At 44.8% G+C, this 275,518-nt stretch overlaps 1 protein-coding gene and 3 pseudogenes across 1 annotated transcript; all 4 read left to right on the forward strand.

The window, feature by feature from the left end:
- Positions 1 to 14,978: 14,978 nt before the first annotated feature.
- LOC142456457 (mediator of RNA polymerase II transcription subunit 30 pseudogene) lies at positions 14,979 to 15,564 on the forward strand (annotated as a pseudogene).
- Positions 15,565 to 25,475: 9,911 nt separating this feature from the next.
- On the forward strand, positions 25,476 to 25,982 carry LOC142456458 (ferritin light chain-like; annotated as a pseudogene).
- A 69,048-nt stretch (positions 25,983 to 95,030) lies between these two features.
- On the forward strand, positions 95,031 to 106,981 carry LOC142456061 (glyceraldehyde-3-phosphate dehydrogenase-like; annotated as a pseudogene).
- Positions 106,982 to 107,388: 407 nt separating this feature from the next.
- ICA1 (islet cell autoantigen 1) lies at positions 107,389 to 237,035 on the forward strand. The gene is made up of 12 exons (XM_075557345.1): positions 107,389 to 107,405; positions 109,474 to 109,639; positions 116,735 to 116,807; positions 125,970 to 126,093; positions 131,155 to 131,353; positions 190,855 to 190,980; positions 191,585 to 191,683; positions 203,800 to 203,897; positions 205,455 to 205,507; positions 210,325 to 210,366; positions 220,352 to 220,621; positions 236,325 to 237,035. The coding sequence occupies exons 1-12, from the start codon at positions 107,389 to 107,391 to the stop codon at positions 236,444 to 236,446; spliced, it is 1,389 nt and encodes a 462-aa protein (XP_075413460.1). The 3' UTR covers positions 236,447 to 237,035.
- Positions 237,036 to 275,518: the final 38,483 nt, after the last annotated feature.

The following is a 275,518-nucleotide window of genomic DNA, read 5'->3' on the forward strand; positions in this document are numbered from 1 at the left end:
AAACCTGACGAAATTTTCAGGCTCATTTAACTAGTTGTCAAATGACCTGAAAACTTGCCTGGAGCTACAGACCGAGATATTTGAGGAGAATAAGATGCTAAGTGGAAGAGATGGATGAGTTACAAGCATTTGCTACTCAACACATTTCACACCTTTTTCTCTCTACCCCCATTGCAATAGCTATTTCTGCTGGCTGTTGAATAACGAAGTTTAAATTCTCTTAGCCTATTATCATAGGTGCAGCAGCAATCTTTTAATATGGTACTTGCTCATTAGACTTCCATTATAATTCCAAGGGAAATACAATATCACAAACTCATTCCAATTCATAGACAACAGACATATTCATTGTGATGAAGTATCAGATGACATTCATTATCCTGATAGATTGACGAACACGGATAGTCACTCTGACTAATTTGAGCCAAAAGAGTTTTCTTTCAATGGCTGGATATTTTGGGCCTGATTTATCCCCATAATTACCCCAGCTCTCCATTTCATTTTGCCTGTGTCAACAAAACGAAGTCTCTGTACTTGATTTTGAAAGCTTCACTATTTCATGTCACGTTAGCAAGAGAGATGCGCATAGCAAATTCTGGATGAGGCTCTTGTGACAAATGACTTCTATGGTTTGCACGTGTCTCTTCAGTGACAGCTGCTGAGAAGAGACATCACCTCCCAGCTGCACAACTTGATCCTTCTCTCCCTTGTGAATTAGAAGGAATTGGATGTTTGGCTCTAAAGTGGCACTTCACACTCTTCTCGCGGAATATCACAATTGCGCCCCGGATGAAAGGAGACAAAAAAAATCCCCGTCATTGGCATCTGATCGAAGAAAAAATAGTCTTCTCACGACAAGGATAATGAGCAGGATGTTCCCCCTGCAGCCTTTCTTCTTAATTTCCCTGATTGTATTTTATTAAATGATGCAGTTGGAAATTAAGGCCCCACAACCTTCCTGTACACTCTGCATAAACAAGCAACACAGAGCACAGTTCAGAGAGCATTTACAAACCCCTCCCCAAAGCCATCTGCTTTCTTCCTGTTATGAAACTTCAATTCATCAGCAAAACTCTAAAGAAAATATTTATAGCCCAAGTATAAGCCTGCATTCAAAAACTGCTTCGAAGCAGCAGGGTGAAGGGAACACAGAAGAAAATTTGGTTATGTTAAGCCGCTACTAATTGATCTAGAACCAGTCATTTAATACTCCCGTGCCCACCCCCCAACTTATTGAATTTCCTTGTTCACTCGTTCGTCTCTTCAACAACATTTATTTAAGAAGGTGAGCATTCCAGGAACTCTGTGGGTGCCTGTGTCCGCATCATTAAGAGGAAGATAAGCATTACGTGGGCCCTGACTCTCTGTCACGGCTGCTGTGAAGAACAGATGAAGCACTTCATCTGAAAGCAACTACTACAAACAATGAAGTGAATACAAACATCTGTGTTTGTTTCCCACCCAAGAGCTGCCAAGCGAAAGTGCAATATTCATTTAGTCACCTAGGCGAAAACAGTAAACATGATTATTTATGCCTTAAGGGAATTTTTTTCTCAAAGATCCACTAGTACAAAGTTTTTGCTACTTTTCTTCCTGGCATGTTTGAAAAGGGGCATGGAGGCTCAGTGAATTAGGGGGTGGGCAGTTTGAATCTACCAGCTGTCCCTAGAGAGGAAGAGGAGGGAGTCAGCTTTTCTGAAGATCCTCTGAAGCAGCAGGTCTACTTCTGTCCTATACGGTTGATAAGAATCAGTATCACTTCAACAGCAGTGAGGTTATCTTTTTTATAGGTCCCTGGGAGGTTTTCGCTCCACCAGTAATCAAAACGTTGGCAATACAAACCAACATAGCTGCACCGCAGCAGAGAGGTCTGGCAATCTGTTTCCCTGTAGATTACAGCCAAGAACCCTCCCCTGGAGTTCAGTGCTACTCTGTGACACATGGGGTCACCATGACTCAGATGGCAACCTGTGATAGGCAATGGGAACCCACTTAGGGACATTCTTTCCAATGGTCATTTGGGGAACAGACTGTGTTTCTGAGGCTACTGGTTTAGAGGGGAAAATGTGGGAAGTAGATGTTAATTGTGCTGGCTGGCTTGCAAACAAATTAAAAAACAAAACACCTCACTGCCATTGAGTAGATTCTGACTCAAAGCATCCTTGTAGGAACGGAGTGTCGAACCACCTTTTTTGGGTTTCCCAGACTTTAGATCTTTGTGACAGTAGACAGCTTCACCTTCCTCCCACAGAGCGGCTGGTGAGTTTGAACTAGGGGTGTTGTGATTCGCAGCTCAGAGTGTAGCCAACAATATTAACAGGGCTCCTTAACAGAAATAAAAGGTATAGTAAATAGCGCAGGCACGTGGAGACTTGCAACACGGAAAGTGGTTACTTCTAGATTTCAGCAAAACCATACACACATGCACACACATACACACCCATGTGAAATATCCTCATGAGTAAAACAACATAGGACAAGGATCAGACTGAGTCTAAACGATTCGCTCCCCTGTTATCCAGATATCTTCAAGGTATGCATCATTAAATGAAAATGAAGCACAGGTGCGATAGAAAGCCAAAAGAAGCAGCAGCATTTTAGTACATAGTTGGTAATTTGCTTTTCCATCTCTTAAAAGAATGATGATGAAATCTGATTGAGATCACATTATATCTATAGATTTCTCTTGGTGAGATTGGCATTTCCACCACTTTTAGTCATCCTGTGTGCATGGTATAGTCTTCCATTTAGGTTTGTCCTATTTGGCTTTTTGTACCTTGCATTGCATAGGTCCCTTGTACCTCTGGCTGGATCTATCCCTAAGTAGTTCATCGGTGGGGTGGCTACTGTAAATGAGATCGTTATCCAGATTCCCCTTTCAGCTTTCTCTTCGTTAGTGTAAAGGGATCTGACTGATTTTTGCATGCTGATATTATATCCTGCCACTTCATTGAATTTTCTTGGAGTAATTTTCTTGGAGAGTATTTGGGCTTATCTGTGTATATGATCATTTCAGCTACAAAGTGGTTTTTCGCTAGCACCATTTGTTACAGAAACCCTGAGATAGTTTTACTTCTTTGCCAATATCCATGCCCTTTTTAAAAATCATTTTGGGGGGCTCATACAACTCATTTTTGGGGGCTCACAATCCATGCATTAATTGAATCAGGCATGTTTGTACATATATTGCCCTCATTTTTTTCTAGACATTTCATTTCTGTTGAGCTCTTTCCCTCCCCCCACCCTCATAACCCCTGAGAGATGGTACATTGTTATTATTTTCATCTCTCACACCGACCGCTGTCTCCCTGCCCCTATTTGGTTTTGTTCTTCCCCCTGTAGAGAGGTGTATGGTTATGTGTCAATCATTGCTATCCGTTCCCCCTTTCTCCCTTCCTCTCCCCCTCTTCCCCCTGCCTTTCTAGTATCACTATTCCCACTCCTGTTCCTGGATTCTGTGTGTGGTGAGCTGCCATCCCTTTCAATACAGATGCCTTTTATTTCTTGCCTTATTGCTCTGGCTAGGACTTTAAATAAAACGTTGAATAGAAATGGTGCTAAAGGGCAACCTTGACTGATTCTCATTCACAAGGAGAATGCTTTCAGTCTGTCTCCATTAAGGCTAATACTGGCCATGGGTTTATAGGCCCTTAATAATGTGGAGGAATGTCCCTTATATTCCAATTTTGTGGAGCAGTTTTGTCAGTCATGAGAACTTCATTTTGTCGCATGCCTTTTCTGCATTGATTAACATGACCATGTGGTTTCTTTCCTTTGCTTGATTTATATGGTAGACTATGTTGATTGTTTTTCTAAAGCTTCACTATGCTTATATGCTTGTTGTAAGTTCTACTTGGTATATGTTTGCTGTTGTTGCTATTTATTTTTTTAGACAATTCGTTGGATTCAGTTGGCTAGGATTGTATGTCAATAATCACGCAGGATATTGGCCTATAATTTTAGTTATGAGAGGTACTGCTGCCTGAGTTTGGTACCATGTATTTTTTTATATGGAAAGGAAAGAGCCCTAGATAAGAAAAGGACTAATAAGGAAAAAGAACAAAGTACAATATAGAAGCCTTCACACTTCCCAATCTCAAAACTCAGTATAAAGTCCCTATAGTCCAACTAGTCTGGTGCTGGTCCAGGAAAAACATACAGACCAGTGGAACAGAATTCAGAACCCAGAAGGGACTGCATTCACTTATGGACAGTTGATCATTGACAAAGAGACAAACCTCATTAAATGGGAAACAGAGCTTCTTTAACAAAGGGTGCTAACAAAAACAGATATCCATTTGTAGAAAATGAAAAAAAAATAATCTCTCATGATTGACAAAAGCAAGCCCAAAATGAACAAAAGACCTAAAGTAAAACCTAAAACTATAAAGACCACAAAAGACCTAACACATGGCACAAAGATACTCTCTGACATAACTGAAAACACGCAGCCAGCAGAAGACAAGCCCTCCTCAAATTCGACACTTATAGCATCAGAAGACGTCACCAGAAGAGTGAAAAGAGAACACACAGACTGGGGGGGGAAATGTATCAACAACGCATTAGATAAAGAACTTATCCCCACAACTTATGGGAAGCTTGAGCACACCTCAGCAAGACCAAGGCCAGGAATTCAATGTTTAAAAGAATAGATCATTCCCTAATGAAGACAGTCAAGTGGCCAACAGCCGCGTGAAGAACTGCTGTGATCACTAACCCTCAGAGAGATTCAAGTCAGAACAACAATGAGACGCCCTCTCTCCTAATATCATCAACACTAAGAGCAAAGTTTAAACAGCAAACAGAAACAACAAACCCTGGTGAGAGTGTATGGAGACTGATACCCGTCTAAGCTGCTGTTTTGATCATACAAAGGTACAACCACAGAGCAAAGCAATGGAACTTCCTTAAAATGTTAGAAATACCACATGGTCCAGCAATCTCATGACTGGTGCACATGCTAGAGAAATAAGAGCCATGACATAGGTATATATGTACCATGATGTTTATCACAGAACTATTCACCACAGCAAAAATATGGAAATGACAATCCATAAGCACATGAATGGATCAACAAACTATGATGCACAATGGAGTATTACATGATGTTAAAAATCAACAGTGAATCAGAAAAATATTTTGTAACATGGATTAACCTGGAGGACATCATGCTGAATAAAATTAATCAAGTCACAAAATAACAAATATTGTATGAGACTACTATGATTAAAAGTCATACATATATTCAAATGCTAAGTATTAAGATAGCAGACAGGTATTGGGTCTCTACTCAAGGACTCCCTCAATGCAAGAACACTTTGTTCTAATAATCCGACATGCTGTGATGCTCACCTTCCCCGCATGATCGCTGAAGACAAAATGGGTGCATAAGAAATGTGATGAAGAAAGCTGATGGTGCCCAGTTATTAGAAAATATAACGTCTGGGGTCTTAAAAGCTTGAAGGTAAACAAGCAGCTATCTAGCAGAGAAGCAACAAAGCCCACATGGTAGAAGCACATCGGCATGTGTGATCATGAGGTGTTGAAGGGATAAGGTATCAGGCATCAGAAGACCCCAAACAAAGAAATTCATCAATGCAAATGATGGGGTTCAGAGTGGAAATCCACAGCCCATCTGTAGATAATTGGACATTCCCTCATAGAAGGGTCACAAGGAAAGGACAAGACAGACAGGGTGCAGCACAGCCCTGACAGAACACACAACATTCCTCTAGTTCTTTAATGCTTCCTCCACCCACTATCATGACCCCATTTCTACCTTACAAATCCAGCTAGACTGGAACATGTACACTGGTACAGATAAGAGCTCTTGACACACCGAATCTAGGACATTTAACCCCTCAGGAACAGTAATGGGAGTAATGATACTATGAGGGTAGGGGAAAAGCGGGGGATGGGGGGGGGGGAACGGGCAACCGACTACATTGACTGATGAATAATCCCCCCTCCCCAGGGGAATAAACAACAGTAACACAGGTGAAGGGAGACAGTGGGTGGTATAAGATATGAAAATAATAATAATTTATCATCTCTCAGGGGTCCATTAGGGTGGGAGGGTGGGGAAGGGAGAGGAAAAAAGAGGAGCTGCTACCAAGGGCTCAAACAGAAAGAAAAGATTTTGAAAATGATGATGGCAACAGATGTACAAATGTGCTTGATACAATTGATGTATGGATTGTTATAAGAGCTGGAAAAGCCCCCAATAAAATGACTTATTAAAATTAAAACAAAACAAAATATAAGTCAGGAAAATGCTTTCATATGAAGATAATTACAATGGTTACAAGGGATAGGAAAGGAAAATTACTACTAGGGGCAGACATATTTACATATTCACATGGGTGAAGGAGAAAGCAGTTTACTTACTGTAAACTAGAGGTTTGCAAAACTGACCCAGTCAAAGGAAGACGCTTGAAGGAGTGCAGGAATGAAAGGCCACAGTGGCGGCACAGCGCGGCACTAGCGGTCACAGTAACATGTCCATAAGTGCATATGTCGACGAGGAAGCTGAGCAAGCAGCTGTGGGGAAGAGAAGAGGGACAATACCCCTGGACATACTGTACACAGGTTTGACAGAGGATACATCTACATAGGTATTTACAAATGCAAGGTTCCCTGGCATTGCTACTGGATAAGTGTCAGACTGCTAACTCCAAGGTTGGAAGTTCAAACTCACCAGCCTCTCCACAAGAGAAAAATGAGGCTATCTGCTTTAAATACTTACAGTCTTGGAAACCCTCTGTGCTATGAGTCTGAATCAACTCGCTGGCTTTGGAGTATTTACATATGCTATAAATATATCCTTGAGGGTAGTAGAAAACATTTTAGAACTATATATAGCACCCCCCAAAAATTAGGTGTGGTTGCTAGCACATGGAATGTACGAGAAGCAAATAGTTTTGAATCCTACTACATTTTTTGAGTGAATTCTATTGTCAAAGAAATCACAAACCTGGAATAAAAACAGCACAACATTTGAGGCTTATAACTCAACTCTTGAGCCCCCACTTCCATAGGAATAACATACAACTACCACTGGAGAAAGATAGCCCCCCATCTACTTAAAGGTGACCCAGGGGAAATGGGGACAAGAAAGGACATCTCAGAGGAAGTAGTTCAAAGAAGTGAAGTACAATGAAGAAAAGAACTCCTATCCAGAATTCAAATTATGGCCATATTCATGTTCTACACACTATTTTCTTAATCGGGAAATGTTCACCAGCCCCAGGAGAGAGGGCATTCACCATGTCTGCCCAGTGGTATTAATCAGTGCTGTGTCCCCAGTCTCCACCAACATCGTGCCATTGTGCTCTCTTCCCCGAAGCGCTTTCAGATGTCCTCCACATGTGAAGAAGAGGCATTAAAAGGCAGGCACTGTCGTGTACTTTACCATGCTGTACTTTTTTCCTACATAGGAAACCTTCAGTACAGAACAAAATTTGATTGTGCTCGCCACCTGTACCCTCACTGCGAAATGGTGACCTAGAAACCACACGTAGCCAAGATGATCGTCATCTCTCCCACCGTACCTTCAATGGGACCCTGCTTCACTCGGCTCTCTCTGCGCTCTGCTCTGAGGATGCTGCCCAAGCCCTGCCCCATGGCGGACTTCCATAATCTTAAACTCTCTGCCCTGGCACAAGGCTGCTTCTCCCCTAGCATTTGCCTTGTGAGAGAACTGCTCCTATAGTTGCTAATTTGATTTTATAATTGAGTATTTGATTTCCCCTTCCTACTTTTTAATCATTTTATTGGGGGCTCATACAGCTCATACATCTATCTATCCATTGTGTCAAGCACATTTGTACATTTGTTGCCATCATCATTCTCAAGACATTTGCTTTCTACTTGAGCCCTTAACATCAGCTCCTCATTTCCCCCCTCCCTTTCTGCTCCACCCTCCCTCATGAACCCTTGATAATTTATAAATGATTATAATTTTGTCATATCTTACACTGTCCAACATCTCCCTTTACCCACTTTTCTGTTCTCCATCCCCCAGGGATGGGGTGATATGCAGATCCTTGTGATCGGTTCCCCTTTTCTACCACACCTTCCCTCCACCCTCCAGGTATCGCCACTCTCACCACTGGTCCTGAAGGGTCATCTGTCCTGGGTTCCCTGTGTTTCCAGTTCCTATCTGCACCAATGTACATCCTCTGGTCTAGCCAGATTTGTAAGGTAGAATTGGGATCATGCTAGTGGGGGGGGGGGGAATGCATTTAAGGACTAGAGGAATGCTGCATGTTTCATCGTTGCTACCCTGCACCTGACTGCCTCATCTCCTCCTCGCAACCCTTCAGTAAGGGGGTGTCCAGTTAGCTATAGACAGGCTTTGGGTCACCACTCTGCACTCACCTTCATTTACAATGATAGGATTTTTTGTTCTTTGATACCTGATCCCTTTGACACCTCGTGATCACACAGACTGGTGTGCTTCTTCCATGTGCGCTTTGTTGCTTCTGAACTAGATGCCTGCTTGTTTACCTTCAACCCTTTAAGACTCCAAATGCTATATCTTTTGATAGCCAGGTACCATCAGATTTCTTCACCACATTTGCTTATGCACACATTTGTCTTCAGTGATCATATCAGGAAGGCGGGCACCCACTGATATGATTTTTTGTTCTTTGATGTCTGATACCTGGTCCCTTCTATACCTCGTGGTCACACAGGCTGGTGTGCTTCTTCCATGTGGGCTTTGATGCTTCTGAACTAGATGGCTGCTTGTTTACCTGCAAACCTTTAAGGCTCCAGATGCTGTATCTTTTGATAGCCAGGCTCCATCAGCTTTCTTCACCATATTTGCTTATGCACACATTTGTCTTCAGCAATCGTGTCAGGAAGGTGTGCATCATGGAATGCCAATTTAATAGAACAAAGTGTTCTTGCATTAAGTACTTGAGTGGAGGTCCAGTATCCATCTGCTGCCTTAATACTAAACCTATAAACATATGCACGTAGATCTATTTCCTCACCATCCTATATAATTATATTTACATATGTACATGCCTGTATTTAGAGCTCTATAAATACCCTTTGTCTCCCAGCTCTCTCCTCTATTTCCTTTTACTTTCTTCTTGTCCCACTATCATGCTCAGCCTTCATTCGGGTTTCAGTAATTCCTCTCAGTTACATTGTCCTTGCTGAATCCCTATCAGGCCTCTCACACTCCTTCCTATTTTTATAAATAGCTAAAATTCTGTCTTCTTTAACCCGGGACACCCCCTTCCAAGATCTGTACAGTGAAGCAGACAACAGAAAATGCAGCCCTTATTTCCTACTTCAAAAGCTAACGAGCCCACTTTAATAGACAAACAAAAACACAGCTATTCCTCATGTTTTTAACCTGAGTGAGAAGGATAAAGGATGAGATCAGGTGGCTTCCTGACCACATAATCTTGAGCATTAGATACTATCGCTGTCAGTGGCAAGCATATGTTGAAGTGACTTGTTACTCAAGAGATATGTTCTCTGCATATAGAGCATGACAATGAAAACAAAACCTTCAAATTTTCAGCCATTTTTATGATTCATCTAGATTTTTATGGGCTTTCCCACATCGTTCACCTCGTTAGTCATTATACAGATTTTAATTCTTGAGTTAATCCTGTGTGCATTTATCAGAATGAATATTAATGTCTCCCTTCTGCAAATTTTAATTAAATACAGCATCATCATTATTACACCCAGAAGATCTAAATAGAGTTTGAAATAGAAGACAGACACTATCACCAAAAAAATCAGAAAATCCTGCTCACATTCTTTTCGAAAGGCTGATCACCTATGAAGTAATGAGAATAAATTGTGAGATAATGTAGGACAGATCTAATTAAGATAATGAGCTAAGATTGTGGACATGATTTTCCAGGGTTAAAGATTTTAACAAAAGGCAATATAGGGATATAATTTAAATATCCTCTTTTGTCTACTTACTTATATTAGCTATGCCTATTAAAAGGAAAAACATTCATCAAAATCAGTGACCTAGAGTCTGCTGTGATGGAGTTTTTAACCATTTTGCTATTATTGCTTGTGTCTTTAATACTTTGACAGTATTTTTTTTTAATTGTATATCTTTGACTGAAACAGATTCTTTCAAAATCATGGCATTCGGGGGAACCCTGCATGAAAGTCAACCTCCTCTCTGCACCTTGACGGCTGTATGATGGAGACATTTTGGTTTGACTAGTACAGTTCCAGTGGATCTGTCAGGAGGGAACCAGCAGTTCATTAGGCTTTTTTCAACAGCAGCAGCAAGGCAATGAAGGAGAAGTAACAGAGCATTGTAAGTATGCCTGGCACCACTGCTGCTGCCTGTCCAAAGGGGCAACTCAGAAGGAGCGAAAAATCCAGAACAAGAACCAGTTAAGCTGTAGAAATCATTATTTCCTGAGAATGTAGAACTGCTGTGGGACGATTCGGCAGGTCTGATGGCTGTGTTCCTTGAGAAAGATTCCACATAGCACTTTGAAAGCTCAGGAACCTCAACCGGTACCCACTAACAACGACAGGTTGTACCACAGAGGATCTGTGATGCTTGCTAGTACCACAGTGGATCCCCGGCCTGGCATTAGCCTGACGCACATGTTGTTCCCGATTGCTGTTTTCGCATCAAGTAGCATTATACTTATGTCTTTCTTAGGAGCAAAGCAAGAAAACTAACTCGGCCTTAGGTGTGACCCAGCTGCAGTAGGCCCCTGGGCAGCACTAACACGCTGTCCTCGTGGACCCTTCAGTGGTAGGCTGGGTGGCTACCAAGAGAAGCACTTCATGAAAAATTTGAGAACCTAAATATCTTTGGAACTTATTGGACAAAACACAGTGAACACATGAAAGAAAAACACAATGCATTTTTCAATAGGCTCTTAGTTCTCTTCCGTGGACTTGAATTACCTTTGGATCCCTTTGTTGTTTTCTTTCCTCTCTCTTTCTCACACCCCCATCCTTCCTTCCATTGTCTGCTATGTGGAAAGAAAATTACTAAAAAGTCTGGTGTTTCTAGAACTAATACCAACCAACCATGCAGGTCTGAACAAGTCACTTAAACAATTTGACCTTCCCTTTTTTTTCATTTCGGAACTTAGGAAAACAACATCTTTTAATAGAGTTGATATATAAGCTAAATAAGACCACAAAACTGAAGCACATTGAACATTATAAACATCTAATTAATAAACTATATACCCAGATGTCACCATGGGTTAAGTGTTGGGCTACTAATTGTGAGGTCAGCAATTCAAACTCCCCAGCCACTCTGTGTGCAGAAAGTGAGGCTATTCCTTCTGGAAAGGTTTTCAGGCTTGTAAACCGAATAGATGACCTCCGTGAGTCAAAATGGACTTGATGGCAGTGGGATTGGTTTGGGTGTTGGCTTTAGATTAGGTTTACTCACAAAACAGGAATCCCTGAGCGGTGAAGTTGACCAAGGTCTTGACTAGTCATGGAAAGCGGGCAGTTAGAACCCACCAGGGACCTTGACAAACAAGTGTAGCGATGTGCTTCTGAAAGGTCCCAGACTAGAAACACACAGGATCACAGTGTGACAAGCAGGATCATGGTGTGCTGGAGTTGACCCAATAGCAACTGACTGTTGGTTAGTTTGTGTATCTTCAAAAACATAGCACTGTGATATCTTTCCACCATGGTAAATAAATTTGGGAGCATAGGTACTATATAGAAAGTTTAACATCTTGTGGAAGTCTGATTATTCTTTTCAGATTTGGTTTCTTGGGAATGCACCCCTCAGACTCCGCCAATGAGATTTTGGCATCTGGGAAGAGGCTTGCACACTGGCAAAAACAACAAGTCATGGAAGCATCTCTTCTAAGACCCCATCATTGCCTCCAGCTAGTCACATTTAAATAATTTTATCTCTTCGTTCCACTCTATCACTTGTTCTAATCTGCTCAATTTTCTTTTCTCTCTCTTTTCAGGATCCAATATGATAGAGTAAAAAGAATATTCTTAGCTTTGGAGGCAGAGGCATCTGACTCTGCCACTTAGAAGCGTAGTCTGCTCTCCAGGTCTCTGGTTGCTCCCCTACAAAGTGGACTCACAAATACCATCACACCTTAAATGAAAGGGCTTGGGACAAACATGTCGCATTCCTTCTTGTACTCCAGTTGGCAATAACCAGTTGTAGAGCAAGCCGAACCCCTGGGAGCAGAATCCCAAGGTGAATGGAGACTCTTCCACCTCCCTATCTGGATTTGTTCCTCTTGACAGATGGGATGCCTTCACTTAATCCCCTACTCTGAGTGCAAGCCTCAGCTGCTCCACTGTCACAAGTCAGTGATGGCCATTTTTCCATATCCAAAAACTAGTTGTTGCCACTTTCTGCAGATCTGATATCAGATCAGATTAAATACTTGACTTAACATAAGGCTGAAAAAGACTAAATGTTGCATGGAACTTCAAAGAGCCTTTTAATGGATTTAAAAGACACATCTAGTGTCGTGCTTGGAAGAGCAGGTAGAGAGGAAAAATCTTCCCAAGCAGGAGTCACCAAGGCTCCCAATGGCCTGGCTGATGGTCTCGTGTCCTTTGAGGTCTGCCCACTGTTTGCATTATCAAGCTTCGCATGGCGGATTACCCAAGAAGCAAGGTGAGCAAAGGCTCACTAACCTGTGGTGAACAAATTCACCTTTTTCACCACATTAAAGGATCTGCTTTTAGATTTGACTGGCATCTGCTGCTCTCCAAACCACATAGAACTTTCCTACAGAAACAAACCCTCTTTTCAAATTTGTGATCCCTGGCAGGGACAGAGCACCCAGTAAAGTAAGGTAAGCATAGGCCTACTTGGCGCTTACTCACTCATCTGTTGTGAACAGTTTCACGTTTTTCACCAGTGAAACTGCTCATTACAAATTAGTAAAACCCCAAACCAAACTCACTGCCATTAAGTCAATGACAACTAAGAGTGACCCTTTAGGACAGGCCTCTGTGAGTTCCTGAGGCAGTAACTCTGTATGGGACTAGAAAGCCCTGACTTGCTCCCACAGATTAGTAACTAAGCACATTTAAACATGTGCTTACCTTGCTTATTGAGTGATCTGCAACTACAACCTCGATGTCACCCAGAACCTTGAACTCACCACATCCCAAAGCAAACTATGCCTCTTCCTTCACAAAGCTGTCCCTCCTGGGCTTTCTGTCCCGGTGAATGAAACTTCTAGCAGACCTGGTGTGAAATCTCATCATTATCTTGATCCCTTCTCTTACCACGCACGCCTCTACCCTAGCTCAAGTCTCGGTTTCGAGCACTGACCTCCAACTACTGTTCCTTCACTAGGCTAGCGGCCTCCAATCAACTCTACGCAGGGCAAAGGATGATCTTTCTCAGGAACCAATGGAATCAGCTTATACGCCCACTCCGAGTCCTTACACGCTTCCTCTGGCCTATAGGACAACATCCTTTGCCTGGTTCTGTGATTTTGACTTTTTTTAATCTTCTACGTTTTCTCCAACTCCTCACAAATCTCTCCCAATAGTTTAGCATGGACGGGATGTGCGGCTCTGATCAATTAAACACCTTTGACCGTGCTGGCAGTGGAGGGTGCCTTTTCTCTGCCCTGCTCTACAGCTTAGACATTTCTCTCAAGGGAGACATCTTCTGTTAGCCCTGTCCTCCCAGATCTTCCTCTCCACCCCCCTTCCTAAAGTGAACAAAGTTTTTTTGGAGAGCCCAAGACCATATGTTTACGATTATTTGGAAACATATTTGACTTCCCCATGAACCAGTCTTGGAAGACAGGCACTTGGCTGTCTTTTTATCTCGTGAGACTTCCGTGTTGCCACAGGCCATAGTTGTTGCTCTCAATGTTCTCCTCTCTTCTAATCATCTATGTTAAAGCGCCCTTCAATAAAGTTTGTAGTGATTTAGTGGCGATAGAATAAAGATTATCTTAGTGTCCAAATTTTACTTCGCCCAGCACTAGCCAATATGAAGACGATGTGAAGTAATCCAACTAGTTGAATTAGGTAAAGGTTTATAATCCTAAAATTGATGATACTTTTGTGAGCCTTGGGATTGTTGTTTTACTCTATCCTTCCCTCACAGGTTGGCCCTCAATGCCTGTTTACAATACATCCCAATTGCCGCCCCTTTCCTTCTCCTTCCTCTAGGTCCAAGTGGAGCTGACGGAATCATGTGTTGAGGCAGTATGTTTCTGTATGTTGTAGGAGCTGAAAACTTGGAAAATCTGGTTTCGATTAAAATGAATACAGTCCCTATGCATTCCCTCAGGGTACCTCCAGATAGCATGACAGTAATACCTGTCATATGTTGACGTTGTACACAAGTTATCTCTAAGAAATTATAAATTGTGATTTCTTACTATCATTTGTGTTATTCACTTTACTTTGAAGCTTGAATACTAAGGCTCTATGCTAAGGTTTTTTTTAATATTTTCATTCTCATTGAAGACACCTTTAATCTAAAAGCCATATCTCTGTTCTTCCTGATGACATCAGTTCAGTCTTCCTCGGTGAACACCTGCATTTGGGAATATTCTGCAAGGAGTAACAGCAAGCATAATGTATATTCAGATTTATTCAATTTATATTAAAACATCAAATTAATAGCATAAAATATAGATACGGAATAGTTTCTCTTTCAAATACACAAAAACTTGTAAACCATTTTCAATCAACAGAAATATAAATGATATTTTGTTTCTCTCTGACACTTTCCCTGAGTTGTTATTGATTTGTATTTACCACCACATCAAACAGAAGGAATTTTCTTAGAAATAGAGCACCATGGGCCGCTGTTTTGAAATCGCGCCGCCGTCGGGTCGGAGGGTGGCTCCCCAGCGTCCCCGCGGAAGCCCGGCGGTCACACGCTCTGGGCAGGCGGAGGCCAGGACGGAAGACGGCCCGGGAGCCGATCTGAGGTGTGCTCTCCACCCTGAGGCCGCGCCACGTCCACGCCTCCGTTGGCGACGCCCGGATGGCGTCTGGGATGGCGCCCGGGCCCGTCGGCGGACCCCAGGCTCAGCAGGGCGCCCGGGAGGTGAACACGGCGTCGCTGTGCCGGATCGGCCAGGAGACGGTGCCGGACATCGTGTACCGCACCATGGAGATCTTCCAGCTGCTGAGGAACATGCAGCTGCCCAATGGCGTCACGTACCACACGGGGACATATCAAGACCGGTTAACCAAGCTCCAGGACCACCTCTGCCAACTCTCTGTCCTCTTCCGGAAGCTGAGGCTGGTCTACGACAAGTGCAGCGAGACCTGCGGCGGGATGGACCCCATCCCAGTAGAGCAACTTATCCCATATGTGGAGGAAGATGGCCCGAAGAACGATGGCTGGGCCGGCCCGCCGCGGTGTGCCAGTGAAGAGAGGGGAGAAATTGCCAAAGGAAATAAAAAACTCAAACAGAAGAACCAACAGCTGAAGCAAATTATGGATCAATTACGAAACCTCATCTGGGATATAAATGCGATGTTGGCAATGAGGAACTAACTGATAGTCAGATTTCCGCTTGACGCACGCTGTACCTTTTGCTGTCCCAGGCGTCCCTGCCTCTTACTCCTGGGAGAGACATGCTTATGTACTTTGTTTCTAGTCACTCGAGTAATCTAAGTCCCTGTTTTCGTGCTATGGTTTTGCGTTACTTAATGTTTTTTCTTAATGCTATTGATTTTTTTAAACTCACTGTAATAAAGTTTCATAGCAAAAAAAAAAAAAAGAAAAGAAATGGAGTACCATGTACAAGATCAATTTATTCCAAGATTTTCCCTATGAAACCAAATTAAACTTCCAGGTGAGGGGAGGGTCTCAGCAAGCATAAGGGATTAGTTTGTCTGAAGTTCATGTTACTATTACTACTATCCTTGTTATTTATTTCCTCTTATATCTGAGAGTTAAATTTCATGAAAAGGGTTCCTGTAACCTGAAAAAAATGTTCCTCATTCTGGTTATACTATTATATATTCTAACAATAACTATTGTATACCATACGCCATTGTATGTTGTTAACTATTATTAAAGATTAATTTACAAATTTGTCTGAAAGTGGTATGTTCGGCCAGGTTGACTAAGGGGACAAATCCAGTGACCTCATATGTATAAGAAAGAGTTTTATGTCAAGAAGTAATTACACATTAAGAAAGCATCTCAACCCAGTCCAATTCAAGTCCATAAGTCCAATATAAGTCAATAAGTCCCCTTTCAGACTCACACAGACACAGGCAATGATGTCGAATGCAGGAAGATCAGGCTGGTGGGTGCAGAATCGTGTGGATCCAGGGTCAGTGGAAAGTTGGCAGGGTTCCAGCAGTTCAGGGTCAGTGGCAGAGTCCCAGCAAGCAGGAAAATGAAGGAGCAGAGGGCGGGGGGCAGGCGGGGGGAGTTCCTAGGGTCCTCCTTACAAAAGGCCACACCCCCAAGGCGCATGATCAGGCTGGGACCTGATTGACCAGGTGGATTCCATCCCTATACTGTCATACATCTTCAAGCTGACATAAAATCATCAAACTACCACAGTAAGTTTTTGTCAGATTAGCTGGTTAGTCTTTATTTTAGATCTTAGTATTAGATTTAATATTAGCTATAGCAATAAAAATACTTTTCTTTCCCTATGAGACTAGAGAAAATCCAAGCCAGACTATTTTGACTTTAAAAGCCAGCATCATTGTAAATATCCATTTTCCAGGAAATATTGTACTTAATACCACTATAAGACACTGTCTCACAGGACTGCATGGTTAGAACTGTTTTTCCTTTATCACTACTAGAAAATGTATAGACTTAAGACCCTTCCCAAGCAAAGGCAGAGCTGCCTTCTTCATGACTAAATGACGCTGATTCAACGAAAATTGGAGGACTGTCAGAACCAGAGGCCTTGCAACATTTTGCATGGACAGAAGCTTGAGTTGTATCTGGCAGGGAAGAGTTCTGAACAGTTCATTCTTCTTTGGGAGCTCTGGTGGCGCAGTGGTTACATGCTAGGCTGCTAACCACAAGGCCAGCAGTTTGAAACCACCAGCTGCTCCACAGGAGAGAGACAAGACTTTCTACTTCCATAAAGCGTTACAGAGACAGTTGGAAACCCACAGGGGCAATTCTACCCTGCCCTATAGGGTCATTATGTATTTGAATCAACCTAATGGTAGTAAGTTTGGTTTGGATTTTAATGCTTTTTCATTGAATATGGTATTTTTCATTATTTCAAACAGGGAAGAAGCAACACTTCAAAGAGGCTCGGTAGCAGGATGTAAATGGTTTAAGTTCTCTGCTAAGACCGGCTTCTTAGCCCAAGGTTGTATATCATTTTCAGATGGGAACTGTGTCAGAATACATATTCTGCAAGGAAAATTCAGCACAGAAATAGTGTTGTTAGAGCTCCATAGAAATAAATGTGACATCAAGTAAGGCCTCAATAGAACAGAGCTATTTTTGTGTGCCATTTGTCGATCTGACTTAACAAATGTTCTCAGCAAAAAAGCCTACTCAACAAATACTGTATCCAACAAATACTATTTCCAGTCCCTAATCATGAAAAAAGATTTCTCTACCCTGATCATAGGTATTTGCCTGAAACATACAATTCAGAACACAGTCTTAATTCCTGGAATTGACTCTTATGTGTGGCTTTAATGAAAGTGACAAAAATAATAATACATAAATAATGCTGTGGGTGGGTGAACACCAATTAATTGTGTTTAGCATAGATAAGCATGGATTTTAAGTCCCCGGGAGTTTCATTTCAGCCCTCCCCAGAACACAGAGTCCTACAATTTTGGCTGTCCATGAGCAGTGCATTCCCAGAACACAGCAAATGCCAACAGGTTATTTTGACCTGGCTCTATCAACTTCCTTCACCCATGACTCATCTCTCCTCCCAAACAGACACATAAACTTAATTCTGAGCATCAGTGCCGTTTGTCTCACAAGACTGCTTTGGATAAATATACAATGAACTTCTGCTTTTGGTATCTGCAGGCTAGGCCATTACTGCCAATCTTCCCATTAAAGACAAAAAGGAAAAAGTCTAGATGGCAGATTGCGAGAACATCTTCTGAAAAGCACTGAGGAGTGGACAGGAGAGAGAGAGAAGACTGGCAAGATCCAAAAAGGGGAGAAGCTGGACCTGGTGACCTGCTTTAGCCAATGAGCGTTTGTCTCTATCAGAGGTTCCCACACTTATTTGGCCTACCACTTTTCAGTATATAAATATACATATTACTAAGTGCCCACTGAAAATGAAAAACTTTTTACTAAAGACCATGATCCAGGATAAAATGTGTGCATCTGCTTTCACAGCTCTCCTAAATCATTCCAGCACCCTCAGAAGGCAACATGACCTACTTTGGAAAACACTCGTCAGTAAATAAGAGACATCAAAGAGGGCAAGTTACACAGAGAACTTCCATGAGCAGATCGGGGACAAAGGGCGGCCAAGGGTGAGGGACTTGTTAAAACACTCTCTGCTCTGGACTTGTACCTCAAAATTCCCCACCTTTAGAATAAGGAGGCATCAGAAGAAATATATCCATCATTGTTCACAGATGTCATCAGTGAGAATTCAGAAACTTCAAAAATTCTATAAATAAGTAATCAGAATTAATAAGTGAATTCAGAATGATGGATAAAATGACAATAATGAGCTTTATTTCTGTATGGCAGGACAGAACAACTAGAAAACAAAGTTTTTAAACCATTGTTATCTCTAAGAGCATCAGCAAGTCAAATATGTAGAAACAAATCTAATAAATGTGTACCAAACTTCTGTATATAATTAAAAAATAAACTCATTACCATGTAGTCAATGCTGACTCACAGAAAACCCCTGTGGGTTTCGGGAGTTGAAAGCCCAGTTTTCCTCCCTCAAAATCAGTTAAAGACCTAGATAAATGGTAAGATAAACCATGTCAATTATCCCCAAATTAAAGATTCCATTCTAGCTGCATATAAGCATGTAAACTGATTGCTTGACACTCAAGTTTTTATAAAACACAATTGACTAAGATAGTCAAGATGAACATAAAGAAAACACCATTGAGGGATAAGCCCTATCAATTATCAAGAGTTACCGTATATGCTTGTGTATAATCCGAGTTTTCAGCACATTTTTATGCAGTTTTTGTGGTAAAATTAGGTGCCTGTGCTGATATTCAGGTCAGCTTATACTCTCGTATGTACAGTACTATAAAGTTAGATGGATCAAGTCACTCTGGTACTCATACAATAATAGAAAAATATTTAAACAGAGAAGAAGAGAACATACGTAGTTATTTGATTTATGACAAAAGTGCATTGCAGAGTAGTGGAGAAAAGACCATATTTTCCAAAATTGTGCCAAGTCAATTGCATGTCCATATGCAATGAAATTTGACCTGTGTTTCATACCATACATAAAAAAATCTATCCAAGGTTGATTGTAGATCTAAATGTGTGATAGGTTGGTTTATTGTACCAACCTGGCCAATAGGAATATGTAGGATTAATAAGGCCGCAGCTTGATTGGAGGGCAACGAGATAAATGACTAGGCAAGGCTCGCCCCTCTCTCTCTTATTCTCTGGTGATTGGACCAGGCTGTGGTTGCTTTAGCTAGTTTTCTGTCTCAACTTCTCAGCTATACTACCTGTGGGGCAGCCAACCCATGGGTCGTGTCACTAGAACTTGAGGTTCCTTCAACACCTGCTTTGTCTCGCTGTTGGTATATACATTGCTCGAACTTGAGGCTGGTGAATCCTGTCTTCTTGCATTGCTTGAGTTTGATATCCCATCTGGGCCTGCTTCACTAAACTTCTAAGCTGCTGACTGTTGGTGACCCGCTCTGTTGTGTGCTGCCTGTGGCCAGACAGCCTGCATTGCACTAGGGAAACTCAGCTTTCTGTTCCCTTGACCTTAAACCCAGCAGCCCTCATGAGTTGAAGGACTGCCAGTATATTAACTGTTTCATGGCAGTGAGTTGAACTGAGCCCTCTGTACTTCTGTGTGGATTAATTAGCTTTTATATTCCTTTCTTTATCTATCTACTTATCTATCTATCTAATCATAAGTGTCCTGGTTTTGTTTCTCTAGAGAACCCTGCCTACCTCAAAATGTGAAAGGTGAAACAATTGAGTACCCATCCCAAAGGTAAAATGAGAAGATAACTTCTGTGACCTTGGGAAGGAAAAGATTTATTTGACCACATAGAAAGCACTGCATAAGTGGAAGATTGGTACAGTGGATTTCAGTAAAATTAAGAATTTCTGTTTGTGTTAATCTGCATTGACTAGAGAAACAAATTCATAGACACTCATGAATATAAGAGAGTATTTATATATAAGAGCAATTGAATATTGAGAAAATATCCCAGTCCAGTCCAGATCAAGTCTGTAAAAGTCTGATATTAGCCCATATGTCTGATACCAGTTTAAAAATTTCTCTTCAGACTTGTGAAATACATGCAAGGACACCAAATGCCAGAAGATCACAGGCCAGTGGGTGGAAAGTCTTGTGGTCCAGTGGCAGTGTAAGCAGCTCAACACTGGCAAGGGTCTCCACATGGTTCCTGTAGCTCCAGGGATATAGAGCAGCTCCATGTATCTTGTCATCAGGAATACCAAGCAGATAGTCTGTGTGTCCTGCCTCCAGCAAGCTATTTATCTCCATAGTGCCTCCAAATGAGGTCATCAAACTGCAACCAGATTGACAGGCTAAACTCCACCCCTTCACTCTTAATAGTTTCAAATTGACTCCAGATTATGTAACTGCCACACTGTTCATCTACAGATACCATGAATGGAGCAAAAAGGTATGTCACACAGTGAAAGAACAAAGATAAAGAATCAGTGTCTAGAATATTTACCAATTGTTAGTAATATGCCAGACAAGTATGCAACTAACTCAACCAAAAACATCCCCCAAAATATATACTAGTAATTAATAAACATATATGTTAAACCTCTTTAATAATCAGGGAAATGCATGATAAAACCAGACTCTTCGCAGTTTGATCATTTGTTGCAATGACCACACAAAAATTAAAAACCATACCCATAGTTAAGTGGTGTAAGAAAGAAGAAAGGAGAGACAACATGGGGTCAGGATCTGGAAGAACATAGACAAAACCTGAAAGTTTCTCACAAAGTAGGGAACACCTCCCATGCTTCTTCAGTGCAGGAAAGCTCTCTCAGCACCTTTTGGCCATGCAAGCAAACAGACCCTTCTCTCTGCCTCCCCTGAGGACAGGATTCCTCATGGGCTCTTCGGGAGAGGTTTCTTCTTGGCCCTCTCAGTGCAGACATCTCCTCAGTTCCCAAATAATAAGCCTCCCCATCCTTTGACACTTGGTCGCCAGTCTCTCTACTGCTAACTGATCCAGCGCATCACCAGTGTAGCAGTTGGGTCAGTTCTCTCAGCAGCAATGCGAGAAAGAGGTTTCTGCCACCAACCCTAGACCTGCCTTTCAATGCATGTAGTCCATGGCTTCTGCCACAGGCCTGACTCCAGACCTCCTGACGTCTTCAGTGTTCCAGGTCTTGATCCACATTGTAGCTCTTTAGGGGGTTCTCTGCCCCCTTTCTCGTTACTTCTCTCTTCTTGCCTCTCTTGCCTTTGCTTCCTTTTTGCTTCTCTCCGCCTTCTCTGACTACCAATATCTGTGGGGTTTGCTGCATATATAAGTAAGCTCCTGGTCAGTTTTCAGAAATGACCCTCTCTCACCAGGGTCTTGAACTGACCACTTCCTTCTTAGTTGGCCATGCTCAATTCATTTGCATAGTAGTCATAGTCATTTCCTTTACATAAGCACATTGACCAATCTCTACAAGATACATAAATAGACCGTCACAGGGAAACCATAGCTCAGGTGAGACAAAACTGTCAAATCACCACGTTGCTTACAGTTTGCCCAGAAAATTTCAATCAACTAGCACAAAAGAGCGAACTCTCTAGGGTAAAAAAGGAGGGCAATGTGAACTCTCCAGGGTTTAGGGGAGAACCCTCTCAAGCCTTCCCCCCCGCCCAAAGAATCGAGGCAAAAGACACGTAAAGGAACTCATTTCTCCCAGCAAGGATACTGACCACTGAGACCTCTCGAACATGCTGGAAAGAGTAAAAATAAATAAAATTGGAAAACGAGCTACATTATCGGTAAAATTGAAAATATAAATATCTGACAGCCTCGTGTTAAACTGCTAGGTATAGGCGAGTAGGTCAAAATGTGTTGCTAGTGACTCCAGCTAAGACATGCATGGGTCTGTTCCGAACGAAATGCATTGAACTTGCATAATACGCTCGCCCTAGTCTTACTGGGATGCCTTTAAAATGGGGGGTATATTTCTTGTGCAATGGGAAAAAACAATTTTGAAGTTAGGGCTAGTATAAAACTTCTAACAAAACTCAAGCGGACATCTTCCCAAAGCTTTGAACGTTTCCTAAAGGTTCACAGGATTGTTGGCCCACGTCAAACAATAGTTTTGATATAGACCAAACATTTTAAGGAAAGTCAGGTAGATCTCAAATGATTTCATTCATGGCAGAGCAGTCAGCTCAGAAGGGCAGGGCCGCTGTATTTTGGGACTGGGATAATTTTGATGGATTGTCTCAAAGGACACAGGATGACTGCGGGAGTTTATTATGAAGAAATGCAAAGAAAGCTGAACACTGCATTGGTGATGTTTTAGGGGGGAAAAGAGTTACCAATAGCAAGTATAATTTAAGGACAAAGATGAAGGTATATTATCCAGATGAGAGAGACCATTAACAGGAGTTCATTATGGCACACAGGATTCATAACCACATAGCTGCTCACATAAGATATGGTGGAATAACATAACCTGTCACAATCCCATGATTGGTGACAAATTAATACTTCACAGCTGCAGATAGGATTATAGACGTGGGAACATGATTATGGAAGGGCTACAATTAGAACTCATACACATGTGCCCATGTGTACATGATAGAAAAGCATACAAAATTGGTCCAGATCCTTCTGACCAAGGCAGTCAGGGGACAACTCAAAGCTACTTTATCCCCAGTCCTGTGATCATCCAGCACACATCCAGACAAACTCCTAAGGGAGGCTGCCTCTTCCAGGGCAGGCTGCAGAAAGGGGGAGGTAATGCCTGAGGGCAAGTCTATTCTACTCTCCTCCCTAGTTATTGGTCAAAAAGGATTCAGAGGAAATGTAAGGGGGGGCAGGAGGGACTCTGCAAATGGATTTGGGGGTTTCACTATAACTGATAGTCTTTTTCAAATGAGGTGCTAATTAATCTTTAATATAATGACCAAAAGGCCAGGCAATGTGTGATCACGAGGTGTCAAAGGGATCAGATATCAGACATAACAGACCCAGAACAAAAAATCACATTGATGTGAATGATGGGGAAGATGGAGTAAAGACCCAAAGTGCCCATCTGTAGACAACTGGACATCCTCTTATAGAAGCCTTACAAGAAAGAAAAGAGCCAATCAGCATGCAGTATAGCACCAACAAAACCCACAACTTTCCTCTAGTTCTTTAAGCCCCCTTCCCCCCACCCCGACACTGTCATGACCCCAATACTACCTTACAGATCTGGCTAGATCAGAGCATGCACACTGGTACAGAAAAGAGCTCACTACACAGGGAATCCCAGACAGATAAACCCCTCAGGAACAATAATGAGAGTACGATATGGGGGGTAGCAATCACAGTGATTGACATGTAATCTCCCCCCTCCCACAGGGGTAAGGACAACAGAAAAGTGGGTGAAGGGAGACAGTGGTCAGTGTAAGACAAGAAAAAATAATTTATAAATTATCAAGGGATCATGGGGTGGAGAAGATGAGCTGATTCCAAGGGCTCAGTAAAAAGAAAATGTTTTGAAAATGATGATGGCAACATGTACAAATGTGCTTGACACAATAGATATATGTATGGATTTTGATAAGGGCCCTCAATAAAAATGTAAAAAGAAAATAAAAGTTAAAAGGCCAGGCAACTTGTGGTGATGCATTTTATTTTTCATCACAATAATGCACCTGCTCAAACTTCAAGGGTAGCTAAGGGTTTCCTATGAGAATTTCACTGGGAAATCTTACCCCATCGACCCTACAGCACTGAAATTGCCCTTTAAGATGTCTTTTGTTACCAAACTAATATATATACACATATATAAGATACATGTATCTATTATATGTGTATATGAGTATATATACTAATGTATATATACACATGTGTATATATTAATATATGTACACATAATATGTATGTGCAAATTATATATGTGTAATGTGGAATATATTACATATATAACATATTATAATATCTAATGACATAAAATAAATATATAATTTATCATTAATATATTTTGCATAATTATATACAATATAGTTAAACATAATAAATATATACCACATATGTATATGATATATGATATAAAATATGTGTAATATAATATAATTTACATATTTTGTAATTTTTATATTTGCATATGTGAATAATATCTCATATATTTCTATATCATATAATTATGTGTGGTATTTTATATACAACATTATATATTATATTTATATTGTTTATAATATGTATATGATATCTAAATATATATTATAGGTGTATATATTACCTTATTTATAATAATTTAATTTGGATACATGATTCATAGATATAATATACAACTAACATATATATTAGTTTGGTGCATGATTTGAGTTCCTGAAGCCTGTCCAACTATCATTTTGACTTGGTGTCAATTGAGCACAGAATTCTTCTGTAAAGTGTTAGATGGAAAGACAATCTTTAGAAGTTTATAAACCTAGATGAAGGATACGTCAAGAAACAATAGACTTACATTTCAATATTTTTGTTTAGAAAAAGTTTCCGTGATTTTCTAGCAATAGTTTTTTTATTTACTTCAGTATAACAGGATTATGTGCCTTTGTGCTCAAATATATGGCAAGAGCAACTTAGAGCATTATATTCTCAGTAACCCTAAAATGGGGTCCACCAACAGCAGAATAGGTATTTTTAAAGACATATGAAAATAATGCAGTATGTGGGAGCAATAACAGTGAACCGTACTATGCATATCAACATGAATGAATATCATAAACATATTAGTGAGAAAAAGAAGCCACATTCCCAAGAAATAATACTATATAATTTCATTTATAGAATTAAAGTAAACCTTACAGTATGTAGGATTGCATTCTTCAGAGATAAAACTAAAGAAAAAGGAACAGCCGAGTCATTACAAAATTCAGAACAAAGGTGACATTTGAGACAAGGAATAGGTCTCAATAAGAAAGAGGCGAAGCTCGCCCCGTGGTCCCGTGGATCTGTGTCATGCTTCAACAGTGTTTGAACGGAACAGATCCGGGGACTCCCTGCCGCCAACCCTCCGCCACGCAACAGGTTTCTTTCCGGAAGTAACTTGGGGACCATCTTCTCGGCCAGCCCCTCCTCTTGGGACCAGCGGACACTTATTTGGCGTGTGGTGACCTCCAAACCAACGCATCATGAGCTCTCAGATCCGTCAGAATTGTTCCACCGACGCGGAGGCCGGCGTCCACCGTCTGGTCAACCTGCACCTGCGGGCCTCTGACACCTGCCTCTCTCTGGGCTTCTTTTTCCACCACGGGGGGCACTTCTTCCGCAAGCTGGCGAAGGAGAAGCACGAGGGAGCCAAGCGTCTGTTGAAGCTGCAGAACCAGCGCGGCGGCCGCACCCTCTTCCAGGATGTGCAGAAGCCGTCTCAAGATGAGTGGGGTCGAACCCAGGACGCCATGGACGCTGCCCTAGCCCAGGAGAAAAAACTCAACCAGGCTCTTCTGGACCTGCATGCCGCGCGGTCCACTCACACCGACCCTCATCTCTGAGACTTTCTGGAGAACCACTTCCTGGACAAGGAGGTGAAACTCCTCAAGAAGATGGGAGACCACCTGACCCACCTCCGCAGGCTGGCCAGCCCCCAGGCCGGCCTGGGCGAGGATCTCTTCGAGAGGCTCACTCTCAAAGAAGACTAGGAGCCTGAGGCGCCAAGCCACCTGCCAGGGGCCCTCTGCCTCCCCACAGCCGGCCTGTGCCCCTCTGCCTGAACCCGTCCGCAGCGCCACCGCCCTGGAGCCCCTCCCCCCAGCTGGGGACCAAATGGAAACAATAAAGCTTCCTTTTGCAGCAAAAAAAAAAAGAAGAAGAAGAAAGAGGCATGCCAACGGTTTCTGGGGAACAAACAGCATTCTAATTTTTGACCTGGATGATTTTCACACGATTATTGATTTTTAATTATTCGTTAAGCTATATGCTTATGCTTTTGCTTTTTTTCTGTATGTGTTACTTTTCACACTAAAAAAATGGCTAAAACATGGAAAAAATTAAATCACCATTCCTTGTTACCCAGTTTACTTCTCTTTCCTGTTCAATGACGATAGTCAATGTCACATTTAAACATAATAAGAATACTATGTTTGCAGACACCTGAAAATTAAATGTTGTCATGTCCACAGTCCTAACTCCTACCTAGAGTGACACATCTTGAGAACGGCGGTCATGTGTCAGCTTTCCTGGGCTCTTCCGAAGTGTGTGTGGGTGATAGACACACAGAGGCACTTAGTGCTCACACCGAGAAGAACTTTGAGACGCTCGTTTTACAAGCAACTGGAATAAATGTCTCTCCAGTTTTGTTTTGTCATAAAAGTTAAAATCGTCCTTTGCCTGCCTCGCCATTCCCACGCCAAAAGTTAAATCACACTCACAAAAGGAGACCAACAAACACTGAAATCTTAACCAAAAAACAAATCCAGTCATGGAAGGACGAGAGAAAATGACGGTGGGAAGGTGACTTTCCCCTGATTATGTCCCCTAATTCCCTCGCGTTCTATGTCATTTCTGCGCTGCAGGTAAAAATACGTGGCTGTCTGTTTTCACGACACTTACAACCTGGAGATCCCTAGGAGGCAATTCTACACTGTTACCAGAAACTGGAATTGGCAGGATTGGTTGGTTTTTAGCGTTATTTGTTGTTCTGTTTTTAGGCTTCAGTTGAAATCCCTTTCGGGATGCAAAATCAATGTAGTTGTACACTGTCATTTGACTTTGGTGTTCTCCAAGAGCCCTCTGGCACAGTGCTCAAAGTGCTTGGCTGTTGAAAGAATGGCACTTTGAACCCACCCATCAGCAGTTCTGTAGGAACAAGATATGAAAGCCCACTTCCAAAAAAAATTTAACTGGCCTTGAACATGTAATGGAACAGTTCTGCTCTGCCCTATATGGTTGTTATGAGTTGTGAATTATGGTCAACGAATATGGCTCAAGTCATGGTGCCTTCTACAATATGTTATGATTCTGGTCCCATTTTTGTGGACATTCTCTACTAAGCTGATGGAAAAGAGTGGGGCAGGATTAAGACCTGAGCCTGGTGCAGGGTTTGGGCCAAACAACACACATTGTTTCCTTGGGGACATCTTTGATTTTACCTTCGTAAGGAGTGTGGCTGAGATGTCACCATGCGGATTCAATGCCGTCCTTTGAAATAAATTCTTCTTGGAGGAGGGGCAGGTGTTCACGTAGTTGGGATTGGAGCCGGCCCCCCAGACCTCTGCACTGGTTCCCTACTCCACACCAGCAAGTTGCATTCACATCTTGGAGCACTGGGTTGAAGTCTGGTCCCTCTTTCCCTCTGGAGATATAAACAATACCGTCCCCTTGGGTGGGTTAGTGCCCTGTGCCCCTGCTACCCATTTCTTTTTTTATTATTATTTTTTCCTTTCCCCACCTCCTTTTTAGTTGTCTACCATGTGTAGCTCTGGAAGAGGGACATATCTGATCACGCACGGGAGCAGATGAAGGGGGAGGAGGAGAGAGTGGAACACATCCTGGCCCACCAGCCTTGAAGACGATGTTCCCAATTAGAGCAGCCAGTCCACAGAGAGGACCACATGGCCGGCCTCACTATGAGACACGACGTCCCTCACTGACCCTTAGCCCTACAGGGGACAACACCGGAGACACAGTGTGGGAATTGCACCCAATCTGATCCTGCCACACTGAGGCAAAACACTAAGGGGGTGCAACAGAACAGGAAGGGAATGGATCAGAATGCTGAAGGTGGACTTTGGGGCCAGAGCTTGGTGCCCCAAAAGACTGAACTTGAAAACACCCCTAAGGGCCAACAAACAATCCTTGAACTAATTACAAGCTTTTCTTTCTTGTTGTGTTTTGTTTTGTGTTTTTGTCATTGGTTTGTTGTTGTTGTTATTGTTTTGTTGTATGTTTTGTATATTGTTGCTGGGCTTTGCTCCGTCTTGTTTATGTGCATGTTATTATCTCTGCAGGTCTGTCTAAATAAGATAGGCTGGATGAACAATCTGGAGGAGAAAACAACAGGACCGACAGTTCGGGGGGACATGGGAAAGGGGAGGTGGGGGGAAAGGTAGTGATGTTAACAAACACAGGGATAAGAGAAGAATAAGTGATCCAAATCAGTGGTAAGGAGGGTGTGGGAGGCCTGGTAGGGCATGATTAAGGGTAATGTAACCAAGAGGAATTGCTAAAACCCTGGTGGGGACTGAACATGACAGTGGGACAGGAGGAAAGTTAAGGGAAATAGAGGAAAGAGCTGGGAAGCAAAGGACATTTAGAGAGGTCTAGATAAAGACATATAGATATGCAAATATATTTATATAGAGGATGGGGAAACAGATCTATGTGCGTATATTTATAGGTTTAGTATTAAGGTAGCAGAAGGACATTGGGCCTCTACTCAAGTGCTCCCTCAATGCAAGAATACTTTCTTCTATTAAATGGGCATTCTATGATGCTCACCTTCCCGACACAACCGTTGAAGACAAAGTGGATGAATAAACAAATGTGGTGAAGAGAGTTTATGGTGCCTGACTCTCAAGAGATATAGCATCGGGGTTCTTAAAGGCTTGAACGTAAACACGCAGACATCTAGTTCAGAAAAAACAAAGCCCACATGGGATAAGCACACCAGCCTGTGTGATCACGAGGTGCCAAAGGGATGAGGTATCAGGCATCAAAGAACAAAAAATCTTACCATAGTGAATAAAGGGGGGAGTGTGTAGTGGAGACCCAAAGCCCATTTGTAGGCTACTGGACATCCCCTTACAGAAGGGTCTCGGGGAAGAGACGAATCATGCAGGGTGCAATGTAGCAACAATGAAAAATACAACTTTCCTCTAGTTCCTAAATGTTTCCTTCTCCCCCCAACCCCCACTATGATGATCCCAATTCTACCTTGCAAGTCTGGTATAGATAGGAACTGGAAACAGGGAATCCAGGGCCGATGATGCCTTCAGGACCAGTGGTATGAGCGGCAATACTGGGAGGTTGGAGGGAGGATGGGTTGGAAAGGGGGAACCAATTACAAGGATCTACATGTGACCTCCTCCCTGGGGGGACAGACAACAGAAAAGTGGGTGAAGGGGGAAGTCAGACCAGGCAAGATAGGACAAAAGAATAATTTATAAATTATCAAGGGTTCATGAGGGAGGGGGAAGCAGGGAGGGAGGGGAAAAATGAGGAGCTGATGCCAGGGGCTTAATTGGAGAGCAAATGTTTTGAGAATGATGAGGGCAATGAACGTTCAAATGTGCTTTACACGATTGATGTATGTATGGATTGTGATAAGAGTTGTACATGCCCCTAATAAAATGAATTTTTAATTATCATCATTTGAGGGCTATATATAAATGCTGGTTTTAGCCCCACCTGGAAAGCCAGACCTCTATGTCCCGACTGAGCTTTGGTAGAAGCAAGAAGACTTGTGGCTCTTGACAATTTTTACTTTTGATTCCTGACCCTGCCTTGGCCTGACCTTCAGATTGGGGACTGAACTGCACCCACCATCACCTGAGATATTTCTCCAAGTTTTCCTTAGTTTGTGTCGGACATTGCAGCGATTCGCAGAACCCAGGGATGTGCGGGATTATGCCCATGGGAGGACTGGAGAAAATGGAGCTGAATCACCTCTGGAAGAGTTGGACATTTCCAGTCCCTTGGAACTAGCATGGTGTTAATTCTTTCTAAAGAAATTATTACCACAAGTTGGAATCCATTAGGACGCTTATGGGTTTGATTTGTATATGCATTTTCTAAGGTAGCAGACATCATTGTCTATGAAACACTTGTGAATTTCTAATAAAATGTCCTCCAAGTTTCTCAAAAGTAATTCAACAAAGAGATTACTTTAAAATTAAGGTAGTGGAGATTGGGGCAATGAGCATGAGCTTTAGAAACAGAAGCGCCTCGTTCGAGCTGCGCTACATCTTCACACTGCTGTCTAATCTTAGCCAAGATATTGTACTGGGTCTCCCCTTCCTCAAATATGAAATGGGATCAGACTGGCATACCAAAAAGTACTAAGGATGGTAGTAAAATGCATTAAAAAGTGGTTGGTGAGTAGAAGATTTAAAATGACGACTCTTTTCTCGCTACCATCTTCATTGATTGAATGATGCTGAGGAGTGAATGATCAGCTTGAAGCCCTAATCCCTTCTTCCTAGCACAGACTGGCAGACAAACCTCCCTGGGCAATCTAGCTAGCAGTTCAAATGAAGGGGAGAGGAATATGGCGTTCAGCCAAAGGAAATGTAAGAAGACACCAAGTAATGGGCTTATTTTATAGAGACAAAAGGTAGCGTTGATGCTTGCAATTGCTTTTAATAACTCATTTAAAAGTCAGATCCTTGAAATGTATGATTGCTTTCATATCCCCAAGTGCAGTGACTGTGAATTTATTTTCATTTTAGTTGTCAGCTATTTAAATGTTCACTCTCAGGTAGATGTTTGAATCAGTTAAGCCCCTGCAGCCATATCAATAAGTATAAATGCATCAACCTCATTATTTCAAGATTGTCAGTCAGCCCTTTTAGAAAATGCAGCTGTTATAAAAACTGAGAAAACTTACTACATGCACCTGACCATATTCGAAGATTCTATGTTAATCAGAAAGGTCAATCTTAGAGCTTACTCCTCTCTTTCTAGAGGATGTTCCTCCCAAATTTTTCAGGGCAACCAATGAAGAAGTAAGCCTATCTTACTCTCCAGTGAAGTATTGCCGCATGAACTCATGTACAAGCTGAGCTTGCCGGCACATTTTTTATGCAGTTTTGTGATAAAATTAAATGCCTCAGCTGATATTCGGGTCGGCTTATACTCGAGTATATATGGTATATGTTTTCCTAAGTTGGAATTGAGATCGTCTAACTCTCAGTGTGATTTCAATTTACTTGCTAAGTAGAATTTGCTCCAGAAAATTCCTCAAATGGTCAAAAATTCACTCCTCTGCCCTTTCCTGTAGGGTTGCCATGACTTGGAATTGACTTGGTGCAATGATTTTGGTTTTTTTGGTTGCTCGTATCACCTAAAAGGTTCTTTTTACTCTACTCATCTTCAATGTGTGCTCTAAGGAGCAATCTGGCTCTACTTCCAAAAAAAGATTTGTTTGGTCTCTGGCCATCCATGGTTCTTTCAATATTTTTCAGCAAGAATATAATTCAAATGCATCGATTCTCCTGTGATCATACTTATTCATTGCCCAATTTTCACTTACATATGAAGCAACTGAAAAGACCACGACTTGGTGTCAAACCTTACGTTTCTGTGTTAGTCCAGGTTGACTAGAAAAACAAATCCAGAGACACTCATATGTGTATGAGAACTTTATATCAAAGAGTAATTGTATAGTTTTAAAAATCTCAGTCCAGATCAAGTCCACAAGTCTGATATTAGCCCATATTTCAGGTACCAGTCTATAAATTCCTCTTCAGACTCATGCAGCACATGAAATGAAGCCAAAAGCAGGAAGATCGCAGGCTTGTCAACAGGAGTCTCTCACAGAGAGAGTGTCCTGCCTCTAGGGAGGAAGACAGGAGTTCCCAGAATTCTCAGGAGAATGCCATGCCCACAAAGAGGCCTCATTGGCTATGGCCTGAATGACAAGCTGGACTCCACCCCTTCGTTTAAATTGATAGGAGATTATGTAACTGCCACGGTTTCCAACTAACATTGCTGCTCATTGCCCAATACTGCTGGCCAACACTTTGCCCAATACCAACACTGCTGCTATAAAATTGCCCATTGTAATACATGGTCTGATTTCTTGGCTGTTGTTCCCAGGAACATTGACTGTGGAGTCAAGCAATTGAAATCCTTGACAACTTCAACCTTTTCTCTGCTTATCATGACACTGTCCATTAGTTGAGTTGTAAAAATTTTTATTTTCTTTACATTAAATTATAATCCATACTGAAGGCTGCAGACCTTGATCTTCATTAGCATGGGCTTCAAGTCTTTACTTTTAGCAAGTAAGCGGATGTGATCTGTACATCATACAAACCTTTCTCCAATCCTGATGCCACATTTTTTCGAATAGTCCAGCTTCTTGAATTATTTGCTCAGCATATAGATTGCGTCTCATTCATTGCCATCCACTCAATGCTGACACTCAGAGTGACCGCTTGTGGATTTCTGAGACTGTGACTGTTAATGAGAGTAGAAAGCCGATACTTTCTCCCGTAGAGCTGTTGGTGGTTTCAAATTGTCCATAAAGATCACAGCCAAACACATAACCACTATATGACCAGGGTGAAATGATTCAACCCTGATGCACACCATTCCTGATTTTAAACCATGCAGTATTCCCTGTTCTGTTTGAATGATTGCCTCTTGGTCCATGTACAGGCTCCTCTTAAGTATAATGAACTGTTTTGGAATTCTGTTCTACTCCATGTTATCTATAATTTGTTATGGTCCACATAGTTGAATGCTTTTGCATAATCAATAAAATACAAATAAACATCATTATGGTATTTTCTGTTTTCAGCTAAAATGCATCTGACCCTTCAGGACCAGTGGTGTGAGTGGCAATACTGGGAAAGTAGAGGGAGGGTAGGATGGAAAGGGGGAACCGTTTACAAGGATCTACATGTGACTTCCTCCCAGGGGGATGGACAACAGAAAAGTGGGTGAAGGGAGATGTTGGACAGGGCAAGATACAAAATAATAATTTATGAATTATCAAGGGCTCATGAGGGAGGGGCCTGCGGGGAGGAAGGGGAAAATTGAGGACCTGATGCCAGGGGCTTAAGTGGAGAGCAAATGTTTTGAGAATGATGAGGGCAATGAATGTACAAATGTGCTTTACACAATTGATGTATGTATGGATTGTGATAAGAGTTGTAGAGCCCCTAATAAAACGATTAAAAAAATAAATAAAATGCATCTGACATTAGCAATGACAAACTTTGTTCCATATCCCCTTTGAATCCCACTTGAATTTCTCACAGCTCCCTATGTATTATGCAACCATTGTTGAATTCAGCAAAATTTTACTTGCATGTGGTATTGTTCTATGATTTGAGAATTATGTTGAATCATCTTTCTTTGGAATGGGTATACATATTGACCTCTTCCAGTCAGTGGCAAAGTAGCTTTCCATATTCCATTGCAGATTAGTGAGTGTTTTCAGTGCTTCAAACTTGTGGAAACATTTCAATTTATAGTTTATTAATTCCTGAAACCTTGTTTTTTTTATAATACCCTCAGTCCAGCTAGTACGTTTCTCTTAAATATTATCAGTTCTTGATCATATCATACTTCTTGAAATGGTAGCATTTTTACTGCAATAAATAAACACATGAAGCACAGACTGTTAGAAATAAAGAGGTGTTGGACTGCTGTAATAGATATTTAAGGACACGTCCATGTGGGATTCTGTGGATTTGATTCCAACTCATAGCAACCCTACAAGACAGTAGAATTGACCCATAAGGTTTCCAAGACAGGCATACCTTCCGTGATGGGTTTGAACTACTGATCTTTTTGGATAGCAGTGAAACACATTAATCAGCGGTCTACCAGGGTTCCTTATCGGAAAATGTATGAATAATCAAATTAGTACCAAACTACAGCTGGCACTGATATAGGTATGAGACTTTATCTGAAAATTCTGGAAAGCTAGGTTGGACCATATTCTCTTCCAAAGAAGAACCTTAATCTTTATATATAGCACCAAGACCAGCCACATGAAAGAAGTTCAAGAGAACAGAATTTGAGACTGCTGAAATATAAGACAAGATATAGACAAGAAAAGTCAGGATGCTTTCAGAAAGTCACACCTGTTTCATAAGCCCACCCATTAATAAACTAATCAAAATGCATTTTATCCTCTTTCAAAGTAATAAGGATATGGGAAGCTAGAAGATTTTCCTGGAAGAAGGCGCTGAGTGAGGAGCTTCCAATCTATCCTAAACACTCTGACTGTGGGGAAATTTTGTGTTGGAACTTATTTTCCTATTTATTACTCTTTTAGTGTGGAAGTTCTATTATCAAGCTAGTGATATTCAAATCCTAACACTGAGGCATGTGTAAGCTTGAGGACAGCCTTCAGCCAGAAGCATTCCCTCGGGTGAGCCAGAAGGAAGGCATGTTCCCAAGGCAGACTGAGAGCACATCGCAAGGATGGGCTTTTCCAGAAGAGCCAAAAGCATAACCAGAAGAAGAATAGCATGGCTCCAATCTATAAGGGGACAGTCAATTGGGAAAACTAGTAGGAAAGTAAAATGATGAGAGGGGATGAACAGAGCAAGATAGGACATACCTGGTGCTGCCACTTTTTAAATGGATCGCGTGGTGCTAATGATGTGACAAGCATAATTGGCCAAGGTGATAAATGGGAACAAAACAGGGCCAGCCAAACCCATGCTCATTTGCTCTGTGAAGGACTCATCCCCTCAGCCCTAATGAAGAGGCCAATGGCAATTTTAGAGTTGGTGACATGCAAGGGAAAACAGAGTAAAGGTGGTCATTTCTAAGTGGTGGGGTATCAAGGGCCCTGGCCCTGAGGCAGGCCCTGATGCCATTCAAAAACAGCAAGCAGGCCTGTGGAACTGTAGCAGGGGAAGAGCAGTGAGAGCTGAAATAAAATATCAAACTGAGGCCCGATGATGTTTGATCTGAAGGGCCTTCAAAAAGCCTTGAGCTGCGACACTGAGAGAAATAGTCAATCATAGCTGGGTTGTGGTATTGGTTTGGTTTGGTATGGGCTGGTTCGGTTTTGTCTGGTTTGTTCATTGACAACTCCTAAGGTCTAGCAGTTACTAGATACTCAAACACTTGGCATTAACTGTGTTGATTCACCTGAGATGTCTTTAATATTTTTTTTCTTTTTTAACCATTATTATGTTCTCTTCCATTTATAAACATTTATTATAGATTCAATCATTATTCTATCATGAGTCACTGACTGCTCTAAAGCTCCCTTAAATTGATCGACTGTTTAGAAAATGCTGCCTAAATTGCTTTTACAGCTTGGTCGCCCTGTTCTGATAACTGGTATAAACAAACAGCTGTTGATGTGCCAGGCATGGGATTGTGCAGGTCATGCCTGCGTTCTGATCGACTTGATTTAATTAGCGTGGATGTCAGTGATGCGCATCACAAGGGCAGCGAGTGCAGCAGCCACTCCTGTGTTTTCTATTTTGAGTGTGTTGTCTATTGATGAAGCTTGCTTTGATGCAGCCTGCTTGATGCCAAGGACAATCTGATGAGGCCAATTGGATGGGACCATTTTAAAGCCGGAACATGGTGACATTGCCTAAGAACAATCCATTTGATTTCTCCCTTAGGTTTTCTCCATGGGATGGGCCCCATGACATTCTGAGATGTGAGGGACTGCGGTTGAGCATGCGGTGAATGCCGGGAAAGACTTGGGCTAGGTTCCATCTGTGCTCCTCAGAAAGGGACAGCAATGATTCCAGGTGGATTTTTTGTCATCCTGTGAATGGTCACCTCTGTTTCCAATGATTTACCGACTGACCATTGTGTTTACTTAAATATCTTTCATTTAAATATGTAAGTTTAACTTTGAATTTGAGGATGAACTCCTTTTTCTTTTTTGCATATGCTCCCTATTAAAGACCTACAGAGAGGGCCTCTAACTATCAGATTGAGAGAGGATGATTCATAAACCTGAGTACTTCTTTAACCAAGCCTAGCTGCTTCGTGTGAGCCACCCTCAAAGGCATATTTGGACACCGTGAGTTGAATACATGGACAACCACGGAGCAATTATTTACTGCACAGGTAATAACAGCCAGACCTCATTGAGGAACCTGTGCATTAGAGAGAAACTGGCTGAAAGGTTGGGCTTCCAGTTGGATATTATTTGAATTGAAGAATACAGAATATTTTGATAAGGGTCAGAGAAAACCATGCTCCACCTCCAGATGTGTATAGACAAGCTGGAGGATTTGCCTACAAAATAGCTTCATGTTTTGATAATTCTATTTAATAACTGCTATGATTTTTGTAGCAATATTTATCTAGTTACTCTTGTAACTATTTTTCAATCTCAGAGTCCCTAGGAGGTTGAAAATATGAAAACATAATGGATATTTGGATAAGATATTTTTATATTCAATGTAATATGTACAAAAATCTCGAAATAATTCAGTTCATGTGTGTATTTTTAAGGGACTGTTATGCAATAAATCATTCATATAATTTTTTAGATTTTTATAATGGCACAATACATATGCTGTGGTATTTTCTCATTCATTAGATACAGAAAATTGAAATAACTTAATGACGAACTACTTGAACAATAATTTGAATCATGCTTCAACTTGCAGAAATGTATCAGTGTAAAACACTACAATAAAAGTCTTGCTATTTAAAAAAAAGAAAGAAAGAAAGGAATCAGGGATTTGAGGTTTGTGTGTCCACTGGTCTATATTTCTATGTCTTCATTTCACAAAAGGGGACATTCCTCTATTTTGAAGGGGGTGCAGAGGGAGTGAGTTGTGTTGAACGGGAAGACAGATTGGATTTCTCCCAGGCTTTACAGATATGCCACGTTCTTCTCTATTTATTTATCTATCCATCTATCCATCTATCTATCTATTTATTTAATTCACCTCCAGCAATTTGTCTCCACCTCCAGGTTTCTAGCTCTCTCTAGGCCAAGATAATTAGGTTCCCATCAATCACTTTTAGTACACCCAAGTTGTTGTGGATTAAATTGTATTTTTTTAAAAATATGTGTCAACTTGGCAGCTGTGTGATGATGTCATTTAGCAGTAATGTGACAGTGTCTATCAAGCATCCAGGGGCAGCTTTACTGAAGACTCAGTAGACATATCTTCTGTTTGCAAAGTTGGCTCCGCTCATCAGCTGGTCCCCAGCCATTGGAGCTATCAGCACCAACAAAAGTTACAGATGGCCCCCAAGACATAAATACCATGGAATTTCCTTGGTCTTCACTCTCTCTCTCTTGTCTCTCACACCTGATTGCTACCTGAACCGCCTGGGGCTCTTTCTCCTGGGCACTTCCTGGCTGACTCTGCTGTTCCTTTCCCTGGTGGTTCCCTTAGCATTCTACTATGGCCTGGCACTGTGGCACCAGAGCTGTCTAACTCTTTCCAGCCAGACTTTGTGGTAGTTTGTTAGTGGATCTGTATTAAACCTAATTTTCCTCTTCCTTTTGTAACAACGGATCTCATGGTCTTTATACCTTTTCAGTCAGCTAATCCTCTGACTTTAGACAAAGGGCCAGCTCCAACCTTCCTTTATGTAGCTACCCTAAACACCTTTCACCTCACTTCCTTTGATTTCCTGTTCCTACAAACCTCCCCTCCCTCAATAAATCTATTAACGGTCTCACCGTCTCTTATCTCTGAAAGTCCTTACAGTATAAACCCCATAAATTGATCGGATGTGAATAGCTAATCAATTATAAGCAGTTGGAATCTACTCAATGACAGTGGGTTTGGTTTAGGTTTACTACATGCCAAACATTATTTTATATAGTGGGACTCAAACTAAAGAAAATCCACCGCCATGGAGTCAATCACTGACTGCACCACGAAGGACCGAGTATGGGGGAAGAAAAGTCCAGACCAGAAAATATGGTGCCTGATAACTGGGAGTGGCAATGGAATATGGAAGAGTGGTTGGATTCAAAATATTGCTTAGAGAACTCAAGCTCACTACCATATTGACAGATAGCAACCCTACAGAGTAGGGTAGAACTGCATATGTGTATATGTGTATATATATATGTATATATGTATACATGTATCTATATATGTATATATGTAAGATGTTTCAGTGAGCAGGGCAAAGAAAAGAGGCGAATCAGGGATGCTTACGAATGTTGTCCTCAGCATCTGAGTGTGATGTTTTCATAAACGTGAGAAAGGACATGGTTGGGAATTAAATCATATTATAATTGAAGTATCTGTTAGACAGCCAGATAAGGAAGGTTAGCAGGCAGTTTGATGCTAAGCAACAGTCAATGGTTGAGAATTCAGACAAGGTATTCTAGCAGAGATATATTTGGGGGAATCATCAGCTTGTATGAAAATACAAAAGATGTGAAACACAAAGGACCTGGTCTTGGTGACTCTGGTGGGTGGGGGGCGGGGGCAGGGGCGGGAATAGATACTGACTTCCATTCAAGCCTCCCTCTTAAGACTGTTGAATATACTTACCCAATACATGGAGAAAGTTCCCACAAAAGGTTAGCTTCACTGCTCTGGTTGAATACCTGGAATCCTTCTAGTTGCTTCCTAAGATTAAAATTTAAATATATATCAATTATAAGAGGAATCCTGCTCACAATGAATAATCTATATTTTGAACATACAGTACAATTCTGTTTCAGGTATTGGCGTGCCTGGCACCCTGGAAATGTCCTCTACTAAATCATTGCATACCTCCTTTCACTCTGGTCTGACAAACCCCAGAAAGAACAGCCAGAAAAAAGAAGGTCTTCATAGTTTTCTCCCATTCGCTGGTTTATATTAGCTGAATACATGCGGGTTTGCCTTCACTTCAAATTAGACAGCACTGTCTCAGAAACCTTCCAGGACCACTACCACCCCACCCCGTTGACCTATCTTGAATACACAGCACACTGGGCTTCTACCCATATCCTAGCCAGTGGCCAGAGTCTGCTCACTTGATTGTTTTCCATAGGAGGGTGTAAGGTCTTTGAGAACAAAAACTCCATCTTAGCAATTACTGAACCCTCTATGGCTGTTATTTTAGTACCTGGAAACTAATAGGTGTTCAATATGTATATAATGATAGTAGATCCTAATACAGCACCAATGCTTTAGCTTCCAAAAGGAAAGTTGATAGTAGCAGAGAAATTGTCTATAAAATACAGTTGCTTTGTGCTGTTGAGTCCATTCTGACTCTAGCAATCCTTTAGGACAGCGTAGACCTGTCCCATTGGGTTTCCACGGCACAATTTTTATGGAAGCAGACCCCCACATCATTCTCCTGCTGAGCAGTCAGTGGGCTTGAATCCCTATCTAATGGTGAGCAACTGAGCACAGCTCAAGGTTTCAAACTTCTCCACTCCTCAATTCGTGTCCTGCTGACAAGCAGGATTTCAGGGAAGGGACAAATATCAGAATGAAAGAAAAGAGTTAAACAGAGTGAGTTATTGAAGGAACTGCTTTGGCAAGGAACTCCAAAGGACCATTTAATGTTATCAAGTACCATTCCGTCAGTTCTGACCGATAGCAACGTGAAGCACACAGAAGGAAACACTGCCCTGTCCTGTACCGTCCTAAAACTGTTCCTAGACTTGAATCCATTGTTGCAGCGATGTTGAGCCAGCTCCTTAAGAGCCTTGCTCTTGCTCACCACCCTCCGCATGGCCAAACACGGTGTCCTTCTCCAGGGACTGGTCTCTCCTGATGCGTCCAAAGCACGTAAGATAAAATCTCCCCAACCACGCTTCTCAGAAGTACTCTGGCCATAATTTCAAGACAGACTGGTTTGTCCTTCTAGCAATCGATGGTGTTTTCAATGTTCTTCTCCAGCAACACAACTCAAATGCACCCAGTCTCCTGCGGTCTTCTTTATTCAATGTCCAACTTTCACATGCACACAAGGCATTGAAAAACCTTGACAACTTCAAACTTTTCTCCATTTATTGTGTCACCAATCGGCCCAATTGTGAAGGTTTTGGTCTTCGTTACATTGATATGTAATCAATAATGAAGGCTGCCATCCTCATCTTCATCAGCAAGTATTTTAAGTCCTCCTCACTTTCATAAAGCAAGCTTGTATTATCTGCATATCACAGGCTGTTAACAAGCCTTCATCCAATCCTTATGCCATATTCTTCTTCATATAATCCAGTTTCTTCTATTTGCTCAACATGCACATTGAATAAATCTGGCGAGAGGATATAGCCCTGTCACACACCTTTCCTGGTTTTAAACCATGCGGCATCTCCTTGTTCTGTTTGTACAACTGCCTCTAGATACATGTGCAAGTCAGCATGAGTACAATGGACTATTCTGGAATTCCCCTTCTTCCCAAGTAGCTGTCTTCCAAATTTCCTGCCATAGAAAAGTGAGTGCTTTCAGCTTATAGAAACATTTCAATTGGTACTCCATCAATTCCTGGAGGCTTGTTTGGGGCTAATGATTTCAGGGCAGCTTGGTCTTCCTTCAGTTGCATTGTCTTGTGCATATGCTAACTTCTCAAATGGTGGACTATCGACTAGTTCTTTTGGGTACAGTGACTGTATTCTTTCCATCTTCTCTCAATGGTTCCTTCCTGCATCATCCAATATTTTGTCCATGGAACTTTTCAAGATTACACCTCAAGGCTTGACTTTTTTCTCGAGTTCTGTCAGTTTCAGATATGCTGAGTATGTTCTTCCCTTTTGGTTCTCTAATTCTGGGTTTTTGCACATTTTATTATAATATTTGGCTTTGTCTTCGTGAGCTGCCCTTTGAAGTTTTCCATTCAGCTCTTTGACTTCTTCCTTTCTTCTATTTGTTTTGGCCACTATATACTTAATAGCAAGTTTCAGAGTTTCTTCTGACATCCACTGTCATCTTTCCTGTCTCTTTAATGACATTTTGTTGTCTTCATGTATGATGTTCTTGATGTCATCCACAGCTCACCAGGTTTTCGGTCATTAGTGTTTAATGCATCAAATCTGTTCTTGAGATGTTATTGAAATGCAGATGGCATAGACTCAGGTGGTATTTTGGCTCTTGTGGACTTGTTTTAATTGTCTTTCGCTTCAACCTGAACCTACATATGAGCAACTGGTAGTTTGCTCCACAGTCTGTCCTGACCTAGTTGTAGCTACTAATACTGAGCTTCTCCATTGTCTCTTCCCCCAGATGTAGTCAATTTGATTTCTGTGTAACCCATCTGAAGAAATCCATGTGTGCAGTTGCCTTTTGTGTAGTTGAAAAAAAAGGATATTTTCAATGAAGTCGTTGCTCTTACAAAAAATTATACTATGAAATCTTCAGCTTCATTTCTATCACCAAGGTCAAATTTTCTAACTACTGTTTCTTCCTCTTTCCAACTTTGAATTCCCATCACCAATAATTATCAATATGTCTTGGATGCATGTTTGATCAATTTCAGACTAACAATTTTGGTAGAATTCTTCAAGTTCTTCATCACTAGCCTTTGTAGATGATGTACAAATTTGAAAAAGCCATATTGATTGGGTTTCCTTGAAGGTGGCTAAATATAATCATACCACAGATCACACTGTACTTCAAGATAGATCTTGGAAAGTCCCCTCTGATAATGAATGCAAAGCCATTCCTCTTGCTGTGTCATCCCCAACATAGTAAACCACATGCGTTCTCATTCAAAAATGGCTAATACCAGTCCATGTCAGCTCACTTGTGCCTAGGAAATCAATTGTTTCTGTTCCATTTCATTTTTGATGACTTCTAATTTTCCTAGATTCATAATGCCTTCATTCCAAATTCCAATTATTAGATTGTGGCGGATACAAGAACAAGAGCCAATGTGAAAACAGTATAGGGACTAAGGTAAGCAACTGGGGTCCTGTCATCTGATCCCTATAAAATCCAAAGTCCCCAGACTGGGTCTTCCTCAAGACACAGAGAGACCCTTTCATAATTGGAATATCCTTCGCTTATTAAATCTTTGCCCGGCATGCTGCTTTGTCATGCTGTCTTGTCTAGATGTCTTGTGTGAGAAGCTCTCTGTTGGGGTGATAAACCCCTCCAGAGGGACTTGACAGGAGCTCTGAGGGAGAAAGTCCAGCAACATTGGCTATCAACGCATAGCAGCATCTACTGAGAAGGCAGCTCTTTCTCAGTCATATTTCGAGTGCATTCTGCTCTGAGGGGCTCAGATCAGCACTACGTTTGACAATGTTCTGATTCTATTCATTAGGTCTTCAGTGTCTGACCATGTTTTGAGGCTACCCATATGATTTTCTGTGGCTAATTTCTCTGAAGTAAGCAGTCAATTCCTTCTTGAGAGTCTGTTCTTAGTCTGGAAGCTCGACTGAAACCTGTTCATTAGGGGTGACCCTGCTGGTATTTGAAATACCCGTGACATAATTGCTAGCATCACATCAACACACACGGGACAAACTGGCAAACAAGGGAGAGAGATGGAGGGTAAAAGGGAAGTCTCTGTGAGAACGACAGGTGGCTAGATGAGGGACAAAGTGGGTCTGTCCTCCCGAAGGCCCACCTGCGCTAAATGAAAACTAGCTGTCCACACCACAATAAAGAGCCCGGGGAAGAAATCAGGCACAGTAATTAGCAACCTATGGGAAAATCCAAACTGAGCGTGCGCAGACTAGGTCGCGTAGGCACAGGCGAAGCTTAACTTGGCCACAACCTAGGTATATATCACCCAGGTGCACTTAATCTCAGCCAAAAGTTCAGGTCAACACCCTCAACCCCTGCCAGTGGGGATAAGAGCTCACCGTGGGCAGGTCTCAGCTTCTCTTCTTTCTGGTGTGTTCTGCTAGTGGAGGGTGGGTGACACGACTGTCCGCTCTGGGCACTGGCCCTCTTGACCTCTGGGCATTGCCTGGTTCCAAACACGTGGTTTTGCGCTCCTGTTCTGGCATTCTTTCCAGGCGGTTTTTTGTGTATTCAGTCTCGAACACCCTCAGAGTTCCCTCTCAGCCTTGCACGCTTTCCAGAAAATAGCGCGTGCTGTGTGAGACTGTCATCCCAGAAACGGTTAGATTCCTCCGATGGGAAAGGCCCGGGTCCTGGGCTTTGTCCTAGAAAGAATTCACGAGGAAGCCTGGTTTGTGATCTAAGGGGGTTTTGATAAAGGACAGAAGCAGGTTCAGGCTTTACAGTCACTGAACACAGGCCGGCACCCTCAGGGCACTGCAACCCCGCATGTGGCAGCCTGAGGACAGTGGGGAGAGGGGACAGGGGACAGGAGAGAGAAAGAGACCGGCCTGGCTCAGCTGGAGGGAGAAGGAGCAGCAGTAAAAGAGGGCGGTGGTCTCCAGGTGCCAGCCGGACTCCGCTGGGAGGCGTGGTCAACGGTGCTGGTTGACCCCATTGGCTGAATGAAGCCCACCTGGCCCACCTAGGTGTACCACCGCCCACCTGGCTTGGGTCCTGAATTAGCGCATGCCCAGTAGACACCCCAGGTCCCTGTTCTGCTACCAAACAAAATTTCCCTTTCCCTATAAAAGTCACTTGAATTACGAAAGTGCTTCTCCCATGCGAATTCTTTCACCGTTGTGAAGCCAGAACCGAGGTAAAGTCACTCCAGAACCCTTACAAGAATAGGACGTTTGGATTGGAAACTGAAGGAGGATAGAGAAAAGTGTTCGGAGAGGAAACTACATGAAAAAGTTTTAAGGATCAAGTTCAAGGACAGACCAAGTGAAGTTGGAAAGGCGAACACCCTTGAAAATGTAGGGTGAAGCTTGACTTTTGTACGCACAGTACGAGGTCCTTGGTGGATTTTAAACAGAAGCTTGATCATTATATTCAGTCAGTCAGCCGGTTGCATATTGAGCATCTTCTAGGTAGCAGACACCATCAGCTGTTGGGCATTTCATACTTAGGAATTGGGAAAGAGACTAGGCTCTTCTTTGTGTTGCTCTTCTGAGTTGCAGAATTCATCTTCTCACCAGACTTTATGTGTTATCCCCAAATGAGGTGTTTTTGCCCCGGAGCAATTGAGACCACCCCCACCCCCACCCCCAGCCAAGCGGAGGGGCAGACAGCTGAATTTATTAGAGAGACTAGTCCCAGGAAGACACTCTCACAACAGCCAAAATGATACGGAAGTGCTTCATGGACACATGATTTACAAAGTTGTTGTTTTTTAATCATTTTATTGGGGTTTCATACAACTCATCACAATCCATACATACATCCATTGTGTCAATCACATTTGCATATTTGTTGCCATCATCATTTTCAAAGCATTTGCTTTCTACTTGAGCCCTTGGTATCAGCTCCTCATTCCCCCCTACCCATTTCTTGTTCCCTCCCTCACGAACCCTTGATAATTTATAAATTATTATTATTTTGTCATATCTTACATTGTCCGACGTCTTCCTTCACCCACTGTTCTGTTGTCCGTCCCCCAGGGAGGAGGTTATATGTAGATCCTTTTAATCAGTTCCCCCTTTCTACCCCACCTTCCTTCTATCCTCTGGTATCACCATTCTCACCACTGGTCCTGAAGGGATTATCTGTCCTGAATTCCCTGTGTTTCCAGTTCCTATCTGTACCAGTGTACATCCTCTGGTCTAGCCAGATTTGTAAGGTAGAATTGGGATCATGCTAGTGGGGGGAGGAAGCATTTAAGAACTATAGGAAAGTTGTATGTTTTATCGTTGCTACACTGCACCCTGACTGGCTTGTCTCCTCCCAGGGACCCTTCTGTAAGGGGGTGTCCAGTTGCCTACAGATGGGCTTTGAGTCTCCACTCTGCACTCACACACTTACAATGATATGATTTTTTGTTCCTTGATGCTTGATACCTGGTCCCTTAGACAACTCGTGGTCACACAGGCTAGCATGTTTCTTCCATGAGGGCTTTGTTGCTTCTGAACAAGACGGCCACTTGTTTATCTTGGAGAGGAGGAACTCTATTACAGGGTGGTGGCATGAGGAAGGTTGAGAACCACTGCGTTGAGGGAAGCGGGCAAGCCTGCTAGGCTGACTTATATTACAATGGCTGTGACCTCACAGTGTATGGCTCTCACAGGAGCGACTAAAAAGTACTGGCACTCGGATTGCGGCTAATATATGCATGAGTTTATTTTAAACCACATTTGTGTAAACATGCCTCTGAGGTCAGTGGATGACTGCAGACAAGTTTTCTCAATAATACACTTGGGGCGGCTTTCAAAAGGAAATCCAGTAAAAAACAGTGGCTTCCAGGGGATCCTGCTGGGCCAGTTCAACTCAAGGCAGAGAGGTCAGCTAGAACTGACCTCTGGTACGGCACTGTTTGCTTGCCGTCTAAAGAGATCCTCTTGATACATTTTCTTCAAAGACACAATACTACCATGGAGGGTGTGTTAGGCTAGATTGACTAGAGAAATAAATCCAGAGACACTCGAATATGTATAAGAGAGAGCATTGTATCAAGAAGTAATTATGTAACAAGAAGACATCCAGCCGAGTCCAACAGTCCCTTCAGACTCACAGTCACATGCAATGATGCATAATACAGGAATATCACATGCTGGTAGGGGCAAAGTCTTATGGATCCAATGACGAGGGTAATGAATGGTAGGAATGTTCGGGATGAAGGGGATTACCTCCACTGAATGCCTAAGCTAAACAAAAGTTAGATGGCCATGCCAAAATAGAGGGGGTTGAAAGAAATCAGGCACACGTTAAATACCTATGGGGACAATGCAAAGCTGTGTATGCTCAGACCAAGGTCATCGAGGAGCAGGTGGAGGTGAACCTGAGCATGCACACTAGACACCAGCAACATATGTCATATGTGCACCTAAACTGAGCCACTAAGTTTGGCCAATACCCTCAAACACGCCCCCCCCTCTCGTGGGGGTAGGAGAGGAAAGAAAGCAGCGGCTAAGGGCAGGCTCTCTCGTTCAGGTCGGAGGGCGGAGGGCTGCATGTCCCGTGTGTGCAGCTTGCCCTCCCAGGGCTCACTCCCTTCTTCCCTTTTCAGTTCCGGCCCTCCCTTTTCCACGTGGCTTTTCATGTTCCCCTGAAGCACCATTTTCAGTCGCACACTCTCCCACACACCAACATGCAGCCCTGCGCGCTTTCCAGAGACAGGGTGCACTATCGGAGACTGCGTTACCCAAAACTTCCTTGACTTGCATTACAAACGTGCTTCTGCAGCGTGAATTCTTGCAGCGTTGAGAAGCGAGAACCAGAACTGGGGTGTGGTAGTTACATAATCTCAAGTCAACTTGAGGTTATTAAGAGTGAAGGGGTGGAGGTAGCCTGTCAATCAGGTCCCAGCCTACTGCTGTCTCCTTGTGGGTGTAGCCTTCTCATAAGGATTCTGGGAACTTCCTCTTTTTCTCTCTGGAGGTGGGCCACACACTCTCTGTCTCTGCTTCACCTTCCTGAGGAGGAGACACTCAGATCTGGAGGAGCCGCGTGGAGGCCAGCACCAGTATTGAGAGCCTTCCATTACCCACGGGATCCACAAGACTTTCCACCCACCGGCCTGTGATCTTCCTGCACTCGGCATCATTGCATGTGCTACATGTGTCTAAAAAGGAATCTATGGACTAGTGTCAGATGTGGGCTATTACCAGAATCGTGGGCTTGATCTGGCCTGAGCTGGGATGTTTTCTCAATATACAATTGCTCTTTGATATAAAGCTCTTTCTTATGTGTGACAATGATTTTATTTCTCTAGCTAACCCAAATAAACACTTGGGGAAAGCCATTCCAGAAACGTAATAGTAACATGGCAGGCCTCAGAGTGGCAGGCAGGCAGGAAGGTAAAGGTAGAATGGAGGGAGCAGGGAGGCTGCCCAGGACCTCCGTATGGGAAGGCCACACCCACAGGATGCACCACCAGGCTGTGGCCTGCGGGACAGCTTGGATACCACCTTAAATTTTCATACATCTTCAAGTTGACACGAAGTTATGTAACTATGAAGAAGTTTTAAGGAACTAGAAGAAAAGGAAGCCTGCACAGCCGAGCTTGGTTTTGTCTTTTCCAACAAAACAATGCTCATTCTGTTCTCAGAGATGGGCATGGACAAAAAGACTTCCAAGTCAAAGTTGCGTTAAAGCATGTATCCCACGATATGGTTGGATGGACTCTCCAGTTTTGATGTGAGGCTGGGAGGCACATAACTAAAAAGAGAGGGCCAGCCAATGGCCAATGTCCCAACAAGAAGTCAGCCTATGGAGGGAGGTCAGCCATTACCTATGAGGCCTGACTTTTGCCAGGTCTTTTAGACTAAGTAAGGATGCATTGGATATCTTTTCCAAAGTAGCCCTCTTCAATCAACTTACTCTGACGGTTGTGAATTTTGTCCCTCATCTGAAATCTGTCTTCTAAGTGGTCCAGGAACTGAGGAGTGGAGAGGCCCGAAACTTTGCGCCTCCTCCCAGTAACAGGGGACAATGAATATAGGAGAAGAATTTTTAAAACACAATTATAAACCTATCAAATTTACTTTGACTAAGAAAATCTTTAGTCACTCATCTAGCCTGGTGTATTCCCATACTAGTTGTTGAATTAGGGTTTGCTGATCCGATATACAAATAAATAAATGATAATAAAGCCAAGTGCAGGTCCAAATAATGTTGAGGATATAAATGATTTAAGCATGATATGTTTTGCGTTCCCAGAGTAAGTAGTTTCCTACAGTCATTTATAAATAATTCAGATATCTGTTTAAGCCACCTGTCTGTTCCTTAGAAAACTAAACTGGATCTATCTACCTATGACTCGACTTCCTATTTCAAAAACCACAGTAAACACAGAGAGAAAGGAGCTCCTCTTATTCTGTCAGATCCACTTTCTCAGCCACAAACATCCAAGAATCATTGACAGGATTTCAGGAAGGAAAAGCTGCCGAAGAGCACAGCCTCCCCCCTTCCAAACTCACGGCCCTCACGTTGATGCCAACCACGGTGAGCCTGTAGGACAAGGTGGGACTGCTCCTGTGGGTTTCCGAGAATGTAACTCTTCACGGAAGTAGAAATCTCTGGCTGTGGAGTAGAGAACACTGCCTTTCTTCCTCAGAGCAGCTGTGGTTTCGAACTTCTAACCTCGGGGACAACAGCCCAACTTGTCCTCGCTACACCACCAGGCCTCAGAGTCTTCATATCTGCGTTTCATTCCTCACCTTTCTCCTACCTAGGGTCTCAGGGAAACTGTTTAAGTGTGCTGAAATTCAGGTTTCTCATCTCTGATTGCAGGGAGAAAGCGACTCCGGGCACCCATCAGCCAATCAGGGTCTGTGCTCCTTTCTGACCATGCCACCTGCAACGGCAAAAGCCAAAAGGAGCGCTGTGTGCAGACCGAGACTGTGACGTTCCTGGAGCAAACTGACTGGGTAAGGCCAGGCCGGTCAGCCCCGCACTCAAGGGACGGTTATGATTCTGCATTCATGGGGTGTGAGTATTAAATGGGTGGGGGGGCTGTGGGGGGTAGATGTCTATAAAAATGCACTTGCTCATTCATCATGTACTCGTGCGTAAAAGCGCAGAGTTGTCTGGGAGGAGAGCGGGGTTTCAGAAGGCAGGGGTGAGGCTTCCCCTTCACAGACCCCCCTGAGGATGAAAAGCAAGACAGAAAATACTAAACGGCAATGAGGATGCAATCTTACTCTGCCTCTGTGTTTACAAAAGGGAGCCCAACTCAGGCCAATCTGTGACCAGCTCCACAAAGTTCTCAACTAATCTAGAGCATGTGTTTTTTGTCTGAATCCTGCTGTCCAGATGGAGTTTGGTGCCAGAGTAGGAGTTGAAGACGTGGAAGAACTAACACACTAATTTGAGGCTTCAGTCTGCATTAATGATCCAAGCAATTGGTGCAGGGTTCAAGGAATTGTGAGCTTTGCTCACAGTATTATATTTCAGAGAAAAGGGGTTGATAAATTGCCCCTAACTGAACATTAAAAAGAATACATTGGAGAGATCAAATTTGAACAACTGACTCCTAAACATTATCAAGGGAAAAAGACAGCCATTTTTAAAAACAGGATTCATCAAGACCTGGGAAAGCTTGGGGTGTCTCAACCCGTCATTAGCATATGCAGCCACCAGATGTCACCATTGTTTTAAGCAAATGCTATCTGTCTGGCAGATCCAAGTTACCCAATGAGTGCTCTAAAAGAGACTTTAGAGGATGATTTCATGGGGGTAGTTGAGGAAACTGAGGCTCCAGTTACTTTCTAGTTTCCTCTCTGACTAGTTAGCTATATTCAGAGACATTGGGGCTTGGTTTAAGGTCTTCAAACTTCCTTTCTAATGCTTTTGCGATTACGTGTTTCATTCTTTCGTTTTCAAGCTAAACCAGGCAATGGTGCTTTAGGTAGGCCAGTAAGATACAAACAACCAGAAAAAAATCGTTTAATCAAAGTAGCGGCCTGTGTCATGGGAATCAGAGCAGGTCATGGTGTTTGCTCACCTTTTCCATTTCGAAGTGTTGCATCTTGGGTATTGCCAGAGCAAACAGAGCTTCACAAAGAAAAGGGAAAGAGGGAAGAACTTGCCGATCAACGTCCAATTAAAATGTATTATTTTTAGGCAGGTGACATTTAAACAAGGGTCCCTGGAAGGCACTTCATGTTCCTGCAGTTTACAAGTGATTTTTTCATTGTGCTGATAGAGCCGGATCAGCGGTATCACTACAGTTTGCGTCACTCAGTGGGGTGACTCCGTGTTACCACCCACCTCCCATGAACGATCGTCTGTGTGGTCAGGTGCTGCTGTTGAATCGAGTCTGGCACCCAGAAACCCTGCGTTCAGCAGAACACATACTTCCCCACACAGCGCCCTTCTCACAACCGCCAGTCATGACGATTATGAATTCTAATAAAAAAATAATACGTCATACATCTAGTTGTAAGTAGCTTAAGCTCTAACATTTCTTAGATTATATGAATACAAATGACAAAATTGTTTTGCAAATCTCTCTACACTAATTATAACGATATTAGTTGCAACTTTATTAGTGGAAGCCTTTGGTGATTCGTTTACTTTCATTACTACTTGACTCTCAAAGAAAGTTCTTGTTATAGGTTCACAAATGCTAATTACCACAAAAGTGTAGCTAAAATAGTATCAAATTTGACCAAAAAAGCAGTGCTTAATCTTAAACACCAGCAGCAAGAAAAGTACAGGATGTGTGTAGCACATGCAAATGAAACCATGTGATTAGAAGTATCACTGAGATGGTATCATAAAACAGATGTGACCAGCTGGTATAAAGTGCAAGGAGTAAATTAGCTTAGGGTTTCAGTCTTGTACCTGGGTTTGTAACTTGGGCTTACCAAAAGAAAAAAAAATGTTTTTGTTGTTATAGCTACCTACAGTATGGTTATTTTTTATCAAATAAATTATTTCTGCTGAAATACCACACAAAACTTTATAGACAGTCATTTTGATGTCACCTCCTCTAACAGTGCTGCCTGGGACAGCCGCATCCCTGTGACCCTCTACTGATCCCACTTAGCTTTTCTACTCTTTGATTCACATAAAAAAGAAGTTTCCATAATAATACCCCTTGTTTCTGGTCCTTTAGCTTGCCTTTATGGAAAAATTAGCATTCTCCCATTTCACAAATTTCTTTCCAATAAGATTGATTTTGTATCTTCAACTCTTCTAAAAAATTCTTACCAAACCAAACTCTGCCATCGAGTCAATTCCAACACGTGGCAACTCTACAGGGCAGGAGAGAACCACTCCTTTGGGTCCCGAGGCTCTATACCTTAGTGGGGTGGACTATCTCATTGGTCTCCCATTGAGCAGCTGGTGGGTTTGAACTACAGATCTTGTGGTCAGCAACCCAATGCATAACCTGTTACGCCACCAGAGCTCCTGCAGGTATCTCTTTAATTCCTTTCTCTACCTCCCATTCGCAGAATTTTAACTGTCTTCACAGGGAGGAAACATCTCTAAGATTGGTATGTCCTAATAGTCTAACAAGTTCTTCGTTATTTAGAAATGCCTAGTATTGCTTTCACACTCCAGGTGAAATCTCAAATGAAGGGAAAATATGTGCTGGATGGTGCCCAGCTGCTCGGACTAAATATTTTGATCAAAGACTCTGTAGAAGAATCCTTATCAAAGGGGGAAGAAAATGCGGAACAGAAGTTCACATTATGAGAATCTGGATTTTCTGGAGCCGCCCAGACTGGATGAATTCCTGACGCTATTGTCCTTAGATAATCTTTCCATCTTAAATAAATAATGGGATAGCTTAATTGGGGGTGGGGGGGAGGAAAAACATAGGGGTGTGCTATTTGAAAGCTCTGCCATAGGGGATCCATTTGACATTGGCAAAGAGGAAGGCTCACTAGGGAAGCTTCAGGTAGGGGAGTGAGTGCCACTGGGGAACCGCCCTGCAGGTGAGAGGGAGAAGAGCTGGACGCTTGCAAGAGCAAAACCCAGTCTCAGAGTCCTGCTTGTAGAAGTTAATCAATTGGTGGGTGTCTTGCTGTGTATAGGTTCAACAACAGAAAAGGAATGACGCATGAGGAGAGCAAGGGCCAGAGAGCGACAAAAGTCAAGGAAGAAAGCGAGGAAGTGTGTGCTATCGAGATGCAAAGGAAGACAAGTCCCAAAAGGAATTTCCTCCTGGCTCATTCTGATGAAATCATGTGATTCTAGCATTGTGAGTTTTTTCCTAGGCCTGTAACTGTCCCCACCCGCCCAATTTGGCAACTGAATTATGCTCATTCTTCAAACAAAATGACAAGTAATTGTGTGAGCTGAGATGAACAAAAATATACAGTCAATTTATTGAAGTCCTAGGAATCTCAATGTGAGTCACGGAGCTTGACTAAAATTTGCTAAAAACAGGACATTAAAGGCAATTTGTATTCAGTTAGTCGTTCATTCCAGTTTCCTGTGCACTGAGTAGCTTCTTACGTCCAGGGTGCTCCCAGCGGACCTCTCAGCCTCTCAGAAAGCCAGCACTATATCATCAGCGCATTTCTGGTCAATGAATGGATTAATGCAAAACTTATGAAAATATGTACTGCCATTCTCTTTCCAATGGGCTTCCTATTACAATCATTAACAGAACCATACTCATCTAATTTCATTATTTTCAGTAGAGTGGAGTTTGGAAGTATAAAATTGACAAATGAGAGCCATAAGAGGAGAGGGGGCTTGACACAAAATGTTGTAAGTTATAAAGCTCCAAAGAGAAATATCCTTGACTACTGCCCTGGTGTAAAAACGTTAAGTAGTACACAGTTCATAGTTTAAAAAAAGAGAAAAGAAGAAATTTTACATATTTTCACCATTGTGTCTTAGCAGACTAAATATGTTGTGAATTGATCATTTGAGCTCCATTTTAGAGCAGTACAGTAGGTTGAATTCACTTACTCTTGCTTATTTATCACTATGGGCTGTGAGACGCTCAAATGAGAGCTCAGGATCTGGTTACCTGGATCCCTACTCTAAGATTGTGATTTCTCTCGGCTGGGCTATGGCCTGGATCTAGATGGTTAAGCGATCCCCAGGTAATACAGTGACTAAAGCACCGGGCTGCCTGCCTGAACAGTCAGCGATTTGCATTTACAATCCTCTCTGTGGGAGAAAAATGTGGCAGTGCGATTCCGAAGAGGTTGACGTGCTTGGAACCCCTCTGGGAAGGTCCTACTCTCTTCTACAGGATGGCTATGGAGCGGACTGGACTCTACTGCCGTGGGCTTTGTTTTGACTTGCTGTACTTGCACACAGAACACATAGAGTTAAATTTTAACCTGGCTTCATTATTTCACATTATCTCAAGCACGTAGAGCACATGCAACTGGTTAAACAAATAACAGGAAAATCTGTCACTAACACCTGGTGGTACCAGGCACCTGTTCCAATACCAAAAGAAGAGTAGATAGTTTAAAACCTGTGGTTGGTTAATGTGGTGTTATCACTTCAGCGCCAGGGCTCCTGGATTAATACACATTTAATAGTTGATCTTTTGAATGTGACCACGAGACTCCCAGATTCTGTGGATCGTCCATGAGAGACGCGCTCCAGAGTACCATCGCCACAGGTAGACTTGCTTGGGTGGCCTCATTGTCTCCTTTGGTTCTTCGCTCTTCCTTAAATCAACCTCTCTCACTAACTGAGAACTGCTTACCTTCAAATCAAGAGACAAAAACTGCCCTCTGGGATTCCATGGGATAATTTGAGAATGGACCTGTAAACTTAGATTTCACTTTGTAGACTCAAGTGAGTCTAGCAAGGCAATGTGTGGTCAGCTGGGGAAATGGTGGGTATGAGATTAATATTTATTGAGTGAATAAATAAAGCAGAAATGAACCAATGAAATAAACTGGTCAAGGAATTCATACCCAAAAGCCAATTTCCATTCCTAACTCCTTATATTCCTTTGATGAATGAAACATTTATGCACTATTTCTTCCTGCTAATAAAGTTTCGCTGAAGACGATTCCACATTGGTTGCTGCAGTACATCCACAGGGAGCTGTCAGAAACTCGGGCTGGATTCAGAAGGGGATGTGGAACTAAAGAAGAATAAAGAAGAAACAGTACATTTGAATGCTATTGCTGGTAAAAAAAAAAATTGAAAGTACCATGGGCTGTCCAAAGAACAGGCAAGTCTGTCTTGGAAAAGGGACAATCAGAATCCTCCTGGGAAGGAAGGATGACAAGATTTTTATCACAATCACAAAGAGTTGGAAACTACCTGAATTCCCGTCAATGGATGAATGGACTAAAAAACTGTGGCACATACTTACAATGGAGCACTACACATCCCTAAAAAGCAGTGATGAACACATGAAGCACATTGTCCCATGGGAAAAGTTGGAGGAAATCATGCTAAGTGAAGTAAGTCAAGCACAAAAGGACAAGTACAACACGAGTCCACTGAAATAAGCTTAAAAAGCACAAGGGGTATAGGGGAAAGGCATCCATCTAAACGCATCCCTTCCAGGGGCGAGTCCCAGGCACTGTGGCAAGGGCCAGACCCAACCCAGGGATACATATGGCAGCCAACTGAAAAGCAGGGGGAAAGAAAAGAAAAAGAGGACATGGATAGTTGGGGGACAGGACACTAACCCACCCATGGGGTAGGTATTGTTTATGTCGCCACAAAAAACACCAGGACCAGACCTCAACCTGGTATGCCAAGCCTTAAGGGCAACAGACTGGCATGAAGCAGAAGACTAACTGGGAAGTGTGCAGGCAGGCCCCAATCTCAGCTACGCTGACCCCGTCCACTACAGAGGACAGCACTGAAGATGCAGCCTGGGCAGGGGCCGGGTCTGCCCAGACCACAGAGGAGCAAACTCAGAGGAAGAGAGAGAGAACCGAATCCTGGCTCACCATTTCCTGAGGATGACATTCCTACTCAGTGAAGACAGGCACAGAGAGGACCATAGGGCTGGCGCACGAGAAGATGTCCCCTCACTGACCCACAGCGCTGCAGGGGACAGCACTGGAGACACAGTGGGAGAATTGTGCCTGGTCTGACCAACCCTGACCCCCAGCCCCACCAGGGCACAACACGAAGGGAGTGCAGCAGAACACCAAAGGGAGCAAAGCAATGAAGTTCCCAAAGAATCCCTAAAATAGACTTCAGACTCAGAGGGCAGGCCATTGCACCTGACAGACTCCATTGAAAAACATACATAAGGGTCAGCAGACACACCTGAAACTAATTATAGCTCACCCCCTCCTTTTTTCATGTCTATATATATGTAAAATAGGCAAGATAAACAATCCCAAGGAGAAAACAATGGAACCCATGATTTCTGGGGGACAGGGGAGAGGGTAACGTGGGCAAAAGGGAGAGGAGAGCCAACAAACCCAGGGACAAGGGAACAACAAGAGATCTAAAATCAATGTCAAGGAGGGTGTAGAATGTCTGGTGGGGTTTGATCAAGTGCAACGTAGCTGAGAAGAATTACTAAGAGCCAAGTGAAGGGTAAACATGATAGTGGGGCAGGATGAAAGTCAAAGGAAACAGAGGAAAGAACTAGGAGGCAAAAGATTTATAAAGGTATAAATAGAGGTATGAATATATGTAAATATATTAATATATAACAATAAGGATATAGGTCTATGTACATATATTTATATGTTAAATATCAACATAGAAGATGAACATTGGGCCTCTACTCAAGTCCTCCCTCAACACAAGAACACTTTGTTCTAATAACCCAGCATTCTGTGATGCTCATCTTCCCAACATGATTCCCAAAGACAAAGTGTGCTGAAGGAAGCTGATGGTGCCTGGCTATTAGAAGATATAGCATCTGAGGTCCTAAGGGCTTGAAGTTAAACAAGCAGCCATATAGCAGGGAAGCAACAAAGCCCACACGGAAGAAGCACACCAGTCTGTGTGATCACGAGGTATCAAAGGGATCAGCTATCAGACATCAGATGACCCAAAACAAATAATTTCATAGATGCAAATGATGGGGGTCAGAATGGAGATCCAAAGCCCATCTGTAGACAATTGGACATTTCCTCACAGAAGGGTCACAAGGAAGAGACGATCCAGCCAGGGAGCAGTACAGCACTGATGAAACACAACAATGTCTCTCTAGTTATTTAATGCTTCCTCTCCCCCACCATCATAACCTTAGTTCTACCTTACAAATCCAGCTAGACCGGAGCATGTACACTGGTACAGATAAGAACCCTTGATCAATGGAATCCAGGACAGATAACCCCTCAGGAACAATAATGGGAGTAGCAATACCATGAGGGTAGGAGGAAGGTAGGGGGAGAAAGTGGGAACCTATTGCAATGGATGATGTATAAGCCCACCTCAACCTGTGAGGGGGATAAAGAACAGAAACGTGGGTGAAGGGAATCAGCGGATGGTGTAGATATGAAAATAATAATAATTTATAATTTATCATTGGTTCAGGAGGGTGGGAGGGTGGGGGAGGGTAGGGAAAAAAAGGAGCCAAAGCAAGGGCTCAAGTATAAAGAAAATGTTTTTGAAAATGATAATAATGACATATGAATAAATGTGCTTGACACAATTGATGGATGGATTGCTATAAAACTGTAAGAGCCCCCAATAAAAAGCTGGTTTTTTTTAAAGGATTTCATCACATGTACTTTGGTCTTGTTATCAGGAGAAACCAGGCCCTGGAAAGAACATCATGCTTGGTAAAGTCAGTGGAAGACAGAAAGACCATCCAGGAGATGGATTGACACAGTCAGTGGCTGAAACAATGGGCTCGAACGTAATAGCAATTCTAAGGACGCTGCAGGACAATGGAGCCTTTTCATTCTGTCATCAACAGGATTGCTGAGCGTTAGAGCAGACTGGATGGCACTTCACAACAGTACACAATCACTGTGCGGATTCCACTGTCGCAGCAGAATAACCAGACAGCCAGACAGGTCCATTTCACCAGACTTGAAGCTGGATATTAATCGTGGTTCCACTACGCACAGGTTTTATAATCCTGGACAGTTAGCTACTTTTGGAGCCTCACTAGTACCTTCTTGAAAAACAATACAAGTGATGCCTTCTATGTAAGGTTAATACGCGTTTCGAGGGGGGTGATGGCTACGTAAGTTTGAAGGATAGTATATGGTACCTTGAAACTCAATGTGGACATTGAATCGGGAAACTGGTGAGGCACTGATGCATTTGAATTATGATGCTCGTGAAGAATAGTTAAACTGAAAATTAAAACAAATTCTCTCTTGGAATGAATATGGTCAGGATGCTCCTTGGGAGCAAGGATGGGGAGACCAGTCCCTGGAAAAGGCCGTCATGCTTGGTAAAGAAGAAGACCCTCAACAAGATAGATGGACACAGTGGCTGCACCAATAAGTTCTAGCATAACATCAATGGGAGCATGGCATGGGAATGGACAGTGTTTCCTTCTATTTAAAGAGTTGCTATGAGTCAGAACCAACGTGATGGCCCCTAACAACAGCGTGTGGTACATGGCATTTCCTCAATTAATCACTGTCCATTTTCCATGACCGCACCCCGTCCTAGACTGTTCTCAATCTTTCTGATGCCACGACCCTTTAATGCAGTTCCTCAAGAGGTGGTGACTCTCAACCATAAACTTATTGTTGTTGCTACTTCAAAACTGTAATTTTGCTACTGTTATGAATCATAATGTAAATATCTGATATGCAGGGTGTATTTTCATTGTTACAAATTGAACATCATTAAATCATAGAGATTAATCACAAAACAATATGTAGTTATATAGTGTGAAATATTTATTTCTAATGACAAATAAGTGAGATTTTATCTTAAAGCATGGTGTAGCATGGGTAATAGTCTTCACCCTGAGTACTCATACGTGGGCGTGTCTGCATGTGGGCGGACCTGCCTGGAGAACAGTGTCTTGGTTCCTAAGACCATCGTGGGAAATGTGTTTTCCGATGGTCTTAGGCGACCTTTGTGAAAGGGTCGCTCAACCCCCAAAGGAGTCATGATCCACAGGTTGAGAACCGCTGGGTCTAGCTTAATTTAAACCTTATCCTTGTCTTTACTAGATTTGAGATGACTTTTAGCCTCTGAGAATAATTTCAGTGGCATATTTTCTAGAATTATTAAAGATAAGGCACAGCTCTCTTTTTCTTCTTTCTAATTTATTTCTTCACTTATGCACCGTTCAAAAAGTCGATTGACCACTTGATAAACATCTTACACAATCCCAAAGTATCTAACTAGAAATTGAGAGAGATCTTTATAATGGGTTCCACAAGTCATAATGCTTGCTGCTTGCTTCATGCTATATCAAATGACATTGCCTAGATCATTCATTATATACCAATAGAAATAGATCAATATTATATGTTTCAGGATTTGCTATTGAATAAAAATGCTCATGTACTACAAGACTCTTCCTAATAACAGATAAAACATATTTGAGTAAAAAATGTCACATTAGGTCATACTTATGTCCAATATTTTCCTATTTTGTTTCCTAATAAAAAAAGTCAAATGTTGAACTTTGATTCAAAATTAGTCACCTACCTTTTTAAAGCTCCATTGGTCATTTCCTATTTATAATCTGAGTTCTTCATGATATTAAACTATGGGCGTCCTGATTCCTGTTAGGAAATACCGTCACATATCCCACTGGTAACCATGCTCAGGAAGCTTTGCTCAATCCTAGTCCACAGTGAGTTGTTTGCTTTAGATACTAATACACCTATGAGCACTTTAGAGTCTAACCAAAGGCATCTGGTTTGAACTAAGAAAGTAAATACCAACCATCTAGACAGAGAGCTGGATCAGTATTTTTTCACCACCATCAGTTGTCCTAGCAACTCACAGCATCACTGGGCGTGTCAGAGTAGAAATATGTTCCAAGAGGTGCTCGATGCCTGATTTTTAAAAATATAGCCTGTCGTTCTTCAAGACACCTGTAGTGGATGCAAACCTTCAAGTTTATGATTAGCAGCCAAGCTGTTACCTTTGGGCACCATGTAGGAGAGTGTGCTATTTTAGGAACTGAATTATTAACAAAGGTGATTTAGCCTTGGTTGCAAGTGATTCTATTACCTCTATCTCCTAGGTTGGGGTAAAAAAACTAACTAAGAAAATAGAAAAAAGATCTACTCTATAAATCTTGTAGACACTTTTAACCATAAAAGTAGGAAATAAATCTAAGAAAGAAGATATACTTTCAAGGGTGAAATATTAAGTCTTGTGAACATTGTGGACCAGGAAAGTAAATAAACCCGGTCTGGCAGCAGCTGCAGATGATGACAATAGATAGAGCTTCCTGCTCCAAGAATGACTGGATGGGGCAGAAAGGTGAGGAGGTCTAGGTGGAACACAGCAGCAGAGTTTCTCAATTCCTTGAGGAAATAAATAAAAGAGGATACTGCAAAAGGATTCGATGAAAATAGTTTATGAATGTTTAAGTGATGTGGAGTTGTCCCCGGGTAGTGCAAACTGTTTAATACTCAGCAACTAGTGGAAAGGTCAGCAATTCAAGCATACCCACAGGTATCTGGGGAGACAGAGCTGGCCATCTGTTTCTGAAAGCCTTGAAAACCCTCTGGGGCAGTGCAATGCGTCGGAATTAACTGCCCGTTGTAACAACAACCCACATGGTGAAACAGCGCTGTGGAATGGCATTCTATCCGAACTTACACGTGCCCATAGGAAATGAAGCCCATCCTATTAATAGTATTTTTCAAGACATTTCCATGTTGAATACCAAACCCGTGTCTGTCAAAAAGTAAGGCAGTGCCGTTGGCTATGATTCAGGTGAGTGGCCATCCGTGCCCAGCATTCAGATGACTCAGAACAGATGTTCTGTAGATATTTGTTCAATGAAGGAGGCTGAGCTAGACCACAATTTTATTTAGGCTTTTTCAATCCCCAACTTTGGAGGAAGGGTGAGGATTTATTTGATCTCTTAGATTGTGCATGTGTGTTTTCATTCCTCTAATAGAAATAAACTAATGAAATCGACTCTATTTTATAAATAGGGTCCGATGAAATGGGTAAGTACGCTTTACATTATTTAAACCAAAGGGCCAGTGTAGAAACGAGACTAAAATAATTCTAAAATGTCATTTCAGTTTAAATTTGATTTGAAGCAATGAAATGAAGTGCGAAGTGGAGGGCCCAGGGGGCATTATTTCTCTTTGTCTAGTATTTCTTACTCAGAGGATAAATTTCCAGGTACAAATAGGACAGAGTTCAGCATGGTAAACCTGTACATGTAACCAGCACACTCCAATGCTGCTCTGAAGGAAGCCACGCTCGACTGGAGAACACACAGAAGACCCAAGTCGGTCCTCCTGTTTTCTCCGCACTTAGGTGCTGTGTCACTGTTCACAGCACAGGGCAGGACGTTACCACTGCAATGAGGGTTCCCTCCAAAAATGCCCTTCTTACACCAGCGGGAAGGGAGAAGACAGACAAGGAAGGGCACATCTGCTTGTCTGGCAAAGCTACCTCCCCACTCAATCCTGTGTGACCACAGTCAAAGTCAGGAGAATGTAGAGAGAAGACGTGGGGCTGCTTCTCACTGGAGAACAAGGCTTTGCCAGAGCTCAGGTTAAGAAAGTCAACAAGGGCAAAGAACATCCCCACCTAATAATAACCACGGACTTGAAGATTCTGAGCCTGGTCCGGAAGGAAAACTGGGACACAGTGGTCACTGCAGCACTGTTTCCAATAGTCAAAAAGTCAAAACAGCCTAAATGCCCACTAAAGGTAAATGGATAAACAAAATGTGGAACACACTGGAGAAGAATTGAGCATTTGAATTATGATTTGGGCAAGGACTATTGAAAGTGCCACATACTCCCAAAAGAACAAACCTAAATGTATCTTTGAAAAAAAAATGCTTTCTGGTGAAATAGTGAGACTTCATCTCATGTGTGTTGGATGTATCGTCAGGAGAGACCATTCCCTGTAAAAGATCATCCTCTTGGTAAAGCATCAACGAAGTAAGAGGGGGACTTTCAACAAGATGGACCGACAATGGGTGCAACAGACATCTAACTAAAAAGACGTCCAGCTTTGGGCGGGACAGTCCCAATTTTTAATAATTTGTCCCACGTCCCATGGCATTTTTAAAAAGTCCCGATTTTTGGAAAGAATGCACAACAAGCCTGGGAACAGCAGGAGAATGGGAAGGGACTCTACGGTTTTTGGCTGCCATGCAGCTATTTCGCCAGGATATGAATTTTATATTATTTTGTTAATTTTATAATGTTAAACTTTAATAACAAATAATTGTTGGGAACTGATTATTGAGAACTGCTTATCAACGTTCGCACTGTTGATCAGTTGTTAGAATTCGACCACCATTGTTTGGACTTAATGAACAATGGCATTTTTTGGTATTGGCAACGAGGAAAATGCTTTGTAACTGCCTCTCAGACGATACACATCACACTGCGTGCTAGTGCTAGTTAAACAAGTGATGTCCACAAAGCAGCTATTCAGATCATTTATGTAAGTCATTTATTTATTTCATAAATAATACATTTTCTTGAATTTAGCAGACAGTACTAGTATTATTTATATTTTATAGTGGCGGCAAAAAGTCTAGCGCCACCCTTGAAAGTGACACTTACGACTTACGTTATGGAAAATTCAGAAAAAAAATAATACAAGTTAGTAGTGTCATTATTTAGAAAGAAATATAGGATTAAAATTAAAATAATTTTTTTAAAAGTTACTTTATAACAATCAAATTAATTTAATTTATAAACTAACAATAAAATGTTAAATGTTCATGTAATTATGTACCTACTTGCTGTGTTTTTAAGCAATATGTATATAATAATTTATAATATAATTTTAAATTATTTTTTTAGATTTTTAACATAATGAGTAAGAAAAGAGGATGCAAATTCAACGATGATCTAAGAAGTGAATTTCCTTTTATTAAAAATACCAAAAGCGATACATGGTAAATGTGAGAAATGTAATGGTGAATTGTCTCTTTCGCACAGCGGGAAGAATGATATTTCAAAGCACTTGGAGACAAAGAAACATACAAGATATTTAAATACTGCTGCATCTTCCTCCAAAATACAGGAATTTTTTCGGAAAACAACTTATGGAGACGAAGAAAAGAAATTAGCATTAGCAGAAGGACTTATGTCTTTTCATGCTATTAATCACAATCTTTCCTTCAGATCTATGGATTGTACCTCACAAGTTGTCAAAAAGTTTTTCAACCAAAAATTTGCCTGTGCTAGAACAAAATCTGAGGCAATCGTGTGTAATGTGCTTTCTCCATATGCATTTTCAGAATTAAACAAATATTTAGAAAAAAAATAATTTTATATCCATACATTCTGATGCATCTAATCATAAGGGTATAAAGTTATTTCCAACCATTATTAGATTTTTTTGATTCAGAAACTGGAATAAAAATTAGAATTTTAGATTTCGTCTCTGTGCCCAGCGAAACTTCTGAAATAATTTTCAGTTCCATTATTAATATTTTGGACAAAACAACTTAAAACATAAAGTTATTGCATATTATGCAGACAACACGAACACAAATTTTGGAGGCAAAGCGAGAAGAGGTACAAATAATATTTTTATAAATTAAACAAAAACCTTAATCAAAACATTATTGGTGTTGGTTGTGCAGCGCACATAATACATAATGCCATTCAAACAGCTGATTTGTTGCCCGTAGATGGGGAAATATTGTTATTAAAATATATTCTTATTTCTATGTATATGTTGTGCGCGTTGAAATGCTTAAAGAATTTTGTGAAACTGCGGAAGTCGAATATCAGAAAATACTTGGATACAGTAAAACGCGCTGGTTAGCTCTTTTGCCAGCTGTCAAAAGAATTTTGAAAATATATGATCCTTTGAAATCCTACTTTCTATCACAGGATAAATGTCCTAGAATTTTAGAAAAGGTTTTTGGAAAAGAATCTTCAAAAATTTGGCTAGAGTTTATACACAATCAAGCGGTTCTTTTTCAGAATGCTATAAAACTTATTGAAGGTGACAAAATTTTGGAAATCAAAGTAGCAAATGAAGTTAATAATTTAAAATTTCAGTGTCAAGAGCAGTTAGAAAATAATTTTCTTCTGTTAACTATCCATAACAGTATAAGCCAGCTAGAAGAACAAGATGCAATAAATCGTGCAGATATCATGAATCACATTAGAAAGTTCTATAGTAACTGCATAGATTATTTAGAAGGGTGGACAGTACATTACAATGATATTGGACATTTTCATTGGGTTACATTAAAACAAGAACTTAATTGGAATGATGTCAAAAATTATTCAATCATATACTCAAAATTTCCCATATACTAATATTTCTGAAAATGATCTTTTTAATGAGATTTTATTAAAAATATATACTAATAATGAAAAGGTTAAATCTTGGGCATCATCAAAAATCACAATAGTGAACAAATGGTTAGAAATATTTCATCATTTTGAAACAAACCATGTTCCATACAATAATGCACTAAAAATTGTAGAATACTCACTGTCCTTACCAGGAACTAATGCTGTGATTGAACGTGTTTTTTCTATGGTAAATAAAGTGTGGCCATAAGAAAAATCATAATTAAGGGTTGAGACTTTGAAAGTCATTTTATGTGTGAAACATAATTTAACAAATCCTTGTGAAAAATTTCATGACCTTTGAAACAACGAAAGCAATCTACTAAAAAAATTCACTCAAATGAGATCTATGACAAAGAATAAAATAATACTATACATAATTTTAATGTATTATATTTGTAAATTGTACTTATGTTGAAATTTAAAAATATATATTACAATACTATTTTTGTGTTGTATGAAAATTTTTGTTGCTCCATATAGACCAAATTTTTAATCAAGAATTCCCTCCCCCCCAAAAAAAATTAACTCCCTCTCCCCCAGTCAATGGCTTCCCGCTTTACCAATGTTAAAATCTGGTCACCTTATCTAAAATGTAACCAGTGTGAGGATGGGACAGGACTGGTCTGTGGTTCTTTTCTGTTCTACATCAGGTCACTGAGTCAGAAGCAACTTGACGGCCCCTAGCAATAACCACACCAAGAGATGAAAGACCGGCCCATCTTACAACATAGGCAAATCTGTGAAACATCATGCCAATTGATAAGTCATATGCAAAAGGGCCAATGTCTGGTCGTTCATAGAGGATATCCAGAACAAGCAAGTGTGTAGACACCGAACTCTTGTAGTTATCAGGGGTGAGCAAGAGGAAGGGTGGACAGACTGGGTTTCTATTTATGGTGAAGGGAAAATTGGGAATGAGCAAGGGTAACGGTGGAATGACCTGATGACGGTCACTGAGGTTTGTGCTGTTGTCAAGTGGAGGGGCCACGATTCAGTGCTCAGCTGCTCATCAAAAGTTCTGCATTTCAAACCCATCAACTGCTCTGCAGGAGAAAGGTGTGCTTGCTTCCAAAGCAGCTCACCTCCCAAGATTGACAGCTCTGGAAAGCTTATGGGTCAGTTCTACTCTGTCCTACAGGGTTGCTCTGAGTCACAACTGACTTGGCAGAATGGATGAGTTTATATTTATCACACACACACACACACACACACACACACAATTAGAGTGAGATTTTACTCAATCAGATCAGTCATTGTTCCCAAGGAGAGAAAATTAAGGGTTTAGAGAGAAAAGGCCAGAATCTTTACCTTGGTTGGCAGAAGCTGTCATGTGAGGGGAGCTGAAATGAAATTTCTCTTTATGTGGTGTCATAATTATTGATCAGTTTCTATCTAGAAGTTCTCATCCGTCTCCTGGATTCTTAAAATGGAGCCACTCAAGTCAAAGCAGAGGGGAGAGATTACTGACATGACAACGAGCACGCATTGAGGAAGGGCCAAAGACAAGTGAGCGCTGAGAGATGAGCATGTTCTCCCCCTCTGCACTGTTTCCTGTGACTTTATCTTATTTTTTTTGCTAACCTACTCCCTTTTCTATAGTCCCTCTTTCCATCACAATGGGCTTCTTCTGCTTAATCACGGAATTGTATCTAACATGCAACATCAATCTACAGAGTCTAAATGGAGGACTCAGCCCCCAAGTCCATTTGATCTTTTAGGTCCAGTATTGGCCATCAGTGGGCAACTTTCTTCCATGACATTTAGTTTTCAACTTATCAGACCAGCCCATCTTCAGGTCTCTGGAGAGAAATAATCTTGCTCCTGCATATACTAATTTCTCAGGTGCCCTGTAGATAAGACTTTTAAATAGATGCGGCACAAACTGCAAGCCAGGCCTCATCCAATCAGTGGGCTCTGAGGGCAGCAGAGGTCACAGGCAAAGCTCCTGGCATAGCTGCCAGCATGCTGAGTTAATTTAGCTGCTGCTCTAAGCCGTACCTTCTGCTCTAACAATCCCAGCCAAGGCCTCTAAGTAGACTGTCTTAGGAACATTTTATTGTTAATGTATTTTGTATGCCTCCTGATTCTTTTATAATACAATTAGCTACAGGGATATAAACGCAAAACCTTATTGGCACAGTCAATGGTCAGTGAATCAGTTCGGTACAGCAGCTACTCTGAAGGAGAACAATGAGGCTTTCTACTCCAGTAAAGATTGACAGTCTCAGAAACCCACAGGGGCAATTCTTCCCTCGCCCATAGGGTTGTGATGAGTCAGAATTGACTCAGTGGTAGTGAGAGGAACAACTTAATGTGATGACCAGGAACCTTTCATTTGTGTAGCCTTACATCATTCATTTGACCAAGTCACCAAAGAACTATATATGTTAATAGGATACAACAAGCATATATTTTCCAATTGTGTTGGTTGGTTTTGTGATTTTAAATAAATAATCCTCAATAAAGGAGGCTTGGTGATATAGTTGACTACTAGCTAAAATGTTTACAGCTTGACCCCAGAGGCAGCTGAGCAGGAGCAAGAGGGGGTGGTCTGCTGTCATAAAGACGCCCAGCTTTGGAGCCTCTCTGGGGCAGTTCTACTCTGTTCCCTAGGGTCGTTACATATCAGATGCAACTTGATGAGACTGGGTCTGGTTGGTATTACCACAAGGGTTGTCATGTTTTTCTGTGTTTTTCCAGATTTCCGTGAAGTCTTACACATGCAAAAAGATGAGAGAGAGAGAGAGAGATACTTTTACGTGGTGATTTTAGAATTATCAGAACTGCTAGTGACTTTAATTCAAACATATATTCCTTATATCTATAAACACAGCCCCTCCCAACCCCATCCCCCAAACAGAAAAGAAATAATTCTTATCCGGTTGATTCCAACGTGGGCAATTTTATGTGCTTCAAAGTAGAGCTGTGCTCCATAGTGTTTTCAGTGCTTGCTTTCCGGGGAAGTAGATCAACCAGATCTTTCTCCAAGGCACCTGAGTGGATTTGAATCATCAACCTTTCTGCTGGCAGCCAAGTGCTTACGCACTTCCCCACAAACACTGTGGCTCAGGAACCCACAGCAAGGTTCCCATCAGCAGTAGAGAGTTCATTTTAGATTTGCCTTTGGTGAACAGCATGCCAAAAAGACTAATAAAATTAATACAATTTTAAAATGTAATCGGAGGAGCCCAAGATACATTTGTGGGATCTATACAGGAAATAAGCCTCTGGTGATTTCCCTCCATCCCTAATAGAATGATGGGAAGAAACTGGTTATTCAACAGAGCACTGGAGAGATGGCATTAGAAGAGCAAAACAATAAACCATGCCTTGAACGGTTAAAACCTTGTCTGTTGATTTCCCCACCGATGCATGCTGGGGCTAATCTGGTTTTCAACATTTTCTGTATTTTGTTTTGTTTTCTGTTTGTTCATCTTGGAGTTTATCTCAGATGTATTTGGTCACTGGGGGTAACCCTCTTGAATTTTTGTTATATGTTTTTTCTGTTTTTCAGTATGTGAAACCCAGGATTGACGAACCTATAGAGACAGCAAGCAGAATCAGGGTTTCTATGGGTACAATGGGGAGGGCGGCTAGTTAAAGGGAGGTGATGTCAAGGACTTCAAGAAGGAAGAGAATGTTTTGAAACCGATTGTGGTAGCAAATGTACAACACTGCTTGATGTGACTGAACTATGGAACGAAATATCTGTATCTGCTCCCAATAAAATGGTTTTGGAAAAAAAGTGTTGGAAAGAAGCAATAACCAATTAGGTATAACCTAACTCAATGCCGAACCCACATAGGTGCATTCTATGAAGGTAAGTTAAAAAGTACTGCTACTGGGCTTCCAGTTCATACAGGAACGGGTTTACTCCCAAGAGAACATGTTTCCACACGCCCCTACAAGCAACAGTGGGCCACAGAGAGGTTCTCTCGCTAATGGACTTGCCCTGGTCTCCGGAGGGTGCCCTAAACAAACAAAGCCCTATCGAAAGAGTAGTTCCCAAGGAGATCTGCTGGCCCACTTACATTCAAAGCAGAGAGGTTTCAGCTCAGCAAGTTATGGTGACTTTTTTTTTTAATTCTATAAGTGGCATTCTTAATAGGTTTTCTCAAAGGACACAAGGATGGTTGCAGGTATTTATAAGGAAGACAGTCCAAGAAAATTCAAAACTGCATTGGTGAGGAAAAGGGGAGGAAAATTACACCCAGAAAGTCTCTTAATGGTGACAGTGCACACCCGCATTCTCTCCGGGTAGCACGGGCTGGCCTATGAGGATTTGTTGGGCTACTTTACCTGACTCATGGGACAGGCCTGATCTTTATTTATTAGTTCAGCGTTTAATAGAATCTCGTTCATACTTTGGAATATTTAGCACAGGGAAATACTTGATTCAAGACAACATTTAAAAAATCAATTCCTTTGTAAACAGATCTATAATCATTGAGAAGATGTTTTCAATAAACTATCATGAAATTTATTATTATTTCACCTATAGGGCTAAATTGATTTGCAGATGGATAAGGATCAGCTCAACTCATCTCCTCTTGTGAAATTGCTCATTCCGCTCTGCCCACTGCATTATATTTGGAAGTGAATTGCAGCACATTAACTCAAGGAACTTAACATTACAGCCTTCTGCTCAAGAGGCAGGACAGGCCTGATGTTGACCTTGCCTGTTAGGCCTTTTTCTTTTACTCCCCCAAACTCAAACAACATTGAAAGGAACCTGGTTTGACATCCCGCAAGGATGTCAGAACCACTGTTTTATCTGGTATACATTAAAAAGGGCAGGGTTCTTTGGGGAAGAGTTAGAGAAAGATAACTGAGAGAGGGAAAACTGCTTTCAGACATGGGTAGGCTTAGATCAAAGATATTTCAAGGAATTGCAACCACACATTGATATTTCACCAGACTTATCCAATATGTCTGGTGAGAAAATAACCAGAGGAACTGGATTATATGAAGAAGAATCGAGCATCAGGATTGGAGGAAGGATTTACCTGTAATATTCATATAACACAATCTTGCTAAGTCAAAGTCAGGAGGACTTGAGGCACTTGCTGATAAAGATTAAGTTCTGTAGCCCCATTGTGGATGACAACTCAATGTAAAGAAGATCAAAACCCTCACAATTGGGCTAATAGGCAACATCATGATAACTGGAGAAAAAAATTGAAGTTGTCAGAGATTTTGTCTTGCCTGGATCCACAATCAATGCTCATGGAAACAGCAGTCAAGAGATCAAAAACATGCTGCATAAGACCTCTCTAGAGTATTGAAAAGCAAGGATGTTATTTTGAGGACTAAGATGCGCCTGACCTGAGTCATAATATTTTCAATGGCCTCCGATACAGTTGAAAGCTGGACATTGAATAAGGAAGGTCGAAGAAGAATTGGTGCATTTGAATTGTGGTGCTGGCCTGGCCCAGGGAGCACATAGGCTCACTGCAACAGGGAAGGGGACACACACAGGTGATCTGGAAATTGACAAATGGGATCTAATAAGAATAAAACACCTGTGCACCTCGAAAGACTTTGCCAAGAGGGTGACAAGGCAACCCACAGACTGGGAGAAGATTTTTAGTAATGACATGTCAGACAAAGGGCTCATTACTAAAATCTACAACATCATCATGACCCGCAAAAAGAGGAAAACAGTTAACCCCCTAAGGAAGTGGGCAAAAGAAATGAGAAGAACTTTCACTAGAGAGGAGATCAATATGGCCAATAAATATATGAGAAAGTGCTCGAAGTCCCTTGCCATAAGAGAAATGCAAATCAAAACAACCATGAGATACCACCTAACACCCCTGAGGCTAGCCCAGATCAGTAAATCAGAGAGCAACAAGTGTTGGAGGGGCTGTGGTGAAGTAGGAACCCTCCTCCACTGCTGGTGGTCGTGCAGATTTGTACAGACACTGTGGAAAGCAATCTGGCGATACCTAAAGAAAATGGAAATTGATCTACCTTACGACCCAGCCATCCCTCTACTGGGCATATACCTGGTTGAAGCAGCAAATAAAACACGACCAGTCATATGCGCTCCAATGTTTATTGCGGCACAATTCACAATAGCAAAGACTTGGAAACAGCCTAAGTTTCCATCGATAGACGAGTGGATTAGCAAACTTTGGCACATACACACAATGGAGTATTATGCAGCACTGAAAAGCACCGATGAGCACATGAAACACGTTATTTCATGGGAAGAGCTGGAAGGAATTATGTTAAGCGAGGTAAGCCAGACCCAAAGGGACAGGTACAACATGAGTCCCCTGAGGTAAGTACAATCAGCATGACAGAAATAGAAGAATAAACATCCATCCCACAATAAACGGGAGGAAGCATAGATAGTTGGAGGGAGGACAGGCCACACCTAGGGAGGTACATGAGAGCCCAGCATAAAGAAGGAGTAGTGGGGTAGAGAGAGGGAGAACCGGGAGGGGGAGAATCTGAATGGATGGTATGGGGGGGGGCAGGGTACTAACCCACCCGGGGGAGAGTATTGGTTGTGTCCCCACAGATCTGGAACATGCATACGGACCCCAACATGACACACCAAACAAGGAGGGCAACGCAAAGAACAGAGGTCTACACAAAGAGGCTGGACGACAAGCTGGCCCAAACCAGAATTAGGCCGACCCCCACACTCGAAGGGAATACCACAGAAAACAAAAATAGATCGTCTGGAGTGGGAAAGGAACTGACCCACCACACCACATCCAGAAGGAAGCTGAAACAAAAGAAGGAGAAAGGACGTAGTGGAGTACACCTGGGTCCACCAAGCCCAAAGTCGATAGACCAGCTAGAAGGGCCCGTCATACAGAGAGGACCATTCAGCTGACCACACTATGAGATACGACATCCTGCACCAACACATGGCCCTACATGGGATAGCACCTGAGACACAATGGGGGATGGGCGACTGAGCTGACCCCGCCACACTGAGGCAAACACTGGGGGCGTGCAATGGAGCAGCGGAGGAAGCAGAGCAGAGGGAGCCCGAGGGAGTATAAAGGATGGTCTACAGGCCAACGAAAGGACCTTGAACTACTAGCAATTTTTCTTTTAATATTTGCTATCTTTTTGCTTAGTCTTTTTTAATTTGTTTTGTTTTTTACCTTGTAAATTTTGTATGTTAGTGGCTTTTCTGCTTATCAGCGTGCCGATGTTGCTTCTGTCAAAGCCATGTTCTTATGGGCCACTTGGGTACAGTCAAAGTCATATCCATTTGTATGCACATATTACTATGTCAGCAGGTCCACCTAGACAAGATAGGCTGGACAAATAATGAGAGAAGAAAACAACAGGACCAACGGTCCTGGAGGGACATGAGAGCGTGGGAGGTAGGGGAAGGGAGGAGGTGTCGCCCAACACAGAAACAAGGGAACAGCGAATGATTCTAAACCAGAGGAGGGAGGGGAGGGGAGGACTGGAAGGAAGTGACCAAGAGCAAGGTAACTGAGAGGAACTACTGAATCCAGAATGAAGGCCAAACATGGTAATGGGTCGGGAGGAAAGCGAAAGGAAATAGAGGAAAGGAGTAGGAGGCAAAGTGCATACAGAGAAGCCTAAATACAGACATGTACATATGTAAATATATTTATGTTTATGGGGGCAATAGATTTATATGCATATATTTATAGGTTCAGTAGTAGGGTAGCAGATGGACATTGGGCCTCCTCATGCATAATCCCCCAATACAATAGCACCTCGCCCTGCTAAGCAGCCATTGCAGGATACCCATCTTCCCGACATGATCACTGAAGACAGCCGTATGTGTAAGCAAATGTGGTGAAGAAAGCTGATGGTGCCCGGCTATCAAAAAAAGATATAGCGTCTGGGGTCTTAAAGGCTTGAAGGCAAATAAGCGGCCATCTAGCTCAGAAGCAACAAAGCCCACAGAGAAGAAGCACACGGCCTAAGCAAACACAAGGTGTTGAATGGACCATGTAGCAGATACAAAGGAACAAAAACAATCATTGTGTGATCACCTTCCTCACATAATGGCTGAAGACGAAAGTGTGCATAAGCAAGTGTGGTGAAGAAGGCGGATGGTGCCCGGCTACTGAGAGATATAGCATCTGGGGACTTAAAGGCTTGAAAGCAAACAAGCGGCCATCTAGCCCAGAAGCAACCGAGCCCACACGGAAGCAGCACACCAACATAGGTGACCATGAAGGACAGAGGAGACCAGGTCTCCAGCATCAAAGGTGGGGTGGTGGTGAGAATCACATCACCATGAAAGAGGGGGAGTGCATGATGCGGACCCAATGCCCACCTGTAGAGAGCTGAACACCCCTTCCAGAGGGGTAGTGAGGAGGAGATGAGCCACACAGGGTTCAGTGTAACAACAATGAAACTCAAAACCTTCCTCTAGTTCCTGAACGCTTCCTCCCCTCCCAATCATCATGACCCCAATCCTACCTTGCCTTGCGGACCTGGTTGTACCAGAGGATGTACAGTGGTGCAGTGGGGATCTGGAGGCACAGGGAATCTAGGACAGACGAACCCTTCAACACCAGCGGTGGGAGAGGCGACACCAGGAGGGAAGGGCATGTAGAAAGGAAGAACCGATCTCAGAGATCTATGTGTAACCTCCTCTCTGGGAGATTGTCAAGGGGGAGGCGGGTGAGGGGAGACGCCGGGGAGTGTAAGATAAGATATAATAATTATTTATAAACTATCAAGGGACCAGGGGTGGGATCGGGGAGGGAGGGGGATGGGGAAAAAAAAAGGGAAACCGAGCTGATTCCAGGAACCCAAGTGGAAGGTGAATTATGAGAGTGACAAGTGCAACGAATGTATAAGGGTGCTTTGCTCATTTGATGTATGCACAGATTGTGATAAGAGCCTTATGAGCCCCAATAAAAAGATTAAAAAAAAAAGAATTGTGGTGCTGGAGAAGAATACTGAAAAACCATGGCCTGCTAAAAGGACAACACAGTCTGCTTTGGAAGAAGCATGACCCAAGTGCCCTTAGAGGCAAGGATGGAAAAACTTTGTGTTACATATTTTGGGCATATTGTCAGGAGAGACCAGTCCCTGGAGAAGGACATCGTGTTTGGTAAAGCGGAGGGCCGTGCACAGGTGGCAGGCCCTCACGGAGCTGGATTGACACCATGCAGCCACAGTGGGCTCCCGCACAGGAACGGGTGTGAGGAGGACGCAGGAGCAGGCAGTGTTTCACCTGCTGTGTATCAGGTCACGGTGGGTCAGAACCGATTCGATGGCATGTCACAGCAACAATATGACTTTGTAGCAATACTTTATGGATAACTATAAAATAACTTTTCAAATGAGATATTTTGTTAGACTGGGTTCTCTAGAGAAGGAAAACCAATGACATACATGGGATATAAAGAGAGAGGTTTATATTGAGAAAAAGCACTCACATAGTTGGAGAGATGGTTAAGTCCAGGTGGGTTCAAGGCTGTGTGTTAGATGCTACATGTGGAGCCTTTTCCTGACTCACATGGTGTCCAGGGCTGGGAAGATGGGAAGCCAGGAAGCCAGAAGATGAAGTAGGAGGCAAGAGGATGAGCAGGAAGACCACGGCTGGCGGATGCAAAGGCAGATGTGCAGATCAGATGTTATGACAGGCCACGGACATCTCCCTGGATCAGCCTGCAACGGTGGGCTGTAGGCTCATGTCCAAAGAACAAGAGGTCTATGCTACAAAGGCAGGATCCACACCAGCAAAAAGAGAGAAAGATCTTCACAGTGCCCTTTTGTACATATCAATTAGGCTACCCTCCTCCCCCCCAAAGAGACTCGGTCCTGAGTGAGAGGTTGCATTGCACCCGGATCTTCTTACAGGTGCCGCCAAGTGAACATCCAACCTAACGCTCACAGATATAGGGCACGTTTTCACATTCAAGGGATCCTGAAGGCATGAAAAATGTGAATTAGCTACTTAGAGGGGAGGAAAGTAAAGGAAAACCATTTAAATCAAGATATGTTTAAATTTTTTTTATTGATTTAAACAAAATAATCCCTAAAAGTTTTAAAAAGTACAGTTGTGATGGAGGAAATTTTAATATAATTTTGCAAACATGCTAAATATAATTTACATATAAATGCTTCAGCAGAAGAAAATAATCTCAAAATATCCATATAAATTGAAAAAAATCAACTTCATGGAAAATATCAAGACAAACAAGAACAAATTAATATACAAAGACACACTAAATACCAATAATGCTGAGAAACAAAATAGGAAGTCAGGAAGGAATTTGTGGGGACCAGCCCACCACCAAATGGGTCCTAAAGAGCGGTTGTATAACTAAAGGGGAGGAATAAAAAAGGCAGGCAAAAAGTTTAGGGTGCTCACCTCTTCTATTAAGTCAGGAACCAGAGAGAAAGAGAGAGCGCACACATGCACAGGAATGTATTCTCCAACAGGTATATATAGTCTCGAGGTAGCAAACCCATCAATCACAGTCAATCACACTTAGATGGTTCTTACTTTTAACCAGGTAGGCAGTGTCTTAACCCTAGATCTCCCTGATTGGGGGAGAAACCTAATACTAGTACTGGGGACAGGCAGAAGGGAGCTGACTTTCCCCTGATTAAGGAGAACAATAGAAACATGTCTGCTCCCAGAGATAAGGGCCTGCCAGCAGCCTAATAAGCAGCCATGTGCTTGTAAGAGGTACTATTAAGGTATCACTATTATGGGAGGATATCATGGGATGATTTCTAATTAGGAGAACAATTGTAAAGGCCTCCCTCGCACGCTCTTCCTGGTCCTCAGTTCCCCACGGGAATTAGCTTCACAGTAATAGATTTATAGAAAAATAAAATATCTAAAAAATAAACATAAGGCAATTTCCTGGCATAATGTGACTTAGCGGAAGCTAAAGGCGGCATTGATTTTACAGCAAACGCACACACCTGTGCATGACAAAGGCCACTTTCGAGTTGACATTTCCTTCTTGTTGAATCCCTTGAGAGGAGCTGAAGATAAATAGATATTTTCAACTCATTATAATTTTTAAATTATGTCTGTAGTAAGAAGTATATAAAAGACGAAAGGCCAATGATGAAAGATGATAACTTGTTTTCAAATTGTCTCCCTCTCTGAAAGTGCTTGAGGATTCCAGTTGGCACGGAGGTCAAAGTGCTTAGCAGCTGATCTAAAGACCGGTTCAAACCCACCAGAGAATCTGCAGGGTCAGGTGAGACCATCTGCTTCCATTGAAATGTACAGCTTTAGAAACCCCCCCCTTGCCCCAAGCCATTCCACTGTGTCTATAACACCTCTATGAGTTAGACTCAACTTGACAGCAACGGATTGGTTTCCGCAAAGTGCTGCATTTTGTGTCAAGCCTTTGAGAAGATCTTGACATGATACAGCATCAACAGGGATTTTTTAAATGATGACATAATCTCCCTAAATTAATCTCATTTCTTTATAAATGGGAATGAAACTGTCAACAATATAGAGCTTTCAAGTTCACTAGACACTTTAACTTAAAAACATACACGTGGAAGGGGAATAATTTTCTATGAGGCAAATACTTTAAAAGCCAAGTATTTCAAAATAAACTTTAACCCCCTCATATCACCATAATTGTAGCTTACTAATGTACTTCTGCAACCAATATCATTTCTCATTAGTGAACTGATAGAGTTAATGTCTTTTTCCTCCCTGGCAGATGCCTCCTTTTCTGGCACCTCTGATCTGTTGTTCACAAATTAACTTGAAATGAACCAAGTTAAACCTTCTCTTCGCCCACAAGAATGACTTTACATAGGATGACAACCATGCCACACAAAAGAGATATAATCTGATACTTACAGTCTATCGTTTTTAAACACTTTGAAGGAGTTAGTCCTTTAAAACTTCAAGGTTAAAGTGTTTTTGGTTGAATGGCTAAAGTAGCATTAAAGTAAAACACATGGCCTGGTTTTTGTTCTGCTTTATTTGGAAGGATGCTGCATTACGCATCTCTCTACAAAATTAACAAACCGCACAGGTCTGTACATTCCTTGCATGCAGAGAGGAACATGGGTCCGTGGTGATGGCGTCCCATCTTTTGACTTTCTCATGATTTTGCATTATGCAGTAAATATTTGATAAATGAATGGTTGGGGGGAAAGCTGGGGTAGAGAGGAAAAGAAAAAAGGAAGGAAAGGTGAAAGGAAAAGAGGGAGAGAGTTAAGAAATCTTTATACTTTAAAAATACTGACCCACCATCCACTGCCATAAAGTTGACTGACTCCCAGGGTTTCTAGGCTAGGCTCCCTGTACATCTCAACAAAGCGGGCAGCTATGATTTTCAACCTTGAAGCAGCTGGTGGCTTCCAATTGCCATCCTTCCTGTTAGCAACCCAGAACTTGCACCACAGCAAAACGAAGGCTTCTAAAAGTGCTGACAATATCTGGTGGGGAGGGGGTGGTGGCGGAAGAGGGCCGGGACTGGGGAGGAGATGGGGACTCCTATCAATTATTTTCTCTGGTCCTAAAATTCCCCTAATGGTTAACAAAACCTTTTATACCACAATTAGTGATAGAGTTTGAAATGTAAATAATTTGAGTTGCCATGACAAGTTTAATTTCATTGAGCAATAATTCTCAAGTGTGATTTGTGATGGTTGGTGACTTTAGGTCATCGTTTGAGTGTAACACTACTGATTTACACCTATTGTTCCAGAAAAATTATTAGCAGCAATTCACTTTACTTTTAAAAGTGTCTTGTTTTGGAAAATAATATGTATGGTCAGTCATACAATGATTTGATATACTCAAAACCCCTGATTCCCATTAAGGGTAGAGATCCCTGGGTCATACCTGGAGCTGAGTAAATTAGAACTCAAGAGAGCAATCCCAAGAAACTCTGGCAGCACGATGAGATAAGCATTAAACTGCTAACCTAAAAGTTATAGGTTCAAGCCCACAAGTCACTCTGCTGGAGAAAGATGAGGCTACATCCCTACAAAGTGTCTGCTAATAAGTTGAAATGGCCAAGGAATTGGATGGGAGAAGCAATCCTAAGCACATGCATTTAACAAGCATTCTACAGATACTTGTTACAAATCATAAAGACTGAGACCCACTACAGTAAGATATGCATACAAAGTATTAGATTTCAGTGGAGAGAAAACTTGGAAGGCCGGTGAATGAAGGAAGACAGGAAGAGAAAATATCATTAAATGATATGCGTAAAGCCATCAATTTTCTTTTGCTTTCTTGGCAGGTTTCTCTGTGGTCTATCTCAACAACCATCAGATTTCCCCAGTGGCAGCCAGAGGAGCAACATGGAACAGGTCCATGAGGGCTTCATCCAGTTTCTGTACTTAGATACACGTGGCATGGTCCAGGTCTGCACCTCCTACTTCCTGGCATGGCAGTCTAATCTAGCTGCCTCACCAGGCTAGCAACGCTAGGTTACTTAGCAAGAAGGGATCATTCCAGATAATTCCCTCTATATGTTATCCCTTCTATAGGCCCCAAATTTAAGTTTAGAAAAATATATAGTTATTCCTGTAATGTTGATTTTTCCCAATACATAGTGGAAGTCTGAGAGTAGTGTCTGCCCTGAAGGAAATGATGAACTTGGAAATTTGCTGCGGGTTTTCTTTACAAATACTGCGTGATTAACTCAAAAAACCAGACCCATTGCCATTGAGTCCATTCTCACAGCCACCCTTTAAAGAGCTCATCACTGCCCCTGTGGAACACTGAGACTCTCAATCTTTCTGGAAGGAAAAAGCTCATCTTTCTCCCACAGAGCAGCTGGTGGTTTCTAACTGCTGACCTTGCAAAGAGCAGGTCTACCAGCCACTGGTTCAGTTTACATTCTACATTCTACATCCTACAACCTCTCACCTCTCTCTCTCTCTCTCTCTCTCTCTCTCTCTCTCTCTCTCTCTCTCTCTCTCTCTCTCTCTCTCTCTCTCTCTCACACACACACACACACACACACACACACACATATATTTCTTATGACTTGGGTGAAAGTTTGTTGGGCAGATTATCTGTTTTACATTCACCATTTCATACTCATTTTCTTCCATTCATTGCAATCCCCTCCATATAACCCCACTCATCCCACCTCCTTCCTGTGTCTCTTGTCTGCATTCTTCCTTCTTTCTTTTCTTTTTTAAAAGTTTAATAAATCATTTTAACGGAAGGTTTTACAGCTCTTATAACAATCCATACATCAATTGTATCATGCATATTTGTACATATGTTGCCATCATCATTTTGAAAACATTTTCATTCTACTTGAGCCCTTGGTATCTGCTCCTCTTTTATTCCCCTCCCTCCCCCAACCTTCCACCCTCATAAACCCTTGATAATTTATAAAATATTTTTATTTTCCTATTTTACACCTTTCGCTGTCTCCCTTCACCCACATTTCTGTTGTTCATGCCCCTCAGTTTCTCCTTTCTCCACCTTCCCCCAATGTTCCCCCTAACCTCATGGTATCCCTACTCTCATGATTGGTACTGAGGGGCTTATCTGTTCTGGATTCTGTGAGTCAAGAGCTCTTATCTGTAGCAGTGTACATGATCTGGTCTAGTCAGATTTGTAAGACAGAACTGGGGTCATGATAGTGGGAGTGGGGGTGGGGGTGGGGGTGGGAGAAGCATTAAAGAACTAGAGGAATGTTGTGTGTTTTGTAGGTGTTAATACTGCACCCTGCTGACTCATCCCTTCCTTGTGACCTTTCTGTGAGGGATCATCTGTCTTCAGATGGGCTTTGGGTCTCCATTCCTAGCCCCCTCATTTACATCAAAGTGGTTGCTAATTTTGGGTCTTCTGATGCCTGACACCTGGTCCCATTGACACCTCATGATTACATGAGTTGCTGTGCTTCTCCCATGTGGACTTTGTTGCTTACCTGCTAGATGGCCAATTGTTTAACTTTAAACCTTTAAGACTCCAGATGCTCTATCTTGTAATAACCGGGCAACATCAGCCTTCTTCACATTAGCTTATGCACCGATTTTTTTCTTCAGGGATCGGATCGGAGAGGTGAGCATCACAGGCTGCCAGGTTATTACACACCTCTATATTGCAATGTGCCATTTCCCAGCTGGTGTGTGGCTGTCTTTCAAAGGTCATCTTTTTTTTTTTTAGTTAGTTCAAGGATCGTTTGTTGGCCTTTAGGAGTGTTTTCATGAAGCTTAGTATCATCAGGATGACTGGATATGCTAAGGCCAGTGAGCCAATAGCCAATTGCTTTGATGTGTAACCATGCAGTGAGTACATTTGTTAGCAGCCAGAAAGAAATTTTTGGTGATGCTTTAGAGGTATGTAAGCAGGGAGAGTAAATACAATTCAGAAATAGTGTTACAATGTCAATAAACTGCCGCCCTTCATCAACTGAAAATCATTTACCAGTCACAGTGTGGTGGATTGGGTTCTCTATAGGTGCAATTCTGGTAACAGCATGTGGATCAGCCTTCATGAAAGGAAATTCATGCTATGAAGTCAAGCCACTTAATAGCCACTCTGCTCAGGCCACTGAAGCTGTTATGTCCATGAACTAGTGGACTTACTGGGAAAGAAGTATGACTGTGGCCCCTTGATGGAATCAATTTGTTCTCCTGGTTACAAAGAATATCTTCTGCAATAATCCACTCTTGGTGAGCATTTTGATGCCCAAAGATATGCTCCAACTCTGGGCCCAATTTGAATAGTCCTTTCACCCTACCATAATCCTCCTTGTCATCAAATTTTTTTAATCTTGATTCTGCTAAATCTTTGACAACTTGATTGGGCCAGGACTGACTGAAAATCACCTAGTAAGTATTCAGTCAGTAGTAACCCATCACAGAGAGTGTCACTATTCCAAGTCCTCTGATCCAGTATACACCTCCCATTGCCCAACTCACCCTAGTCTTTTCCTCAGAGATATACTTGACATCCTGACAACCTAGCACCCCAAGGGTTAAAGCCTGGCTCCTTCAAAATGGCGGTGCTACTGCCAAACTCCATGGAGACTCAAACACTGTGCCTGGCAAATTTTTTTTAATGTTGTGAATGAATGATTCATTAGTTGACACAAATTATAAACTCAAAGGCTAAAATTTCAAAGTTCTGCTGTTAACATTAATCAAATTTGGTAACTATTTTTCTCCTACTTCATTTTATTTATTAATTCTTCTTTTAATTCTTCCTCCTTATGTCACATCAGGTTATTGCTTTTGGCTAACAAAATGTTAGATAGACATGATAGGGTAAGGGGTGCCATTGACTCGGTTCTGCCTCGCAGAGCCCTATGTACAACAGAACAAAGCGCTGCCTCCGACTGTATCAATCATCTTCACAATGTCGCCTATGCTTGAGTCCATATTTGCAGACCTTGTGTCAATCCATCTCACTGGTAGGTCGTCCACTTTACCACTGACCCTCTAACCTTACCAAGCAAGTCTGATGTCCTTCTCCAGGGACTGCTCCTTCCTGACAACATGATCAATGCCTGCGAGATGAAATCCCACCGACTTTGCTTGTAACGATCATTCTTGTTCAAGAAGGAACAGATTTGTTTACCTTCCTGCCAGTCCATCTTTGATGGTTAGGATAAATGTCACCTAGACACTCCTGGCTAGGGGGGCAGTCAAACCTGTCAATCAAGCCATAGCCTGATGACACCTCCTAGATATCTTGAGATCTTGTGTCTGACTCCTCAAGCTCCTTTTGCATTGCCTGCTGATACAGGAGCTGTCAGCGAACTATGGACAGGGGATTCATTCGGTTTACTTTGGGTCTCTGCATCCACCAGCCTGTGCTCCCTGCTGTCTCTGCTTCATCATCATGCTTCCTGGTCCTTAGCTTCCACCAGTCAGGAGAAGTCTGATTTGAACCAAAGTGGACTTACTTATTCCTACAACTGGGTAAGCCATTTCTTGATATAAATCTCTTTCTATATACAACACATACAAACAAATGTCACTAGACTCTGAGAGCCCAACCTAACACACCATCTAATTTTCTTCCCCACCACCACGATTCAAATGCACCTATTCATCTTGAATGTTCACTATTCATTGCCCAGTTTTCACTTACACTGAGGTGTTAGAACCATGCCTTGGGCCAGGTGCACCTTAGTCCTCAAAGCGACATCTTTGCTTTTTAATATAATATCTAATCAAGTTCAAGCAGCTTAATGACTTGTAGTCACTTGTTTCTGCTATAAAACTAAATGTTTATTTTGAAAACTGCCTTAGTTATCAATGCTTCTATTACAATGACCACAAATAGGTGATTTTAACCAAAATGAACGGACTCTCCCATGACGAGGAAGCTGGAGTTGCAAATCCAGGTCATGAGAAATGAAGGCCTAACCCAACATCCTGAGGCAAATCGTTCAATTAATTAAAGATTAAGTTGCAAAAACATCAAAAAATATAGTGGTGAAAACAAAATTGGACTTTACTTCCTTTTCTTAAAGAACCCAAGTAGGAGAGTCGGGTGGTGTGGTGTCTAGGATTTCCAAAGTCCGCCTCTCTGACAACGTGCCAGGCTCACCTGCATGGCCCCAGGAGACTGGTTCCCAGCAGGAGGGAAAAGGGGCGAAAAGGAAAAGGTAAATGTCTTGTACCACATGGCCCAAAGTTACCCACATAACTTCCAGTCACAACCTATTGGTTGGAACACAGTCACGTGGTCACACATGCAGCCAGAAAAGCTAGGAAACTGGAGTCTTTAGCCAGCTCACCATATTCTCCACAGAAACTGTGGGGGGAGGGGGGATAAATGTGGGGAATTGCCTTTGCTGAAGCGAGCGAGTGGCAGACAGACTCAAGACTAGAAGGGAAGTGCATTAGATTGGAAGATTGAAGATATGGACTGTGGTCATAATCCAACCTCTTATTCCATGAATAAATCAAATGTTTGACCCATGTCTCACCAAATAACTTTACTATCTGAGCATGAGTTCTTAGCCACCTTCTGAATGGTCACTATGAAGGAAGTGGAAGAGATTCCAATGATCTGGAGAGTTCCATCGAGATCTTTCAATTTGGGTCTGTTCTTTATGGATCATGCTGACCCTTTTGTTTTTTAAAAAAAAATCATTTTATTGGGGACTCATACAACTCTTATCACAATTCATACATCCATCGTGTCAAGCCCATTTGTACATCTGTTGCCCTCATCATTCTCAAAATATTTGTTTTCTACTTGAGCCTTTGGTATCCGTGCCTCATTTTCCCCCTCCCTCCCCACTCCACCTTCCCTCATGAACCCTTGATAATTTATAAATTATTATTATTTTGACATATCTTACACTGACCCTTTGAAGGCATCACCGTATGTCTTTGAAGACCAGAGCATGCAATGCACTGTGGGCCAAGGCTTTCCTAAACTGCGGCACAGTTCCTGGTCAGAGCAAGAGACTATGCAATGCTGAAAAAATCTCCTCCTGCAGTGAATAGGATGACCCATGTTGATGTCATTTTCGTGGTTTTTTTGTTGCAAAAGTACTGATAGTGCTGGCTAAGGGTGGAGAGCTTCATTATGTGTGGAAATCTATGCAGGAATGACAAGGAAAACAATCACCTGACTCTTCGGTGTGTAAACGAGCCTCCTCTTTTCATTATAGCCTTAATTGGAAGGGAAAGGAAGTTAATTTTAACTAACAAAAGTTAATGCTACTAATTAAATGTTTTCTCTATTTTTGCACATGCACCCACACAGAGATTGGCTTAAATATACAAGGGTGAGTAAAAAAGTATTGCTACAAAATCATAGAAATCGTTATTAAACACAAATATAAATGTGAAGCTATTGTTTCTTGGCATATCCTCCATCTAGGTCTATACACCCCTGGAAGTGGTGCTTCGATCATTTCTCTAAGCTTTTCCCGAAGAATGCTGTGCTCTTCAATGTACACTGCATGCAGAAGGGAGTTGGCCCACTCTGGGAGGACTCAACTCTCGATCCTTTTGAATGTTCTTTGAGCTTTGGGAACGAACACATGCCTGAAGAGGCAAGATCAGCGCTGTTAGGTAGATGGTTAGATAGCCCATGCTACCTTGAAGAAAAAGAAGATGAGTTGTAATAATGGAAAACTATTTCTCAACAAAATTTCCCTTTTTTCCTACCAATGCAGCTTTTGAATTTCTTAAAACTCCCCAAAGCATCTATTAAGCTTACCCCTTTCGGATCCCTAATACCTGTCACTGTTACCTACTGAGCTGACCTCTCTCCCTTGGACTTCATTGGCCCAGAGGATGCCTTTGGAAGTCACTGTGGAGGGGATCCCCCCTTTATGTTTTTAAGACACTCTAATGAAACTAAAACAGGTGTATGACTGAGAGAATTTACCCCCAACTCCATCCACCGATCACAGAGACATGCTTAAACACATTTCATGGGCGAACTAGAATCTAGTAGCATAACTCTTGATGTGGCCTTGCATAACTAGTGCTGCTAGGGACATAAGGAAAGCTTTACTGCGCTACCGACACTGTTGACCACAAGAATTAAAACAAAATTGACCAACATAGATAGCCCATGTAATTATGTGCATCCAATCTGTCCTTAAGGACTAGAAAGTAGAGGGAATAGATTGTTTTATTTAGCTCAACTTTTGTTTTAAGTTCTCATTTAGCCATGTGAGTACTATCTTTATTTAAGTTTCAAAAATAAGTTTCACTATTCACAACACAGTATGAAGTGCATGTTGTAAAATGCACTTGATTTCTTAAGCTTTGTTTTTCATTTTACAAAGCAATAGTAGCAGCTTTTATTTTCTTTAACTTCTAAATCAGTATCAGCCTTGACAGATTTTATTTTCACAAGAAGCTATCAAGCATCCGAAACTTGTACTGCACTTTATCCCCCTGAGGGCCTGGTGGCACCGTGGCTCCATTAGGGCTGCTAACTGCCGAGCCAGCAGCTCAAGACCAGCTGCTCTTCCAGAGAAAGACAGGGCTTTCTACTCCTGGAGAGTCACAGTTTTGGAAACCTGTTCTACCCTGCCCTACAGAGTCACTGTGAGTTGACATTGACTCAATGGCACTGAGCTTGGTGTTTGAGTTCTTAATCTACGAGTATATGTGCTACTTCTGAGTTATTAATATAAACAAACATGTATATGTGCACACTTATTAGGAAAATAAATGAATATGGATATATTTTCTGATAAACAACAAAAAAGGTTGATCTACTCAAAAAGTCTTTAATGATAATATTCTTATGAGGTGGATGGTGGTAATAATGCTCTTTTTTATTGTTTTGCAGTTTTATTGGCATATAATTCACATATCTTACAATTCAATAGTTTAACTATATTAAAAAGAGTTGTGCCCTTTCAATAAGATTAATACTTGCTCTGCCCTCCCACATCATAGAGCAGGACCACTTTCCCAACCTGGAACACCCATTCTAAACAGTCCTGAGTCTTACCTCCAAATCTCTACATCCCAACCACTTCTCCCGCCTTACCCCCACCCCCCCGCTTCAGCCTGCTGGTCCTCTCCCCCAAGTGCCTTCGCACTGCTCACTGCTAGCACTCCTGCTTCCTTCTGGGCTCTTCATAGCTTGAAGAACCGATGTCACAGGCAGCCAGTCACTCCTCTGCCTAGAAGCCTCCCATGAGCTTGGGTGTCAGAGCCAAGACTTTCCCCCACTGAAAACTGTCTCCCAAGTCTCCATTGACCTCAGGAGAAACAAATACACCAATAAACAACACCCACCCTCACCCTGTTCACAGGGCTTCCATGGCCTGGCCCATCTCTCAGCTAGCTCAGCTCTGTTTCTCCTGTAAGTTTTCAGCCCCAACAAAACTGGACAATGATACTTTTTAAAACATCAGTATGTTCAAAGTTCATTTTAAAAGATTACCTCATTTGCTTCTCTTAGCAACTCTGAACGATAATTCTGTTCTTATTAATGTATGGCATTTACTGAACATAATAATAGCATAAGCTCTGTCTTAGACTCTCGCTATGAAACAGGTACCATGAGCAACTGTGATACGTCCTCCAAGTAGTCAGCAAAGGAAAGGCTTCCAGAGCTGTAGCAAATGATAAAGACAGGCCTGGAGTGAGCGGCCGAGTACACATTGCATTGTGGTGGCCCTTCACCGAGTTACGTTGTTTAGTGTTGGCTGAGAGTGTAACTCCGCTAGCACGGATGATATTGCATGCAGCTATAGGTAGACTCCATGTAGGTGTGTCAGTATAAATAAATAAATGCCCCGTGTTGTGCAAGCACCTTGGCATCAGCTACTAGCGTAGGTTTAGGGGTCCAAACCCATCCAGTGCACGAGAAAAGAAAGGGCTGGCGGTCCGTCTCCACAAAGACGCCTGCTGTGACAGCCCTATGGAGCACTGTTACTCTGTCACACGGAGCCACTGTGAGTACCAACTTGACAGGTGGGTTTGCTAGGAATATGACACTGCTCCAGTCATCTCGGATGGACTACATGGCCCTCATCTAACATGCTTTAGATTCAGAGAGACGGGAGAGCGCAAGCAACCTGTTAACGCGAAGAGATCTTAGAACTACCCAGTCAAAAGCGCCCATTAAGATATAACACGTTTCCTTCCCTAAAAAAATGAACTCCCAATATGGACCATTGCTGTAAGTATGTGGATATTGCTAACTGGAAATCATTTTAGAAAGTTTCAGAAGTAGTGCTCTTTCAGAAAAGAATTATGTTAGACATTTGGTACCACAACACCTATTTTACTTATACGATTGGAAGTTTGGATTTGGGGGTGGGATGCTTGTTTTCCCCTTCAACGATGCTGTTGTTACGTGGTATTGAATTGATCTGGAACTGACAGCAAGGCTCGACACAACAGAATGAAGCCGTAGCCGGTCCTGAGCCATCCTCTGAATTGTGAGGCTTGAGCCCATTGCTGCAGTCACTGTATGAATCCATCTCATTTAGAGTTTCTCTTTTCCCTCCTTCTACTTTACTGAGCACGACGTCCTTTTCCAAGAATTGCTTCTTCCTGCTAACGTGTGAGTGCTTTGCTTCTACGGCAGACTCTGACTCATCTCTTCCGAGGGACATTTGTCTGTCCTTCCAGCAGCCCGGGGTATAGTCAGTATTTGTCATCAACGATTCGTTACCATAAATCAAATTCATTAGTTCTCCTGTCTTCCTTCAATGACACCCTCCCTTAATATTAGTTGCTCAGAATAAAGCTTCATTTCACTTCTCTGTGTTCATTAAGTGCTAATCCATTCCTCCAACTCATTATTATCTGTTTGTGATGGTACACTAAAATGGTTTTGATAGATGACCAGCTTGCTTCTTCATGAAAATATGGCACGCTAGTAAGGCAAAAATGTTCTCAGACTCATGGTGAGTCCATTCTTGCAATCACTGTGGCAAAGTATCTCATTTGAGATCTGTAAGAGTTAGAAGAAAACAAACTTCCAGGGAAAAAATGGAATTGTAATAGATGGAGTAATTTTTTTAATTGGAGGAGAAGTTGTGGCTATATAGAATAATTGTAAATTCATTATTTCTTCCCTTAGGGATTATTTTAAGTATTGGGACAAAATTTAAAATGGAGAAAGTCATTTTAAGTTTTATTTGAAGCTTTCTGTGAACCCATGGATTTCAGTGCCAAGTTTGATATGATAGAAGTTGTCTCACATATTTGTTTATTCTTAGATCGTGTCCTTGAAGCCACTTTTAGCCTCTATGAAAAGCTGTCACACTAACGGTCAAGGTTTCCTCTTTGGAGTTTGGAAAAGATAACAGGGCTGAAGTAACTGTTTGCATACTGTTGCCTTTTCTTGAACTACCCTAACACTTGGGTTTCAATTCTTTGCGTTTTGAGGGAAGCAACCTGCCATTCACTAGTTCTTTTGAAACAAATGTAAATATAAGCTGCAAAGTCAGCCTTTCATAATTGGAATTTCCAAGACCTTTTCATGTAACCAGTAATTCACTACTGTTGGAAAGGAGGACGTTACAGAATCGAAGAATCTCAATACTTTAATTGATACATTCAGCCTACAATTATTGACTACCTACCACTTATGGAATAGCATTTCATTTTTCTGTTTAAAAAAGCAATTGTTTTTTTCTCTATTTAACACCCAGGAATGGGATTTTGGAGCCCTAGTGGAGTATTGGTTATGTGTTGGGCTGCTAACCGCAATGTCAGCAGTCCAAAACCACCAGCCACTCCACAGGAAAAGATGAGGCTTTCTACTCCAGTCAATAGTTACGGTCTCAGAAACCCACAAGTCTCGCAAACTCCCAGAGGGCAGTTCTACCCTGTCCTGTAGGGTTGCCATGAGTCAAAATGAACTTGATGGCTGTGAGTGAGAAAGAGATTTTAGACATAAGCTATTAAATCCAACATTAAAAAATTTCAAGAATCAGAATCATTTTATTGCCCTGCAGGGCAGTCTTTCTCATTTTAAAAAAGGTTACTCTTTTTCCTTCTTTCCTGCAAACAGCAAAGCCACTTGACTTGCATGGTTAGAAAGTTCATTTGAATTGTTTTAATAAAAGGTATAAGAACATGACTGTTTTCTCTGGAAATTTCTCCTAAATCTTAGCTGTTGAACAGTTTGCTGTTTGTTGACCACGATAGCTCAGGTAGTTGGTTATTCATAAGCCCTTAATAAATACCTGATGCTTGCTCAGCTCTGAGTTTTGTGACACCCTGAGAGAGGCTCATATCCATCCAAGATGAACAACAGAATCCTGAAAGGATGTGTACTTTAAAGGTTATGTATCTTTCTGGAGTGGTGCCATCTTCTTACCAAAACAAACAAACAAACAAACAAAAAACCAACAAACCAAACTCACTACCATTGAGTTGCTGCAGACTCATAGCGACCCTGAAGGACAGGGTAGAACTTCCCCCGGGGAGTTTCTGAAAGTCTCGTCTTTCTCCCCAGTTTATTGCAGTTCCATGAAGATGTCAACATCTTCTCCTGGTGTTCTTTGCCCCTGGACATCCTGATCAGGCACATTTCTATTGTGAGATTAACTGAAGGCAGCAGGTTCAGATAACCCTAGATTCATCCTGTTGGACAATATTCTATTGAATATGCTTATAGTAATTAGTAAAGCTCTCTCAGCACAGTCTTCATCTATGAAATAGGGGTCATAATTCTTCCCATCATCTTGCATTGCTATTGTGATTAATGTTAAGATGGCATATGCCTGGCACATAGCAAGCACCATGGTTGTTAGGTAAGGGTTGCATGTCTGTCTGCATTGATACGGAATAACCTTTCCTCCTGCCTTAGTAAATTGGTTCAACCAATGAGTATCAAATCAACCTATTTATAAATATCTAATATAAATCAGGAAGGAAGTCAGCACGTTGCAGTTGGATCTCAGCATTGATGACTTTCGCAAAGTCAATTCTTTTTTTTTCCCCACGTGATGGATACACTGCAGGTTATTTCAGAAACAAGAGCTTACTTCTTTGCTGGTGATGAAGAAGAAGATACGGTGAAACTGCTCTTAAGTATCAACAACTTATAGATAAATACAAAAACATCGATTTCCAATACAGAATATGTGGAAACAATCGTGCATCTACCTATATGTATAGCGTCGTTTTGTAACAAAGCCAGTTGTTGGTTTCCAGGTGTAGGCCTCTTTAATTTTTCTCGACAATAAAGTCATGAAGTCTTTTGTCCTCTCCTTAAGCCACGGATATCTAACCTGGACCACGCAGCACGCTCAGCGCACAGCGAAGCCTAGGACGTTCGCCAGGCTCGCACCTGTCGGCCAGGTCATTGTGACGCAAAAGCTAGGGCCACGTGGAACACCTGCAGGGAAGCAGGGGCGGGGTCAGAATGGGCCGCAAATCCCCGCGGGGGATACCCCAGGAGATGGGGGTCAAGGAAAGAGACCAGGGAGTCGAGAGAGGGAAACTCACTCCCCGCACCCCTGTCCCGCCCCGCCCCAAAGAAGGTGAGGCCAGTGCTCCCCCCGCAAGCCCCGACGTCCCGGCCCGGGGTCTGGCGGGGAGGGCCGGCCCGTCCGGCGTCGCGCGCAGAGGCGGGGGGTGGCGGCAGCTCTGCGGCCACGGTCCCTCCGAGAGGCGCCCAGCGCCAGGCGCCCGCTCCCCTCCGGCCGCCGCCGCGCCCCCCGCGCCGCGCCGCGCCACGCCACTGGGCTCTGCGCTGCGGCGCGCGCGGCCCGGGCTGCGGTTCCGGCGGGCGGGCGGGCGGCCGCGGGCGCAGGAAGGCCGGCTCCCGCGCTCCCTCCGCCCCTTCCCTCGCCTTCAGCTGACGCTGACGTCGGACGAGGGACCTGGAGGGACGCGCTGCTCGCGGCCGGGAGCCTCCCGCGGGCCTGGGCTCCGAGGTACCTGCCCTCCGGGACCGGGGCCGGGGCCGGGGGCGGGCGCGGCGCGCCGGGCGGGCTGCAGGCGGCGGCGGGGGCTGGGGGGCCCCGGGCCGGGCGGGAGGTGGGGGGACCTGAGGGCCGCCGCCTCCTGCTCCGGAGGGGGGACCGCAGCTGCCCCTTTCCCCCCCTCGCCGCCTCCCGCGGGCCTGGGCGGTCCGGAGGGCGCGCGCGGCGCGAGGGCGTGCGTCCGCCTGCAGAAGGGACCCGGGGGCTCCGGGCGCCGACCCCGGTCCGCCCCCGCGCAGGGAGCACGCCCCCGGACGCCACCGCACCCCACCCTCCTCGCCCCCCTGGCAGCCCCGGGCCCAGGCCCCCAGGTCCCTTCTGGGCAGGGACTGGCATCCCAAGTTCACCTGCCGCGGCGCGGCGCCTGACGTTTGCTTTTCCTCCTTCGCCCTCCCGCCTGCCTTGGGCGCGGGCGGCCCGAGCAGATGGGCACCTCGGTGTCACTGCTCATGCCAGGGGGCCTGCGCTGGGCTCCCCGCGGGCGAGGTGCTCAGCGGCCTCGGATCCCACTAAGGCAAGAGTTCCCCAAACAGGCAGGCCCCTGTCAACCTTGACACCCGCGTTTCCTTTGGGTGCTGCTGACTCCGCCTTTCCTGCCTGGAGCTAGATCAGCTCCGGTTTCCTCCAGAAACAGAGCCGTTTTCCTGTCTGCCTTTGCCCAAAGCAGCGCCCCAGCCTCGCCCTTCACCTTTCCCACTCTTACTTAGCTTTGGGTGACCCTCCAGCCCCTCACCTTCTCTAAGGGTGGGGTGGGGGTTGTCTTCAAATTACAAGCGCCTTTCAGCCACCAAAAGGCATTAACTGCCAAGCTGAAGCGAGATAGCATAGGTAATCGGATTCTCTTCTGGCAGATAGCAATAAAAAATGAGGAGGAATAAGAATTGAGCCCATGAACTTGGGTTACAAACTTAATGCAGGAGCGCTGGGAACTTATGAAAATTATCAAGGCCTGAGAGCACCAGTTGGTTTGAGAATGACATTGATATAAAAAGGAAGGCAAATAAGGCCTTGCCATGTAAATTATGACTCATTGCAAACATGCCCCTGCCCAAACGCTTCGGTACCGTCTCAACAGGGAAATGATTGGTTTGGGGGAGTGAGCTAGGAAATGCTGCTTATTCGTTTGAAACCAGTGCTCCAAATAAGCCCTTTCTCGTTAAAACACACACATTCTAAACATGCTTGCAAATGGCTTTTAAAACTAAAGATTGTCTTCTGAAGGTTCAGTATTTTTGAAGTAATATCTTACGTAGAGACGACCATAGGTGTGCTATCAGTTTATAATTCCCATTGTCTATCCTTTCCCCCTCCTGGCAACCCCATGGTGGACAGACGTCAGCTGTGACCTTTCACAAACCAATCACCAGGCCCGTCAGGTGAGCCACGCTGAGTGGACTTAAACTGCCAAACTGGGGCAGTAGTCAACCGCTTAACTATTTGCACCACTTACAATTTCCTTATAATCCAAAATAGCACAGAGATATAGGCACATATTTTAATATCTAAATATGAATACATCTATGTAAAATAATATCAATTTAATATATTTATATCAATATAATGCATACTATCTTTGATTATATCTACACAGACACAAACATTCAAAACATGGGAAATGGAAATAAAAGATAATGGAAGCGTCCCACAAACTTGGGAAGCATATTTTGCAAGACATGCGGCTTTCAAACTGTAGCTTTCAGTATTACATAAACCTACTGCACTCAAGCCTCTTCTGACTCAGCGCGAACCTGTTAGGACAGAGTAAAACTGCCCCTGTGGGTTTCCAAGACTAACTTTTTACCGGAGTAGAAAACCTCATCTTTTTCTCATGGAGGAGCTGGTGGTTTTGAACTGCTGACCCTGAGGTTAACAGGCCAATGTGTAACCCCTTATACTAGTTTTCAAAAAGAAGGAAAACAGCAAAACCCTGTCCCTCAGGCACTTACTCAATGACAGGTGATCCCATGTATTACTAAGCATGGTGATCCATGCATTATAAAGTAGAGCTCCATTGGGCTTTCTCAGGTGGCATCTTTATGGAATTAGACGCCCAGACCTTTATTCTACAGTGCTGCTGCATGGGTTTGAATGGCCAATGTTTAGGTTGGTTGGAAAATGCAAACTAATAGCACCATCCAAGAGCCTTACAATTTTTCCGTGTCCTAATTGAGCCCAGCAACTAGGAACTTGTATGCAGCTGGCTACGTTTATGATCAATCCATTCACAAGGAGTGCCCTTTGGTAAATCTGCATGACCAGAGTTTTGGGAACTGTGTCAGCTCACTGGTGTCCAGGAGGCAACATAGAGCCCAAACAGATTAACATTTTCCCTCCTCTCACATCCTGAATCTGCCTCTGTCTTGCATCAAACTTGAAAACTAAGAGAGGAAAAGACAGGTTTTTTTGGACACACAAGTCGTTATATCCTATACCCACGCAACCCTGTGTAGCTCCGGGGAGGAAGTAAGAGGCCGCATGGGCTTTGGGTTTTGATGGAGCAGGATTGGAACTCCAGCTCTAACACCTTACTCGCCGTGTAACCATGAACACGTTACTTAAGCTCTTCAGTCATCTTCCCTTAGTGTCTGTGGTTTGGTGCTGTCAACTCAGTCCTGGCCCCATGACCCCATGGGACAAAGTACAACAGCCCTCTAGGTTTGTTTGTTTTTTAGCTGTTATCTGTAGAGGACCAGTTGTCAGGCCTTTCTCCCGTGGAGCTGCTGGGTGGGTTGGAACCACCAAACATTCAGGGAAGAGCCAAATGCTTAACCATTGCACCACTAGGGTAGGAACAGCTGCCTGGGAGGTTATAGTGGGGATTCGATACTATGTGTAACTGCAGTTACACATCCCACATTAAGTGTGTGCGCGCTATTTGTATCTGGCTAGGATACTACTACCTCACCTGTGCTAGGCTTTCTTTTCTGATTTGCTTTTGAGTATGTAAAGTGACTTTGTACCAACACTGAAAGCAGGCTTTTGAGAAAATATCCCCTGACCTGGGAAAATATAATCTATAGTCTGGCAACAAAGGATAGCTACTTTCTTGTGGTGGGCATTGATCTTCCAAGTCCTAGTGACTCTGCGTCAGAGGCCCAGTGGCATTGGCTTCCCCTCGAAGTTGTCTCCCAAATGTCCAGGCCCCTCTAGACACACTGATTTTGAATCTACATTTTAACAAGATCCCAAGGTTACTCACGTGTATATTAAAGTATGGAAAATGTTGCTCTAACCTGATATTAAGCTTAAAGATGCAAAATCTCATGGTTTAGTGTCCAAATGAATCAAGTTAATGCTTGCAAACGTGGATCTCTGGCTGAGACCCCCTTCTGCTGTTCATCAGTGCCTTGTGTGGTTCAGGGCACCCCCACCACTTTGAAATCGTGCCCCCAACTTTGTATCTCTCTGCCCCATGCTTTAAACTGGACCTCTGCTCTCTTCCACGACAAAGCATTTGGGTAAACATCTGATTTGATCTTCTACCCTATGGCAGTCTGGGTAGACAAGAGAAATTCATAAACATACATATGTATATAAGGGAGACGTTTATATACAAGAGGAATTGAACATTGAGAAAACATCCCAACCCAGTCCAGTCCAAGGCCATAAATCTGACATTAGCCCATATGTCTGATACCAATCTATAGTCCTCTTCAGACTCACGAAACACATGCAATGAAGCCAAATGCAGGATGATCACAAGCCAGTGGGTAGAAAGTCTTTAGGTACAGTGGCGTTGTTAGCATCTCAGTGCTGGCAGACTTCCGAGGTCTGGTTGCGTCCATATGGCCTATCTTCTGCAGTGTCTCCCAGGGAGTAGCAGAGAGAGAGAGCGAGAGAGGGGGCTGTCTTATGCCTCCAAGGAGGAAGTACCAGATTTCCCAGAATTCTCAGGAGAAGACCGTGCCCACACAGAAGCCTCATTGACTATGATCTGATTGACAAGCTAGACTCCACCCCTACACTCTTAATCCTCAAAGTGACAATTATATATCTACCACACACACCCTTTGAGTTAAGATGTTATTATAATCCTCTCAATTAAATATAAAAATAATTTACCCTGGATAATGCATATGGTAGAACCGGTTTAGAGCCTAGATAAACCCTCTATAAGTCAGAGTTGACCATGCTCTGATTTCAACATTCCTGCCATGGTTCTCATAAGTACTAAAGGATGGAGAAGAACAGAACGGTTTACCGTAATATCATGTACATGCTTCTGAAATGAAGCCTTCTTTCTGTGTGGCCCTGAGCGGATTACTTCAGGTAACTGCTTTGAGGCTTATGTTTCCTGAGGCATCAAATAGGGATGGCCTCAGGGATGTGTGCGGAGCATACATTTCCGTGTTCAGAGAAGTGGTCGGTTCTCATTCAAAGTGGTTGCTTGCGTCTGATGTAAATGAAACCTGTCTCCATTGCGGTGAAGTCTACGCATTGAGACTTTGTGCACGTTGGAGTAGGAGTGTTATGGCAAATGAATTCCCTGGTGGCCTTTTGTCTTAAAGGTTTGGGTTGTTTTTTGTTTGTTTTTTTCAAAACAGTGGTAGTGATTTCTCCCCAAACCCTGAGTATTTACCTTTGCCCTAGATTTTCTGTTACTTTTGTCTAGGTTGATTGGCATTTCCTGCTTAAGCTATAAACAATTTAATGGGTTTGATCATTTTTGCCCAGTCGATAGCCTGTCATGAGATTGGTATGAACTATGGAAATGAGTTGACTATAGCCTAATATGCAAATGGAGTATCTGTACCCTACCAAGATTGGTTATTGTGTGGCTCCTGCCGGGCAGAGCCATGGCTAGAAATTGATAAGAAGTTATATCTATATATTCACAGAGGTTTTTCATGTAGAAAGGAGCAGGTAGAAGAAAAATAGCAAGAATAAAAAAGGGAGAAGCAGTAAAGAAAGAGGAGGCAAGGAACCTTTAGAAGAAGAATAAGACCTCGTGGTCACACAGGCTGTGTGCTTCGTCCCTGTGGGCTTTGTTGCTTCTCAGCTAGATGGCTGCTTGTTTACCTTCAAGCCTTTAAGAGCCCAGATGCTATATCTTTTGATAGCTGGGCACCATCAGCTCCTCACCACGTTTGCTTATGCACACGTTTGTCTTCAGCGATCATTTCGGGAAGGTGGGTATCATGGAATGACCATTTAGCTGAGCAAAGTGTTCTTGTATTAAGGGAATGCACACGAGGAGGCCCAGTGTCCACCTGCTATTCTACTACTAAACCTATAAATATATGCACATAGGTCTATTTTCCCCATAATCATAAATATATTTACATATGTATATGTCTGTATTTAGGCCTCTGTGTATGCCCTTTGCCTCCTACTCCTTTCCTCTATTTCCTTATGCTTTCCTCCTGTCCCACTACCATGTTCAGCCTTCCTTCTAGTTTCAGTAATTCCTCTTAATTACATTTCCCTTGGTCACTCCCTACCAGTCCCCCCATCCCCTCCCTGCCACTGGTTTAGAACCACTCGTTGTTCCCTTGTCCCTGGGTTGGTCAACACCTCCTCACGTCCCCCACCTCCCACTCTGCCATGTCTCCCCCCACTCACCCCCAACATTGGTCCCAGTTGTTTTCTTCTCTACATTATTTATCCAGCCTATCTTATCTAGATAGACCTGCAGATAATAATATGTGCATAAAATTCTACCTTGCAAACCTGGTTAGACCAGAGGATACACAGCAGTGCAGATGGGAACTGGAAACACAGGGAATCCAGGACAGATGAACCCCTCAGGACCAGTGGTGAGAGTGGTGATACTGGGAGGGAGGAGGGAAGGGGGTGCGAAAGGGGGAACCTACTACAAGGATCTACATATAACCACCTCCCTGGGGGATGGGCCACAGAAAAGTGGAAGAAGGACGATGCCAGGCAGTGTAAGATATGATAAAACAATAATTTAGAAACTATCAAGGGATATAATAAAATAATAATTTATAAACTATAAGGGAGGGGGAGCAGGGAGGGAGGGGTGGGGAGGAAATGGGGAGCTGATTCTAGGAGCCCAAGCAGAAAGTGAAAATTTTGAGAACAATGAGGGCAACGAATGTATAAGGGTGCTTTTACACAATTGATGCATGTGTGAATTGTGATAAAAGTTGTATGAGCCCCAATAAAATGATTTTTTTTAAAAGCAGAATATAGTAAGTCTAGGGCTAAAGATAGCAAGTGGCCCAGGGGCCGATGGTACTGACAGGCTTAGAAGGAACCCTAGGTGACAGGCAGCAGGCCCAGAACAGCTGGTCCTGAGGGAGCTGAGAGGAGCCTGTTTGCGGTTGGGGGCGGGGAGAGGGTGCAAAAGGAACCTGCCCTGGAGACATGTCCCGAAGAAGGGAGACTTTGCTTACATGCTTCAGGACCCCGATCCTGAGTTGTGCGCTGTTACTTACTAACAAACTGCTAACTCTAAGTATGCTCTGTGAATTCTGTGTGGATATTTCAAACCCAGAAGAGAAGAGAAGTAGAGAGTGCCATGGGAGGGACAGTTGGTGCCAGAGCTGGTGACAGACTTAGAGAGCGGAAGCATGTCTGACCTTTACCTTGTAGGGATAGGGATCTGCCTTGGACTGACCTTGATTTACATGATCGCCTCCTAAGTTAGACAGGGTCTGACAGTACGACTGCTAGCCTTTCACATCTGTGTTTGGAAGGATTTTCAATGGCTACTTGGTTAGAAGTAGACCGCCAGGCTTTCCTAGGCACCTCTGGTTGGACTGGAACTTCTAACCTTTTAGTTTATAGCTGTATTGCACTAGTCATTTGTACTACCGTGAATTCCAAGCCCAGTGTGAGAGAATGAATTCATGAGAGGCTGGGGGTGATGGCTACATTGCTGATGCAAAGGTGCCTCGGGCTTCCATGCAAATGTGTTGACTCCTCAAACCCAGACCCTACCTTGCCTTCAAGTAATAAACAACCTAGTGAGAGACGTAAACATTTCACAAGAGCAGGGCTGGAGGCAGCACATGGCGGTAGTGAAGCCCACGACAGAGGTACCTGATCCAGACAGAAAAGATGGAGGACAGCCTGAATCTTTCATGAGAGAGGAGACCCGTGAGATGAGTCTTAAAGGACCAATAGATAAAAAAGGTTTGGGAATGAAGAAAGTATGCCCAACAAAAGTACCCATATGTGCATGACTTGAGAGGTAAGGCAGAAAATACCGGCCAGTAATCTGTAATTAGCTCATAGTGGTCTTAGAAGCGGAATGGTCAGAACGATATTTTTTAAGCCACAATACTTTTAGAAAGTAAAACACTAAACCAGAAAGAATGTCAGGACAAAAGTTGTCAACTGGAATAGTCTTGGATAAGCAGAGAAGTGGCTACCAGAGATGCGAGAGAAATCAAGTGTTGAAGTTGGACCGCTCAGGGGTCGCAGCATGGTAATCGGTATACACAACAGCACATCAACACAGATACCACAACAAGAATGACATGGGTTGCAAATGGAGAGAGAAGTTTGATATGCTGATGAGGTATCCTACAGAAATCACAATAAAGAGATAGAAATGTGGGCCTGGTGCTCTAGAGAGTTGTTGAATTTGGGAAGATGTGGGCACAGCATGAAGGGACCCAGGTGGTGGTACTACAGAGTAAGCATTGGACTGCCAGCTGCAAAGTCAGCGGTTCAAACCCTCCAGCAGCTCTGCAGAAGAAAGATGAGGCTATCTGCACTTGTGAAGATGTACAGACTTAGAAACCCTGGACAGCATCCCTATAAATTGAAATCAACCCACTGGCAGTGATTTTTGTGTGGGGAGTGGGGGATGTGTCCCACAGCTTTGTTGGTTGGGTTCAGTTGCAGAGAGAACAAGTAAAGTGTGATAGAGGTTGGAGTGTTATGGATTACTAATCTCTGAGATGTGGGCAGAGAAGAGGAGCCACTAAGCAAAATTGGAAAGGATCAGAAGTACAGAAAACATTTACCTAGAGACCTAGGAAGGAAAGCATTTCAAGAAGGGGAAGTGGGTAGTCAAAGGTCAAGGGGATGGGATGTGAGGTGGACCCTTAACGCAAAATTCCCCCTGGCTTGTGGAGAAAAGCTCAGAGCGCTTGACTGTGAAATAAAGGAGTTGAGAAGGCCTGAGCTAGGAGTCCAAATCGACTCGACGGCAATGAGTTTGGTTTGGAAGTCAGTTCCAGGTGCCCTGGTGGCATAGTGGGTTACTTATTGGACTGCTAACCATGAGGTCAATAGTTCAAAACTGACTTGCAGCCGCTTTGCAGGAGAAGGATGAGGCAGTTGGGTTCTGTCTTCGAAGGTCACCAGGCATCAGAATAGATTTGACGGCAGTGCACTCCTTGGAGAGGTCAGTGCCAGCTCCCAGCGACACCGCATGTCGCCGAGCAGTAGTTTCCTGCAGACAGAGGAGATTTCCAGGCCTTCCTTGCAAGGTGCCTGCCTCCTGGGGAGCTCAAACCATAAACTCTCAGAGACTCCAGGACAGAAGAAGAAAATGGTGGCTAGAGGGCAAGTTGATTGACCTTCAAGTGGAAGAATAATCTATGTTGCTAGAAATTAGAGGAAAGACCACCGTATTTGGTAGAGAGTCAGTGCATTTTATAGGGAGCCACGTGAGGCCAGATAGCCAAAGTTGACTCGGCAGAGGTCAAAGTCTGCAGCAGAATCATGGATTGGCAGGCTTTTATTTCCTATTGAAAAGACTACTGAGAGATGAGCTACACTGGCATTAAAACATTGACCTCAGGAATGCCATTTAGTTCTTTGATGCTTGATAACTGATCCCTTTGGCCACCTGTGAGCACACAGGTTGTGTGCTTCTTCTGTGTGGACTTGTTGCTTCTGAGCTAGATGGTCACTTGTTTACCTTCAAGCCTTTAAGACCCTACATAGACGCTATATCTTTTGATAGCCAGACTCCATCAGCTTTTTTTTACCGCAATTGCTTATTCACCTGCTTTGTCTTTAGTGATCGTATCAGGAAGGTGAGCATCATGGAATGCCAGTTTAATAGAACAAAGTATTCTTTCATTGAGGGAGTACTTGAGTAAAGGCCCAATGTCCATCTGCTACCTTAATACTAAACCTATAAATATATGCACATAGATCTATTTCCCCATCATCTCTAAATATATTTATATATGTACATGCCTTTATTTAGACCTCTATAAATGTCCTTTGCCTCCTAGCTCTTTCCTCTATTTCCTTTTACTTACCTCTTATCCCACTATCATGCTCAGCCTTCATTTGGGTTTCAATAATTCCTCTGGGTTACATTACCCTGACCACACCCTACCAGACCTCCAAAAATCATATCATTGTGTGCTCACCTCCCTGATACGATTGCTGAAGACAAATGGGTGCATAAGCAAATGTGGTAAAGAAAGCTGATGGTGCCTGGCTATCAAAAGATATAGCATCTAGGTCTTACAGGCCTGTAAGACCTGTACACTGGTACAGATAGGAATTGGAAGCACAGGGAATCCAGAACGGATGATCCCTTCAGGGCCAGTGCTGAGAGTGGCGATACCAGGAGGTGGAGGGAGGGTGGGGTGGAAAGGGGAAACCGATTACAGGAATCTACATAGAACCTTCTCCCTGGGAGGTGGACAACAGAGAAGTGGGTGAAGGGAAATGTCAGACAGTGTGTGATATGACAAAGTTATAATTTATAAATGATCAAAGGTTCATGAGGGAGCAGGGAGCTGAGAGGGAGGGGGAAATGAGGAGCTGACGCCACCAAGGGCTTAAGTGGAGAGCAAATGTTTTGAGAATGATGAGGACAATGAATGCACAAATGTGCTTTGTGCAATTGATGTATGTATGGATTGTGATAAGAGTTGTATGAGCCTCCAATAAAATGATTTAAAAAAAAGAAGAGGCAAAATAAAATTAAAATGGATTTGGGGAAAAAAAAGAAATGTCATTTTGATCATTTGAGGGAACCATTAAGCTGTAGATGGTAACGTGCTCCTGTGCACACTGTGCAGCTCAGCTGTGGAAGCATTCATTGGTCATAGCTTTGCTTGTACTGGGAATAACACCCCCCCACCCACCCACTGTCCCCTTCCCTGATGCTCACTCCCACCACCAGTCTGGGTGGATTCATGCCCATCAGCCTTTTGGTGGTGTGGAGAGCCTAGTGCTTAACTCTTGGCGCCACCCAGGGATGCTTACAACTCCTCCCCAAAATCTGAGCCAAATGTCCTTCCTCCCCATTCTCCCAGTTTCTGCCACAGTGAAAAATAGTCTCTCTCAGCCAGATGGGTTGTAGTTTTAATGTCTGCTCTTGAATCATGTGGTTACATACTGCAACCTCATCAAGGTTCAACCAGGGCAAATTAGAGGGGAATTGGTGAGTGCTCATATTTTTTGTTGCTTAAGAATTAGATGCCAACCTCAACAGCAGGCCTACATCTGAGCAGGGAGACAGTGTCTTCAGGTCTGTCCGACAGAGTAACCCTGCTCCTCCCTGACTCTCTTCCTTAGCATTGTGATGTAAAAATTAGGATCTGGCTCTGGGACCTGGTAACTTTGAGACCTGGTAACCAGCTTCTTTGAGCTGACCTTATTTCTAAAGGCTTATCTCCTTTGTCTTCCTTGGGAAGATACGATTTGGCGAAACACATTCTTGTCAAGTTTTGCTGACAATAACAAGATTTCATGTTTTGCCTTTGTTATTATCATCCTCAAAATTCATAAGCAACTTTAATATTTTCTCTTTGCTTATCTCTCAAGGCAAAATGGACACAGAACCATTAAAGCACTGAAGACAAAATTCTTTCTGGACTTGTTTCCTAAGTTTCTCACGTTGAAAATGGAACAGTAGTTTCTTTTGCAAAACCATGAACTTTATTAGCTCATCATAAACTCTACTGTGTTTTATAGAGAAATTCTACTTTCCAGCAGGTTAAAAATCTCGGAATCCTGGAAGGTCCTTTTATAGATCCCTTGAAAATATCTCTGACGGTTTGGTGTTGGGCTGTTTACTATCAGGTGCGTGCTTCAAGCACACCAGTCACTTCTCTGGAGAAAGAGGAGGCTGTCAGGTCCCATAGAGATACACGGTCTCAGAAATCCTACAGTCAGAATCTATTCAGTGGTCCTAGGTGTGGAGTTTGTCAAACATCAAGGGTCTGCTGGACCTGGAAATTATGTCTATATGTCTATCTAGTCCTGTCCTGCACTGTCCAGTTTTATGGCCACTAACCACAAAAGGAGCTCTGGGGGCATGGGAGGAAGATGAAGCTTTCTACACCCAGGTAGATGTACAGTCTCTGAAACGCAAAGGGCAGTGGTGTTCTGTTCTGTAGGGTCACCGTGAGTTGGAATTGACTTGAGGGCTGTGAGGTGGTTTCTTTGTTTAACCACATAAGATGATTGAGCATGTAAAATGTGGCTAGCATAAATTGAAATAATTTCTAAGTGTAATTTCGAAGACTTGTACATAGAGAATGTAGACTGTACTAATTTTATATTGATTGGATGTTAAGATAATACTTTAGCTATATTGGATTAACTAATATTAAAATTAATTTGTCATTTCTTCTTACTTTTTTAATCTGGCTATTAGGACCTTTAAGATTACATAATGACTCAGCATATTTATACGAGGCAGGGCTGATGTGGTCCTACAAGCTCCTTGAGGCCGAGGACAGTGCCAGGCTCACATGAAGTAGGTGCTCAGGATCTATTTGATAAACAACTGTTTGAACTGGAAAGAATAACTTGATGAGGATTATGAGGATTTCTTTTTGTATCATTGTATTGGGGGCTCTTACAGATATTATAACAATTCATAAATCAAGTGAACTTGTACATATGTTGCCATCATCATTTTCAAAATACTATCTTTCTACTTCAGCCCTTTGATAACAGATCCTCTTTTTTTTCCTCCCTTGCCCACCCTACCACCTTGTGAGCCTTTAATAAGTTATATATTATTATTCATATATTACACCAACCTCTGTATCCCTTCACCCACATTTCTGTTATTCATCCTCCTCAATGGGGCTTATACATCCATCATTGTTATCAGTTCCCCCTTATTTCCTACCCCCACTCCCCCTTCCTCCCCATACCCTTATGGAATTGCTACTCCTATTACTGTTTCTGAGGGGTTTATCTGGCCTGGATTCTGTGTGTCAAAAGTTCTAATCTGTACCAATGTACATACTCCAGTCTAGCAGGATTTGTGAGGTAGAACTGGGGTCATGATAGTGAGGAAGGAAGCATTAAAGAACTAGAGGAATATTGTGTGTTTCATCAGTGCTACGCTCCACCCTGAATGAATGGTCTCTTCCATGCGTCCCTTCTATGGGGGGATGTCCAATTATCAACAGACAGGTGGTGGGTCTCAACTCTGGCCCCTCTCCTTCACATCGAAATAATTGTTTGTTTCTGGTCTTCTGATACCTGGTCCCATTAAGACCTTGTGATCACAGGCTGGTGTGTTACTTTGACATGGGCTTTGTTGCTTCCCTGCTAGGTGGTTGCTTGTTTAACTTCAAGCCTATAAGACCCAGATTCTATATGTTTTAGTAGCTGGGCACCATCAGCTTTCTTTACCATATTTGCTTATGCACACATTATGTCATCAGTAATCTTGTCAGGAAGGTATTACACAGTGCCCAGTTATTAGAACAAAGTGTTTTTGCATTGAGGGAAGACTTGAGTAGAGGCCCAAACTCTACTCAAGTACTCCCTCAATGCAAGAACACTTTTTATTAATACCCTGGCATCCCGGGATGCTCACCTTCCCAACACAATTGCTGAACACAAAATGGGTGCATAAGCAAATTGGTAAAGAAAACTGATAGTGCCTGACTATCAAAAGATAGAGCATATGGGGTCTTAAAGGCTTGAAGAAAAACAAGCAGCCATCTAGCTGAGAAGCAACAAGATCCACATGGAAGAAGCACGCCAGCCTGTGTGATCATAGGTGTTGATAGGATCAGGTATCAAAGACTCAGAACAAAAAAATCATATCACTGTGAATGAGGAGGAGTGCAGAGTGGAGACCCAAAGCCCATCTATAGACAATTGGACACCTCCTTATGGAAGGGTCACAAGGAAGAGGCAGCCAGTCAGGGTGCAGCGTATCACCGTTAAAACACAGCTTTCCTCTAGTTCTTTAATGCTTTCTCCTCCCACTATCATGACCCCAATTCTACCTTACAAATCCAGCTAGACCAGAGCATGTACACTGGTACAGAGAAGAGCTCATAACATAGGGGATCTAGGACGGATACCCCCCTCAGGACCAATAATGAGAGTAGTGTTACCAGGAGGGGAAGGAGAAGGTGGGTGGAAAAAAGGGGAACTGATCACAATGATAGACATATTAACCTCCCCTCTCCCCAAGGGGATGAAAAACAGAAAAGTAGGTGAAGGGAGACAGCGGACAATGTAAGATATGAAAAGAATAATTTATCAAGGGTTCATGAAGGAGGGAAAAAAGTTGAGCTGATACCAAGGGTTCAAGTATAAAGAAATGTTTTGAAAAAGGATGATGTCAACAAACGTGTTTGACACAATGGATGTATGTATGGATTGTGATAAGAAGTGTACGAGCATTGAGGGAGTGTTTGAGTAGAGGCCCAAGGTCCTTCCGCCACCTTAATGCTTGACCTATAAATATGTATATGTATATATGTGTGTATATATATATATATATATATATATATATATATATACCATATTAAATGAAGGGGGAAGTGCAGAGTGGAGACCCAAGGCCCAAGTGTCGGCCAATGGAGATCCCCTCATAGAGGGGTTTAGGAGAGGAGATGGGTTAATTAGGGTGCGAGGTAGTACCGATGAAGAACACAGCTTTCCCCCAGATCCTGGATGCTTTCTCCCCCTAACTACCATGATCCGAATTCTACCTTGCAGGGCTGGATAGGGCAGAGGTTGTACACTGGTACATATGAGGGCTGGAGGTACAGGGAATCCAGGGTGGATGATACCTTCAGGACCAAGGGTGTGAGGGACGATGCTGGGAGAGTGGAGGGTGAGTGGGTTGGAAAGGGGGAACTGATTACAAGGATCCACATGTGACCTCTTCCCTGGGAGAGGGACAGCAGAGAAGGGGGGAAGGGAGACTCCGGATAGGGCAAGATATGACAAAATAACGATGTATAAATTTCCAAGGGCACATGAGGGAGGGGGGAAAGAGGAGGGAGGGGAAAAAAAAAGAGGACCTGATGCAAGGAGCTTAAGTGGAGAGCAAATGCCTTGAGAATGATTGGGGCAGGGAATGTATGGATGTGCTTTATACAATTGATGTATGTATATGTATGGATTGTGATAAGAGTTGTATGAGTCCCTAATAAAATATAAAAAAAGAAAAGAGGAGAAAAAAATGATTAGGGCAAAGACTGTACAGATGTGCTTTATACAATTGATGTATATGTATGAACTGTGATAAGAATTGTATGAGCCCCAATAAATTGTTAAAAAAAAAAAAGAAGTGCATGAGTCTCCAATAAAATGATTTTAAAAAAAGAAGCCCAGGAAGGAAAAAAAGTGGGGGGGGGCCTTTTTGAACTTGCACATTCTACTAAAATTTAGCCCTAAAATGGCAAGCATTTAATATTAATGCCCCAAGACTCACTCCGATTAAGAGTTACTAAAATAGCTTCTGAGCTGAGTTGCCTCGATGCACTGAGAACACCAGGCTCTAAAGTGCTGGAAAGCCCTTTGTCTTGAGAGACAGTAGCTTCTGCTGTCAAGAAAGGCAGCCATGTTCTGGTTGGGGACCAGTCACAAGCAGCACTGCCCCCAAGGAAACGCTGCCACGGAATGCAGCCATTCTGGCCAGCCCACACTCACGGCGTGGTCCCGTCTGTCCGTCCGCACTAGGGGAGTCAGTCTAACTGCCCACCCCTCGGCGTCAGTCTGTTTGATGTGGTGGTGGAAGAGCTTGCTAGCTTTCGCTGAGATGTTGAACAGACTCTTGTGCACAGGTTCCCTCCAAGGAAGTATTCTGCTGGTAGAGCATGGGGACACTTGAGGGGACCAAAGACAGCATTTTGACGAAATATGAAGTGGCTGAGGACAGGGGGAAGATGGGAGGAGAGAGCGGAAACCGATCACAATGATTGACGTATAACACCCCTCTCCCCAGGGTGATGAACAACAGAAACATGGGAGAAGGGAGATAGCAGATGGTGTAAGTTATGAGAATAAAAGTAATTTATAATTTATCGATGGTTCACGAGGGTGGGAGGGTGGGGGAAGGTGGAAAAATGAGCTGACACAAAGAGCTCAAGTAGAAAGAAAATGTTTTGAAAAAGGATGATGGCAACATTTGTACAGATGTGTTTGACATGATAGATGTATGGATTGTTAGAAGAGCTGCGAAAGCCCCCAATTTAATGATTTAATTTTTTAAAAAGTAGAGGCCCAAAGTCCATTTGCTACCGTAATACTTTAACATATACATATATGCACATAGCCCAATACCCCTATCTTTATATATTAATGTATTTACATATATACACGTGTATGTTTATAGCTCTCAATATAGCTTTTACCTCCTAGTCCTTTCCTCTATTTCCTTTTACTTCCCTTCTTCCCCACTATCTGGTTTCCTTCATTCCACTCCTAGTAGTTCTTCTCACCTACATTACAATTGATCAATCACCAGGCACTCAGCACCCTCCTCACTGTTGAATTTAGATCCCTTGTTGTTCCCCTGTCCCTGAGTTTGTTGGCTTCCCACCTCCTCTTCTCCTATGCTTCTCAGAACCATTGGCCTTGTTGCTTTCTCCTTGGGATTGTTTATCCCGCCTATCTTAGATAAACAGATATCAATTCAAAAAGGTGTGTGGGGGGCGGGGGAAAGCCTATAAACAGTTCCTGGTCTATCTGCTGACTTTTGTGAATGTCCCCCAGCCAGGTCAGGCGAGGTGCCAAGTACTGCCCCCTGAGTCAGAAATCTCTTTTCAGGATTATGAGGATTTCTTTCAGTGGTGACGTTAACACGGAATTTGAAAGATGATAGCATATGATGAGATGGATTATGTCAGGAGGTCGGGTGTTTATTAGTCGTCCCTCCTGTGTGTGCCTGGAGCAGACAGGGAAGAGACATGAGCTCAGCAATAGCTGCCTTCTAATCAGCCACTCAGCTGAGCCCTGATTTTGGTCTTTTCTCTCAGGCCGTATCATCCAGCAGTTTAACATCCATTTCCAGAAAGGATTTTCCTGGGGTCCATTTGCTTTTTCAGACTTTAGTGTGCTTTGCATTGCAAATCCTGATACACAGTTAGATGCCCAGATCCATTCCTGCAGATTCTTGCTCAGTGGGCAGGGAATGGACCCAGCAATATGCATATTTTACACCAGAAGATTCTAAGACAAATGGTCCATACACCGTATTTTGATCATAATCACAAGGAAAGACACCTCAACCTATAGCACCGTGATTTGGTAAGAGCCTGAAATCTAAGTAGAGGGAGCTGTAGGCGCAGTGAATATTAGCTATTACACTATTAGAAACTTGAGTTGTTATTCATCAAAGAGTAATCCGCTATCCAATGTAGTGAACAGGGGAATCAAACTGAGGATAAGCGTATAATGCTTGTTTTCTTTGCACAACTTCTTTCTATGCGAGGTTTTGGTTTTGAGCTAATTGGACTAAGACCGCATTTGCAGTGCGGCTGTGTGGGTGGAGAAAGGACTGGAAGCTTGTGGCCTCTCCACAGTTGTCCTGAGTGAAGGACAGTGCTGATTCATCATGAATGGCACTGCCAGAGCCACTTGCCCAAATGCCTGGATGCCCTCTGTGGTGCCAATAGCGGGCAAATTTCCCTGCCTTTCTTTCCGAATACCTCGAATGTCACGTTTTCATGTCATTTCCTTCAAGCCGGGCCCAGCTCTAATAAGTTCAGGGATGGCCCCTTTCTGAGGCCAGGGGAGGAAGGTGGATTCTCGTGCTGAGCTCTTCCTTCAACGGCCAGCAGTTCGTGCCCGGCCTGAGGTCCTTGAACTCGTCTGTGGGCACTGCACTCTCCTGGGTCTGGTGCGCACCTGCGGGCTGTGTGGCTGGGCTGGCTGAGCCTGCCAGGGCGTGCGCTTGCTTCTGAGTGGGGCAAGTGGACTGACGGACATTAGTGAGTGACTTTGGTGTTAGGAACGAAAGGAAAAATATGATGAGGCTAGGAGAGGCATGGCTATAACAATCATGTTTCTCTCCTGTGGTCTCCCATGGCAGCCTGTGGACGTGTTTGCTTTTCCTTGTGCCCTGATTTGGTGTCTTAAAAGGTGGATTGTGCAGTAATTCAAGCCCATAAGGAGACATACAGCTATAATACACTAAAATACTCAGTAACTAAGAGAACAACTGAAGTCTCTCAGAGCCCTCTCAGATCACATTCCCAGCTCTCCCCTACGGCAGTAATGCTACCCAGAATTTAGTGTTCATCACTCATAAGCAGCTCTTGACTCTATTTCTTTACATCCCCAATAACTTACGCTGCTTTTTGTCATGTTTGGAAACTTTATGCAAACAGTATGTTTACGTATTCTCCCACAACCTGGTTTTCTCATCCAAACTCTGCCTGATGACTTACTCAGTTGAGACGGTCCCTTCCAGTGTTACCTAACTAAGGCATCCTAGTGGGCCAGTGGTGAAGGCTGTTGCTCACTGAAAGACAGTGGCATCTCCGAACCCACCAGCAGCTCTCGGGAGAAAGGTGTGGCTGTCTGCTTCCATCAACACTGACAGTCTTGGAAGCCCGATGGAGCAGTTCTACAATGGCCTGTGGGTCACCAAAGAGTAGGAAACAACTCAACGGCAATTAGTTTAATTTGGATTCATTTTGCTTATCTAGTTCAACTATTTTTCACACCTCTGTGCCGTACAATAAAATATCATTTGGCAGCTCTCTGCTCCTCCTCGTGGGACAGACAGCTGCCTCTCCGGTTGCTGTGCAGTCCCAGCCGCATTCCGAGACACGATAGTGAAGGTCGGAGTGAACAGATTCAGCCGCACTGGGTACCTGGTCACCAGGACTTCTTTAATTTCTGGCAAAGTGGATCCTGTTGCCATCAATTACCCCTTCATTGATCTGCACTACATGGTCTACGTTTTGCAGTATGATTCCACCCACAGCAAGTTCAATGGCATTGTCAAGGCTGAGATGGGAAGGTTATCATCAATGGGAAGGCCATCACCATCTTCCAGGAGCGTGATCCCGCCAACATCAATCTATCAAGAGGCCGGTGCCAAGTATGTCGTGGAGTCCACTGGTGTCTTCACCACCATGGAGAAGGCTGGGGCTCACTTGAAGGGTGATCAGCTCTGCCCCTTCTGCCGATGCCCCATGTTTGTGATGGGCGTGGACCATGAGAAGTAGGACAACTCCCTCCAGAGTGTCAGCAATGCCTCCAGCAACCACCAACTGCTTAGCCCCCTGGCCAAGGTCATCCATGACAATTTTGGCGTTGTAGAAGGACTCATGACCAAGTCCATGCCATCACTGCCACCTAGAAGACCGTGGACGGCCCCTCTGGGAAACTCTGCCGTGATGGCCATGGGGCTGCCCAGAACATCATCGCCGCTTCTGGTGGCGCAGCCAAGGCTGTGGGCAAGGTTATCCCAGAGCTGAATGGGAAACTGACTGACATGGCCTTCCATGTCCCCACCCCCAATGTGTCCATCATGGATCTCATCTGTCATCTGGAGAAAGCTGCCAAATACAATGACATCAAGAAGGTGGTGAAGCAGGTGCCCGATGATCCCCTAAAGGGCATCCTGGGCTACACTGAGGACCAGGTTGTCTTCTGTGACTTCAAAAGTGACACCCCCCCCACTCTTCCACCTTTGATGCTGGGGCTGGCATTGCCCTCAATGACCACTCTGTCAAGCTCATTCCTGAGACATGACAGTGAATTTGGCTACAGCAACAGGGTGGTGGGCCTCATGGTCCACATGGCCTCCGGGGAGTAAGAGCCCCTCTGGACCACCAGCTCCAGCAACAGCACTAGAGAAAGAAAGGCCCTCCGCTGCTGGGGAGTCTTTGCCCCCAATTCAATCCCCCAACACACTGAGAATATAACATCCCGACCCCCTGAAGGAAGGGGAGGGGCTTAAAGAACCCAACCTCATCATGTACCATCAATAAAGTACACTATACCCAGCAAAAACAAAAAAAACATTTGGCTCCTAAAATGCAACTAGAAATAGCTTAGCTTAAATCATTTTATAAAAGTGGCAAATTAATGTATAATTTAGTATAGTGTGTAACTATTAAACATTTGTTTTATTTCAGGTTGTAATATAACTTATCCTCTCATGCTTTTTCCCTGCCCCTTCTCCCCAAATCATCAGCAGTAAAAAAAGAAGAAGGAAAAAGCATGTCAGGACGCAAATGGTAAGTGATTGATACTCTTTCAGAATTGAGAGCGTCTACTGAAAGGAGAGGGGACATGCCACATCCTGAGTTAAATGTCTATTGAAGGCAAAGCCAAGGGTCACATGAGCGACAAAATATTCTGCACTTTGCCTCAAAACTCACTGCCATCGAGTCATGGCCAACTCATCGTGACCCTAGTGGGACAGGGTGGAACTGTCTCTGTGAGTTTCTGAGACTGCAACTGTTTGTGTAAGTAGAAAGCCTGTCTTTCTTCTGAGGAGCGGCCATGGTGCAGACTCCTGGCCCTGGGGATTGCAGTTGAACTTGTAACCACTACGCACGCACCAGGGCTTCTATGTCATCAAGTTCAATATCCCTACTAAATGTCATGTGAAAGCCAAGAGCCAACCATGTCACAAACTGTGACCCACAATGCACTGGGATGCTAACCACATCAGTGGGAGAAAGATGAGGCTCTGTTCTCCTTTAAGATGTCAACGCTCAGAAACCCACAGCAGTCATTCCACTGCTGTGTCCCACAGGTTCACGATGTGGTGGAATCAACTTGAGGTCGTGAGTCTGGTTGCTTTTTTTAAAATGATTTCTAATGAGTGCTTTTACGGAAAAAATGCCATCTTGAGAAGTGGAGGGCTTTTTGATGCCACGAGCATTAAGACACTGTATTGCCATTGTATGTGCGTCTTCTAACATTGAGGTGAGGCGCGCTAGGTGGATTTCATATAGTATATAGCTCTACAATAACTTGCATTCTGCAGCCAAACACAACTCAGACTCATTTCATGGCCACCCCAGAGCTAATAGCACGTTGTTACCTCCAGTGTTTCTAAATTCTTTTAAACCCATGATCCATCAAGCAAATCATTTTTTTACTTTTTTTATCCTGGAAAACAGTGTTTTCATGTTCAAATAAACAATGAATTAAAAGAAGAAATTTAATTTTCGGTCCTTTTCCACTCAGCCAAGCCTAAGTCATCTCTATATCAAACGACAAACTTCAAAAGAAGTTTAGCATGTGTAAAAATGTAATGAGCTTATCAAGGTAATGCATAGAGGCTGAGGGGTTTCATTTCCCTTAGAAGCCCCATTGACTGTTCTCTGAGAGTTTTTTGTTTTCTTTTGTTTCCTTCCTGCCTCATTCTACCAATGGGAGAGCTCCGTTCAGGCAACAGGCCCCTGGGAGAAGGCAGTCACTCCCCTGGAAGAGTGGCGCGCGGAGTGTCCTGAAACGTGTGCTCTTCCCTTCCCTTTGCACTGCTTCTCCAAAGCTTGTTCCCATGCAGGAGCCGCCCGACCCATTCAGATGAGTGCTGGACCGGGTGGGGCTTAGTGGTTGTGTGCCCTTGAGTCGATTCCCACTGACCCTCGAGTGGAACTGCCCCATCAGGTGTGCTAGGCTGTAATCTTTACGGGGCCACATCATCAGCACTAGAATGTGGTGAAAGGAAGGGAGACGCTTCCATCTCAGTGTGGGACTTTGGTGTAGGAACTTAGGTGGAAAAACACTGTAGACAAAATAGGCAGAAGGGTCAACTGCCAATGATAAGCTTTCTGCCAATATTTGGGGCCTCAGGTCATTTTTACAAATTTCCATTTAATTCTCAATCTCTGTTCATATTTCCATCTACTTACTTATTTATGGTTTTGCATGCACTTCCTGAAGAATGACCTGATATTTTCACTCCAAGCATTTGTATTTAAGAATTTAACGTTTCTGATATTAAAACTCTGTAATAGATGCTTCTTTTCTCTGCTTCTGCCATCACTTAGCTGTTCACCGAGACAGTAGGGTGCTGGGCACCTTTGTGTATGACTGTGTCTGGCCTACTGGAGTGTGTGCCTTGGGTCAGAACCCTCTTCAAGGCTTAGTTTGTCATTTTCCTGCTAAAGTGTCTCATTTTCCTTAGTTTACTTTTTGAGTTTGGGGAGAAAGGGAGAGTTGTTTGACATTCCGTAGGATAGCCATACAGAAGGCACTTCTAAAGCATGATTTGAAAGGCTCTTTTCAGGCTAATCTTATCTCAGTTATTAGGGAAGTCACAAATCAAATTACTACTTTTTTTTTTAGCAGTTATCCCTGGGACTTACGTGATCGGCATGCTCAAGACAAGTCCGTTGTAAATAAAATGCAGCGCAAGTACTGGGAGACGAAGCAGGCGTTTATTAAAGCCACGGGGAAGAAAGAAGATGAGTATGTGGTTGCCTCGGACGCAGACCTGGATGCCAAACTGGAGGTGAGCCTCCCTCCCTCGGTCTCAGCACGCCGCCAAGCTGGGATCAAGGTCCCGAGGGTTACCTCCCAGCCAAGCAAAGGTGTGCTTTGCATTTGAAAATCTATTTATAAACAACCGGCTCATGGAAAAACTATAGCACCAGGTAAATTACACCCCGGCATATTGTTTTTAAAGCTACGAATTATCCTGTAAGCACTAGCTCCTGGCTCAAGTCAGTTTGTTTTCATGCACTTATTTGGCATGCACAGCATGTGGCAGTTTCTTAATAATTGTGTGCTGAGCTGTGCGACGCAGTCAAAGAGCTCCGCTAGTGACAGCTGATGCATCACCAGGGTGGGGGTGGGGCTGAAGATTGTTGTGCTAGACTTGCTGGTGAGTCCGCCTCAACTCCTGGTGGCACAGGGACTGAGGACATGGTTCCAAAGGGTCTTCAAGGCTGTGATCCTTTGGAAGCAGAACACCAGGCCTGCCTCCCAGTCACTGGGTTGGAGCCGGTGGCCCTTCTATTAGTAAAGCATGCAACCGTTTTTGCACTGCCAAGGTTTTAATCATAAAGATGGTAAAAGATCCTCGACTGTAAAATCTAATAAGTTTAATGTTGAACCCTGCATATTTCTAGAATGGATTAACTAAGCAGATATTCAGTTCAACTAGTTGATTATACAGAAAGCTGTATTCAAATCCGGATCCTTGGTGGCTTAGTGGTCACACTTTGGGCTGTGATATGTATGGACGGCAGTTCCAAACCACCACCAGAAGCTCCACGGGAGAAAGACTGGTCTGCTACCCCCATGAAGAGCTACAGTCTCAGCATGGACTCGATGGCAGAGAGTTTGTATTCATAGCTGGTTGATTATAGAGCATTAATAGAACGGGCAGAAGGCATGCAACTCCTTGTCTTGCTAGATATTTCTAGAGATGAAAAGCTCACTCATTGTCATTGAGTCAGTGGTGACTCTTAGTGACCCCCGTGGGTTGCTGAGACTGTTTACAGGAGTAGACTGTCCAGTCTCTCTCCAGCGGGGCGCTGGTGGTTTTTAACTGCCAGTTATGCAGCTCACAACCCCACGTGGAACAGCTGTACCATCTGGGCTCCTCTGTACTGACTACTTGGTTCAAATGCCAAAGGCCACGTATCGAATCTGCGAAGGCCGGGCACTACGAGGAAGAATATGTGAGATGGTCTGGTAAGGATTCAAAAGAGGCCTAGATCTAATATGTAAGCTATAGAAATGAGAATAGAATAAAAAGCTCAATTCGGCAAAATCTTTCAGAGACGGGTAGCCAGGTCACTGGAAACCATGGTTATCCTGGAACGAGGAGGGCTGCATGGAAAGATGTGAGTTGCCTGGGTTATATTGGTTTTTGTTTTTAATCATGTTATCTTCTATTTCTATTTTCCCAAGAACTTTTTTTGAATCCCCCTCATGTTTTTTGATTTTTGAAGAACCATATAGAGGACATTTTTCTTTTTTTTAAATCATTTTATTGGGGGCTTGTACAATTCTTAATGCAATCCATCCATCTATCCCTGTGTCTAGCACATTTGTACATTTGTTGCCTTCATCATTCTCAAAACATTTGCTTTCTCCTGGAGCCCTTGGTATCAGGCTACTCATATTTCCTTTCCCTCCCTGCCCCCTCCCTCATGAACCCTTGTAATTTATAAATTATTATTATTTTGTCATATCTTGCACTGTCCGATGTCTCCCTTCACCCACTTTTCTGTTGTCCATCCCCCAGGGAGGGGGTTATAGATAGATCATTGTGATAGTCCCTCCTTTCTCCCCCACCTTTGCTCTACCCTCCCATTATCGCCACTCTCACCATTGGTCCTGAAAGGATCATCTGTCCTGGATTCCCTGTGTTTCCAGTTTCTATCCATGCCAGTGTACATCCTCTGGTCTAACCGGATTTGTAAGGTAGCATTGGGATCATGATAGTGGCTGGGAGGAAGCATTAAAGAACTAGAGGTAAGTTGTTTGTTTCATCGTTGCTACCCTGCATGCACCCTGACTGGCTCGTCTCCTCCCCTCAATCCTGCTGTAAGGGGATGTCCAGTTGCCTACAGCACAGCTTTGAGTCCCCACTCCGCACTCCCCCTATTCACAATGATATGATTTTTTGTTCTTTAATACCTGATATCTGATCTCATAGACACCTCCTTGTGTGCTTCTTCCATGTGGGCTTTGTTGCTTCTGAGCTAGATGGCCACTTGTTTATCTTCAAGCCTTTAAGACCCCAGTTGCTATATCTTTTGATAGCCAGGCACCATCAGCTTTCTTTACCACATTTTCTTATGCACCCGGTTTGTCTTCAGCGATCATGTCAGGAAGGTGAACATTATGAAATTCCAGTTTAATAAAACAAAGTGTTCTTGCATTGAGGGAGTACTTGACTAGAGGCCCAATGTCCATCTGCTACCTTAAAACTAAGCCTAAAAATATATGCACTTAGATCTATTTCCCCATCATTATATATAAATATATTTACATATGTACATGCCTGGATTTAGACCTCTATAAATGCCCTTTGCCTCCTAGTTCTTTCCTCTATTTCTTTTTACTTTCCTCTTATCCTACTATCATGCTCAGCCTTCATTTGGGTTTCAGTAATTCCTCTTGGTTACATTGCCTTTGAGAAGCCCTACCAGGCCTCTTACACCCTTCTCGCCACCAATTTTGGATCACTTGTTCCCTTGTCTCTGGATTCGTTAACCCAACTTTCTTTCCCCCACCTCCCCCTCTCCCATGTCCCCCAGAACTGTCAGTCCTGTTGTTTTCTCCTCCAGATTGTTTATCCCACTTATCTTATCTAGATAGACCTACAGATAATAATATGCACAAAAATAAGACAGAGCAAAAGAAAACAAAAAAACAATGATATAAAAAAAGGAGCCTATCAATAGCTCAAGGTCTGTTTCTTGGCCTTTAGGAGTTTTTCCAGTCGAGTCTGATAGAGTGCCATGCCCTGGCCCCAAAGTCTGTTTTCCTCGGGACTTCCTTGTTCTGCCCCCCTTGATGTTCTGTTGCACGCCCTTAGTGTTTGCCTTGGTGTGGTGGGGTCAGATGGGGTGCAATTCCCACACTGTGTCTCCAGTGTTGTCTCCTGTAGGGCTGTGGGTCAGTGAGGGATGACCTGTTCTGTAGTGGGGCCGGCCATATGGTCCTCTCTGCATTGGCTGCTCTGTCTGTTTTATAGGGAGATCTGTCATAGGGAAGAGGGATTAGATTCACTCTGCTTCTCTAAGCTAAGCCAGCCACAGGGAGAACATTTTATGTTGTCCAGTGACAGAGTGGGTTGTCTGATGAGATCTGGGTTATTATTCCAAGACTACCCCTTACTGGCTGCACTAACCTTAGTAAAACAACCTGGTTTCTCATATGCTTGTTTTCTTAATGCATGAAATGAAGGCATAAGTGCTACTTATTATGGCTATTGTGAAGATTAAATTAGAGCCTAATTAGAACGATGTCTAGCATTTATTGGGTGCTTATTATATCCTCGAGGCCATTCAAATTGCTCTCTATACATTATCTCTGGTACCACGCACAGTTCCTAACATGTCTGGCCTCTGCTCCTGTCCTGGGCTTTCTCCTTCTAGTACAACTTACACTGCATGTGCTGCCCTGAACCCTAATGGCCTTTCTCCATTTTCAGTCTAGTAACAAGTCAAGTTCAAGTCCACAGAAGCATTTTCTCTGTTCTCTGCTTAAACACCCTGCCTTCGTCTTCCTTTCACTTAATGCTTCTTATAATTCGAGTTTTTACGTAAATCTCACCTTGGAGATGCCTTAACTAAGATGCTCTTTAAAGGCCATTGCCAGTTCATCTCCCTGCCCCCCTCCACCAGACCTGTTCACTGTTTAGCGTACAACTTCAAAATTGTATGCATGGTACGTTGACTCATGGGATTATTTCAAGTATCCATTTATTTGTCTGCCCCCTCTCCAGTATATAGTCAATTGCATGTCACCTTTATGCACTGCAGTATTCCCAGTCAGACACACAGAACACATTCAGAAAGTGTTGAGTGAAGAAGTAGAAATATTCGTGAAAGAAAAATCCCAACTCTTTTTTTCCCTCACCACTGGAAATACTTAAATAGATGCTGGATTTTGACAGGGATTGGTCTGAATGAGACTCTTGCAATGCAGAAAAATAGAACCAAAAGACATTTTTTCTGATTTTTGTTAAAATGAATATAAGTTCCATATGTTTTTCAATTGCTTCACATGAGAGGAGGACTTGAAGCACTTACTGATGAAAATCTTAGTGTGCAGCCTTTAGTGTGGATTGCAATTCAGTGCAAAGAAAACCAAAAACCTCACAACTGGACATCGCAACACCATGATAAATGGAGAAAAGAATAAAGTTGTCAAAATTCCATTTTACTTGGATCCACGGTCAATGTTATGAGAGCGGCTGTCAAGAAACTAAAGGTCCGATTGCGTAGGGCAACTCTACACAAGATCTTTTTAAAGGATTGCAAAGAAAGATGTCACTTTGAGGACTATGGTGCACTCGGCCCCAAAGCCAGAGTGTTTCAGGTTGCCTCCTATACGTGTGACATCTGCCCAGTGAATAAGGAAGAGTCGAGATGAACTGATGCATTTAAATTATGGTGTTGGTGCGACTAGAAAGTACCGTGGACTGCCAGAGAACAAACAAGTCTACCTTGGCGCTAATATACCTAGAGCGCTCCTTACAAAGGAGGATGGTGAGATCTCATCCCATGTACTTGGACCATGTGCCCTGGAGAGACGGGTCCTTAGAAGAAAGGGACATGGTGCTTGGTCAAGTAGAGGGTCAGGGACAGAGAAAGACCCTCAGTGAGGTGGCTTGACCATGGGCTGGGTTGGAATGATGGTGCAGGGCTACTGTGCATCACAGTTGACGCTATGCTGGCAGAAGTCCTTAAATGGTTCCTGTGGCAGAGGATGATGGAAATGTTTCTCTCTCCTCTCTCTCTCTCTCTCTCTCTCTCTCTCTCTCTCTCTCTCTCTCTCTCTCTCTCTCTCCTCTCTCTCTTCCTTTCAGATAGTTTTCAAAATTCACAGAACTGAAACCTCAGATCTGCGCGTTTTATTGCATAATTTAATGTTTGCAATTAATGTATAACTTAATTTTTTAAAAGCAATATTATTGAACTTCCTGGTACCTAAATTAGGATTTGTTACCTCTTGGTGGTTTGTGATCCAGAACACTGATATCTAGCATTTGCTAAGTAAAGATTTAGACTGCTGGTGTTCTGTTTTGTTTTATGGTGAAGGCACGTTTGTGTGTGTGTGTGTGTGTGTGTGTGTGTGTGTGTGTGTCCCCTAAGAAGAAGAGGATACAGCTTAATGCAATGAACATTCATACATTTATATTCTTTGTTACCAAGTTTGATCATATTAAGTATTCCTAGGAGAGGTTCCTAATTGTGCTAAAGATATATGTGTGCATCTATTTTTATTGGCTCATTTGGCTATATTTGTTATGAAGTACTTCATCTGTTTTTACAAATGTATTGAAGGAGCTTATGCTTAAAGGACACAACTGGTACACCGCTGTGGCCAGGAAGCTAGGCACTGGAGACGGGAAAAGGGGAAACCTGACCTTGTCTCACTGAGGGATTCTTTGGGGCCAGAATGGGTGTCAGAGAGGTTTTCTTTCTTTTTTGAACAGTTTTATTGGTACATAATTTACGTATCATACTATTCGATAGTTCAAGCACTCACTCATATCAAAGAGAATTGCGCAATCATGACCGTGTCAGTTTTGGAACACACACACAGACACACACACACACACACACACACACACACACACACACGGCCCATGGATCAATCGCCATTGAAATGCATTGTGCAATCAGAGTCAGTTCTGGGCTCCCTCTCCGCTCCCCTCAGACAGGCGTCTCAGGCTCGGAGTCGGTGGGCAGAGGGGCGAGAAGTGGTTTCTATTGTACTTTTTTTTTTTTAGCGTTCTGTTTCTGAAGCAGAAGACTGAGACAGTTGTGAGTTTCTTCTATTCTTACCAAGGTGTGACATTTTGGTGTGGGTCTGTAGCTTTGTATTTAACCGCTGGGAAAATCAGGAGGAATGGGGCTGCTCGCCAAACTCCATGTCACGAGCTGTCTTCTGAAGCGAGCAGGAGCTGAGCACGGGCTGAGGGGTTTTGTTTCCTTTGTATGGCCCTGTGGGTGAGGCAGGGGGCTTGCGGCTCTCAGAAAGACGTGCTGCGTCCGAGAGGCTTAGGGGCAGGTCTGCTCTGTCCGGTGGGGTGGCTATGGGTTGACATCGCCTCGATGGCAGGGGGTTCTGTTTGTTCTTGTAGTTATATTAGCATTCATAAAACCCGTGATCACCAAGTAAGTTAATACCATCATTTAAAGATGCTGCTTACTCGACAGGTCCTCCATTTTTCAGAAAAGGCAGCGAGTGGTAAAAGAAAGACACGAGATTAGGAATGAGTCTCCCGCTCTTAACTTGTCAATTAGGCTCCTCCTTGAGGATTTCTGTTTTTCCGTTATTATATCCATAACTCACAGGAAATCATTGTTTTGCAGATCTTATTTGGCGTTAATCACAGAGATGATGAATTCCAGTAAATAAAGAATACTAGGAATATATCAGATGACTGTGGTCACTGTCTCATTGCAATACCTCATATAACACCCAGAGCAATTTAGGTACCTATATACTCAAGTATAAGCCAACCCGAATATTACCTAATTTACCACAAAAATTGAATTAAAAATGTGCTGAAAAACTCAGTTTATACACGAGTATATACGGTATGTGGTTTTATTTAACTGGCAAGTCAATACCAAAACAAAAACAAAAAAAATCAAACTCACTGCCTTTGAATCAGTGCTGATGCATAGCGACCCGATAGGGCAGGAACTGTCCCAGTGAGTTTCTGAGACTGTACTTCTTGATCTCGGAGTAAAAGGCCCCATCTTTCTCCCATGGAATGGCTGGTGGTTTAGAACTGGTGACCTTGCAGATTGAGTCCAACAAGGGCTCAGTTATTTTCATTGTAATATTTGTTTACTTTCACTGCTATTTCACTGAATTATTTAGCATTTTGCTTCTCTTTTTATTACAGCTGTTTCACTCAATTCAGAGAACCTGTTTGGACTTATCTAAAGCAATTGTACTTTATCAAAAGAGGATATGCTGTAAGTATGCCATGGAGCCGTTGTGAATACGAATCAAATAATTAAACAGCAAGGAATAGATCGCATGGTAATTTGTTATAGTCTGTCATTCACTATAGAAAGTAAGATAAGGAGACTACTCCTTACAGGTGCGTGCTTTCACTGGAAAAGGGGTACGGAGGAGGGTCTTTAATAGTTCTATCAGTAAACTTTTACATAGAACATTTCCCGTTCAGTAGAAGTGCCATAATAGAAGAGTTTTGTATTGGATCGCCCTAGACATAAATGTGCCATTTTTTATTATGAAAACTTTCCTGAGATTTATTTCCTGAGTCTTTTAATTTAAATTTTTATTTTGTCTTAGTTACCAAAGGTCCAGTTCTATAGCTTGATGACAGTGTATGTGACTATTATGGTGAGTTTTGGGTTATTGGAGAGTGCAATTTTTAAACAGCATCTGGTCTTAAAATTATACTAACAGCTATCTCTGAAATGTTAAATAACATGTTGCATAGTACTAGCTTTTAAAACTTCCATTTTTAGGTCAACTTAATAATGTAATTTTTAAATTCCAGAGAATAGGATTTGGGATATTTCTTTGTCTCTCACTGCTGCACAATCCCTTTCTGTTAGCCACGAATTGGCAATAATTTATTTTCCCTCATTTGTAGTCTTTTATTACAAAATTTATTTGGGTGAAGTAAAAATATCATAGGACATAGAGGTAGGAGTTTTAAAATTATCTATAGTAACATTTATTAAATGTATGAGCAAAGACATTGACAGAGTTACAATGCTAGGATCTTGGGCTAGGAGGAAAACAGAGATGATACACTGTATTTTTTATAGGATGTTGAAGATCTGGGAAGTCATGTATGTATACATGTATTCTTTCCAGGTTTTCTGCATTTTCCATTTAACTCACCACTTTCACGTCAATCTGAACGTACAGTGACCCTTTAGGACAGAGTAGAACTGCTTCTTGAGATTTCTAAGACAAATCTTTACAGGAGCCGACAGCCTCATCTTTCTCTGACAGCATGACTTGTGGGTTTGAATCGCCTGCCTTGGGGTTAGCAGTCCAATGCTTAACCCACTACACCACCAAGATTCCTTCTCTTTTCTATTAGAAATAGTCAAAAGGCTATATGCATGGTTTCTGTTCAAAGATTCATGTCTTAACAGCTGTTTGTTTTTTTTAATGTGAATAACCCTGTTATCATACAGAGTGCATTGGAAGGTGGATTTTGGCAGATGTAGGTGGTTTAGAAGCTAATACCTTATCAATTGATCTCCCTTTTGACAAATTGTCCTAGTTTTTAATATTTTCAATGTTTTTTCAACGGGGTTTTTTCTCTGTTTGATTTTGTTATTGTTGTTACCTTTTCTGACTCTTTGTTTCTTGTTTCTGTATGTTTTTCGGAATGTGAAATCCTGTGAAATCCGGAGAGGTGAAGATGTAGAGACTAACTGGATTAATGGTTCATTGAGGGTACGGCAGGAGAGCCGGAGGAAGTGGGGATCTAATAATAGCAAGGAGTATGAGGGAAGGAAATGTTCTGTAATTGGCTGTGGTGATAGGACTGTACAACTTCTTGATATGACTTAACTATTGAATTGTATATTTGGGTTATGTCCCAATGAAACTGTTAATAAATAAACAAAAATAAATTTTAATAGTTCCCCCTGCCCTGTATTATAAAAATTAAAACTAATTAATACAGGGGTAAAAAGATGAAACTCTTCGTGAGCTAATGTGGAATTTTATTGAGTATGTATTAAGTGAGAGAAGCAAAGCACAAAAGCATGGTATCTCTCTTGCAAGAAAGAAGAGTCTGGAGTAAGAAAGTATACACGAAGAAAGATATATACATATATCTGTGTAAGCAAATATATTCTGCTTATTATGCCAAAGCAAAATTTAGGAGAGAGAAACCAGAAACCAAAGAGATTGAAAACCAATGGGAAGTGAGGAGGGAATGACTAGAGTGAAGAGGAGATTGTGACTTGCCCAGGAGGGATAAGGACGGGGCTGCGCTCTAGTAATATTTAGGACAGAACCATAGTCATAGTTCACATTCTTAAAATAGATTCTTAAAACCAAGTGGGATGTGGGAGAATCCAAAATGGATTTTTGGATTTTTACAGCCTGTAATAATTAACATAATTATCTTATCAATGGGGATCGAACATAAGTACACTAGTTTGAGAAGAGACGAAAATAATTAACCTAAATAATTATGAAAAGTAATACTTTGAATATTAATGCTAAAGACGAAAAGAATTATACAGAAATATTGTAGTCTAGTTGGTAAACGTTTTTTCTTCTAGGGGTATGGTTTAGCAATTCTGAATCCACTTTGTGTATATACCAGGATTGGAAAGTAAGAAAACATGTTGTAAATGAGGAGAGCCAACTTTCTCATGACCAATAGTAGAAGCAAACTACGAATAAGGCAAGGGAAAATGGTGGAACGAACTTCACCACAGTGGAATCAGAGGTATCAGTAGGAATTTGATGTCTTTGATGTATGCACAGGCAGACATATAAAGAAGTAAGTTTAGATAAGTGAGTATGCACAGCGTATGCACATACATTCATAGATTGCTTCGCTCTCTCAGCTTAGAAGACCTAGAAACACTAACTCTCTATACTAATAAGCACGTCTTGGGCCCAGATCTTTTTTTAAACACTCCTTTCCAGTAAACGGAATGTTCTTTGAAGATATGATCAATTTCCAAGCTGGGACTAGCAAAATTGAAGGTGACCCTACAATATCCGTGGTACCAGAATATCAGGAAGTGGTCGGGGAAAGGATGTATGTTGAAGGACCCAGGAAAACACTGCAAGGAGCTGATAATGGTCAAAGAGTTTGAGTGACACAATAATCAATGAGAGTGCTAACTTACAATTCACAGAATAAAATATATAACCATCGCTAGACAGACAGCTCGATGAGCGGAAAGGTCCAAAGTCAGAACTCACCAGCCCACTCCTTGGGAGGAAGCTGGGCCTTTCTCTCCTGTAAAGGTCACAGCCTTGGAAACCCACGGGGCACTTCCACTCTGCTGTGTAGGGTCGCTCTGTCTGCATCGACTCAATGGCAGATGAGATGGATGGATGGATGGATGGATAGATAGGAGATATAGTGAAGGACATCTCTTCCTGATGAAATAATCAATGTAGAAAGAATGAGAGAATCACAACATCACCTTAGGAAAATACCACAGTAAGAACTGTGCCAGGCAACAATCACTGCAGGATGCTACAATTAGTCAGCAGAAGTTTGGAGAGAAACTGAATATTTAGTCTTTAATCTGAAGTTCTTCAGACTCGCATTGAGAATTACTGGTTATTGGAACGTGAAAGTTGGAAACAGATGAAGGATCAATAGTTGGAAACATCACCTTGGTAAGAGAAATTTGCTGGAGATCTCATGATAGAATATTGCTAGACCAACAACTTATTCAATACTTTTTTCCAACAACATAAATAGAAACTATACACGTGGATACCACAGATGGAATGTACAGGAATCTAATTGGCCACATCTGGGGAAAGAAATTATGGAGAAGCTCATCCATAAACAACATCCCAAACAAGGCCAGTGGAACACACATCCATTGATCACATCAAAGTTTAGGTTGAACTGAAAAAATTAAAACAAGTCTATGAGAACCAAATTGCAAACTTAATTATATCCCATCTGAGTTAAAAGATCACCCAAAGAATCCAATGCATTGAACACTAATGACCAATGACCAGGGTGGTGGGGGGGACGACATCAAGGACATCACACATGCAGGAAGCAAGAGGTCATTAAAAAGAATGGAAAGATGGGGGAGGGCTGCTGGAAGTCTACAAGGAGGGAGGGAGGAAAAGGAAGGGGGGGGGGAAGAGTTAAAAAAAAGGATGGAAAGAAAGAAAAAACCAAAATGATGCCAGAAGAGTCTTGGAAAATGTCCCTGAAAGTAGAGTAGCTCAAGTGAATGGAAGAAATGACAAAGTAAAATACCTGACCAGCAATTTTCAAGTGGCAGCTAAGAGAAAGCAAAGCAAAGCATCATAATGCAATGAATGAAAAAACCTAGAGTTAGAAAAACAAAAAGGGATTTTTCTCAACTGGCATTTCTCAAACTGAAAGAACTAAAGCATTTCAATATTGAAGGATTATGGAGGCAACATGTTGAATAATGCAGGTTTATCTTCAAAAGAAGGTGAAGGTCATACACGTAGTCGACATACCAAAAAAGATTTAGTTGATATTTCCAGAGGTAGCCTGTGACCAAGGACTGATAGTCTTAAAGGAAGAAATCCAAGTTGCACTGAAAGCATTAGTAAAAAAACAAGATTCTAGAAATTGATGAACTACCAATTGAAATGTTTCAACAAACTCTTAGACCACGGGAAGAACTCACTCATCTGTGCTCAGAAATGTGGAAGACAGCCACATGGCCGACTGACTAGAAGAGATCCATTCGAAAGAAAAGTGGCCCAATGGAATGGGGAGATTATTCAACAATATCATTAACGTCAGAGGCAAGTAAAACGTTGCTCAAGATAATTTTTTTAATGCAACAATACATTGAAGAGGACCTGAAGTTCAAGCTGGATTCCCATGGATCAAAAGACACCGTCTCTTAGTTGAAAGCAGAGACTACCAGAATGGTGTCTACTTGTGCTTAATCGATTCTACAAAGACATTTGACTCTGGATCGTACGGACTATGGCTAACATTGTAAAGGCTAGGAATGCCCGAGCACTTCATTGGGCCCACGTGGAACCTGTGCACAGATCAAGAGGCAGTTAGCTGTCCAAACAGAACAAAGGGACGCCTCATGATTTAAAATCAGGAAAGGTTTGCATCGCGGCTTTTCCTCTCACCTACTCATTCAATCTGTGTGATGAGCAAGTAATCTGAGTCGCTGGACTGTGTGAAGAAAAACGTGACATCAGGTTGGAGAAGGACTCCTTAAGGCTTGAAGGTAAACAATCGGCCACCTTGCTGAGAAGCAACAAAGCCCACATGGAAGCAGCACAGCAGCCTGTGTGACCACGAGCTGTCGAAGGGATCAGGTATCAGGCAACAAAGAACAAAAAATAATATCATTGTGAATTAGGGGAGTGTGAAGTGGGGACCCAAAGCCCATCTGTAGGCAACTGGACATCCCTTACAGAAGGGTCGCAGGGAGGAGACAAGCCAATCAGGGTGCAGGGTAGCAACGATGAAACCTACAACTTTCCTCTAGTTCGTAAATGCTTCCTCAGCTCCACTATCATAATCCTAATTCTACCTTACAAATCTGGCTAGACTGGAAGATGTACACTGGTACAGATAGGAACTGGAAACACAGGGAATCCAGGGCCGATGATCCCTTCAGTAGCAGTGATGAGAGTGGTGATACTGGGAGGGTGAAGGGAAGGTGGGGTAGAAAGGGGGAACTGATTACAAGGATCTACATATAACCCCCTCCCTGGGGAATGGTCAACAGAAAAGTGGGTGAGGGGAGACATCGGTCAGTGTAAGACATGGAAAAATAATGATTTATAAATTATCAGGGGAGAGAGGGAGGGTGGGAGAGGGAGGGCCAAAAATGATGAGCTGGTACCAGGGTCTCGAGTCAAAAGCAAATGTTTTGAGAATGATGATGGCAACAAATGTACAAATGTGCTTGACACAATGGGTGGATGTTTGAGTTGTGATAAGAGTTGTATGAGTCCCCAATAAAATGATTTATAACAAAAAAACACCAAAAAAACTGAGGAGCTGATGCTAGGGGTTAAAGTGGAGAGCAAATGTTTTGAGAATGTTGAGGGCAATGAATGCACAAATGTACTTTACACAACTGATGTATGTATGGATTGTGATAAGAGTTGTGTGAGCCCCTAATAAAATGAAAAAAAAAAAAAGGAATTTGGAAGGACTTTTATAATTCCAGCAGGCTAAATTTTTAGAAATCACTTCATCTAATAACCTTCTTAACAAAATTATATTTAGCCATAAAAATGAGTTAAATCACATATTCCTTTCTATAAAAACAAACAAACAAAAACCTTCAGTGTTCAAATGCCACACCCTGCATGCTGAGAGTGAAGAGGACTGGACATCCTTGCTGATGAGCATCTAAGGCTGCATACTAGGTTAAGGATTACACCTCAGCATAAATAAAACAAAAACTCTCACAGCTGGACCAGTCGACAACATTATGATACACTAGGAAAAGACAGACGTTGTCAAGGATTTAATTTTACATGAATTCACAATCAATTTCATGGAAGCAGGAGTCAAGAAATCAAACTACATATTGCACTGAGCAAATCTGCAAGAGACCTTTTTAAAGTGTTAAAAAGCAAAACTGCTACATTGAGGTATTAGGTGTCTGTGGTCTTTTCAGTTGCTTCATCTGCATGTGAAAGCTAGACACTGAAGAAGGACGACTGAAGAAAGGTGATGTTGGCAAAAGCATTAAGTATGGCCTAACAAATGAACTCTAAACTGCTCCAATAATACAGTTAGAATGCTCCGTAGAAGCGGAGACGATGAGACTTCATCTCACATGTTTTGGACATGTTTTCCAGAGGGATCTGTCCCTGGAAAAGCACATCCTGCTTGCTGAAGTCCACTTCGATGAGACAGCTTGCCCCACAGGGTCTGCAACAATGGGCTTGGAGCGCAGCGGTTTAGTCTCTTTCATGGGGTCCTTTGTGTTGATTCCACCCCCAGCCCGACTCAGCTCAGTCGCTTTTTAAAATCTGTATCTTCCATTTTCCTTCTCAAGGACAAGATTCTTTTCTTACCACTTGTTGATGTCATCTATTAAGATATGACTAAAACATTTAGATTTAAAAGTCTATATGAACACCATTTGATCCAGTTAATGTTGCCAATTTTTTAGAAGCATATTGTTCCAGTTAAAGGCGCCCTGGTGGCATAGTGGTTATATGTTGGGTTGTGATCCGAAAAGTCAGCAGTTTGAAACCACCAGCCGCTCTGAGAGAGGCAGATCTGGCTCTGTACTCCCCTCTGGAGTTACCCAGTGTCTGAAACCCACAGGGCGGGTCTTCCCTGCCCTATAGGGCCACGGCAAGGCTGCGTTCACTCGATGGGAGTGACTTTATTGCTCCAACTCGATACTGTTTCTATGACGCAATATTGTGAGGAAGTATCTATATTTTATTTATTCACATGGTGTTATCTGGGAAAATAGTACCTTGTAACAAAAATTTACATAACTACGTCAGGATTCTTGACCACTCTATGGACTTCAATAATTAAGCATTTTATAACTCCTAGATAAGATAATATACTTCAATTACCTACTATCTTGTTATCCTCCATTTCCTATTTACAACAATGGTCCAAAGACTGCTGACTATTTTGTGCATTAAGGATGAACATCCGGCAGTAGCAACTGTGAGGTCTGAGGCAAGAGCAATGCTGGCTGCTGTGGGGTTAAGGTGTTGTGTCAACTTGACTGAGCCATGACTCTCGGTGGTTTAGTGTGTTTAATGATGGAACTTGGCCTTCACGTAATGATCCAGTTGTTGTCCATTTTGTGATCTGATGTGGCCACCCTCCATGTTCACATAAGCCAATTTCCCTCTAATCGCCTAGTTGGTATGTGAAGGGTGGGTATATAAAACAGCAACAGCGTAATTTTGTTACTGTTTACTGAGTTGCAGTTCATATTCAGCCTGTTTAGCACGACAATAATGTATTCTAGCCATGCTATTCACTCGTGATTTTTATGATGCCTTCATACAGTAGTGCCTAATTTTGACTAGTGTCTTTTTAGTCTCTTAAAATCTAAATGGGAAATCATATTCTGTAGATCTGAGTTAATAGGAGTAAAAAAATGCTGTTTTTCAAAATGAAGACAGATTTCACATTTAGGTTAGAATGTTTACAAATTACTAAAAAAATGAAAATTGCTCAAGAGGTAGTCACTGTTAACATTTTTTGCATCTTTTGATTAGTACAAGTATAGAAATATACATTGATGTGATTATTGAGCAAAAATAGAGCTCTCCCATAACTATTGTATATAACGTACTTTTTCATGTGATGGGAGCGGTTATTTTTCTGTCTTCCTGAATGTTCTTCTACAACAGGGCCATTGAGAAGGTAAACTGTCACACTGTCTCATTGTATACAAAAGCATACTCACTGCCATCGAGTCAGTTCTGACTCAGCATGTCTATGGGACAGTGTAGAACTGTCCCTTTGTGTTTCCGGGGCTGTCAGTCTTCACAGGCGTGAATTGCCTCACTTTCTCCAGAGTTGTCAGCAGCCTGACAAGTAACCCACTATGCACCTGGGGTCATTCCTTTTTCCATTGAAAAGGTGCTCTGTATTGTTTAAAAATTGGTCCTCAGTATAAGGAATGGAAGGTTTTGCGATTATACGTAATAATACTGTAGTTGTCTTTGTATATGTGTATAAGATTTACATATTACTTGTATGCCCCTTTTACTGCTTCCTGAAGATTTGCTTTCAGCACTCGAAGTGCAGTGTCCAAAGACAGGCACGTCGATGTGAGTTTTCATATGGATTGCCAAATCAGTTTGGAGAAAGCCACTCTCTCACAAATAGTGCCGCCTGAGGTTGTCTTTAAAAGCCACTGCAGATGAAGTTCCAGCTATTTATTTTAAAAATCCGCCAAGTCAGCAACTTGATTACCCATCCACCTTCAGTCCCTACCCCAAAACCAAAATCCCATGTCATGGATAGGTATTTGAATCGCTTTCCAACCATGCAGAATGTAGCACACAACCCAGAGACCACAAAGTCAGCCCGAGAGAAGGGTAGGAGGAAGCTGGCACCCCCTTCCAGGCAGCCACAAAGGCTCCCCCAGTCGTGCTCAGCAGGCCCAGCTCCCGTAGTTCAGCTGGAAGCAGCACCGGATCAGCCGGCTTTGTCAGAACAGAGGTCATTTTCTGGTTCTGATTACACAGCACCAAATGTACTGGGGGAGGGGGGGGGGAAGTGACCTCTCGTTTCGTAAATGGAACAACAGCATGGAAGTGCAGTGGCAGGGAGAGCTGACCTTGTAGCCTACTGTGTGCATTTAATTGTATGTCATCTTTGCCTGTGGAAGAGGAGGGACCTAGTGCATTGTCTCTTTCTCCTTGTGATAAACATACTCATTGTTCATGGCTCCACTTGGTCTTTTCTTCATCAGTCTTGTCTCAAGAAGAAAACGAACTGGGGAAATTTCTTCGATCCCAAGGCTTCCAAGATAAAACCAGAGCAGGAAAAATGATGCAAGCAACAGGAAAGGCCCTCTGCTTTTCTTCCCAGCAAAGGTGTGTGGTCTTCTTTGGCGATTTCTTTTGTGTGTGTCGGTGGTGGTGGTGGTGGTGGTGGTGGTGGTGGTGGTGGTGGTGGTGGTGAGGCTGGTTCTGGAGAGACTCAGAGAAGCCCTGAGGACATAGTGGTCATGAATTGGGCAGCTAACATCAAGCTTTGCAGTTCAAAATCACTAGCCGCTCCTCAGGAAAGAGAGGGTTTTATGTGCCCATAGAGAGTGACAGTCTGAGAAAGTTAAGCTACAGTTCCTACAGTTCTACCCTGTTCTATGGGGTTACTGTGCGTCAGCATTGACTCAATGGCAGTGAGCGGGAGTGTAGAGACTCTGCTACCCCTCCCCCCCCAACCGGGGGAATCACACAAGTTCCTTAGAAAGTGCCCACCAGAGACTGAGAAGGGGTCCCGTGCGCACATGTTAGTCTAGTCCCACATAGCACTTCTGATTCTGATAAACCAAACCAAACTCATTGCCATCCAGTCCATTCTGGTTCAGAGTGACCCTACAGGACAAAGTACAACTGCCCTCGGTGAGTTCTGCCTGTAATTCTCTATGGGGCTAGAGAGCCTCATCTTTCTGCCCTCATGGAAATAGTACATATCATTTGTTCCTGTTAACTTATTGAAATATCTTATTTAGTCTTGTTCACAGAGGAGATGGCATGTGTCAATCATTCTGCATGTTGTCCTGGGCTCATATTTGACCTTCAGCATAGCTCATAACAATCAATCTGGTCCCCTCCCAGAAGCTGATTAAGGCAGGCGCCTAATGAGACCCCGTTGAAGAGTTGCCTCTCAGCTCTCCAGGGGCCAATTAACTTCAGAAGGAAGGTGTTCAAGATGTCCTGCACCGTCTCTTCAGAACATGGTCTCTGGGGCAGCAGCAGCATAACTTGGGAGCTTGTTAGAAAATACAGAATCTAGACCCACTCCAGACTTAAACTATATTTGACTCGGTATTTTTACAAGATATACAGATGGTTCCCATGCACATACGTGTTTAGGAAGCTTTGTCACAATTTTTGTTTGTTTGAACTAGCTCATGTGTCACTCCAATTTAAGTCAGCTCCAATTTCAATTGTCCCCCTTTTATAACCACGCAGACCAGTGTGTAGATCTGATGGGTAAGGAATCTGGACAGTTTCTAAGGCTGACCTTCTCTATTTGATAAAAAATAATAATATTAAGTTAAAATTGTAAAAGGTATTTATTTATTTTCCCTTGTGTTGTGGAATGTAACACAAACAGCAAAACACACTGTGCACAGTTGCCCAGAGCAGCGACAGCACCCCGGGGGAAGTTGTTTCTTCTTCTTCTCTTTCCCATCCGCCCTCCTTGAGCGTGCCACCCCTAGCCTCATCATAGTTTTCAAAGAATTTTCCCGTGATGTGAACACCACTGTTTCCCTTTAAAAAATAATAATGGTGTCACAAAATATTGATCGCTGTGAAATTGACTCAATTTGTTGAGCATCATGTTCTCTCGTTTTGTCCATGCCACGAGGCGCTTGACAGACTTACCATTGCTTTTCCAGGATGCGTAATATTCCATTTGCGTGTATGGACCGGGGTTTATGTATCACTCCTCCACAGACAGGGGTTTTGATTGTTTCCATCTTTTTGCTAGTACAGAAATTGCTGCGATAAACATGGGTGTGCATATATCTGTATTTTATTCTCTATTTCCGTAGATTATATACCAAGTAAAGAGCTTACAGGATCCTGAGGTATTTCTATTCTCATTTGTTTAAGGAAACCCCGTATTATTTTCCACAATGGTTGTACAGTTCTGCAATCCCATCAGCATTCCAATCTCTCCACGTCCTCTCCAGCATTTATTGTTTTCTGTTTTTTGTTCTTTTGAATTCTGCTAAGGATTTCAGAGCGAGATGGTATCTCCTTGTTTTAACTTGTATTTCTTTTATGGCAAAAGACTCAAGCATTTCTTCATACGATTGTTGGCCGCCTGGATGTCAACGTTCATAAACTAGCTGTTTGTATTGGTGCCCATTTTTGATTGGGTTATTTTTGGTTTTCTTACAATCCGGTTTTAACTCAAACATGGCTCTTAAATTACCAGACAGTTGTTCTCTGTACATGAGAACAATTCTTCTAGCAATTAAGCCCACAAAAATAGTAGGCCGAATTATACCTAAATAATTTGTAACTGGTTTCCAAAAATATTCAAGTAAAGAAACTGCATTTACTCAATTTGTTAAACATTTAAAAAATCCTTTTGTTAATGTCTTCTTACTGCTGTTGCTCCTCTTGTTTCTAGACCAGGATGCACGCCTGCAACCCATCCCTAGGAGTTCCACAGACATCTCCATGAACATTGCAAGAAAAGGGGAATTGAAAAAAGATAAAAATGTGTCCATTTTTCTGGACATTTTGGCTTTTATTAATTACCTTTTGGCCTTGTCACTGGGGGTAAGGCCATCTCAATGCCATTTTCAGATTGAATAAAACCTTCTAAATAGTTTGCTGCCCTAGTCTTCCAAGAAGGATGCTTGTTTAGGATCTTGAGGTACACCTTCTTAGCTCCATGATTTATCTTAGTTTTCCCTCTGGAGAAAGTCAAAAGGGAACAAATGTGGAACAACTGAAATCTTACTAGTAGGGGTGGCCTACTGTTCAGTGCATACGCAGGTCTGCCCCGCCTTACAAGGACCGCTAACCCCTGTAAAGCCCTTCACAGGTCACTTCTCACACGCTGACTCTAGTAACAACTGATCTTGTGGTGACACATAATTATGCGTGCCAAAACTAATATTCACTTATGTTTGAGAAACAAAGCCAAGTCCCTAGATTCAATCCCTGTAAGAGTTATAATCCCTGAATATTAATAAGGCTATCCAGTTATATCCTTCATCACTGCAGATCAAGTTATCTCCCAAAGTACCCAAATGGTCCCGAAAGTTCATGTAATCCAACCTGTGATACAAAGTATTAAGAACCCAGACAATACACCAAGTCCACTGCCATTAGTCGATTTCAACTCATAGTAACTCTAGTTAGTGCTTCTGAGACGGAAGGCTCTTCCGGAGTGGACAGTCTCATCTTTCCTACGTCAGCGGTTCTCAACTGTTCTCAGACCGTGACCCTCAATACAGTTCCTCATGTGGGGATCCCCTCCAACCATAACATTATTTTCATTGCTACTTCTTAACTGTCATTTTGCTACTGTTATGAAATGGGAGACGCGTGTGAAAGGGTTGTTCAACCTCCAAAGGGGTCGTGACCCACAGGTTGAGAACCACTGTCCTACAGCGTAGTGGGTTTGAACTGCCAGCCTTGTGGTTATCAGTAGCATCATATTCAACAGATTGATATTTTTGATCAAGTATCCAAAATTCATTTTTCACTTTAGCATACCAAAAATACACCAAACTTACCACCATAATGACTTTATGGGCCAGGGTAGACCTGCCCCTGTGAGTTTCCAAGACTGTAACTGTCAGAGGGAGGAGAAAGCCTGGTCTTTCTCACACTCCTAACATGGGCATTAAAAAAAAAGTCTGTAACAGGTTTCCATTATCAGGACATGCCATGCTGTACTTCACCAGAGCCCTTCTGTTCACTACTCGGGTCACTTCCACTTTTCTTTCTAAAGGACATATGTTCATAGAGTCTAACTGTGTATGTTAATTATTGATTTGTTATTATTCCCAGGGGGTCAATTCTAATGGTCAATTCCACTGAGGCTTGATGCTTCCCTGTTTTGTTTGCTGGGCCAAGATTCAGTCTCTGGTAGCACAGATGAATGCAAGGGCTTTGACTTTTTGGTTTTATGTGAAGCAAATTATAGAAAAGATCATTTACTTCCTCTGTACAGATCCTATAGAAGTGATTTCATATAAACAATACAGATTTTATATAAGATAACATAGAAGTGATTTTAGATTCCCCATTTGTTCCCATCAAAATCTTAACATCTATCGCACTGTGCCATCTCCAGTTTTATAACAAAGATATCAAGAATACTTCAGTCACGCACCTCTTATTTCAGCCAGTTTAGGAAAATTGATAAAATCCAAGAGAAGTTCATAAGTCCAGAAATGAGTTGGATTCTTAGGAAGACAGTGGAGAACTCTTTCCCGCTTTAAATGGAAGTCTTCAGCTACGTAAACCTTCGCATTCAGCATTTGTTCCACAGGCACACACAGTAGTTGTTATAACTGTGTCCTCAATTCGATGAACTATATTAAAGCTAGACCAGCTGACAAGCTATTTTTATGGACGTGTTAAATATTAAAACGAGCACACCAAAGGGAACAAAGTTTCACAAACAAGAGGAAAATCGGGGGGGGGGGGCGATACAAGGTACTCTTTTCTGAAAATGCACAGTACTCTCTGTAATCTCAGAGCGCTGCATCTCAGATATTGTTGGAACAGCCAAGAGCTGATTCCAGCTCACTGACAGCCTTGCTCCCTTCAGCTAAGTAAGTTTGCATTTAAATCTAAAGACTTCTCTTAATGTTATACTTCGAATATATGCCAGGGAACTTCACAGAGAACAGTACATTTTAAAGAGTGCAAACCATCTGACATGGTCCAGTTGGGATAGGAAGAAGAAAGGAAAGACAGCCCTGCCCCCACCAAGAAATAAATATCTTCTCCAAAGTTTGATAGGTCTGAAATAATTTCTACTAAATTGATGAGACTCTGCAGCTTATTTCCAATATTAATACTATTCTACACCTCCTGTGTGGTGTCATGTATAGTCATTCCAAGGATAATATCCTTAAACTTTATTTTGTTTTATTTTTTAAAGAAAATCACATCAAATAACCTAATCTTAAAGTGCCACCCTATAGCAAAGGCTCTGCAAATGTGCCTTTTCCTTCCTAGATCAAATAAAGAGTATTCTGTTGATGCCTCATTCCACTTTGGTTACTGGAGGAAACAGTGGGGAGTAATGAGTTCTCATTCATTTCTATTACAATAGAACATCTTCTATTTTCCTGGTACTGTTCAAGGCACAAAATTTAAGATTAGTGAACTTTCAAGGATTTAAACTGCTGGCCAGTTTAAAGATTGTGACTTTACCCTCTTGTCTAGATTGGCTTTGAGAAACCCTTTGTGTCGCTTTCACCAAGAAGTGGAGACTTTTCGTCACCGGGCCATCTCGGACACTTGGCTGACCGTGAACCACATGGAGCAGTGCCGGACGGAGTACAGAGGGGCGCTATTGTGGATGAAGGACGTGTCGCCAGAGCTGGATCCGGATCTCTACAAGCAAATGGAGAAGTTCAGGAAGGTAGGAAGCCTTGTGAGCATGACCAAAAAGGGGGTGCCCGCTGGAAGGCACCGAGGTGTGAGTGAATCCCGCTGGTGAAGAAGACATGACTCCAGGGTGCCATTAATCATGTCTGATGTCTTCTCATATGACAGAGTACCAATTAGTGTGATCTATCATTCTCCAAGGAGGAGATAGACGCGACGGCTGGAAATTGCCAGGATTTAGTAACTGGTTCTAATTGAAGTCATGGTTCCCATGTAATGTGGACTTTTGGTAAGGTTGTTCCTTTTATGCCTTTTCATGCATAACTGAAAATCAAGAGCAGCTCATATAAAACTGGGGAATGAGAACAGCCTTTGGGGGCAATCTTTTAAAAATTATTAATGCATGCTAAGATGCATAGAAACCAAGCTACTCCTTAGTGAAGTGGTATTATTCAAAAGCTGTAAGGTTGAGTTGCAGGGTGGAAGACGGCTGTTGACTCCACCTGTGGTAAACCATTTCTGAAACTCCTCTGAGGAACTGGATTGACGAGGAGAGTGAATGTGCTCGGTCAATTCCCCTGAAGGAAATGGTGAACAGCAGAGGAACCATCTTCGGTTGCTGTTTTTTGTTTTTAGAGCTACTATGTTGTGTAAATTTAGGTATATGAATGTTCATACTGTCTTATGTACAAAGTGCATCTTACCACTAGGTGGCAGTCGAACATTGGGTATTTACGACAACGAAGCTATTTTGGTTGTGTACACAATCCTGGTAGTTCTTTGGCTGACTGGGTATATTTCAGGGGTTGAAAAAAAATTAAGTTAACCAATAGATTTAACATACTACATCAAATGGCTTTGCTTAGTTCAAATGATCAATTTGTTATTTGTGACACTGCTTAAAATCCCTAGATTGATTTTTCCGGGCATCCTGGTGGGGAAGCTCCAGGTGTCCTGAGGGTGAATGTGGGGACAGGGTTGAGGGGCTTCTGTTGCTTTGACAGCCCTGGTCGCCATTTTGTTGACTTCGTGGATTGATACAAATTATTTTCATAAGTCATGTTTTCTTTCAGGTTTTTATTTAGAGTCCTTCCCTTTGAAAGGAAATCAAGGTACAATTCATTTCTGGTCACAGAAAATCCTGTTAGCTAGCATGTAAGGCAACGTTCTGAACCGTGCAGAGTCTACATGGAAAAGGCTCTCAGAGCAGATCTAGTGACACTCACTGTTTTGTTTTCTTTTAAAAATCATTTTATTGGGGCTCTTACAACTCATCACAATCCATCCATCCATCCATTGTGTCAAGCACATTTGTACATTTGTTGCCATCAACATTCTCAAGATATTTGCTTTCTGCTTGAGTCCTTGGTGTCAGCTCATTTTCCCCTCCCTTCCCCACCCTCCCTCCCGCATGACCTCTTGATAATTTATGATGATTATTTTTTCATGTTTTACATTGTCTGATGTCTCCCTTCACCCACTTTTCTGTTGTCCATCCCCCAGGGAGGGGGTTATATGTAGATCGTTGTGATTGGTTCCCCCTTTATCTCACGACCCCACCTTCCCCTTCCCCTCCTGGTATCGCAACTCTCATGATTGGTTCTGAGGACTTTATCTGTCCTAGATTCTCTGTGTTTCCAGTTCCTATCTGTACCAGTGTCTATCCTCTGGTCTAGCTGGATTTGTAAGGTAGAATTGGTAGAATTGGGATCATGATAGTTGAGGGGAGGAAGAGTTAAAAAACTAAAGGAAAGTTGTATGTTTCATTGGTGCCATACTGCACCACGACTGACTTATCTCCTCCCTTTGACCCTTCTGTAAGGGGATGTCCAGTTGCCTACAGATGGGATTTGGGTCCCCACTCTACACTCCCCCTCATTCACAATGATATGATATTTTGTTCTTTGATGCCTGATACCTCATTCCTTTAACACCTCATGACCACACAGGCTGATGTCCTTCTTCCATGTGGGCTTTGTTGCTTCTCAGCTAGATGGCTGCTTGGTTATCTTCAAGCCTTTAAGACACTAGACGCTATATCTTTTGATAGCCAAGCACTGTCAGCTTTCTTAAACACATTTGCTTATGCACCCTCTTTGTCTTCAGCGATCGTGTTGGGAAGGTGAGCATCATGGAATGCCAGTTTAATAGAACAAAGTGTTCTTGTATTGAGGGGGCACTTGGACACTCACTCATTGTTAAGTGAAAAAAAAAAACCCCAAGGTCCCAAAAGAGTAAGCAAAAATTTCCAAGGATTGATTGATTACTAATATTGCTGAATTGAGGCTACATAGGAAGATCCCTAACATTCTATTCAAGATTTGATTTGTCTTTGGCATGATCTCTCTTTGGGGGGTAGGAATGTGTGGATGGTGAAGAGACTCAAAGGAAAAAAAATCATTGGCAGCGCAGAATCTAGTAACTTTCTGCCTACTGTATGGATCCTTTGAGCCTCGGAGCAACCGAGACATGGGTTTTATATTAGACATGAGGAAAATGATCCCAAAGTTAAGTAACTTTTCCACCCAAGCTCAGACAAGGAAATGATCACCAGAAGCCTAGACAACGCGCATGTTTTTGGCCTCAGACAGGAGTGGAAAAAAGAAGTTGAAGAATATATCTAAAATTGACAACATATTTTACAGTAATTCTTTTCCTGTGAATTTGTGTGTTTTTTGTTTGTTTGGTTTTTTTTTTTTTGCTTTTCTGATCAACAAATATTTATTGAGCACCTCTTAGGCGCCAGGTAATAAGATTAAACACAGTTGTTCTTGAAAGTAGAAGAATCTCACTCCAAATAGCAGTTCTTTGGTTTGGTTTTGGGGCCGGTTACTAGCTCCGTGAGGATATAATGGAAACCGAGCCCTTCGTCATTTGGTTTGAATGTTGAAACATTACCCATTCCTTAGTGTCATCAATCTGTCGATTCTGGAAAATATGGTTGAAAACATTCCTGTGACGTGCAGAAGTAGCTGAAACGATGCCTTACTCCCCAACCCCATGAGTGCTGGATTCAATTTAGTAGCTAAGCCTGGTGTCCTTGGGATTTAGCAAAAGGATATGTTTTGAAAGTTCATCCTCCAAGTGTCTATTTGATCAGACTGGATCCCCACCAGGGTACGGGGCAGATATACTCGGTTCCTGTCTGAGCTGGAACCCCAGGCCTGGCCTGTCGCTTTCCTCCACGTGGCACTCACCTCTCCAATGACAAGATGCCAGCCTCCCAGACCCATGCTTTCTCAGACCCCTAGGGCATTCCCAAGATAGGAAGTCGACCTCCTTCTGTTTTGTAAATTGGCCTGTGGTTTTTCAGGTATAAAGTAGCATAATTTGGGGCTGGCAGCCCTTTTAGGCATGAATCTAAATTGTGGAGTTCTCTGTTCACTTGGGGCTTATAAACATGAGATTTGTCTTGGAGCAAGCTTTCGGGTTTTGTCCCAGTTGAGTTCCCTTTTAAACAGAGACTCCATTTATCTGTCAAGAACATGCTACCGAAGTGTGTCTGAGTCATGTGGGAGATGGGCCCAGCTGTGGGTGGTTCCTCGGGAGGCACTGTGGGAGGGGAAATTTCTGTTTCCTCAGAGCCAGCAGCCGCCTTCAGGTTTCGCTGGGTTCGTCCTCAACTGAAACAGTATTTTGTTATAAATTCTGTTCTTTGAACTGACACGTTTTGGAAGGGACAGAATTATAAATCACGCCTCATCAGTAGGATCCCTTGGTTGAACTCTCCAGCATGCACAGCCAGGAGGCAGGAGGCTGCAGAGGGATGGAGTAGGTGAATCAGCAGATCCAACGACTGCTCTCCTAACTCATGCTGTCATTTGGGGAGTGCCACTTTCACAAGCCCTGGTGGCACAGTGGTTAAGCAGTTGGCTGCTAGCCAAAAGGTTGACAGTTTGAACCCTCCTGGGAGAGATGTGGCATTCTGATTCCATAGAGATTTCAGCAGTGGAACCACTGAGGTCCCATGGTACCCCGTCCTAAAGGCCCACGTTGAGTGGGAATCCACTCAGTGGCAGTGCTTGGTATGCTGTTGGTTGTCCAACTCAGGACAACCCCATGCATGTATACAGAGTGGAACTCTGCTCCACGGGACTTCCAAAGCTGCAGCTTTTTGGAAGCACATTGCCCAGGCCTGTTTATCTAGGAGTTAGTTTCAACTGCCATCCTCTCCACCAACCCATTTGTAGCACCCACGGACTTCAGTTTGGGGATAGAGCAAGCGAACACATGCAGTAGGATCAGTAATTCTCCAAGGAGCACGTAGAACGCTCTGGAGAGGCTTCCTGGAGAAATTGAGTCGGGTAGAGGCAGGAGAAACCGCCAAGCAGGCCAGTCACTGACAAAGTCACTTGGACAAGTCCTTTAGATGAAGGCAAACAGAGCTTGAAGGAGCTGAGAGGTCCCATATGCCCTGGGGAGGCCAGACGGCTGCAGGGACCGAGGTGCCATCTGGTTGGAAAGATGGACCATGAGAGGCATCTCTTGGGAGAGCAAGGGAGGGAGGGCAAGGATGGAGGGGTTGCCAAGGGATGCGATCAAATGTAGATTCTCCGCAGTGTCCCCAGGTTTTAACATGGAGAAAGGGTGCGGAGGGCCAGGCCTCAGAGCTGGGAGAGCCGCTGCGAGGCTTTTGTACAGAGCAAGAGGAGAGGGGCCGGAACTGGGAGGCAGCGGGAAGTAGACCGAAAGGAATTGTAGTATTCAGCCTTCTCCCAGGGGTACGAGTCATCTCTTCGTTCTTTTGAGAAGTCAGCAGTCTAACTATAAATAAATGGCAAGATCAAGTGTACGTTCACCTCCACCGACAGCTTTTTGCCCTAGTGTTTGCGAAATGCTAACACTATTAAATCGCATCCAGCGAGCATGGCCCAAATGATGAATGAGAAACTTAAAGTTAAACAAAGCAAACCGTCCACTTCCATCCCGGCCCCTTTGAAACGCACGGCCCGAGGACAGAGCTCTCAGCAGCGACATTCATGAGCTTTTATTAAATGCCTGTATCAGGGGGGTGGAAATACAAAGAAGTGGAAAGCTCGATCCCAAGCCTCATGAAGGAGCCTGCGAGGCATCTGCTCCTTGTCAGAGTCGCTGTGATGAACCAGACCCCGCGAGAGGGTGGCCATCTGCAGCTATTCTAAGCGCCAACCAGGAGGGGCGGCGGCGGTGGCGGACAGATTTCAACAGGCCGAGCTGGGTGGTGGTGTGCCCCTCCCGATAGGGTGCTTCTCCCCGGGAGGGAGATGGATGGGAGCCCACTCCACGAGGTCGTTTACGAGCAAGTGTGCAACGTGTGATCTATGTGCCCTTTGAAGGCAGAGGAAGAGGGTGCAGTCTAAAAATAGAAGTCAGCTTCTTGTCGCAGATTACATCAGCGTTCGCTGTGCGCTCAGAAGGGCCTTGGCAGCCGGCTGCCCTTGAAAGAGTCTTCCTGTGGTCCATTAAGTATCTTCGAAGGCAGAAATGGGATGGAGGTAATGCTTTGACGTGGAGTGGAAACTGAGCCCCGCGGGATAAGGAAATAGTTCTGAGTCCTCCACAGCGGAGCATTTGGATGCTGTGGGGTCTCCCAGAGAAGGGTGCGGAGCTGGCGTGTTCATGAGGGTCATTTATTAATGAACTCCTACAGCATTTGTCTAGGGTTTCATCCCTGCCATTCCAAAAGGGTGGCTATAAGGGATGTGACTGTCCAAGCCGGCATTCTGCAGCTTGCCCCTGTTGAAATACCTGGGGTGATCTGGAGCTAGGTTTTGGAGAGCTCATGCACTCACTTCATAGTATCATAAAATACGTTGCTGGGAACAGGCTTAGCCACATATGTTGGCAGCTCAGTAGGTAGGACCGAATCATTCTTTGGTGCTCCTGGGCCCCCGTGGTGTAGAGAGCGTGGTTGAGGCTGGTAAGCAGCAGTACTGATGTTAGATTGGTGTTGTAGTTTTGGTTTTCCTGGGGACAAAGACGTGGGTTAATTAATTTGACAGTATCATTCATTACTGCTGAACTCACTGGTCTTTGTCCGGGGTCGAGCTCTCTGAGCAATTGAGGACAGGCCCCCAGGGAGCCTGAGAGGCAAAGCTGTGCAGGCACAGGCACCATCTCTGCCCACTGCGGTGAAAGCGTCTCATTTCAACAGGGATCACCGGCTTTGACTGACATGCACATCCTGCTTCAGTCCAGTTTCCAGGGCAGGACTGGGGTCCCAGCTCACTGAGTCGAACGAGTGTGGACTACTGTGTACCTGGGTTCATCTAAACCCCCCAAGCCCAGCCCACTGCCCTGAGTCCATTCCGGCTCGCGGGACAGAGCTGAACTGCCCCAGAGGGTGTCCGAGGCTGCACATCTTCCTGAAGCCAGCTGCCACAGTTTCCCTTCTTGGAACAGCTGTAGCTCCGCACTCAACTCACTGTGCTGCCGAGGCTTCTTTGGGTTCATACATGGACTAGAATTAAGTGCCTATTTCATAGTGCCTGGCTTCCTGATAAGTCCTATGAATTTATACCTAAATTTCCAGGGAGTTGCTTAATTCACTAAGCAAGACACTAACATTAGCTCTCCTGCCTCTTCTGTTCTAAAACTCCATGCAGAGAATTGAGTCCTTTTATGAGACGAAAAGGCCCTTTGCACAGATAACACTCTTTGGGCTGTCTCTGACGTCAAACTCCTCATTTGCATTCGCTGGGTTTTGGTGTGTGCTGGTTGCTTGTTTGGGTTTGGTTGTTTAACTAGGGCGCCTACTTCTTGTGGTCCCCAAGAAGATTGACGCTCGCTGCCAAACCCACTCTTGGGTGGCTGGTTCTTTTAAGTGCCCAAATGCCATAGGAAAAGCATGCCATTCTCAGCTGGCACAACTCGGAAAGGAACAAAGAATTACATCCATGCTTTCAAGTCTGAATTTGATTAAATGAGGCCTTTGGGGCTTTTGTTTGTCTTGATTTCCCCCCACCCCCATCCTCCAATGAACATGGTAAATAGCAAAAATTAGTCTCAGGGTTAAGCCAAGACCATTTGGAATAACATGCCTGAGACAGCTAATTCCTGCAGAGCTGGTGGCTGGTTGGCTGCTGCTCCTTCTTGGAAAGAGGAAAGAGTCAGACCCCAGAGCTGAGAGAGCGGTTCTCTCTGTTTGCAGATCCACCTCACGCCTTGGACAGGCCAAGGGCATCTATCACAAGGTTCCCATTCATTCGAGGGTCCGCATTAGGTAGGCTGTGATCTCTAAGCTCTCCTCCAGCACAGCATCCTCGTGATGATTGCATGTAAAGCACCACGCTCATTTGTGAGTAAGGATGGACCTTGAAACAAGGTCACCGTGTACTTTTCCCCAACTACATGCGCGTTCACTGAGTCATGCTGCGCTACTCTTACATTCTAGAGAAGAACATTTTATGCAAATAAAGTTTGGATAAAGAAGCCTTCAGTGTATGCAAACAGTTCTCATTGGGAGATTAATACTTTTGTAGGTAGAGGTTATCAAATGATGGCCTTCAGGCTGGCCACTGTTTTTGCAAATAAAGTTTCATTGGAGCACAACTGCACTCATTGGTTTACGACTGTCTGGGGCGGAGTGGCGTGGTTACAACAGGGAGGGATGGGACGCCAGGGCAAAGGCGTGACTCCCAGCCTTGTTACAGGGAGTGTGCTGCCCCTGCTTCTTGGATACCACGATTGCAGAGTGAGGGGAAGAAGTTGTGTAGGAAGACATGACCATCCTTCCTGATCCCCCCCTATGATGATACCCAAATCCCCAAACCAAGTAAATTCCTACAAACACAGAGATGTATGTGATTCTCAAATATGAACGTTAGAAGAGAACTGAGCCGTTACCTTTTAACATCTAAAATTAATTGATGGCATTTGGCGCTTAAAAGAAAGGAGAAACGCGAGGACATGTGGAAAAGTAGGAATGAGTAATTAGCATTTTTCTCCCTCGTCCATACTCCGCTACACTCAGCCCACACCCAGCGGAGCCGCCTGCCTCCAAGACTTGATGGACATCAGACAGAGCTAGCAGCCAATTGGGATGAAAGATAATCCCACCTCCTGTTTCTCTTGCCCGACTCCCCCACAAAAAAACAAATGGTTTAGGCTTTCATTCCTTAGGTACATGAACACTTACTCTATAGTTTATAGGGTCGCTACAAGCCGGGTTTTTGTTTTTCCCCTTAACTCTACCACAGGTCAGTGGTTGGAAAACGTGCTTCAGATTTACTCAGATCCTGGGGAAACCTTTGCTTCAGTAAACATAGGGCTTGGCCATGGGTATCTTTTAAAGCAGCCCTGGCTAAGAAAGCTTGCACTGGACATTGGAGGTAGGAAGGAGATTGTAAGCCTCATTCTTTGGTTTTGCCGGACCTTCATGCTGCTGCCTGCCCTACTTCGTGGCTCATTGGAAGCAGAGAAATGGGCAGTGCCCTGGAAAGTGCCAAGGTCATCTTCTGTGGGACAGACCTGCATGGAGAGCTGTTTGGGGTGAATTGGAGACCGGGATGTGGCATTCATTCCTAAGCTCTCTCACGGAGAAGGCTTTGTTATAACATGGGACCAGCAATATTTATCTAACACGCGTTTATAAGGATCTAGCTCTGTGCTTTGTGTGGTTCCACACTCTTTTTGTTTCTTTTTAAAGTCATTTTATTGGAGGCTCATACAACTCATCACAATCCATCCATCCATCCATTGTGTCAAGCACGTATGAGCATTTGTTGCCATCATCGTTCTCAAATCATTTGCTTTCTGCTTGAGCCCTTGGTGTCAGCTCCTCATTTTCCCCCTCCCTCCCTTCTCCCCTCCCTCACGAGCCCTTGATAATTTATAGATTATTATTATTTTGTCATGTCTTACACTGTCCGACATCTCCCCTCACCCACTTTTCTGTTGTCCATCCCCCAGGGAGGGGTTTATATGTAGATCCTGTGATCAGTTCCCCAATTCTACCCCCACCTTCCCTTCCACCCTCCTGGTATCACCACTCTCATTATTGGTCCTGAGGGGTTTATCTGCCTTGGATTCCCTGTGTTTCCAGCTCTTATCTGTACCAATGTACATCGCAAGCTCTTTACTAATAAGAACTCATTTAATCCTAATTTTTCCCATTTTGCAAATGAGGAAACCTGCCTGGGGCGTAAGGAACGTGCCCAAGGCTGACTGCTTTTATCAGATCCCAGCAGCTGGGTTTCAGCATCCACGTCCTTAATCCGCACAAAGCACTGCCTCTTGTGCTGCCTCACTTCATTACCCTTCACCTCTTCACTGTGTAGGCCCAATAGAGTCCACCCCTTCTAGCCTCGGGGATGCCAAGATCCAGTAGCACAACAGAGACCACAAAGACTTTGTTCTACATCCTGCTTTGGGCGAGTCATGGCTGGGTCTTACATGCTTGTAAGTGACTACTTAAAGAGCAACCATGCCTGTACAGAAAAAAGAAGACTGGTGATAATCAAAATGTCCCAAATATGGAAACTATTTTAGCCAATGGTCTAAAAGACCACACAAACATCCGTTTTCATACCTCTGAGACCAAAAGAACTAGATGGTGCCCACCTGCGACTCCTACCAACTGCTCTTTGGGAGCCTCTGCTGGCTACTCCCCTTCTCGGTGTTCCCATAGTAGGTTCACTCACTTCTTTGCCTGGTGCATAGTAGGTAGTCGATAAAAATGTATGCATCGAATGAGAAAATAAGGAAGTAAAGGAACCTTAGTTCCTTTGAAAGCAAGAAACAACCTGTAAGCCCACACTCTGTTTGATAAAGTTTATACTGGGAATCCCATAATAAACATATGTAATATGATAATGTATATTTTATGTGTTTGTGTCATTGAGTTAACTTCAATCCTGCCATGAATAAAACTGAGACTCAGACTACACAAGCAAAGAGTCACGTCATCCTAATATCCTAGGAGATGTCACCTATACATAAAACTCCAAAGCCCACTGCAGTCGGTTCAATTCCTGCTCATAGTGATGCTGTAGGTCGGGGTAGAGCTACTCCTGTGGGTGGGTTTCAGAGGCTGTAAGTGTGCAGGAGGGTACAGTCTCTTCTTCCTCCCACAGAGGGACGGTGGGTTTGAACCATTGCTATTGCAGTGAGCTCACCAGTGTTTAACCCACTGCACTACCAGGGGTCCTTTCCATAAAAGTTACAGCCTCGGAAACCTGACGGGACAGTTTTACTCTCTCAGGGGCAGGTGGGGAGGGGGTCGCTAAAAGTGAAATCCACCCCACAGCACCGTGGAGCAACAATACTTTGCACAAGAGGAGGAAATACTGATGTGCTTTTAAAACATACCCGTTTTTGCAATACTGTAAGAGTGCATGTGCTCACTGCGAGTCGATGTTTTCACGGAGGGCAGGAGAAAGGTGCCTCTTTCTTTCGTGGCAGCAGGTCTGTGCAGGTTGCATTTCTTTACTGTTTGAGGGAAACGTGTGCTTAGCTCTCAGGTATCAGTGAGCTGTGTAGCAAAAGGGTGTTCTCTAATGGTAGCTTGATGTAACCTAGACCATTGTTCTTTTACCAGACTGACTGACTTTTCATCCTGAGACTGACACGCACTATGGCACGTAGTCTGGTCTGTCTAATTTCCTAGCACTGTGTGGATTTAATCCCTATACTGTGCAATGGTCTGAAGAACTGGACATACTGGGATTGGAGGAAGGCCCATAACAACCTGCAATTCGCAGATGAAGCAGCTTTGCTTGCTGAAAGTGAGGAGGAGGACTTGAAGCACTGACTGATGAAGGTCAAAGACTACAGCCATCCTTCATTATAGATTACACCCCAATGTAAAGAAAACCACAATCCTCGGGAAAGAACCACCACATAACACCATGATAAATGGAGAAAAGGTGTTAAGGATTTCATTTTACTTAAATCTACAACTCCTGTGGAAGCAGCAGTCAAGAAATAAAAAAGGTATTGTAGGGGGCAAATCTGCTGCACCTCTTAAAGACCTCTTTAAAGTGTTACAGAACACCGATGTCACGTTGACATTAGGGTGCGCCTGGCCTGAACCATGGTATTTTCAATTGCCTCCTATGCACGTGAAAACTGGACGATATTGGCAAAGAATATTGAATATGCCATGAATTGCCAGAAGAATAAACCAATCTGTCTTAGAAGAAGTACAACCAGAATGTTCCTTAGAAGTGAGGATGGGAAGACCTGTCCCCCATACTTTGGGCTTGTTATCAGAAGTTACCAGTCCTGGGAGGAAGACGCCATGCTTGGTAAAACAGTAGGTTAAGAAAAGAGGAAGTCCATTAGTGAGATGGGTGGACACAGTGGCTACAGTAATGACTCAAACGTAGGAAAGATGGAGAAGATGGTGCTGGAGGATGGTATAGGGCAGTATTTCATTTTCTTGTATGCAGTTTGCTATGGGTTGCAACTGACTCCATATGCACTCGCTGCCATTGACTTGATAGCACTGCATAATCTTTAAGGAAGTAGATGGCCATGTAGTGGCTCATGAAGTTTTCTCATGAATGGCTGATGGTTTCCAATCACTGACCTTAGAAAGAAAGCTTCGAATTGCAGATTGCTTTAGGAAAGCCTGTGTTCTGTGCTGATTTATCACAAGATACTGAAAAGCTTTGAATAGTACTCTTTTAGATGATTGAATATGTTTGTGTTGTTAGCCCTCCACAAAACTTTAATAAGATTTATCTAAGGAGTGTGACCCTGTGGTAGAGCCAGAGACTGTGTAATAGAACTCAATACTGCACACCCCGGTTTACCCCGCTGAATAAACCTCTACTGAATTCCTTCTGATCATTAATCAAGGATGTAGAGAGTCTTGCTTTAAGCCGAGTGTATTGGAAAGTGTCTTGCTTCCACCCCTCTCTCCAGCTAGCTGAGACTTAGATGTATCTATGATGGGGGTCACATTACCATGAGTCATGCCCTGTCTGCCCTGATCAGAAGGCCCTGCACCAATCTTGTAAAGCCCCTCTATCTAACAATGTACATTATGTCCCAATCATGACCCCACTCCTGCCTCTGTGGGCCCACCTATAATTGTGATGTATCGATCTGCTTTTGTGACCGTTTCTTTTCCCGCCCACGCCATTTTGAAAGCTTTGTAACTCAACAACCCCTTGGGCACCATTTTGGCCACATACGAATGGCCTCCCTCATCTGGACGATGTGTCTGTGTCTTTGGACTGTCTTTGCCCCTTTTAAGACTTTATAAGTATTCTCTTCGAATTATATTTGAGACTGGGGTCTTTGTACCTTAAAATAACGGTCACTGGTTTCATAGGTGTCTCTTCAAAGAAACACAGAATCTCCTTCCCTCCCAAAGCCGAAGAATGTCCATACGTTGATATGTGAACTAGCAGAAGAATGAGTGAAAAGGAAAATGACATTTTCCACTAGCAGCTCTGTTATATATAAATATCTATAAGTTCTAAATATGTGTGCACATATATTAATCTTCTGATATAGAAATATAAATGTTTGGGTGGTACCTTGGTCCTCAAAGAACTGATAAAACTCCAACATAACAGGGAAATTAGGAAGTGGGGGGTCTATACGCCGTCCACTGTTTGCCCAAGTCAGTGTTGACTGTCTTTCCCAAAGCATGTCCACCTCTTGGCCATTTCCACTCTCTTCTGCCAGAGGGCCTTTACTTGGCCACCTCAGTGAGTTCTCAGAAAAAAAGTAAAGCCCTAGATTAGAAGTGGCTTTAAAAGGCATGCACTACTTTCTAGTATAACATTCCCAGTATAATTTCAGGTATGATAAAATTATCCCCAAGGGGGAAAAAAAATCTGTTTCTTACTCAGCAATTATCCCACTTAATCATTAAGCCAGATAAATGAAACTCATATATCCAAGCCCTAAAATATTCAGCCAGCCAATTTAACATGTGCCCCTAAGAGTCCTAAAGAGCAGTAGGGCCATGAGCTCATTGAAATACAATTCTCACATGCATTAATCAGGCTTCTGTTGTTACCGTCAAATGAAATATGATTTTAGGGCTTGGTAACACTTCACAGTTGATTGGTTCTTTCTATCCAACCACCCATCTATCTGTCCATCCATCTATTTAAATTCACTCCCCAGCTGTGATTCTGAGACAGCCATTGTCATTTAGATGTCAGTTCTTACTGTGGCGCTTCTGGAGGCTGCAGACATTGAATAAGGAGTCCTTCTCCAGATAGCTGGGTTATATAAGCGAACTGAAAGCTGGAGGTTTTTGGGTGAGCGCTCTGTGGTAGTGTCTTTTCTGGGCCTCGAGGGGGCTATTCCTGCAGTTCTCACAAGCAGAGCGCTTGTGGATGTTGGTGTTCTGAGAGACAGAGACAGAGACTTGGAAAAGTTACCCCATATGAGGAGTTGATCGTCAATAGGTGAGAAGCTTAAATGGAAAGGGATGCTTATAGAGTCTGATACATTATGTTTGGGATCGCTTTCCCTTCCATTTTTTGTGTTAAAAATTACAGGGTAACTGCCTCCAGACAGGGGGCTGTTGGTGTTGACATGATACGAGATGAGCAAACAGGAGGATAAAGTGTAGGATTCGTGGATGCCTGTTTGAAACGGTGTGTCGTGTGCATGTATTAAGATGACTTATATTAAAAATAAAGCAACCCCATGAGCTTCAGAACCAATTAAGGTTGGCTGGAGAGGAGAAAATGACAGAGCACGCCTTAAACTGGCAAATGATCATTTGCAAAGGGAGAGCGAGGGCAGTCTGCAGGGGCAGCGGTGGGAAAACTGCCTTCCAGAGGCGATATCAGAGGGGCAGCCGGCGGAGGAGGAGGGAGGGTGAAGTCATGGTTGAAAGCCGTCACAGGGAGAACCATGTGAGGGGTTAAATCACTCAGGGATGAAAGGATCAAAAACAGTGCCCGAGGGAAACCACCAAAATTAAGAAAGCCGATGAGAATGTTTTCTTTTAAAACGCTTTCCCTGTTCTAGCAGAGTGAGAAAGGGAGAGTTGCGCCAATCCTGAAAGGGAAAAGGTGAGAAAGGGAAGCCATAGCGTTTCCCACGTGTCCTCCAGCACACCCTCAGAGCAGGGCGGCCTGTGGCTTTGCACCAGAGAGGAAGGACAGGAGACCTCCAGAATCCGAGAGGGAGGCCCGGGGTTCAGAGGGAAGGAAACAGCTTCCACGGTTTCCAGTCAGCTCTTAGGGGCTTTGAGACAAGTTCAACCTCCTCTAGGCTGACCATGAAGGCTTTCTGCTGGCCAGTATTAATAACTTCTCCTGTGTGCATGGTCTACTTCCCAGTTCACATTCCTGGGATTAAATGTCCTCAGACATAGTCTTTCCCCACGTGCGCGCGTGCGCGCGCCTGCCTGTCTTAACTCTTCTCTCTAAATCCAGCTGTTTCATCCGTCCTTTTCCTTGGAGTCTCCCAGGTGTTACAGCCCCTACCACAGAGTAGTTAGGCGCTGGTGGGCCCACATTTCTTCACTCAGATGGTCTGAGAAATCTTATCAGTTGCTGTAAATCAAACACCATCTTTGTGGCTTGGTAGTATTTGATTCATTTACTCTTTAATACTTGCAGAGGGCATCTTAATGCTCAGATTTGAAAAGGAATTAATGTCCATGAAGATCCTATACCACATATTCCTTTTGTCCCCATAGTTTGTGTTAGGCTCTTACTGTCTAACAAAGCACGCGTGTTAAAATAAGATACTACCGTGGGGCAGACGAACTTTGTGTCCCTCCCAGAGTTTCCAGAGGCTGTATAATGGACACAGGCTTCACGTGTATTTTATCATGGTCACCACACATCAAGTGTTTTAGATAAATGTTTAAAGTAATACGTTGAAAGGAGATGCTTAATTTTAAAGGTTTCCATCTCTTCTCCACCTTCTAGGCTGGGCATGCTCTGTTAGCTTACCCTCCATCCCAGGCCCTGGCAAGAGAGGCCGATGGTTTAAAAACTGAAGCCATGTCAGCTAAAGCTTTTATTGGTACTTATTATCCAGGGCTCCGTCTGCTTTTAATTTTAATTCTCTGCTGAATGAACTAGCATCGACTTTTTTAACTTTTCTGAGTGTCTAAATGTCTTCCATTTTAAAATGAAAATGCAGTGACTAAATGTTGTCACATGAATCCAGACAATGGTTACATTTCAGAAATTAGACTCTTCCCTATCCTGAAGAGATTTTAGATTGGGGCAAAACCTCTTGGATTATCCATGGACCAACTTGTCCCTCTTCTGTGTCCCTGAGACATTCCTGTTCTCCCATCGTCTTCAGTTTCAGCCACTAAATCATGCAAGTAAGCCGACATCAAGAAATTGATGTTACAAAATCATGTTTGAAACTAAAATGATGATTGGACCAACCTTTTTGTTTACCATTTGACCTAGAAAAGGAGTGCAGTGTTAAATATGAGCTATGCCAAGGGCAAGATCCCGCCTTTTTTGTTTAAAGACATGTCCTTTTCACAGTGCAAAGCACAGCAGATATGTAAACTCCACAGTGAACAATATGGCCATTTATTTATGCAAGATGTTTCACTTATTTGGTTTCTCTGCCAGCCTAGAATTTTCCATCACACTCTGCCTTACAGATAGGTGCAGCAATATTTAAATGTGTACCTAGTGCAGAATCTTTCATTTAAAAATTTTTTTAAAACACTCTTTGGTTCAATAACGTATTACTTCTTAAGGCCTCTCGTAATGAAGGTCTGAGTGATTTGCACCATTTTACAGCTAAGGGCTGACTTGTCCAAAGCAGCGCGTGTGAATCAGGGCTCATATCCAAGGCCCCTGGCTCCAGAGTCATTGATCTTTTCACTACTTTTGCCCGGAGCACCTCTTCCTGTAGTGAGTGGATTCTCATGAGGCACTTGGCTCTCTGTAAGACCGCCTGGTTCTGTGAACCCAGGTCTGTGGGAGAAGAGATACACCTTCTTGGTCTTCCAACACACTCCACATTCTCTGTACTAATTGTCACTGATCACAAAGTCTCATTTATAAGCTCCCTTCAGAAATGCTTGGGGCTGCCCTGCCCCTCTTCTCATTCCGCGGTCCATCAGCCTCTCCATCCTGTGTGTCTGGCATTTAGCAGGTCACCTGTCCCACCTTGTGCTGTGAGTGCCTGCTTCGGTGGAATGACGGAGGAGTTCTTGGGGTCAGATGCCTGATCCCTCAACAGTCCCTTCAAACTCAGGGCCCCAAACCTGGGCAGCCGGTGGAAGGCTCGTGGGAGAAAACAGCAGTTCCCAAAGGCATTCACAGCATCTCAGCCACAGGTGGAAAGCCAGTGCACCATGGGGAACTTTTCATTTGTAAAAGTAGAGAGGCCCTGGGGCAAAGAAAGACAGTAAGCCACCTGCGCACATTTCTGGAAACTGCAACTTCCTGCATACTCAACTCACCCTGCGGTGGGGTCCGCCTGGCAGGAGTTGCTCTAAGAATCCTGAGCAGTGAAGGGCCTCCTGAAGCCTGGCACCGCCTACGGGCGGGTGAGGGTGAGACCCGAGCAAGCGGCTGGTTTGTAACAAGCTCCCCACTGATCCGTTGCTGTGATCCCTGGAGCTCGGCAGGCCACGGTGCCCTGGGGCACCGTCATGGGCATGCTGGTGCTCTCACCGAGGCTTGCTGCGGTGGTGCATCAAGTTGCCGTGAGTCCGTGGCTACTCACCGGCACCTGAAACAACCACTGAAGTGAAAGCTCACGGACTTGGGGCTGCCTGTGTTCTCTGGCAGAGCCAGGGTTTCGGGCTTGGAAACCCTACTTGGTGCTCTGGGAACCCGGAGTGGACCGGCTGCGCTCTCTTAGCTTCCCCCTAGGAACAATGGCAACCCACGGCCCCGCACCCCCAGGCAGAGGTGTGTCCAGAGGCGGATAATGGAGAAGGGCATTTTCACAGACATGCCAACTGAAAAGGCATGTTGGCACACACATTCCCAAAATACATCGCTCCAGGGTCCCATGACTGCGACGCGAGGCTCGAACTCCAGAGCCTACACGTCCCTCCCCAGACTCTTCTGACCATGTAGACAGAATCACGTTTGTTTTTCTGTTTTGCCTTTATGGAAAGCATCAGTAATAAATATAGAACAAACATAATGTACCCAAACACTTTATTTTAATTCCGAGCATCACTTCATAGCTTCACTTACAAGAGTAGAAGCCAAAACCATAAGCAGATTCCTTGCGAAGCACCCGTTGATACTGAGGAAAGAACCGAGTGGCAAGCCATGAACGTGTGATGGTTGGCTGGACAGTTAGTAGTGGGGCCAGATTCACAGCTTTAAATTCAGCTGGTGTTGAGAACAGTGGCTTAAATATTCCTGAAATGGTTTCATTGTATTCAAGCGTCTAAAGCGGCACTCAACAATCAACTCTTGAGCCCAGTGTCTTCTGTAGTCCAGGGCCCTTTTATCTCATTTCCTCTCCTCTCCCTTCAGTTGCACCTTTGATTTTCAACAAAACCCTTTCCATACACGCCTAGCTTCCATGTGGTGCAGGAGATTTCTACTGGATCCACCCCAAGCGGGTTCCATACCTTACTTCCTCCTTGTTAATTGAGGCCCTCAGTGTTCTCTTACTAAAACAAACAAAATCAATCGCCATCAAGTTAATTCCCACCCATAACAACCCTCTGTGTTTTGGAAGAACATTGTGCTCCAATGGGGTTTCAATGGCTGGGATCTTTTAGAAATGTGTCTCCAACTCTTCAAGAAGTGCATCTGGGTGAACTTGAACTGCCACAAGCCTGACTTGAACCTAGGGCGTCTTGGGGTTCACTTTCCAAACACTGATTTGTAGTTGTTCGACTGTACTGTTTTGTACTGAATGGACTAGTTTGATGAAGCGGCTTCAGACTTCCTCTGGCTACAGAGAGAAGAAACTGCCCAGGGGTGATTCTTAGGAGGCAGAGGTCAGACATGCCTCAGTCCTCCAGTGTCCTTTACCAGTTCTGCTGGGCACAGGGTCACTCTGAGTGGGAACTGACTGGAGAACACTGAGTGACAGCACCTAACAACAACAATCTGACACCAGCCGTCCCTCCCACCACATATGACTTGTCTGCTGGGTTCAATAACTCCTTGCAGTGGCCGCACAAAACTCACAGTCAGTTCTCACAATTAAGGAGTTTCTTAGGGAAGCTAATAAGTTATGAATGTTGAGGATGCCATTCTGTAGTCTGCAGAGCCTTTTTTCAGCCATGCTGACACACATGTCACTCTCTGATCCTCAACGTCTTAGTCAGGTGGGCCGTTGGCTGATGCCTCATTCTGTGGTCCAGGAAGCCCACCTGGCACTCGGCACAGGTTTTGCCGGTGGCTCTTCTTTCTTGATGATCTTGAGCTTCCCTCCTGCTACTGAGATGGCTCCCTTTTATACCCAGGGGAATGGTAAAACTGACCAGTCGCTGAGTCCTCTACACCTAATTCACATGCATCCACCCAGTCACTGGGTGGAGGTGTAAAGATGGATAGAAAAACCATATCAAGCAATTTCACTGCACCACAGTGCTCTGGTGTATTTTCTTTTCATCAAATGTAATAAAGGTCCTCTTAATTACCGCTGGAGGGCCTTAATGATTTCTGCACCACCCCAAACACAGGAAACCATGCATTATCTAAAAAATATTTAGTAAATGCTTTTAACGTACTTATCTTTAATTCATTGTGTCTGTGTTAGTGTGCATTCATATGTGTTCTCTTAACCTTCCCAACAATACTTAGTTTCTTAACATTTCATTTTGTCAGACTATTTTTTAAAAGCATTCATGTTCTTTATAAACTAGAAGTCTATAGAGAGAACGTCCTGTTTTGGCCACGTATAAATATTTCACAATCACTTAGACCTCCAATCGAGAGGTTTGCTGGGAATCAGGGTGGTAATGCCTTCTATTGAACAGGCCACAAAACCCTTTATGTAATTGGGCTCATACCAGTCATCCGCTTTTGAACAACAACTATGTGACTGCGACTCGGCGCCAGGAAAGGTGCTAGGTATGAGGCACGCAATGTACATAGAAACGCTGGTGCCCATAGAGATGGTGGCTAACACTGAGTGCTTACAGTGGACCAAGTGCTCGGACAAGAAACGTGCCTGCACTACTTTATTAAGACAATCCTGTGAGCCAGCTAGAACTAAAATTGAATTTACCCTCTTGGGCGGAATATAGCCCAAATCTGTAGAGAAATGTTCTTGTGTACCTCATTATAAATCATTAACTGAAGAGCTAAGGAGACAGGAGACCTCTTTTAATTAGAAAAGGCAGAGAGCAGGTGGGGAGGTCAATAAAAGAGAGAGGTGGGAGAAGATTATGTCCGGGGACAGGATGTCCTGGGCAGGACTTTCAGATCTGCAGTGCTAGCTGTCTGGTCCCCAGGTAACTGAGGATGTGAAAAGCGCCCAGGGCTATCTTACAGGCAGCCCAGCTTCCACCTGGACCCCGGCCACTAGGCAACTCACACAGCTGGGTACACACTGACAGTGCACAGCAGGAAGGCAGCGGCCCTGATCAGATAACCTGGTAGGGAGACAGATGCACAAGTGAGTAATGACAGGACAGCGAGCCACTTACTCCTAAACTCCAGAAATAAAGCAGAAGGATTAATTCCTCAGCTTTTTATCATCCGGCTTCTTCCGCAACATTGTGGTACCTTTTCTCTCAAGCGACCAGCCTTCCTTGAAGCCTCCCCGACAGGCTGTTTTCTCAGGTCCTCGTCTCGTGTTCTGCTCCCGCTCTCCAGAAGCAGCCCGACCTACTCTCACTTCGGTCCCATGCCCTCCTACCACTTCCCCCTCCTGTCCTCCCTCACAATTCCTCCCCAAGACAGTCACACTGTGGCTCTGCGGAATAATGTCGGTGCTCAGCGATCCCGGTGAGTCTGCCCACGTCATCTCTGCGATGGTGGGTGCACTTCCTTGCAGGGACCCCGAGGCACCACCCTTGGTTCTAGAATGAGGCCAGGTCACGTTGGTAGGTGCCATCATGTCAGCTCCTCCAGCTCACAGCAACCTTATGTCTCACTGAGCACAGCGCTGCCCACTCGAGCCATCCTCACAATTGTTCCTCCGTGTGAGGCCAGTGCTGTCGCCACGTGACCATCCATCTCAATGAGGGTCTTCCTCCTTTTCAATGGCGCTCTACTAGGCATGATGTCCTTCTCGGGTCCGTCCTGATGATGTCTTGGTAATTATCGAGATGAAATATCACCAGTCTCACTTCCAAGGAGCATTCTGGCTGTCCTGCCTCCAAGACCAATTGGTTCATTCTTTTGTCAGTCTGTAATGTTCAATATTGCAGAGGGGAGAATTATTTTATTTTATTTTTTGCAGGGGGAGAATTATTTAAGGTGACTCTTCTAGGCCACGGCTTTGTCACTCCCACCAAATGATTTTTCTCTGATGGATCTGGGTAAGAAAGTGGGGGAAGATACTGATTATATTATACAATTCAGCTATGAATGATTGGCATCCTTCTGGGTATAAAGTGAGCCATCTCAGAAACAGGAAGAGAGGAGTTTCACAACCAGCAAGATCCAGGAATGGATCAAGCCATCTGGACCCTAAGATCTCTGCACAGGAACCTCCGTGATCCAGGAGAGAGCTGTGATATCAGAGGAGCAGCAGGAACAGAGCAAGGAGCCAGATCATGAGCCAGCGCAAGGGCCTTTCCGGCCCACAGAGCAGGGAAAGTGGAGTGCTTGGGGACAGGACACTGGCTTGTAGAAGGGGATGCCTCTGGACACTCAGTTGGGAGAACTGGGTTCACCACCCAGGAATATAGAGCTGAATGCCTTCGGGCTGAGGCTTACCACAGAGTGGTTTGCCCTTTGGGCATTTATTAACAGTCCAAAAAGGACTTTGTAATATGTTCAGACTGAACAACTGTATCCTGAGCTTGTTTAACCGGAATTGTAACGAGTTAACTTCCATGCTACACCCCATAATTGTGAGCTTTCTTTGTGAGTTCTCTGTGGCCGTGACAATGAAGCACTGTGATTTAAATGCATCCGTCCTTCTCTAGTCTTTTTGCATTGGCTAGCTGCATGGTTCCCATGAGGCTCACCTCCATCATCGGAGGGCACCATTGCTTTTTAAAATGACCAAGAGAGATTTTTGCCACAGATTTCTCCAATGCATTATGTCATTCATTCGACTTCTTAACTGTTGCTTCCATGGATGTTAATTATCGACCTAAGTCTAATGAAATCCATGACAACTTGAATTTCTTCACCACATATTATAATGTTGCTTAAGAGCCCAGTTGTGAGAAGTTTTGGTTTCCCCATCTTTAGGTGTAATGCACACTGCAGGCTGTAGTATTTGACCTTCATCTGTAGGTGTATGTGCTATGCAGTGATAAAAGATCCTGAAGGAATAGTTGAAAATGTAGGAATATTCCTAAGGAAGCTGAACAAAATTCTGTTTCTGTAGCTATTGAAGCGGTGTGTGCTGGATTTGTTTTGGTCAAGCTTGCCTGACTGTAGTAGTTCTATCTTAATAATGAAATGTTCCTTAGATAACTACCAGGTCTGATTTGGTTATCCATTCAAGAGCTCTGTCTCCTATTGATCTTCTTTCTGGAAGTTCTGCCCATCACTGACATGGCTGGAGTGAAGTCTGCTGTTATTGCAGAGTTGTCTGGTGCTCCTTTCTGTCAGTATTTTCTTCCTATATTTTGGTGCACTGATGTTGGGTGCATATATATTTAGGATTTGCTTAAAGGAACACTGGTGGTGAAATCATTAAGCAGATGGCCGCCAACTGAAAGGCTGGAGGTTCAAACCCACCGGTGACTCTGGGAGAGAAAACACCTGGAAGTCTCTCCCGGAGACATGACTCTGGGAAACCTGAGGAGCTGTTGTACCCTCTCATAAAGGGTCATCATAAGCCAAGAATGACTCATCAGCACGTAACAATGGCAACATATTGTCTTATGGGTTGTCCCTTTGATCAATATGTAATGACCTTCTTCAACTTTTACTGTACATTCTGCTGTGCAAGGGACTGGAATTAAGAGACTGTGTTGTGATACCAATAAGACTCTACTTTTTGTTCTGTTTTAGTCAAAATTCTTGTTCCTTTTTTTAAAAAATGGTCATTTTTTACATGTTGATTGGTAGTTACCTGTCAGTTTCTTGCAATTTAAAGAATACTCCATCTTTTCAAAAGCACATCACAGCATCAACTTCCGGTGAACCAGGTCAAGTAATGCCAAAAGACCCTTCTTTATCAAATCCTATTTTATATCATCTGACCAGGACTGGAGTCTCTCCCTCAGCCCCTTGGAAGGAGGTTCCGAGTGGGCCGGACAACTATGCTCTAATGAAGAACAGTTACCCGAGAAGTCGTGCCATGGTACGGGAAGTGGGGCTAGGAAATACAGGGTTTTCTAAGGAGAGGTTTCAAGCTTCATTACAGCGTGAAGGCCTAAATGTTTTCCTTCTCTGTGGCAATACTTGTGTTTTTTGCCATTTTACTTTGATTGTGAAGCAAAGAAGCTACATTTGTGAAGATCACACACTTCAAAGTGAAGCATCGACTAAATCCACATGGAAGAACCACCCCAACCTGTGTGATCCAAGGATTGTAAATAATAAAATCCATGCCCAAAGTAGAGAATGGTATCAGAACTAAAATTGTGAGCACCAGTCTGCAGAAGACTGTGGATGGCCGTGGAAGCCCAGATCCATTTGCAGGGGCCCCACGTGGACAAAGCCTTCAGCGGATCTCCTCTGCCCCTCTGCCCACAGCCCAGGGATGTAAATAGCGCCTCTACCCGACAGAGAACATTGAGAAGTTGGTGGCAGATGTGGTTGCGTGAAAATGTAACATCATATCATTTGATCTCCCTTTGACTCATTTTAAAGTTGTTTCTGTTTTTAATATCTTCTGCTTTCTTGTAGATTGAAAAAACATTCTTTTCATTGTGTTGGTTTTTTTGTTTGTTTATGATCTTAGTGTTGTATGATTTTGTGTGTATGAAATCCAGGATCAGTAAATCTATAGAGATGGTAACTACATGAATAATTATCTAAGGGCCTGACAGGGGAGGTTGGGAAATGGAGACCTACCAATAATAAATAGTGATGATTGCACAACTCTTAATATGATTTTATGATATGTAAATTATATGTCAATAAACGCATCTTAAAAATAAAGTAACTGACCATATGCCAGCATCAACTCTAGGCATACATTTCATCCTTCCATCTTCCTTACAATCATTTTATAGCCGATATTGAATGTTCCTGTTATGTTTTGAGATGCTAAGGGAGTCTAGTAGAGCAGAGATTGACAGCCCCTTCCTCGGTTTTACAGTTTTTAAAAAATATATAAGACATATTATACTCAGGAGAGAGAAAAATACAAGGGGCTTGCAAAAGTTTGTGGGGAAATTCCATTTTCATTTAATTTCATCTTTCCATTAACATGTTGAAGCCACTCATAGATGTTTAATTTAAAAATGAATGGTAGAGTTCATGTGTGGCATTTACCTAGATTTTTGCCCTTCTAAATCTTCACAGGGGGACAGGAAGTCCCATTTAAAAGGGAACAACTTACCACTCTCCGAACCAACATGTAGTCTGCTACAATTAAAACTCACAGCCCAGGCGCAGTGATTCCCACGCAGAACTACTCAGACTCAAAGCGCTTTCTTTAATGTAATGCATTTCTTTGAACCATAGCTCTAAGAGCGAACTGTGAAAGAGACATTGTAGGATGGACGCCTCCCAGAGATTACTGATTTATACATGACCACGTGAACGAGCCTTGTGGAACTGGGAGTAGACCCACTTTCCTCACTGACTGCAGGCCTAGTGCTCCTTTTAGCTGAGCTTGACTTCGTGGTGAGAGATGGTTGTAAGACTGGCCATGCCAGCCCAGCCTTCTGCCTCAAAAGTAGCAAGAAAGAAGCATGACAGAGTAAGTGCTAGATAGTCGGGTTCTGCTTATTTTTAGTGAGGATAGCAAGGGAAAACAAGCACCATGGTGACTACCCTTATATGGAAAACCCAGCAGTACAGCCAGGCTTTGGAAAGATGGGCTTGTGAGGGAACACACACACACACACACACACACACACACACGGCTGCATGGCTGCCTGAAGCAATTTTCTCGCCTATCTTCAGTTGGAGACAAGGAACTACATGAGCTCTGTGCGTCTACAGAATGCCTTGACCCAGCAGCTCTCCTCGCAGGTCAGTGCTGCTATGTTCCATGGCATTTGGCCGGCTTCCTACATCATCTTCATTGTTCCAAAATAATCCTGGGTTTGCTTTGTGTTCTGGAAGTTTCCATTCTCAACTGGGTGTAATGCATTCTCCAAACATCCTCCCATTGAGCTCCCAAGGTGTTAGGCAAAGTTCACGTTGCTAACCTGGAGGGCTGCTACAAGGCTTAGTTGAAGAGAGCAAGAGAAAGGGGGAAATTTCAGATGAACACAAGTGATGGGAGCAGATAGTGGCAGGCAGTGTTCTCTCAGGAGCTTTGTGAATATATGCTGACTGACTGCATTACCTAATACAATTTTACAGAAACCGGGCAAGCCAGTCACCTTATTCTTAACCGGCTCGCATTAAAACTGTTAGGCAATATAGTATAATCTGTAGGACAAAAGGGAGAGTTCAATTCACAGGTGCTGTTGGTTGCTGCCATTCATTCGACAAATATTTTGAGCCTTACTTGTGCACAAGGTCCCTAACATGGCCTAAGGGGGGTGTGTTCAGCTGTACACCCAAATGCTGGGGTTGGAAGGCACACAGAAACGAGACAGAAGACAGGCTTGGTGGCCTGCTCCCAATGGGAGAGTACAACCAAGGAGCACAGTAGAGCAGTCGTCCTTTGGGCTGCACAGAGTCGCCGTGAGTCAGAGCTGACCGGCAGTGGCTGATGTCACGCACCTTTGCCTGGAAGGAGGTGCAGTGCTGGCCACTCAGAAGCTCCAGGGCAGTGGTTCTCAACCTTCCTCATGCCGCGACCCTTTAACACAGTCCCTCATGTTGTGGTGACCCCTCCCCCAACCATAAAATTATTTTCACAACTACTCTTCACAACTGTAATTTTGCTACTGTTATGAATTGGGTGACCCTGTGAAAGGGTCATTCCACCCCCAAAGGGGTCGTGACCCACAGGTTGAGAACCGCTGTGTTAAGGAGATGGACATTCAACAAATATCTCATAAAGAAAACCTCATTCAGAAGCGCAGCATGTGCTTTGAAAGAACTCCAGCCTGCTGTACTAGTGTGTGCTGGGAGCCTTATTTAGGAGCGTGAGCGCAGCCGTGTGGGGTCACTAATTTGAGCTGCGAGCTTCAAGTCCTTAGCAACAACCAGGAGGACTGGGAAAGGGAGCTCCAGGTGGAGAGAACTCCAAGTGTGCAGACAGGTTTGGGGAAGGGCTTGCTGGAGCTGGGTCCTGGCAGGATAAACACGCAGAGAAGGAAGTGGTCAGTTTGTGCTTTTGAATGCAGTTGACCCTGGAACAATGTGGGGATTAGGGATGCTGGTCCCCTGTGCAGTCAAAATGCCAAGGGGAACTTGGCCCCTTCCAAATTTAACTACGCATAGGCTACTGTTGACAGGAAACCCTACTGGTCACCTGAAAATGGTCGGTGAAAACACGGGATTTGTATGTGCCTGATTATGGCACTCACGCATTTTCAATATCGGAGAGAAAAAGCGCATCGCACAGTAAATTCACAGCTGCTGTGTCGCTGCAGTGACAGCTTCACGAATTTCATTTTCTGTTTTTACAATGGCCCTTATGCTGGCTTCATTTATCTTAAAATGGCAGGAAACTGCAGCTGCAGACTGCAATCTACAGTCCGCATCAAGCAATGGGACATTTTCTTGTAATGCCATGATTTGGGGCACACTGCCAGCATCACTGGTGGCACATTGTGTGGGTCCTGTGGCGCTATTCAAGGCTTCTGGGAGAGCACTACACATAATGCAAAAGAGGCAAAGACTGTGACTCATTGGGCCTTTTCTTGGACAGAGGAATCGCTTATTTGGAGATTGTTAGTATCACACTGTATTTTTAAAATCCACATGTAAGTGGACTCGAGCAGTTAAAACCCATGTTATTCAAGGGTCAACTGTAAGGATTTTGCTGTGTATCTTAAAATAGACTGAGAAATGGAACTAGGGATTGAGAACGGCTTGAAAGAGAACATTACTGTCAAGTTGACAATGATGGCGGCTTGGCAAGTGTAACTGGAAAGTGCTATGAGTGAAACGTTCAGCTGCTAGCCACAACGTCAGTAGTTCAAACTCACCAGCTGCACTGGAAAGTTGAGGCAGACTGCTCCCGTAAATAGTTACAGTCTTGGAAACCTAAAATGCTACTATTACTCTTTCCCAATCAGTTTTCAGGTTAGCAAGTCAACATTTGGTGATGTTGACTAAGGAGAGAGGGTCAGGAATGGACCGTATCTGGCACAGTAGATAGAGATACCATTCATACATCTATGGAAAAACAGGGAAAGGAGCATGTTTAGGGCCTAAGAACAATAATTCGGGTGTTGAGTGTAATATGTTGGAGGTACCTATGAATACAACCTAATAGAGTTGTCCACGTAGGTAACTGGATATCCAAGTTGGGAGCTCTAAGAAGGGTCAGGTGAGATATTGATGCTGAAGTGTTGTTGGCTGGGATTGTGACAGTATTATAAGGTTCCTTAGGGTTATACAGTACAAAGAGAAGTTGTCGTGGAATTCCAGATTTAAGATTTATGGGTCACCTGGAGGAGAGGCCAAAGAGGTAGAGATGAAGCAAGATTATTTGGTATCCTGGCCATCAAAGTGAAATGAAGAAAATATGGGTTCTGATTATGCAGGTGTTATCTGAAGGATGATTAAGAATGATAGTGTTCCTAAATCTAGCATCAGATGAGTACTTTTTATAGAATTTTCAAGTGGGTGTGTACATGTGAATGGAGGAATGAGGAAACATGAGTACAAGGAGATACAGGTAGCTGGATACAGCTTTGGAGAAACTTGTATGGTACATAGAGTGTAAATGGAGGGCAGGAGCCTGAGAGCCGTTTATTCTAATAGTAGATCCTAAAGTTTGTTTTTCCTTCTAAATATTTTCCAAATCTGTGCCTTATGTAAGCTTCCCTTCTTGGATCTAGACCAGCCCTTGGGACTCTCGCCTGGGCTGCCAGTTTCAGCCATGCCTCTCCGCTTCTAGTCAGCCTTCCACATTACCCAGTGTGATCTAGATAAAACCCAAAGTCAACCACATTACATGTCTGCTCGGTGGCTACTGGACCACAGGATCAAGTTCAAACTCCTCAGCATCCCACAAGGCCCTCCTCTGTGGCTTTGCTCTTGCCCCAATGAAGGGACTTTCCTTTCACCACTGCTAGCCTCATGTTTTAATATGCTGCAAAAACATCAAGCTGCTTAGCTTTCTGAACAAGACAAGCTGCTTCCTACACTTGTTTTTCTTTGCTTCTGGTGTCTCCTCTAGCACAAGGCAGGTTGAGGTTGATACACCTCAGCAGCTGTGAGGTTGATACACCGCATCCTGGAGAAAGAGACGAGCAGTAAAGCACGGGCGTGGGGGTGGTGGGACTCTGGGGCAGCATAGTGTGACGGGGGTGACATTTTCTCTACCACAGGCCGATAGCTTATACGCCACTTCCATATGTATATTTTAGCATTTGGCACACCAGAATCAGTACTATTTATCACATATCGCTTATAGAGATTTTAATTTTTAAAAAGTTCAAGAAAATGCAATACCCTTCTGGGAAAGTTTATTCCATTGAAGATATTTTGGATTGATTGCTTAATATTTACTCTACTCCACATGATTAATCTAAGACAGAAGTTCCCAATCTGGGGCTTCCAAACCACTAGCGACACCTGGGAACCTCTTAGAATTGGGCCCTGCCTCTGTTCCATTGAATCAGAAATTCTTGGAATACATGCCAAGCATTTTGAATGTTGAGCAGGCCCTCCCAGGCTGTAGTAGAGCACCAACAAAACACACAGCATTTCTCTGACTCTTTAACGAACCCCCCTTTTATGACCCCAGTTCTACCTTACAAATCCAACTAGACCGGATATGTACACTGGTGCAGATATGAGCTCTCAACACAGAATCCAGGACAGATAAACTCCTCAGGACAATAATGGGAGTAGCAATACCATGAGGGTAAGGGGAAGGTGGTGGAAGAAGGGGAAGAAAGGGGGACCCGATTGCAATGGTGGACGTATAACCCCGCCCCGGCTCCCTTTCCCCCAGGGGGACAAACAACAGAAACGGGGGTGAAGGGAGACAGTGGAGAGTGTAGATATGAAAATGATAATTTATCATTTATCAAGAGTTCACGAGGGTAGGAAGACCAGGGAGGGAGGGGAAAAAGAGGAGCGGATACCAAGGGCTCAAGTAGAAAGAAAATGTTTAGAAAATGATGATGGCAACATGTGTACAAATGTGCTTGATACAACTGATGTATGTATTGTTATAAAAGCTCCCAATAAAATGATGTATTAAAAAGAAGAAAAAAGGGCCCTCCGTTAATTGGATGCACACACAAATTTAAGAGCCTCTGGTGTCAGGCAATCTTGATAAAACCATCTTTCTTGCCACTGACGAGAGCCGTTCTCTGGTGGCGTAGTGGTTAAGCGCTCACCTGTGAACCAAAAGGTCTGCCATTCAAACTCGCCAGCTGTTGGGCGTGCGGAGGAAGCAGCGGTCTGCTCCATCAAGATGCACAGCCCGGGAAGCGGTCTAGTCTGTCCGACAGGCCACTCCCTGTGAGTTGCAAGTGACCGGGCAGTGCTGGGACGCCGCTGACTGTACACATGCATGCTTTGCGGTGTTCGTGGGTGCCACTGAGTGTACTCTCCGCTCCTACGGGTTCGATGAGGGTTTGTAGGCTGTCCGCTTTGGGGAGCAGATTGTCAGACCGTTGCCCATCAGTCGCCGGTGGGCTTGGACTGCCCACGCTTCAGTTAGTGGCCAAGCGTGTAACCATTCGTTGCCTCAATTGTGACAGGGGTTTTTCAGAGGGAAGTACTCTGAGAAAAGTGTCATTGCTCCGAAGGAGGCGGTTCAGAAAAAGAGAACTTCAGAATTTATCTGCACGGTATCCTGTCGGGATGTACCTCCTGGAACTGCTGCCACTGAAAAATCCTACAAACTGTTATTCAACACAAATATCAAAATGTGAAGCTATTTTTTCTTTTTGGTAAATCTTTCATCTAGTTCAGTGGTTTTTAACCTTCCTGATGCCGCAACCCTTTAATACGGTTCCGCATGTGGTGGTGACCCCCCAACCATAAAGTTATTTTCATTGCTACTTCATCACTGTCATTTTCTACTGTTATGAATCAGATGACCCCTGTGAAAGGGTCATTCGGCCCCCAAAGGGGTCACGACCCACAGGTTGAGAACCGCTGCTCTAAAACTATACTTTTTTTTCTTAATGATTTTTTAATTGTGATGAGGTGCAGGGTTTACATTTCAGATCGTCAACTCTGCATTCAATAGTTCAAACCACTGGCCAGCCCCCCACCCCTGCCTGCCAGTGTTCTGTTCCACCCCTCCTCGGCTTTCCCTTCCTCCCCTCTGGGCTCCCATCGCCCCTTTCACCCAGTCCAAGGCTGTCAGCTCTCTAGCTGCTCCCTCGGTCCTCCCTCTCGGGTGGCCTCCGAAGTCTGTTTCCTTCCGTCTGAGAGACGACTAAGTGCTGTTTGAGGCAGGGACCCCACCTCTCAACCTTTCCCCACAGAATTCTTCTGTTGACACCATAGCAGTTCTGACGCCTTGCAGAGACGTTTTCCTTTCAGTGTCCGTTGAGTTGGGGAGCAAAGAGGCCAGGAGGTCTGATGGGCAGGGCTCGCCGACGCCAGTCTTGAAGGACGGGTCTTGCTGCCCTCAGAGAGTGAGCACGCACATTGTGATGGGAAAGCCGGAACTCCTCAGCGCCGCTTCCCTGAGCAGTGCCGCCGCTCACTTGTAAGCCTCCTTCCTGGTGCGCCTCCATGGCAGTCCCGTGTACATTGAGAAAACCCACCAGGCATACACTTCTGTAACCCCGCCCATCAGTCGCCATCGCTTTTTGAGCTGCCCTCTCTGCCTTGAATTGATTGGGCTCACATTGTCCACTGTTTGGATTGGACCTACTGCTTTATCCTCACCCTAACAAGCTGAAAATCGGTGTGTGACTGAGAGCCGTGGGAAGCTGTGCGCTCATGGCAGAGGGTGTGCAAACCCATGTTTGTTTGGGATAAACCCATGCTGGCATGGACTGGAAGCCTAGTGATGGTACTGTCTGACTTGCCATTGTGTGTGCATGTATATATATCAAAAGGTTGTTTTATGTATTTATTTATTTATACTTTATTGTAAATTAGGTGACTATTGGAGCAGATCATTAGTTTTGCATTCAGCAATTCATATGCATTTTGTTTCAGCCCATTTATTGCAGTGCTCTCAGTGTGCCATCAGTTATCCCACATCCTTCCTGGGCTTCCTGTTTTCCATTCCAACTCCCTTCCCAAACCACAGAGACTTGTCCTTCAGTAGATGCTGCCCTTCGATCTCAAATGGTTGCTATTTTAACACAGGGATAATTTCAGTGGCAGACACAAAAGGTGACCAAGATTTACAGTCTCGGGGTTGCCATGAGTCTCTCTCCAACCAGGACATCTGGGCTAGTCGATGAACTTTAAGTTTTATTCTACAGCTTTCTCCCACTTTATCCACAACTTTCTAATGGGATCCTCCTTTCCAGCGCTGTTGGTAGTGGTAGCTGGGCACCATCTAGTTCTTCGGCTCTCGGGTTGTGCAAATTGATATTTGCAGGGTCCATTGATTGTTTCCATATGTGGGTTTTTGTTTGTTTGTTTGCTTTAACTTTCCTCACTCTTCTTTCCCTTTGAAGAGGAGAGACTAATAGGTGGCACCTTAGACCTCTGCCCACAAGCTTGTAAGACCCCAGTTGATACTTTCTATGAGCCCAAATAGGCTTACAGAACATTTTCTCTGTGAACCGTGTTATGCCAATTGACCTCGATGTCCCCCAAGACTACAGTCCTGATGCCCCAGGGCCCCAGATGACACAGTGATTTCAATCTCTTGAGTGTGCTAGGGGCATTCTCATGAAGCCCAGTAAAGCTGAGATGTCTGATTCACTTTCCTTGCACTAAGGTGGTCATGCTCCAATCTTTCTTTCTGTGTTCCCAGGACTCTCTGCCCACGCATGCTCGGACGCCCCACGGGAAGGCTATGTGTCCTTCATGGTGCCTGGATTTTCCCCTTCTCTCCCCAGGCAGCAGTCAGATGCCAGTCTTCCCCTTCCCTCTGCTGCAGCGGAAGGGAAGCACAATTCTTCCTAGAATTCAGCCATCAGGGCTCCACAGAGGATGCCTCTCAGCTTCCCACATATCCTGTCCCCCACGACTCCCGAGTCAGCTTCTCTCTCCTGCCTGGATGTGCCATTGACCCCATCTTCCTTGCTAGGGGAAGAGAAATGTCTTACTTTTTTAAAGGAAAAATTTTCAAGACACAATCTATCTCCGAATGAGATTCAACATTTGTTTTATAAGGTTCGTTGGTTCTCTAACTTCTCTTTCTATTCCACAACACTTTCTTGGCTTAACGTCTCTATCATCAAAGACCTATTAAAATGATTTCCCCCAAAACAACAGTTGCCATTTCCCCTCAAATGTGAACTCAGATCTCATTCTGAAGGCAGTTTATCCAACGTTTTCCAGGACAATCCAAACCAGCCACTGACCGAGTGGATTCCATATTGTTGCAATCTTCCAGGACAGAGTAGAACTAGTCTGCTGGATTTCCAAGCTGTCAATCTTTAAGGAAGTCGACGGTTTCCTCTGTCTTCCATGGAGCAGCTGGTAGTTGGGAAGCACTGATCTTTTGGATATCAGCTCAATACTTAGGAGCTGCATTTTTCTGGAATAGCTTGTGGCACAAGGACTCAGGGCTCTCTCGGGAATAAAGGGATCGAGCTACAGGGGGACACTTGGAAATAAAATGGCATGCCAGAATTTTCAGGAAGCATGGTGCGGCCAGATGCCAAGAGCTCTAGAACTAACAGATAGACCCTGTATGGTAGAAAACTAATGCATCTCATGTCTCCCTCCGCAGAGAGAGCGGGGCTTCCTATTTGAGTTGCCGGCCATTCTCCAGGACCATTTGTGCACCTGCCCATCTACTTTCCCACCACTACTGGCCTGGTTCTTTCCATATTCCCCAGGAGGGAGAGTCAGATGGGCTAGAGCTCACTGTGCGTGAGCAGAGCTTTTCCACTAAGTCACTGGGTCACCGACCCAACTGGTATGACGAGTGACAGACAACCCCTGGTCTGATCTGCTGCATTGAAAGAATGGAGGTGGGGGTGAGGGACACAGTCACGAGATAAACCACAGAAGCCGCCCTCTTCAGGGAGAAGCCCGGGCCTGCTCCCTTGACAGAGGCTGCGGTGGAGGAGCCTGTGCACATGGTCAGAACATTGATTACACTGCGGGCAAGTGGGGGCACTATCGTTTTCCACAGGGGACACAAGGAAGGATGACTTCATTAATGGCAGGTATCCGCACTTGTATCTCAACGAGTTGTCCTTTCTAGGCCTTCGTTTCTTCACCTGTAAACCAGCGAGTTTCGTCTTCCTGATTCCTAGGGCTTTCCCATACCGGGGAAAGGTCTAACTGCTCAGATCTGAGCCTGTACAATATCGGGGCTGCGTTTGCTGTAGCTGCTGTTGATCTGTGACTTTAAGAGACCCCTATGTTATAGAGCTGAACAGCTCCCTAGGGTTTTCTTGGCTGTAACCTTCACAGAAGCAAATCACCAAACTTGTTTTTTCCACTGGGTGGGTTCAAACTGCCAGCGCTTTGGTTACCGGTCAAATGCAAACTGTTGGCACCAGCCAGGGGCCTGGGACCCTCTTTGGAAAAAGAAGGCATTGTACAGCGGTTTCCATTTGTGCTTAGTTTCCCATGAGTTCACCTCGACTTTCATCCTTAAATGCTCTGGTTCCTTTTCGGTCTCTGTTTTGACTCCTGCCTACTTCTGGAGGAGCGCTGAAGCACCACTGCTCGTGGACTCTGCCCTGGCTCCTTCCTGTGACCTTCGTAGTCCACGCAAAATTATCCTCCCTTTTCTCTATATCTTTTCAAATTTCTCTTCTTAATTTGAACTCTCCTGCTCATATATGTTATTACCTGAAGCTATCTCAAATTTACTTTGGAAGCAGGCAAGGTATCATTTAATGAATAAATAAATATGTGAGTGGAACAAACAGCAGTTCGTTTGTATCACACTTGGCCAAGGCTCCACCTCTGGTAGGACATCATCCATCAGTGGAAGCCACCTGAGCAACAGGTTTTTGCCAACCCCGTTTTCTTGCGAGTTGTGATGAAAGGACCAACTTTAAAGCTGGATATAGTGACACCCTTGTTTTGGTGCCTTACCTAGTCCTCCAAGCCTTTCATCTTGGCATCTCGTACTCAGGAGGTAAGGAGATGAAACAACTGAGCTTCATTTGCTTAATTGAGGATAATTTCCATCTAAATATGACCGTTGAATGTCTGCAAAACCACCCGGCACAGTGTGCAACAGATTTTCTTCACTCCCCAGACCAGCAGTGTCAGAGTCCGAGGGGTTGTGCCAGAACCTCACCACCAAGACACGCGTGCTCTCCCGTCAAGTGAGCGAGCGCTGTGCACCTCTTTGGCAGCACATTCGTCACGGACAGCACATACTCTCAGCAAGGTTCTCAAGAAAAGGATACTCTCATACATAGCCAGTAGCAATACAAACGAGTACAGTACTAACAAGATTGCATGTATGTCCACCTACTGATTTAGCAGCCCAAGCTCCAGGAATGTACCCTGAAGATATACCCCCCAACGAGCCACATTCTTACACGCGCGCGCACACAGTTGTTTATGGCAGCGTTGTTTGCAGTATCAACAACCGTGAAGTAGCTGAATAAACTACAAACGTATGCCCAGTGGGGCGGCCTGCACATGTGAAAATGGATAGGAAGATAACTGTAAAGTGCTGTTGAACGATTTCTAGGAAGGCAAAAAACAAACCTGAAGTAAGCACAGACGAACACCTGAACGAAGTACAAAAGAACACCTGAGGTGCGTTCCTTGCGTGTGAGAAAAGAAGAAAAATAAGGAAATATCTCGTTTGAAGAATTCATGTCACAGGAAGGTAAAATCAAAGACTAAGGAAATTGACTTCGTATAAATTGACTAGCAATTGGGCACAAAAGAGAGTGAGAATGGGAAGCGAGCACTTTTCTTTTTTTTAATCATTTTATTGGGGCTCACTTTTCTGAATATATCTTTTTTGTACAGACCTGCCTGTGGAATCACGTTAATATAAATAAGTATTAGTCAAGCAAATACTACTGAATAAAAGAAAAATCCGTGAGCTACAGGGATCTACTTAAGAAGTAAACAAATGAAGAGGAGGAAAGCTGCCATTCGAAGTCCACTAATAATCACTGAAATAATGACGTTAATAGAAAATCATGTCTGCCCACTGCCCCACAGTGACTCAGGAAAGAGTCAGCAATGCATTCTAAGATGGTTCAGAGCCTGAGACTACGAGGTTGACATCATCTCGAAGGAGATCTCTACAATATGGTGATTTTTCATGACAAGGAATAAAACAGTAACTACAGTGGGCACACTGACAAAACACCGCCATCAAAGGGACCAAATTCACATCACCGCTGATGAGAAGACTCCACATACTTCCTGAGATGATGCGCCGAGAAAAAGCCGACCTCACTGTTTATGCTGCTCAGGGGCTACAATTTGAATCTAATCATGAGAATGTATCAGATAGCCCCCGAATGAGATGTTCTTCCAGATACCTGCCCTGTACAAAGACCCAAGACCTGTTGAAGATTAAAGGCTAACGAAGCAAAGGAAGGAAGAAATGAGACTAAAGACACAATGCATGACCTTGGATTCTCTCTGGCTGTTTGCTGTGAGTTTCCCTCTAGGCAGTTCTGACAGCAACCCCCTGTGTGTGCAGCAGAACTGCTCTGTGGGGTGTGCACAGCTGTGATTGATTCCTTGGAAGCAGAACATCCTGCCTGCCGTCTAAGGTACCTCTGGGTGGGTTCAGCCCACAGGTCAGTGGTTAAGCGGATGGCACTGCCCTGGATATTATTGAGACCATTGATGAACTCTTAATGAAGTCTGTTGCTTCAATAATAGTGTTCAATACTTATTTCCTGATTTTAATCACTGTGCTGTTTATGTAAGAGAATATCTTGCTTTTAAGAAATATGTATTGCACTGATTAAGAAAAATAGGATATATCTGTAGCTTTACTCAAAGTGATCCAAGACCAAAAAGTATGTATGCTGTACATATATTTGGAACAAGAGAAAAGGATGGGGATGGGTATCCAGGAATAGAGATCCTGTACGTATTTTTGCAACCTTTCTTGAAGTTAAAAGTCACATTTGGTGAGAGTTTGAACTTTAACATAGGTAATATAGTTCATTAATACAGGAATTAATACATATAGTCTGTACTATTTGAGACAGAGCCCTGATGGTGTAGTGGTTATGAGTTGGACTGTGATCTGCATAGTTGGCAGTTCGAAACTACCAGCAGCTCCTCGGGAGAAAGATGGGACTTTCTACTCCTGTAGATAGTTACCTTCTCGGAAACCCACAGGGGGTCGCTATGAAACAGCATTGACTTGATGACAGCGAGGTTGGTTTGGGGGGTCTGGGGGTAATATATGAAGGAATGGGCCCTTGTGGTTCAGTGGCAGAAATCTCTGTCTCCATAAAGGAAACTTGGGTTTAGTTGCTGGCTGATGCACCTTACACAGTCCCCAGTCAGCGGTTCGAATAGTCACCATCCACCTGTCAGTGGAAGGTACCTGCGGTACTGATATTGAACAGATTTCTGCTTCCAGACCAAGCCAGTCTAAGAAGAAAGGTGTGGCACTCTACTTCCAAACAGTCTGCCCTTGAAAAACATAAAGGTCACAAGAGTCCAATCCCAGTGTGCATCATTCGGGGGCCGGCTCAGTGGCAGCCCACAACAGCAACGTGAAGGAATCTAAGTGACTTTCATGGCCCTGAAAAGAAAAAGTGACCGTCACCAAGTTTATATTCACTCCACTTCAAATATCGTCCTTCCCTAGGTTGTAAGTCTCATGATTACATTGCAATTTAACTATAAGAATGTACAACCATCAGTCTTTCCAAAGTAGCTGGAACCTGGTCTGTGTCTCTCGGATGTGGGATAGCGGCTTTAGACGGGATGGCAGCCGCCACATTCTCCACCGAGGTCCTGATGTCAGTCCTCCTCGTTGCAGGGGGGGCGGCCGCGGACCGCGGGGAGAAGAGGGCTAGCGCATCATCCCAAACTCACTCTCACTGGAGCCAGCCTGTGTCTCCTCGCATCTGCCCACTGCTCTGTGGCTGTCGAGTAAGCAGCTCCGGTGGCCATTCAGTCATCGTCAGATGCAGTCAGGTCCCGGAGGAACCCCAGGGCAGGACAATTTTAGAAGCTAAATGTTTAACTTTCCAGCGTGTCTGCACAAGACAATGCAAAACTGACAGCAGCAAACTGCCTTATCCACCAAACACACTCAGCCCAGAAAAAAATGGAGAGATGGCACATGGGACTGTGAACTTTGTACTGCTGGATTTATAAGCCAACCATTTGTAAACTTCACAAACCAAAAATAGATCCTCTGGCTGCTCCAAGCAGCCACATTCTCACGACAAACAGATGGAGACAGCTTTTTCAGTGTCGGACTCGGCTCCTGCTGCATCGTTTCTCTGCTGAGGATTGGACCGGCTTCAACTGACCCGAGCCTGGGAACAGGAACACACAGCCTCGGTCGGACTTTCAAGGGACTAAATGACCACTTCTGCTAGGCTTCAGAGTCCTCCAGGGGGCACCAGAACATTCCAGCGTCAATGGCCACGTTTCATGAAATCCAGAAAAGCTAACTGTATTCCCTTATTGCAATGGCTCTCCCTACTGTGAGCTTTTCATTTCCACCAACATCACTATGGGTTTGTCCCCCATTCCACCCCCCCTTCCTCATACATTTGTTTTTACAGCGTCTGTGAGTTTATGGAATGTTTCTGCTGCTCCCAGAAGGCGGAGGAAGGAAAGAGATCATCTCTTGGATGAGTCCTTCGAAACTGGAGCCATGACTCCTCTGGGTAAATAGCAGAGCCTTCAGCCCACTCTGAGAGGAAGGATTCTCCAAACGTTCCTATTATGGCTGGGGGGAATAAGAGAAGGAAAGAACCTGGAAGAAATGGGATTCAATTCATTCTCAAGTTCAATGCGGTGGATCAGCCTCCCTGTTATTATCATTATTAATAATAAGCACAGTGAATGTCAGGCAGGCACTTCAGGGTAGATTTTTACATGAATTTTGTGCAGAAGTAAGGGGTTGCCAGGCTACTGCATAATATTACTCCCTTTGGGTCCAGGAGCACAAAATTCCAACCAGCCTCCTGAGCCAGTCCTTCCAATTAGTGGCTCCTTCATTACGAATAAAGAGCCCTCATTACTGTGGGCCTTCAAGTGAAATAGGATCCCCTACCTCTTGAAATCCGCCTTTCTAAGCACAGACAGTTCCCAACTTACAAACAATCCACTTAAGAACCAGGCAGCATTCAGAGGCTGCAGTAGCCCCCTGCAGCTGCTGCTGGGCCCCTGCCCGGCCCCCACCCCTTGCTCAGGGGCTGCTGGGGAGCTCTGCCCTCACGTGCCTGCAGGGCCAGCTGCCCACCTGCCCTCTGGACTGTGGGCTCCAAGCTGGGGCTTCAGTGAGGCCTGGTTTTGAAGTTGAGTTCAGCTATGGAGTAAATAGGCTTTTGTGGCCTACTATGGGAACCGAACCATCATTAAAAAAAGAAGAAGAAAGAAAAAAAAAGTGTTTCCATGGGAAAATGTCTTCTGCATTCCCCCAACCATCCGCCAATCGCTGTAATGGGTGTGGGAGCGGTTGCCATGCTGCTAGTAGGGCAAGGAAGAGAAAGGATTGGCATGGGTGCCAGTTCCAGGTCTTGCACTAAACTCACCAGGCTGCTTGGCTTGCCCATCAACCGCCTGGGCCTCCTGCCATCTGGACAACAACAGGGTGGGACTGAAATTATAAGCCTTCTCCTAGCATCTCCGTCCCTGTTCCTCAACGTTCTACCCTCATTTCATTGATTCGTTTATGCCCTCGCTCATTCAAAGCCATTAGGAACATGTTTATATCAGACTATGAATTTTAAGACCACAGATACAGCTTCATCTTTCTGCGATCTTTACGGAAGAGTAAGACTGCCCCGTTGTTCTGCTAAGGAGAGGCTGGTGGATCCCAACTGTCAAGCTATTGTTAACAATCAAAACCTGTGCTTAATCACTGTGCCGTCAGAGCTGGCTGCGCAGAGCTTACCCCTCATCACTCCCACCCAAATATCCCTCAACAACTAACTCAGTTCTAACTTAAACAGAGTTTCTGAGACTGTAAATCTTTACTGACTCATCTTTCTTCCACTGAATAGCTGATGGGTTTGAAGTACTAACCTTGTGGTGAATAGCCCGGTGCTTACCCTACACCACCACCAGGGTTCCTTGGTGGCATCCAGATTAGAAGGAGTCATCTTCAAAGAACAAATGCCTAGCTGGCCCACTCTTGCCTTGGCTCCACTTCCCGGTGGTTTGGGCTGGTCCACTGCATGGCGGCCGTATCTGCTGTGCTAACTGGGCAGCTTCATTTAGATTCAGCGGGTGCACCCACTCAACTGTCGTCTTGAATCCTACAGAGCGCTGTCCCAACTCTGTGCCCTTTCCTGCCTGGAAGAACCACAGTCTGAAGGCTTGATTTTGCCCTTCTTGTGCACAGGAGTGGTAATCCCAGATTTTAAAACAATTATTTACTCCAAGCACGATCTGTAGGCCTAGCCCCTTCCTGCTCCTAAATTTATAATCTGAGTTCTCTTACCCAAACTTCCTGCCCATTTCCCACCCTTAGTCGACCTACACTATTCAAGAAGATAAAACTGCTAAAGGCCACCTTTCATTTGGAAAGTGAAACGACCTAGTAGTTAAGGTCCAAGGCCTGATTCTGTCACTTCGTAATTGATATTCTGAAATTACGTCATTGTGAAGGGGCCTGAGCAAGGACGTGACCACGGTAGGGTGGTTTCAAGGGAAGCCTATTTGGGGCAGCTCTGTGTAAGATGCTGGGAGAAGAGAGGCGTTATCCAGGTATAAATGATTGGACTTGGAAACCCAGTGGGCTTGCTACTCTTCGGCACGGGCCTGTCTGTTCCTCAAGGGAATTGTAAGAATGACCTCTTCTAGTTATTGGGTATCTCGGAAGCAGTTCTGTAACAATAACAAGAACTAACGCTTCACATACGCACCCCAAGAAGTCCTCAGATGGCTGTTTTTAATCCCAGTCTGTCCAGATGGCTTTAGCTTTGTGGTGGCGCCTGTGCTCCACAACAGACCCTCCTGGGTGCCAGTGTTTAACTCTGCCCCACACTGCGCAGCAGGGACACACCGGGCTGATGCCGCCAGTGTGGGGAGTCCCGGGTAGAGCCAGCAAATGCCCTGCCACCTATGCTGCTGTGCACTGTAGACATTTAGAAATTAATAAGTTCAGTTACAATCTTTAAAAGATTAAATTTCAGTTTTATCTTTAAAAAACTGTTTTTGCTCACTCATAATAGTGTTTAAATTTGAATAACCATTTGAGATTACTTTTTCAACTTTTTAACTGAAAGAAGTATATGGATAGAATTCTTTTCGTTCATCTCTTTTCCTGTGCTGTATCTTTTCCTTTTGCCTGCTTTTCCTTTTGTATCTTAAAAACGTTGAGTCCACAACAGTGTTAGAGATGCTTTGCAAATCCATCTCCCCACGAGGGAACGGAAGGGTCTGCTGTTGGTCTTCTCCACTCCTGCTGCTCAAGAGCCCACCATCGAATTTGAATACACAACAGTTCATTAGCTTGTCTTTGACGTACAACTTACTTATCAAACTGAACTGTATTTGAAGGGATTGTTTTTAAGTGACTTACAAAGAGAGAAATTGATCTTGTGATTTCAATATTGTGATATATTCCCCCAAGGAGCGTGGTTAAACCGAATTTCCTTTTTTCTTTTTTCGCACCGTTTCACTTCTCAACAAAACAATCCGTGGTATGAATTCAGCTGTTATTTCAAAGTACAGACTGGAGCCCTTTCATGGTGGAGCGCGTTGCACCATATTGATGAAAGGTACAGCGGGCTGAGAGCCGCGCGCCTGCCCACTCCCTGCTTCGCTGAAGCCTGGGGTGCCGCTGCTGCATATCTCTAAGAAAAGGCCACGCCACCTCACCAGACGCTGACAGAGACACACATGGTGCTTCTGAAACAAGAGCTCGTCAGAATGCACCTGGGCACCTTACTGCATGAAGCAGTACCGCATTGATCAGTGTGGGGTCCCCAATGATTTGTGACCTTGCTTGCAGACGTTTAAAACCCTTGGATTTTGCAAGTAAAGAAAGTCAGCAAATTAACTAGCTTTTTATTTCATCAGTGAAATAATCAATAAAACTCAAAGCCACATCAAACCAGCTGCCATCAAATCAATTAAGGAGTAGAACTGAGCTCCACAGGGTTTTCTTGCTTGTCATGTTTCTATATACCTGCTATTCAACATTTCAGTTAAAAATTTAGTGGCATTAATGTTCATTTTGAGAGTTTTCAGACACATTAGTCATCATCTGACAGTTCTGATGACGTTCTTGTTAATCAGTGGTTCTCAACCTTCCTGATGCTGTGACCCTGTAACACATTTCCTCGTGTTGTGGTGACCCCAACCATAAAATTATTTTTGTTGCTACCTCATAACTGTAATTTTGCTACTGTTATTAATCGGACAACCCCTGTGAAAGAGTAATTGGAACCCCCAAAATGGTCGAGACCCACAGGTTGAGAACCACTGTTGTTGATCAAATCAATAATGGAAATGACAGCTCTTTGGCTACCAACTGTCTATCAGATTGTTAGCCATGAACCTACTTACACATTACATCTGGTGTTTTCTGTCATTGAATTCAGCTCGTCTTTTTTTCCATTCTGTTTTCATTTTTAACTTTCTCTTGTGAGTTAGGTGAAAGCTTCCCGCCCAGACCACCGTTTGGACGTTCAATAGCGCACACAGACTTTGTTTCGGCGCCTCTGTTGCAAGCCTCAGTCAGTGCGCCACCAGCCCGTTTGCTCCCTGTATTTTAGTTTCCTTTGCTTCTTTCCCACCCTCTGCACTTTGTCTTTGGGTAAATGCAGCCCTGCCCTGTGGTCTTCAATGGTTAATCATGCTAACGCAGAGGTGCCTGTAGCCACAGGCCTGAAGGGTGATGAAGGGCGAGAGTCTAGGTTCCACTAGTTTCATTCTGACCAGTAAATCTGGTCTCTTTTAAAATTTTAGTTTTGTTTCACATTTTTCGCTCACTTTATCCAGGGCCTTCTAATGGGATCCATTGCAGAGCGGTTGGTAGTGGTGATCAGGCACCATCTAGTTCTGGTCTCAGGATTGCGGAGACTGACTTTTGTGTGGTCCGCAATCCATTGGACCAGTTCATTCTTTCCTCTGGGTGGCAGAGACTGATAGTTACACCTTAAGTGACTGCTCGTGAGTAATTAGCCTCTTTCTCAAGCCAACCCTGTTATCAGTAGGGTAGAGTCATCTAAGAGTACAAAGACATAACCAAGTGACCTTGGCTTAATCCAACAGAAGACGTTTTTCATTTTACTCACCAGATAGCCACGGGCAGGTTTGATGGATTTAGTTCTCATTCAAGAATTTACCTAGAGACCCAGCCTGCCCTCTCCTCAGTATTGTCTTCCAGTGTTCTGGTTCTGGTTGCCCAGTCAACCAGAAAGGGCAAAGAGCTAGCAGGAGCATGTGCGGGAAGGTGTTATGGGCCAGCAGTGTTGGTCACTTTCGCTAACTTTCCCTTTGAAAGAATTTTGTGCCATGGCTACATCTGTTTGCAGAGGCATCTGGGAACTAGAGGTGAATGTATTTTGATGCACAACTAGCAGCTCCAGCTCTAAGCACAATTTCTCATCAATACTAAACCTCTGGAACGTTGTCAGACCTCTGGTGACAAAGGGGTCATCATGGACTACACTTTTATCGATCAAATGAATGGAAAGAACGCACAGCCCACGTTTTCCAGAGCTGCTGGTACAAGAACAAATTTGGAGTGAGGGGTTTCCAGCGAGAAGAAGCAAAAAGAGTGCTACAAGATTATATTAATTGCAAACCAAGGAAATGTTTTGAAGATTTAGAGTCATTGGGAATTGAAGGTGCGAGTCATACAGTTGTTGCACTAGCATCTTTGAAATGAATAATAAATAAAAAGACCACACTAGGTGACAGAAATTAGTCATCAGGCTAAAATAGAAGCTATGTAGATAAGCACCAGTTTACAAAGCATTAATGTGAAAAGTATCTTTAGCATCTACTTTCAATAGTATAATAAAATCAAGATAGGGACCTGGTAGGGTCCAAACCCCGAAAAGCATTGAGGAACATACAGATGGTCAAAGGAAGAGCAGCCATACCATGTGAAAAGTGTCACATGCGGAAGCGAGATGTGCAGCCAGCTCCTTTAGGAGTGCAAACGAGGAGTGGCTGAGTCAGACTCGGGGTGGAGGTGTGCTTCCCAGAACAAATGGCACAGAGCTGGATTCTGAAGGACCAATGATGAACAACCACAAAGAAAAAAATGTGACCGCCATGGAATAAACCCTTTCTGATAAGCAAGATTGTACGTAGTTTAGTTTTGCTGGAGAAAATATGTGAGTGGGACCGGGCAAAGATATCGGTAGGGAGTAAGGCTAGAGCCCTATCACAGAGGGCTTTGTGTGTGCACTGTAGAGTCTGGGCTGGTGCTTAATGTCTAGCTAACATTGTTCTAGCTGCTGTGGACCACTTAGCAGTCTTTTCAGATGTTTCTGAACACCTGAAGCACCGTGGGAGGAAGGCCTAGTCACCTCCTCCTCCAATACCAGCCATTAAAACCCAATGGGAACCCAGTTCTGTTCTGACACATGAAGTTGGCATGTGTCAGCATCTTCTCAACAGCAACTAGAATACCGTGAACAAATCCTATTTCTAAACAAGATAATTTGGGGTAAATCAACTTGACTACTTATTGATCGGATTGACCGTGTGAGTCGTGATGACTTACAGAAAGTTGACGCACACTCGATGGGTTTTAGAAAGTTTGAGAACAATGGAATTGACAGATAGAGCCATGTTTCCATGAACAGCCTTCTCGCGCGTGTGTATGTGTGTGTTCAAGTATAAGCCAGCATAGCTGGGACAGCCAGAGTCACAGCAATGTGAAACTCTCTGACCTTTCATATAGCGCTTAGACATAACAAATGATCAAAAGAAAGAATAACAAAAATAAAATGGAAAGAAATGATGACACATATTAAAAATCACATCAAGTACAGAAAACACCAATGACATTTAAAAATGCTGTTGGAGGCTTTTAGTGACTCCTGATCTGTACACTTCTCAGATTAGAGTGATAGTCGAGTGGGTGCTCAGAGCTCTGGTCTTGTGACTGAGTTAATACTTTTACTAATGACCCGAAAGAGGAAGTGAACTCAGACGGTTACATTTTCTGATGACAGAATTGGTTTCTTAACTTAAAAACAGAAACCAGAGAACAAAATACTCCAGCTGAACAACGCCACGAATCTTGGGATAGTGCAGTAGTGGGAAAAATTCATCTGAAACGTATCTGTGTATATATTACTCAGTAATACGTGGTCGTGAACAATCTTAACTACTTCTTTCAACTTGCCAGGGCTTGAAAACATAAGCCCTTTTCCTCCTCCGTGTATGGATGTAATTACGTTGTGAGTGAGAGTTTGTATTTTAAAACAAAAAGCCAGAAATTACATGGTCTTAAAATACTAGAATATCTTTATGCAATGGGTTGCTGAAGGGACAAGGGGAAGTACTCAGCACAGTGTTGGAAATCCCATGTGGGGAATTATGCATTAGTTTCACTGGTCCAAGGTTCTGCACAAGTGGGTGAGCACAGTGAGCCTCAACTTTCACTTTTTGGCTTAATAGATAAGAAACTGAGCTTCCCTCTCTGTGAAGGGAATACCAAGTAACAAAGCCATGGTGTTGGAGTGTTGTGGGCAGCAAATGAGAATATGGGCAGGAATGGGCATACCTAATCAGTAAATGGCAAGAGGTGGGTTTGGCATAGTATGGCTATCCAGCAGCCGCTTAGTATGCCTGGAGCTGGTGGTTCTTGGGGACAAAGTGGAAGAAAAAGCCACTGGACCAAAACCAAACAGGCGGATCTGGGTGTGAGAAGGAGACATAATCAACTTAGACATTCTGATTCTTTTGCTTATTGGGTATTTGATTCTAGGATAATTATTTTGTACCTCGGTTTCCTCTTATATAAAAATAAGCATATTCTTTTTTTGTTGCTCTGTGTCTCAATTTATTGCTACATTGACTTCCTCTGTTATCACCAGCTTGAAATTCTTAGTAATTCTTCACAACGGCGTTCTGCATTCTCATTTTACACTGGGCCCTGTATATTGTGTAGTCAATCCTGTGCCGCCTACACAACGTTGTCAACCCAATACACCACATGCCACTTCTACAATATAATGTTCAGTCACCTTACCAACTTAATATTAAATAACTTTATACTATAGTGGTCTCCATGTTTTAATCACAGTATAATTTACATATAATCAGAAGCAGACATTTCTCCCCCTTAAAAATGAACACAATTTTTCCAAGGTTCAAATAAAATAGATTAAGCCTACCTTTTGATATGAAAAAAAATTATAGATCCTCTTAAGGTTCATTCCATTTCCCTCTCCTTGGCCCTCTTTGAACAAAGGATTCGGTGGAATAAATAAAGGAGAAAAGCTACTCTCTTCTCCGGACATTTGTAAGAGTAGGCTTTCCTCAGTAGTTACTGTGGAGACTGTTATTAATCCAAGATAATATTTTATGTCATCCTAGAAACTTACCCTCAAGATTCGTGTGCTCCTCTCTCTTAGCTGACTTTTGAATTCATGTGACCATAGTCTACTTTTGTTTTGTGATCAGAACATTGAAAATCTTTAAAGACCTGAAACGGGAGGGAATTTCACATTGGTTTTTTCCCCATGTGTCCGCAAGTGAGTGTCTGAGTGTCCTCTCTTATAAATGAGTTGGGATTGTGTCAGCTGCATGTGCTCCTTTTCCTGATTACAGAGGTGGTTGAATAAAGTAATTTCATGTGAAGCAGATGCTAGCTGAATCATTTTAATCTCCTATAAACTCAGCAGCATATAGCTTTAAAAGCTAAAATTATCACCACTTAGTTTTTATTGTTGAATTGTTAAAGTTCCAAATGCACATTAAGGAGGAAATGATGTAAAATGACAACCACATCTTCCTTGTTTTGTGCAAAATACTGATTATTAACCATCATAACCACAGCATTAGCATGTACACGTTTCTTTCCTTTTTCCCTCTTTCTTTTTTTCACTGAGCGACTTCCCCTTCCTTCTCCCGCATGTCTACTTGCCTGCCTCCCTCCCCGTTGTCCCACCGTGCTCCATCCTCTCTCCAGCCTCTCCCCACCACCTCTTTTTGGCGAGCTGCGGTGTTGAACCTGCTCCTGGACTTGATCCCAATTCCCCTGGGTCTTCCAACGGCGGTATTGATATCTTCCGCATCAAGTTCACCACTCCAGCTCTCTACTTTCTTGTGTCAGTGTGTTAGCTCTTAGTAGCATGATTCCAGGGTTCCAATGAAGAGAATATACTGGGGTACTGGGAACGAGACACCGAAGAATAAGAGAGCGGTTTCAGAAAGAGCCGGAGAGAGGGTGCCCTGCTCTAACCCCCTCTCATTCATACTCCTTGATGACGCGTTCCAGGCATTAAGGTACTTAACTACTGTCCTAGAAATTTGTTTTGTTTTGTTTTCTACACTGCGGAGCATGCATTGTCCCACTGCCCTTGCCAAACTGGAGGGGCAGGATGGGGGCTGTGGTGGCGGAGAACCCCAGGCTTACAATATAGATGGAGTCATGGGTTGAACTATGTCCTCCCAAATATGGAGGGGCTTCAGAAAGTTCATTTTAAAAAAGCAATTGCTGAAACCCAGGTGGGGACAGAGCATGATAGTGGGAGAGGAGGAAAGTCAAGGGAAATAGAGGAAAGAGCTGGGAGACAAAGGGCATTTATAGAGGTCTGTACATATCTGTATAAAGGCATGCACATATGCAAATATATTTATATATGAGGATGGGGAAATAGATCTATGTGCATATATTTATAGGTTTAGTATGAAGGTAGCAGAAGGACATTTGGCTTCCACTCAAGTACTCCCTCAATGCAAGAAAACTTTCTTCTATTAAATTGGCATTCTATGATGCTCATCTTCCTGACACAACCACTGAAGACAAAGTGGGTGAATAAGTAAATGTGGCGAAGAAAGCTGATGGTGCCCGGCTATCAAAAGATATAGCATCTGGGGTCTTAAAGGCTTGAAGGTAAACAAGTGGCCATCTAGCTCAGAAGCACAAAGCCCACATGGAAGGAGCACACCAGCCTGTGTGACCACGAGGTGTTAAAAGGATCAGGCATCAGGCATCAAAGTACAAAAAGACCTATCATTGTGAATGAGGGGGAGTGCAGAGTACAGACCCAAAGCCCATCTTTAGGCAACTAGACATCCCCTTACAGAAGGGTCTTTGGGAGGAGATGAGCCAGTCAGGGTGCAATGTAGCAACAATGAAACATACAGCTTTCCTGTAGTTCCTAGATGCTTCCTCCCCCACCCCCACCCCCTATCATGATCCCAGTTCTACCTTGCAAACCTGGCTAGACCAGAGGATGTACACTGGTACAGATAGGAACTGGAAACACAGGGAATCCAGGGAGGAATATCCCTTCAGGACCAGTGGTTTGAGTGGCGATACTGGGAGGTAGAGGGAGTGTGGGTTGGAAAGGGGGAACCGGTTACAAGGATCTACATGTGACCTCCTCCCTGGGGGACAGACAACAGAAAAGTGGGTGAAGGGAGACATCAGACAGGGGCAAGATATGACAAAATAATAATTTATAAATTATCAAGGGTTGGTGAAGGAGGAGAGAACAGCGAGGGAGGGGAAAAAATGAGGACTTGATGCCAGGGGCTTAGGTGGAGAGCAAATGCTTTGAGAATGATGAGGGCAATGAATGTACACATGTGCTTTTCACAATTGATGTATGTGTGGTTTGTGATAAGAGTTGTATGAGCTCCTAATAAAACGATTTTAAAAACCCTGGAGTTAAAAAACAATGGAATTTCTCCATCAAAAGTGTGAAGTCCCCTCATAGATGTTGGAAGTCTAACTCCTATAAGGGTGGATGTGAACCCATTTTGGAATGGGGTTTTCTTTGTTATGTGAATGAGTGTCTAGAGTGTCCTACACCAATCCTCTCTGAGATCCAAAAGGAGCAGGAAGTTCAGATGGGGAAGATAGATGCCAGGCCACAGGGAGGTCACCCAGGAACCGAAGACGAGACAGACAAGGCCCTTCTCCAGGACTGAGAGAGGAAAGCCTTTCCCTAGACCCGGCGCACTGAATTCCCAGTCTAGCCTCTTAGCCTGAGTGAAAATGGATTTGTTTGTTATAGCCGCCCACGTGTGGTATCTCTGTTATAGAAGTACTAAGAAAGACAGAAGGGAAAACTTTGTATGCATATTGATCATCAATGCCTATGGACTAGATTCATTGCACAAGAATAAGAGAGAAATGGAAATAGTTTCCATAGGATGTGGAAGCACATTATGACCATTATTGTTATGCTGATTTTCAAAATAATACAGAGTTTTAACAATCACCAGGTAGGTGAAGAGGCTTACCTGATCTCTTCGTTGCTGAGCTCACATTTTACGAAGGCCTGTAAAGCAGAGGGAGAAGAGGCACACAGGTAACTGAAGAGCCGGCCCAGTGTTGGACCCTGCACAAGATACACCCTCCCACCGCAGGGCTCTGCACGCCCTTCTACCTGCCCAGAGTGCGCTTCTCCTCATACCCGCCTGGTTGGCTCGATGACTCCCTGCAGGTCTCTGCTCTGCTCCCACCTCCCCGGGACGCCTTTCCTTGACTATTTCATATAAACCAGAATCCTCAACCGCCTTGTTCTCACACTTGTCTTACCTGGCTTTTATTTTCACCATCTAGCCAACAGGTTGACTCCTGTTATTTGTTGTCCAGTTTTCCCTCCTACTATGTAACGTCTCAGAAGCAGAGGCTTACGTTGCTTTATTCTCTGCTGTGGCCCCACACTTAGAAAAGTGGGTGGTCAATACTATTTCCTGAGAGGGGGGAGAGAAAAGGGAGAAAATGGAAAAAAACAGTATCAGAAAAGTTCAGACCTGGAATGACCTGACCTTTGTGAAAAATTCTAATAATAAACTTGTGACCATAAAGTAGCTTCTTGGAAGGACAAGTCTTCCATTGTGAACAGATGGCTTAATTTCCATTGTATACCTTCCTGGTCTATTCGTCTGAGGGCTTCATTTCATCTCTCCGCTTTCTGAAGGACACTGCGGTTTGGTGGACAAGGCAAGGTAAATGTGTAGTTCTTGGTAACAGCAAATTGATGCATTATCGTTCCACAAGTACCCATGATACTTGCTAACTTGGGGTTTACATGTCACTATGACTCCTAGATTTTAACCCTTTTATGACCTATGAGACATACTGTTCCCACCGATATTTTCTCCCTTTGAGGCTTAGTGGGAATCATCTATCCCAGTTTTAGCGCATGCTGCCATCTGGTGGGAGATTGTATACTCTGAGTTGCATGAGTAAAGAAACAGACCTCCTCGCACTGACCTGAGCCCCTGAGACCCTTCAGGATAGATGAGCCCCACTAGGTCCATCAAAATCCATATTACTTAGAAAAAAACTTTCTACAAAATTTCCCCCCAAATGCTTTCTATTACTAAAAATATGTGGTTTCAACAAAAATATCTAATCAGGAAATAATTTGGCCTTGAAAGGAACAGTGTATTTCATGTTTTAATCTATTGTGATATCAACTTTACTGATGCTCAGACTGCCCCACTTTTGGCCCGTGGAGTCTGTGTAGCCGGACCCTGAGTCCTTTTGTCAGCACCCCCATTGTTACGTCCTTGCATTTTAGGTCAGTCCTACACTTTTCTGCCCCAGTCCTGGAATCATTCACTTCACCACTGATACCTGCGCCTTCAAATCGACTCTGGCTCGTGATGAAGTGAGCTCATCATATGTGTTAAAGTAGAAGCGTGCTCCATAGAGTTTTCGAGGGCTCATTTTTCATTTGTGCGGAAGTAGGCCCCTTGCAGGAGAGTCAGCCTCGGTGGCTTGGTTGGCGGGAAATAATGTTGATCACTTGCACCTTTCAGGGACTCCTGAGCTCATCGAGGGGCCTTGCTGTCTTCAAGGCAGCGCTTCTCAGCCTGTGGGTCACGACCCCTTTGGGGGTCAAACCACCCTTTCACAGGACTCGCCCATTCATAACAGTAGCAAAATGACAGTTATGACATAGCAACAAAACTAATTTATGGCTGGGGGTCACCGCCACATGAGGCACTGTATGAGAGGGGCGAGGAGTTAGCAAGGTTGAGCGGCACTGCCTTAAGGACATGAGATGGAGAGGCTATCATCTGATGCCCGGGGTCTGATGCTATTGAGGTCGCCATTATTTCTAAATCCTTATGGTGAACAGAAGTAGAAAGCACATTGTCACATGATCTGATCCTGGTAACGAAAACAAGGAAAGCATAACTACTAAGCCCCTATTTTATCTTTGTCTCCACTATGCAAAATGGTCTTCAGATGGTACAGATAAGAAAGGGTGTCAGGCGGGAGGGAGGGGGTGAATGGTGTCTTAAGGAAAAGTTGAAGCTGAGTCTATGAAAGGAGCTAGTGTGTTCTAGTTGTATTGAAATACATATAGTCACCAGACCTAGATGACTCACGTCCAGAAAGAACACATGTATGATGCAAGTGCAGAAATACCCTCAGTGTGTGTGAGTGCAAACACAGAAATACCCTCAGTGTGTGAGTGCAAACACAGAAATACCCTCAGTGTGTGTGAGTGCAAGTGCAGAAATACCCTCAGTGTGTGTGAGTGCAAGTGCAGAAATACCCTCAGTGTGTGTGAGTGCAAACACAGAAATACCCTCAGTGTGTGTGAGTGCAAACACAGAAATACCCTCAGTGTGTGTGAGTGCAAACACAGAAATACCCTCAGTGTGTGAGTGCAAACACAGAAATACCCTCAGTGTGTGAGTGCAAGTGTAGAAATACCCTCAGTGTGTGTGAGTGCAAACACAGAAATACCCTCAGTGTGTGTGAGTGCAAACACAGAAATACCCTCAGTGTGTGTGAGTGCAAGTGCAGAAATACCCTCAGTGTGTGTGAGTGCAAACACAGAAATACCCTCAGTGTGTGTGAGTGCAAACACTGAAATACCCTCAGTGTGTGTGAGTGCAAACACAGAAATACCCTCAGTGTGTGTGTGTGTGCAAACACAGAAATACCCTCAGTGTGTGTGAGTGCAAACACAGAAATACCCTCAGTGTGTGAGTGCAAACACAGAAATACCCTCAGTGTGTGAGTGCAAACACAGAAATACCCTCAGTGTGTGTGAGTGCAAACACAGAAATACCCTCAGTGTGTGAGTGCAAGTGTAGAAATACCCGCAGTGTGTGTGAGTGCAAACATAGAAATATCCTCAGTGTGTGTGAGTGTAAACACAGAAATACCCTCAGTGTGTGAGTGCAAACACAGAAATACCCTCAGTGTGTGACTGTAAACACAGAAATACCCTCAGTGTGTGTGAGTGTAAACACAGAAATACCCTCAGTGTGTGAGTGCAAACACAGAAATACCCTCAGTGTGTGAGTGCAAACACAGAAATACCCTCAGTGTGTGAGTGCAAGTGCAGAAATACCCTCAGTGTGTGTGAGTGCAAGTGCAGAAATACCCTCAGTGTGTGAGTGCAAACACAGAAATACCCTCAGTGTGTGTGAGTGCAAACACAGAAATACCCTCAGTGTGTGAGTGCAAACACAGAAATACCCTCAGTGTGTGACTGTAAACACAGAAATACCCTCAGTGTGTGTGCGTGCAAACACAGAAATACCCTCAGTGTGTGAGTGCAAACACAGAAATACCCTCAGTGTGTGTGAGTGCAAACACAGAAATACCCTCAGTGTGTGAGTGCAAGTGTAGAAATACCCTCAGTGTGTGTGAGTGCAAACACAGAAATACCCTCAGTGTGTGAGTGCAAGTGTAGAAATACCCTCAGTGTGTGTGAGTGCAAACACAGAAATACCCTCAGTGTGTGAGTGCAAGTGTAGAAATACCCTCAGTGTGTGTGAGTGCAAACACAGAAATACCCTCAGTGTGTGTGAGTGCAAGTGCAGAAATACTCTCAGTGTGTGAGTGCAAACACAGAAATACCCTCAGTGTGTGAGTGCAAACACAGAAATACCCTCAGTGTGTGTGAGTGCAAACACAGAAATACCCTCAGTGTGTGAGTGTAAACACAGAAATACCCTCAGTGTGTGAGTGCAAACACAGAAATACCCTCAGTGTGTGAGTGCAAGTGCAGAAATACCCTCAGTGTGTGTGAGTGCAAGTGCAGAAATACCCTCAGTGTGTGAGTGCAAACACAGAAATACCCTCAGTGTGTGTGAGTGCAAACACAGAAATACCCTCAGTGTGTGTGAGTGCAAACACAGAAATACCCTCAGTGTGTGACTGTAAACACAGAAATACCCTCAGTGTGTGTGCGCGTGCAAACACAGAAATACCCTCAGTGTGTGAGTGCAAACACAGAAATACCCTCAGTGTGTGTGAGTGCAAGTGCAGAAATACTCTCAGTGTGTGAGTGCAAACACAGAAATACCCTCAGTGTGTGTGAGTGCAAACACAGAAATACCCTCAGTGTGTGAGTGCAAACACAGAAATACCCTCAGTGTGTGACTGTAAACACAGAAATACCCTCAGTGTGTGTGCGTGCAAACACAGAAATACCCTCAGTGTGTGAGTGCAAACACAGAAATACCCTCAGTGTGTGTGAGTGCAAACACAGAAATACCCTCAGTGTGTGAGTGCAAACACAGAAATACCCTCAGTGTGTGAGTGCAAACACAGAAATACCCTCAGTGTGTGTGAGTGCAAACACAGAAATACCCTCAGTGTGTGTGAGTGCAAACACAGAAATACCCTCAGTGTGTGAGTGCAAACACAGAAATACCCTCAGTGTGTGAGTGCAAACACAGAAATACCCTCAGTGTGTGAGTGCAAACACAGAAATACCCTCAGTGTGTGAGTGTAAACACAGAAATACCCTCAGTGTGTGTGAGTGCAAGTGCAGAAATACCCTCAGTGTGTGAGTGCAAACACAGAAATACCCTCAGTGTGTGAGTGCAAACACGGAAATACCCTCAGTGTGTGAGTGCAAACACGGAAATACCCTCAGTGTGTGTGAGTGCAAACACGGAAATACCCTCAGTGTGTGTGAGTGCAAACACAGAAATACCCTCAGTGTGTGAGTGCAAACACAGAAATACCCTCAGTGTGTGAGTGCAAACACGGAAATACCCTCAGTGTGTGTGAGTGCAAACACGGAAATACCCTCAGTGTGTGTGAGTGCAAACACAGAAATACCCTCAGTGTGTGTGAGTGCAAACACAGAAATACCCTCAGTGTGTGTGAGTGCAAACACAGAAATACCCTCAGTGTGTGTGAGTGCAAACACAGAAATACCCTCAGTGTGTGTGAGTGCAAACACAGAAATACCCTCAGTGTGTGTGCGTGCAAACACAGAAATACCCTCAGTGTGTGTGCGTGCAAACACAGAAATACCCTCAGTGTGTGTGAGTGCAAACACAGAAATACCCTCAGTGTGTGAGTGCAAACACAGAAATACCCTCAGTGTGTGAGTGCAAACACAGAAATACCCTCAGTGTGTGTGAGTGCAAACACAGAAATACCCTCAGTGTGTGTGCGTGCAAACACAGAAATACCCTCAGTGTGTGTGAGTGCAAACACAGAAATACCCTCAGTGTGTGAGTGCAAACACAGAAATACCCTCAGTGTGTGAGTGCAAACACAGAAATACCCTCAGTGTGTGTGAGTGTAAGCACAGAAATACCCTCAGTGTGTGAGTGCAAGTGCAGAAATACCCTCAGTGTGTGTGAGTGCAAACACAGAAATACCCTCAGTGTGTGTGCGTGCAAACACAGAAATACCCTCAGTGTGTGTGAGTGCAAACACAGAAATACCCTCAGTGTGTGAGTGCAAGTGTAGAAATACCCTCAGGGTGTGTGAGTGCAAGTGTAGAAATACCCTCAGTGTGTGTGAGTGCAAGTGCAGAAATACCCTCAGGGTGTGAGTGCAAGTGTAGAAATACCCTCAGTGTGTGCGTGCAAGTGTAGAAATACCCTCAGGGTGTGTGAGTGCAAACACAGAAATACTCTCAGTGGAAGGAATTGGAGAGATGTCAGAAACATAGCAAACAGATATTTTCCTATTTTTAAAACAGAATCAAAAGAAAAATATATCAGTATATTAAATCAGACTGATTCATAACCAAATTCTAGACTGGTTACTCTATAGTTTATTTGTCCAAAAAAAGCCTAAGGAAAAACTGGCATTATTCTGAAACATAATGTGTTCACTTTAAATCTGTAACATCATATTAAACCCATTTTCTATTGTTGATAATATTTTGGAAGTCTCATCTTATTCAGCTAGATGGAATAGAGAAAATGGGTTCAGGTTTTGATTTTGTAAAACAAAAAGTTTCAACTCGGTGCTGTATATTAAAACCCACTTTACATACAACGATGTAGGTTAAAAGTAAAATGACCGATGGATCCATGAACCATCAACCCTAATCACCAGAAACCTGCAGTGACTGTGTCTGTGGAGGCTGCATCCACTTTAGGACACGGACGACTGGCACCATAAAGAGTGGGGGATATTTATTGATGATCAGAGGATAAGAACTTGAAAGTTATTTGATGGATTCTTGAGTAAATGGTGCAGAGGCCATCGCTTACCTCCTCTGGCTGCAAAAGCGACAAGGAGACTCCATCTCCTCCCAAAATCAAAGCCAGTTGTTTGAAGGCATGTGTTGGATTTGCCTCCACTCCTCATCCTTCCTTTCCCCTCCTCTGAGAGCAGTGCTCCTCCCACGTCACCCTCCTCCTCTGTGGGGTTTCATGGATGGCTACAATGGCCACACACACCCAATGCCCACCATGATGGGGATGAGCCAGATCCCAAAACACGAAGGTCCTCAGTAGTATCTCTTTTCAGTCAGCATCAGTTCCCTCTCTGATCCTCAGATGATCAGCCACTGATCTCCATGGCCCAGGAAGCCTGCTCACCGCCCTGCCTCACAGCTTCAGTCTCGGTGCGGTTCCGCTGCTCTGACTCCTGGTCTCCCGGCCTCAGCCTCTGGTCTCAGTGTGCCCTGGTCTCTACTGCCTCTGCCACTGCAGGCAGGGAAGGAGCTCAGATGTGCTCCACTAGTGACCCTTCTTCCTTGAGGGTCTCCGGAGTGATCTACTCTCTTATAGCTAGAGGAATGGCAGCTAAACTGCCCAATCTGCTCCGTTAATACTATTCCCATGCCCTATTTGAATACTCATGCCCCAATCATTCGGTGAGAATTACAGAGACATGGATAGAAGAACCATATTAAGAACTTTCATCTCTCCACAAATGTATCTACAACTAATAATAGAGCATCAAAGTATATGAAGCAAAAACTGATAAAACTTGTAGGAGAAATAGATAAAATGACAAATATAGTTGCAAAATTCCAGCACTTTTAGCAACTGAGAGAAAATAACTACAGCTGTAGACAACTTGAACAACACTCTGAATTCCCTCAACCTATTTAACACTCACAGGACTCCTCTGGACAGCATCAGCATGTGCATTTCCTGTAAATGCACATGGAACGGGCACCACGATAAGCTGTGTTTGGGGTCAGAAAAGCAGGTCTGAGTAAAATTTTTAATTGAAATTATGCAAAGTAATTGAATATAATAATTAGACTAAAATCGATAACTGGTGTGTGTGTGTGTGTGTGTGTGTGTGTGTAGGCTTTTAAAAGCTTCTGGAAAGATAGAATTAAAAGATAATGGAATTTGTTCATGAACTTTTTGAGATACACACACACACACACACACACCCCAGAGACTGGATAGTGAGTGATGGTGGCATGTGGGTTAGGCATTGAGCTGCGAACCACAAGAAGGTTCAAATCCACAAGCTGCTCTGTGGAAGAAAGAGGACCTGCTCTCATAAAGATTTATAATCTCAGTGACCTCATAAAGGTTGCTATGAAGTGGAATGGGCTCATAGGTGTGTGTGTAAGGGGGGGTGTTTGTGTGTGCATGCACAGGCATGAGTGATAGAAGAGAGAGATAGTGATGTTTTCCTTGTGAAAGAAAGCACTTAAGGGGAGAAAATACAAAACTGCCCTAAGATTTGTGCACAGCAATATGAAAACCCGTCCCACTTCAGTGGGGAATGCAGTTGAGCTGAGAGAAGGAATAGCTTTGGTGTCATGATCCGTAGTTTAAGTTGAGGCTGAAGATGAATAAGCCAAGAAGCTCCCTGTATTTCTGGCAGACATGACATTGATCATTTCTCTTGTAAATGAACTTCTGTGGGAAGGTGGGTCCTCCACTACAGAGTGTGGAATATGTGTGGTCGCTCCTAGAGGTTGGGTAATAGGAGCAGTGAAGTGGAACAACAGAAATGAAATTAAGAGCTAAGCAAAGGGTACATTTACTGGGGAAACAATTTTGTAAAGAGCCTTGAAATCCACAGGAGCTTCTCAAGGTGGTTATGTAATTGAACATAATTTATCTGGAATCAAGTGTAATCATAATCAAGACAATTTCACTCACATGTATCTGAAGGCATATGAAGTGAGACATTTGGTGGCATCCTGTGCTGGAATGTGTCATGGATGCTTTGTATCTGGGCTGTCAGCTGGAAACACGCTCCACAGAGCAGACGTTTGCACACTATATGGAATGAGCTTGACTGTATTCGTAATGGCCGACCGTGTCGCATCCTCCTCGTTTGGCAGAGCAAGGGCTCAACATTTGGAAACTCAGCAGTGCATTAAGTATTTTAATAATCTTTGTTGACACACAAAGCATATGGCCTTGCAGGACTCACTGGATCGAGTTTTCCTAAAACTACTTCATAAAATTCCAGCACAGTTAAAGTAGAGCACATGTCAGACTGTTCATTCATGAACTTTGTGGCCGAAGCAAGTGAAATACTGTTTCTCCTTGACTATAAGGTTATCTATAAGTAACTCTTTATATTAATATCATAAAGAGAAAAGGCAAGATTCCCCCTCCACACACACACACACACAATTATTTTGTAGTTTATTTGAAAATCTACAACTTCCTATAAAAAAGACAGTCTTGCAAATACCATACATTTACTATGTGTTCCTAGCAAGACTTGAAGCAATTCATTCAGATTTGACCTGCTGCTAAAAAGATTCAGTATATCTGGGGTGGAAATGTAACTCTGATTCAGGAAATGCAACTTTCAGGAGTGGGTCAAATGGAAATGAATTGGTTCAGAGCCCTGATTCTTAGTGATGTTTTGAAACCCATCTCAATAAAAAGATTAATAAATGCGATCCACCTCAGATATCACCTCCTCTCAGAAGCTTTTACTGCCTACATCCTTACCATCTATTTCAGTAATGGCCGTGAGAGGGCTGCAAAATAAGCAATGGTCACACTCAGTGGGTACAATAAGTGTCCCAGGTGTTACTCATGGTCCCTCCCCACTTGGAGGAGAGCCAGGAAAATCAAAGATACATGGAAGCCACCTGTACAACACTGGGCCCCAAGAACTGGATGATGCCCAGCTACCACTGCCCAATGCCGTATACACTCGAGTATAAGCCAGTCCGAATATCAGCCGAAGCACCTAGTTACACCTAGTTACACCACAAAAACTGCATCGAAAGTGTGCTGAAAAAAACTCGGCTTATACACGAGCATATGCGGTACCTTAGAAGAAGTGTTCAACATTTTATCCTTCACTCGTGTGTACCATGAAGGTATCCCAATAGTCCTCCATGTGTAACAGGAGCTTCGTGTAGCTTAGTTAACAAGATCATGTCAGTGGCCATTTCTTAGTTATAGCAAAAGTACCATGATTATGGAAGATGCTGTTTGATCAAGGGGGAGAAACAATATCACACAAAATTCAAAATCATAAAAAAGACCGAGCGTACTGGTGAGGTAGACACTGTTGGACCCTACGAGTATGGCTTGTAGCCACCCTTCGAGTCTGGGTCTGGACTCACCGCTTGACACAATTTTCTGCCAAATAATAGGTCTACCAGAGGGACAGTAACCCTCAGAGATACCCGCTCCTTATAATAAGCACTCCTTTCAGGTCAAATGCTCAGCATTTATTCAAGGATGGAGCTCAGTGGGGTTAGGAAAGGAGTGGAAATGGAAAGCATATGGAAAAAGTGGATTAAATGGGGTTACTGTGACATTGTGAGGATTACAATAGTGACCTGACGAGTAGTTGACTGTGAAACTGCTTATCTGCTCTGTACACCTCACCCAGTTCACACATTAAATATATCAAAGCGAAACACGCAAGCCTTTCCTCCAGTCTGTGCTGACCTCACTCGTGCTGTCTCCGGTCAGATGGGGTCAGGGTGGTGCTGGGCCGAGCCCGGCTGGGCTCCCCTGTGTGCCTCGTGCTCAGCTGGGCTCAGGCTATGAGATGATCGGTTAGAACAACGAGGCGCACCTCACCTCTTTCACATGCACGTGTCTCTTGAACTCCCTACCTGGCCAGCCCAGGCATGCTTGCAGGCTGCCCTTGGCATTAACTTAATGACATGGATTACCTGATTTAATATTTGACTGACTTTTCTGCACCAAAATAAGGTGGATGAATGCATTGAATTGGAGGAGGGGAAAATGCTGACTACACCACCTTTAATGTTGCTGTATGAAATTTTCACATCTATTTTATTATCCATGAAAGCATATGCTAGGTGTTTGGGCATCTTCCCCTGGCTTACACGGCAACCCTATGATTCAGTGTGGATTAAGGATTACTGGTCCACATTAGTGAATACTGAAAAGCTGCATGTTTATAATTTTGCTTAAAAAAAACGACGTCAGAATGTCTTTGTGTGGTACCTTGGATCATATCTTGCCACACAATAAAATAATAAAATAAATGGATGAATAAAGGAGATTCATGGGGAAATTGAAAGTCAGGTAAATCCTGTATTTTCGTCAATAGGATTGCCAATAGGCAGTTCCTTAGCTTTAATAAATGTCTCATGAAGATGTAAAATCTCGTGTTGTTAGGTGCCATCAAGTCGTTTCCAACCACGGAAACCCTGTGTCCACTGGAAGGACACACGGCCCAGACCTGTGCCATCCTCAAGACTGTCCCTACGTTTGAGTCCCGTGGCACAGCCCCTGTGCCGGTCCATGGGGGAGACCGGCATGAGGGCGAGCTGAGTGAGGCATGTACTGAACTGCCTTCCAGCACTGCAGGACAACAATGGACAGAGGGCATGCCCTTGATATCCCACAGGCTTCCACACGTTTGCCCCTAGGGTCAGTTTGATGGGGTCTTCAGAAGAGAATAATTTGGATGAAAAAAAAATGACAACCGCAATGTTGGCATTAAGTTAATCCCAACTAATGGCAACCTCGTATCTGTCAGAGTGGAATTGTGACCCAGTTTTCAGTAGCTGTTTTTCCAAAGCAGATTACCAGGCCTTTCTTCTAGGGTAGTGGTTCCCAAAACTGCGGGTCATGGCCCCTTTGGGGGGAGTCAAATGACCTTTCACAGGGGTCACCTAAGACCATTGGAAAATGCATAAGTATTTCACAATATAGAATTACATATTATTTTGTGATTAATCACTATGCTTTAATTATGGTTCATTTGTAACAATGAAAATACATCCTGCATATCAGATTTTACATTACAGTTCATAACAGTAGCAAAATGGCATTTATGAAGTAGCAACGAAAAGAATTTGATGGTTGGGGGTCACCACATGAGGAACTGTGGTAAAGGGTTGTGGCATTAGGAAGGTTGAGAACCACTGCTCTGGGGTGTTTCTGGGTGGGGATGAACATCCAACCTACCACTTGGAAGTTCAAGCCCCCCCCACCCGCCCTTTAATTATTTGCATCACCCAAGCACTTCAATTTTAACATGAGATGTAAATATATATATATATATATATATATATATATGATGGTGTGTGTGCTGTAAAATCATGATTCGCACGACCCTGATTTTGGTGTTTTCATGCTGAACATTGTAGGATCTTCTCTCTTGCCTCAGATGTCAAAGCTGTTTATTTGTTTCTTACACAATGGGGGAAAGTCCACTACTAATCTTTGGTCACCTACAACCTTCTCCTGCTTAAGGGTTTGAGTAAGTCAGAGTTTCCCTTTTACTTCATAGGTACAAACACAAGTACGCCTCGCCAAGAAAAACTTTGACAAATTGAAGATGGATGTGTGTCAAAAAGTGGATCTTCTTGGAGCAAGCAGATGCAACCTCTTGTCTCACATGCTGGCAACGTATCAGGTAACGAGACGATGCTGGTTATGATGCCGGAAGAATACACCGAGCCCAGCCTATTGGCCCCACCCGGTCAGTTCTGGCTCACGGCGACCCTGGGGCACAGGCTCGAGCACCCCTGTGGGTTTCTGAGACTGTAACTTTATGGGAGGAGGAAGCCTCACTTTCTCCCGCTGACGGGCATTGTTTCTGAACTGCTGATCTTGCGGTCAGCTGCCCCAGGGGTAACCCACCGTGCTGTAAGGGCTCCCAGGAGAGTGAGCCTTAGGTGATGAAGTGTGTGAAGGATCAGCCGGGACAGGTACCAAGAGGAGAGAGCACACTCGCGGCGATGGCAATAGCAGCATGAACCACAGAAGGCAGGTTGTGGGGGGGGGGGGTTTGTGTGTGTGTGTGTGTGTGTGTGTGTGTGTGTGTGTGTGTGTGATCTAGTTTAGCTGGAATCCAGGGTATAGATGGGGACATACAGGAAAAATGGGTTCAGAAGCAAATTGGACCAAATTTTGTAGGGTCTTGGAAGCCACAGATGGACACACACACCCCTCCCCACGAGGCTGGTGACTCGAACTGGGAATTCACAACAGCACAGCTTTACTGTCTCTCTTTACAGACCACTCTGCTTCATTTTTGGGAGAAAACCTCTCACACCATGGCAGCCATCCATGAGAGCTTCAGAGGTTATCAGCCGTATGAATTCACTACACTAAAGGTAGGGGGTCTTTAGAAAATCTTACGAAAAGTAAAGTGTGTCGCATGCAATGTCTGTGGCTGCAAGCAGGTCATTCCAGAGGACACCAGCGGTCAAGGAAAGGAACGCAGAGCTGTTTCACTGCCTCCGTATTCAATACGGGGATGGTGCGCTACAATCCAAACAACTGCAGGTCCAATCTTGGAATAAGTCTTTCCCGAAAGGTGAAGTTTTCTGACTTGTCCCTGCTCTTTAAAGTCATTATTTGACATTTCCAAAGAGGAGGTCGCACAAGTCCAGTATACTTGGTTACCTTTCAAGTATTCAATCCAAGTATACATGCTTGAGAAAGCCGCCTTCTCTTCCTGCCCTCTGACAAAGACTGTGTTGCTCCGAGAGTGCCCATCAATGTAAGATTGGATTTTCCATAACACTGAAGACATACTTTTTAACTGAACTTTTAAACTTTTTAACTCTCATGTCAAATGCTTAATTAAAAGGAGCTGGGTGTACAATGCCTCGCTCTCAGTATCGCAACTGAAGCCGGAATCATTTTTCTCCCCAAAGGTTGCTGGGGGTAAGTGCATATCAAGATAAGGAAGTGTTTTGGTTCCAAAAGGACTTTGAGGATTGAGAGAGCAGTAGGTATTTGCTGCCAGGTCATACCTGTGAAAGAAAAGGGCTCAGACAAGGAGCCGTTTGAGTTCACCTTGAAAGCAGCTTGCTTCGAATTTTCAGATCCTTTGTATCTTGTTCCCCTGCTTTATGAAGCTTTAGGCTTTGGGGTTTTTTGTCTTGTTGCTCTGGTAATCCTTTGTTTTTGACATGTTTGGAAAACAGGGCATCTACCAGAAACCTAAGACAGAAACCCTTGTTACATTGCTACCATTAGGTAAAGTCCTAAGAGGAACCCGGCACAACCCCACTCACTTTGTGATGCATCTTCCCTGACACCTGGCAGGACACCTGGCCACTGAGCTCCTTTCTCTTAAACCCCCCCCCTTACCCCAAGCTGGTCCCTAGCCCATTAGCTGGTGCTTGCTGTGTGATGAATACTCTTACACTGTGTACTTTGGGGCTCGGGCAATAGACCCTTGAGAAGAAGGACCTCCTATTTCTCATGTATTCTGCCTGGCCAGCCAAGTGTTGTGCACACAGTGAGTCCTGCCTGCCCCTCCACGCTGACTGTCGTGGTTAGAGACCACGTTCCGCCCACTGATTCACTGCTGCTCTCGGCACCTGCTGAAGCAGCCATCCTGAGAAAGGCTAAAATGATCACAACAAGGCTAAAATGAGCAGAACCCCAGAGATTACTCTTTGGCAAGGCAGAGAGTTCTAGGCTCTCAGGCATGAATGCACATTGATTTTATTTTATAATAGAAATACAGTTTTAAAGCTTAACCTGCTGTCTTTTGAAAGATGATTGTCTGCATAATAACTGACCGGGAGGAAGAAGAAATGATGTCTTAGTCACATGATGTCTTAGTCAAAAGAACTTCAGGTTGGGTTAATTGCATATTCAGAATAATATAAAATCTTGAGGTTGACAGTGTGCCACAAACCTGCGTCTCTGGCCTCCTGTGCTGAGGAAAACGGGGCTCCTTCCTTTTTGCCGTGCTGTGTGTGGATGATGTTCGAGATTTCTGGGCTAGGAATGTAGTGATGGTTTGATGGCAATTGTTTGGGACATAATTATAAATGCTTCGAGCGTGTGACTATTCATTGTCTTTCACATCTCTGAGTTTTTCTTAAATCTTAGCTTTCCTGTCCTTAAAGCTGAGGAGGACTGATAAGTCCTGTAATGTCTTAGTAGGACTAATATTACGTAGGGCAATATTCAGAATGCCAAGTGTCCACAAACTACCTGAATCACCTATGCTTTTATTGCCTTTGCAGGACACTGTTTCCTTAGGCTTTCGACTGTGACATCTTAGATTAGAAATTCCCTGCTACTTTCATTCTGTGGACTTAAAACTCATATTGAAATGTTGTGATGACACAAATCATTTACATCAATATAAGGACATCACTTACATTATATCCATGAAATTTGACAATGAGAATCCTGGACACATTGTTGTATTATAATCAAGCATGAGGGTATGACTTGATTTCCACCCTTCGTGTGTGTGTGTGTGTGTGTTCTACATATGTATGTGTATCGGTAGTATTGATAGTATATGTATAGTATATATTTGTATTTATAAGATCTTAGTTTGAGCATGTCATCTTTCAATAGATATGATTTTCTTCTTTAGTGGCACTGTATTAACAATAGATATTTAAAGTTCTAAATAAATATTATCACAATTAATTTGCTCTCCCCGTTTACCTAAACAAATAGCCCCTTCAATGCCTTTTGGGACTCTGACTGGAAAGGAAACATTGTCTTTGGAGAGGTTTGCCAAGCTCTGTTAATGAAAAGCAGCCCGTTGGTTTTCTTTGCTTCAGGGTGTGTTCTAAGTGTGTTTGTAATTGTGCCGTTGCAGCTGTGTTTCCTGACTGTTAGTTTTATGCTCGACGAAGGATGATAATTAATGTGTTAAACACTCGGTGCATCCTGTTTGAAGGGACGAGTCTTTTGCTGCAGAATTATAGGGTTAAAACTGATGCCCCAGAAGTTCAAAGTTTTACTTTTATGAACCTTTCCTTAGAAAATGTGTAGGAGCTCTTTCCCAAAATAATTTTATTGTAAAACTAAATTGAGTCTGTCTCATGTGACTTGAAGCACATCTGGATGACTGTTGGTACCTTGTAGCCTGTTGTCATATGTGATGATATTTTATATGACAATGGATACTACTTTTACCTCCAGGCCGAACATAATTACATTGATTCATCCCTTATTGAGATATACCTTTATTATCTTAGTTTTAAAATAGATAGGATAGGATTTTATATCATTTTGACTTTATGGGAACTTGGTCTCAAAATTTAATATTGCAAAAAAAATTTTTCAGCTAAATCAGTGTAAAGTAGCTCAAATCAAAAGCAAGGAGACTGTTACACGTGCAGTGATTTCCAATAAAAATACTTCCTTTGTATTTTCAAACCATAAATATTTATCGATTCATTAAAATATTACTGGACACCTGTGTGCATGAACTGCCGTTCACATAAGGAGCCCTGGTGTCGCCGTGGGGCAGACGTTGGGCTGCTGCCCGCAGGCCACCTGGCAAACCCACCACTCGCTGCATGGAAGACGAGGCTCTCTGCTCCCCAACAGTCACCGTCCAGAAACTCCAGGGCCGCTAGGAGTTGGAATTGACTTGATGGCAGCGGGCTTGGGAGTCTTTTGGGGTCATTCGTGTGTCAAATTAATACTCACCCCCTGTCATCCAGGAATGTCCTTTACATTAGGGAAGGATTATCGAGAAAGGGAGACAGGAATGGAATGGTAATGACTATGTTTTGAAAGCACTGTCACTTTTTGTAGAGAATCATTATTTAGACTATCTGAGTTTAAAGCTTTAAAAAAGAAAAACAAGAGAGACACTAAATAAAATTCCACTTGTTGGGAAAGCAGGGCCCCCATCGTATGCTCCCACAGCTCAGATAGGATCAGATTGCATACATCCTTCCAGGATGCCATTCACTTAAAGATTTCTGCACAGATCCACACAGATCTGGCATCGGCAGAAACAAAACACCACAAAATAGGAAGAGCGCTTGGGAGTCAAGTGGCTTTTCCCTCGAAAGCCCCACATTCCCCATGGACGCCCTCAGCCCCTGCGTGGCAGGCATGTGAGCAGTCCTTTGGACGTCTTCACAGAGAATGTAGGGTGATCCCCTGGCAGCAGCTGGCACTCCCCTCCCAGGTGCTGGCTGAGGGGAAGGCATGTCCTCATGCATTTGACTTTTTAAGGAACCAGGGTACTGTCGCTTAGAGGAGTGCACCTCGGGCACCCCCACACCAGTTGTTTTGGAAGGAAAGCCGGGGTTCTGCTTTCCTCTTTCCGTTCTACAGTCATAGGATAGAGCCAAGCATGCAAGCAGAGTCCGGGGTCAGCAAGACCTGGCTCCAATCTGGCTCTCCACGTCCCAGCTGTGCGCTGGGGATGAGGGTGACGGAGGTGGTGGGGGTGAGGGGGGCGGGCGGTGGTGATGAGAGTGGCTGGCGGTGGTCATTGTGAGGGTGCTGTGCTGATTGGAGGGGGCAATAGTTATAAACGACTGTGCTGATGGCGCCACCAGTAGGACAGTGGTGAGGTGGCCCTAGGAGTGGAGTGAGTCCTGCAGACAGTCGGTAAGAGCAGGGCGCGCTGAGGGTCCGTGGAGTTTGCAAGGTGTCGTAGCCCGCCTTGACTTACGTTCCTCCCCTATAGTTTCATTCCAGGCGATTCATTTTGCAGTGGGTCTCACAGGCAGGCCTGGGAATCGTGGTGGAATCGAAGGCCTCTCCAGGTGCCCACACCCTCCTTGGCTTCTATAGTCTCTCTCATCCCAACCTGTCCTTCAACTCTGCAGCCCTAGGCTGAGTTCATGTAATTCCCACCAAGGAAAGAAGAGGGCTGGGCAGGCATTCAGGCAAGAAGGTGACAGAATTCCCATGCCTACAATAGGGCGAATTCAAAAACATGCCATTTGGCTTTGCAACTGGCTCTTCAGCTGTGCCAAGACTTTAACTCCTAGGGAAACCTGAATCTGAAAACATAACTGTATATTCAAAAATAACCATTGAAACAGATGTGTCAATGTTTCCTCCTTTCCTCCTGGGGGCTAGGACGTCGCGCAGTTACATGAAGCTTCGTTCTGGAGACCAAAATATTTTTAGTTTTCAAGATTCAAAGAAACAGCCTTTTCTAAATTGTGTTTTTCTCAAATCCATATGCCTAGCAGCCTCATTTCATCCACCTCCACATTTCTCAGTTAATCACTTGAACATTTACCGACAGGCCACATGGCTCTGTAGTTACTTGCTTTGAAAATAAAGCCATAATAGTTTCTATGAAAATTAGGTAAATATCCCCATAACACTCTTCTACTGAACAGTCCCAACATGGCAATTACCCAATGGCCAGCATCCAGAATCGCCTCTTTACACTTTCAAGTTTCGTCTCAGCGGCATTACTTTACAAGGCACTTTACAAAGCGCTCTCTCTCTCTCTCTCTCTCTCTCTCTCTCTCTCTCTCTCTCTCTCTCTCTCTCTCTCTCTCTCTCTCTCTCTCTCTCTCTCTCTCTCTCTCAAGTAGCTCCAGGACAGACCATAGGCAGATCAGATTGGGAGGCATCAGGACACTAAATGAAGAGGGAACAGAGGGGACTGACCAGTCACCACTGAAACTGGTGCACAAGAATGTGGCTCTGTCGTGGGGGCTGGTATGGGTCCCCTCCTTCCACAGAGCGCAGGCCCTCTGCACTGCAGTGAGGCTCCTCTCCATTCTCAGGCCTCACTCCTCCGTGAGGGAAAGAGGGAAACAATGCTGTGGGTCCGTACTCTGTGCCAGGCACTCTGCTACTAATTAGGAGAAATCATGTCTACGAGAGACCATCTCAGCATATGTGACTCCCGTTAATCATACTGTTAAGTTCAATATTGACTGGTGTTCTAGTTAATTCTCAAAACAGCCTTAGGAAGCAGAGTACACTTGTTCCGATGTCTCCCATGAAGAAGCTTAGGCTCAGATAGGTGCAGTCGTTTGCCGAAATCCACATGCTCTGTGCGTGGTAGGCCTGAAGCTGGGAAGCCTGGTGTTTTCCCGCTGTGGACCCCTGTTTCCCCCTCACTCCCAAGGACACCTGTGTGGCACTCCTGCCCTCTGGCTGTTGGGTAGGACAGGAGAAAGCAGTCGGTCACCTTTGCAAAGTGCAGCTTTTAACATTCAATTAAAAGTCATACTCAGGAGTTCACATGCACAAAAATGCTTGGGAACATCGGCTCTTCCCTTTCAAATTTGGAATAAAGTTATTTTGACCTCCTTGGCACTTCACCTGAAGGCAATGTTCTGCCAGTGTTCTTGACACGGCTACTCGGTAATGTCTTAACTGCTTGTAGAAGTTTAATATCGCTCCACCAGTTTGCAGTTGGATGACCGTGAGGAGATTATTTCACGCTCCGAGACTCCATTTCCACTCCAGGACGTCAGGAATACAGTGTGTACCAGGAAAGGTTTTAGTGAGAATTAAATAATGAGGTATGTGGAGCCTAACACGGAGAGAGCACTCAGTGCAGCCAGTTCCCTTTAGGTCTTTCAAAGCCATTGAGGAGAAAGCACATTTTGAGTGCTTTCTCTGAGCCTGGGGATAGCAGACATATTTTTGTAGTTCACTCTCACGACATCCTAAGAAAGCATTGCCTAGCGTCACTCCTCCATTGCTCTGACAGGCGAGCTAGCACAGGGGACCCTGAGAAGTGAAGATACGGGTCCACGTTACCTATCTGACCAATTTCCAAAGGATATCTCCTTCTGGATAATGTGATGTCTCATTATCATCAACTGTCTACCTTAAATTGTACTGTCTTCTCTTTTGTTCTGCAATACCACTGAAGAGTGCCTTCTGACACTAGATTAATAATGCTCCTTCTATAGAGGCTTTAAAAATTTATAAGGGCATGGGGGAGGTGATATGTGCTACACACCCATAATTATGCAGCTCACCATCACGGCCTCTGCTGCTGATTCTTCATGTGCCGCTAACTAGAGAAGCACACACACATATACACACCCCACTGAGTGCAGTCTCCTCTAAGCATGCCCTGCTATTGTGACCACTTGGATTGCCTTTTACACACAATTATTTATTTGGCATTTTCATATCTATAGAATGTAATTGATGGAAAGAAGCATAAGAAAATTAAATGTCCTAAATAAAGGATCATAGAAAATGTTTCCCAGTTGTTAATGTAAATATTAAATTTATGTTATTATATTAGGGTGACTGCAGGCCTTTTGTCTGAGAAATTTGTTTTGTTGAGTAGTCTTGCTTTCATTCAGATGAATGTTGCTGTTCCTTTTATTTTCCTAATACAGGAAGTAGTAACTCTCATTACGATATTAAGCTGTTTCCTTTCTAAGACACTTTTGCAAACTTGGTCTGCATGTTTCCTCGTCAAGCTGATCTTATATATTGTGTAGGTGCTTCCTGAAACTACTTCAGCCTTGATGGAAACTACTAGTGTGTCAGTGTAGCCTTTACCAGAGAGAAGGTGGTTACTTAGTTTAAAAACAGCCCTCTGCAGAGAACCTTTTGGGTTTATATGGTACTGCACTGGTGGTTTTCACACAGAATTCTAATGAAGGGCCCAGAGGGCTTGGGGATTAGAAACAAATACTTCAGGGTTCATTTCTGGTACATTGATTTGAATGTGACTTCCATCCGCTTATGATTAAAAGTAGTTCCACTTAAAGGCTGTCCTTGTTCCATGGGTCAGAAAGCTAGATTATCTGATAAGTGCTTGGGACACCCTTCTCCCCAGACGCCTCCTTCCCAAAAGCATTTGACTCTCTCACTCCGTGGGTTGGTTTCTGTGCCACTTGCTGTAGGTCTCCTGGTTGTGCAGCCATCACTCCTCTGCCATTGTTTCCTGTTATCTCCAGTTTTACAGCTTTCCTCACTGCCTTCTGACACCTTAACGTTTCTTTTGACATCCATAATTCCACCAAGTCTCTTGAAGGCAAATTCGGCTTTACTATTAGGAACAGTAAAACTCTTCCAACCTCCACTCGTTACCAAATCCCAAAACTATGTTCACATTTTAGGTATTTGTTTGAGCAGTACCCCACTCTTGGTACTAATTCTGTCTTAATCGAGGTATCTAGTGCTGCAATACCAGAAATACCACGAGTGTATGACCTCATCAGACAGAAACGTATTCTCTCACAGCTTAGGAGGCTAGAAATCCAAATTCAGGACACCAGCTCTGGAGGAAGGCTTTCTCTCTGTTGACTCCTTTCAACAGCTGGTGTCTCCTGGGGATCCCCATTTGTCCTGGCATCAATCTTCCTTAGGGCATAAGAAGTATTCTACACGCGGACCAAGGTCCCAAGAACTCACGCTCCTCCTAGCTCTCACTCCTTTTAGCTCTTGTAAGAGAAAAAGGAAACTCCCATTACATCCGCTCAGGGCTGTGACTCAGATAATGGCTTTACAGCCGGCTTTTTCCCCTTACAACTTACTGGCTGATCATGATCGGATCACATCAGGGGGCAGGGGTTGATTTTACCAGTACACCAGCCAAACCATGGAGAATCGGAGCCCAGCCAAGCTGACACATATACTGAAGGGACACAATTCAATCCATGACAGAGATTTTTTGTTGTTTGTTTGTTTTAGTTTTTAGTTTCACCTTGTGTATTTGATAATCAACCAACAAATTTAACACATCTCATGAGCCACAGCAGCCAAACTGTTGTAAGGTCAATGATACTTGTAGATAAAGGGGAGCAATTGTCACAGGAGTCATTAATACTAAATTAAAGTAGTAATCGACACTGCAGCCATTCTGTTGCTGAAGCATAATAGTGACTGTTAGCTGTGATTGTGGTGACAGGGTGCCAACAAAAAGCAGTTGAAAAGAAGGAATGAGTGGTTTACATTACAAAGGAATTGTCTGGGAGCGGCCCCAGGGTAGTTATAAGGGAAGGTCAGCTGGAGACAGAAGGGATGATAACCGTGGAGCTGTCAAGGCATCTCAGGGGCTTAAGCTGGACACTATTGAGAGCACACATGCCCTGGCCCTGCCTAGCACCAGTTGATAAAAAGGGGCTGCAATGAGAAGATAATCAGGTAACTGGGAGGCCTGGGCAGGTGTCCGATGCCGTAAACTGAGACGTGGAGTCATTGGAACCTTGGTCGAAAATACCCATGCTTCACTTTGACTAAAGTTGGATTCTTCTATGGGGAATATAGCTGCGGGAAGGGGTGTGTGTGTGTGTGTGTGTGTGTGTGTGTGTGTGTGTGTGTGTGTGTGTGTGTCAGAGAGGGGGGGGCCTGGGGGCAGGATCAAAGGAGAGAGAAAATATCAAATCCTGTGATAGGCAGGTCTGTTTAAAAAGATTAGTCCATGACAGCTCCCAATAGAGTCCTTCGTATAGTCTCCCTTCCATTCACCGACTAGTCAGACATCATATATTTCATTTAGTTGTCATTCATTAGAAAGACAAAGACAGAAAGAATATTATGAACCCAAGTAGACAAAATATTCAATACATTCGACCCTCCGTAACCGCAAATTCAACCCACCCTGGATAGAAAATACTCAGAGCAATACCTCAAACGCTGATGGAGCAGGAAAGTGGCATTTACATAGCATTTACATCTTTACACTATTATGTATTGTAAGTAATCTAACCAGGCCAAAGTCCGATTCCAAACCAAATTCTGATTCATACTAACCCCATAAGGCTACTGCTCCACAGGGCTGTCAAGAGACTATAAATCTTTATGGAAGCTGACTGCCTCATCGTTCTCCAATAGGTGTGGACCCCCTATTTTTCATTAGTAGGCAGATCATGCTTAACCCATTGTACCACCACAACTCCTTTTATAAGTAATCAGAAGAAAATTTGAAGGATACAGAATGATATACGCAATGCTGTGCCATTTTAGATGCAGGACTTGAGCATCCATGGACTTTGAAATCCTCCTGGAGCACCCCCAAACCAATCCTCCTGAGCATACTGAGAGAATACTGCTTTGGTGAATCTGGGTAAAGGGAATTGGGGAGTTTTGGTTTGTTCGTTTTTGTAGTTTTCTTGCCTTTTTTTTTTCCAGAAATTTTCAAAATAAGGACTTTTAAAACCCAACTAATAACTTTATATTGTCATACTCTACTGTCCTTGTGTGATCCCCACTGACCCCTCCATCCATATAAAATGTGCCCTTTTGTCTACCACACCACGGCCCCAGGGCCTTTCATCTTATTCCTCGAATAAGCCAGGTGATTCCCACCTCTGGGCCTTTGCTCCTGAGCTGTACATGCTTGGCTCCTTCCTGTCCGTTAGTTCACAGCTGAAAAGTCACTTCCAAAGACAAGCCCGCTGCAGACTGAAATAATAACCCAATCATTTTCTATCCTATTTCAGTACTTTGCCTAGACCCATCACTAGCTGCTAGTTGGGTTTCCTTGTCTTATTCGGCAATCTATCCCCCACACCCAAAATAATACCTGGCGCTTGGTAAAAGTGCTCAAAACAATGTGTTGAATGGATCAACTAATCCAAATGTTCAGAAACAGGAAGTCATGTAAAGTGATGGCAGTCCCTTGTAGATGTGGTTTATGCAACAAACAACATTCATCAAGGGATGCACACTCAAAGAGAAGACCTTAGCTCCCCATCAGAACACTGGTGAGTGAGAACACATGTGTATATTTGTCAATATGAAATGTTCAAGGCTATACCAAATCTGTGTCATATTAGCTCTTTTAATACTTTGTGACCTACTCGGAAACACTACAGAGATTATATTGGTTATAAGAACATCTACTGTCAGTAAAAACATATAGACCCAATGATTCCAATTACATAAATAATATGAATATTAAAATTAAACAGAAAGAAAATATAAAAAACCAAATTCTCATTCTTTTAAAGCAATAGGATTAGGAATGATCTTATATTTCAAATTTTCTACACTAGTCCTATTTTTCTAATTTAAAAATATTCTTAGTTGAAAAAACAAAACATATAGAGAAAACAAAATATTAAATAAAACTTTGCATTTACTTTGGAGCTAGAAGAACTAGTGGCACTGTGGGCTAGGCATTGCTTTGCTAATCGCAAACTTAGCAGTTCAAGGGCGAAAGATGAGTCTGGCTCTTCCACAAGGATTTTATAGTCTCAGAGGCCCTACATAGGGCCGTTATAAACCAGTTATGATGGCAGTATAGTCTGTTAGTGAAGTTTTGTAGAAATTGTAATTGGTCCGGACTTTGGAACAACCCATAGGGCGTGTAAGGCTGGAGAGAAAACTAGCGAGCTTTGTACGTGGAAGAAGCCAAGTGAACAGAGTCAGGGAAGAATCACACACATGAGACAGGAGACTGGCCCCGCGAAAGGAATGCTCGTATTTGGGGAACAGACAGGAGAGGAAGATGGGATGACAACTTAGAAGACCTTGGGAAGAGATACGGGACCATTTCTGGAGCGAAAGGGAACATGGTGGCATGACTGCCTTAGGGGGTTACCCGTGCCAGGAGAGAGCGAGCTGGCCATTGCCAGGGCACCTCTGTCCGTCTGGTGTCCAGCTTGCCAATCAGAATTAGAAGCATCTCCGCCCTCTAGGGACAACATGACTCGGTCAGGGTTGAGGGACAAAACTGGATCGCATTCTTCTGTGTGTCATGTTAGAGAAGCAAAGGGTGGGCAGAGAGAGAGAGCGAGGAAGGTGACGGACCAGAAAAGGAGTTGTAGGCGTTTCATCGTTCTGGGAACATAAATAGGAGAAGTCTCTTGCGGTGTCCCTTCTGTAAGCCTGTATTTTAGGCTAGGGGCCAGCAATAAAGGTCCTTTTTCAATAGCCTTTCCTTTGCTGGGACCCATCATTGCTAGCTCTTTCTTGTGGAGGCTTTGCCACTGGTGCTAGTTTCTAGGCATTTCCAAGAAATCGTTTCTTAAACATTGAACAGGCCTCGGAGAGCAGACACTCTGGGAAACGGCGTGGCAGGAGAGAGCTTCTCAACAGACTCAGGCGCGCCTGCTCCAGCCCCTCGCGGGCGGCACGCTGTCGGGATTTGTTAAGCTATTTTGAGGGTTTGTTGTTTTTTAAAAGGGTTTGTTTTCTGTTGTTTCAAAGAGCTGTTTCTAGATCACAAAACAGCAAACAAAATTAAAAATAAAATGAACCGGGCTCTTCTTCGTAGGGGTGGGGGCTGCAGGCAGAACAGAGGCGCCTCTTAGCTCTGTGTTGAAGCTGGAAAAGGGCATTCGTAATGCCAAGGACCTTCTTTTGAGAAACTTCTCACCGAGGGGAAAATATAAATCTAGTGGCAAAGCAGCTTTTCTTTAAAGGCTGATAATTCCTGGATGGGTCTGAGACCATTGCTACTTCACTGTACAGTGCTTCGTCTTTGTCCACTTGATCGGTTCAGGGTGACCCCTGCATACCTCCTAATTCAAGGTTTGGTTACAGGGATCAGCAGCAGGTGAATCTTATTGACATACCTTCTCTTCGTTATCTCTGGCTTTCGATTAAGAGTTTACAAGACCCGATGAAAAAACTCCTTGAGAGAGAAGAAAGGAAGAAGGTCACCCGGCAGGAGAGTACAGAAGCAGCAGCTGAGGAGCCAAACCAGTAAGTCGGCCACTGCTTCTGGCCACGTCTCTCGCACACAGGTGCGGGCGGGCAGCTCAGGTCTCCCCGACCCAGGCTCGCGGGGACTTCAGACACAGGGAAATTGCCCTATTGCCTCACTTCTCATTGAGCCTTACACTCCTCAGCATGTATTCTTGGCGCACTGTAACTCACTCATTCCAATAAAAGACTCATTTCTTGGATACTTAGAAGGGGCAAGCTTGTGGGGGGTTGATGGGAGCAAGAAAGAGCAAGTGCACCCGGCTCTTGTTGGCTCTCCGCCTGGTGGCCTGCGCCAGCTCCCCACGCGCTCTAGCTTCTGCATCCCAGCAGGCTCCTTTCTTACCTTCACCTGGATGGGGATGGCCTCGAGGACGGGAAAGCCCTGGGCTTGCTCTCACAGAAGATGACCTATAAAACCAACTTGAAACGCCTGGACTGCGCAGCCTTTGCACCAGAGTGCTGGGAGCCAGGGTTACGATCCTAATTATCACTGTGTTAAGGATGCACGGGACTTCAAAGAGCTCGTGGGAAAATGGAATTAAAGATAATGGAGTTTTCCTACAATTTTTTTGAAACTTCACACACACACACACACACACACACCTCTATCAAAAGAGATGAGAGATGTGCGTACACACGTAGCTCTGCCGTTTCAAACATGCTGGCGTGTCTGATTCCATGACCTGCACTAAGGCTGGGCACTGAGGCTTGACTTGTTGTTTTCTGCTGTTCGGACCGTCTCTGTTTTCAGCTCCGTGCGAGGCAGGTTAGTGGAAGCACAGGCGGTGGCTGCTCCAGCTCCATAATACATGCCCTTTACAGAGACTGCGCTGCCCCCACCCTTCACCGCAAATCCCAACACACGTTGTAGCATCTCTAGCATGTGGTTCCAGTCCCCTACAGCAAGGAGGTTGAAATGGGGACCTGAGATCTTCTGTTGAGTCTGCAGGCGTTAACCTTTTGACTTGCTGACCTGAGAAAGCAAATTAGATGGTTTTGCCTGCAATGATTGCTTTTCCATATACCTTAAAAAAGCTTAGATGACAACTTATGATATGCTAAAGTTAGGCCTTCCCATAAAGTTCCTTTGGTCCCACAAAAATCTTGGCTGGCAATATTAGGTTTTTTTAAAATTTTAAAGCAAATACTAGATAATATCTTTAATGGAGAACAAAATCAAGTGTTCACAAGAACAGGAAAATCTAGTGTGTGATCTGAATTCAGGACAATTGACAGATTTAGAGATCCCTGGAACCTATTCCTGGCCGTGGCAACAATGCTAGCCACCAGCAGTGCCTACCACGCACTGTCTGTCTTACTTCTGGCTAACTGCCCACCAACATTCACAGAATGTCCACTCTGTGTTAAAACTGCATTCATATATTCAGATGCCACGAATCAACCTGGGACGGAAGAACTATCCAGTCTGACTTCTTTTTCAGCAAGTACACACAGGGCGTTACTGCAGGTACAGTCAGTGTTACACTGGAAGCCTTGCCTCTCAAAAACATACCGTGTGCAGAACTCGACAACTTCTTTCTCTTCTATTTGAAGGTTAATTTCATTAGCTGATGAAAACCAGAGCATGGAATCCTCGAGTTTTCCAAGTAAGTTTTGGTTTCATTTTTAATTTCTCCTGAAACACTACTTAGCACTCAGCGATCAACTCTTTCTTCTGTGGTGTGCTCCTCTGAGATCTTCAATCCAGTCCCAAAAGGGCTCTCATGTACTGCCTGTAATTGGCGTTGTTTCCATGTGATTGATTCTGGTCGTATAGCATTATGGAGGCCGTACGGCATTGTGGAGGCCGTGCGGCATTGTGGAGGCCGTGCGGCACTGTGGAGGCCGTACGGCACTGTGGAGGCCGTACGGCACTGTGGAGGCCGTACAGCATAGCATTGTGGAGACCGTATGGCATTGTGGAGGCCGTGTGGCATTGTGGAGGCCGTGCGGCATTGTGGAGGTTGTACGGCATTGTGGAGGCCGTGCGGCACTGTGGAGGCCGTATAGCATTGTGGAGGCCGTGCAGCATTGTGGAGGCCATGCGGCACTGTGGAGGCCGTGCGGCATTGTGGAGGTTGTACAGCACTGTGGAGGTTGTACGGCACTGTGGAGGTTGTACGACACTGTGGAGGCCGTGCGGCATTGTGGAGGTTGTACGGCACTGTGGAGGTTGTATGGCACTGTGGAGGCCGTACGGCACTGTGGAGGCTGTACGGCATTGTGGAGGTTGTACGGCACTATGGAGGCCGTGCGGCATTGTGGAGGCCATGCGGCATTGTGGAGGCCGTGCGGCACTGTGGAGGCCGTACGGCATTGTGGAGGTTGTACGACACTGTGGAGGCCGTGCGGCACTGTGGAGGTTGTACGGCACTGTGGAGGTTGTACGGCACTGTGGAGGCCGTGCGGCACTGTGGAGGTTGTACGGCACTGTGGAGGTTGTACGACACTGTGGAGGTTGTACGGCACTGTGGAGGCCGTACGGCACTGTGGAAGCCGTACGGCATAGCATTGTGGAGGCCGTGCAGCACTGTGGAGGCCGTATAGCATTGTGGAGGCCGTGCGGCATTGTGGAGGCCATGCGGCATTGTGGAGGCCGTGCAGCACTGTGGAGGCCGTACGGCATTGTGGAGGCCGTGCGGCACTGTGTATGGCATTATGTATTGGGAGCCAGAAGGTACCAGGATGAGTCGGGTCGACAGTGCTGCTATAGAGGAGCGTCCACAATTGGTATATCACAGAAAATTGTGTCTTTCCACAAGAAATCACAAAAATGTTGCTATTGCCATTGCTAGCTGTTTGGGTCTGTAGAGATAATTCTAATAAAATTTTGTTCTTAAATTGGATTGTGTCTGGGTAGGGCATCGGCTGTTTGTTGGAAACAGGTGGAGAGGGCAGAGCTCTGCCCAGTGACTCCCCAGCCCAGCCTGCCCGGTATGAGGGGTACCCGATTCCTCGAGTGAATTGAATCTGTGATGCATTAGGGCCTGGGATTCGAGCAGCGGTGCATGATACAGTGTCCTCCGAAGGCCTTGTCAGCGATTTCTGTCTCTGGCCAGTTTTCTGCATGGTTCCTCTTCTCATAAAGAGTCAGAGGGGCATGGAAACTTGAATTTGAACTGTGAGGAAGCACTACGCCTTACACTGGGATTCGTAGTCCTTAGATCCTCGAGGGGGGGGGGACATTAAGGTCTTATAAAGAGAACTAAATTGACGTCAACCCTGTGCTCAGCCTGGCCCTCTGGCTTAGTCTTTTCGGCGGCAACCGTTTCAGAAGACTGGAGGTGATGGCACTGATCGCCGTTCTCCATCCTTCGCATTGGCACTCTCTCGGGTCTTCTCCTCCACTTTCCAAACCACCTGCTTTACCGGCTTTCTTCTTCCCCCATTTTCTCCTTCAGTTTTGCCTCTCAACAACAACAAAAAGCTTTGGCCTCCATGCCTTGACTTTATGTCATTTGTTTATGCATCTATGTCATCAGTCACTGATCTAAGTTTCTGTCCATGTGTCTGACAGAAATTCGTTGAATACCCTGGGTTCTGGACCTACAATGGCATAGCAGACTTACTCCAACCATTCTGTGTTGGGAGTAGAGTCTAAAGAGGAAGCAGATGTTAGTGTAATAACTAACAAGTGGCTGAACACCTCCATTTTGGGCAAGAGTTACCAGGGAGATGTTCAGGCAAGCATGACAGGGACACCTCCACGGTCTAAGCGTATGAGGGAACTAGTGGGGTGAATTGCTATGTATTATAGCACCTGTCCAAGCAGAGGAAACTGCCCCAAAGGCAACTGTTTGGAGTCCTGCGGTGGTACAAGGAGCCCCTGCATTTGCCTGCTAATCGAAAGGCCGGTGCCCTGAGTCTACCCAGAGGTGCCTTCCAGGGAGAAAGACAGCGACAGTCTCGGATGCACACAGGGGAAGTTCTACCCTGTCCTACAGGGTCACTATGGGTCTGCGTTGACTCAGTGGCAGTGAGCGAGTGAGTGAGTAATGCCTTCAGCAACCCTAAATAGGTCGAGTAAGTCAGAACCAGCTCAATGGCAGTATGTTGGTTGGGTTATAGAGATGTGGTGTTAGCATGGGTTGACTAGAGAAACAAATCATATGAAAGAGCTTGATATCAAAGAACAATTGTATCAAGAAAGCATCCCAGCCTAGACCAGATCAAGCCCATAAGTCCGATATTATCCCATAAGTCCGATACTAGTCCATTAATCTCTCTTCAGACTCACACAGCCTCATGCAATGATTAAGGGTGCAGGAAGATCACAGGTCGGTGGATAAAAAGTCTTGTGGATCCAGTAGTGGTGAAAGCACCACAGGGCTGGTGCAGGTTTCCACCACATTGCTCACTCGGGTCTCAGCGAATCTCCGTGTGGCTTGTCAACAGGAAGTTGAAGGCCTACAGAGGGTGTATGTTGCCCGCTTCCAAGAAGAAAGAGAGGAAGTTCCCTAAATCCTCATGAGAAGGCCATGCCCACAAGGAGGCATCATCAGACTGTCGCCTGATGGACAGGCTAGACTCCACCCCTCACTGATTTATCAATTTGTAATTTCAAGTTGTGAAATTATGTAACTACCACAGATGCTTTAGAAGTGGTTCTCAACCTGTGGGTCATGACCCCTATGGGGATCAAGCAACCCTTTCACAGAGGTCGCCGAAGATCATCGGCAAACATCTTTCCCATGGTCTTAGGAACAAGACACCACTTCTCTGTCTCCAGGCGGGTCCGTCCACATGCAGATGCACCCACATAGGAGTACCCTGCGTGAAGACTGTTACCCATGCTACACCATGCTTCAAGACAAAATTTCATTTATTTGTCATTAGAAAGAAATATTTCACAATATATAATTATATATTGTTTTGTGATTAATCACTATGGTTTAATTATGTTCCATTTGTAACAATGAAAATACATCCTGCATAGCAGATATTTACATTATGATTCATAGCAGTAGCAAAATGACAGTTATGAAATAGCAACAAAAAAAATGTTATGGTCGGGGGGTCCCCACCACATAAGGAACTGTATCGAAGGGTCGCGGCCTGAGGATGGTGGAGAACCGCTGTTCTCCTCAAAACTCAACTCCAAATCGCCCCCCCACGGGACATCATCCGACCCTGAAACATGGTACCACCACGGCTCAGGACTGAGCTGACGAAAGCTGGGGGGGGGGGGCAGTGAGCCCAGCAGGATCAGGAGCAGGCTAGAGAAATGGTATCCAGAGCGTGAGGGCAGGAGCCAATGGAAGGAAGAGAAGGCGAGAGCCAGGGCAGGGCCTGAGCTCATTGGCCACAGCTGACTTCTTCTGTTGAGCCTCCTAGCCCTCCGGGCTTTGGTGTCCCTGTCCCAGCTGGAACACACTGACAGCATGGTCTTAATGGGATGGCAACTGAGGCGATAAAGTAGAAAAGTCTTAGGACTGGGAAGTTTTATAGATCTCTGTAAAGCACGGTCATACACGTATGTAACTAGCAGGAGCATCACATGTTCTTTTTCCCTGTGCCATGCGGTCACTTTCTTGTGGGATTTTCATGCTATTGCCCATCGTGTAGAGGCTGATAGCCTTGTTTGATAAATACACAGAATGGAAGCCATTATTGTCAAGTTCATCTTTTATCCGGTTGCCTGTGGAAAGCATAATGTACATATGCGTGAGCCAAATCTTAAAGCTCTATTACCTTTTTATTTTAGCCAGAGCCATGTGGCTAAAGAAATTAGGACCCTCAGGAAATGTTCATTGGCCTAAATCAGAGGGGTTAAACTGGCGGCCTGTGGGCCGCATGTGGCCCCTGAGGGATTTTTTTGTGGCCTGAGATGCTCTGAAATAAAATGAAAATAGAAAAAAATTGTTATGAAGAAAATAGCCTTTAGGGGAGATCGAGGCAATACTGTGTACACAATTCCCTCTGTACATTTTATTTCAGAGCATCATGGGCCACAAAAAAATTACTACAGGGGCTGCATGAGGCCTGCAGGCCGCCAACTTGACACCCATGGCCTAAGTCATACATGGGCCATGTGAGGGGAATTGTTAGATTGGTGTCATATAGGGTCTGCGTTCTCTGCAGAACCAATCACAGATTCAAGACTGTTCAATCCAATAAAAATCGCGTAGAGCCACCAGCTGGAGTTGAGTGTGGCCTGAGCCCTGCTCTCCGAGTGAATTTGTGGTGCCACGGCTGTGTGTGTACCATGCAGGTGCTAGTGCATGAATGCAGGCACCGTTGGAATTGGCACAGCCACTTACCCAGGCTGTTTACAGTATTTTATCTGCCGTAGACAAAAGCTGTACACATAATGCATGCTCGGGGCAGCTAGACGTAAGGAAAGCGACTCAGTTTGATGATTTGAAGCAAACTCAACGTGAAGGGAAACTGAGCCTTCCTTTTGTTTTCTCCCCTACACCCCAAGGACGCGTGGGTGAGCTATTAGACGTGAAACCGGAGGAAGGTGGTAAGATTTATGCATTTCTCGGGGTTACAACTGTCACTTAAATTGTTTAATTCATTTCTATACGCAGTAAAAACAAAACCCAAACTAATGTTCATCTTTCATATAGCGTTGCATTTCTATGCAAATTATTTTCAGGTGAATGCCCTGGTGGCTTAGTGACTACAAACTGGGCTATGATCCAAAAGGTCAGCACTTCGAAACCACCAGCCGCTCCCTGGGAGGCAGACGGGGCTTTGTACCCCCATAAAGAGTTGCAGTCTTAGAAACTCACAGGGGCCATTCTACCTTGTCCTGTAGGGTTGCTTTGAATTAGCATCGACTCAATGGCAGTTGAGTTTTGTTTGTTTGGGCCATCTGTCTTTATACATGATCTAAAATGAGCCCAAGGACCATTTGGTCTGTGTGGATCTGCTGTCTTGAGTGGGATTCACTTTATAATGCTTAAACTAAAACGTCTAAAGAACGAAGCCAATGCCGGATTAAAGCAAAAGGTCATTACGCTGCAGCCACATGCTGTAGGGCAGCGTCCGGCGCCTTCCGAGTCGGACAGACCGGGATGTGAATCCCGGTTCTGCTAGGAGTAGCCTCTGGCCTTGGGCCTTCCTTCGCACTTGAACCCGCTAGCCTCGGTTATGCTCATGGATTCGGCGACAGTCTTCTTGGTGGAGGACTATGCAGGCAAAGGGGTTTGCATTGGCCCGGACACAGAGAAAGTCTTTAAATGGTAGAACTAGGATTTTGCCCTGTGGCATTCTGCGATACACCACCACTGAATATTGGTTAAACGCAAGGGGAAAGTTTGCCTGGCCATCTCCCTCGCCTTAATTTATAAGACTCAATAAATTACTCCCAAGAAGAGAAGAGAAGCCAGAACCATGGTTTTAGATACAATCGTACACAGTCAGGCCTAAGCAATCCCAAGAAACTGAGTCTGTTTAGTCTGGTGGTCGGCTATGTCCTCCCCACGACAAGGGGCTTCCTGCTCCTGACCCTAGAGCATCCCGTGCCTTGGTGGCTGGGCTGCAGGCAGCCAGGGTCTGACAAAGTTATAGTGGGACCAGAAGGCAGCCAGGGAGAGCCGGTCGGCCCCAGGAACAAGGGACGCTCTCAGTCCTCCCTGAGCTACATGAGGATTTAATTTCCAGCGCATGAGACAAAGATCGATTCTGGAAAATAGAAGGCACTGGTTAAAGGAATGTGTGTGTACGTGCGTGCGTGCGTGCGTGCGTGCGTAACGACGGAAAGGCACCACAACTTGGCATTGCACTTCTTGGGCGTAGGGATCCTCGAGGTCAAAAGTGTTCCCTACTTACTCGTTTCTTACTCCAAGCAGCACGCTGTGCAATCTTTCATCAATGTCTACGTGTTTTATGAGCGCAAACACTCATTTGTAAATATTAAAACCATCTTATCGGTAGGAGGAGAATAATTAGTGCACATTGTCACACGTGCGCTCAAGTGTCAGTTTAAAAACGCTTTTCTCCTTTGGCTTACAGATAAGGCCTTCATGAAGTCAATTCATTTTTGAAACAATATTTTTTAGAGGAGGGAGCATTTAAATCTGACTGAAGTGAAACAAAGATGATAATACATAGTCAGCACTTGGTACCCACTGGTCCCTTGGTGGAATATTTTTGCTCTCGGCTATTAACCAAAAGGTTGGTGGTTCAGGCCCACCCACAGTCACTATGGCAGAAAGGCCTGGCTTTGTGCTTCTGTGAAGCTGGCCTCCCAGAAAACCCAGTTCTGCTCCATACCTCACGGGCCTCCACTCGGGAGCCAACATGGCAGCAGCGTGTCCGTGTGTCTGTGCGCTTGTTGTTGCTTGCTGTGTTTGAGGGATGGATGCACCACACCAGTTTTGCTGGTCTTGGCATTTGACAATCGTATTCATTATCATAAACAGGCTTCCATTTATTTTGAGAGGAAGATTTTTTTCCTTCTAGTCCACCATTTTGTTTATGTAAGTTTTCACTTTGCTTTCATTTTCACCAATATATCTCCTTTCTAAAAATAGATATCTTTTTGGACTAGGCGGTGTGCTCTCATTGGTACAAAAAGCAAAATGCTAATAAGAAGGTAGACCACACCAAACCTTGCCCGCCCCTCCCTGTTCCAATGCCCCCAAAGCGCCGTGTAGCCAAAAGCCCTATGCAGGCAGAGAAGATAGGAATCCCGGGTTCCTCGGTTCTCCCTCCTCTTTCTGCGAAACAAGGTTCTTGATTGTGGGGTTGGGGTTAACCAGGCATGTCTTCACAGAAGGAATCAGAAAGGTTATGGACAGAGATCTGCCACGGGGCTTCTGAAAGTTTGTGGGAACGCTCCCGTGTCTTTTCATCCCTTTTTTGAGCCTCCCTCTTATGCTCACTTGCAGAAGTTCCTCGAAGGCATGTGCCAGGGTGCTCTGCAAGAAGGCTGGTGTTGCCCCACTGACAGTGTTTACGTGTGCCTCTGGTTTATAGCTGCCCATCTGCTAGCCTTTCATAGAAGAGCTGCTCCCTCCCCCGCCCTTTTTAAAATCCCCTAGTTAATTCTGAGGTCACAGATGGGAATGTGCTGCTCTGCAAAGTGGGCACTTGTTCTCCGGCAGAAAAATGGATTTACGCATCTTCTCTGCTGCATGCCATGTCATAGGTTACTTCACTACTTTTCTCTCTACCACTGCCAGGCAGCAGAGCCCTCTCTAGGCCTGCGCGGTGCTCTCTCGGCCCTGCTGCCTCGTCTGCGTCCGCCAGCGTGCAGGTATTAGCATGGCCCCGTGTGCACTGTCCTCCCACTGGACAGGGGACTCGGGGTGACTGAACAACAGAGCGCTCAGGAACTTGTTGACTCCAAAATGTGCAGCCTGTGGAAAACTACCGGAAGGCCCAATCTTGAATTACAACACTGATTGGAATATGCACGGCGTTAAACAGCCAGGAAATTAAAAAGGAGAGAGAGGACTTAATGCAGGGATGGCTGATTTTATAGGAGTTGGGGTTGTACACTCTCGCGCCCTGCTGCCCGGGGCAGTTCACTGCCAGTGGTAATTCCCTTTGACGAGCAGTAGCTGGCCTGGAGTACCGTGCACCCACTGTGAGAGCACTGCAGGAGCCGTGGTCCAGGAAAGCTCGCTCAGTCAGTGTCACAGTGCAGTGTGTTGCTACCTACTCAGTAGGTCATGAAATGGAAAGCCCATATTTGACCACGGTTTACCAAATGTTTGACGTGAAAAAGCAGCTTAGTGACATTTTGAGATGCTTGAAAGTGGCTGGGAAACCACCTTTGGACCACATGTGATCCGAACTCAGCTCATGAATTATAACTAGTAGACATCTTTGTGTTCCTCGGAATTGCACCACAGAAAACAACCAGCAGATAATGGACCAAAAATAGTTAGTGGTATAAAACAGAAAAGAGTTAAATGAGTGTCATCTCACCTAGATCTGAGAGTTTGGCTTTACCCACAAGGCTCCTCAATTGAAAGAGGAAAATGAATGATCTGTATTTACTCTCCTCTTTTTGTCGGTCTTCTGCTACGTCCTTGGTCTGTTCTGGACTTGGTAGTTCTAAGCTGTGGACACACGTCCGAATGACTCAGAAGCTTACTCAGGAACTGCTGGAGGCCGGGTGAGGGCCCATAGCCCTTGGTGATCATCTGAGGATGCGTTTCTCTCTGCACCGGCACTGTGTCCTGTGGCTACTCCCCTGTGACTGACAGGGCTTCCGTGGACACCCTGGATGGGACAAAGGGGTCCCGCAGCTGGCAGCTAGAGACACCGGAGAGAAAAGTCTGGCAGTCGACAACCAGAACCTCAGCCACTGAAATTCCTGTAGCTCTCAGTTCTACTCTGACATACATGGGTCGCTGGGAGTCAGAATCAGGTGCATAGCAACGGGTCTTCAGGGTCTTATGCGTCCTCAATACCATATGGCAAATACTAAGCTCCTCCTCCCTGTCTTCCTCAGGGCCCTCGGATGTACTGCTGGCCTTGGCTCTCTCATAAATGCTCCAATCTCTTAAAAATCCAATACTATTGTCATGTGATCACCAGGTACCCAGTAGTAGTCCATTTCGAGAAGGACTTACCACCAGGTCTGTTTTTTTCCATAAGACAGCGTAGTTGTTAAGACTGGAGACTAGATACGGTGCTTGGCTTGAGGTCCCTCATGTAATCTCGGAGTTAGTTATTGTGCTCTGGCACTCTTGGTTTGTTTGGTCTTAAATTTTTTTCATATTCTTTGTTTTGGGAGTAAGTCAGGGTGGTTCCCCTCATCTATTAGTATCATCTATGTCCCCTTCCCATCAGATGAGAGTTTTTAGCAGTAGTCGTTCACTTCTCATTATCTACATTTTTTTTTCCAACCAGAGCCTCTGGTAACGAAGACTCTACTTTTTTGTTCAACGTTTCTGTCAGGTGGTTTCCTGCCCTTCCTTCCCCATGCCTTCTTTCGGGGGGTGTGAGGAGAGGCCTGGGTTTGGGTTTGCATCAGTATTGTCAATACGCAGCCTTTGCAGTGAGTCAGACCTTCAAGAGTGGGCACGAGAGAAACAGTCTTCCTGTTTCACATCAGCTGGAGGGAAAGTCAGTGTCATTTAGCTGTTTGTCTTTCTCTGCTGGTTGGGTTTTTTGGTTTGTGAAGTTGTTTCCATTTTGTGCTCCTTATTCGTGCTGAGGTCATGAAGCTCAGTGTGATTGCAAAAGTCATACCTCAGCTGGCTCTTGTCAACTTCACACATGGGCTTCCTGTGACCACACTCTGTCTTGCCCTAAGGGGGCTGCTTCCAGCCTTCTCACAGCTACAGCCTCCTGGTTCAGGACCAGTTGGCCGAGGGCAAGCTGTGCCTGGCCAGGGACATATTTGAACCACTGGAAAGCCCTTGGCAGTGCAGGGCCGACGTGCTGCGTAGTCCTACCATCTCAACCACTCCTCCTCGGTGCCTCCAGCCAGGATTTTGACCTGGCTGCCTGTGGAGCCTCCTGCCCATAGGAACCCTCAGAACTCTGCAAACGCGTACACATCCACTTACCCGGCGAGCCGTGATAGGCTCTGCTCTGGCTCCCGGGGACTCGTAGGGCTGGTGGCATGGAGGAATGCATGCGTTGTCTCACAGGCCTAGAGGAGAGGGCTCCGCGTCAGATGTTGGCCGTGTTGGTGACTTTTCCCGAGGGCTCTGAGGGGGACTCAGTTCATTGCCCCACTCCTAACTTTTGGTGGCTCCCCATAATCCTTGGCGTTCTGTGGTTTGTGGCCTTCAATGGCATCTTCCTTTTGTGTCTGACCTCTTTGTATAAGGCAGACTTCATATGAGAAAAGTATCCCTCGCCCACTGGGATGGCCGGGTGTTAGCATTTCAAAAACCCTTGTCCAGAGAGTGCTATCCACAAGCACAGGGGTCATATTCAGAGACGAGAGCCTATCGTTTGTAAGGGACACAATTTAGTCTCTAAGAAGTCTTGACGTGAAACCCGTCTGGTACAATAAGAAACTGCCTTGCCCTATGAGCAGGGGCTCTTCAGCCAGACGGCCTCAGATGGATTTCCAAACTTAAGGGATCTTGGGCTTCCGTGGCTCAGGTGAGTTGAGGGGCTTTTCCCTTCTATGTAAAAGGTGTTAGAGAGGCTGATGTCTAATTCTCAGCTGCCTTCTCTCAGGGCCTCTCACTTGGAGACAAACAGCAGTTTACTAGACAGGAGATAGCAAAGTAGGGTCAAGGAAAGGAAAATATAGAAGTTTGACTGAATTGTAAGCTGCTCAAAGAGCAGTGGTGATAGGTCACTGAGTGGATCCCATGAAAGCTTGAGCAGCGCGGTCCTGAGCGCCACTGTCAAGTTCAAGTTTTACCTTCACCATTGGTTGGGGGAGGCCATTAAAAGGTTTTGAGTATGGAAGTAAAAGCTCATGGCTGCGTTGAGGTACAGGTGCACAGGCGGAGGTGCCCAGCAGCCTCACCCCCCAGCAATCCCTGAAAGGGCCCCTGAGCCAGGAGTTTCTTATCAGAGTTCAGTAAGCAACCTGGAGTTGGAGCTAGAGCTTTGAGAGATAAGACCTCCCATAGAGAATATAGGGAGAGCAGGAAGCACACACCCAGTGAGCAGCCTCATGGGAACCAGGAGATGGCAGGACCCTATATACTCCAGTATAAGCCGACCTGAATATCAGCCGAGGCACCTAATTTTACCACAAAAACGGCTTTAAAAATGTGCTGGGAAAATGCGGTCTTTACATTAGTATATAAGGTCAATCCAACCAATGCAACAGCACAAAATCCTGCAGGGGTTGAGGCCTGAGGAAGGGGGAATGGATTGGACCAGGGGGATGCCACACACGATCCTTCCGGAGAGCCATTTCAGAATAGGGGAGGGGCAAAGGCTTGGCGATGGGCAGCTGAAAACAGAATGGCGGGCAGCGAAGGAGAAGGTCCGGCTGGCCGTGGAAGGAGAAGAGAAACTAAAATAGGAGCTTGAAAAGGAAGAGCGATGCCAGGGAAGATTTGATTATTGCTGGGCGTGCACGTGGCTTCTGAGGCCAAAGGAGGAAGCCTTCAGAAGGGAAGAGTGCCGCTGGGGCTGAGAGAGCTACTGCTAGGGTGGGGACAAGATGCATGTAGCGTCACAGTGCTGGAGGCCGAGAGCACAGCACGCCTACTGGCAGAAATTCTTCGGTGGTGTTGGTGTTATCAGGTACAAGAGTCAACGAGCTGGCACAACAGGCCGGAGAAAGAGGAGCGGGGTCTGGGAACAGCATCTGCGGATTTGAGAGCAGAGCTCCCCGCCCCGCCTCTGTTCACCCTTGGGTCACAGCGGGCAGACAGATGGCAGCACTGTGACACAAGTCACAGCACTTGTTTATAGCCACAGGCGGAGGCGGCCCTGGCTCCAGCTGTGGGTCGGCTAGCAGAGCCTCTTCGAGGGCGCTCCGCATCCCTCTGTGTGGGTCCCCGTGTCCTTTCAGCCGAGTCCAACTGTTTCCAAGGAAAGTGATAGCGTGATTTGTAAGAGCCGCCTGACTAATGTTATTTCTCAAGTCTCAACTTGCTTGGTTTCAGACCCAAGCCTGCCCTTTTCTGCTTGTAATTAAGTTTTCTTACAAGTTCTGTAGTCATTCCAAGCATGTTAATTGTCAGGGCAATAATTGCGAGGTTTCCCTGTTTTCTGGTTCAAGTCGGTACCAGTTTCATTGCTTTTAGCTAAAGGACTACCTTCTCTTTAAAGAGGAACTGTTCCCTGTGCAGTGTGGCTTCACTGTTAGAGCATCAGCTGGACTCACAGGGAGATTTTCTCACTGCCATCCACAGTGTCTGGGGGTTCTGAGCCCGTGACTGCTGACAGGGAGTTGCAAGCCCATCGTTCTCCCTCGGAGCGGTTGGTGCTTTTGAACTACCGACCTTGTAACTACACCACCACCAGGGCTGATCCCGGCAAACCCACTCCTCAAGTGGACTGTAGACAAGTGTCCTCAGCACGGTCCTTTCTCGGCGTCTCCCTCCCCATTTATTTGCCCGTGATAAGATGTTGCAAGTGATATAGACACTTCTTTAGATAGTTTGAGTTTGAAGATAAAGAAATGCATTGGTCCACTTTATCAGGACTCATCAAGTAGTGGGTTGGTTTCAAGCCAGGTAAGATCCAGGGGGTTCTTTAGGCCACGTTTTCAGGACTTCTCCCTCCAGCCAACTCGTCATACATTATCTTCATTGTGCTGGTTTCATTGTTACCACAGCCTCAAGCCAGCACCTAGAGAATTTAGAGTCCCAGAGAGAGGGGGCGAGATCTTCCAATTTCCATACGACACACTTCAGCCACATGTTCCCTGAGCCAGTCCCCAGGGTCTGAGAAAGGGAGATCTCTGGCCAGCCTCGTGACAGGTCCACTTGGGGTGGGGTGACAGACATCTTAAGACTCCCAAGAATCATTTGGAGGAGGCACGTCCCCAGTGAGAAAACTGAAGAAGATGAGGGAAGGGATGTGGATTAGAGAAAACCCACTGAAGTCACTACAAATACCCCAGGCCAAACCCCCAACAGCAAGCAGGCAGGCAGGGCTGTTGCAGCCGGGTCAGCATGTGTTTGTTGTTGCGCATGTTAGCCTCGATCTCCCCTAGACCGATTTCCAGATTAGAGCTGGGCATCTTCCCCTCGGGTCTGATCAGCAGAGTACTGTCCAGAGTGGCTGTAGGAGGAGCACACCATCATTTCCAAGCCTCGTTTAAAGGCATCGATTCTGCTAGGGTGTACCCCGGGGTTGAGTTGGTTCCAGTGAACACATTGGGCTCAGCACTCATCGGGTTTCTGAACGGGCAGGAACCATGAGAAGGCGTTTAGCCATTCAAGTCCCAACTCAAAGGAGAAGTAGCGAGATTAGGATGAGTCCAAGACAAGTGGGTGCAAGGCACAGGTGCTGATGGACAAACGGTGGCACGGCCAGCTTCAGGCTCCTTTTTTCTTGCCTCGCCTGCTTGGCCCGCATTACCAGCTTGGAGTGGTTCCTGGGCACCCTGGTCCTACAGAACCACCTCAGACACTTATTGAAAACGCCCTTTCCTTGTCCTCTCACGCCCACACCTCCAGGCTAGGTCTCTGTGAAAAGGCCCATGATAACGAAAACCAGGCGAGTGCTTAAATTAGACGGTTGTCTGATTCAAGCAGGGTTTGCTACTCTGTTTCAAGCACAGCGATAGGAGGTCTCATCTCGTCTCCAGCACGCCCTGATTTCTATCCACACTGCGCAGCACATCAAAGCCCCATAATCTCTAGATCTGCATATAAAGTGTGCTTGAAAACAGATCCAAAAAAGTTGACAGAGGTAAGCTTTATTAATTGTTAAAAGCTCTCGCTAATTAACATGCATTTGTGAAAAACCCGTTGATTCACTTAATATGTCAGTGTTAGAATCACAGTGCCCTTCAGGGAACAAAAACAAAAACACCTCTTTTCTGTCTCTTCATCATCTACAGCAAGGGACATTTTCAAGAGATGAGCAAATACCACAGTGAGTCACAGTTGAAATTTGCCTGAGTTCTCAAAGCAGGTTGAGAACTCACCGAGAGACCTTGGGGTGTGATTTCTGGTGGGCACACGCCCTTCAACTTGTATTCCGCACTCAGTGTGTTTCCGGTGTGGACAGTACATGGGCTGTCGGTCCTCGAAGACGCTCCTTCTAGATCAGTGGTGAGGTGTAAGGTGGCTTTATCTGTTTATTTTTGGGACTTCCTGAGGTGGGCATTATCAATATAATAGCTTGCTAAGATGAGAAATCGGGCTTAGAGGGGTTCAAGGTTTAGTATGTCGCTGATCAATTTAGGGGCCGTGCTCTGCTCAGTCCGGTGTGCTCTAGTTCCTCGGTGGATCCATTCTGGGTGGTCCCAGAACCCTGCTTCAGCTCTCACTTCTTCTGCCTGCGGGAAAACCAGGCCCGACTTTCTCCACGCCATGCAGCCTTGCTCGGCTGCGGAGAAAGAAACAAGGATGCCTTTCTTGGTCCAGTCGGCTTCTTGTCTTGACAGCCTGCTCCCCTTGCTCACCTGGGCCAGTCAGGTGTGATAATTCCCCTGTTTCCCCCGCAGGCCGCCACCTGGTATGTTGGTTGGTGAGTCTAGCCCAGGCAAGGTGGGTCAAGGACTCCTTGTGGGTGAGGATTCAGGAAGCCATACAAACAAGGAACTGCAATCTCAACTTGCTTTCAATCCTGACTTTGTTTCCGACCTGAAAAACCACCTTTGGGTGAACCCACTCTTTACATTAAGGAAAAGCCAAACCCTCGAGTGTTGGTGGAAAGTTGTTGAATGTGACACAAAAGACACAGGAAGCAGGGCTTTCTCTGCGGAAGAGGGCTAAGGGAGAATGGGGCTAGAGATGTCATTCTCACTTCTATTTGAGAGGCTCCCCATGAGGTGAATTCAGATTTCCACTCATTTCCCCTAAATCTGGCCAGCCCTCCGTAGCGTGGGTTTCCACATGGTATGGAACCTCGGTGATGATGTTTTGTGCCGTTGCTTTCATCAGCGTGCCTGAGCCCCACGGCCAGGGCCGTGGAACCAGAAGGTGCTGACAAAGATGACCTGCTGCTGCTGAGCGAGATCTTCAATGCCTCTGCTCTGGACGAGGGCGAGTTCAGCCAGGAGTGGGCTGCTGTCTTTGGAGACAGCCGGCTGAGAGAGCCAGCTCCAGCCGTGGCCCCTGGAGAACACGAGCCCAAGACCCAGGCGGGGGCGGGCTTCCTCCCTTCCCAGCTGCTGGACCAAAATATGAAAGACCTGCAGGCCTCCCTTCAAGGTATGTGCTGCCTTGGGGATGCGAGTGAGGTGTTTCCTTAGTTTCTTTTCTGTCCAAAGCCATATTCCTCCCTTATTTGTTTGGGTTGCCACCACCACCACCACCACCACCCCCGCCCCCAATGTTCGTTTGTTTGTTTGTTTTCACATAGAGAATACTGTGAAGATTTTTATTTCACACCCAGTGACTTTTGGGTAGAAGGTTGCAGGGTTTAAAATCTCTTCCCGTTGTTTTCTCCCTGTGCCACGTGTCCTGAGTCAGAGCTTAGTGCCTTTGCTTTTAGATGCTTGGCTGGCCCTGCCCGGCGGTGCCCTGCCAGCTCCAGTCAGGAGGAAAGGCCTCCTCGGTTGGTGCTGAAGGAGTGAACGCTGCAGACTCCTACGGGGCCTCTCTGCCTCTTTGTCACATGAAGGTTTATCCCCTACACACTCCTGTGTCCCCTCCATCCCCACCCACCTCTGGGCCCAGAACACCCTAACTTGGCAGCTCAGTTCTGCCTGATACACAAGGCACCCTTGGCCCCCACAGAAACCGAGTTCTCACCTTGATCAAAATGGGCCGGAGGTTTTGGTTAAGGGTGCAGCGGATGCAAGGCCTACCTACCAGCAGGCTAGCAGGCTGGGTGAGAATGTGCAGCTCGGCCAGCACGTTGGTTTTGAGGGAAAAACCCCAAACTCGAGTTTACATCAAGATGTTTAAACGTGACTTTCTAAACACACAGACCTTGGGAAGGAAGCTGTTTTCTAGAATGTTTCGAACCCTGCCCCCTCATTCCTTGTCCCTTTAATTGTAAAAACATTGATCACTATTAAGAAATTCCCAAATTGTTTTGGGTTTACTGCACATTTGGGTTTGAGGTTTACTGCACATTTGAGCTATCTCCTTTGTAAACAACAAATGTGTTTATCAAACGCGTAGAGCCAAGAACAAAACGGCTGAGCTGAAATGATTAAGTAATTATGGACTATTAACACCTTGAGTCTTCAGAGATGACGTCATGGCTTAGCCAGAAGTTGATGGGCAAGACCGAAACAACAAACCAAAACAAAAAGACTTTTTTTTTCAAATGGAATACGTGGCTCCTTTGATGTGCCCAGGTCCTATTTTGCATGTATGTAGTCGTTGGGGTAAAAGATAGCGGGGTGAATGGAAGCAAAACTGTTTGTCTGTCCTGAGTTGCAGATCATCCTTCACTGGGGCAGCAGAGGCGCAGTGCTGTGCCCGCTGACTGGGGTTTCACCCTCACCCACCTTGGGTTGGAGGTGCTAACAAGTTGTAGGCCCCAGAAGGTGGGGAGCCTGCTGTCCACAGTGGCGTCCCTGGGTTGCTCCAGCCCCTCCGGCTGGGCTGCAGAATGCACCGCTTCTGGACTGGCCCCCGGTGTGCAGACCCCAGGGCGCCTGCTCTAGATCAACCAGGAGTATGGCATAGTGGCCCTGCTGGGCGGCTGGCCGAGGATCAGTCCGTTGGTGAACCTGCCCCATGCCGACGCCTGCTTCCTGAGCCCGCAGTGGGGCCCCAAGATGAGAGAGATGAAACCCACGAGCAGGAGTCCAGGGCAGTGTCCGTGGGGCTTGCCGGGGCACTTCAGCCTTCCTCCAAGGCCAAGGGGAAGGCAAGGCACAGAACCACTCACTCTCACACCAAGCTGGCTGCCGTGAGAGGAGAAAGAGAAGTCGCACTCCAGGTCGCCATCTTGCCAACACTAAAGCCAGCTCTCTGCTTCAGTCACTAGCTGTCCCTTAGCTCCGGCTCTGGATTCCTCCCCAACAAGGCAGGCAAGGCGCGCCCCGCCCGCCCTCGGGGGTCCCTTCCAGAGAGCGGGGAGCAGGGATTGAACCCTCACGGAATCTGTGAGTGCATTCCTTAGAAGGTTAGAAAGATACCCAAGACGGGGAGGCAAGAAGATGCAGAGTCCGAGACAGTGAGTATTGGGGGGATGGATGGCAGGGAAGGTGAGACTACATGCTTCAGTGGGGTTCTCCTTTAGAACCCCAGATGGGCAGGCAGTGAGAGACTCAGCCGTGTGGCAGTGCCCTAAGGCGCGAGCTCACCTGCCTTGGCTGAGAGGCTGCAGGAGAGTGTGGTTCAAGCCCCCACTGAGGAAGAAGTGGTCCCAGTGTCACACAGGCCTAGGTCACATAGGCCTGGTGGCCACTGGAAAAACTGGGGGCCATTGCAGCTTCTTGCACAAAGTAGTGGCATGTCCTGATTTCCTATTTGAAGGGGGACATTCCAGCAGTGATTCTGTCCTCTGCTGGAGTTCCATCAAGATCCATGGTAACAGGGTTACTTCCTAACCCCTGAGCTATCCTGTTTGCTCTGCCAACTAACTGATACGGACTGGGTTTCCATGGAACTCAGAATGACGGGGGGAGAAGCACAAGGCGAACCTGGGGTGCTGGAAGCGCACACCCAATCAGCTTCTATGGAATCTGCAGAGGCTCCCGTTTCCAATGCTGAAGTTGCCCTCTAGGTGAACCTCAAAATATAGGTGGGCTTACATCTAAGCTCCCTGCTTTGATGATTGAGCATGTAATCAAATTAGAGCCATATTATGTTCATTTGAACTAGTTTTTGTCAGAGTTCTCTCTCGCACGCACCCCTGCTCCTCCCAGCTCCCCCAACCGACGCCCACCAAAACCAGAAAAGGATAAATGTTGGCTCAAGATGTTTTTCCCCTGCACCCACGGTCTAGAAAGTGCCTCTGTGTACATGAATTTCAAAGCATCTGAATAATTATTAAGTGTTTGCTACCTTATAATGAAACTGCCCCTGATTACCCACACCGTCTCAGGAAGGGTATGAAATAAACCACTGGCATAATTAGCCAAGCTGAACGTAGAGTAGAAGGGCTCATTGGCACATTTCCTCTGTGAGGCAAACAATGGCAAGGAGTCCAGAGGCCAGGTGTGAGCTTGCAAGCCTCACCTGCCCCTCCCGAACTGTACAGCAGGGGGTCAGACCGCACACACTCCCCAGGAGTTTGCCCTCTCCTCTGCAAAGTACAGGATTTGACTCACAAATTTGCCAACTCATCCAGGGTAGTGTCTCCTACCCTCCCACAGCAAGTGCCATCTTCTTATCCCTGGAGTATAGCCCTCCCCCGAGAGGCTGAGGTCTACTATGGTGTGGTCCTGTGGGGTCCACCGGTATGGACTACACAGCACTCTGGGGGCTAGCCACTGTTCTGGGTGCTTTTCTCCTGTGTGAACTCACTTCATCATCAAGACCTTACCAGGCAGGTGCAACTGCCCTTTCCTTGGAGAGCCTGTGAATCTGAAGCACAGAGAGGCTTAGTAATTTGTCCAAGGTCACACAGCTGTAAGGGTCAGTCTGGGATCTGAACCTGCACACTCTCCCTCAGGTACCTGTGCCTGTAGCTTTATTATGTTCTCTTGCTTCTCAGCAAGGTATGTCTGGTAGCAAAAGTGATTCCCCAGCACATTCCTTCAGGCTTCTCCTTTGAGACAAGTCACGAGGAGCATGACGGCCCTGGGCATCCTGGCCACACACAGGGTTGGGGACACTCAGCTTGTCTTCCTGGAGGAAGGCAGGTGTGAGGAGACAGAGTTCACAAGAATTGAACTCGGTTTCAGAAGAAATGTTGGAGATTGGGATTGCCTTCTGAAATGCGTTCTGCCTTGCCCTACAGGGTTGTGAAGGAGTCAGCATGGACTCAATGGCAACGAGTCTGGTTTGTGTTTGGTGTTTGCTTTAGTACACGTGGTGCAGGCTCCCCATTGTCCTCCCTCTCCAGAAGGAGCAGCTAGAGGCTCACCCTCGCTGGTGCCAGAGGACAGGAGTCAAATGCTCCACCTTCCCTCCACAGCGCCTTCCGCTGGCACCCTTCCCCTCCCCACTCCTCTTCCTTTCCGTCTCTGCCTCAGTCCCTCCCCCTTCCCACCATTCTTCCCTGTCTTCCTCCTTTGGCCCTTCTCCTCACTTGGTGCCTCAGTACTCCGGAGGGACATGCAGGGAAAGAAGAGCCGTAATGGCACAGCGGGTTCAGGCTTAGACTGCCAGCTACAGGCTGGCAGTGCAAACCCACAGCCACTCTGTGGGATACAGGTATGGCCGGCTGCTCCTGTAACGATGGGCAGCCTGGAAAAGCCACGCCACAGTCTGGTCTGCGCTGTCCTTTGAGGGCTGCTACCAGCTGCCGTGGAGCCAACAGCAGAGTTGAGTTTAGTAAGGGAAAAATCACGTCTTCCTTCCTCGCCACTTTAAGCACGAGGAGAGCAAAACAAAGGACTTATGTGCAGGATCAAGTTGTGCTGAAAATTTGAAGGTGTTCATTTTAGCTGGGATTTCTAAGAGTTTCTGAAGTCATCAGCACACTAGGGGCTGGGGTTTCCTGTGTCATGCGGTGATGAGAAAATTGTGCCTTCCTGAGGCTGCTTAAAGTGAGTGGGTGGGAGGCCGCCAGCAAGGCTGCCTGGAGTTAGAAAAGAGGCAAAGCAGAGGGCCTCTCATGTGGCATTCTTCTCTCGTCCACTACCTCAAATGTAATTCTGAACTCAACTGCGATACTGGAAATACAAGCTGCTCAAAATAAATGTCCCAGAACATCTTTTAATTTAGGATTTGCCAATCCGGTATCAGGAGTCTTGTTCTACATTCCCATGCACAGCCCTGTGTGTCTCTAGGGAATTCTTCCATCCTATCCAATCCTACAAGTCTGTTGCCATCTGGGAATGACTAAGACTTAGCTCAGACGCACTTCTGCTCAACCACAGCTCACCTTCTGCTGTCCCTCCTTGTCCTGGCTCAGAGTTACTGATCTTTCCTGTCCGCAGAGGACTAGACAAAGGAAAAGGCAGTGGGGCGTTACTCAAAGATAGTTTGTGGGCAGAGCAGGCACTCAACCTGAGTCCATTGTTTGTACCATCAACTCTTCCTAAGACTGCTGAGCACCCTCCACAGGGTAGTTCCTGAATAGCTATAGGATTCAAAAGCCTAGCTCTGTCCACAGAACGAAACCTGACCATCTTACTCCGTTCACATTTTACAGATGAGGGGGTTAAGGAGTCCCAGAAAGGTCCTGGGTTGTCCGAGGTTTTCCACCATTCATATAAAGTATAGCATCAGCTTGGATTACAAGGCCCCTTTGGGCCTGACCCCCAGCCTCATTGAAGCCCACAGCATAGAACAATGTGTCCTGTTTTCGTAGAGAACCAGCCATTGTATGTCAGTACATTGGACTCCAGACATATAGCACTTCAGTGAGCCCTTCTCCCCAACTCTGGGCTTTAACATACCCCCCCAGCCCCCTATCCCTGTCTTCTCTTGGAGCTTGCCACCCACCTACCACCTGTCTGGAGAGTGCTTTCACCTTCCTTACTTCAGGGTCTCGCTGTAATATTTCAAAGGAGGAGCCTTTCTGAACCCCCCACCCCCCAGCAGCCAGCCTGAGGAGTGTCTGTCCTGCACCCCCTCTACACCATGCATGCCATCATTCCGTGCACCTCACTCACCTTATTATAAGGTTGACTTTGTTCTCTGGCGTTCCTGCTAGGGCGCCATGGGCAGGTTCCATATTTGTGTTGCTCACTGTTATTATTTCCAGAACAGGACTTCAATGAAATGCCTTCCCATCAAATCAAAACTGACTCATTGTGACCCTAGAGGACATAGTCACACTGCCCCGCTGGTTTGAGGTTGTACTTCATTACAGGAGCAGAAAGCCTCATCTTTCTCCCATGGAGCAGCTCATGGGCTCAAACTACCGACCTTTTGGTTAGCAGCCCAACTTGTAATACCCTACACCAGCCAGTGGCTGCTCCGTAGAAAACAGTTTAGTGTTTGGAACATAGTAGATGTTCCATAAATGCTTGTTGGAAAGGAAGGGTGGATGATGGGAGGAGAAAGGGCGGGAAGAAGGAAGCAGCTGACGAATCACTGGATTACAAGAGCAGTCATAGAATGTGGCCCTGAGGCTGGTCCCACTGCCTGATAATCTACAGAAGTAGATATTCAGCTGTGCTTTCTCTAGGGTCTTGTCTCCAGCCAGTGCCCTAGCTGGCTGGTATCACTGACAAGCTTCCATTTAATCCATACAATAACCTAAAAGGTAGGAATTTTTATCCACTCTCCGCAAGTGTGGAAATGGGGATTCACCTAGAGACGATATGTGAAGGGCAGTGTTGTGTCAAAACTAGTGTTCTCTCTCGGACTTCTCTGGGTTCTAATACCCATTGCGAAGGCTATACAGAACTCAGACGAAAATTCACCATTAGAGGGTTCGTTAAGGAAGTTCACAAGCTGTAATGGCAGCAAGAAATGCTCAGAGCATGTTTATCAGGACACGTTATAAAGTTCTTTTAGGTCTGCTAGTAAAATGCCCAACGGGGCATATCATTCCACTGTCAGCCTCAACTTGAAGCATTCAGCTCAAGCTCTGTGAGTCAGCAAAACCAGCTCATTGAATTAAATGTCTGGGGACACCCCATTCCAGTAAGCCAAAGACACTCAGCTCAATTTCCATCAGCAAGCTCAACTTCCCCAATTAAGTACCCAGAAGCACCCCACTCTGCAAGCCAGCCTCCTCCACAAAAGCACTCAGCTTCACTTGCTCCATGGGCTGGGAAGTGCAATGCTCTGTTCCCTGCTCTGACTTCTGGTTCTGCTGCTGCTGCTACTATTGTAGCTGTCATCTGAATCCAGGAGGTTCACTGGGAAGGGGCCTCTAGTGCTGAGAATCCCTTCCACGCTTGACTCTTGATGGTAATGAGATCCCTCCTCGTGCTTCTCAGAGGGCTTTTTTTTTTTTAGCATTTAAAAATTTTTAAATCATTTTATTAGGGGCTCATACATCTCTTATCACAATCCATACATACATCAATTGTGTAAAGCACATTTGTACATTCATTGCCCTCATCATTCTCAAAACATTTGCTCTCCACTTAAGACCCTGGCATCAGCTCATTTTTTCCCTCCCTGCCCACTCCCCCCTCCCACATGAGCCCTTGATAATTTATAACTTATTTTGTCATATCTTACACCGTCCGACGTCTCCCTTCACCCACTTTTCTGTTGTCCGTCCCCCAGGGAGGAGGTCACATGTAGATCCTTGTAATCGGTTCCCCCTTTCCAACCTACCCTCCCGGTATCGCCACTCCTCACCACTGGTCCTGAAGAGTTCATCTGCCCTGGATTCAGAGGGCTCATTTTTTACACAGCTATATGGCACTCCAGAGAATCCCATTTGCAGTTAATCACCGAAGAATCCTATCAGTGTCCTCCCCCATCTTCTTAGCAGACCCATGCAAGGAAAGGTTCTTCAGTAGGAGGTAGAGCCTTGGGCTAGGAGAGCCACAGTAACTAATTCCCTGCCTCGCCACTGGAGAGCCACAGTAACTAATTCCCTGCTCCCACTGCCCCCTTCCTCCCCACTCCCTGTCTGCACCCCCCTCCCCCCCCCCCCCCCCCGCCCAAACTCCCTGGTCGTGACCATCAAGGCAGCAACTGAAATTGCAATCGTAGTGAAGTCACTACTCTGGGGTTTGTCACCTTGGCTTCCCATGCCATTCTGGCTGACCAGTTATATCTGGTGATTCATAGTTTCCCCACGTAAGTCAAGGGGGTAGGATTGTCCTAATAAAATCATACACCACATGTTGCTGCAAATCGGTAGCACGGTTGATACAACAACAGTCCCGAGAACCCAGAGAGTCTCTGCTGAGAGCTGTCCATGCTCGTGCAGCGCCATGCCTCCCATTACTCTTGCGAAGGAATCACTCTGAGACAGGCAGACCTCTTTCCAGCCACACCTGCAAGTTCAAGCCACCTTAGCAAATGAGCACAACCCAGACAGACGTCGATGGCATCAATGAGCATATTAGCATATGAGCAAGGAGCCTGGGCAGCTTAGTGGTTACATAATTGCCCCGAGGACTTAGTGGTTACATGTTGGGCTGCAAATCCAAAGGTCAGCTGTTTGAAACCACCAACTGCTCCACAAGAGAAAGACAGGGCTTTCTAATCCTATGGAAAGTGATAGTCTCACAGGGGCAGTTCTACCTTGTCCCACAGGGCTGCTATGAGTTGGAATTGACTCAGTGGCAGAAGGCCCGTTTAAATTTTCTTATTTGGGGAAAGAAGCAAAAACCATGGAAATGTGGCTTGGCATGCCTTCCTAATTACCCTCCTGGCACCCAGCCTTCCCTAAGACAGTTCCCTGAGCGGTAAGAGTCAAGGGTGCCATTACTGCTGAGCCCCGTTTCTTGGGTGTGTCGACAGCAGTACCATTTTCTCCCTCCCTCGTACACACAGCTGAGTGGCGAGGCCAAAGCCTCTGCTCTGAGTTCAGAATGTGACTCGGCAAACCAGTTGTTGCTCTGCTTCCCACCGTGGAAGAGGGAATATAATGATACCCTGTGTCTGAGTGGGAATCCTGAGGTCTGCTGTCCCCATCATCTCAGCCCCAGAGAGGCGCTACTTCAGGCCTCCTCGCCTCAGCAGCCGAGAGACCCTCCCAAAGCCCAGGGATCCTAGGCACCATTTGCTCCTGTGTCTTGGATGCATTTAGGTGAGCGGCCTTCAAAAATCTATAATTACAAAGGAATTCAAGGAGATGGCTTGTGTCCCCTTTTATAAAAGAATCATCCCTTATAATCCTCTCAGTGAAATAGTTGGAAATATGGTTTATATTTCTGGTACTTTAAAAGTGTGACATGACATACAGGAGAATGTTTTAGTTAAAAAAATGTTTTTTTTAAATGTGGTCCAAATAACAAAACATTCGCCACTTCACCATCTATGTTACCAGCGCAGTTCAGTGACACTGATTACTTTCATGATGAGGTGTGGCCATCACCGCCATCTGTTTCAGCCCAGCATCCCACCGCCATGAGCAGAAACTGCGTGTCCTGTAAGCAGTGGGCCCTCTGCCTCCCTCCCGCCCTGCTAACCCCAAATAGATTTCGGTTTCCACACCTTCACCTAGTCTCCACAGACATAGAAGCAGGAGCAGACAATGGCTGTCCTTTCAGGAGGGTTTGTATCTGTACCTCTTTGAGAACATGCTCCTGCACGTAAAGGGGGTGGCTTACACTTTTGACATGTGAGCTTATTTCTCATAAAACTGTACATCTTATACCCCCAAAAAAACAAAACAGTGTTTTCAATCTGCTTTTCCAATATTCTCTGCAGCCACTTTTTTAACAGCACTTTTTATTTCCAAAAATGTTTGAACACTTCTGTGTCCACAAAGCAATAAGTCCTCATTTGCCCCTCAGGCCCTAGTTACTTCTATTTTTCTTCTTTACATATTGTTGGTACTTGTGGTTTATAAGTGGTATCTCCCGACTTTGGTCCTTTGGTGTCTGACTTATTCCCCTCAGCATAATGTGCTCCAGGTGCACCCTTGCGGCAGGCATCAAACCTCCCCCCTGCTGTGCGGCTGAATGCATCCCCTTGTCTGTAGCACATACCGTTCATCCATTCATCTGCCGACGGGCAGTTAGGTGGATTCCATCTTTTGGCGATTGTGAGAAGTGCTGCCGAGAACACTGGTGCACATGTGCCTGAGTCTCCCTGCAGACAATTCGGAAAATGGATGTCATGCCTGTTTTGTTTTTTTTCAGACCACATTCAGAGATAAAGGAGGGGGCTGGCTTTCAAGGGCACTCAAAGTTGGAGTGTGGAATTCCTGAGCTCCCTTTAAGACTTTGACATCATCTCAGGGCTTAGAAACCACACACAGGATTTGAATTCAGCTGCTGGGGAAGTGAGGGCCCCACTGCCCCGCCTGAGACTCCCCTTCAGTTTCCCAGGAGGCGTCTCTCGGTCCCAGCAACAAGTCCTCCTGTGGTCCTGACCAGGAGGTGGCCTCGTCGACCACCTAACGCTATGGCTCACAAATTTAACTGATTCAATAACAGCTGAGGGCTAATTAAAACAGTTTCCCACCGCCAGGAATTGTGGTTCAGTGGCCAGAGTCGGCCCAGGCCTGGCATGTGTGACCAGCTCCTGGGTGATGCCCGTGCTGCTGCCGTGGGTCCGAGCGTGGGAGCAGCACGAAGAGCTTGACAGCCAGGTTTGGGAGGGAAGCTGGGCCGATTGAGCAGCTCACCGGCGAGGCTTACGTGCACAGTGCACAGGGAAACGAGAGAACGCTACCAACCAACGGGGATTTGATCCCTCTGAGCCATTCCTTTGGATCAGCACTATTTTGTTCATGGGAAGCCCCAACTTACACATTCCCCATGTGCCACTGTTCCAAGTGACTTGCATTGGGAAGTGCTCCTATCGTGGGCCCAACATTTTTATGATCCAAGGAGGTCATGTTATTCTTAGATTACACAAAATGCTAATTTTAAAAAGTTAGCGAAGTGTAAATTATTGACCATAAAATCAATTCATTGTTACATGAACAAACGTCAAGTATTTCTAATAAAAGGGCATAAATACGTCACTCCAGAAAGTTCCTTAAAGCCTGATGCCTTTGAATGTTTATGAATTACGTCCACTGTGTTCAAAAGGAGCCCTGGTGGCATACTGGCTACACACTGGGCAGGGGGTGCAAGATAGTAGTTCAAAACCACCGTCTTCTCAGGAGAACAATGAAGCTTTTGATTCCCATAAAAAGTTTCAGCCTTGGAAACTGAAAGAGGCAGTTCCGCCCTGCCCTCTAGGGTCCCTATGAGTCGGCATTGACTCAATTTTCAAATGTACCTAGTCTGATGATTAATGTGTTTAGTTACTAACTCCAAAGTTTCAAGTTCAAGACCACCTAGAAACATCTTGGAAGAAAGCCTCTGGTAATTCAATGAGTAATAATACCTGTTAAAACCATCTTTGTGTTTTCGTTGTTGAGATGTGATGTATAGACTGCAGATGACCGTTTTTATTACTCCTTGATTACTCTTTATAAATGAGCATGCATTCCACTTACCTGAAGTGAAATTATTCAATCAGGTATTATAGCAGTTTCTGGGCACCTAGTATACCAACGATGAAAAGGTGAGTAACATGATCCGTGGCTTCAAGGGGCTCATGATTCTAGGAGATGAGACAAAAGTGCAAACAAATAAGTATGTATGATTCTGTAAGTCCACTTGACAGTCAGAGTCCTAGAAATCCAGGGTAAACAAGCAGCGTTGAATCCTATTGCTTTATGCCACACACCGAATGGCATGCTTGTTTTATAAGTTGGCTTCCATGCTGCAGTTGAAAATGGGCAGCCACCACTCACTGGTGGCATAGTGGGTTATACATTGAGCGACTACCTACCAGATCAGCAGTTTGAACCCACAGCCACTCTGCAATGGAAACCCTCAGGGAAGAGGCAGTTGTATCCTGCAGGGTTGCTGGGAGTCCACCGTCTGCCCAGTGGCGGCAAGTAGTTTGAGTCCCAGCTAAAGTGTACCTTTCACATATGCCCCTTCTTGAGGGGCTCGCCGTAAACAGTGTGCCCCACGCATCCCAGTGGAAGGAGACAGTCTGCCGGGCTACCTGGAGGTCCACATGGTATAATCGAAATCAGACAGACATAATCCAGGGCCACAGGAGCACGCTGGTTTAGGAATTTGAAGCACACTGAGGAAAAAGCTCCATGCGTCTCACTGGGAAGAGGCGCCATGCCACCTCCACGAGGAATCAGAGGCAGCGCTGCGACTGGCTGGTGGAGCCCTACATGAAACGCGCCGTGCGAGTCATCCAGCAGAGCCAGTGCCTGGGAAGCCAGGAGGCCGAGTGCCCCGGGTCACTCGGCAGGGACTCAGATGTGAGTGTTAAAAAAGCACTTGGGCAAGATAACGCAGCCCGCACTGTGCCAACCCCACTGCCATCAAGTGGATTCCAACTGAGTAGCCCTGTATAGTGTGAGGTGGTCTCAGCGTTGCGGGAGCAGCCAGCCTCCCTTCTCCTGCAGAGTGGCGAATGGGTTTGAGGTGCTGGCGCTCGTTCTCAGCCCAGTGCTCCCTGAGAGCACCTGCAAGCCTCGTTACAGTGCGAGGTCAACAGGGACAGGGCTTTCTTCCCCCCACCGGATGTTTTGGACTGGTATACCATGTGTTTATTGGTACGAACTAAATTTCCCAATTTAAATTCGTTGGTAGGAAACAGATGGACAATCATATTGGAAATGGAGCAGAGGTGCAGTTACCCTCCAGGTCTGTGGTCACACTGTCCTGGAGGGTTGCCGTGAGTCACAGCTGTCTGATGCGTTCATTGCTGCGTGGAGTGGAGTTCACAGGATAAAGCTTTCCCCACTGGTGACAGACTCGCAAGGCACTTACTTGAAACACTATTGATCATGAAATGCTTGAGGAGAAAAATGGGCATAAGAGTTGAAAAAGCACAAATGCCTTAACCGGCAATTTCTCATTTGCTTTTCAAAATAGCAGCTTTTTCTAAGGCTTTCGTAGTTTTGAATTGGGCATGATTACAGGTATCTATTCCCTTCAGAATGGTTGGTCTCCCAGCTGCTAACCCTAAAGGTCGGCGGTTCAAACCCACCTGGTGATTTGCTTCCATAAAAATTGCAGCTGAAAACACCCTGTGGGGCAGTTCTACTCTGTCACATGGGTCATGGGGCGGGGGGGGGGGGGGGGGGGGGGGGGGGGCAACATCGACTACGGCACTGGAGAGTAACACGCCTCTCCCAAAATGATTCCCAAGTAAAGAGCATATGAGGAGAGGGGTCTCAATACCGGCTTCTTCCCTTTGAGGAACTGCTGGTTCAACACCGTGATGGAGAACCGTGTGCCCAGCAGCATGGTGATGTTGCTGGGGTTGCTGGCACCCAGTGCAGTAATTCCTGGTGTCACCCCTCCCTGCCAGACCTCTTCCTGTCCCAGACCATAGTGTTCATTCTCAAGTTTAACCCTAGAATATCTGATGGGTGCAGCTACATGTTGCTTACATGTAATATTCTTTAGATCATACGATACCAGTAACAAAATTGTTTTGCAAAGTCTACATTGAATTACATTATTCATTATAACATTATTAGTAAATGAAGGGAAGCCTTTTTATTTTTCCCTTTTCGTTAGTTACTACTTCATTCTCAGAAAGTAGTTATTGTCATAGGTTCTGAAATATGAATTGTCAGATTACAGCCCAAACACCAGGAAAGTTGACAAAATCAGCAACTATACAAACCCCTCTAGCATGTGTTTGCAGCACGCACAGAAGAAACCCCATGATTTGTAGCATCGTTGTCATTGGAGAATGGGGGTACCCTGATCAAAGGGTAACAGAGGCTCAGGAAGCCGATTAGCGGAGTTCTGCCTTGTAGGGATGTTCAGACCACGTAAGCTGGGCTTGTAAAAAGCATCTCTGTTCTGACAAGGATATTTTCCAGAAGTTGAGGCAATGATGCGGAAACATTGCGTAGGAATTTTATAGCCATCGTTTTGGTGCCGCCGTGCTGACAGTGTCACCCTGGGTCATCTGCACCCCTGCAGCCCCTGGGCAAGCCACTGCAGGCGCGGTGGACCTGTGGAGTGCCCTCCCTGGCTCTAATGCCCTCTAGTTGTGAACATTAGGCTGGTCAGAAAGCAAAGCCAGTTCTCCACCACGTCCGTGGCCAGGGCTTCTCTATTTTCCTTTTATTGTCAAACTACAGGTAACATAGCATTTGCCAATGCGACGTTTTTTACAAGTGCGACCTACTGACTCTGATCAATCATGCAGGGGCTGGGGTGAGCTGTACACGCTCCCTGAAGTTTTGTAAGGAGCCATTGGTGGCCAGTGGTTAAGCACTCGGCCGTTAACCCGAAGGTTGATCAGGACAATCGACCCAGCCTCTCAGGAGGAGACAGGCCAGCCGCCTGCTCCCTTGGAGTTTGCAGCCTGGAAACCTCCAGGGGCCAGTTCTACTGTCCCGTGGGCTCCACGTCCATCAAAACTCAACTTGGCAGCAGCAGGGTACACGGGCAGAAACGACCCTGACTGGCTCTTTCCCTTCTGGCTTACTGCTAATTCCTAGTCCCCTTGCCTGAGCGGTATGGAAGGACTGAAACGGAGATCTCCACGCTGGCAGGTCCATGCTTCCTGGGCTGCGGAGGGAGAAAGGCCAGGTTTTCTCACCAGCCCTCGCCGAATGAATCTGGCGCCTATTTCGTGTTCCCAGGAAATGCCAGGTTGCTTGGTTGTCACTGGAGATCTCTATCTGGCCAGAACCCGCTTTCCCTTTGGTGACCACAGGAAGTGAGAGGAGGCCCTCTGCCATGAGCAAAGAGGAGCCTCCGCGGGTGTGCCACTGAGTTGCCCCTGGGCGGTGGGAAGGTTGCCCCTTAGTCCCACCACGCCCTGGCTCCATCACTTGGCTCAGCTCTGCGTGCCACGCCCGTGCCTGAGGGCCTCCATGGGAGGAAGGGAAGTGAGCATGTCACTTGTTCATTTTCCCAGACCGGTCCTATCTCTAAGCTATGGGCTCTGTGTATCAGTGCAGAAGTCGACTGCCCGTCCCGGTGGCGCGTGTGGCCTCTTCCACCACTAAGGGAAGGCCATCGACTCTCTCTCTCGTCAGGCTTATTTTTTTCCTCTCCCTTCCTCCAAATTGTGTTTAGCTCTCTCAAGTTTTGTTCTGTCACAGTAAACCAGATTTTGACAGCTAACCGTAAATGAAATTAAAGTAACACAAATAGCAATCATATGCAAATTGCCAACTAGTCCAGTTAGTGGTTTTTAGCTCTATAAACTCGATAGGTTGTTTATCTCATGATAACATATGTACAAAAGGTTTTGTTTTTTTTGAAGACGGGGATACTGAGTGTAGCGTAATGGGAATACTGTTTAAACCTTTAAGTGCTCTTTTATTAGGAGGATCAGATCAGAGGCCCCATTTCTATCAGTAAAATCCAACCTTAACCCAATCACTCCAGTGTAACCACGCTTAACCACATGCCCTTCCAAGGTGTTTAAAGATTTTGGGGTCCAGGTGGCAAGCACACTTCCCGCAGCTCTCAGCTGGAAGGAGAACCTGCCAGAGAGCCATTTCCTTCCAAGTCTAACACTGCCACCTGTGAGGGGGAGGGAAAGTGGGTCACGGGAGCCAATGAACTCAGGTTTTCAGTGGAACCACGGATCCCAAAGAGAGCCCTTGCTTAGTTACCATGGCGTGTGTCAGGTGTTCTGCACCCAGGCTCTTTGGGAAACCAGGGGAAGAGCAGCCAGAGGAAGACTCCCACGTGCCTAAGGGTGAAAGGGGACGGAGGCAACAGCGAGTGCCCTGCATGGAGGCGTGTGCAGGGCCTCCTGTCTCTGATAGGAGGGCTGAAGGTGACAGTGACCTTGTAGAAAAGGAGCAGCTCAGGTTTGGTGTCACCTGCCTCTGGCCTTGAGGCTTTGGGCAGTGAGAAGAGTGACCACGGTACTTCTAAAGACCCAGACGATGCAAAGGACCCCTGCAGCACGGAGGAATAATAAGTACCGCTTTATGAAATAACTGGTACTTCCTGGCTGTGGTGCAGTGGCAGGATCTGAGGTTTGAGCAACTCTCGGGGGGTGGTCAGCAGCTGGGCGGGGCTGAGAGCTTGGCTGGGTCAACACAACCTCCACTGCATCACTGAGCTTTGCTCCGTGGTCAGGAAAGGTTGGTTGTCCATGTGACAAACAGCGGAGGGAGGAGGGGGCATGACAGTCCCTGCCTTTCAGAGACAGAGAGTGATGAGCCCTGGCCGGCCTACAGCCAGCATGGCAGGGGTGGCATTTGGGGTGGTGGGGTTGCTCATGTTTCCTTCTCTCTCTCCAGAGCCTGCCAAGGCTGCCTCGGACCTGACCGCCTGGTTCAGCCTCTTTGCTGACCTCGACCCTTTATCGAACCCTGATGCTGTTGGGAAAACTGATAAAGAACACGAATTGCTCAATGCATGAGTCTGCAGCCTTTGGGCGGGGACACCCCTGTCCCCCTTCAGCAACACCGTGGTGGTGGTGGGGGGTAGCACAAGTATGAAGTGATCAGAATACTGTTTTAACATGGACGTGCCATTTCAATAAAGGGTCAGAGGCCCTGTTTATATTGGTATAATTATTTACTCTTGTTCGGTATAAAGGGTTTGAGTGTGTTGTCCTCTATTGAGCTTAACAATACTGGATCGTCTGGGGATGGTTTCCCGCAGGCCACTCTCTGGCTGACCCCCTTGTCCACCCCCACTGTGGCTGCTGATGGTCCCTGGCCTCCTGGGAGAGCCACGTTCAAACCATACACCTGTTTGTAACCATAGGTTTAAGGGACCAATCAGAGCCTCAAGCAGCAAGAGGCCAACACCTCAAATGCTCTCCCCTGCCCCTCTTACAGGGGCTGCAGGGCAGCCCCCTTCCGCCTGTCATGTCACCTTCAGCAATCTATCTAAAACCCTACACACACTGGCTGTCGGCATCACCTGGCCCGTGGGCCCCTCCACTATGGAGAACAGCCACATTTGCAAAGACCCGTGTCTCCCCTTGGCCCTCTGAGGCTGGAATCCAGACGCACGCATTCCCTAAGCCTCTTGTGAGGTTATCTTTGGTTTTTGTTTTGAATTAAACAAATATTTTACACAAAAAGTCAAGTTTGTGTAGTCTGTTGTGCGGGGGAGTGGGGCTGGGTGGGACAGAAGAGAACGGTAGGCTCCACTTGCAGCCTGGAAGCAGCAGAGGGGGGCGCCGGAGCCCACCGCTTTACACAGGTGGGGGGAGCTAACCGCGTTGCCGCTCAGACCCTCCACCGGCTCCCCATTAGGGAGCTCTCCCACCTCTCCTCCTCAACAGCGTGCAAAGTGAGGGGCCACATGCACCCACACAGAAGCTCAAGCACACCCTTTAGATGAGCGCATGGCCTGGGCTTGGGGGTGTGATGGATGCTCCGCTAGAAGATGGTTCTAGATGCTCACCTGGAGGTCTCTCCTACAGCCTCAACCCCAAGACCTTGAAAGGGTTTCCAGCAACCTTTTCTGCAACCCCCACAGGAACACTGAGCTGCTCCAACTCCTCTCGGGGCTGCCCGCGAGAGAGACCCGGCCTCGGCGGTAACCGGAGTCCTCCACTGGATACCCCGGAGGCGGGCAGGCGGGGACTGGGCAACAGCGGTCTCATCCTCTGCAAAAAAGAGAATTCTGTGTGTGAGAGGGGCTGGCTCCTCCACCTGTATGGAAGCTCATCTAGCTCACCTGCCCTGGCCAGGCCTGCGCTTGATGCGTCTGCGGCAGGGAATGCCAGTGGGGTTAACAGCGACACTCTTGGCTGCTAACCCCCAGGTTCCCAAATAGATCTGGCTTACAGCCCTCTGTTCAGAAAACAACATTACTCTACACCCTCCACCCGCGATTAAAACCTTTTTATACTCTAGTCAATAATTCAGGATAGTGTCAGCATCTGCTTTTGCACCCCCTCTGGGTGGATCTGGTGCCTACCCCCCACGCCCCCTCTCAACAGTCTCAGGTACTTTGGGGACAATGTGCTCAAGAAAAGTTTGGCATTCCAAGCCACCACCTGATGGGCACAGCCTAGAAACGCCAAGCAATTCTGATCTCTCATGGCATCACTGTAAGTCAAGAAGCACCGAGGCAGCCCCTGGTGACTACCACCACTAGGGTTGTAACCCACAAAACAAGGTCCCATTTCAGCTGAATGCTTCCTGGTGTCCCCGGCAATCAGCACCCCAAAGTCACCTTGTGAGCATCGGGTTAATGATTGCTGAGCTGAGCTGCCCAGCATGGAATGCAGATGAGCTGCTTCCTGAGTCGCGTTTGTTTGCAGAAGGCGCACGGGACTGTAGGAAGGCATGGAGTCTCCTGCCCGCCAGGCTGGGGCCCAGCATCTGGGGATGGGGCGCCCTTCTATTTGGGATGGTTCACCTTCAGTGCTCACCAGCTGCATTTTCTCATGGATCTGTGGAAGAGGATGGTGGTGGATGGACAGGCTTCGCTACAAATAAGCAGAACTGCACACTGGGAGGCATTTTCTTCCGGGATTTTCTTTAAATTTCTGTGAGAGGGGGAAAAAAAGAAGGGGAAAAGATGCAATTCCTTGTCCCATTTGCAATCCACTTGGCTAGCCCCTCGAGCCCTCTCCCGAGGCATGCTTTGATCCGGGCTGACACAAAGCCCCTCGCCCACCTCTCCAGTTCAAGGGCAAGCAGCTGTCGCCCTCTGATTCTCTGTGAAGTGGCCTAAGCGCTTCCTCCCAGAGGCTGAGGTCCCTCTCCAGCCAGCCCTGCAAGCGCAAGTTTTCCAAGAAGCTGCCACCGGTGCCCCACCCTCCCCACGCCCAGTTTGGCTTCTCTTTCACTTTCAACCCACCCCACAGGGTGAAGTTAGGCTCAGTTGCCATTGCACTGCCCGGCAGGGAAAGCCAGAACATGTCTGCTTGGGTCCCTCGAGCTTCCCTTTCTCCAGCCAACGTGTAGAAGACCATATACAGATGTAAGGGGCCGGCCAGAGAGGATGCTGTGCCGCCCTGCCCCCTACTTCTCTCCCCAACGGTGCACTTGACACACTCCTCCCCTGCCATGTGTCATTGTAGAAATGCCCAGTGGATTGTGGGTTCTTCAAAGGGGAGAAAAGCACCCTCCGCCTCAGAATTAGAAACTTGCCAACTCAGGAAGAACTAGCGCTTCCTTTGTTGTTGTTGTTGGAGATAGGGGCCCAAGAAAGTGGGGTTTGCTCAACCTTGGCAGCCTGGGGAGGGGCTCACCCACCAGGCTGGGGCTTCGGCTGGGCTGAAGGTGCCCTACAAGGACGCCCACCCTTCTGAATGGGGACGAACCTGCTCGGCCTCGATCTAGGGGCCACTGCTTGCTTTCAGCTCCAAGAGTCGGCTAACTGAATGCCAAGCTTCCCTTCTCAGAGGTCACTAGGAAGAGACCCTCCTCACCAGGGGCTCACTAGCCCTGGCACTGGCCCAGGCCTGCATGCAAATATTATTTACTTTCTTCCATTTATCAACATGGCATCTGCCTTTGAGCTCAGCCAGCGTCCTTGGGAGAGGCGGCAGCAGTTAATCCTCTGCTTTGATTCAAACCACCTCCCCACTCCTTAACTGATACTGCTCAGGAGGCAAGGATGTAGGTCTCGCCAGCTTTGTTGGGAAATAGACTACAGCTTGGGGCCAACCCCAACTGATTGGCAGTGTTTGCCAAGAAGCCTGTCTTAAAGGGGAGCTTGATAAGTGAGATGTCTGTGGTAGGTACCGCCCTACATTTGACCTTGCCTTTCATGGGACTTTAAGAGTTAAAGAGTTTTTTCACTTTTCCCCTATAAAAAGTAGTGAGTGTCTCCAACTTTGGGTGAGGGGCATGTATAGGCGAGAATAGCAAGATGTCCAAGATCTGACCTCACTTCCTGGGGAAGAAGAGAGATTTCAGACCAGCCCAAAGCTGATCCTTGTGAGATGCAGCCAGACCCACCTCCACCTCTCTAACCTTCTCATCGATTTCACCACCAGCTGTTTCTCTCTGGCACTCTCTACTTCTCTTCTAGGCTCCAGAGCCTGTCGCAATGGCTGCCCACAACTCCCAGAGCCCACTGACAGTTCAGTGGTTTGATAAGGAAGTAAAGGTCACCACCCCGGATCAGGAAGCTTGTGGGCAAAGGTTGTCAGGCTCTCCTGAAGTGAGAGCACGTTGTCCCTTCTGCAGGGCAGGGCAGCTCTCAGCTCCTATTGGCACCCTTGGGACAGGCCGCCTCCTCCTCTACTGCTAGCTGACCCAGCTCAGCGCCAGCTTTGTTCAGCTCTCTCGGCTGCATTCCGAGCCATAGGCACCGCTGACCCTGCAGCAGGAGCCCACGGAGCCCTGCTTGCTGTCTTCAGCGTTAGAGCCCTGGACCTGGGTTCCAGCGTGTTCTCTCTCTCTCTCTCTCTCTCTCTCTCTCTCTCTCTCTCTCTCTCTCTCTCTCTCTCTCTCTCTCTCTCTCTCTCTCTCTCCTCTCTTCTCTCTCTGCTTCTATGAGACAACCTCTGTGGGGTGGGCTGCCTATATAAACAAACTCCCAGCCAATCCCTGTGGTATGAGTTGGGGGTGCCAGCCCCTCACCACCAATCACGGGTTTAGTAAGCACAACTGTATGGTTGAGATATATAGCTGTTATATTAAAGTCATCGAGCACATGAGAGATAAGAGAGATTGCAATAATGGAGTCAGACACATATGGTAACATTCTCACCTCAGGGATGGCCATGATCTTACCAGCCAGGTCCACGCACAGCGTGGGCCGAGGCGAGGTGGGGCAGGGACCCGGCAGGAGGTTGGAGTACCCAGTTAATTGCTAACCCAGGGTTATATCTCCTTTGGGCGGGGAGGCGTGACTGCAGGTAACCACACATCACAGGAAGGGGCAGTACAATAGGCATACACATTATAGGAAGGGATGTACAATGGGCATAGGGTCCGCCCATCTTGTCACATGTATACTTTTAGACTGACCCATTCCTATGAGCATACCCCTAGCTCATCCCTTCCTGTCAAGCTTATGCCTATCATTCATCCCCTTCCTGTGACGTGTAGTTACCTGTAATCATGCCCCCTAAGGAGATATAACCCTTGGTTAGCAATAAAGTTGGGGCTCTCTCCTGCTCTCATGGCCAGGCTACCCCCACGTGGAACACCAAGCAGGGCTGAGGTGAGCATGCTACTGTTAGGTAGCTTAGCCTAGGGAATCGGGAAGTCCATTACGCATGCCCAGGAGAGCCAGCATAGGACAAAGCTGGATTTTCCCGCTGGTGGGCTAAGATGGGCGTTACACCTGGAGCAGCCCACCTGGGCCAGGTGATTGCAATTCAGCCAATGGGATCGACCTGGGGTCGTTCACCATGCCTCCCCCCGGGAACCCTTGAAAAGGCAGGGACCGGAAGGGAGAGGATCTTGTCTGGTCGTCTTCGTGGGAGGAAACTTGGAAGAGAGATCTTTGCGTGACCCCGAGCAGTCTCTGCCAGGCCACAAGGTCAAAAGGAATCCTATGGGTGCCGCATAAAACCTGAAGCTTCTTTGAACTCTCATTAAATTCACTTGGATCACGAGCCCGGCTTCAGCGTGAAATCTTTCTCGTGCAGATCCAATGACCGAGGTTGGAATTTAGCCCGGAGAGAGAGACCTTAACACTACCATGAATTATGTCTGACTCCATTATTCCAATCTCTCCTCTACCTCTCATGCTCTCTATAACTTTACTATAATCTCTACTTACTATCGCTGTACCATTGTGCCTACCGGACCTGGGATGATTTGTGGGGGACTCTCCTCCCCCACAAATCCCCTCTCAGTATGCCACAAACATGTACTTTGCATACGCATGTTGATCAATCCCTGCAAGGCTTGTCAAATATACCATCACAGGGCAGACTGCAGCCCAGGCCAAACAAAAGGAATCTAATCATCCAGCTGATTGATTACAGCTGGTCCCAGAAATGTCAGTCAATCTGAGCAAAAGTACCAAACCTGGAACAGCGAACTAGGGCACAGGTACGTCTTCAGGGGTTGGAGGGGGGAGTGGGGATAAGCATTCAAATGATTTTGAAGCAGCCATGACAAAAGGTTACAGAAAGGAACTGGTTTCACTGCATTATTGTTACTGAAATCCAATTCAAAGTGGTGTAAACAATAGCAGTACTCACTTCACACACACACACCCCACAGATATGGTTAGATAACGAAAAAGAACTGGTATGGGTTTCAGATATGGGTGGGCCTGTGGGCTCTGCAATTGGCCCCTTTTCAGCTTTGCCCTCTGATTCCCTCGGGGCTGCATCATCCCAACTGGTTCTTCTTAACAAAGGGGCAGAGACCCACCAGTGTCTGGTGCCCAAGCCCTGGACTTGAGCCTTCCTGTGGCCCTTGCCCGTTCCACACCACTCCCAGGCACTGGGATCAGGGTGGGCAGGGGTGCTACTTGCCTGCCTTTCCTTGGCTTTTTCCTGGAGCCTGACCCTTGTGACCTGGATGCTGTGCAGCAAATGTAATCAATGTCCATTCTAGGTGTGGACACTGGAGGGGCTGCACAGAGACACTTGTCTAGTTCTTCTGGAAGGGGCGCAGGAGACCCTGTGGACTAGCCCCAGGCATGGGGCAGGGAGGCAGGGAGCGCTGAGTGGCCTGTGGCCTACATGTAACTCAGTTCTCCCAATAGCTGACTTCAAACGATGACAACAGGGACTGCAGACCTCTCTGCAGCAGCTGGGCGACTGAAAGACTATGCAAATGCTGGGTCAACATATATGGAAATTAGGGCTCGCCCAACCAGGACCCCTGACTCCCAAACCAGGGCATCTCTCATGTCGAGGTATTTACGAGACATGGGGGTTGTAGAAAATTATTTCATGTGATAAATCAACCTCTCTATTTTCTCTCCAATCCCTTCGTCCTGTTTTCCAAAAAACATAAAACACTGATGATTAACTATGCCTGGGGATACAGTTTAGGACAGTGGCTTATGACAGTTTAGATCGGAGTCCCGAAGCCAGAAAGATCTTCGGTCCACCCCAGAGTCGACCAGCTGTTCGTCACATATTCTCCCGCCAACCGTTTCCACTGATGAGCTGGAGGTGGTACCCTTGCCTGCCTCCAAGAGCTGAAGCCAGCCTTGCGAGGACGCCCCAGGAGATGACTGTTGGACTTGTGCACCCCGGCACACGAGCAGTGCCAACTGTGATGACAGGCCATGCTCCCAGATGTTCACTTGCTCAATAAATGCTCTCAGGTAAAGTGGGAAACAGGAGAAGCTGCCCCTCCGCTGACAGCCTTCCATAAAACGTCCCAAGCCCCACCTTCCCTTCCCGCCCATCGTGTCACTTGTTCCTAAATAAATCTCACTGGAATGGAGGAAGCGAGGGCAGGCCTAGGGAGTCTCACCAAGAGGTTGCCTCGGCGTCTTCCACGGAGGTTCAGAAAAGTCCGCTCGGCTTCCAGCCAAACGCGGACAGCTCTACCGGGGGAAAGACCGCACTCATGAGGAAGGCACGCACACCTCAGACGAATCAAGCAGGCAAGATACAACAATCATCTAGCCACGGGCGACGTTCAGAGGGTTAGGAAATAAAGAGGAATGGAAGTGGGGACCCAGGGAGGATGTGGGTAATGGTGCCGCATGCAATGAAGGAGTGTGTATAACCTGTTGAACATAAACCTGACCATCTCCACTGCAAGCCTTCGCCCACCCCACAGGACAGCACTCAACGTCCTGGGATGTTGCTGCCAGACCACCATGTGACGAGTCCAGAGCCCGGGCTGCGCAGCTCATCCATTCTAACGGTATTTCTTTTCTTTTTTTTTTTTAAATTTTTTTTTCTAACGGTATTTCTAAGATGAACCACGAGCCAAGACAATGATGGAAGGCTACAGGCTGGGGGTAGGGGGCACGACACATCAGAGTGTGACGAAAGAGTGTGGCTGTTTAATAACAAGTTAAACACGCTCTTAATGTGCAGCACAGCCACCCCGCTCCCCGGAGTTCCCCTCGAGAAGCACAAATGCACATACACACAGCGCCGTGTGCGTCCATGGCCATAGCAGCTCCGCCCGTGATCCCAGGGCTGGGCCAGCCCCCATGCCCAGCTGGTAAGTGGCTAAGCCCAGTGTGACGGACGGGTGCATTGGAAGACTGTGTAGCAATGTCAGTGGATAAACCCTTGCTACAAACAAAAACGTCGTCACGAGGCACATGGATGGGATGTGTCCTGAGTACGCTGGGATGGGAAGGGCACTTGGCCTCTGCAGGTTCTCACGGCCCACAAGCACTAGAAACTGTGAGGAAGACACTTTGGGGAAAAGCCCCCAAGCCCAAATGAAGGGCTCTGTACAACACAGCTGCGCACGGCTCTCAATCACGCGGTCCCTGACCAGTGAGGGGCGAAGAAGGAGGCATGATGACTGCGCACCATGGGGACCCTAGAAGAAAGAAGGACACTAAAGGAGAGCAGGTGACATCCAAATGAAACCTGGCTGCATCAGAACTGAAATGACAGCAATGTCTGGATTTTGACAACTATCCCTTAGCTATTAACGGTAGGAAATGCTGGGTTAAAGTATGTCAGACCTCTGTACTATCTTGGCGACTTTTCTGTAAATAAAAATGTTAGCTCAGAGAGCATCTGTGGGAGGACGGCGCTCAGAGGGCTAGGAACAGAGAAGGAAGGGAAATAGGAAGCCTGGGAGGAGGCGGGGTCAGTGACATCGTACACAGAGGGGATCGCAATGAAGGAGAGGAACCAAGCTGTGTGTGGATTTATTTTAAAACGCCAAAATAAAACGCTTCTTGCTTAATGACTACATCTTACGTGGTTCCATTTGTTTGACATTTTGGAAGATGCAAAACTGTAAGGGAAGGTATCAGTTCAGTGGCTGCTGGGGGCTGGTGTTAGGGGTGGCATCGTGGGTTACAAATAAGGCGGCTAACCACAAGATCAGCAGTTCAAAGCCAACAGGCCCAACTCCATGGGAGAAAGATGAGGCTTCCGGCTCCCATAATGATTTACAGCCTTGGAAACCCACGTGGGCAGTTCTACTCTGTCCTCCAGGGTCACTGTGAGTCAGAATGGACTTGGTGGCAGTGCCACTGGGGGAGGTCTGGTCGACAAAGGGGCCCAAAGAGTTGGGGGAAGGGATGCCACTGTTGTGTAAATTGTGTTAGTGGTTACATGACAGCATGCATTTGTCAAAAACCAACAGGATTGGAGGCCTACAAAAAGGTGCAGTTCACAGTATACCAATTACACTTCGATAAGTAGGACTTTAAAGAATGATCCGAGAAATGCAACTGGCGTGTGGCTCCTCCACAAAAGAATGCGGGCCTTGGAGAGAAGGAGAATCCGGAGACGTCACTGGAGAGCCAGGCTGGCTTGCAGATGATGGCGCTGGTCTCAGCTCCAAGGAGGGCGACCCTTTTGACATGGCGCCATCAGGGGGCTTCTTGCAACACCCATCCAGGGTAAGCCAGGCCAGGCCAGGTGAGGCTTCCACAGAAATCCCCAGGCAATCTCGGTGGTTTCCCACAGCGAGTTCCTTTCTCACTCGCTTCCAACGTACATCTCTGGGGTGCTGTCCTACAAATTCGTAGGGACTCCTTCTCTGGAAGGTGCTGTAGGCCGACCGTCCAGCATGTGGGACCCGTGAGTACATAGCAACGCAGCAAGACAAGACAGAGCTGGAGGGCACTTCTGGGCTTCATCCAAAGAGTAGCATCTCTCTCTGCCTGCCACAGTCCACTGGGCAGAAAGGGGCAGGTGCTGTACCTGACTGTGTATGCCAGGAACTGGGAGGGGAGGGCAGACGTTTCTTGAATTTGCATTTCATGAGGACTGTGCACTGCCAGAAGGCCAGTTATGTGGGAGGAAATACAGCCAGCATGTGCTCAGCAGTCACGATGGTGAGACTTCCCCTCGCTTACTTTGGGCACATTTTCAGGGGAGATGAGGCCCTTTATCGGCGTGGTAATGTGGAAGGGCAGTGAAAAGGGCTCACAAGAGCCGGAAGCAGCCCAACAGCAACTGACAAGAGCACCGCCTCTGCAGCGACTCCCAACGCTCACCGTCCTTAACGCTGTTAGTTGGTGGTGTCGTGCAGCGGTTCTCAGCCTGTGGGTTGTGACCTCTTTGGGAATCGAACAATCCTTTCACAGGGGTTGCCCAATTCATAGCAGTAGCAAAATTACAGTTATGAAGTAGCAACAAAAATAATGTTATGGCTGGGGGGGTCACTACCACATGAGGACGTGTATTCAAGGGTGGCGGCATTAGGAAAGTTGAGAACCACTGATGTCGTGGGTCACTAACAATTGGCAGTGCGAACCCACCAACTACTCCGCAAGGAGAAAGGTGAGGCGGTTTGCTCCCCTAGCAATGTCTACTGCCAGAAACCCTGGGGGCAGCTACACTCTGTCATACAGGGTCACCTCCAGTCAGCATCCACTACACGCTGTCATACAGGGTCACCCCAGTCAGCATCCACTACACGCTGTCATACAGGGTCACCCCAGTCAGCATCCAACACGCTGTCATACAGGGTCACCCCAGTCAGCATCCACTACACGCTGTCATACAGGGTCATCCCAGTCAGCATCCACTACACGCTGTCATACAGGGTCACGCCAGTCAGCATCCACTACACGCTGTCATACAGGGCCACCCCCAGTCAGCATCAGATGGCCTTGGATGAGCTTGTTGGTTGTGGACAAAGTTCTCGTCACACTGACAGGTCGCCTTACAGGAAACTGGAACAACTGTGGCGATGCCTCGTACAGGCTACGACATGACGTGCCTACCCCAGTGCTACTCCTCCTCTAAGAGGCCCTGGCTCCCCGGGGAGGGTGGGGAGGGTGCAGCAGCAGGGCAGAAAGCTATGCTGTGTGTCACAGGACCTCCTGGTCTCAGCTGACGAGCTCAGGAAACCAACGTGGTAGGCCACCGGGCAGAGCCACTTTTCACCCAGAGAGGAGTCCAAAGATTATCAGATTCGCCTTTTTTTTTTTTTTTACTTCTAAACCCATGATACTCTGAAATAATTTGCCAAATTGAAAAGCAGTAGCCCTCCAGAATTACAGTAGCTACGCGGAGCTATTATAACGCAAAAGGAGCCTTGTGCCCTCAGAGGCCGGGCAGGCAGAGGGCAGAGATCTGACAAGGTGTCCAGAGGAGGGGTAGTGCTAGGTCCACCAAAGCAGCCCAGTTATAGTTACCACAAGGGCTGGCGGTTGTACTTGGCTGCAGTGGCTTGTCTCCATAGCCCCTCTTGGTACTTTCTTCTGGGGAAAAAAAAAACAGGGGGGAGGGAGGGTTTTAATACAAAATAAACAGCTATACCCTGCCTAATTGGTCTGAAATTGACCTAGGGCCTGACTGCTGTCAACATGCCCAAGTGCTTGCTCCAGAGCTCTCAAGCATTGGCCAGAGTCCTCAAGCCAGTGAGACCTGGACTGAGCGCAGTTGAGTTCTGGGACTGCTCAAATTGAGCTTCCTCCCCATTTCTTCCTTAGTCATGCTCATACTGCTTGACACTCTTTGACACTGTAGCATAGGGGTCTGGCCCACTAATGCGCCGCGTCCTCGAGTGCTAGGATGCACCCACTCCCAGAACCACCCCAGGTGGAGAATGTCTCCAAGGGAGAGTGCAGGTTTTGCCGACATCCAGCACTGTTCAAAAGGGAAAACCTCAGAAACCAGACAGGGACTTACACTGAAGCCCCCTCAGCCAGTGAGGAGGAAATTCATTCTAGAAATTTCTCCCGCATCCATCAAGGCTAGATGATGTAGCAACTCTGGTGTTTTCTGCTTGCAGGTTAGTGGACCTTGAACGATGGGTTCCCAAGGTCGGTTCCACCTTTAGGGCACCCTCCCCAGTTCCTCTGTCCCGGGTGCAAACTTACGTCCATGCTCTTCCAACACCTGGGTCAGAGCTCGCTTTGTGTAGGCCATCAAGCAGACCCAGAGTCCCTCTTCCTTTTTACTTGTCTCATCTCTTCCTGCCCTGTTACAAGCGCCATTCTGGCCCAGTAACTTATGAACCTTCTGGCTTCAAGGAGGAACCTTGGATTGTGCGAAGGATTAAGTGCTCAACTACTTCCCGGAAAGGTAAGGCTCACTCACTCAGAAGTACCTCAGAAGGAAGACCTAAAAATCTGCTTCCACACAGCGGGAGGGAGCCTTGAAAACCCAGCCTACAGGGTGAAGTTTCACAGGCAGCCCACAGGGGACCCACGAGGCAGGGTTGACTCAGTGACCACTGGTTTGGTGGCCTCAAGGGTTCACTGCTTACCCCTAGAGTGCGTGTGTGTGCGTGTGTAAATGCATCTGTGAGGAATCTATCTTAAGGTGCTGGTCCTGAGCAGCGGTTCTCAACTGCTGTCACTGGTACGCCCGTCGTCCGTGGACAGACCCTCTGGTGGTTCTTCCCGTCCCTCTTCCTGCGCAGAGTCACCGACTGCCCATGCTCTTTTTTGTCCCCACGCTGTGCGGCTGAGGGTATGTGAAGTAGCCAATGGGACCGCCGTCCGTCCTTCTGTTCTGAGGAAGCCATGGCTGTGGCTCCAGCAAAAAGGGGAGGAGCGATGAAGAACACAGCTTTCCCCCAGATCCTGGATGCTTCCTCCCCCCAACTACCATGATCCGAACTCTACCTTGCAGGGCTGGATAGGACAGAGGCTGCACACTGGTACATATGAGGGTTGGAGGTACAGGGAATCCAGGGTGGATGATACCTTCAGGACCAAGGGCGTGAGGGACGATGCTGGGAGAGTGGAGGGCGAGTGGGTTGGAAAGGGGGAACTGATTACAAGGAACCACATGTGACCTCTTCCCTGGGAGAGGGACAGCAGAGAAGGGGGGAAGGGAGACCCCGAATAGGGCAAGATATGACAAAATAACGAGGTATAAATTACCAAGGGCATATGAGGGAGGGGGGAAAGGGGAGGGAGGGGGGGAAAAAAAAGAGGACCTGATGCAAGGGGCTTAAGTGGAGAGCAAATGCCTTGAGAATGATTGGGGCAGGGAATGTATGGATGTGCTTTATACAATTGATGTATGTATATGTATGGATTGTGGTAAGAGTTGTTGGAGTCCCTAATAAAATGTAAAAGAAGAAAAGAGAAAAAAATGATTAGGGCAAAGACTGTACAGATGTGCTTTATACAGTTGATGTATGTATATGTATGAACTGTGAAAAGAATTGTATCAGCCCCAATAAATTGTTAAAAAAAATAAAAAAAATAAAAATGATAATCTCATAAAAAAATAATAAAAATAAAAAAAATTTTAAAAAGGGGAGGAGCAAATGCTGACAACCTGCGAGGCGAGCTGGCTACCTGCAGTCTGCCACCCATCTGTCCTCAGCCCTCAAACCAACCCTGGCACTCAGAGGTGTCCAGGAATTCTCAGAAACCAGAGAGGAACCTGTCCCAGAGGCTCCCTGCTAGCCCGTGAGGAGAAAATGGGTTTTAGAAATGCCTCCTTCAGAGTGAGTCTTTGGTGCCAGAAGCTCAAAGCACAAGGCTAGTTTTCCACTGCTGGAGGCCAGGCCCCTATTTCCTGAGGGAGCACTCCAAGAAGAGCCAGTGAGGCCGGGCGGGGGCCCCCTGGCCCTCTGTGTTGGTCTGGCCATGTGAGGGGAGCCTCCTGGCCCTCTGTGTTGGTCTGGTCATGTGCAGGGAGACTCCTGGCCCTCTGTGTTGGTCTGGCCATGTGAGGGGAGCCTCCTGGCCCTCTGTGTTGGTCTGGCCATGTGCGGGGAGCCTCCTGGCCCTCTGTGTTGGTCTGGCCATGGTGATGGGGAGCCTCCTGGCCCTCTGTGTTGGTCTGGCCATGTGCGGGGAGCCTCCTGGCCCTCTGTGTTGGTCTGGCCATGGTGATGGGGAGCCTCCTGGCCCTCTGTGTTGGTCTGGCCATGGTGATGGGGAGCCTCCTGGCCCTCTGTGTTGGTCTGGCCATGGTGATGGGGAGCCTCCTGGCCCTCTGTGTTGGTCTGGCCATGGTGATGGGGAGCCTCCTGGCCCTCTGTGTTGGTCTGGCCATGGTGATGGGGAGCCTCCTGGCCCTCTCTGTTGGTCTGGCCATGTGAGGAGAGCCCCATTGCCCTCTGTTGGTCTGGCCATGTGAGGGGAGCCCCATTGCCCTCTGTGTTGGTCTAGCCATGTGCGGGGAGCCTCCTGACCCTGTGTGTTGGTCTAGCCATGTGAGGGGAGCCTTCTGCCATCTGTGTTGGTCTGGTCATGTGCAGGGAGCCTCCTGGCCCTCTGTGTTGGTCTGGCCATGTGCGGGGAGCAGTCTTGCCCTCTGTGTTGGTCTGGTCATATGAGGGGAGCCTCCTGGCCCGCTGTGTTGGTCTGGCCATGGTGATGGGGAGCCTCCTGGCCCTCTGTGTTGGTCTGGCCATGTGAGGGGAGCCTCCTGGCCCTCTGTGTTGGTCTGGTCAGGTGAGGGGAGCCTCCTGACCTGCTGTATTGGTCTGGCCATGTGAGGGGAGCCCTCTGGCCCTCTGTGTTGCTCTGGCCATGTAAGGGGAGCCCTCTGGCCCTCTGTGTTGGTCTGGTCATGTGTGGGGAGTCCCCTGGCCCTCTGTGTTGGTCTGGCCATGGTGATGGGGAGCCAGGCCCGAGGGGTAGTGGTGGTCAAGAAAGACAGTGGAGACGGTCAGCAGGAGGGAACGTGTGCCACGCTCTGTCTGACCCTGAGTGTGGGCAGCCTCCTGACGACACCTCCTCCTTGACTGAAGCCAGGCGGCAAACAACAGAGAAGGAAGCAGGATCCGGCAGTTCACATTAGCTGGTAAATGCTTAGGTCTCTTTTCCTTTTATTCTTTTTGCCCCAACGTCGACTGTGGGAAATACAAATAGCTCTGGTCCGTGAAGTAGCTACTAGCTTGTGTAGAGGCAAGCCCACCTCATCCTCTTAACTACCTGCAGAAGGATTTGTACCTAGGTTTTATTTTTTTCTTTAGTATTTTGGTTTTCTTGTTTCGATTTGAGTTGTAACTCACATACATAATAGTGGGACAGAAGGAAAGTAAAAGGAAATGGAGGAAAGGGTTAGGGGGCAAAGGGCATCTATAGAGGTCTAAATACAGGTATGTACATATGTAAATATATTTATATATGGTGATGGGGAAATAGATCTATGTGCATATATTTGTTAGTTTAATGCTAAAGTAGCAGATGGACATTGGGCCTTCACTCAAGTACTCCCTCAATGCAAGAACACTTTGCTCTATTAAACTAGCATTCCAGGATGCTCCCCTTCCCAACATGATCGCTGAAAACAAAGCAGGTGCATAAGCAAATTGTGAAGAAAGCTGATGGTGCCTAGCTATCAAAAGATATACCATCTGGGGTCTTAAAGGCTTAGAGATAAACAAGCGGTCATCTAGCTGAGAAACAACAAAAGCTCACACGGAAGAAGTACACCAGCGTGTGTGATCATGAGGTGCCGATAGGATCAGGTATCAGGCATCAAAGAACAAAAATTCATATCATTGTGAATGTGGGGGAGTGTGGAGTGGAGATCCAAAGCCCAACTGTAGGCAACTGGACATCCCCTTACAGAAGGGTCATGGGGAGGAGACTAGCCAGCGAGGATGCAGTGTAGCACTGATGAAACATACAACTTTCCTCTCGTTCTTGAATGCTTCTTCTCTCCCTCACCCACCCTATTATCCTGATCCCAATTCTACCTTACAAATCCAGCGAGACCAGAGCATGTACAGTGGTACAGATAAGAACTGGAAACACAGGGAATCCAGGACAGATAAACCCCTCAGGCCCAATAATGAGAATAGTGATACCAGGAGAGTAAGGGGAAGGTGGGGAGAAAGGGGAAATGATCACAATAATCTACATATAACTCCCTCTCTGGGGGACAGACAACAGAAACGTGGGTGAAGGGAGACATCAGACAGTGTAAGACATGAAAAAAAAATTATAAATTATCAAGGGTTCATGAGGGAGGGGATAGAGGAGAGGGAGAAGACAAATAAGGACTCAAGTAGAAAGCAAATGTTTTGAGAATGATGATGGCAACAATTTTACACATGTGCTTGACACAATGGATGGATGTATGGATTGTGACAAGAGTTGTATGAGCCCCCAATAAAATGATTTTAAAAATAAATTTATAAAAATTCACTCTCATGGTTCTCAGTTTATTTATTTACTTATCCATCATTTTGGCTTGGAGGAAGGCATCTAGGACAAATTTTTTTTCCACTCAACACAGTCTGTCCCTTTTGTTTCACAACCTTGGGTGCAATTCCCTCCCTGCCACAGCTCTCTACCCAGGTCCTGCCTGGGCGCCACGTCCCCATTCCTTCTGCATCCAGCGGGCTCGGCCACACCTGTTGAGGACTCACCCTGTAGCCGTTTTTACTTTCACCAAGATGACCAAAGCACCACCACGGCTCTCATTCCATAATTTTTTTTTCACCATGCAATAAACACAAACAACCATACCCATTAGCGGGGCCTCCCTGGTACTCCCACTCAGGCCCTGCCAAACTGCAGTCTACTTCCTATCTCCATGGACTTTCCTGTCATGGGCATTTCATAAATATGAAATCAGATTCTATGTGGCTTTTTGTGACTGACATTCTTTCACTTAGCAAAGAACTATCAAGTTCCTTCATACTGTATCATGTATCTCAGTGCTCCATTCCTTTGTGTGACCGGATAATATTTTTTGTACATGTCTCTGCTTTCTCTAACCCATTCATCCTTTGAAGGAGACTTGGGTTGTTTCATCTTTTGACTATTATGAGTACTACTGATAAAAAAAAACTTTTGTGTACACGTTTTTGTGTGGACATAGAGCTTTCATTTCTCTTTTGTATAAAAGTAGGAGAATCAATGGCTGCCCAGGTAGGACTTCAAGGTAAGCGTTGGACTGCTAACTTCAAGGTTGGCAGTTCTAAACTTTGTGGGATTTTGAACTCCTGACCTTGGTTAGCAGCCCAACGTGTAGCCCACTAGGTAACTAGGGCTCCTGTACACTACTGATGCTAACCGAGGCATTCCTGCTGCCTGTCTAGCGCTCTGGGTTCCCAGGATTTGCTCATGTACATCCCAGGGTGGGAACTTCCATGGCCAAGGGCTCAATGTCCAGCTCGCATAGCTGAGGTACCCTTATAAAACTAGGGAAAATTGCCCTCAACCAACCTCCAAACCCACTGCCACCCAGTCTGTTCTGAAGCACAGCAACCTTATGGTTTCTGCAATTGTCAACCTGTACAGGCGCAAATAGCCTCAACTTGTTCTCACAGAGTGGCTGATGGCTTAGAATCACCCACCTTGCAATTAGTAACTCAAATGTATCACCCAGAGCACTACCAGGGTTCCATAATAACCCTCAATAATGCTTAGAAACATATAGGTAAATTTAAGAATATATATATATACACACACACACACACAGTATATACTCGAGTGTAAGCTGAGTTTTTCAGCACATTTTTATGCCGTTTTGGGGGTGAGCTTAGGTGCCTCAGCAGATAGTCAGGTCAGCTGAAACTCAAGTTTGTATGTTACATATATTGCTAATAGAGTTCCGGTTCATCCATGCCTGGGTTTACACCAAGCAAAACATGTTTGAACATATCTGTGAGATCAGTGGCTGCTACATATAAGCACTCTCAGTAGCAATTGCTTAGTCTCTTAAGGAGGGGTGCCGTCAGGGAAAAAACACAATCCAGGATATATTAAATTTTAAATAAAAGTCAAATGAACAGCTCCTGAAATTACTGGAATTTTTCAATATGTTTACATGGATGCTGCTTCACATAGAGCAATAGTTTTTTTATGGAGCAAGCATTTTAAGGACAGTCAGGGAGGTGAGCCAAGAGAGGGAAGACTGTCAACCTCAATGAATGAAGAAAGTGTGCATGAAACTCAGAAACTGTGGAAGAAGACCACAGAGCTGCCATTGATGCAACACCTTCTGAAGTATGTCTTCCGTGGCTCTGCATTCTCAATTTTAAGTGAACATCTTGGCCATAGCAAGCTTCTGGCTGAGTATGTGGCCAAAGTGTCTAAAGACCAAGTAGCTCAAAGAGCTTATATTTCCATCAGTCTTTTTATAGGATCAAAGTTAATGAAGATGCTATTGGAATGAATCATAACCAGGGATGAGTCTTGGATTTACATATAAGATTCAGCGATCAAGGCCCAATGAAAACAGTGGTTTTTGAGGGCATCTGGTGGGCCCTTAAATCCAAGGAGAGAGAGATTAGCTCTGACATCTGTGGTTACAGTCTTGATAGATTTTCGTGAAGGACAAAGGATGCTCACAGGAGCTTATTAAGAAGAAGCCTTGAGCAATTTGAAAACTGCATTGATGAGAAGAAGGCTAGGAAAGTTGAGCTGAGAATTTTTTCCATCAGGACACACACCTTCTCCTTGTTCCAGAGGACTCCGGCTGACCCTTCCTGCCCACCAGCAGTCCGGATCTGGACCTTCAGCCTTCTTTGTGTTTCCCAAATGGAACACAATTTGAGTCCCTTGGGGATGCCAAAAATTCTGTTTGCCAGGGTGGAAATCCAAGGGCATCAAGTTCTTTGGGGGAAGCAGTGGAGAGATGGAAAGGCCACTTCCAGAAGGGTAGAGACCTAGGTGGATGATGTGTTGAGAAACAATGGCTTACCTTTTGATATTTAACAAAGGCTTCTAGGATGGAAAGCAATACTTTTTTCCTTCTCAGCCATTTTCAGACTTCCATAATTTTCTTTCGGGGGTGGGTAAAGGGGGAGTTGTCTTTCAATTTTCTAGATGAGGCAGTTCAAGAAGCCTAAATAGAGACCACATTTCTGGGTTCCCGGGTGCCAACTTTACAAATGTATCTCAACAGAGTGGAGGGCTGTTGGTGTAAGCCACGTGTCAGGAAATGTTCTGTGCTCTGAACGGACTGGCCAGGCACCTCTCACCTGTGCCAGTCTTAAACACTGTAGCCCTATCTTCCTCAGAGTATGAAGCTGTTGGGCTATCTTTTCAAGAAAGGGCGGAAAGCCTAAAACTGTATGTTATCCTTGGATTTGCACGGAATCACATTCTATTCTACCAAGCTGCGCACATCCCTAGCACCGTCATAACTGGAAATGTCCTATAGGGGTGCAAGGTGAGGGTTTAAAAACAAAATTTATTTTTTCACAGTTTTGGAGGTAAAAAGTTCAACTTTGGGTCCCCTCCACGTCAGTTCCTTCTTTGTTGCTCTGTCCTGCTGTCTCGTGACTGGACAATCCTTGGCATTGCTTTGCTGCATACAGATCCTCTCCTGGCGCCCGCTCTTCTCTCTCCCACGCTCAGGGTGCATACCCCTGCTCTGCTCTGTGTAGAACGTGCCACCCTGAAGGGAATGGCATGGGACATTCCTTCTCAGGGGCAAAGACAATACAGAGCTCTGGTGTCACACCATGGCCAATCCCTTTACAACAAACACCCGAGAAACTGAACGAAACATGTACAGATGATAGGCGCATCAGTGAATTTACACCATTGACAATTCACTACTGGAAAATTTAACAAAGGACAAGAAAGAGAAGTTGCACATAACACAAGTAAGAAATGAAATGGGCAACATCACAACAGAGCCAAATGAAACAAAAATAATAGTAGAAGACTGTGCTCCATCAGATATGAAGACCTAGAAGAAATGAACACATTTCCCCCAAAATAGGAGCTCCCTAAACCAACAGAGACTGAGCAACAAAATGGGACAAACCTGCAACAAAAGAAGAAATAAAAAAATCTTACAATAGCAGAAGTCATAATGCAGAAGACATCACTAGGAAATTCCATCAAATATCCAGAGAAGTGCTAACACCAATTCTACTCACACTATTCAAGACCATAGGAAAGGAGGGTATACTCCTCAATTCAATGTCATGAAGCCAACATAACCCTGGTACCAAAGCCCAGCAAAGACAGCATTGAAAAAGAAAATAACAGACACGGATTCTTCATTAAACTAGACCCCAAAATCTTCAACAAAATCATATCCCACACCATAGCAAGAAGACACAGTAACAAATTATGACAAAGTGGGATGAGGCAAGTGTGGTTCAACATTAGGAAAACAATCCATGCAGACCACCACACACATCAGCGGTTCTCAGGCTGTGGTTGCGAGCCCTTTCCTGGTCTGAGAGAGACTCTTCAGACCTAGAACGGAACTCCTGCAATGTCTCCACTCGCAGCCCAACAACAGACAGGCCGACTGGCCGAAGAGTAACACCATGGAGAAAAAGCCTCCTGAGAACAATCCACCCGTGAGATGCACAGGGCAGTCTTTGCCCAGGAATAAAGCTCAGAGCGCAGGCCTGGCTATGAAGCAAGGCTGACTGGAATACTTCAGATGGAGGAGGAAGTGGGAAGAAGTGTTGTTACATTATGGGGATTGCGATCAATGTCACAAAATAAAATGTTCTAGGAATTATTGAATCCCAAACTAATTTGCTCTGTAAGTTGACACTCAAATCATAATGAAAAAGTTTTTTTCAAAAAGTGATTAGGTTTATGGCCCACAGTACTCTGGCAAGGCCCTTATTAACAACACAATCAAGACCTTATTTCTAAATCAACCTCAGTGCCAATTCTGACTTATCCTGTCAGTGGTAGCATTAATGTAATTTAACAACTGGTTTGCTCACCTAATGGCTATTTGAAGTACAAAAAGAAAGATACACTGAAAGGTAATTTATTTCATACAGTTACGACTTAAATAAGAAAAATAATATCAAGACACACAATTAGATAAGAGTTTAAAAATATTAATGAAAACCCACTAATAACTCATAAAAACCAATAAAACTGTTACTTGAGATATTTCCAGATTGCTTCCTGATTGACGTCCTCACCAGCAATATGCTTTGCTCTTATCTGAGCATCTTGGGCTGTGTGATTCATCCTTAACCATCTTCTCACTGAGGAGTAGGATCCCGTTCTTCAGAGGTAGGCCAATTAACCAGCAGTCATTTCGTCATTGTGCTTGACAGATTAGAAACAATGAGGCGACTTGTCTCCTTTGAACATATTATGTTCCTCTTTGAAAACCCATTCTCCACTTGTTCTGACGTTTTTAGCTCTTTGAACACTTTCGGGAATTGCAAACTTCTCTCATTCATTGCATGTCATGGGAATTTGGGGCATAACACAAAACTGAAACAGATGACAGCATGTCACCCTCTGATTATTTGGCACTTTTTCTCTATACATTGTATGTTTACAAAGTAACAAACTAAAGGAATAAAAATGTAATGTTTCATCAAAAGTGTAATGAGTTTGATGAAATGAATAAACATTATAAGCATATTTCCAGCTGGTTTGCACAGGTTCAGCAGAACAGATCCAAATTTCTGGTTGAGTTCAACAAACCCGTTTTTTGTTTTTAATTAAAAGATCATTTTATTGGGGCTCCTACAGCTCTTATAACAATCTATATATCAATTATATCAAGCATATTTGTACATCTATATCTTGCCATCATTCTTTTCTAAACATTTACTTTCTATTTCAGCCCTTGGTATCAGCTCCTCTTTTTTGCCTCCCTCCCCTCATCTCTCCTCCCCTCGTGACCCCTTGATAAATGATTATTATTTTCCTATCTTACACCAACCTCTGTCTCCCTTCCCCCACAGTAATGTGTCCATCATTGAAATCCCTACCTTCCCCCTACCCTTCTGGTATTGCTACTCCCATGCCTGTTCTTGGATTCCATGTGCCGTGAACATGCTCCAGTCTAGCCTGCAGTGAAAGGTAAGACTGGGTCATGATAGTAGGGGTTAGGAAGACTTAAGGAATCAGAGGAATGCTGTGTGTTTCAAAAGTGCTATACTGCACCCTGGTTGACTCCTCCCTTCCTTGTGACCCTTCTGTGAGGGGGTGTCCCATTGCCTACAGGTGGGGTTTGGGTCTCTGCTTGTTTGTTTGTTATGGGTCTTTTAATGCCTGTTACCCAATCCTGTTGACACCTCATGATTACCCAGGCTGGTGTGCTGCTTCCACGTGGGCTTGTTGATTTTGAGCTAGATGCGTACTTGTTTAACTTCAAGCCTTTAAGACTCGGACGCTGTATCTTTTGATAGCTGGGCACCATCCGCTTTCTTTACCACATTTGTTTATGCACCCATTTTGTCTTCAGTGATCTTGTCTAGAGGGTGAGCATCAGAGAAAGCCAGGTTGTTAGAACAAAGTGTTCTTGAGTTGAGGCAGGCAGGGCTTGAGCAGAGACTCAAAGTCTATCCTCTGCCTCAGTGTATTGCCACATAAATATGTGTCTATAGGCCAATACCTCTTACTATATTAACAAGAGCGCACACCTCTGTTTATACCTCTATCCATAGTTTGGCTTCCTAGATCTTTGCTCTGTCTCCTTTTACTTTCCTTCTGCCCCCACCATGACACTCGCCCTTCTTCTGCCTCTTAGTCATTCCTCTCAGTAATTACTTCATCACCCCCAGGATCTCTACATCTCTCTCGTTGATTTTAATCCCCTCGTTGTTCCCCTGCCTATGACATTGTTTGCTCACTGCTCCCTTCCCCTGCTTCCTCCTCCCCCCAAATCCCTCCAGAACTGTTGGTCCATTGCTTTCTCCCCGAGCTTGTTTCCCATGCCTATCTTGTAGAGATAGGCAAAACCAACAAAAATGAAGACAAAACAAAAGGAAAACAAAATATTTAATAAAAAAGAAAAAAATATATAATTAATAACTAGGGGGTAAAAAGAATACATACTTCCAGGTCTGCCAGGGTGCAGTATAGCACTTTTGAAACACACAGTATTCCTCTGATTCCCCTGTGCATTTCTGAGGTTGTAAATCTTTGTGGGAGCAGAAAGCCTCATTTTTCTCTCGTGGAGCAGACTGATGGTTTCAAACTCCTAAACTTACTGTTAGCAGCCCATTTAGTAACCAGTGATACCACCAGAGCTCCTATTTCTAAGGAGGGTCCTATTGAGAGGTGCAGGGTTAGGACATGCATGTCTCACTCAATTGTATGGCTTTCCCACACTTCAGTCCATACCACAAGCCTTTTCTCAGGCCATCTTGGTGTTGATGCTTATTTTCCTTTCATGGCTCAATGAACATATCTATTTCCCACCAACACTTGAAGACTCTTGGCTTTCTTGGTAAACTGCTATCCCAGCTGCAGCATGTGCCACTGCCTAGTGGAGACCTGTATCACTTCATGAATCAGGAGAAATGGGGTCACTTCCCCATTCGTACAACCAGATCCCACTTGGGACCTGTACGTCTCACTGAATTGTATCCAAACCCGTATTACAACAAGAGGGCGTGTTCCTCTTGATCGCAGCATGCCCCCAATACTGAAAACACAGGGTACCAACAAAAAATCCAAAGCAGATAATAGTTGTTATGAAACAATTAAGCTAAATGTTTTGCTTCAGTTTCTCTTTTTTCCTCATTTGATACTTTGAAATGGACTTGTATCCTTTTCTTCCAAGTTAAAAGGTTAACAAGTGGGACTACCGAAATTTAGACCAATAAAAAAGCAATCTTCAGGACAAAAATTATCCATCATACAAAGGAGCCACTATTAACTTGCATATATTTGTCTGATCTTTTTTATACTTACATTTATGTTCTATAAAACAAAAAAGTAATTGCAATGGCCTCCGACCTGCCTTTTGCCTGCCTTATGGCATCAATGCCACCAGTTAATTGCAAAGAATGTGCCAAATTATTATTTTATAAGCAGACATGGGAGTGCCATATCCAATCCCCTTAACATCAAATAGTATCAGGATTGGGCCATTTAAAGTGGTTTCTATTTGCATGTTTTTACTAGTGAAGATTTTCATATTGACCACTTCCCGTGAATATCACTGTGTCTTACTAGAAGGGAATCAGTCTGTGAAGTCAAATCCACTCTCTGCTGAGCACTGGGCAATGATGGAGAGTGAGAAGGCAGGATGAAGGTTACTGCCTTCCTTTTACCAAATGTTATCAAATAAATACGTGTCTTTGGGAAAAACAGTACATCTTCCCAAAGAGCCGATGAATATTGTGAAAGCTCACCTCAAAGACGTCTTCTTCAGCCTCGTCCCCTCCACCCATCCCCCAGCCCCCCACTACTACCTAGCCCTTCATGCAACCCTCTTTAACCTCTCTACCTGCCTCTAGGGTCTTCCCAAGGGTCTGCCACTCTGGCCATGGATTCCAGGCAGTGGTCTAGAGGGGTGGGGGGGAGGGGGGTGGGGTGTTAAAGGATTCTGAAAGCTGTCTGCCAAGCTCCCAGGGCCTGCCTCCACAGTGGCCTCGGGGAAGGGAAGTAAGAGACCACACCAGGTGGTGTCTGTAATCACATGGTCAGATGAATGACCAGTGAGCTGACCTGGCTTTAGGTCTGTATGGAAAATGGCCAGCTCTTGATTTGATGGCAGTGCATGAGCAGTGTCCGTTGTTAACTCCTGTCCCTGGAGTGTAATCACTTTTCTTTAAAAATCCCAGAATAGTTCTGCTATTCCAGCATGAACTCCCTCCCCCACTTGGCAGGTCCTGGAAGATAGAGGTCAAGACCCATCTTTTAGTCAGCTCGTTTCCAGACACTGGTCTGAAATGACACCCACTGCTGGCTGAAGGAATGTTATCAAAGTCATGCTAAAAACACATGCCAGGATTTGAGCAGTGTTTGTCAGAGGAGACACATTCTTTTAATCAGAAAATCTGTGGGGAGGAAAACGATCTAATTGGTCAAATTCTTGGTATTAAAAAAAGGCTAGCAGGAATACGAGAGGTCATCCTCAAACTGACCTGGACCTTGGTCGATGGGGTGGGGACACAATGGGGTTTCCTCTCCTCTTCTGAGGGGTGCAAATGTCTATGGAGTGGGAGAAGCCACTTTGTGAAATGATGGGTCACCATTTTGGTGAGATTTGGGGTTTTTCTTCTTCTTCAAGGGGTCAAGGAAAAATGGATCTTTGTTAAACCAAAGCTTTAAAACTGGATCCCCTGTACACTCCTTCTTGAGTCAGTTTCTCGAAGAAATCCTCTTCTCTGGGGGGTAATTCCCACCCCCTCTGCCAATAGGCTGTAGTAGTTAGGATCAGACAACTCAACTTTAAGAAAAGTTTTATTGACATATAATTCACCTAGCACGATAGAGTTGTACAATCATCAATCCACTGGAAACAACGTGAGGCAGACTCTGTCACTGCTGCTGTCAGGTGCCATCGAGAGCATGCTGGATTGGAGTGGCTCTCTGCACAGCAGAATGAAACACTGCACGGTCCTGCTCCATCCTCACAATTATTCTTCGGTTTGGGCCCATGGTTCTACTTACTGCGTCGAGGGTCTTCCTCGTTTTCTGCTGCCCCTCCACTTTACCAAGCATGATGTTCTCTCTCCAGGGACTTGTCTCTCCTGAGTAAATGCCCAAAGTACATGAGGCAGTCTTATCATCCTCGGTTCTAAGGAGCATTCTGGCTGTACTTTTTCCAAAACTGGTCCACTTGTTCACTTGGCAGCCGGTGGGACATTCAATAGTCTGCCAGCACCATTAATCAAACACATCCGTTCTTCTCAGGTCTTCCTTACGCAGGGTCCAACTTTCACGTACACTCGGGGTGATTAAAAACACCATGTGGCGGCTCAGGCGCACCTTAGTTCTCAAAGTGACATCCTTGCCTTTGGACACTTTAAAGAGGTTTTGTGTAGCAGATTTACTCAACGTGCCCTTTGCTTTCTTGACTACTGCTTCCATGGCCATTGAGTATGGATTCAAGATTAAATCCTTGACAACTTCAATCTTTTCTCTGTCTACCATGATGTTGCCAATTGGTCCATTTTTGAGGACTTGAGTTTTCTTTACATTGAGTTGCAATCCATATTGAAGGCTGTAATCCTTGTTATTGATCAGCAAGTGCTTCAAGTCCTCCTCACTTTCAGCAGACAGGGTTTTGTCATCTACATATTGAAGCTTGTTCATAAACTTTCCTACAATCTTGATGCCATGTTTGTTTTTGTTATTATTATTTTTAAGGTTTTAATGGGTTGAGTGAATTTACTGAGACAGGTATTTTGACCTTGGAGTATCAAAGGGAATCAAGCTTATCTCAAGGCACAGAATAGAGAGCAACATCTTTCATTCTGTTAACGGTGAACCTTCCACCATTGTCTGGCTTTCTGATAGGTCTACTGCTCTCGGCTCACTTTCTGTAGTGTGCCCCTCTTTTCCAGTTAAGCACCCCCCAGCACCACCTCAGAGTTCATGTCCACTTGTCCATTCAAATTATTTTGGAAGTTGAAGGTTAAAGAGCATCTTTCTGGAACTGCTTCTTGCTGGGCAGGAAGACCGAGCTGATTTGGAGGGTACCATTTTTATTCCCTATCTGGAAAGTGGCGGCACGGAATCTGGCAGCAGCCCCATCTAGGGCATTGAGAAGTAGGCTAGAGTATGTTGACCAGACGATCATTTGTAGTCAACTGACTTCCAGCCCCAATTTTCTTTTTTACCGCACATGCTGCATGAAGTTCTTTCCTTGCTATTAGAACCTGGTGATGGTTTCCCCCTGGCCTTTGTAATAGGACTGGAAGGTCTTTCACGGCGTGCACATCCAGTCATTGCCCTTGATCTCCCGAGTTTCGGATTGTGCCAAGTGGTACGGTTTTTACTCTGGAATGATGTATGCAGCCAATTATTCATGGGGCCGCACTGACTGTGGGAGTGGGAAGCATGGCTATGAAGGCCCACGCCACCATGCGGAGACGTAGGGTACTGGATCGGCTGCTGCCGCTTAGTTGGTCCAGCGCACCCAGTGCCTGGGGCGCCTTGTCTTGCACACCACAGGGCCGGTCTCAGGATTGGCTTGTGGGTGTGCAGCCTGCTTTGTAGGGTCCCTGAGGCTGCTAAAAGAACCTCCCTAGGGCGGAGGTGGGTGTATGGGGTCCCATGTTGTTCTTACTGTCTAGTTTCTCTGATTATTTGCTTAATTTACAGATTAAGTAGGGTGAAAGGCTACAATAGTGCCGCATGCCTTTCCTGACTTTAAACCACAAAGCATTGCCCTACCTGTTTGAATGACTGCCTCTTGATCCAATGTGGAATCTTGTCAGGCACACCTTGTAGGAGCTTAATAACCATGAGCTATTCGAAGAGTTTTATTCAAATTACGTTTTATCTTCACCTTAGTCCACAAAGGTTTCTTGCAGAATGTATCCATTCTCAAAGTCTCATTTTCTGGAACCATTGGGCAGAAAATTTACAGCAAGGCTCTGGGTGATGCTGATGACAATAATGATTGTGTGTCTCCATGTAGAGGTAGAGGGCTACTGTACTGCACTGTATTGTTTTTCTACCACTATGTAATAAATTCCCCCTAAACTTGGAAGCTTGAAACAGACATTTATCATGTCACACAGCTTCTGAGGGGCTGAGCCAAGCAATCTGGCTTAGGTTGCAGCCAAGACACCCCCTAGACTACAGTCCTCTCAAGGATTAAGTAGGTCTAGATCATCGGTTCTCAAGCTAGGGGTCGAATGACCCTTTCACCCATTTCATAACAGTGACAAAATTACAGTTATCAAGTAGCAACAATAAATAACTTTATGATTGGGGGGTCACCACAAGGGTCGCGGCATAGGGAAGGTTGAGAACCACTAGTCTAGAAAGATGAACGGCCTCCAAGCTGATTCATGGGTATGGACACGAGGCCTCCACTTATCTGGAAGCCAGAAGCCTCCACTGCTGGCATCTGGGCCCTCTGAATACAGACTGCCGAAGGCTCCTCACAGCGTGGGTGCCTCTGCAGCAATGTTCCAAAGGAAGCCACCGTCTTTCTTATGACCTCACCTTGGAAGTGACATACTGACACTGCTGCTGTGCAGTGCACATCAGAAATAAGTTCAGCTTACACTTAAGCTCTGTCTCTTGAAGGACGGCAGAGAGAAGAATTTATAAGGCATTTTAAAAATTGGTATGTTCCTTACATCGTTTGCTCTTGTGTCTGAAGCAGAGGTCAGCAAACATACTCTGTAAGAGACCAGATAGTAAATATTCCAGGCATATGGACCAGATGATCTCTGTGGCCACTGCATTGCACAGTAGCAATATATATAAACCGACAGCAGCAGGGGGCAATTTTGCCCACGGGTAGTGGCTTGTTACCTTTGCTCCGCAGCTATACCGGGTACTGGAAAGCTAGCATATTTAGTGACTTGTCATCAACATCCTATTCCAAACATGGCCGTTTGATATGCCACCGGGCCTCTGCAACTTGGAATTTCATAGGAGAGAATGGGAACACAGAAAGCAACACTGAGAGACTTAAGGTGGAGGAAGCTTCCAAGACAGAATTTCAGTCTTGCCAACTGGGGAACAAGAGGTGTGTGAAAGCTGGTTTGGGGACAAGGGAAATGACAGTATCTTCACTCCATTAAATCATGGAGGGTGAGACAGGGCAAGGCGTCTGAGAGTAGAAGCTCTTCGCAGAACTGGGGCCAGGGGCCCTGTGAAACTACTCCCATCTGGGCTCGAGGTGCATGGATCCAGGGATTCATTTTCCTAGAGCACCTGCTGTGCTGGTCGAGTTCAACAGAGCTCACAGAAGCAAAAAGATTTGTGAGACACTAACAGAGAGGGGGTGTAAGGCAATATATAGCGGAGCATGATGTTTCAGAGCCAGAAGGGGCCTCTGGTTGAACATAATCTCCGTCTTCATTTGCTATGAGGACACTGGAATAGAGACGTGATTTGCCTTCGCCTTTCAGAGAACTAATCAAGGTCCGTCCTCTCCAAGGCTCTCCTGATAAGCTCCCCTCCCAAGACGGCATTGGTGCCTCCTCAGCCTTCGCAAACGACTTTTACCTGAATCTCCCTCGGCTCTGTGAGTTCCTGGACACCAAATGTTATGACCCATATATATTTCTTGAGTGGTAGTGGTGACAAGGGTAATGTATGGATGTGGAGAGGCTGGGAGAAGGGGGGTTTCTCAATAAAGGTTATTGATGAGCTTGGGGTGTGCGTGGGGGGTTGAGAACTCTGCTTTTGTAGCATATTGCAGAAAACTAAGCCATTGCTAATGCAGCCATGCAAATCCACCAGCTGCTCAATGGAAGAAAGATTGGACTTATGTTTGTCAAGAATTGCCACCTTAGAGGAGGGGAAAAGATGGTGACCCGATAGGACTCACCTGTCTGGAGCTTCTGCTGCCAGACCAGAAAATTGGGAGGTAAGGTGAAGGAAACGGGGAGGTGGAGTCCTAAAATTAGAACTAGGGTAACAGGGTCTCTCCTGAATCCCATTTTGTGAGGGATTTCCACTCACAAAGCAAACCAAGAATGCTCTAAAGCGCTCTAGCTTTGCGGAGGCTGGCTCTGCCCTAGCTGGGAGCAGCGATCTCGCTTAGGCTGACGCCCGAGAGGGGACAGAATCCCAGACATGAGGGGAACCCTATGCTGGAGCTCTCCACGCAGTTGGCTGACTTGAGCTTACAGGCTGGGGAGGGGTGGTGGTGGGTAGCCATAATTTAGAGTAGAAGAAAACGTAGATTCTTACCTCAGGTAGATCACGCCGTGGGAGAAAATAGGCGGAAAGTCGGGAGTCCAGGGAGTGAATTTAGTTCCAATTGGCCGAGAAGGAAACAACCCCCCTGATAAGGTGGATCTTCCCCTCTGGGGCTCAGCCGGACAGCCCCCAAATCGGAGCACATGACAAGCATAATAATAATATATATAAAAGGGTGAAATATATATTATTGGTTTAAAATTCAAACCCAAGTCTCATTGCTCAGCTCCAAGGAGCAGGTTGGCGGGAGGCCCTGAACATAAGCATAAGAAGAAACCTAGCTAAGGAATGCCAGAACTCAGCTACAGGGCCTGGCGGCTTTTGTCATAACAAAGACCCACTATAGCAAGTGTCAGCTTCAAACAGCACAGAGCTACAGCCCAGAGACTGTGGGAGACAATTTTATTTGATTTTATTCTAGCTGGCCAGGGGGATTAAAACATTAAAAAAAATAAAATCCTCTGACCGAGTAAGCAACAACAGACTAGATAGGACAATAAGCCCAGCTTCCCTCTCAGTGATTCTACACATAGCTGGGGAGGCTCCCTGTCCTGGGGCCCTAGACGGGGCTGTGGGAACAACCCAGGTCCCCGCCCCCCCCCCCCCCCAGCCCCTACTGAAGAGTGACATACAGCACAAGGCAGGTACACCAGTGAACTCCAGCACTCAACTGACGCCTGGCCACGGGTGCGATCTTGCCTTTGAAGTAATCCCACACAGCATCTGTGGAACCCTACATCAAATGGGTACACCACCCCACTACCTTGAGAAGAGTTGGAACTCCTCCAGCTTCACATACAGGTGATCAAGTCTCAGTTATCTCCTTACCTGCTACTCTGTTTCTTCTCTCTTTATTCACTAGCCTTTATATCTTTCCCACCGCAGTCAGTCTCAAAGAGCTCAGGTTTGTGTTGGGGTTTCTTTACTCTCTTCTTTTTCCCTCTTATCTGGGTATTTTTCTCTTTCTTCTTTTTCCCTATTTTTTTCTTTTTCCCTTTTTCTCTTCTCTCCCACTCTCTCCTAGCATATGCCACTGACTTCCAGGACACTACCCTCCGCTTAGGGCAAATCAACCCAAATAGCAGGAGGAACTCCAGCCTGCCCTCTGTGGGAATGCTGTAAACCACACAGGCAGCGGGGACAAACATCTACACCGTGCTGTGCTGCTGAGGAAACCTCCGTCAGATCTCTAAGGTGATCACATCAACTAGGACAATTCTGCCCAGCACCACAGGGATCCAGCATTAAAAGGATACACCAACCTGCCATTGTGGGGCAGGGTCTAAACCCCTCTGGCCCCACATTCAAGCAATCAGGGATCCGCTATCCCTTTATTCTTTATTTCCTCCTTCTCTCTCTCTTCCCTCTTTACCATAACAGTCACTTTTAGTGAACACAGTTGGGTTTCTTTCCCCCTTCTTTCTCTTTATTCTTTCTTTCCTCTTTCTTTGTTCTCTTTGCTTCTCTCTCTGCTTGTATAATTCTCTCTTCTCCCTCTCATTCCTTTCACAGGCCACTGCTGGTTCCCAGATCCTTACATTCCGCCCAGGGAAACCCTGTCCTCCCAGTGGGCAGCCTGACCCTTAAGACAGTGCTGCACACAGGACGAGACAGTGCTACACATAGCACAGCACCGGGTCAGCAATTTCTTTAACTATTTAAAAAATTATCTCTCCTTCTCCTTCCTTTTCTTTTTCCTTTGTGTTCTTCTTTCCCATTTTCTTTTCTCTGCTTTTTCTAGCTCTTCTCTATTTCCTATTTCAGCCTTAGAAGATTTAGTTCACCTGTTTAGTTGGGTTTTTTTTTTTAACTGTTTTCACTTTTGATTACTCTGTGCATTTTAGTTGTGTGTGTGAGTGGGTGTCAGTTTGCTTGGCATTATTGCTCCAGTCTGTGTCTTCCTAGTTCTTTTTCCTCTCCTTTCACTCTCTTTCCTGTCACAAGCCACTAGCGATCTCCAGGCCACTCCCCTCTGCCTAGGGCAACTCTGAAGGCCCAACTAGGGGAGCTTCCAACTGCATTTATTGACTTGGCAAGCAGCTGGGGAATTCATGCTGGTCCTCTTCCATACACGAAGTATCAGGGGGTTCTCCCCTACAAAAAGTGGGGGCATCCCGAGCCTAAATTCTGAGGCCCTAAAAGTGACTGGGGAAACATCTGACCACCACTTGTGGGACTCCACATTATTGCAGGAACATCGACCAACCTCCAAGGTGATCTCTCTGCCTACGGTAATTCCCCTGCCAACTACAGAGCTCTACACCCAGGAGGGTGTACCCATACGCCCTCCTCAGCACTATAGTTGCAGAGAAAACCACCACAGGCCAGCGGAGGTGCACCAAGAACTGTGAAGCCTACTTAGAAATCCGTTAGGAAAGCGACGCCCTCGTGGGCCCCCAATAACCCGACCAATGTCACATGAGAGGAATATTCAACACCCATTCCAAGTAAGGGAATACTGTATTGTTAGGAAGATATTTACGATAGCCTGACCCCTCAGTACAGCTACTGGCAGGTAGTTCATAGAAGTACTCAGATGAAACCTCCGAGAAGGAGGCCAGGGTTCTTCGACTCAGGAAGATGGCTCCAGGCTCCTCTAAAACAACACGTAAACAGCAACCAGTTTGAACAGCTTCAACGAAAAAGCAAGAGAAACAGAAGGCAATGCCAGAAGAAGTCATGAACATAATGATGGGCAGAGAAGAAGCAGATATTGACCTGCCACAAAAAAGAAAATTTCAAAATGCTGCTTGAAGTCATAAAGGATATGAGGGAAGCCATGCAGAAAAAAGATTAAATGATTTAGGAGATAAAGGCAATACACCAAAGGGAAATACAAGAGTTAAGTGATGAAATAACAAAATCCAGTGACAAATGACCGATCTTGCCAATAGGCTTGAGGAGGCAGAGAATAACACCGGTGACCTAGAGGATAACCAAAAAAAGACCTCAGCAAACAGTAAAAGCAGTAAAATAAGACAATCAAAGAAGCTGAAGAAAACTTGAGAGCCATGTCTGATGCTATGAAAAGAAACAATATTAGAATAATTGGACTACCGGAACAAGACACAACAAAGAAGTCAACGGTGAAAATGGCAAGGGAATTCTTAGAGGAAAACTTCCCCAGCTTAATAAATGAAACTCAGGCAACCATACAAGAGGCTGAAAGAAGACCAGCCAGACTGAATCCCAAGAAGAAGGCACCAAGACACATAATTGTCAAATTATACAGCTATGAGGAAAAGGAGAAGATCATAAAAGCAGCTAGGGAAAAGCAAACAGTCATGTATAAAGGTAACCCAATAAGAGTATGTTCAGATCTATCAGCGGAAATGATGGAGGAGGAAATAGAGTAACATTCCAAAAATTGAAGGAAACCAATGCAAACCCAAGAATACTTTACCCAGCCAAATTATCTATTAAGATAGATGGAGAAGTAAGAGTCTTCCCAGACAGGGACAACCTCAAAGAATACATAAAAAGAAACCCAGCCTTACAAAAGATCCTTGCCGAGCCAGTATGGGCAAAAATCAACACTCACCGAAGGCAAGTAAGAGAACATCACCTAGAACAACTCCACCCATAGGGTGACAAAGAGGAAACAGCCCCCAGGACAGCATCAGCTCAATAGTGGAAAGAAGGCAAATAATAAACCACACACACAAAAAGCGGATAAGATAGGTAGATAGGAAAAGATCCAACACAAAAGGTACAAATGACATCACAGAGTCCACAGATGGATATAATAACATTGAATGTCAATGACTTAACACAGGCATTAAAAGGCAGAGGCTAACAGACTGGCTCAGGAAACATAACCCATCGATCTGATGCCTCCAGGAAACTCATCTCAAGCATACAGACAAAAACAGGTTGAGAATTAAAGGTTGGAGAAAAATATACCAAGCAAATGGTAATGCAAAAAAGCAGGAGTAGCGATCTTAATATCTGACCAAATTGACCTCAAGATACAGGCCATAACAAGAGACAAAGAGGGGCACTATGTAATGATCAAGGGAACAATAGACCAAGATCCAGTGAGCATAAGAAACATATATGCACCTAACGAGAGACCTGTAAAATTCGTAAATCAAACACTCTAAAAGATGAAAAAAGTGATCACAGGCTCAAGAATCATAGTTGGTGACTTTAATACATCACTTTCTCTGATAAAGATAGATCATTGGGAAAGAAACTCAACAAGGAGGCTACAGATCTAAATAGCACAATTGGATGACTTGATATTTTTGGAGCTTTCCACCCACATGCAAAAAAAAATTCAAGCTCTTTTCAAGCTCACAAGGCACATATTCGAAAATAGACCACATGCTGGGACACAAGTAGAACTTGAGTAAATTCAAGTACATAGAGTTTATACAGACATCTGTCTGCGATCATTGGGCCATAAAGCTGGAAATTAATAGAAGGACAGTGAATAAAACAAAAGCAAACAATTGGAGGACAAACAATTTCCTATTGCAAAGGAGTGGGTATTGACCCAGATCAGAGATGAAATCAGGAAGTTTTTAGAAACCAATGAGAATGAAAATATGACGTACCAAAACCTGTGGGATACAGCAAAGGCATTTAACAGAGGAAGGCTAATAGCAATAAATGCACACATTAAAAATGAAGAGAGACTCGTAGATCATAAGCTGACACAAAATGTACATCAATTAGAGCAGAATCAACAGAACAACCCTACTAAAAGCAAGAGGATAGATATAATAAAAATCAGAGCCGAGATACAGGAGAGGGACAACAAGAAAACTATGGAAAAGCTCAATGCTGCTAAAAGTTGGTTCTTTGAAAGAATTAGTAGAATTGATAGACCTCTGGCAACCTAACCAAAGAAAGGAAGGAACAATTGACATTTGCAAGGATAAGGGATGGAACAGGGGACATTACAACAGACCCTAATGAAACCAAAAGAATAATTACACACTACTATAAAGGTCTATATTCTAACGAGTTCAACAATTTGGAAGACATGGACAAATATTTGGAAACGCAATCCCTCCCTAGACTGTGCTAGATGGATGTCAACACCTTCAACAGACCAATAGCAATGGAAGAAATAGACAACATAATCAAGCTATTACCAACAAAAATACAGGAGAATTCTACCAAGCATTCAGGGAAGAACTGACACCAATCCTATACAAACTCTTCCAGAACATAGAAAAAGACAGAAAACTCCCAAACTCTTTCTATGAAGCTAGGATAACTTTGAAACTTAAAGCGGGCATAGATGCCACAAGAATCGAGAACTATAGACTAATATCCCTAATGAACATCGATGCAAAAATCCTTAACAAAATACTGCCAATAGAATACAAAAGCATATTTAAAAAATAATTCACCATGACCAAGTGAGATTCATACCAGGGATGCAGGTATGGGTTCAACATACGAAACACCATCAGCATTATTCACCACTCTGGCAGGAAAAATTGTAAGAACCACATGATAATATCGATTGATGTGGAAAAAGCATTCGACAACATCCAACACACATTCCTGTTTAAGACACTTAAGGAAAAAGGAATGGAAGGAAAATTCCTCAATATTATGCAAGCCATATATGAAAAACCAACAGCTAATGAATGTGGTAGTTAACAAGAAAAGACAAAAACAATTCCACCAAAAAAGGGGACCAGACAAGGATGCCCCTCATCCCCACTCCTATTTAACATCATGCTGGAGGTCCTAGCTAACAAAAGACAAAGGAAAGATATTACAGGTATTCAGTTGGGGAAGGAAGAGGTAAACGTATCATTATTCGCAGACGATATGATTCTATATATTGAAGATTCCTTAAACTCCAGAAGCAGAGGTTGGAAGCAATAAAGGAATATGGCAGAGTGGCAGGACACAAAATCAACAAACAAAAGCCTATTGGACTGCTCCACACACCAGACAAGATCACAGAAGAGATGATTTAAAAGGTAGTACCCTTTACAACAGTCAAGCACAAATTGAAATACCTAGGGATATACCTGACTAAAAATATGAAAGATTTGTCTGAGGAAAATTATAAAATACTACTTCAAGAAATCAAGAGCAACCTCAACAAATGAAAGAATATCCCATGCTCGTGGATTGGCAGACTGAATATAGTAAAGTTGTCAGTTCTGCCCAAGACACTATATAAGCTCAATGCTATCCCGATACAAATACCACTATCCTTCTTCAAAGAATCAGAAAAACAGATTACCAACTTCATATGAAGGGGGAAGAAGCCCAGAATTAGCAGATAACTCCTCAAGAAGAAGGACAAAGTGGGAGGGCTTGCACTACCTGAATTTAGCATGTACTATACAGCCACAGTAGTCAAAACAGTGTGGTACTGGCATAATGACAGATATTCAGACTAATGGAAAAGAGCTGAAGACCCAGAAATAAAAACATCAGCATACAGGCAAATGAACTTTGATAAGGGCCCAAAAAATATTAAATGGAAAGCAAATGCCATCTTCAATAAATGGTGCTGGGCAAAATGGATATCTACCTGCAGAAAAACAAAGTAAGACCATTACCTCACTCCATGCACAAGAATAAACTCAACGTGGATCACAGACCTTGAGGTATAATCCCAAACAACTCGGGCCATTAATGAGGGAATTGGGACAAACCAGAGAACCTTAGCATAGGGAATACACAAGCTATCAGAAATAGGCAAGGATACAAATACAGAGGAGTCACAAATAGGCAAGTGGTATATACTGAAGGTAAGACACCTGTGTACATCTAAAGAATTCACCAAGAGAGCAATAAGAGAGTCCACCGACTGAGAAAACAGCTTTAGCAATGACACACCAGCCAAAGGCCTTATTACTAAAATCGACAATACTTTGCAAACTTACAGTACAAGAAAAATTAATTACCCACTGAGGAGGTGGGCAAAGGACCTGAACAGAAGCTGAAATCTAATATCTGAAATCCGAATGGCCAATAAACATGAAAAAATGTGCCTGATTATTAGCCATAAGAGAAATGCAAATCAAAACAACTATGGGAGATACCACCTAACACCCTCAAAGATAGTCCAATTCAAAAAATCAGAAAGCAACAAGTGTTGGAGGGGCTGTGGGGAGACAGGAACTCTCATCCACTGCTGGTGGACCTGTAGGTATGTACAGCCACTATGGAAATCGATATGGCGATTTCTCAAACAGATGGAAATTGAGTTGCCATACGACTCAGCAATCCCCCTACTGGGCATATACCCGGAAGAGGCCAGAAACAAACCACGGCCTGACATCTGTGCTCCGACGTTCACTGCGGCACAGTTCAGAGTCACAAGGAATTGGAAACAAGCCAAATTTCCAGCAACAGACGAATGGATTAAAGAACTGTGGTACATACATACATACAATGGAGTACTATGCATCGCTGAAAAGCAGTGAAGAATACATGAAGTACATCGCCGCACTGGAAGAACTGGAGGAAATTATGCCAAGTGAAGTGAGCCAAGCACACAAGGATGAGTATAATAACATGAGTCCGCTAAGCATGTGTGTGTGTGTGTGTGTGTGTGTGTGTGTGTATATATATATATATATATATATATATATGGGAACAGAAAGGTTTAAGTGCAAAAGGGGCACAGGGAAAAAGCTACTGTATACAAACACTCCAGGGGTGAGGTCAAGGTAGTATGGCAGGAGCCAGACAAAATCCAGGGGTACATGTGGTAGCCAACTAAAAAGAGGGTGAAGGCAGGAAAAGGGAAATTAAAAAAAGATGTGTGATGGGGGAATAGGGCACTGACCCACCCAAGGGGAGGGTTTTGTTTGTGTCTCCACAGGGAAAGAGGGACCCCATATAAAGCCAGTGCCAGGGGAATGCAGTGTGCCGGCAAGGCGTGGGGAGTCAGTGGAGGGGCCTGAGGGCTCGGCTCCCACACCAGCTATGTGGACAATGGCCCCTCACCCAGAAGAATTTACTTGAGAGGATGGTACTGAAGCTGCAGCTAGGGGAGAGGAGTATGTGGGGGGAGGGAGAGTGGAGCACATCCTGGCCCATCAGGCCTGGAGGACGATATCCCCGCTCTGAACAGCCAACAGACAGAGTGGACAATATGGGCTGATCCCACTACGAGATACACCGTCCCTTGATGGCTCAGGACCCTGAGGGGGATAACACTGGAGACTCAGTGTTGTGACTGGCCCAGTCTGACCCTGTGACACTGAGGAAACCACTAAAAGTGTGCGGTAAAGCAACCATGGGAGCAGAGCAGGGAGCCCCAGGGGGAGTACAAAGGACAGACTCTGGGGCCGAAGCATGGTACCCCATTGGACCTGACTGAAGGACACACCTAGAGATAAAAAAATCAGACTTTCATCTATGTACAGGTTTTTTTCTTTTAATTAATTGATTCTTCTATGGGTAAGTGGTTTCCTTTTTGTTGTCATCGCTGTGTTCTCACTCATCGCCTATCTTGCTATGGCTTGATTTTTGGTGCCTATTATTATCTCTACAGATCTATCTAGATAAGATAGACTGGATGAATAGTCTGGAGGAGAAAACAATGGGACCAATGGTTCTGAGGGGACATGGGAGAGGGGGAAGAGAGGGTAAGGTGGTGGTGATGACCAACCCAGGAACAGGGGAGCCAACAAGTGATCCAAAATCAGTGGCAAGGAGGGTGTGAGAGGCCTGGTAGGAATTCAGCAGGGGCAAGGTAACCAAGAAAAATTACTGAAACCCAAATGAAGGCTGAGCATGATAGTGGGACAAGAGGAAAGTAAAAGGATATAGAGAAAAGAACTAGGTGACAAAGGGTATTTATAGAGGTCCAAAGACTGGAATGTACATATGTAAATATATTTATATAAGAGTGTGGAGAAACAGATCTATGTGCATATATTTATAGGTTTAGTATTAAGGCAGCAGATGGACATCAGGCCTCCACTCAAGCACTTACTCTATGCAAGAACACACTGTTCTATTAAATTGGCATTCCAGGGTGCACACCTTCCTGACACAACTGCTGAAGAAAAAATGTGTGCATAAGCAAACATGGTGAAGAAAGCTGACGGTGCCCAGCAATCAAAAGATATAGCATCTGGGGTCTTAAAGGCTTGAAGATAAAACAAGCGGCCATCTAGCTGAGAACCATCAAAGTCCACATGAAAGAAGCACACCAGCCTGTCTAACCACGAGGTATAGAAGGGACCAGTTATCAGACATCAAAGAACTAAAAATCGTTATCAGTGGGTGACCACCTTCCTGTTATGATCACTGAAGACAAACGTGTGCATAAGCAAATGTGGTGAAGAAAGCTGACGGTGCCCGGTTATCAAAAGAGATAGTGTCTGGGGTCTTAAAGGCTTGAAGGTGAACAAGCGGCCATCTAGCTCAGAAGCAAATAAGCCCACATGGAAGAAGCACACCGGCCAGTGCGATCACGAGGTGCCCAAGGGACCAGGTATAAGGCATCATGCAAAAAAAAAAAGATATAAGTGTGTGTATGTATGTATATATATGTGTATATGTATATATGTATGTGTATATATGTATATATATATCATATTAAATGTTTTCTGGTAAAAATTCAGGGCACACAGCAAATAAAAGTCTGTTAGCACAGACGGCCAACAGCCACTCCAAGAGGGAAGTTCACAAAGCAGGTGTGGAATAGAAAATAAATTGCCCTCAGGTAACTATTACTATTCAACAAAATCATTATTTAAATTCTATTATTATCTTTACTTACCAATCAACTTTTTATTTCTTAATGGAATCTCTCCTTGTAATGGGTCTTTGAACACTTTCTTCTTTAACCCAACGGATTTCAAAAACAAGACTGACTCTGTCTTCAAAAGCCAATCACCTAAAACCCAATTTATCAGAATGGATTATTTGCTGCCCTTCATGTGTAAACTTCCAGCAACTATTTTTAGCTACCCTACGGTTAAACATACGTATGTTTTAGGCCTACACGCTCCAGGTCCCTTTTCTAGGTTTGCTTTTTAAAATACTGGGT

Source organism: Tenrec ecaudatus, chromosome 9 (genome assembly GCF_050624435.1).
Source record: "Tenrec ecaudatus isolate mTenEca1 chromosome 9, mTenEca1.hap1, whole genome shotgun sequence".
NCBI classification, from domain to species: domain Eukaryota; kingdom Metazoa; phylum Chordata; class Mammalia; order Afrosoricida; family Tenrecidae; genus Tenrec; species Tenrec ecaudatus.

What these genes read in the sequence shown, in the direction of transcription:
- ICA1 (XM_075557345.1), top strand. An exon ending in TTATCAAAAGAGGATATGCT is followed by an intron (nt 116,808 to 125,969) that starts GTAAGTATGCCA and finishes TTTCTTCATCAG; the next exon opens with TCTTGTCTCAAGAAGAAAAC. An exon ending in CCTGCAGGCCTCCCTTCAAG is followed by an intron (nt 220,622 to 236,324) that starts GTATGTGCTGCC and finishes CTCTCTCTCCAG; the next exon opens with AGCCTGCCAAGGCTGCCTCG.